This window comes from Pelodiscus sinensis, chromosome 24 (assembly GCF_052426305.1).
Source record: "Pelodiscus sinensis isolate ZL-2025 chromosome 24, ASM5242630v1, whole genome shotgun sequence".
Lineage (NCBI taxonomy): Eukaryota > Metazoa > Chordata > Testudines > Trionychidae > Pelodiscus > Pelodiscus sinensis.
Genome location: NC_143075.1, coordinates 19,140,501 through 19,428,858, shown reverse-complemented (window position 1 = coordinate 19,428,858; position 288,358 = coordinate 19,140,501). Strand labels below are relative to the sequence as shown.

Below are 288,358 nucleotides of genomic sequence, written 5' to 3'. Positions count from 1 at the left end.
ATCAATTTCATAAAGCATCACAGAGGAGGAACCATCACAGCAAGCCTGTTTGAATACAAGAGGTTGTGTTGCCTTTCTTTATACCCACATCAATAGGCATCACTGGTGGTCAAAGAATTCAACAGGGGATCTCTGTGTCCAAAAGATAGATTGTTGTGCCAATTATTCAGGCCCCATTACAGATCTTCTCTTCTCTGTGTTGTGTGTGTGTTTATACAGAAGCAAAAGACAGGACTATGCAGCACTTTAAAGCCTAACAAGATGGTTTATTAGGTGATGAGCTTCCATGGGCCAGACTCACTTCTTCAGATCAAATTGTGGAAGGAAATTGGCACGACCATATATATATATACCAAAGGGATACAATAAAAAAAAAGTGAACACATATAAAATTGACAAATCAGATTTTAGAACCGGAGTTGGGGGGGAGGGGGAAGGTAAGTGTCCATGAGATAATGATATTAGGGGTGATAATTGGGGAAGCTATCTTTGTAATGGGTAAGATAATTAGCATCTTTGTTAAGGCCCATTAAGATCAACATACTGTACTGACTACAGTGAGAGACTCTGCTTCACACTATCCAAGAAATTAAGGAACCACCTGATTAGTATGTATCCTTTGGTATATATGGTCATGCCAATTTTCTTCCACAATTTGATCTGAGGAAGTGGGTCTGGCCCACGAAAGCTCATCACCTAATAAACCGTCTTGTTAGTCTTTAAAGTGCTGCATTGTCCTGTCTTTTGTTTCAGCAAGACCAGACTAACACGGCTACATCTCTATTACTCTTATACAGAAGGATGACCTCAGCTGATTCCATGGAGGTAGGTTGATGTCACATAGTCTGGGCTGAAGGAGGAGCCCAAGATGCATAAGGAGCCTTTGAAGGCATTGCTTCTGGCTGCTCCAGGGAGAAAGAGGAAGGGTGAGCATGTCCCTGGAATGGCCAAGATGGAAGGCAAGATTGTCATCCCCGCTCTGGCCCTCATCCATGTAGACAAGCTGTAGTAATCATGCTTTCACACCTGAGAACACCAAATTCAGGTCACACTGCTGAGAAATAGAGCACACACTCCCCACCCCTCTGCCAAACACTAGGGCTATGTCTACATTGGCACCCTTTTCCGGAAAAGGGATGCTAATGAGACACTTCGGAATTGCAAATGCCACAGGGGATTTAAATATCCCCCCGCGGCATTTGCATGAACATGGCTGCCGCTTTTTTCCGGCTCAGGGTTTTGCTTGAAAGTAGGAATAAGGGATCTTCCGAAAAAGGGTATATTTTCCGCAAGATCCTGTCTAGACTGGCGCTTTTCTCCGGCAAAACCCCGAGCTGGAAAAAAGCGGCAGCCATGTTCATGCAAATGCCGCGGTGGATATTTAAATCCCCCGGGGCATTTGCAATTCCGAAGTGTCTCATTAGCATCCCTTTTCCGGAAAAGGGTGCCAATATAGACACAGCCTAGTGTTATTCCCCCCCTAAGATACTAAACCAGGGATTTGTTGCAGGGGTAGGTTCCTGGGTAAGTGTATCTGCAGTGTGATGTGTGCTGCTGGTGAGTATTTGCTTCAGACTGGGGAGCTGTCTGTAGGCAAGGACAGGCCTGTCTCCCAAGTCCTGGGAAAGGGAAAGTGAGGGTTCGTTTTCCAGAATTGTTGGTGATTGTGGATTGTCCGTGATGTGCTGGAGAGGTTTAAGATGGGGGCTATAGGTGACGCCTAGTAGCGTTCTCTTATCTTTCTTGTTGAGCTTGTCTTGACAGACAGCCTTCCAACCTGAAGCAAACACCTACCACACCACAGATACCTACCCCTGCAACAAGCCCCATTGCCAATTCTGTCCACACATCGATGCAAGTGACACCATCACAGGACCAAGCCACACCATCAGAGGCTCATTCACCTGCACATCCATGAATGTTATATATACCATCAAGTGCCAGCAATGCCCCACTGCCATGTATGTTGGCCAAACCAGACAGTCTCTGCACCAGGGATAAATGGACGCAAATTAAACATCAGGAATGGTAACATGCACAAACCTTTAGGGGAACATTTTAACCACCCTGAACATTCAATACTGGATTTAAAAGTCGCCATTCTTCAACAAAAAAATGGAATCACCCGATTACAGAGAGCGACAGCTGAATGAAGTTCATTTAGAACTTCAACACTATCAACTTAGGTTTGAATAAAGATCTAAACTGGTTAACGCACTACAAAGGCAATTTTCCCACCTTTGTAGCATCTCCACATCAAATGCTATGAATGAGATACATGCCACCTGACTTCATTAGCTTCATTAACATTGGTTCTACAATTGACAGGTAACTTCTTTTGCTGTTATATAGACCCTGGATTTTGTCATTTCCACTCCAACTCATCTGATGAGTTTTACCCACAAAAGATCATGATCTAATAAGTGTATTAAAGCTACAGTCTTTAATACTTGGCTGCCCCCCTGAGACTTTTCATCTATAAGTATTTCCTCCCATTGCTAAAATCTCTCAGTCTGGTCTCATGCCAACCCACAACTCTTTTAGGAGCCTTGCAGGGCTCTGAACACAGTTCTTTCAACTGAAACAATCCAGTTTTCCCTAGTCTGTTGGCTTTCAACTTTTGCTGATTTTCATAAACAATTTTATGTAACAGGCTTAGACAGACTTTTGTTACCGTGGACAACACAGAGTCCTGCACAACCGGCTGCCTTCTGGGGATCCTCAGGCAAGCCCTATATATCAGGATGGAGCTCAGGGGGGCAGGAGCAGGTGAGGGGCCTCAGTGCATCTGTTTCTGGACCACACTCCTGCCTATAGGCAGCTGGGAACAGGCAACTACGACTTGTGCAGGCTCCAAGGGAGGCCACTGAATTTTGATTCCAGTCCTGAAGGGCCTCAGAGACTCTCAGGTCTGAGCGTCAGGAGTTACGTTCCTCCTGTGTCCTGGCACTTTGGTGCCACACTGGTGGTATCTATAGGACCAGAAAGCAGCCAGATTGGCTCAGATGAGAATTCCCAGGGTATGAGAGAGCCAGTAGCCCATGTAATTGGTTATGAACACTATCGCTACGAACTGACCGGTCAATAACACACCTCATTTGGAACTGGAAATGTGTAATCAGACAGCAACAGAGACCAGAAAAAAACAAATGCAGCACAATACAGGTTGAAACTCTCCTAAGGGGGGACATGATAGCGGTTTTCAAATATCGAAAAGGGTGTCACAAGGAGGAAGGAGAAAATTTGTTCCTCTTGGTTTCTGAGGACAGGACAAGGAGTAATGGGCTTAAAGTGCAGCAGGGGAGGGTTAGATTGGACATTAGGAAAAAATTCCTAACTGTCAGGGTGGTCAAATATTGGAATAAATTGCCATGGGAGGTGGTGGAATCTCCCTCTCTGGAGATATTTAAGAACAGGTTAGATAGACATCTGTCAGGGATGGTGTAGACGGAGCTTGGTCCTGCCTTGGGGGCGGGGGGCTGGACTCGATGACCTCTCGAGGTCCCTTCCAGTCCTATTATTCTATGATTCTATGATTCTAACCTGGACTCTCTGGTCTGGTAACATGCATGATCTGGTAGGGAAGCAGTGTGAGTTGTCTTCTACAACAGAACAGACTAAATATTCACACTAGGGCCTCTGGCCTTATAGACTATGAATCCAGGCACTTGGGTTTTAGGCCAGTGAATTCAGAAGGTACAAATCAGGAGTGGGCCTTTAAAATCTTCTCCCTCAGGAAGATTTATCAGTCTATTTCCCTCTGAGTAACAGGCCCAAGATAAGAAGCTCTCAGAAACGTCTTGGTCGTACTTGGTGAGTTGTCTTGGACACTGGGTGTGCTGGTCAGAAAGACAGAAATATTGCTCCAACCTGACACAAGATCCTGGAAACCCAGTTTCTTGTGAGACTCAGGGTATGTCTACACTACAGCGCTATTTCGAATTAACTTAATTTGAAATAGTTAATTAGAATTAAGCTAATTCGAAATAACGCATCTATACACAAAAACGATTTCGAAATAGCACGTCCACACTGAGTGGACCCTGAACCGAAATTAAGGCTGGCCGGAACCAGTGCCGGCAGGGCATAAGGGTAGGACTTAGTGTGTGGGGCTGATGCCTGAGGCTAACTGAGCTCTGTGCTTAAAGTGACCCTACCCCCACCCCGGACAGACAGTTCTCAGGGTTCCCCGCTTGCTTGTCTACCTCGATGAGGGACAGCAAAGCAGTCCTGTCTTGGAGTGCCCTGAGTGCCCGAACTCAGGACACCACCGCACTCGGCCACATGGAGCCAGAGCTGCCCCTCGGCACATCAGTGCGTCTCGTGTGGTCATTGCATCAGCCCGGCTGTACTTGCTGCAGGCTGCCATCTGGGAGGTCTATTGGGGGGCTGTCAGGATCCAGGAGGCCCTGAGAGAGAGCGTCCACCCCGAGGAGCCCTCATAGCCACCCCAGTCCTCCCAACCAGGGGCTCATGCCCCGTTTCTCCCTCACATCCTTCCACTTACCCCTCCCTAGCCCCCTTCCTGATGTCAAATAAAAGACACGTATGTTCAGAAATAGAAACTGCATTTACTGAACAAAACTGGGGGTGGAGATGAACCTCTGGGGAGACTTGGAAAAGGAGGTGGGAGAGGAGAAGACAGAGGGTGGGAGAGGGGAGGGGAAAACCTGGGAGGAGGGAGCTGGAAGGGGGAAGCATGAGGAAGAAGGGGGAGGGGAAGCTCAAGGCTCAGGGTTGGGGGTCTCGCCTGACAAACCTGACTTTCATGCTAACCTGCTCCTGGGTTCGCACGTGGCCTTTGCTGGCCAGGCTGGAAGCTATTCTGCCATAGACGGCTGCATTCCTCCGTCTAGTGCGGACATCATGGACGTTGGGGGCATCCCCCCCCAAAACTGAATAAGGTCCATGATCTCCACCCTGGACCAGGAAGGCTCCCACCTTCTCCAGCCCCTGTCAGGCTCCAAGCTGGCGGACTGCTCCTGGGGAGCGGTGAAGGGCTGGCTGCCAGTGGCTTGCTGGCTCATGTTTTGGGGCCAATCGGTCAGGGGCTCCGGTGGCCAGGGCCTGCCCCTTTAATGTCTCTGGGGCAGGGGAATAGGAGAGTAAGCTTTCCTGGTTGTGCCCAGAGTGGCCACCAGGGCTCCCTGGGAAGGGCCGGAGGCCCCTATTTCGAATTAAGGGTCTACACAGCATTTAATTCGAAATAGCTAGTTCAAATTTGGTGTTACTCCTTGTAGAATGAGGTTTACCAAATTCGAAATAGGGGCTCCACTGTTTCAAATTTATTTCGAAATACCAGTTTGTCTGTGTAGACGCTATTAAAGTTAATTCGAAATAACTGCTGTTATTTCGAGTTAACTTTGTAGTGTAGACATACGCAGAGAATTCCATCAGCCCAAATTCTTAGCTATGCGTTAGTTTCTGTAGCTGCTCTGCACTGGTTTACTATCACTAAGCAGCCAGAAATACTGGAGAGTGGTGGATTCTCCCTGCATAGAGAAATCGTTCAGAGGTGTACAGTGTTCCCACACACTCCTCCCACCACAGATGTGTAGGGGGATGCAGCTAATGAAGAGAAGCCGCACCAGGGAATGCCGTATGATCTCTGGCTGCCAAAATAGTCTTTGTAAGCCATCACGTGTAATGTAAAGTAGAGCAACTTTGAGATTTTCTTGGGGAGCTGCTTTGATGACTGGGCAACCCCAAGTAATCTACTTTTTCTCTTACACTCCAACTCTGGTTCAGTCCAATGGTCAAGCCCATTGAATTCAATCCGGTAAATCAGTGTTTCTTAAACATTTTAAGACTGAGGAACACCAAACAATTTTTTTTTCCTGGGGAACACCAAGGATTTTTTGTTAAGTGAAAAAAACCAAAACAAACCACCAGACCTGGGAGACCTGGGGGTTGAAGTGCCACGACACCCCCAGGAAGACTGCCCTAATAATAGTCTGGTACATGGAGATGAAAATGTAGACCACAAAAAAGTAAGGATAATAATGAACAAATGCTAAATAAGGTCATGTGTCTGGCCAGGAGGGAGGGTAGAGGAGGATCTCAGAGCAGGGTGTCTGGCCAGGAGGGAGTAGAGGAGGATCTCAGGGAAGGGTGTCTGGCCAGGAGGGAGGGTGCAGGAGGGGACTTGGGGCAGGGTGTCAGAGCAAGCTGGGAATGCGGGGTCTTGGCATGGGGAGGGGAGTGAGAAGGGTTGGGCGCAGGGTCTGGGCATGACGGGGGACACTTACCTGGCTTGGCACCCTGCTGCAGCAGGGAAAGCCTCCAGGGAGCACACTCTTGTTCCTTGGGGTGGGGATGGGGGGGTGCAGAGCTCAGTTCCACACACACCCCACCCATGCAGCGTGGAACCCAGCGCAGCTGCAGCACCAGGCCAGGCTTCCCGCGGGCAGGGTGGGGAGGGAGAGTAGAAACTCCGACTGTCCCCACCAGATTCAACTCTGCCACTTCCCCAGCAGGCTGGGAGGGGGTGCAGGGGAGAGAGAGCAGTAGCTCATGGGGGGGCAGCAAAGCCCAAGCACGCCGTAGGCGGAGGCGGGGGGGAACAGCAGAGCCCGAGCACGCCCCAAGTGGGGGAGACAGCAGAGCCTGAGCCGGGTTCCACGCTGGTGGCTGGGATCTCCGGGCCCTTTTGTATCACTAGATCCCACGTCAGTTGTCCCTTCCTCCACCCCCATCAGCGGGCCTGGCAGAAAGGGCTCTGGGGGCTCTGAGGGGAATCACAAATTGAATTTGAATCAACAGGGTGATGCTGTTGTGAAAAGCTCAAAAGAAAAATATTTTAGCCAATGTCAAGGCCCAGTGGTGACACGGATGCAGGTTGGCCTGGGGTGGCAGCAACGGTGAGAGAGGAGGGACCTGGGTGGGAATATGTTTAAGAAGAGCTCTTTCCTTTCCCGTGGGCAAAATGCAAATGCTGCTTTCTGTTTGAGTAATGAGATTCCATAACCTTCCGAACACGTAACTTTAATTAATAACATCGCTGGATAAATCACTTTTCCAGCTTGCAATGCGCCTGTTCCAGTCGTCAAACATTTGAACGTTTGCACGTTAAAGGCCATCAGGAGACATGAATTGTCTCTTGGGCAGAGGGGGAAAGGATGGGACATTCTCAGAGCTAACACAGATGCCAGCCTTGGAGATAATTAAGGGTATGTCTACACTACCACCCTAGTTCGAACTAGGGTGGTTAATGTAGGCAACCGAAGTTGCAAATGAAGCCCGGGATTTGAATTTCCTGGGCTTCATTTGCATCCACGAGGTGTAACAGTAGTTCGGAATAGGAAGCCTAATCCGAACTACCTAGTTCGTGCTGCATGTAGCCGTGGGCACGGAGTCCAAACTAGCCGGGATTTAAAAATGGCGGCGCCTGGCAAGATGCAAATGAAGCCCGGGAAATTCAAATCCCGGGCTTCATTTGCAACTTCAGTTGCCTACATTAACCACCCTAGTTCGAACTAGGGTGGTAATGTAGACATACCCTGAGATATGGTGGAAGCAGGGCTGTCCTTGCCATTAGGCGAACTAAGGCGTCCACCTCAAGTGCCAGATTGGAGGAGGGGGTGCCACTAGGACCCAGAGTTTAGAAAATTGTGTCTGCTGCTGGTGCATGTGTATTCTCTCTGCTGTGGATGCACAGAGATGGGGGAGTGCTGTGCTGGAGGAAGGAGGGCACAAGTGACATAACAGGCAAGGCAGGAGAAAAGGTGGCAAGGGGGCATCATTTGAGCTCCCCGCCTCAGGTGCCAAAATGTTGTGAGCCAGCCCTCGCTGGAAGGGGAAAATAGGCACATGCCTTCAGCCCCTGCTGCATTGCATCAAACCAATGGTCCACTGAGTACCATGTCCTGTCTCTGATGACATCCAGTTCTATATGCTTCAGTTGAAAGTGCACCAGTGCCGAGTAGAACAGAACAATTCTGTTTTAGGGTTTATATATGATGAGTTTGTTAACACAGCCCTGAATTATATTCACCTTTTTTGCAACAGCATCACACTCCTAGTTCATGTTCAAATATGTGATCCACGATAATCCCCAGATCCTTTTCAGCAGCACTACTGCCCAGTCCATTATCCCCTATTCTGTACTGGTGTATTTTATTTTTGCTTCCTAAGTGTATAAATTGAACCTCTCTAGTCCGGCACCCCTGGGACCTGACCAGTGCCAAACCAGAGAATTTGCCAAACCACGGGAAGTCAATGTTGTCTTACAGGATTTCCAACACTGCCACTGCTTACGGGACTCTTAGGGGTAAATTAAAGGTAAATAACAGCACAGAACAAAGCCAGGACTAGTTGCTGTAAACACACTTTATGGGACTGTGGCAAACTTGGCCACACCCACAATAAGTGGACATCCGGCTAACTAAAATCATGCCAGACCGTGCTGGACTAGAGAGTTTCAATCTCTGCACCTGTCTTTATTGAATTTCATGTGGCTGATTTCAGACTTACTCTCCAATTTATCGAGCTTATTTTGAATTCTAATCCTGTCCTTTGGAGTGTTTTCAACCTCCCCCAGCTTGGCCTCAGCCACAAATTTTATAATCATACTTTCAGACCCATCATCCAACTCCTTACTGAAAATATTGAATAATACCGGAGTCAAGACAGACCCCCCCCCCCATGGGCACCTACTTAATATATCCTTCCCAGTGTGACTGTAAATCATTGATAGATATTCTTTTTCCAACCAGTTCTGTGTCTAGTTCACAGTAATTTCATCCAGACCATATTTCCCTAGTTTGCTTCTGAGACTGTCACATCAAACTTTCTCAACAGGCTTCCTGAAATCCAGATATATCACATCTACTGCTTCTTCCCTATCCACTCAGCCAGTTACTCTGTCCAAAAAAGAAATTAGATTGGTTTGGCATGATTTGTTCTTGAGAAGGCTATTACTTATCCTCTAACTTTGTGCAAACAGACTGTTTAATAATTTGTTCCAGTATTTTTCTGGGTATCAAAGTTAGGCTGACTGGCCTGTGATTCCCCAAGTCCTCCTCCTTTCCTTTCTTTGAAGATAAATGTGATATTTCCCCTTCTCCAGTCTTCCATATGTTCTTGAAGATAATCACTCAGGGTATGTCTAGACTGCATCCCTCTGTCGGCAGAGGGATGCAGGTTAGGCAGGTCAACATTGCAAATGAGGCAGGGATTTAAATATCCCGTGCCTAATTTGCATAAAAATGGCCGCTGCATTTTGCCGACTCAGCACTTTGTCGGCAAAAAGCGGCAGTCTAAAGGGGGATCTGTCGAGAAAGAAAGCCTTTTTTGACAGATCCCTTATGCCTCCTGCAAGGAGGTTTGCAGGATTTACCTGCACTAGGAGATTTCGAATTTACTAAATTCAACTTCTGGGCACCAGTTTTTACAAATTCGAAGTTCTGTGTCCTCACTATGGGGATGAATTGAACGCAGTCTGATGCAGGCTCTGTTAATGTGGATGCATTACCACAGACTCAGAGCTCCAGGAAGCACGCTGGGGAGTGGCGGGAGGGCTCCTGGAGGCCAATTAGTTCAAATTAGCGGCACCAGAGCATCCACACAAACATTATTTCAGACGTACAAGTTCGGGACTAGAATTATTCCTTATGAAAAGCAAGATTCAGAGTTCAAATTCCTCAGCCTCTTATTCCAGAATAACAGGCTTGGCAGTGTGGAAGCATGGCTTACAAATTCCACCTTGGGGAGGTTATTTCGGACTAAGATCCTAGGCTATGTCTAGACTGCAGGCTTCTTTTGAAAGAGGCTCTTTCGAAAGCATCTTTCGAAAGAGCCTCTTTCGAAAGATCGCGTCTAGACTGCAGGCGGATCTTTTGAAAGAGAAATCCGCTTTTTCGAAAGAGAGCACCCAGCGAGTCTGGATGCTCTCTTTCGAAGACGGCCTCTTTACATTGAAGAACGCCTTCTTTCGAAAGAGGAACTTTCGAAAGAAGGCGTTCTTCCTCGTGAAATGAGGTTTACCGCCATCGAAAGAAAAGCCGCGTTCTTTCTAAATAATTTCGAAAGAACGCAGCTTGAGTCTGGACGCAGGGGAAGTTTTTTCGGGAAAAGGCTACTTTTCCCGAAAAAACCCCTGAGTCTGGACACGGCCCTAGTGTAGACCAGGCCTTAGTGCTACAGGACTACTCATTATAGGGTTCTAAAAACAAGTGTCTTAGCCTTCACAACATGCTCTGGCAAACAATTCCACAGGCTGACTGTATGTTGTGTGAATGAAAAAATACTACCTTTCATTTTAAACCTGCTGCCTATTCATTTCATCCTTCGACCTTTATTTCTTGTATTGAGCAAGAGTAAATAACACTTCCTTCTTTACTTTCTCCACACCCATCATGATTTTATAGGCCTCTCATATCTCCCCCTCACTCATCTGTTTTCAAAACTGAGACGTCCCCAGCCTTATTAATCTCTCCTCGTATGGAAGCTGTTACATGCCTCTAATCATTTTTGTTGCTTTTTTTCTGAACCTTTTCCAATTCTAATATCTGTTCTTTTTTTTCAAGATGGGGCAACCACATCTGCATGCAGTATTCAAGATGTAGGCATTCCATGGATTTATATGTAGCAATATGATATTTTCTGTCCTATTATCTTTCCCTTTCTTAATGATTCCTAACATGGTTTGCTTTTTTGACTGGCATAGCAAACTGAATCAATGTTTAAAGAGAACTATCCACCGTGTCTCCAAGACCTTTCTCAACAGCTAATTTCGATCCACCATTTTAGTTGGGATTAAATGCAATGTTGATAAATGCAATTTTTCTCCTTTCTCCTCGTAACAAACTTTTATGAACTTAAACTGTTATGTCCCTCCTCAATCTTCTCTTCTGTAGACTAAATAAACCCAGTATTTTCAATCTTTCCTCATAGAACACATTTTCCAGGCCTTTAGTAATTTTTGTTGCTTTTCTCTGGATTCTCTTCAGTTCATTCACATCCTTCTTGAAACTTGGTACCCAGAACTAGACGTACTATTCTAGTTGAGGCCTAATTGACGCTGAGTAGAACAAACACCTATGCTTGGTTCTGAAGCCTGACCCAAAACCAACAGAAGCCAATGGAAGTCTTCCAAATGGCTTCAATGAACTCCGTCCTAGACCCTTGGAGCTTAGTTACCATGGTGATGTATTTGAGGTAGGTAGACAGTCCAGGCAGGGAATGAATTGGGAATGCAAATTCTATGAGGGAAAGAACCCGGAAACCGCTTTCAGTACTCAGTCTGGAATGCAGTTCTGATGCAACCACTGAGAAGAAAGTGAAAACGACCTTGTGTCTACCTGGGATAGCTTTTCTCTACAACCCCTCCTCATCTCCTTTACATTCCTACATGCTGAGCATGTCAGTCACTAAAAACCCTGGCTACCTCTAGAAGGCCCAAATTCGTTGTTCCCTTCTGCCACACTTTAGATAACAGCCAGAGGGGTTTTTTATTATTATTTATCTTGGTTGTTTAAGGCTTTCCTCCCTTGGCCTGATAAGACTCGATTAATGCTGCAGTCCACAAACGGCTCTGTGCGAACAAGGTCGCCCTGTGAAAAGCTGGCTTTGATGGTGCTTTCTGACATCTTTCTATCATGTGTCTCATCAGTTTCAGAAAACTCTACTGTGACCAAGCTACTACAGTAACTCGTCTGTCCCATAATGAGGCTGGATCACATGCATGGCTTGAGGGGGAGAAGAGAGGAGGCAAGGAAGGCATTTTAATATTGATGTCTATTTAAGCTTCATTTGTCCATACCAAGAAAATACTAGAGGAGAAATGCAAGAGGAATTCACATCAGAGCAACCACCTAGAACAGCCCTAGTAAGCACAAAGGAAGGGAAGTTACTATAAGTGTGTAGGGATTTTTCTTTGCGTTGACCACGTAGGGCATTTTCATTAAAAAAAAATTGTTCAGTAAAAACAGGGTAGCTGACACAGACTATGGGTCAAGTCTTCAGCTGGTGCAAATCTTGAGGTCAATGAAGTTTTGCTGATTGATTAACACAAGGGCTATGTCTAGATTGGCATGATTTTCCAGAAATGCTTTTAACGGAAAAGTTTTCCGTTAAAAGCATTTTTGGAAAAGAGCATCTAGATTGGCACGGACGCTTTTCCGCAAAAGCACTTTTTGCGGAAAAGCATCCGTGGCCAATCTAGATGTGCTTTTCCACAAAAAAAGCCCCGATCGACATTTTCGCGATTGGGGCTTTTTTGAGGAAAACAAATCTGAGCTGTCTACACTGGCCCTTTTGCGCAAAAGTTTTGCGCAAAAGGGACTTTTGCCCGAACGGGAGCAGCATAGTATTTCCTCAAAAAGCACTGATTTCTTACAGTAGGAAGTCAGTGCTTTTGTGGAAATTCAAGTGGCCAGTGTAGACAGCTGGCAAGTTTTTCTGGAAAAGTGGCTGATTTTCTGGAAAAACTGGCCAGTCTAGACACAACCCAGTTGAGGGAGTTTGTTCCAAGGTGAGTAAGGGATAAATCTGAGAGCCTACAGGCTTCATTATGAGACAGTTGCTTAAGAATCCCCAGCCACTGTCAGTGCCAATGTGTTTTTGTAACACTTGAAGGCTATTTCAGGAACCCATGGTCAAGCTGAGTAGATGCACAGACGACACTGGGACTACTTGCATAAGTGTTTTTCATCACAAAGGTTATAACATTAGGCCTGGATTATATATCACTTATTCCATAACTTGTATTCCGGTAGTGCTCAATCTGGATCATGGCCCAATTGTACTAGGTATTGTACAGAAAGAGTCAGATACGATTCCTGCCCCTAAAGAGTTTACGGTCTGAAGGCCTTCGATCCTGCAATCTCTATTGCTCCTGTTTAAAGGTAAGCATGTGACTTTTCCCATTTGGGACTATTCACACAATAAAGCAGGGGCATAGCCATGGGTGGGCCATGACTTGCCCACTTTGCATCCAGGCCCACCCCTGTATCCTCACCCCTCCCCTGGCTCTCCTCCTGCCCCTGTGTTTGCTCCGCTCTTCCTGCCTGTCCATTGTGCAGTGGCGGCCCGTCCATAGGCGCGAACTAGGTGGTCCTCTAGGGCGCCAAATTAAACGGCCGTTGAGGGGTCTGGAGGTGGCGGCACGGATCGCGCGTTTCGCCTAGGGCGCCAGTTGCCGGCAGCTCGTCTAGGGCCGCTCCTGCCTGTGTGCCAACCAAAGAGTGGGATTTGAATGTGGGGGCCTATCCTTTACACCAGGCGCTCCAGCTGGGGCGCTGGGGATTATCCCATGCTGCTCCATGCTCCTGCCTGGTACCCCAGCCAGAAAGCAGAGAAATAGATCAAGTCCCTGCTCATAGACCCTGCTCTCAGGGTGCATCCCTGACCCCGGGGTGCCCCGGCCAGTGTGTCTATCCCCCACTCCCCCCTCAACTTGTTGGAGGAAAGTCAGTGGATGTTATATACCTTGACTTTAGCAAGGCTTTTGATACGGTCTCCCATGCTATTCTTGCCAGCAAGTTAAGGGAATGTGGATTGGATAAATGGACGGTAAGATGGATAGAAAGATGGCTAGAAGGCCGGGCCCAGCGGGTAGTGATCAACGGTTCGATGTCAGGATGGCGGTCAGTTTCTAGTGGAGTGCCCCAAGGTTCGGTTCTAGGACCGGTTTTGTTCAATATCTTTACTAATGACCTGGATGAGGGGATAGATTGCACCCTCAGCAAGTTTGCAGATGACACTAAGCTAGGGGGAGAGGTAGATACGCTTAAGGGCAGAGATAGGGTCCAGAGTGACTTAGACAAATTGGAGGATTGGGCCACTAGAAATCTCATGAGATTCAACAAAGACAAGTGTAGAGTCCTGCACCTGGGACGGAAGAATCCCAAGCATAGTTACAGGCTGGGGACCAACCAGTTAAGTAGTAGTTCTGCAGAAAAGGACCTGGGGGTTACAGTGGATGAGAAGCTAGATATGAGTCAACAGTGTGTCCTTGTAGCCAAGAAGGCTAATGGCATATTAGGATGCATTAAGAGGAGCATTGCCAGCAGATCCAGAGATGTCATTATTCCCCTTTATTCGGCTTTCGTGAGGCCACATCTGGAGTATTGTGTCCAGTTCTGGGCCCCCCACTACAAAAAGGATGCGGACGCATTGGAGAGGGTCCAGCGGAGGGCAACCGAAATGATTAGGGGGCTGGAGCATATGACCTACGAGGAGAGGCTGAGGGAGTTGGGTCTGTTTAGTCTGCAGAAGCGAAGAGTGAGGGGGGACTTGATAGCAGCCTTCAACTTCCTGAAAGGAGGTTCCAAAGAGGATGGAGAGAGGCTGTTCTCAGTAGTGACAGATGGCAGAACAAGGAGCAATGGTCCAGATTGGATATTAGGAAAAACTATTTTACTAGGAGGGTAGTGAAGCATTGGAATGGGTTACCTAGGGAAGTAGTGGAGTCTCCATCCCTAGAGGTGTTTAAGTCTCGGCTTGACAAAGCCCTGGCCGGGTTGATTTAGATGGGATTGGTCCTGCCTAGAGCGGGGGGCTGGACTTGACGGCCTTCTGAGGTCTCTTCCAGTTCTATGATTCTATGATAAGGGGATGGTTGGATGAAATAACATGATCTTGGTAACTAATTAACCATTCATTATCAGTTGGAAATAGGTCAATGGAGGGATGATAGGAGTTGTTATAGGGAACTTTCTGGGTGTCTGGCTGGTGAGTCTTGCCCACATGCTCAGGGTTTAGCTGATCGCCATATTTGGGGTCAGGAAGGAATTTTCCTCCAGGGTAGATTGGCAGAGGCCCTGGAGGTTTTTTGCCTTCCTCTGTAGCATTGGGCACAGATCACAGCTGAAGGACTCTCTGCATGTTGGGGCCTTCAAAGTATTTGAAGGCTTCAATATCTGAGCTATAGGTGAGAGGATTATTCTAGGAGGGGTGGGCGAGATTCTGTGGCCTGCACTGTGCAGGGGGTCAGACTAGATGATCATAATGGTCCCTTCTGACCTTAAAGTCTATGAGTCTATGAGGAGGTGGCCCAATCCCTCCTGCCCTCTAGTATTGCCCATGTGTCCCCTTCTGGCTATGCCACTGCAGTGAAGGGCTTGCAATAGTAATTGCAGAAGCAGGCTTAAAGAGGCAGGCTAGCTACAATTTATTTGACAGACAACGACTCATCGAATTGTTTTCACCGGGGGTAACCCTATTTAATGGTTTCTCAGCAAAAGCACAAAAACGGGTAAATCAGCTTCTTTCCTTAGATGCCCACAACATAGCCGCAGCCTGAGCTAGGCGAGGAATTCGTAACAATTTCTTGAGTCAACACATTTTATTTTTCTGTTCACAACTTGCCCATGGAAAGACTATGCTTTTCTCCACTCCCTTCAGAATAGGCATTATTCCTCACAGAATGACATTTACAGATTTCGGAATAAGCCGCCCATTATTTCTAAATAATTTTGAAATAACGGAATGGTGGTGTAGACGCTCACATAGTTATTTCGAAATAATGGTCGTTATTCTGAAATAACTTTGCTGTGTAGACATACCCTAAAATCGAGAAAGATTTAAGAAAAACAAACCGAAAAAAGAAACAAAAGTTGTGGAGGAGGCGAAATCTGATATGATTTATTTATTTATTTAACCTTTTTTGGGGAGGAGGCAAGAAAATGTGAAATTTCCATTGACTGAAGCCAGCGTTATCTCTCTCTAGCTGGGCTCCTAGAAAAATAACACCGCCATTTATTTATTCACTGATTCTAATTCTAAATACAGTCTTCAAAGTTTTCAGCCACCCAACCAATCGCAAATCCTTACCCATGGGATTCTGATGTGTCTAGGATTAGCCTGCAGGTCATCTTCAGTCAGAATAGCCTCAACTTTTTTTATTTGTTTTTTTACAGGGTCGTTTACTTGTTAGATGAGCTGATGAAAAGGTTCTCTATGTGTAGTGACAGAGCCAAGTAATTTCATTTATTAGGAAATGCATAATGCTTAATCTGGAAATGTCACACTTGTCCTCAAACTTTTTGTAATGTTGTGATAGTCAGGAGAAGATTCTTCTTTCTGGGAGGATGAAAAGAGACCTTATTTACTCAGATTAGCCAATTTACTCAGATTAGCCAAGCAAAATGGTCTAATCGGAGAGGATGGAGCATTACCACCAGTAGGTATTGTAGTAGACTGAGCGTGTGTCCGAAGACCTGGGTTTTATTTCCTTGATTTGCTCTACAGCCTTATGCCAGACACTTAACTGCTCTGTGTCCAGGTTTCCTAATTCTTTCCTACTTTATGAGGGAGCCTAGTTAATGTTTGGAACCTATATGGAGATGCTCAATCAGAAGGTGGTGGAGTAGAGTAGTGTATCATCATTGTCCAGGAATGCCCATGTTTAAGGAATTAAACTAGGTTGCTGACAGATTACAAATGAGCTGTAGTCATATGGCATTCCCTCCCACTCCTCTCTTCCCCTCCTTCCCCCAGAGCAAAACAAACACTCTTCCACAAATGAAATTCTACATCCTCCTGGACTGGACACCACTGGAGGCAATGCAAGATTTGTGAAGCAAGCTGTCACTTTCATCAATTGGCCTCTTTTCAGATGGTCTGGAATGCTCCGGTTTCCTTGAGTCATGTTTTTCATGTTCTGCCACTCAAGCATCGAGGCATGCCAGTTCACAATGGCTGTTTGTTCGATGGGCAGCATGCTAATTAAACATCAGCCTTCCCAGAGGCTTTTGTGGTCCAATAAAACAGGAGGGAGAAAAAAAAAGATACATGCCACCAATATCATGATCTTTGTATTCAGTCTAGTCTCAGCCAGTTTAACTGCTTTAATCCAGCTCCTCTCTGCTTCCTACTTTTTAAGGCCTGTTTTGAACTAGTGTTTGATGTTCAGACTTAATGCCAACCAAATTTAGGCCCCTTGCTCGTTTAGGTCTGGAAATACCATCAGGGCTCTCAACAGCTATTGGCTGCCAAAACAACCAATGGGAAAATGCCAGCATTGTCTTCCCAAGCAGCTGGGGGCCAGTCTACTATCAGTGGGGAAGAGATCCAAAAGGCAAGGGTTTGGCGGCTAGATTTTGAGGTACCCCAAATTCAGGACAACCTTGTGTAAGGACGGTCGGTCTTCACATTCTTCTCTCTCCTTTTTCAGGACACAAAGAGAGACACGGACTGGCGACCTGACTCTTCATTGCCTTGCACATTGTGAGACCAGTTACGCTTGAGTCGGGTTGATTCAAACAGCTGCCATTCTGTGTCCAGAGGTTCAGCTGAGGCAAGTCACCATTGATGTCCAAGATACGCCGTATTTATACCAGCTGAGGCCATGGTATAAATGTACAGTATCTCCATTTTGCATAGATATAGATTACAATTACTCCACAAGGTAGATGTCAGTGCAGAACCAAACCCCAGTAAAGTTACCGCTGCTCTGAACCAGCCGTGGCTTTACCAGCCTTCCCACTAAGCCCATATAGACCAGCCTGAAGACGAGTATTTTCCTCAAACACTTTTTACAGGCAAGGGGATCACAGAGAGATGCACCCTAACAAGGGAATTACCCGGACAATAGAAGATGCAGGAAAGCATAGGCCAGGTCCTCAGGAAATGTAAAGCATGAGAGCTCCATGGACTTCCAATGAAGATGTGCGTATTGTCACCAGCTGCAGCTTAGGCCCCATATCTCTAGCTCTGCCACTCGTGAGGTGTTTATGAGCTCCCCCTTCCCCGTATAGAAGTACCTTTGAAACACTGTGGCTATGTCTATGCTACTTTTTTTGTCGGATGAGGCAATGCAAATGAAGTGCTGATTAGCATTTTCTTGTGCTTCATTTGCATAATCTATTCTGATCCGTTTTTGCGCCAGAGGTTTTTGCGCAAAAACAAGGAGTGTGGACATGTCCGTTTTGCACAAAACCTCCTTTTTGCACAAGATCCTTATGCCTCTCTGGGAGGCACTGCTTGTTTTTGAGCAAAAACCTCTTGCACAAAAATGGATCCCAATAGATTATGCAAATGAAGCATGAGCAAATGCTAATCAGTGCTTCATTTGCATTGCCTCTTCTGTCAAAACACATAGGCTACATCTAGACTGGCATGATTTTCCGGAAATGCTTTTAACAGAAAAGTTTTCCGTTAAAAGCATTTGCCGAAAAGAGCGTCTAGATTGGCATGGACGCTTTTCCGCAAAAGCACTTTTTGCGGAAAAGCGTCCGTGCCAATCTAGACGTGCTTTTCTGCAAAAAAAGGCCCAATCGCCATTTTCGCGATCTGGGCTTTTTTGCGCAATACAAATCTGAGCTGTGTACACTGGCCCTTTTGCACAAAAGCTTAGCGCAAAAGGACTTTTGCCCGAACGGGAGCAGCATAGTATTTCCACAAGAAGCACTGATTTCAGACAGTAGGAAGTCAATGTTCTTGCGGAAATTCAAGCGGCCAGTGTAGACAGCTGGCAAGATTTTCTGCAAAAGCAGGTGCTTTTGCGGAAAAACTTGCCAGTCTAGACACAGCCGTAGTGTAGACATAGCCTGCGAGGCAGCTGAGGGCCTTGTCCAGTTCCCATGGAAGTCGGGGGCAGAGCTGCCCCTGCTGGACACAAACTCCTGTGATCAGGTCCCACCACATTGTGCCAGTGGGCTCTTAAGCTTCCCTTGCTCTAACTAGGCGACAGCACTGTCGTTTTCCCTGGCCTCTCTGGGCCCACTTCCTGGATCCCATCCCTGTTACCCCCTCACAGAAATGGGACCTCCTGGGTCATCTCGCTAGGCCCCCAGGACCAGTGGTGAGTCTCCCAGACTCCCCAGTGCACTCATTGGCAGGGCGGGGGACCAGCGCAATTCAGGAAGAGTTTGAGAACATCTTGCAGGGCAGAGGGACGTGTGCACCACCCTGCAGAAAAGAGCTGAAAGATCACAACTGCCCCACAACTCATCTCTCTAGGAGGCAAAGGCCAAAACGAGATGCAGGATAGGGTAATTGCTCTGGGACTCTTACGACGCGTCTACACAGCACCCGAACTGGAAATAAGATACGCAATTTGAGCTACACAAATTGTGTAGCTTATTTTGATGCTCTTTCGAAATAGATGACAAAATAAGCTGACTTCAAATTAAAATGCTATTCCAAAACATCCCTTATGCCTCATAGAATGAGGTTTACAGGGACGTTGGAATAGCGAGCCCGAAATAATGGGCTTGCTGGGAAGACACAGGATAGCTATTTCAGGATAGACAAACAGGGGGGAGGGGCTTTCGTATCACCAGGGTGAGCACTCTGGGCTAAGGATTATAAAAGGGGACCTTCTCCCACTACTGTACAGCTAGGCAGTCTCCGAGCACACCTACCACATCGTCCCCTGTCCACGAGTCATGTAGAGAAATGCCTCTCTTTCCCTGGTTCATGGATGGCTCTGAGCCCTAGTTGGGAAGCATGTACCTGGATGCCTAGAGGAAGGCAGCAGTCCACATGTGGGGTAGCAGAAAAAGGTGCCGGGGAAACATTTGCTGCAAAAATGTAGCTGCCGAGTGAGTTTAGGTGCCTACAGGGTTAGTCAGCACCAAGTGAGCTTTGTGGATCACCGGGGTATCTAAAAATGAGATCTAGGAGCCTCAATAGGGGGGTTCTATAACCAAAGTATCTTTGCAGGTCCAAGTGAGGTGCCCGAGGTCACACTGGGGTCTAGCCAGGAATCTGGAGCTCCTGTGGGTAACCCTGGATTAGATCAGCTTTCCCCTCATGCCTCGATTCATCTCCCCAAGTAGAATAATCCAAAATCTCTGCCACTGACAGATTGACTCTCCATGGCCCCTCTACCAACCCAAGTTTTTGAACTAGCTTTCCAGTTTACAAGCCATGTCCACCTTGTGCCCAGTAAAAACAGGTGCAGAGACCTCGCCCCACCTCAGAAAAAGACATTCGCACAAACTATGTAATGCACACTAGTCCTCTACTCAGAACAAACAACCCTGCCAGAAAGGAGTGTGCAATGCCTTACAGAGCCTAAACAAGCATTTCAGAACTCAGAGGTTTCTCCTAACCTCAGTGTGCTTTGTCCAAAAATCGCCGATTTGTACGGCTCTGGAACACAAGGCCTCCTAGTCATTGGCCGTTGAGCTAATCAAGGCAAAACCGTACAAGTAACATTACTGTTGTTACATCTGTAGATCTGCCAGTTTCTCAATAGTTTGGTTTTGATCAATTTTATAGTAAATTCATGGATTTACTCTGGTGGTTGAGCCACATAAGCCAGCTCGCTAGGGACTTATTGAACCAAAGGAGGAGTTTCCACGAATCGTGGAAATTCATTGTCTACTCTCCCCACCCTGGAATAGACTTAGGCATGCTCCATCTTGGCGCACGCCATAAAGGGAGGAGCAACGAAAGACACTGCAATTATCACAGGCTGTCTGATGAGAATCCAGGGCTGGGAATGAGAAAGAGGAGAGAAAGACTGACAAGTGCAAAGTGAGATGAAGCGAGAGAGATGTGTTGGTTGCGGGACTGGAGAGGTCCGCAGGGGGAGATTACCGCTGGGTACTTCCCAAGGCTGTTAAAGACCAATCTGTCAGGGCCACTTGGGTAGCTGAAAGCCAAAAGGCAGCACAGTGGGAATGTGGCTACTCTACACGCTAATAATCTGCTCTATGTTTTCAGAGTCAAGACCTGGGGTGAAATCCTGGCCTCAATTAAGTCAATGGCAAAACTCTCGCACACACATGCCTGAGCCTTGATGGAGGGCTTGCCTGCACTGGGATGAGGAGGATACACTGGGTTAGCCACCCCGATGAACCCCAGTGCAAAGCACCAGGGAAGAGGTGAGGTAGCAGCGTACAAAGTGGCTTCCATCTGGGGCTAGCTGCAGAGATTTCATCACTGGAGCCAACCACATCAGCCATCAAATCAGAGGCTCATTTAACTGCACATCCACTAATGTCGTCTATGCCATCACATGCCAGCAATGCCCCACTGCCATGTATATTGGCCAAACTGGACAGTAGATACGGGAAAGAATTAATGGACACAAATCTGATATCCGAAAAGGCAACACACAAAAACCTGTTGAAGAAACACTTTAACCTGGACACTCATTAATGGATCTCCAAGTTGCCGTTTTGTTTCAGACCAATTCCACAAGCCAAATACACAGAGGCTGTGTCTAGACTGGCCAGTTTTTCCGGAAAATCAGCCACTTTTCTGGAAAAACTTGCCAGCTGTCTACACTGGCCGCTTGAATTTCCGCAAAAGCACTGACTTCCTACTGTAAGAAATCAGTGCTTCTTGTGGAAATACTAGTCTGCTCCCGTTCAGGCAAAAGTCCCTTTTGCGCAAAGCTTTTGCGCAAAAGGGCCAGTGTAGACAGCTCAGATTTGTTTTCCGCAAAAAAGCTTCAATCGCGAAAACGGCGATTGGGGCTTTTTAGCGGAAAAGCGCATCTAGATTGGCACGGATGCTTTTCCGCAAAAAGTGTTTTTGCTGAAAAGCGTCCGTGCCAATCTAGACGCTCTGTTCCAAAAATGCTTTTAACGGAAAACTTTTCCGTTAAAGGCATTTCCGAAAAATCATGCCAATCTAGACGCAGCCAGAGAAGGGTTGGAACTTAACTTCATTCACAAGTTTAGTTCTTATGCAAATGGTATGAATCGGAATATCGGATTGCTCGCACATTATCAACCAGTCAAACAATGATGGTGCTAATGGTTCTTGATGTCTGTGTAGAATCTGATGTTGGTCATCTTCCTTTCCAAGTGCAAACTAATGGTTCTTATCAGCCTCTTGTAACTATTTAGCCTTTAAGGTGCTACAAGACTATTTGTTGTTTTGTAAGTTTTTTCTGTTACAGACTAACTCGGCTAGTCCTCTGAAGCTTATCTACTCACTGTCTCTTTTTTCTTCCTCCCCTCCATTTTTTTCCTTCTCCCTCTCTCCCTCCTTCCCTTACTTATTCTTGGATCTGGACTTCAAACACTCCTGTCATCTGAAGAAGAGGGTTGTGCCCACAAAAGCTCATGATATCCAAAGCCGGCCCAAGGTACGGACCAACTGGGCTACCGCCCAGGGCGCCTCATGATAGCGGGCTCCGCATGGGGCTGCTGGACAGGGCAGGGGTGGCACCATGCATGCTCCATGTGCCCGGGGCGACACCACGCATGCGCTGGGCGTCCAGGGGCAGGGCCACGCATGCACCGTTCACCCAGGGGCAGGGCCATGCATGAGCCGTGCACTCGGGCCGGGGTCGCACATGTGCCGGGTGCCCGGGAGTGGGGGGCGCCGCACACCGGGGGGCAGAGCCGCATATGCATCGTGTTCCCGGGGGCGGTGCCATGTTCCCGGGGCACACAAATGGCTCGGGCCGGCCCTGATGATACCATCTACATGTTTTGTTAATCTGTAACAGGAAAACCTTTAAAAAACAACAAATAGTCTAGTAGCACCTTAAAGACTAACTCAGCTACACCCTGAAGCTATTTTCTCACCAGTGCAGCATGTCACAGAATCATAGAAACTTACCTTTACCTCGAAATAAGCTACTCAATTTGAGTTACGCAAATTGTGTGTCTTATTTCGATCTTATTTCGAAATAGCTTTTGTCACTTGGCGCTGTCTACACAGCGCCAAATTTTGAAATAACCTGCTTTCTGAAATAGCTCTGGATATGTCTACTACAAAGTGAATTCGAAATAAGAGCAGTTATTTCGAATTAATTTTAATAGCATCTACACAGGCAAACCGCTATTTCGAAATACATTTGAAATAGCGGAACCCTTATTTCGAATTTGGTAAACCTCATTCTATGAGGGGTAACACCAAATTCAAAATAGCTATTTCGAATTAAGTGCTGTGTAGACACTTAATTCGAAATAGGGGGCCTCCAGCCCTTCCCAGGGAGCCCTGGTGGCCACTCTGGGCACAACCAGGAAAACTTACTCTCCTCTCCCCCTGTCCCAGAGACATTAAAGGGGTAGACCCTGGTCCCAGTGCCTGTGCCAGTTCCAAGCCTGCCAGCCCAGAGCCAGCAGTGGCCGCCAGGGCCCCTGACCCAGTGGCCCCAAAACATGAGCCAGCAGGCCACTGGCAGCCACCGCTCCCTGGGAGCAGTCTGCCAGATCCCAGGAGCCTGACAGGGGCTGGAGAAGGTCCTGGTCCAGGGTGGAGCTCTTCATGGTCCAGGACAGAGATCAGGGACCTTATTCCGTTTTGGGGGGGGATGCCCCCAATGTCCATGATCTCCACACTAGACGGAGGAATGCAGCCGTCTATGGCAGAATAGCTGCCAGCCTGGCCAGCAAAGGCCACGTGCGAACCCAGGAGCAGGTTAGCATGAAAGTCAAGTTGGTCTGGCGAGACCCCCAACCCTAAGCATTGAGCTTCCCCTCCCCCTTCTTCCTCTTGCTTCTCGCTTCCAGCTCCCTCCTCCCAGGTTTCCTCCTCCCCTCTTCCAGCCTCTCTCTTCCCCTCTCCCACCTCCTTTTCCCAGTCTCCCCAGAGGTTCATCCCCACCCCCAGTTTTGTTCAATAAACCCAGTTTCAATTTCTGAACATACGTGTCTTTTATTTGACATCAGGAAGGGGGGCTAGGGTAAGTGGAAGGACGTGAGGGAGGAATGGGGCACGAGCCCCCAGTGGGGAGGACTGGGGAGTCTCTGAGGGCTCCTCAGGGTGGACGCTCTCCCTCAGGGCCTCCTGGATCCTGACAGCCCCCCGACGGATCCCCTGGATGGCAGCCTGCAGCAAGTGCAGCCGGGCTGATGGCAACGATCCCACGAGACGCACCGGCGTGCCAAGGGGCAGCTCTGGCTCCATGTGGCCGAGTGCTGTGGTGTCCTGAGTTCGGGCACTCAGGGCACTCCAAGACAGGACTGCTTTGCTGTCCCTCATCGAGGTAGACAAGCAAGCGGGGAACCCTGAGAACTGTCTGTCTGGGGTGGGGGTAGGGTCCCTTTAAGCACGGAGCTCAGTTAGCCTCAGGCAGCAGCCCCACACACTAAGTCCTAACCTGATGCCCTGCCAGCACTGGTTCTAGCCAGCCTTAAATTTGGTTCAGGGTCCACTCAGTGTGGACATGCTATTTCGAAATAGCAAAACGCTATTTAGAAATAATTTGAAATAGTTAATTCGAATTAAGCTAATTCGAAATAACGCGTCTATACACAAAAACTAAGTTAATTCGAAATAGCGCTGTAGTGTAGATATGCCCTCTTAGGGTGCATCTACACTGCAGGGCTTAACTCACAAGAAGCTATGCAAATTGATCTACATCATTTGCATAGCTTATTTTGAAACTGGGATCATCTACACAACACTTATTTCAAAATCATACAATTATAGAACACTAGAACTGGTAGGGACCTCGAGAAGTCATCAAGTCCAGTCCCCTGCCCTCATGGCAGGACCAAGCACCATCTTCTAGATCATCTCTGACAGGTGTCTGTCTAACCTGCTCTTAAATATCTCCAATGATGAAGATTCCACAGCCTCCCTAGGCAACTTATTCCAGTGTTTGGCCATCCGGACAGGCAGGAAGTTTTTCCTAATGTCTAACCTAAATCTCCCTTGGTGCAATTTAAGCCCATTGCTTCTTCTCCTATCCTCAGAGGACAAGCAGAACAATTTTTCTCCCTCCTCCTTGTAAAACCCTTTTAGATACTTGAAAACGGCAATCATGGCCTCTCTCAGTCTTCTCTTTTCTAAACTAAACAAGCCCAATTCTTTCAGTCTTCCCTCATAGCTCATGTTTTCTAGACCTTTCATCATTTTTATTGCTCTTCTCTGGACCTTCTCCAATTTCTCCACCTCTTTCTTGAAACGTGGTGCCCAGAACTGGACACAATGCTCTCATTGAGGCCTAATCAATGCACTCTTAAATAGAAGCACTCTTCAAAATAGCAGCCGTGTTAATCTGGTGTAGCTGAAACAAAAAACAGGACTATGCAGCACTTTAAAGACTAACAAGATGGTTTATTAGGTGATGAGCTTTCGTGGGCCAGACCCACTTCCTCAGATCAAATAGTGGAGGAAGTGGGTCTGGCCCACGAAAGCTCATCACCTAATAAACCATCTTGTTAGTCTTTAAAGTGCTGCATAGTCCTGTCCTTTGTTTCTTCAAAATAGAGCACTCTTCCTCCGACTTCCCTTATTCCTTGTACAATGAGGGTTACAGGAGTCAGAGTAAGAAGTCCTCCAGCGTGACAGTATTGTGATACTATTTTGAAATAACTGCCTGCTGTGTAGACGTGGTTGAAGTTATTTTGGAATAACGCTAATTATTTTGAAATAATGTTGCTCCTTGTGGAATGAGGGTTACAGGGACATTGGACTAGCAAGTCCAAAATAACGGGCTTGCTGTTAAGATACAGGATAACTATTTTGGGATACTCCGGTATCCTGAAATAGTGTTGCAGTGTAGACGTAGCTGAAGGGACCTTGAGAGGTCATCAGGTCCAGTCCCCTGCCCTCACAGCAGGACCAAGCACCATCTAGACCAATATCTAGCCAAACTGCTCTTAACCATGCTCCACACAAGGAGCACACAGTGGTGCCGGAAACCCCACGGACCAGAAAGATGCTGTCAGGATATTTAAAAGGTCTCCAGGCTAGCTGACGTAGATCATAGCTCATTCAGCGCGGTGACACTGATTTAACCCTGCTGAGGTCTGGCTTTTGGGCTAACTGAAATGCCCCTGATCTGTCCTCACTGCAAGCAGCTGCTACCCCAGCTGGGGTCGATCCTTAACTGCTCCCTCTTGGAGACAGCCCTGGCAGAGGGCCAAGCACTGAATGGGTCATGGGGCCTGACTGTCAAAGGTGCTAAACACCCACCGTTCCCATTGGCTTCACTCAGAGCTTTGAGCGCTGAACATTTCACACCTCACGTCCCCGGGGATCCCTCCGGGCTGACGCTGAGGTCCGTAGCGAGGCTGGCTTTCGCACTACATGTTCTGCAATGGCTCGTGCAGGGAGCAGAGCTTCTTCAGGGCAGGCAGTGTGTACCTTCTTCACGTGCGGGCATGCCTCACGCCTTGCTGCAGGAGGTTTTCCTACCTGCCACTAGGGGTCAGCAGCTTCCACTGCGCTAAGGAAAATTGGGAGGGAATGCAATGCCAGTGCCAACACAGTTTCATCGCTACAGGGCTCCCTGGCCCTCGGTGTCCTGTCAGGTGTCCCCTTGCAGCCCCCCTCCAGATTCATGTCTGGGGTGGAATATCCTGAGGTTCTCCCATTCGCACCCTTTGTCTACACCTGTGGGAGCTGCAGCGCAGTGAAAAGGGATTTCCTGCAGGATCTTTGCAAGGAGAGAAACGTACCCAGTTCTCAGCTAGTGGAATCAAAGGCCAATGCTGGTTTGTCTGGCCCGGGTCTGATCTGCTGGTGCATGCTTGTGAATGGCGGAAAGGGTTAACTATGATGGGTTGGGTTTTTCCCCCTCCTGGTGGTTTGCAATTACAATCTGTAGTCACACTTTCTGCCTCCTGACTGTAACAGGACAGCACAGGTGAGGAGTGTGTCTCCCTCCCCTCCCCTCTCCCCCACTTTGACATAATCTTGGCAAAGATCTTAACAAATGATGTCTCCCCTCCACCCACCCGGGAGAAGAGGCTTAGCGCTAAGAATAGAGAGCTGATATGTGGAGGGCAGGGTTGCCAGATATGGCAGGAAATCCCAAACATGGAAGGAAAAAAAACCGGGGGACCAAAGTTGTTGAACAAAAAAAAAAAAAAAAGGTCGCTGCATCTTTACATCCCCGTACTCCCCCCCCCCCCTCCCGCCAGCCTTCCTTCCGAGAAAAACAGTATTTTCAGGGGGGGGGGGGGGGGTTTACCGGACAGGGGCCACAATTACCGAACTGTGTGGGTGAAAACCAGACACTTGGCAATCCTAACACTCAGGGCAGCCCAGGAGCACCTATTTTCCTGGGGTGCCTGAGGACCGAGGGAAAGAGGAACATCCCGTTTTGACTCTTGCTGAAGTCTGCTGGCAGAAGATGTCGCAGGTGATAAATGGAGAAAGGGGGGGTAGAAAAAACAGGCCGAGGAAGAGAGAGTGGCAGCGCGCCGGGAGGGAGGCTGCTCCTCATTACTCATGGCTCGTTACAGCTCCGGAGCGGACCCCGCCGGCAGCTGGCATTGCCGATCTCAGACCCCCTCCTTCCAGACAGTGATAAATGGGCGCAGAGTGTGTTGGCCAGCGCCGCACTGTCACACCCCCGGCGGAGCCTAGGGGTGCTGTCAGCCACATCTTCAGGGCACGCCGTTGGGCGCTGGGGTGAGGGAAGCATCGTCCATGCCCGGGAGCGCTGAACTGGGCTCTACCTCTGAGGGTATCTCTACACTACCCCGCTAGTTCGAACTAGGAGGGTAGTGTAGACATACCCTGGCTGACCAGCTATATGATAGCGGCCCAGGCACTTTACCTCCCTGCGCCTTGGTTTACTCTCCTAGCCTTTGTCTCTTGTCTGGTCAGTCAGGCAGCTCTTCAGAGCACAGATGGTCCCGTGTGTCCATGTAGCATCTCGCACCGCTGGCCCAGGGTTTTACTTGGGGCCTGTGTGCAATTGTATCCCCCTATCCCCTGCTACAAATGGTCCTTTCGTGTGCTCCCCTTCAGGGTGCCACCACAATTCCCTTCATCTCAGCCTCGCCCAGAGTCGTAACTAGCTAATCTGGCGCCTGAGGCAAGTCCGTCCTCGGCACGGGCAGGGTGCTGACGTGGGTGTCTTTTCTGTGCCCCCTCCGCTCTGCGCCCGAGGCAAGTGCCTCACTCGCCTCGCCCTTGCTACGGCCCCGGCCTCACCGATCTTTTCTCCACCTCGTCACCATCCCGGTACGGGGGCGGGGAGCCGATCTTGGAGATGGGAGATCAGCTGGGCAGCCATTTTCTTTTGGTGGTGCATACCCCAGTACACTCTCCTCCCTCCTTGCAGCCCACATTTAATTCTGCGGGCTGATCTATTACAAGGCTGTTTTATACCCAGTGCTTGGGATAATTTGGCTGTTTCAGGAGTGAGTCGCGTTTCCCCCTGCCTGTTCTTAGTGACCCGTGAGACTCCCTTTCGTGCTTTTGTGCTCATCCATTTGGGAAAGAGAGAGGCAGCAGAAACAGTGGGGCAGGCACAGACACACACAGAGGGGTTCTTTTGCTAACCCTCCCAGGTTAAAGGCCTCTGCTGTGGAATTGCACTGAATCCGGTGGCAACACACCAGGGATAAATTTAGACTCATAGACTCATCGACTTTAAGGTCAGAAGGGACCATTATCATCATCTATGATCATTTGGCCCCCTGCTTATCAAAAAAGACCTCTCAAGCCAAGCCTGCCCTTTCGTGCTAGCGTGTAAATGTGAGTGTGTTGGGGCGTGGGCGTGTGCATGTGATGTGCAGGAGTTCACATGAGGAATCATGATCTGGCTTTCACTGAAAGGCCAAGTGGGAAGGATTTAATTGAATTATCATCTTGTGACCGGTCATCAGAAATGTCTGCGCTGAAATCTTGGGGGAAGGGGTGCAGTGTAAGACTCCGTGTGCTTAAGGCTTTGCTGGTGCTTTTGGGCCCTGTGACAAACAACAGCTGCGTCAGCCACCAGACCCAGGCCCTAGAAGTCAGTTTACTGCTCGCAAAGCAGGCCCAGTGGGAAGTGGAGGTGCACACACTCACTTCAGTTAGTTTTGCACACAACATAAGAACATAAGATCGGCCGTACTAGGTCAGACCAAAGCCCATCTAGCCCAGTAGCCTGTCTGCCGACAGTGGCCAGCACCAGGTGCCCTGGAGGGGGTGGACCGAAGACAATGATCAAGCGATTTGTCTCGTGCCATCTGTCTCCAGTGTCTGACAAACAGAGGCCAGGGACACCATTCCTACCCCCTGGCTAATAGCCTTTTATGGATCTAACCTCCATGAAATTATCTAGCTTCTCTTTAAACTCTGTTATAGTTCTAGCCTTCACAGCCTCCTCTGGCAAGGAGTTCCACAGGTTGACTACACGCTGTGTGAAGAACTTTTGTTTATTAGTTTTAAACCTGCTACCCATTAATTTCATTTGGTGTCCTCTAGTCCTTATATTATGGGAACTAATGAATAACTTTTCTTTATTTACCCTCTCCACATCACTCATGACTTTATATTATTACAGTTGTAATAATAATTATGAACACTTATGAAGTCTACCCTAGGTTTTACACCGGGCCCAGACCGGTGCATAGGCCACTGATGTACCCTCAGGGTACATCTACACTGTGGCACAATTTCGCTGTATACTTCCAATATCCCAAAATAGCTATTCCCGTGTCTTTAAAGCAAGCCCATTATTTCGAAATATTTTTTGAAATAACAGGCGTGCCATTCCGACGTCTCTGTAAATCTCGTTCCACAAGGAGTAAGGGACATTTTGGAATAGCGGGTTATTTCAAAATTTGGTGCGGCATAGACCGCGTCAACATGACGAAATAAGCTATTTTGAAATTAACTCGAAATAAGCTCCATAGTTTGTGTAGCTCAAATTGTGTAGCTTGTTTCGGGATACAGGTGCAGTGTAGATGCCCCCTAGGAGTTCTCCGGCACTGCTTAGAGGCCTACCCGGCAACCATTTGTGTAACTGAAGCTCAGTTAGCACTAACATTCGGCAACAAGGCTGACTACAGAAACCTAGGACACTGAGGGGGAATATGTTGCCCTGTAACATATAGCTGCACAATAAATGCCAGGATCTCAGAACCATCAGTTGTGTCACCGAGCAGTTAACGTACCACACACACCTCCATCAAGCCCGTCACCAGCATGTTGGCATGCAGAGAAGCCAGGCTTTCTGGGTAGGTCTGGGACTACAAGTAGACGCTCCCCACAGAAGAAGTCAAAGCCCCTCGACCAGACAAACAGCAGCCCCTGAGCGCTGCTAACCAGAGCAGAGCCTCCCCAAAAGGAAGGCTAAGGAGCCTATGGGCAGCAGTTTGCTGGAGGATGTTTTGGGACGGGACTGAGAAAGAGGCACTAGAAGCTGGAATGGAGACTGGATTGGCGTCCCTCTTGCTCCCCTAGGCTGCACAACACCTGGAGCCTTTTGCTGGCCCTTAAATGAGAGCCTGAAACCAGTCAGGTCTGCAGAGCCCCGCACTTACTGAACCAGCCGCTCGGATAGTCAAGGCAACGGCACCGGCAGAAGGGCACTGAACACAGACCTGCATCACACCGTGAAACTCATGGCCTACCGATGGGTCGTGTTGTAAGACTGAACAGAGCTCCCCAAGAGAGACAAGATGTAGCTTGGGCTACTCCCTGGCCAGGGGGTTTTAAGGTTTCATCTGCCAAGGATGTTGGGGTTTTTTTTAGAAACCTGTGGGTCCATAGATTTGCATTATTATCAAAATGCACCAGGATAGCCAGGGCAAGAGTTTCTCGGCCCAGCTAAACACGCAGCAGTAATCCCATTTCTGCAGTTTAGGAGAAAACACAGCAGGTCTTAGCCCGCCCACATGCAAACTTCCCGCTCGGGCGTGTGGGAGAGGGTTCGAGCCACGCAGGAGGGAGGAGGCTTGCAGTGATACCCCGGGGGGCTTGCAGAGTTGTCCTGTGGCTAGGGCACACTTGTTTGGGGGAGGAGGGGCAGTGGAAGAGGGGCTCCATGTTCAAGGTGGTACCTCAAGTGGGATCTCCTGGGCCAGGACAGGACAGGACAGCTCAATGCCTGTCCCAGGAAGGGCTTTTTAATCTCAGGTAAAAGCTCAGGTCTTGTCCCTCAGCTGCCCTCCCCATCGCTAGCCCACTGGCTCTCTCGTTCTCCCCCTGCGTGATGGCAGCGATTGGGACACTGGCTGGCGCTTGAGCACGGAGCCGCACTGGGCTCAGACTGAGCAAAGAGCAGCAGCTTTCCTGCCTGAGTGGGAGAAGCCTGCACCAAATACCCATGGTCACAAAGCTACTCACCAGTCAGCTTCCTTCCCAGGGCTGGGCACAGCCTTGCAAGGTCTTCTCTCTGGCACTTCAGCCACATGGAGCTTCAGGCCTGCTGGGTCTTGTGGATTGGCTCTCCAGCCAGGTCACAGTTTGTCCCCGTCCTTCTAGGATAAGCCAGGCGCCCAGCAGCATGAGGGTGCGATGCCTTTGCTCCGGGTCTGCAGCCCGGCAGTTCCTCAGCACCTCTTTCAGGGGAGGTCTAGGAGCCCTTACGGTGGGCCCACAGGGGAACCCAGATCCTCTCTCTCAATTAGGTTCCAGTTCAGGATCCTGCCACAAGCAGCCAAGGTGCCGTTCCCTAACCCACTTCCTGCCTTGCACGGCCTCCTGTCTTCCTGGGCTCAGCCCGTGTCTGAGAGTATCCTCTCTGGGCCACTGCAGAGAACATCCCAAGCTTACACCACACAGGCAAGCTTTCCAGTCTCCCTCACCAGTCCCTCCCTGATCTGCAGGAACCTTCCTGAGCTCCACACAGGCCCGGCCTTTGGGCAAGGCCAGCGAGGCAGTGTCGACAGACCCCAGGAGACATGCTGGAGGTCACCCAGGAAGGGCTAGATACTTCCAGGTGCTGAGGGAGCTGGGCCCGGCAGAGCAGCGTCTCTCTGGAATTCTTCCCTGCCACGTCTGCCAGGATTCCCTTCGCCCCCCTACACATCCCTAGTGGCTAATACCACAGACAGGGCTGGTAACAGGTGCTGGGCCCAGTTGTCGGCATTTAACAGCTCCTTTCCCTGAGCCGCAGCTGCATAAAGCACCCTCCCCCCCCCCAAAAAAAAAGACCAGAACTCCCCTCTGGAGCCGTTTCCTTTTCTCGCTCTGGTCACGCTTTCATCTCACGGCAGACGGGGCCACGGTTTCAGCACGGACAGAAATACCCCGGCTTCCTTATCAATCTTCAGGGAAGGGGGGCCCAGGCTCCAGGGACTGACTTGTCAGTGCGTCTGGCCGATGATGTCATGCCGTCGGGGGGCTCTCCGAAATGCAATTAGATGCGCTTCTCCACCTGCCTTTTCTCACACTTTTGCTCATTCGCTGCTTCCTCTGTTTGACACATCTTCCTGGCCTCTCCCAGTGGCCTCTTAACCCACTCCCAGGAAAAGGGCTCTCTCGTTTGGCCAGATTGGATCTCCTGCCACACTAGGTGGGACAAGGGCCTAGGGGTGCCAAGGCCAAAACAAATGATCACACTTGCTGTGACTTGCACCAAGCTGTCTGTACCACAGGCAGAGGTCTGCAAGAAAAAAAAACCCCAAAAGGCCCAGATTCTGAGCTCATTTGCACCAGTGAAAATTCAGAGTAACTAGGTCCTGATTCCAGATAGCACTTACCTGTATGTGGAACGTTCCCTATAATGGAATGGGTCCCATATGACGAGAGATTAAAAAGACTTGGACTTTTCAGCTTAGAAAAGAGGAGACTAGGGGGGATATGATAAAGGTCTATAAAATCATGACTGGTGTGGAAAAATTGAATAGGAAAAAGTTATTTAATTATTCCCACAAGATAAGAACTAGGGGACACCAAATGAAATTAATAGGCAGCAGGTTTAAAACAAACAAAAGGAAGTTTTTCTTCACTCAGCACACAGTCAACCTGTGGAACTCCTTGCCAGAGGATGTGGTGAAGACTAGGACTTTAACAGGGTTCAAAAAAGAGCTAGATAGATTCGTGGAGGTTAGGTCCATCAATGGCTATTAGCCAGAATGGGTAGGAATGGTGTCCCTAGCCTCTGTTTGTCTGGAAATGGATGACAGGAGAGGGATCACGTGATGATTACCTGTTGTGTTCCCTCCCTTTGGGGCATCTGGCATTGGCCACTGTCCGCAGACAGGATACTGGGCTAGAAGGACCTTTGGTCTGACCAACCATGGTCGTTCTTATGTTATGTTCTCTAAGTTCCTGCTTCAGTCTCCTTGACTTCAGTGAGACATAAGCAGCCAGATAAGATTATCAGAACTTGGGGTGCTTAGCCAAAGCTTATCTGAACTGATCAAATCTGCATCTCCAGAGAACTTTTGCTCCTGGTCCAAACTCAGACGAGCCAAGGGAATTGGGGGAAAATTAACCATAATAATTAAGAGACGTGAAATACCCTTATTTGGCTCTACCTAAGTATTGTGTCCTGCAGTCTGAACAAGCACCCTGAGGGCCCCTTTTTCTCCTTCCAGCCAGGTGCTGTGTCCCTGCATCAGATTATGCTGCTGATTGCTGTCAGCCCCGCCAGTGAACAGCTACGCTACTTTTCCTTTTCCTTTGGCCACTTTTTGCCACTGGAGGTCACTGCTGAGCTAGGGAAGCCCACGAGACTGTTGTGAATGTGGCAGGAATGTCCAGGTGAGACACAAGGGAGGTGGCGAAGCAACTGGTCCGTGTCACTGAAACCCAGCGGGGCAGGATGTGGAAGAGACAGCTGGAAAAACTGGCTGCATGAGTTAGGTAGCACCATGGAGAGACAATGGACTGTGGTACAGAGTTTGGACAGGAAAAGGAAGATGTAAAGACACTGAAAAATATGCACACATCCCAGGTTCCAAAACCCACCAATGCACCAGTCACTCAAGGCTGGATCCTCAAAGGTATTTAGATACCTAACTCCCCTTGAAACCAAGGAGAGTTAGGTACCTAAATAATTCCAAGGTCTGGGCCTTAGTCCTTAGCACTTGCATAGTTTTTGCAAAGCAACTTAGCAACTTGCCTGGCACCACAGATCTCAGAAAACTTTTATGTGACGTGAATTAATTAACTAAATTAAACTTCCCAACCACCCCAAGAAGGGTGTCCACATTTCCACCCCCTCCCCATAGCTGGGCAAACTGAGGAACAGAGGACCACAGAACATGCCTGTTTTGGGGTTTTTTATAATAGGCACATCACAAACGAAGGATGTGGTGCAGCATATCAGTGGCAAAGCTGGGAATATAACATAGGAGACCTGAGGCTCATACCTTGAATTAACCACTCTCCCTTCTCAACCAATATCCGCGAATGCCTGAGAGATATTGACTCAAACTGTAATCAGCTAATCCACTCTTCTTGCAGCTCAGCATTAAGAATGTTCAAGAGCTCAAATAACTGAGCTCAGCCAAATGTGTTGTCTAATGACAAAGCAAGACGGTACAGGAAAGAAAGCGTTAGCCCTTCCCATGAAGCGAATGCTCACAACAGTGTGTTCAGTTCACCTTGCATAGAAGATGCACTTCCCAAATGCTCCTTAAATATGCCATCCGAGTCTGGCTGCTTACAAGTGTAGGGTAAACTGAGGCAGCCCTAAATGTGCTAGTAGGCCTCTAAACAGCATAACTCCATTCTAGGATTAAGGCCTGGGAACACCACAGTCAGGATAAGAGCTGCAGACAGTAAAAGACCCTGGGCACCATAGCAACCACGTTCTAAAACACTCGGACAGGGTCTCAGTTGGTAACGTAACACAGTTTGCTTGAGATAACATTCATAAAATTTGCTCAAACTGTCTTGCTTCACTCCTAGGCCATACCCGCCTGCTATAAGAAACATCATCATCTATGCAGACTAAAATGTTATTACTGTTTTGCTGACATGTTTTGGCATTTGAACAATAACCACCTGTATATTAATTAATGAGCTGTTACTTTGCAATGGGCGGAGATATTATGTAATCTTTAGTAGTTCTATTGGCTTATGTGCTCATGTCGTCTTGCTGCTAGACCTATCAAATCATTTTTCCTCCGTCCACCTGCTGACTATATAACCTATTGTATTGTGTTAATTAACCAGTGTTCACCAGGGTAACCCCTGCGTGTCACTCCATCAGCTGGTGAAATAAATCCTCCGCTTGTTTTCACCTGCATCCAGAGTGTCCTGGCTTATTTCCAACACAAGTAAGACAGTGCAGTTCATGTCACTTAAAATTTTAGTTTAACTAGCCAGTGGGTGCCACCTTTCTCTTTGGTACCTCCCTCTACCTTCTCGTCTTTTGTTTTGAATGTTGGAAATTCCAAACAGTAAGGGACATGAAGATACTCACAAATACATGCATTACTTCCTTGGATCTAACCTTTGTTTCATGATACTCACTCATTTAGCTTTGGACAGTTTCTATATTATCAAAGGCTATATCGACACTACGGAGTTTTGCGTGTCCCGGAAACACTCTGCCACATCCAGGGAATATGTCTGCTCTTGCAACATTTTTTTGGAAGAGCAGACACCCTGTTTCGGAAGCTCTGTAGTCCTCATTTTATGTGGAATAAGGGCTCTTCCGAAAGAGGAGGTTTTTCTGACATTTGGCCCTTGTAGATGGCACAAATGTCAGAAAAACCTCTTTCGAAAGAACAATCAGAAAAAGGTACGCAAATTGCAGCTCACAATTTGTGTATCTTTTTCCGATAAAACCCTGCAGTGTAGACATAGCCATACAGTCCTGAGCTCAATTTCTTCCACGGTATAGTGGGATTTATGTTGTAGCATCAGAGGGCAAGAATAAACACAGTACAAATGAGCATGATTTCGAATAGACACACACACGCATCACCATGTGCATGACACCTATGATTGTGGCAGGGGGTGTATACAACCTATATGCACTGATTAACAGTGACCATTGATCTCATATCAACACTGGCACCACGCCGGCATGTCAGTGCTGGCGCGTGTACACTTACACCTCTGTCTGTTCCCAGAAAACCCAAAGAGAAAGCTGTATGTGGGCTGATGTGGGCCTCTGTCACAGGGCAATAGGCCCTTTAAGGGAACCCCACCTGTGACTCAATTAGCTTTCCAAGTAGGGAATATGAAGCAGATCAAATGCACTGCTCCCTGAAAGTGGAGCACTTGGGTGACCATGCAGGAGAGATTAAAATGCCATCCAGCTGATTAGCAGAGCGCCCATAGCCAGCTTCAGGTGTGGTGCACATCCACGCATGTCTTGGTGCACATAACAAAATTTATTCTGCACATGGATGGACAAAATTAGAGGGAAGTGGGAGGAAGATCATGTGCCCCACTCTGGCCTCTGGGGTAGACAAGGGAGAGGCCTGTAATGAGGGGGTGAGCTGAGCTAGAGGAGCTGAGAGCAGCACAGACTCTGTAGGACATAACCCCAGGGAGAATGGATTAAGGTGATGTGACCTGGTTTCCAAGGCTGTGGAGAAAGCCTGGAAGATGGTTCCCAATGTTGTTATGAAGGTTTGGGGTTGAGTTTTCTTTCCTCAAAGAGTTTGTGGCCAAACTGGGTGGAACTGGTAGAGAGCACATCAGAGGGACCGGGAAGAAGCACCGCCTTGTCTGAGCTGGGGAAGGTGGCTATGTAACCCCTTAGCCAAGGGGGAAGGCTTTGGTTTGGTTTGGAAGGCCCCTGGAAACTATGGAAAGATTTAAATTATTCCCGAGAAAGGGAACCTTGGAGCAAATACTATCTGAGAGACCAAGGAGGGTGGGGTACCTCTCTGGCCACCCCTTGCTGTCTTAGGGTGTGTCTAGACTACATCTCTGTCGCCAGAGGGATGTAAATTAGACATACCAACATTGCAAATAAAGCGGGGATTTAAATCTCCCGCGCTTCATTTGAATAAAAATGGCCGCCGCATTTTGCGAGGCAGCAGTGGCTGCCAAGACGGGGATCGGGCACCAAAGAAAGCCTTTGTCCACTGATCCCTTATGCCTCGTAAAATGAGGTTTACAGGATCGGCCGACCAGGGCTTTCTTTGTCGGCAAAAAGCGGCTGTCAAGACCGGGATCGGGCGACAAACTGCTGACTCTGCAAAACGCGGCGGCCATTTTTATTCCAATGAAGCGCGGGAGATTTAAATCCCCACTTCATTTGCAATGTCGGTATGTCTAATTTACATCCCTCTGGTGCCAGACGGATATAGTCTAGACATACCCTTAGGGTGCTCTGAAGGCAATGGTCCAACTACAGTGCCTCTGTAAGAGCAGAGCTCCATACGCAACTCCGAAGGGGCCTCCCATTTTAGCCAGAAAAGTTCCCAGAACTCACTTTTCACCTGTTGGAAGAAGACTGGAAAGGAAGATCACAGAGTCTGCAGGGGGGCTTGGTGCTAGGAAGAGAAGGAGAAGGATCACCACATTTTAGGTTGCTCCAGGCCCTCTGAGGCACCGGTTCACTCCCATCCATCTCTGCGGTTCTCTGGACAGGATTCTCTGGTCTGTTGTGGTCACTTTGTGTCTCGTAAGTGGCTTTAATGAGGAGTGGATGGGAGAGACTCTTCCCCCCCCCCCCTTCCTCCTCCCTCTCTCCCAACGAGCAGAATTCCATGCCAGCCGAACGCTGGTGGCGATGGCTCGGCATCTCCTCTGTAAAGCCATGGGCTGGGGGATGCCTCGCTAGTCACTGGTGTAAATTACAGCAGCTGTTATCTCCCAGCTGGCTTGGATGGGATTAAACAGTGGGTTGGCCAAGGTCTCTGCTGGAATAAATCTATTTAGCAATGCCAGTTTCTACCCGCTGAGGATTGGGCCCACTGTCTTCAATGCCCTTCAAGATGCATTTCTGGTTTGCCCGTGTCGATGAGTTTTGGTCACACACAGAAGCCAGGGAAGCCCTTTCCACTCCGCCTCCCCTTGCGACAGTTCCTCCTGTCAGCACGCCCACCCTGCAATGCACCTGAGGTAGGCCTTTCCAGTTAGGTCTGCAGATTCCTTATCCCTGTCTACGGCCTGGGTGGTGATTCTCACTAGGCCAGCTGAACTGCAGCTCCCAACATAGGTGGTCTGCTTCTGCCTCCATTGGAGTCTCCCGCCGACCAATCCCAAATTCCGGTGCTTGTCAGGCTTTGCCTGCCACTCGTGTGTCGGGAGAAAGAGTCGTGCAGCCGCTCAGCTCTGTGGAACCACACGACGGACAGCCCTGGACTTTAGTTCTGGTAGCTGAGCCGGAGTCTTTATTCTACAAGAATCTAACACAGCCACTCACCACCTCGGAAACCACAGGTGCTTAGGAGGGTGTGTTTTTAAAGCTGTTTAGAGAGAGACCCTTTCTCTTCCTTTCCTGGGGGTATTCACGGTTTGAAAATCATTATCGACAGGGGGAAAAAAAGTCCTCCTTTCATTCTCTAAAATTAACATGAGGTTCTCTAAACGCTCATTGTACTGTTTCAATTTTTCACACCCCCTAGAGTCTAACCATGACAAGGGGAGACACAGCAGTGGTTATGACCCAACTTTCTGGCTAATTAAGAGCCTTGTCAAAGAGAAGTCTCTCTCCCCAGAGAGCCCAGGGCAGGAAATGAATGACTTCCCATGACATGTGAGCCAAGCTTGAGGCTCGTCTGTTTCCCTCAGAACTCACTGTGCAATCAGCGCCTGATTTACAAGACAACCGGGAGGCGGGGGGGAAGCATGACTGTCCTGCCGGCTAGCACGTGCTACCGCAGAAGAAAGGGTTCCAGCACCAGGACCAGGGCCAAGGGGGCTTGTGAGGGGCCCATGAAGAGATGTCCAGGAAGGGTGGGATTCCCAAATTATGGAAGCTCTAACCCGCCACCTGCTGTTCTTTTTCTGAGGAGGCAGGTTGGCTTAGTAAAACAAATCTACCCCCCGCTCCCACCTGAAATCAGAAAATCTCATTCAAATAGTATATGCTGCACATGCTTTGCTGAGCCAGAGAGCTGGTCCTGAGCCAAACCCCAGATGAACCACTGGCGAACATCAGAGGGTTCCCAGGACACGACCCTCTTCCAATCAGGATTTTGCAGCTTGTGACTGTCTCACCATAAAGGCCATTTCCCAAACCACTATCTCCTCTTCTGCTTCTCCCTGGAAAGGAAAAAGCAATTTCATGGGACAACTTAGCCCATGGAGCTGGCGGAGTTGCCACTTACGATGGTGTAAATCAGCAGTGACTCCACTGAAATCAATAAAATTACGTCTGGAAATCAACCTGGTATGAGAACAGTCAGGCCTCTTATTATAATGTTACTTAGAATTTGTCCTATAAGAGCACCCAAAGGTGCCAGTCAGGGTCGATGAGATTTTCAGAAGTACTTACATGACTTAGGAGCCCAAATGTGTGTCTACATGGGAACACTCAGGAAAGTTAATCTAGATTAACTTTCAAAGTGGATCATTTCAAAGGTCTGATGAAGCTTAGCTACTCCACTTTAATTTCACACAGGCCAGGTCTACACGAGGGGGCAAAGTTGAACTAAGAGATGCAACTCCAGCTACATGAATAGCATAGATTGAAGTTGACTACCTTAATTTGACTTGCTATGGCATCCCTACTGCAGTGAAGGGGAGGAGGTTAATGGGAGAAACTCTTCTGTCAACTCCCCTTACTGCTCGTCACCCAATGGAGTACCAGCATCGACAGGAGTGTGATCAGATGTCAATTTAGCATGTCCTTACTAGACCTGCTAAATCAACCCCTGGGAGATGGATCTCCGCATCGTCACTCTCCTGCTAAGTGTAGACTCGTCTACAGGGATTAAGTTGCTTGAATGTTCCTGTGTAGATGAGCCTTGAGTGCTAATGACAGACAGTGAGACTTAGGCTCCTAAGGCACTTAGGCACTTCTTAAAATTAACCCAGTCTCTACCTTGAAATGCTACATCGTAAGTCCAGATCCAACACCATCCAAAATCAAGAGAAACAGCCCCAGGAAGTGGCACTGGGGGACCTTAAGCACAGAGGACCGACACAGGTGAGGGGAAGGGATGAACAAGGCGAATGATCAGAGAGGTGGGTGCTTTTGGATCCCCAGGATCATGCTGTAATTACAATAATGGCTTCAACTAGCTTATAATTAGGGGTGAACAAGAAGATTCAAATAAAAGAAGAGCCCTCCTGATCTACCCTACACAAACTCAGTCGTTTGTGTTCATTAGCCCTTTCCCATAGCAAGCCTCTGAATGAGACCTCCCCTCCTTATGCATTAGAAGCACTTTTTAAAACTTCATTCAACACCATTGTACATGCAGGAGGCCAAGTGTGGTTTGGAGTGGGGGTTGACAGCTTGCGACCCCCCATGACCCCTAAGGGTTCCCGACACCCCATTTGAGAACCCCTGCGCAAACCAAAACTTAAAGGAAATTTGAAAAATGTGGTTAACTTCCTTTCCTGCCCCCCTTCCACCTCTTTTCTTTCTCCTGGTTGCCTCTTCTCTTCTCCATTGTGGACTAGAAGCAGAAAGGCCCTTAACCTGCTATCTCCATCCTACACAAGCAGGCGTCCTGGGAATCTCATAAAATTCCCTGTTTGATTTGCAGGCTCTGGGATTCCAGCTCGTCTGGAGAAGCTGGACACACACCAAACTCCAGCTCCACAGGGTTTGCATGGTACTCCCCACCAGATAATCATGACTTCTAGGTTGAAATCATGGCCACTATCACACAACTCCCACAGCAGCAAAGTATATACTGACTGGAGAAAAAAAATAGTTTTACAGCAGCTTTAAAATGGCTTGCGGTGTATGTGAAATGCAGACATGTAAAATGCTGCTTGTTTCTTGTGCACATGGCTGGTGTTCTCCTACAATCAGGGATGAAATGAAAATGGGGAGAGCAGGACAACTCTTTGCTACACAGCCTCCTCACAAACCCCTCATTCCATCTGGAAGCCTGTCCCTTCCCCACGCACACCCTAGCCTTTCCCTCTTCTGTGAACCGTAGAAAGCAAATGTTGACTGGGCATGTGTCTGGCACTTGTTCTCAGAACACTTTTGCTTTTAGATATACAGGCAAGCTAGTAAAAGCTTTGGTGGGGCTATTGTGAGTAAAAGGTGGCAGGCATAGACCAGCATACGACATTAACTTCCAATCCTGAAGCAATGTGCGTTGTTATGACAGGCTTTTTCTCCTGAGTCTTTCTATTTGTGCTATTCCATAGCTGGAGACACACAAGGACAAGAGAGAAAAGAGAAGTCTTGGTTCTCTGTTGACTTATTCATTAACAAATGACCAAGTGTTTCTACTAGTCTGGGTCAAGACCGTCTAGATTCCATTCCTCTTTCGACAGAGGAATGTAAGGCTGCGTCTACACTGGCGCGATCTTGCACCAAAGCGGCCGCTCTTGCGCAAAAACTTGCTGCCTGTCTTCACTGGCCGTGTGTTCTTGCGCAAGCAAACTGACGTTCTACTGTATAAAATCAGGGCTTCTTGCACAAGAACTATGATGCTCCCACTCAGGAATAAGCCCTCTTGCACGACTGTTCTTGCGCAAGAGGCCAGTGTAGACAGGCAACATGAATTTTTTGCGCAAGAAAGCCCTATGGCTAAAATGGCCATCAGAGCTTTCTTGCGCAAGAGACTGTCTACACTGCCAAGGATGCTCGTGCACAAAAGCACATCTCTTGCGCCAAAGCACATGCCAGTGTAGACGCTCTCTTCTGGAAGAGTTTTTGCACCAGAACTCTTCCGCAAAAGAGTTTTTGCGTGAGAACGTGCCAATGTAGATGTAGCCTAAATGAAGGACTTGGAAATTGCAAACGAAGTGCTGATTTACAAATTTTGCACTTCATTTGCATAATGGATTCCAATCTCTTTTTCAACAAAGAATTTTTTGGAAAAAAAATGTGGTCTGGACACGGTTCTTTCAGAAAAAAACTCTTTTTTGAAAGAACCTGTAAACCTCATTTTTTCAGGCATTAGGGTTCTTTTGAAAAAGAGGGGGGTTTTTTTCAAAAGAACCGCATCTAGACCGGGGGAAGGGTTTCAAAGAATCCTTTGTCGAAAAAGCGATTGGAATCCATTATGCAAATGAAGCATAAAATTTGTAAATCAGCTTTTAATTTGCAATTTCCAAGTCCTTCATTTACATTCCTCTGTCAAAAGAGGAATGTAGTCTAGACATAGCTTTAGAAACTCAACATTTTGGTGAAATTTTCTCAAAACTGAATCAAATTTTGGTGGGAAAAAATGAGTCTCTTTTGTTATTTTGCAAAAAGCGTCATCTCTTTTCGAATTTCAAATATTACATTTGGCACCCAAAATAAGGGCTGGCATTTTTTGTGGAAACTTTAACTGTTCTAATCCCAACCTAACTGCACACCTTTGTTGTGTTTTTAATTCCACGCCTCCAGCCTAAGACAATTGTGGGGGAAGGCTAATTCCCAGACCTGCGCATTCTACACCAGACCACGCCCCTTCTAATCCAGGCTCCACCCCTTCCAGGGGGTGGAACCAGTTGCATGCCAAAATTCATTAAGTGGCCCCCTGTGGAAATTATTGCCCACCCCTGCACTAGGGAGAGGTAAGGCAAAATCAACTAAATGTGTCAAGTTAAAATGCATTAAACGTCTACGTGGATGCTCTCCTCCAGGAGTGAAAGTGACCAGAGTTTGCTGTCATGGAGGACGATTAAAGGCTAATCTACACTGCACAGGCTTTGTCACTACCTCTGTGCGTTGGCATCGTTGTGGCTACCATCGAGGTTTTGCCATAACTGTCAGCTAGAAAGGGTGGTTTTTACTTGAGTCACCTTAACTTTCCTGAGCGTCCCCATGTAGCCAAGCCCTGACTGAAGGTGTGATGTTAAACTTGATGTAGCTAAATCAATGCAACTTCTGTGCATCCACCTGCCTTTCCAAAGAGGTCCTCAGAGCAGCACCAGCTAGTCCTTTCTCTGCAGAACACTAGCTAACATCAGCCTTTAGGTGGCAGCAGTCCTCTGCCGTTGCAACGTGAAGGGTTTGATTTCAGGGAACTGCAACTGTGCAGCTAAGTTTTGTGCAGATACAGAGAAGGCTCCACAATTCTGAGAGAATCAGGGAAGAGCCTAGCCTCTCGGAAATGAAAATTTCTCTACCGTTACCATTCTGGCCTCCACTGCTTGAAAAACGTGGTTATGAGGAACATGACTTGTTTTGGGACCGGTTCTGTTCAATATCTTCATCAACTATTTAGATATTGGCATAGAAAGTACGCTTATTACGTTTGCAGATGATACCAAGCTGGGCGGGGTTGCGACTGCTCTGGAGGATAGGGTCATAATTCAAAGTGATCTGGACAAATTGGAGAAATGGTCTGAGGTAAACAGGATCAAGTTTAATAAAGACAAATGCAAAGTGCTCCACTTAGGAAGGAACAATCAGTTTCACACACACAGAATGGGAAGCGACTGTCTAGAAAGGAGTACGGCAGAAAGGGATCTAGGGGTTATAGTGGACCACAAGCTGAATATGAGTCAGCAGTGTGATGCTGCTGCAAAAAAAGTAAACACGATTCTGGGATGCATTAATAGGCATGTTGTGAGCAAGACACGAGAAGTCAGTCTTCCACTCTACTCTGCACTGGTTAGGCCTCAGTTGGAGTATTGTGCTCAGTTCTGGGCACCGCATTTCAAGAAAGATGTGGAGAAATTGGAGAGGGTCCAGAGAAGAGCAACAAGAATGATGAAAGGTCTAAAGAACATGACCTATCAAGGACAGCTGAAAGAATTGGGTTTGTTTAATTTAGAAAAGAGAAGACTGGGGGTATGTCTACACTAGCCACCCTAGTTCGAACTATGGTGGCTAATTTAGTCATTCGAACTTGCAAATGAAGCCCGAGATTAAAATATCCCGGGCTTTATTTGCATATTCCCGGGCGCCGCCATTTTTAAATGCCCGGTAGTTCGGACTCCCTGCCCGCGGCTACACGCAGCATGGGCTAGGTAGTTCGAACTAAAACCCCTAATTCGGACTACTGTTACTCCTCATTACAGGTCTCTTCCAGTCCTAGTATTCTATGATTCTATGACTGCAGGTAGTGACTAACCCATGCACTGTTCTGCAGCAAAGAATGGGCTATGGGTGGAGGTTCAGCGACTAGCAGGAGGCTCTGAGTGGATTAGACATTCAAAGTGTCTAATGGGACACTGGGCAAGGCAGTACAGCTTTAGAAAGAAAATAAGATCTCTGCGGATCAGTGCCTTGTAGTCAGCTGCCAACAGAGTGGGAGGAAGGAAGGTCACTGGCTTGGTGTTATCAGCCTCTCAAACATCCAAAGCATCTGCATCCAGAATACAATGATTCCTTTAGGCCTCAATTTAAGGCCTATCCTTATTCAGCACTTGAGCACATGCTTAACTTCAGGCATTTGCTTAAGTTCCATTTTCTTTGTACGTATTTAAGCATGGAGAACTTGTCGGAAAACTTTCATCAAAACAATTTCCATTGGAAAATACCATCTTGTTGAAACCAACCTTCCCTCTCCTCCCCGCCCTTCCTCTCCCCCCCCCCCCCCCATCCAAAAAGTATCCATTTTGATTATTGAATTTTGAAGGGAAAAAATGTTTTCAAAATGGCCTATGTTGACATTTTCAGGGTGTAAAGTTTTGATTGTTTTTACTTTGACATTTCTTTGTTTCAAAATTGACTAGATCTGATATTTTAGAATGGGTCAAAATTGAAACAAAATGTCTTAAAAAATAACTTGTTTCATTAATAATGTCAGCATTTTTTGTCTTTTTGTCCCAGCTCGGGAGGTTGTTTTAAGTAAATCTTTTGCAGGACAATCAGTTTTCTGACCAGTTTGTCTTTAATGCCTATTTAAGAGCCCTGCTGAATAGGGATGGACTTAAGCACATTTTGAAATGCTTTGCTGACCTGAGGCCACAGATGTATTTTAATTGAAGATACATTTCTTCAGCAAGGTGATCAGAAGTCACCTGAAGGCTCTCTTTCAGCCATAGTTTTCAGAGAGATTTCAGTAGGCAAGACTGCCAAATGCTGGCCCGCAGGAAGAGTATGAGCATGAGACTAAAATAAAACTCTTCTCCCTCTACAAAATATATCTCTGGGAAGAAGAAACAGTGTTTTCCTTCTTGATAAAAGTTTTATTATTTTTAGAGCATTGGTCTACAAAAGCCCATGTGAATACTGCTCCTTGAACGATGAACATAAGCCTAAATGCATTATGTAAATAAAAATTAATAATAAATTGATGTAACAAACCAATTTGGAGAAAAGAACAAATGAGGCAAACTCATTTGAGCAGAATGTAAACTAAACCTTTTCTGAGCTTAGTATTAACAGCATTGGATCAGGATATGGGACAGTGGTGGGAGCTATAGAAATATCTACACCCGGATCCTCCAATCACTTATGCACATACTTAAGTTTACTTCCATTGGAGCTGCTTGCTATGCATAAAGTCAAAAGTACACATGCATCTTTGAAAAATAAGGGACTTGGGAAGAGGTAGGTCCTATCCCAAAGCCCTGGTCTACACTAGGATTTTATTTCAAAATAACCCCCGTAAGGTCAAATTTATAAGCAAAGTGTCCACACCACCAAGCCCGTTACCTCGAAATAATGAGCCGCTTAATTCGATGCCCACATATCTATACAAATGAATTCATTACTAGAGCCAACAACATAAGCTACCAGATCAGAAGATCATTCAACTGCACATCCAATAATTTGATATATGCCAGCAATGCCCCACTGCCATATATATTGGACAAACTGGACGGTCCCTACGGGAAAGAATCAATGGACACAGATCAGATATACGTAAAGGGAACATACAGAAACCTGTTGGAGAACATTTCAATCTACCTATCACTCTTTAAAAGATCTCCAAGTGGCCTGTCTTGTCACAAACCTCTACAAGCCAAATACACAAAGAGGCGTTGGAATTACAATTCATCCACAAATTCAATTCCTCCACTGATCACCTTCTCAATCGAGATAACAGATGGCTGGGACATTATCAACCTAACATTCAGTGAAGTTGCCAACAGCTCTTTGTCTGTGTAGATTCTTGCATTACTACCCTTCCTATCTAATTGCTATCCTTTGATCCTTATCTGCTTCTTTTTAACTATCCAGTCTTCAGGTGTTTATAGATTACCAGTTCTGCCTACTTTGTTTTTCCCTTTGATATTTTCATACTTTCTGCTCCTTGTTTCCCGCCCCCTTCCTTTTTTTCCCTTCCCTCCTCTCCCTTCTCCCCTATATATTTTGGGTCTGCATATCCTAAACTCAAAACTCCAGTCATCTGAAGAAGTGGGCTGTGCCCACAAAAGCGCATGATGCCATCTACATGTTTCGTTAGTCTATAAAGTGCTACCACACCATTTGTTGTTTTTTAAGTTACTCCCTGGAGTAATTCAAACTAATTACTCCCCAGTGTTTCCTGGGGTCTACAACTGAGGTAGAACGTCCACATTAATGGAGCCTGCCTCAGACTAATTTTGAGGTTTCCCAGTAGTGTCGTCACGCTAGTTCAATTTTGTTCAATCAGGAGTTATTAAGGTGAATTTACAAATTTTGAAATAGTTCCTTAGTGTAGACATGGCCAAAGAGGTTACACGCTCTCTTAATTTATCAAAACCCTTGGTTATAATTTGCAACTGCCGTGTTATAATCTTGTGTCTTATTTCCTGCCATTTACCTGTGCTCTTTCCTGGACATTGTGAAATGTGCTGAGCAAAGCTTTCTCCTCCGTGTCAATCACCCGCCACTTATTAGTATTTTCAGAACATCTGGACTGCCCTTTGGTTTTGGCCTCATGGATTTTAGGAGGTTGGGATGCTGCTCACAATGCAAAATTGCAGCATCACTGCAGTCCAAGAGATTGCACCTCACATCGCTCAGTGCTCCATTGCTCAATCATTTCAGAGCTTTGTACAGACTGAAATTAACAGAAGTGAGCGTCTCTGCTTTACAGATAATTCACCTAAGAACATAAGAATGGCCAGACTGGGTCAGACCAAAGGTCTATCTAGCCCAGTATCCTGTCTGCTGATAGTGGCCAATGTCAGATGTCCTAGTGGGAGTGAACAGAAAAGAGAATCTTCAAGCGATCCCTCTCTTGTTACCCATTTCCAGACAAACAGAGGCTAGGGACACCATTCCTACCCATCCTGGCTAATAGCTATTGATGGACCTAACCTCCATGAATTTATCTAGTTATTTCTTGAACCCTTTTAAAGTCCTGGTTGTCACTACATCCTCTGGCAAGGAGTTCCACAGGTTGACTATGCACTTAGTGAATTAAAACTTCCTTTTGTTTGTTTTAAACCTGCTGCTTATTGATTTCATTTGGTGACCCCTAGTTCTTATGTTACGGGAACAAGTAAATAACTTTTCCTTATTCACTTTTTCCACGCCAGTCATGATTTTATAGACCTCTATCATATCCTTAGTCTCCTCTTTTTTAAGATGAAAAGTCCAAGTCTTGTTAATCTCTCTTCATAGGGGACCCCTTCCAAGTCCCTAATCATTTTTATTGCTCTTCTTTGAACCTTTTCCAATGCCAATATATCTTTTTTGAGATGAGGCAACCACACAGTATTGAGGGTGTGGGCGTACCATGTTTTTATACAGAGGCAATAAGATGTTCTTTCTCTTAGTCTCTATCCCCTTTTTAATGATTCGTAATTACAAAGAGTTATGAGTAGAGCTGAAACACCCAGAGTTTCAAAACAAACCCTACTTTATAGAGGAAGAGGGTTGGCAAGTTTGATCCAGTAGGGATCCTAATAGAGCGGGGTGAATTTCATCATCTGAAACCAGATTTGGCAACACTGAAACAGCTCATGAATTCGTGTCACTTTCACCACATTGTTTTGGACCAAAATAAACTGTATTAAAAAAATCCATGTTTTAAAAGCAAAGGCTGTGATTGGTTTCATCAAAACTACTTTATGTCTCAGGGTTTCCTTCTGGTGTTATTTTTTAAAAATTCAAAAAATGTTAAACGTTTGTCATCAAAATATTTCGTTTGGGGTTGGGCACAGAAAATTTGTGGGGCACCCAACTCTTTCCTTTTTTCCTCATTGTTTTCAGAATTGCCAGCAAGCAGAAAAATTGGTGGTTGGCCCTGTTCTAGAAACCAATGGGGACAAGAGAGGAAAGAAGTCCCTAGGTTACTGTTCCTGTCTGCGGGCCTGCTTGTGGACATTCAAGTAGAGCAAACTACAACTATTCCTGGCCGTACCCCACACCTGACTCTACCCATCAAGTTTGAATGGAGGGGGACAGGGAACAGTCTTGATTCCCCTTTCACAGGTTCTGACTTTTTGAACTTGTGGATTGGCGCAGAAATCCCAGCACTGTGTATCCTACTGTATTTGTTTCACAATGGAGACTTTTAAACATCAAGGAGACATGAAACTTGGAAAGAAAATCATCTAATAAAGACAACTGAGCTTAATCATTCCACTCCTGTCTACAATGTACCTTAACTTTCGACCAAGTGTAAATTCCGGACCTGATCCTCTGCTCATGCAAATTGCTATGACTCCATTGAAGTCAATAGGCCAGATCCCCAGCTGGTGCAAATTAATGTAGCTCAATTCAAATCAATGAGACAGAAGCTCAGTTCATGTAAATCAGTGCTACACCAATTTAAAGCAACGGATGACCCAGCCTGTATCCTTTAAACATTCCGCTCTTTCTTATAGTTGCCCTTCTATTTTTTAATTGGTTTAATTGTTTTTTCACTCCATTCAGTAGATTGGCTAACAATGATAAATTTGTATCTAGTTTAGGGGACTTTTATTAAGCATGTTGTAGAAAATGTGACATTTCAGAGTTCCTCTTTTATTCTTTATAGAAATCAGTCCTTTTATTCTCTATAGAAATCAATTTTATTTTAAAATAACCCACAGTGTCAGGCACATCATCTCATCAATAGCTCAGACCTAAGAATATTCCAAAAATAAGAATCCCCCTTAAAATTAAAATACTTTAAACATACCGTTAGATTTTTTTAGTGGCTGGTTTTTACTTCCTGTGCCCATCCCACAAATATTTTATTGTTCAGCATTAATACAATTAATAGCACGTTAGATAGACATCTATCAGGGATGGTCTAGACAGTACTGGGTCCTGCTGTCGGACAAGAGACTGGCCTCGATGACCTCTCGAGGTCCCTTCCAGTTCTAGTATTCTAAGATTCTAGGATTCTAGAATCATGTCCCTAAATTCTATTTGTCACCCATTCCTAGCTTCTGACAAATAGAGTTTAGGGACATGATCTCTGCCCATCCTGGCTTATAGCCATTGATGGACCTATTAACTTATCTAGCTCTTTTCTGAACCCTGTTAAATCCTGGTCTTCACAGCATCCTCTGACAAGGAGTTCCACAGGTTAACTGGACTGCAAAAGCATCCTTAGTTGAAACAGGCATTTAAGCACACTACTCAGGACTCTAATTTATTTTAAGGCCATGTCTGAAGGGGGAAAAAATGGGTCATATGCCAGCTTTTGACTTCAGCACCACTTCAACTTGTTGACAGCAGCAGAAGGTGTGGGCCAGTAAATGTCAGTAATCAAAGGTCCACACAACATTTAAATGGAATTATGTTGGGGAGAGATTTACTGTCTTCACTGAGCCTAGTCAACTGCTGCACACGCCACACACTTTGTCACACACACTGCCCGGCAATGCTCCCATTCTGCCAGGGGTCAAGCTGAAAAGTCCTTGCGCCTGGACTTTAAGAGGGTTCAAAAAAAGAACTAGGTAAATTCATACAGGATGGGCAGGAATGGTGTCCCTAGTCTCTGTTTGTCAGAGGCTGGGAATGGATGACAGGGGAGGGATCACTTCATGAGTCCCTGTTCTGTTCACTCCCTCTGGGGCATCTGGTATTAGCCATTGTCAGCAGACAGGATGCTGGGCTAGATGGACCTTTGTTCTGACCCAGTATGGCCGTTCTGATGTTCTTTAATGCACGTGTAAGCTGTGATTCATGAAAACTGCTTAAAAGCATGCTTAACATTAAGCAGATGCTGAAATCCTATTGACTTCGGTGCAGCAGCGGATTTACGGCAGGGCAAGAGGGGCAGCTGCCCCGGGCCCTGCGCTTCCAGAGGCCCTGCGCATGAGCCGTGGCACCATGGCGCATGCACCGTGTCAAAGGGGGGGGGCTGCAAAATTGTGCTGCCCGGGGCCCCGCAGCACTCTCATCCACCCCTACTTCGGTGGGACTTCTCCCCCTTTAAGGGGGGACATGATAGCGGTTTTCAAATATCTAAAAGGGTGTCACAAGGAGGAAGGAGAAAATTTGTTCCTCTTGGTTTCTGAGGACAGGACAAGGAGTAATGGGCTTAAAGTGCAGCAGGGGAGGTTTAGATTGGACATTAGGAAAAAATTCCTAACTGTCAGGGTGGTCAAATATTGGAATAAAATGCCAAGGGAGGTGGTGGAATCTCCCTCTCTGGAGATATTTAAGAACAGGTTAGATAGACATCTGTCAGGGATGGTGTAGACGGAGCTTGGTCCTGCCTTGAGGGCGGGGGGCTGGACTCGATGACCTCTCGAGGTCCCTTCCAGTCCTATTATTCTATGATTCTATGATTCTATGATTCTATGCTTTAACCATTCTGGAGATGACGGTAAATGCTTTGCTGAATCAGTGTCTACAGAACCCCGGGGAGATCTTGCAAACCCAGAGGATGAGCTGGTCCAATTCCAGTTTGGGTGATTACCCTGGGGAGAGGCATTGGCCCCCGAGACCCACACACAGAAAGGACACACAAATGGGCAGTTCAGCTGCCTCTGAGGGTACCATTCCCCACCACTCCTGCCCACGGTCAAAGTCCTCCAGCCCTCATTCCCCTGAGGACTGATACTCTGTTGAGATTAAGGGGGGGGGGGGGGTAGCTCAGTGGTTTGAGCATTGGCCTGCTAAACCCAGGATTGTGAGCTCCATTCTTGAGGGAGCTATTTAGGGGCCTGGGGCAAATCTGTCAGGGAGGGTACTTGGTCTTGCTGTGAGGGCAGGGGACTGGACTCATGACCTCTCAAGGTCCCTTCCAGCTCTATGAGGTAGGTATAGGTATGCTCCAGCAACTACAGGTTTGTTCACACAGGCCTAAGGGACCTGCTTGCAGAGATCCCAGTGCTGTGAGACAGTCAGACTCCTCAAGAGGAAGGACTGATCCCACAATAAGGAGCACCTCCCCCAAAGTGCTGCAAGCCCCCTGCATGCATTGGTGGTAACACCAGGAAGCACTCAGCAGCTAGGCAGGCTTCTGAGACAAGCTGTGTTGCTCTCCAGTATGATAATTGTGTGACTCTGCCTTTCACTGTATCTTCCATTTCCCTCTTTAATTAAAGATGGGCTGCCGAGCCCTGATTCAGCAAAGCCTGTGCTTAACTGGGAAGTCCTATTAAGCCCACGTCTAAGTGCTTTGCTGACTTGGGGGCCTTCGCTGACTTCCTATGAACAAAGCCAGGGGCAGCTGGAGCAGGAGCGAGCCGAGGTTTGAATTGGATTCTGTGCGGCAGCCTCTCGGTCAGTGCTATTCGTTCACCACCTCTGAGGATTTCCACCCTTTAGAAGTTAATTCCTTGGTAACTTTTAGAGCAATTTTCAGTTCCCATTATGCCCGCTGCGCTGGGTGATAAGTATGTGGCGCGTCAACTATCTAGGGAGCTACAGCCCGAGAGATAGTTCTACCTTCCCCTTGCATGGCAGAGGTGATGCTAGGGAGGTGGGTCTAGGGATTACGATAAGGGAATGGGTCACTTTATATGCTGAGCAGAGTTGCTAACTTGTCTTTCCGTACCGGGGGTTGGGAAGGCTGATTTCCATGCTGCTCTCTATCTCCTATCAAACCTAAACATTCAAATACAGCCGGGATGTTAAAAGCAAAGGACCCTTCCTTTATAGATACGGCATCATACAAAACAAATGTAACCGTGGGCTTTACACGTAATGTAAGTAACTGTTCCAACATCTAATCAGCAGGCCATGAAAATATTTTTAAATGAAGAAGGGGGAAAAATGACTTATTTCATGTTTTTAATTGCGGGGGAGACCTTCCAAAGGTAGATTATCAACATTTTGCCCCCCGGGACTATAAAACACCTTGTGAATGTTAAAAAATTGATTTTAAAAATGTGGAACAAACTCTGATCTGATTTATAATGGCCTAAGTCCAGCCAGAGTAATTCTATTACAGTCTATGGGAGTTACCCTGGATTTTTGCCAATACATTGAAGATCAGAATCAGGTTCTGTGTTTGTAATAGAAGGGGCCCAATCCTATGAAACACCATATACCTTCAACTCTCATTCAAGTCTGAGTCAACAATGGCAGGATTAGCTCTTAATATATAATATTGTATATGGGCCCAATGATGTGAGTGGAAAAACTCCCATGGACTTCAATAGGACCAGACAAAGCCAGCCCCCAATTTTCATGTCCAGTGGTTTAATTGTAAAATTCAGTTCTCCACATGAAAACACATAATTCACTTTCAATGATGTGTTTGCATCAATGTATTGCCTGCTACATCGGATACTAAACAAACAACTGATTTATGGAGAAAAAATAACAAAGTGGAGAGGAATAACCTAACCATTACTTTTCTAATGAAAATTCAGGAAATGAAAATTGACTCTTGAAAAATACTCTTCTGCATTGTTTTCTGGGTTTGTCAGCAGATATTTATTCAACTGTATGGTGCATTAGTAACTAGATTATCTTCCATCGCAGAGCCTTGAACTGGTCTCAAGTAGGGGAATTTCTTTGTTCAGAAGTCAGCACCAAATTAAAGCGAGCTCCCAGAGAACAGTCACTGAAAAAATACATACCTAAGGGCTCTCCCAGTCGACTCCAACTTCTTTGCTTGCTTCCCCTGTTATATTGACTGCAAAAGTTTCTTTTGCTGCAGTTTTTGATGCTGAGTTTTGTTATCTCAGAGCCTATTAAAGACAATGGGGCATGTGCTTAATTGCAGTATTCCTTTCACACCACTTACATGGAGTTATTCCTGATTTAACCAACACAGCTAGGATCACAATATGTCTCACTGGGCTCATCTGCACATGGATTTCTTGCACCAGTGCAAATTATTTAGATTTAGTGCAAACCCCTACCACAAGCATGCAAATGGATTTAAGTCATGCTTTAGTTTAACAGTTGATCAAATCAACTAAGCCAGTATCTGCATGGTTTAAACCAGTGTTTTTCAACCTTTTTTTATGAAGTACCCCTTTAAAAAAAAAGAAGAATTATAAGCACCCCCAGTACCTGCAGTTTTCAGACAAAAAATGTTTCTACCATTGCAACACATTTGTTTAACAACTTAATCATAGCCAGGCAGGCGATGAAATTTTTGCATGTAAAAAGTACAAAAATAATAAAGTGCTGTAAAACTTCAAACAAAAATTCAGTTGTGTTGACGTACCCCCGGACTTCTCTCAAGTACCCCTAAGGGTACTCATATCACTGGTTGAAAAACACTGGTTTAAACCAATTGGACCGTGTCTACATTAAGGGATCTGCACAGTTGTGTGATTTTTATAAAGCAGTTCATTGCGCTGATGCAAGATTTCCAGCAGAGGAGAAAAACTCCTCAAGGGGCAGATTCCCATTTGGTGGAAATGATCATCACTTTAGGGCACTTGACATCAGCAAAGGGTCTACCCCTCTGTCAGTGACATTAAACCGAGTGATACTGTACTAAAAGAGTGGTTCCACTAAAATCAATGCGACTGCTGCCAAAGCGGAAGGCTCCAGTCCTACAAACAAATATATATGGATGGAAACTTGCGTTCTCCCAGGTTCCACCCTAGCCCAGGAATATCCCTGCATGGATTTAATTTTAAATTGTAATGTTTAATGTTGTTAAATGTAAAGTAATGCACATTGGAAAAAATAATCTCAACTCTACATACTAGATGATGGGGACTAATTTAGCTACGACTACTCAAGAGAGAGATCTTGCAGCCATTGTGGCTAGTTCTCTGAAAACATCCACGCAGTGCGCAGCAGCAGTCAAAAAAGCAAACAGAATGTTAGGAATCATTAAAAAAGGGGATTGGGAATAAGACAGAATATCTTATTGCCTATATATAAAACCATGGTATGCCATACAGATGTGGTTGCCTTGTCTCAAAAAAGATATATTGGGATTGGAAACAGTTCAGAAAAGGGCAACAAAAATGTTGAGGGGTTTGGAATGGGTCCCCTATGAAGAGAGATTTAAAAGACTGGGACTTTTTAGCTTAGAAAAGAGGAGACTAAGGGAGGATATGGTAGAGGGCTATAAAATCATGGCAGGTCTGGAAAAAGTGAACAAGGAAAAGTTATTTACTTATTCCCACATGATAAGAACTAGGGGTCACCAAATGAAATTAATAGGCAGCAGGTTTAAAACAAACAAAAGGAAGTTTTTCTTCACTCAGCACACAGTCAGCCTGTGGAACTCCTTGCCAGAGGATGTGGTGAAGATTAGAACTTTACCAGGGTTCAAAAAAGAGCTAGATAGATTCATGGAAGTTGTGTCCATCAATGGCTATTAGCCAGGATGGGTCGGAATGGTGTCACTAGCCTCTGTTTGTCTGAAAATGGGTGATAGGGGAGGTATCAAGTGCGGATTACCTGTTGTGTTCCCTCCCTCTGGGGCATCTGGCAGTGGCCTCTTTCGGCAGACAGGATACTGGGATACAAGATAATGTACCTTCTGTCTGACTCAGTACGGCCATTCTTATGTTCTTATGGATTAATTTGCAGGATTGAGCCCTATTAATTCAAATGCAGAGGCTAGAACTGGCCCCTTTAAGAAGCAGAACCAAAAACAAAAAAAACTCTTCTTGCTTCCCAACTGCCAGATAAGGAAGATAGCTCAGATACAGCCTGTTCCAAACTAGTAAAGTACTTAGAAAGACTCCTATTGACATCAATGATCTCTGGATCAGGCCTTGGCTTTCGATTATGGTTCAGATATTGATATAACAAGGTGCTTATGTTATTAGATATGGGGGGCATTTAATTTTAAAGTAACACTTAATATTCTTATGGTAACCTAAGAAGAAATGATGGTTGCATGGACTTAGGCCAGGTCTACACTACCAGGCCGTGTCTAGACTGCATCTCTTTTCCGTAAAAGGGATGCAAATTAGACACATCGCAACTGCATATGAAGCGGGGATTTAAATCCCCCCGCTTCATTTGCATAAAAATGGCTGCTGCTTTTTTCCGGCTCGGAGCTTTGCCGGAAAAAAGCGCCAGTCTAGACGGGGATCTTTCAGAAAATAAAGCCTTTTCCGAAAGATGCCTTATTCCTTATTTTAAGAGGGATAAGGGATCTTTTGGAAAAGCCTTTATTTTCCGAAAGATCCGCGTCTAGACTGGCGCTTTTTTCCGGCAAAGCTCCAAGCCAGAAAAAAGCGGCAGCCATTTTTATGCAAATGAAGCGGGGGGGATTTAAATCCCCACTTCATTTGCACTTGCAATGTGTCTAATTTGCATCCCTTTTACAGAAAAGGGATGCAGTCTAGACACAGCCCCACAGTAAGTTGACCTAAGATACTCAACTCCAGTTATGAGAATAGCATAGCTGGAGTCAACGCACCTTAAGCTGAATTTCTGCAGTGTCCCTTTTGTGGGATGTTGACAGGAGGAAACTGCTGTCGACTTTCCGTACTCCTCACGGCCTGGTGGAATACTGGAGTCGACAGACGTGCTATCAGCTGTTGACTTAGGAGGTCCTTACTAGACCCACTAAATCTACCTCAAGAAGATCAATCTCGATCTCAGGGTAAGAGAAGACAAGCCCTAAGTTCTAGAAAGTTGAGCCACTTGTAAATCTTCTTCCATGTTTCTGACGACTTCTCTTTTTCAGACAAAAATATTGTGAATGTCAATAGTGAGATTCCCCCCCCTCCTCCTTTACGGCTTTGTCTTATTATGAACTGGCGTCAAACTGACTATGTCACAATAAATAAAATGGTTAAAACCATATTTTATAAGAAAGAGGGGGCAACTATACCTCAGATACAAAAGCAAAATCTCAAGCTCACCTAGTTCAAAGGACAGAAATGTCACTCACTGCCTTTGCAGACAGAGAAACTGAGGCACAGATCAGCAATTTTCAAAGGACCCTCACCAGCTGAGGAGCAGAGCTGAAAATAGAAGGCACATTTTTGAGCTCCTCATTCAGAATTCTACCTATTGACCCACACTGCCCCACCCCACAGTTGTAGTCATTATAACCATGACACCCAGGCTATGTCTGGACTGCAGGCTTCTTTCAGAAGAAGCGTTTCTGGAAGAGATCTTCAGAAAAATACATCTTCCAAAAGAGAGCGTCTACACAGCAAAAGTGCATCGAAAAAATGATCTGCTTTTTCGAAAGATAGCGTCCACATTGAATGGATGCTCTCTCACATTTAAACTGTGATTGCTATGGATGTCGTGGCCACCAGGGCACCTGTGCTTTTTCCTCTTTCCTCTTTTTTTGAAAAAACTCCCTCTTCCTGCTCCACACATGCCTTTTTCCAAAAGAGCTCTTTCACCAAAAGGCTTCTTCTTCATAGAAAGAGGTTTACCAATGTCGGAAAAACCCCTCTGTTCTCTCGATTTTTTTTCCCAAAAGAACACAATTGCAATGTGGGCATAAGTGAAGTTTATTTGGAAAAACAGCTGTTTTTCCAAAAAAAAAAAACCTCTGCAATGTAGACATACCCCCAGAGCCTGCCATGGGGATTGGCCCCTTTGCAAGGAGCACTCTACAAACCCAGAAAAGGCCAACCATTTTGAAGCTTTCAGTCGGAAGATGTAAATCAGGCGTAACTCCCCTGGAGCTAACAGGATTGTGCCCGTGTGAAACTGGTGTGTGAGGATGGTGTAAAACTCACCTGGAGTCTTGATGGTGTGAGGATGGTGTAAAACTCACCCAAGACACAGCTGAAGGAGTCAGGCCCATAACCCTGATGTGCAGAATATTTTGCCACCTCAACTCTGGAAGGCTTTTAAAGAAAGAGCATGCCACTTTATTTTTGATTGGCAGTCTCAGAGTCACAAAGAGCGGTTTGCATGGTATTTCTTGACGGGGAAGGGGTGCGGAATCTTGTTTAGTTTATTAGCTAATAAAATGTTTTCCTTTCCTATTGTGGCATCCTCCACCCACCTTCTGACCTTTTCTACTCGGTGTAATTAGAAGCTACCTGTTGTGAATGAAAAGCCGGGAAATAAAGCGCTCCCAGTGGGGCCTTAGGCTCCTTCCCACTTACTGCTTCTCTTCCAGCTCTGGAAGTTCCTGAAATTCAACCTTGCTTTCGAAAACAGATTCTGAGCCTCTCACAAATTACAGCCTGGAAAGGACAGAATTACAGTTCTCGAGGATTAAAACAGGCCCCGCCAGGATTAGGTGATGTGCCAGGGGGAGGCAACGCGGACAAAGAAACAAATGCCACGGTAGCAGGAGCACAGACCTGCCAAGAGAGGACAGTGATGCTTCCAGCTGCTGCTGTTTTAATAGTGGGTGTTTCGTGCAGGTTTTACAGGGCTGGGAGAAGACCAGGAAAAATAAACTGCAATGCTATTCCTTACTCATGTGCTAGGGAGAAGCTGTCCAAAGCACTATCCTAATCATGTGTTTGGTCCTGCTTCACAAAATCGGAGGCTCCAGTTGAGAGCCAGAAGCCAGTCAGGCAGTGTGGACTCATGGTTAGAGCACTAGCTGGGGATTCAGGTCTAGGTTGTAATTACTAGCTCTGACACTGGCCTGGTGGGTGACCTTGGTCAAGTCACTTCTAGGAGCATGGGTAAAGTGGTACACTCTGATATTCCATACTACTGAGCTATGTTTAGCCAAATAGGCATACTGGAATAAAACAGGAGGAACCAGCTGCCCCTCACATCTCCTCTCAGGCTCTCTGGAAAGGTCCATCTAGGCCAGTTCAGCAGCCACTGCACACTGAGTGGCTGTTTCCAGAGAATTATGCACAATGACTCCAAGATCTCTCTCTGGTTTTATCCCCGTCGTTTTCAAGAACGTCTCCCTGGTCCAAACGAAATTGATTGATTAGAGTTGAAGGAATGAACTGCAGGCGATGTATTTGGATATAATGGGCCAACTCCCCATCTGGCATAAATCTATGTAGCTCCATCAAAATCAACAGAGCGATGCTTTTTAAACCAGCAGAGGGTCTGGCCCATGGTTCTCCTAATGGGGACCAAACTGTAAATAACCATTGAGTAATGAACCATTGGAACATACTACTCAGGGCGTTGGGGGTTCTCCATCACTAACCATTTTTAAATCAAGATTGGATTTTTATTTCTAAGCAAACTGCCCTTGGAATTATTTTAGGGGCAAGTTTCTGGTCTGTGCAGTGGCCTTGGAACTGATGAATCTATGAAAACACAAAGAACTTGTTAAAAGATCCAAGGGGGGGGGGGGTTCGGTGATGCTGGAACAATTTATATAGTGGGGGTGCTACGAGCCACTGAACCAAACTGTAAACTCTGTGTATTATGGGAACCACTTCAAGCGGGGGACAGGGAACACCCCTTGTTCCAGCACCGATGGCCCCATTTCTAAGAGGAGAAATAAAACTCTCTATCAATAAGAATGGGAAAGATTTTGAGCCTTTTCAAGACACCAGTGAGCTGGGAACTGAGAGAGAGAGAGCAGGAGTTGGGAGAACCTTTGCAAATGCACTTTTTTGATCTATGGTAACAACCACTATAGAGAATTAAATGGAATTCATTGCCGTGATGAAGGAATTAATAGCAATGGAGAGAATCAGGTTCAGGGAGCAGACCGGAATCCAAAGAAGGGAATAAAGCCTTGATATTCAAATGGAAAAAAAAATTATTATACAAGCATAAAGGGAACCTATTTTACACCTGTACGCCTCACTGTGTAACTATGCACCAAGTGATCCCTCTGGGAAGCAGGGATTGTGCTTTTAATTCACCTAAACAAATATGCAGCCGGGCTCTCCTTGCAGTTCCATCCATTTCAGGGAAGACCAAGCCCCTAGTGTGGCTTATTCCCACAGCCTACCCGCAGCCTCATTCCTGCAGGGGTTTTCACCCTCCTTTTCCATGGGGCCAGCATCTTCCTGATATTATCAGACCACACGGTGGAATATAGCCAGGTGCTGCAGTTAATTCAGCCGCTTTTTAGCTACAGATTTCAAAGCACTTTCCAAAAGGGGGTAAATGTCTAGGTGCCCTGTTTTACAGAGGAGGAAGCGGCTTGCCCAAGAGAAGTGATACAGTTGCCCCCGCGGTGCCACCCGAGTGGAGACAAAGGAAAATGCCATTTGCAAGGGTAGAGCCAAACCCTACTTGAAACAGCAGGCAGCGGGGCCTGGGCAAACCACAGCTTCCTTGGCAGAAGCTTGGGGACTTGCCCCATTGCAGTTGCACTAATTGATGAATCGGGGCTGATCCAGAGGAGACACCAGGCCAAATCAAGGGGTGGATTCAGGGGCAGAGCTGAGTAGGGGTTGAGAGTGCCTGAGTGGATTTTTAGGGGTTCAGGGCTTTTTGAAAACCGGATGCCTTTCAGCTACCTCAAACTGTGCACCCCCAAAACAGAGGCACCCACTAGTCACTATTGAAAAAAATCCTTAATCCTGGCTCCCAGATCCCTGCTCTCACTATTAAACACACTTCTTCAACTTGTAGGCTGCCAGCATCCCCCCAGGTCCCTCGCATCTCCCGTGCCTGCAACAGCCCTCAGCCTGGAGTACAATCACACACACACACACACACACACACACTCACTTATCTCATCTGAGGACGTGGGTTTTGCCCACAAAAGCTCATGATACTAGATATAGATTTGTTAGTCTCTACAGTGCCACAGGACTCCTTGTTCCTTCAGCCTCAATGCTACATGGGTTTGCAGAAGCCCTGCCAGCTCACGGAGATGCAATCGGCTGCTTCTTTTTTGCATTATTTACCCTTTCCCCATAGAAGGTGGTGAACAAACCCAACACAGAGAGGGAGAAAAGCCGGGCCACCCCTGCCAGCTGCACTAGGCCGTGGGAGCCTGTGGCAAGGGTCTGGGGAAATCATCCTGCAGGCAGAGAAAACCCAATTAGGATGTTGCACCCTGACAACAAGTAGAACTGAGCCTTTTAGCAAGGAGTATTTAATCTTCTTTAGAAAATCTAAGCAGGGACTAGCAATGGGGTGGAAGTTAGTGTGGCACTGTTGAATATCTCTAAAGCCACTTACAGGTTCAAAGCCTGAACAAGGCCAGTGCCCGCCTTATTATTTTGATTTGTTTAATGAAAATACTTTGCTCATGCCATAGATGTTATGCTTTGATAAGGTAATTGTTCAAGGGCGCAGCTTACATCCTATTAATGCCGCACTCTGGGCAAATTAAACCTGGCCCAATGGCAAGCCAGCTCCGAGGAGCCCTGTGGAATCCAGAGCAGTGTGTGATGACACTTCGCCTTTTGTTCAGGAGCCTGTCAGGGAGCGGAGCTTGAAGGAGTTTTTTTTCGGGGGGGTTGTGTCTTGCTGTCCCTTGAGAAAGTCCCTGGGAAAATAAATGAATTCCCATTACACACAAATTAACAGCCTCCCTAACGGGCCTTCCTTGTGAGTCTAGCAAGGACTGCATCACACACACGCACATGCAAGAAATTGCAAACAGGGTTTTATTTTTAACACAATGTTGGAGGCCAAACTATTTCTCACGGCCACCTTGAGGCTTGAAAAAAACCGGTGGTCTGAGTGCATGGAACTTTTTTTTGTCAAGCAATTAAGTTAAGGGCATCTCTTTGGCAAATAAACAGAGCCTTGTTTTCCTAAGAAATGGGGGTGGGGGGGGGGGTGGGAGAGACGCCGGGGAAGCAGGAACTCAAACCGAGAATTAAAGACCCAAACCTGCACTCTCCATACCAACTAGAACGGTCGCATTCTGCCGCCATCGAAGTCAGGGAGTTCCAGCAGATTTTAAGTTTTTATAACCGGTGTTTTCCCCTCCCTTCTCAATCCATCCACCTACCTAAAAAGCACAAGCTAAACTAAAAGCAATTCATCTGAATATAGAACTCCTTGCCGGGAGATTTTTGCAGCCAGAGAGCAGGGGGATATATGTGTAGATACTATGATGATGGAGTGTGTTGTAACTTAAAAACCACACACACACACACACACACAAATTTCCCTCTCATCTTGAATTACAGCCCCTTGTAACCAGTGGGAGATTTCACTGCACTTTGGATCACGCCCTGAAATTCTGCAAGGAACGATTCTTGTCAGTTTCGTAAGGGCGTTTATATCTTGACATCTTTTGTCGAGTGTCGTATTTATTGTGCCCGTTAGAATTTTTTTCTTTATTTGTTTATTTATTTTACTTTCCCCCGGACACCAGATCTTTAATGACGTGGAGCTGTTTGAGCCTCGAACTACTTAAAAAAAAACCGACGAGTTTTCCTGTCTCTTTCGCTCGCTTTTAATCTTCGGTCTCTCTGCTTCCCAGTGGGAAAAACATTTTCAGAACGAACGTGCCACTTTCTTTGTACATCTTTTGCAATGGTCGTTTTCCAACAACGCCAAAGCCCTTCCGAAATGCTTTTTTGAAATCCCCAATTGTCCAGATATATGCATCGCGTTTTAAAGAGAGATTTATTGAATAATCGTTTGAAAACCATGCTTATTACAGCGCAATTTCAAGTGACACTCCCCCCCCCCACACACACACACATACACCGCCTCCCCCGCATGAATAATCATCGTGTAGGTTTCAGGAGAAGGGAGTAACTTTTTCTTGCATAATTCCTCTCCGGGCATTTTTTTAAAAATGACATTTTAACAAAATAGCCACCGCACGCTTCAGATTTTAATATTTTCCTAGCACAGGGTAGGCACGTTTGACCATCTTTAAGACTTCTCCTTTCAATCCTCTCTTGGAGCAGTGTTAAAATAAACATGCAGAGGCATCCTAATAAATAAAGAATAAAACCTCATAATTAAGAATCTGTCTCTAAAATGCACGCTGGCTAAGCTGGCGAGAGAGAGAGCTTCGCTTTTGGCAGCATGTTCATTGCCTAAGTGATTTTCCTGGGCAAGCTTAACCTATATGCCTTCCTCCAGTCGAGAATTTAATAAACAGACCTTGACAGTAGCATCATGGTGTTAGCCAGCTCCTCAGACATTTTACATTTGCCTCCCTTCTGTTGAATGGCTCCACGTTCTACCAGAAGCAAAAGGAAGATGAGCGGGGGGGGGGGGATACACCCCTATTCCCTTATACTTATGAGTTGTCTTTCAGAGCTGATTTACAAGCCACTTCTCCGAAGGGAGCGGTGATATACAGCATTTATCAACCAGAAACATACCTTAGGAAACCATGGAGATAGGCAGAGGAGTGAGGGGTCCCTTTCAAGACGAGAGGAATTCTGTCTTGTTTCTTTAAGCAGTTACTTGGGTCCTTTTCTTGATTGATGCTTGTTTTAATCTATTGCTTAGCGCTCCCAGGAGAGAAAAGAAGGGGTCTCTCCTTTGTGCACATGGGTAATGAAGCAAAGCATTGGGGGAAGGGGGAAAAGGGTCCCCCCCTTTCTTGGCTCTCCGCTTGGGCGCTCAGGTAACAAATCCCCCCTCCCCAGTCCCCAGATCTGCATGTGAAATTGCCATTTCACCCCTGCACACTCCTTAATTGTTGGAAAAATTATTTGTGAAATTGCTTTCCACCAGGAGAGCGGTGCACGCTTATTACACACACACACACACACACACTGCATGGAATTCCCCTGATGCTGACAACCTGCCTCCCCCGCTATAAACCTACTCCCCACCCCACAGGCACAATTAAAACAAAATAGGGGCTGTTTAAAATGCCAGCGCAAAAGCAGGCAGATGCCATCTTTGCCTCGTTGGTTCACTGACAAATGCCCAGTCGTTATTGGACTCCCGCTCTGGAGTTACTGCTTTGTCTCCGATGCAATCGTTCGCAGCTGAAAGTTGGAAATCAAGTGTCAAATGGCCACACACCAGCCCCGAAAAATGGGAACGGGGGCCGCTGTTATATCAGAGCGCCTTCGCGCGGCGCCTTCATCAAGCGAGATTACCCATTGTGTGCGGAGATGTTTATTACAAAAAATATATAGCCACGGGACAAAAAGGATGAGGGAAGAAGGAAGGGGAGGAGGAGAGATGAAGTCTCAAGTGTCAACTCTTTCTCGCTTCTCCCTGCTCCTGTGGGCAGGGTAAGAAAAACAAATCCTACCTATGAGCTGAGATTTTTATCCGAGCGAGGATAAAACCTTCGAGCTCTTTGGAAGGCGCCACATTTTCCAAATCATCAGACATCTCTGTATGACTAGGTAGACATGTCCAGTCTCTCTAAGGAGGTGTTAGAAGCAAGAGGTTTAATGGGGACACTTTTTCCCCATTAATCAGCCAGTGAGTTAGCAAAATCAGAAGGCACTTAAGTGTCAACTTCATGTGTTCCCCCTCTGCTCCCTCCAGCAACGCCCTGTTGAAGTGAAGATACTGAATTGGAGCAACGCTGAAGGAATGCAGTTAAATACCGGTCTGCAAGTCCGTCCAAACTGTTCCTTTTTTGCATCCCTCGCCCCGCATCCCTTAACAGCGTGCGTGTCCTCAAAGTTTAGGAGGCGAGAAGGGCTGATAAAGCACACATTTGAAGCAATGTGACTCTGAAAAGAAATCGACACGATCCGTTTTGTTTCTCTCCCTTCTGAAAAATAATGTTGTGGAACAAAGTTGTAACTTTAAAAACAAGGAGCATTCTGTGGCACCTAAAGGCATGTCTACACTGTCGAGATATTTCAAACTCCCGTTATTTCGAAATAACAAGACGTGCGTCCACACTATCTGTTATTTCGAAATAGTTACTCCTGCTTGTGAAGTGGGTTTTACCCACGAAAGCTCATGATTCTGTATATTGTGGTTAGTTTCTGAAAGGTGTCACAGGACTGCTCGCTGCTAATCAAATAACTCTCTCTCGATATTTAATTCAAATTATGTATCTGAGAGCTGAACATCTTTCAAAATCCCCTCCTCCCCCACCTCCAGCCCCCCCCCCCCCAAAAAAAACCACGCTGAACGATTCAACTTAAAGGTACTTTTAAGAAGAAGGAATTCTCTTTTATGCCCTGAAAAGTGTCAGATCTCTCGGGCCCGAGCATGGGAGAAGTGCGAATGATGGAAACATTGAAGAAAAATTGAAGAAGAACGGAGGGTCGCTTTTTAATTGTTGGATTTCGGCTCTGCATTGTCCACCCTAAACGCCTCGGGCATGGAGAACTTGTCTATTGTGAGGACAGATTATAGTTGGAGAGGGCTGTTCTCGCATTATCGGAAGGGAGCTGGAGAGCCCTCATTGTTTCATTTAGCAGCATATTAATTATTAGTAGAAAACACAAACCAGGCGGGGAAAGTGATCAGAACCCTGTATTTGCATGGGAATTCTTCTCTCCTCTGGCTGCTTTTCCAACCGCAATGTTCGCTTTCGTTTTGGGGGGCGATCCGATTGAATGGGAGAGAGTTTGAGGGACCTCATCGGGGTTGCCACAAAGTTCCCCCCTCCCCGGAAAAAAAAGAGAGAAAGAAAAACTGCAAATGTCGTTTCAAATAAAACGTCGCCCGTGATTTCTAGGAAAAGATCCTTTTACAGCTGCAAACAAAAGAGTTTGCAAAGCCCTGGCGTCATTCCCTGCTGAGAAGGAGGGTTTTTCCCCCCCTTAAAGTCCCAAAGCAGCCACCTTCAAGGGAAACATTTGCTGTTTGTTCCAACTGTCCTGGGTCAGCGGGACAATCCCCCCTTGGGAAGCCAAAGCTTCACCTCTAGCTAGTGGGGACAAGCCAGGAGCTCGGCGGCCAACGACCCTGGCGTTCGGTAGCACCTTCTAAAGGAGGGGCCGATCCTGCAAAAGGATTTCTCTGGGAGCAACTCTCCCCTGAAGGAGTTGTTGCCCAGGGGCGGGAAGAAAAAGGATAATCGAGGGGCCAAGGGACGGGTCGGTCGGACCCTGCCTGTCCTCAGTTAAGAGCACGGAGAGGCAGCCACTCGAGGTACTTGAGTTAACAGACCAAGAGAACCATATAGACCACGGCGAGGCGTGATCCTTGCCCGGCTCCTTAGGAGAAGTTTCTTTTTCTTTTCTCACACAACACCCTTTGCCGCTTCTCAGGACACCTGGCTACTGACTCGGCTCTTTCCCTGTGGGACTCCTTGGCTGTCTCCCGCCCCCACCCCGGACTGGGGTGGAAGGTCTCCTAGGAAAAGAGAGAAACTTTTGTCCCCAGGTGTGGCGAGGAGCAGCCGGGACACCCGCCTGCCCGTGTTAGGGGTGGAAGTCACCGCAGCCAAGGGGGCTCGCCAAGGAGCCCAGGGAAAGGGGGCAGGTCGTTTGGCGGCGAAGGCATTCGTGGGGGGTTCCCTAAGCACACACAAGCGGTGACAACTGGGGCCGGGGCAGCATCGGCTCCTTTATTCCCACCGAGCACGTTCGCCCTGGACTCTGCTCCCCTCCGGAGGGGTCGATCTTAACCCTGCTTCGGGGGGGTGTTGGACCAGCAGATTCACACGAGTAATGGGGCTCAGCCGCCCCTCTCCCCAGCCTCCCTGCGCCTGCTTCTCGGCGAGCCAGCTGCTTGGGTTACTGAGCCTTTACTGGGGCCAAACTCCCCTGGGCATCTTGGTTGCCTGTTCGCATCTCTCGAGACACGCCAGGGGCTCGAGGCTGCCCTTCCTGGGGCTAAGCCCTTGCAGGTCCCTTCTCTGGGGGTGGAACGTGTCCCCCCTCCCGGGAGATGCTTTCCCCCAAAGCTCTCCCCCCCCCCCCACCCCACCCTCCAGTCTGTGTTGGAAAACTCCCAGGCCAAGCCCCGGCGTGAATCCCCAACCCCAGACCAGCCCTGCGCCCCTGCGTGGGGAAGCTGCGTGCTGCCATTGGTCCCTCCGCCCCAAAGCAGTGCTCCTTTCCCCGCTCATGAATAAAAGAACAGCGCCGGAGCCTATCACAGCTCACTCGGGCGCTCTCTCCTGCCTCCCCAATGCGCCAAAGTTCGGCGCTTTAACAACTTCCAAACCCTCCAGCTGACATTACCCCGCGAACTCCCCCTCCCCTCCCCGCCCTCCTCTCCCGAAAACAACCACCCCCTAAGTGATCACCACACACTCACACACACACACAGCAACAACAACACCAAAATAAACCAGAAGGGAGGGGGGAATCAGTCCCCCCACAAGCCCAGCCCAGCACTGCGACCACTTGGGATGTGCCTGCTTCCCCCTCCAGTCTGTGCGCTACATTCCTGAAGAGCGTCTGCACTGGCCGGAGGAGCCACAGCAGGAAACTGTAAGAAGAATTTCGGGGGGTGACTTGCCCCCACCTTTCCCCCGGTCGGAGCAAAGATTTCTCCCTTGTGTGTTCCCAGGGCTGGGAAGAAGGTGAGTCCTTCGCCTGGCAGAAGGGAGAAGACAGAGGCGCCCTTGCAGCTCGCGGGACTTCGCTTCGCTCCGCTCAGCCCAGCAAAGGGGGGCGGCGCGGCTTTGATTTGTGTCTCTTTGGAATCCAGCCTGACTTCGGCATGGCAACTTTACCAGGGACCGTCCCCAGAATGATGCGCCCCGCGCCGGGGCAGAATTACCCCCGCACTGGGTTCCCTTTGGAAGGTAGGTCTGGAGGAACGTCTATATTTAAACTGGCTGGCTCGAGTCGTTTCTAAGCAGCTGTCTGCGGACCTTTCCCTCCCTGCACTGTCCATAATGCAACTTTAGCGTCCAGAGCGGGGATCCGAAGCCAATTCCCCGTTAACTTTTAACCATCGAGTAGGTCTTGTTTGAGTAGGTTTTTTGCAGCAGCCGGCAGTGCTAGCGTGGGATTTGGGGGTGGGGTGGGGTTCCCCACCAGCACCACACACAGGCTGGCTCGTATCTCCAAAATCCCACACCCCTAGTCTGAGTTTCTCCCAAAACTTTCTTGCTTTGTTGCCGGACGCGAGTCGCTTCGAACTTGGGAAGCGACGGAGTTGGCTTCCCAAGGACCGAAGGACACAGCCAGCCCTGGCGGAAGGTGTGTGCGTGTGAAAGGGTCCCCTGTGAATGACAATCGTGCGAGGACTGAAATAGGCCAACCTGCAGCGTCTGGGGAAGGTTGGGGGGCTTTTTAGCTCATTAAAGGCCCCTAGAGCTGTCAGATTAGGAGTGTCGTTCCCCCCACCTCTCAGCGTTGCTGCATTAAATTCTCGATTTATCCGCCCTTGCATTGTGTGTGTGTGCACATTACCTTTATTAAAATTATTTCTGCCCAACCTGCTGGCTGTGTGGCAGAGGCAAAATTAGCGCGGGACCCCTCTCCCTGCATTTATTAAACCGGGGAAAGGCAGGCAAGCCGTGATCAAGTGGCTAAGCGAAAACCGATGGAAACCCACGCAGGCTGCAAAACACACAAGCTAGTGAGATTTGCTGAAGTGCTTTTCTGTAGCAAATGAAGTAAAGCAGACGGCAAGAGATAGGATCAAAGGATTACAACAATATTTGCACAACATGACTGGGAATAATGAAAAGAGAGAGGGGCCGGTGATTTTAGTACCTCTTGAATGTAAAATTGGCCACTCGAGTGTTATCTGTCGATAATGATGTATCCAGAGAGGGCTGGCCGAGTGACTTTGAATTAGTGGTGCATGATTCTTATTAAATCGTGCGGCAATTTCTGGAAAAGACTCTTCTTTCCAAAGAGAAACTCGGCCTCCCGCCTCGGCTGCCTCACCTCCCACCGTCACCTCTTCGCAAATTATGCAGCTGAGTTCTTCGGTCTTTTCGAGACTGTGAAATTGTATTAATCTGCAAGATATACATTGCAAGATATTAAACCCATTGAGGGTATCAGATCCGGATTAGAAAGCCCGCTGCCCCCACACCCCTGAAAGAAAATTCGGTGGAGGTTGTATTAGGATTCTGTGACTAATGCGAGCTCAGCGCCGGGTGTTAAAACGGGTCCCATGCAAAAGAACCAACAATTTGCTATGCCAGTTTGCGGTGAAAAAAAGACGGTTTCCGTTGCGTTGCTTCCTTGAAATTAACAAAAAAATCCCCCTCCCCTGTAGACATAAAGCAAAGAAAGTGACAGAGGTCATTTCCAGAGTTTGATTTTTTTTTAATGGACTTTTCTGGGATTTGGAGCAGGGATTAAAATAGCGCAAGGAAACTTAAAAAACCAGTTGTACACACCGTTGCATGTCGGAGCTAGGTTCGTCCGTTTGCAGTCTCGTTTTACAATAGGGGGCTAAACAGCCGTCTAACGTGATCGATCAGACATTGGTCGTTGGGAGAGGGGGCAGAAGGCTTGTTATGTATGGATAGAAAAACGTGCGCTCGCTTCCTTGTTAAGGCTCCAGAGAGCGATGTAGGCGAATCGAACTCTAGCTAAAAATTATGCCGATGAACCGAGCAAAAAAAATATACACGAGGGGGGGTGGACATAGATGCAGATGAAAATGCAGACACCGATCTACCGAGACAGTGAGAAAGATGGAAAGATTGCTAGCAAGAAATGCAGAGAAAGGTCTGCAGCCATCCAGAGGAGTATCTGTGGCTGTAAACACAGCTGACATAGGGAAAATAGAAACACGTGGGGCTGTGTATGGTACAGGGAAATTAACAGGCACAGAGGCAGACGAGACGGTCTAAGTGCAGCTACCAATGCCCCTGACTCAACTTTTCTCCGCTTTCTCTCACTCCCCCCGGTTCTGAATTCTAGTGTCGACTCCGCTGGGCCAGGGCCGTGTGAACCAGCTCGGAGGGGTGTTTATCAATGGCCGGCCTTTGCCCAATCACATCCGCCACAAGATAGTGGAGATGGCCCACCACGGCATCCGGCCCTGCGTGATCTCCAGGCAGCTCCGAGTCTCCCATGGCTGCGTCTCCAAAATCCTTTGCAGGTATCAGGAGACCGGCTCCATCCGCCCCGGAGCGATCGGCGGGAGCAAACCCAGGGTGAGTGCAAAGCCAAGCCGGGGCACCTCCAGCCGGGCACTGGGGGCTCACAGCTCGGACCCCGCGGCTGTGGAAACCAATGGAAACAAATAGCTCCCCCTCCGATTGGCTTCCACGGCAGCAGGATCCGGCTCTGACTGTCCAGTGTCCCCCCACCCCGTTCCCGGTGCAATTGCCATCAACTCCGATTTCCAGTGCAGTCCGGGCACAGTATCCCCCCCCCCCCCCAAGTGCGCAGGCCCCCCAAAGCTGAACGCAGAAACCAAGAGGCGCCTTTGCCTCCCAGTTTAAAGGCCTTGTTTTGAGGAAATGAATATGTAGGGGGCGGGAGCTGGGGGGGGGGTAAGAAAGCGACAATTTGCAGGATCCAGCGGGCAGAAAGCTGCGCGGCGCGGCAGGCTATGAATAAATTAGAATGATTCCCCGCACGCAACAAGTGGCGCGCGCTGACGCATTGGCTTCGGTCCCCGGTGCAGCCCGGTTGCATTTCAGGGAGGGGGATGCATCGGAGCGCGGGGTGCATGTGTGAACTCAGGTCCCCACAATAGATCCCCCTGCCCCCCTCCCCCAGACGCACCATACATCCACCCTCGGGACTTTCAAGCCACGAGCGCTTTGCGACAAAAGAACCTTTGGCCTCCAGGTGTTTCTTGGAGGGGTGGGGAAGGGAGGTATATGGGCAGATCCTCCTCCCCTCCTCCCCCTGATTTACTTAGAATGTACCATCTTTCTTGTTAGACCGGCATAGTGACCTCGGTAGGGAAACCCAGTCTAGGAAAGTCCGTGGTTCTTTTTTAAATTAAAAGTGATTTTTTTTCTCTCCCCCCCCCCACCTTTCTCTGCACGTGCGCCCCCCACCCCCTGATCGCCATTGATCACAAAAGCAGGTTGCCACTCCCGACGTGGAAAAGAAAATCGAGGAATACAAGCGAGAGAATCCAGGGATGTTTAGCTGGGAAATCCGGGACCGGCTCCTGAAGGACGGGCACTGTGACAGGAGCACTGTTCCCTCAGGTGAGAAGGCAGCTTGGCAAGCAAAACACACCCGGGGATCACAAGCCAGACAGAAATAGATCCAGGGGAATGATTATCTGCACCCCCCTCCTCAAGTTCATCCAGCGGCTACAAAACACCCTCTTGCGCCCTACGGCCAAAAAAGTTTCCACGTGGCAGTTGAGTGATGCAAGAAAACCCATGGACAGGTTCCCTAGAAAGGAACCTGGAAAGCAGGAAAGGGAGTGGAGGATTCCCACCGGAAATACGAGCCTCGGGCAAACTTTAAAGCCTTGCTCGAAAGGAGGCCCAGTTTATGACACTCTTTAGTCTTCCCCTTAGCCAAGAGCTGTGGACAGAGAGCGCCCACCAGCACCCTGGCCTGTCTTTTCTCGGGTGCCCTCCGCCCGCCCAAACTTCCCTTTCGGGGAAGTAGCACCAAAGAGTTTAAAAGAAACTAGCAGCGGGCCCGATCCTGAATTCCTGCTCCCTCTCCCTTCCAGCTCCTTTTGGCCTCGGGGAAGGAAAGCAAAGGGGAAGGCCAGCTGGATTTTCACAATAAAAAATAAAAACCGGCAAGAGATACCCAGTGTGTGTTTGTGTTGTCGAGTGTGGGAGCATGGGTGGGGTGTGTGTATGGCTCTGTGTGTACAATTGTACGGTGTGCGTTTGAGATTTGCACGTGTGCGGGATAAGGGTGCCTGCCTGTGATAAACCGGGGGGTAAGAGAGGTAAGTGCTTGTACATTGATGAGTGCAAAGTGTGTGCGTGTGCTCGTGGTGACAAAGCTTGTGACTTGATGTGTGCATGCATGTGATCTGTGTGTTTGTGTAAGAGTCCATGACAATGTGAGACATTCCGCCTGTATTGCTGTGTTTGTGTTTATTCCTGAGTGAGGGGGCCGATTTTTTTGTATGTTTGTGTGCAGATCTGTGAGTCTATATTTAAATTGATTAGTCCAGTGTGTGTGTCTTAACCTGTGCGTGTATGTTACCCCGATGTATTTTTTCTGGGTTTATTTTGTGTTTGGTTTATTTGTGTGTATGTATGTATGTATAGATCTGGGTTTGTGGTGTGTGTGTAGTTTGTGTCTGTATGTATAGATCTGGGTTGTGGGGGTAGTTTGTGTGTGTATGTATATATCTGGATTGGAGGGTGTAGTTTGTGTGTGTGCATAGATCTGGGTTGGGGGGTTTAGTTTGTGTGTGTGTATAGATCTGGGTTGGGGGTGTAGTTTGTGGATGTATGTATATATCTGGGTTGGGGGGTGTAGTTTGTGGATGTATGTATATATCTGGGTTGGGGGGTTTAGTTTGTGGATGTATGTATATATCTGGGTTGGGGGGTGTAGTTTGTGTCTGTACATAAAAAAAACTTGGTTAGGGGTGTAGTTTGTGTCCCTTGCACGTGTTTGCCACCTCGCTGCATAACTTGGCTTTCCTTGTGGCTCAACTTTGTCATGTGTCTCTGCCGGCTTCCCCCCGGTTTCCAACCCGGCTTATATTTGCTCTTTTGTCTTTGACTGTCTGAGGTTTAGTGAGTTCGATTAGCCGGGTGCTAAGAATCAAGTTCGGGAAGAAAGAGGAGGAGGAGGACTGCGACAAGAAAGAGGAAGACGGGGAGAAGAAAGCCAAGCACAGCATAGACGGCATCTTGGGGGACAAAGGTAACTCGAGTCGAGGGGCAGCTAGACTTCGCTGTCCCGCCGGCATTAAGCGCCACTTGCTTTCTATTGGCACTTGCCGAAACTGGGTTTGGCCGGGACCTGATGTCACTGGAGTTAGGGGCGAAATTCAGTAAAAGCGGGATGGAGCCTGCGCCTGCAAATGTCCACCCCATGGCTTGCCCTCCCTTGGAGGGCTTCAGCATTTCATAAATCAACAGCCATATCAAAAGGCAGCGGCTCTATACTACAGTGCTGGAGACCAGCTTTGGAGCAAGGATCCCGCCTCCTCCACCCACCCACCCACCCTTTTTTTTATTATTATTTCCATCACCCCCGGGTTTAAAAAACAAAATTAGATCAGACACGAGCTGTCCCCAGGGCCCTTTCTAAAAGATCTAAGAGGAAACCAGACACATGGAGAGCAAGGCCTTAATGAAACTGTGGGTAGAAAGGCGCTTGGAGGGGGTGGGGGAGGCGTGGGGTTTTAATGTGATACCTGATTACATTTCGCCCCTTCTCCAACGGCCGGAAAAGAGATGTTGGCATTTTGCTCGCAGTCACTGTGGATCAATTATTTATAGAGAAGGGAGGGAGGAATCAGAGATTCCTAAATGAATTTGTTAAACAGATTTTTCTCCTGCTCTCTAAGTGGTCCCCTGAAACTCTGGCTGACAGTTGAGGGATTGGGGCAATCAATATCAATTAGAGAGGCTGGGATAGTTTCTCCTTTTGGGCACCAGCAAAAGCGCCGGGGCTAACCAGGGAGAGAGACCCATGATGCTCAGATATAGAGTAGTTAGAAATCTCCCCTGAAAAACCATCGGCTGGTGTTGGGGGGAAAGCCAGTGGGGTGTGGAGGGTGGGAAGGGTTCTGAAATATTTGTTGAAATCTCCCGTCTTCGGTTTCCTCTCGCGGGTTTCGGTAAGAACACCGGAGCAGACTGTAAACTTTTCTAAACGTATCAGTTCTTGTGTCCTGCGAAGCTGGGGGGGGGGGGAGAGGGGGGAGAGGAGTTTGCAGAAACAAAATGTTTGCAGCTAAAGTGTTTGTCCATTTTGATTCGTTCTTGGACTCTCCCCCTGCCCCCCAAAAAATGCCAGTGCAAGTGAATGAGACAAGTAGGAGAAAGGTGTAAACAGCATGAAGTGGATGTTGGGTAAATAAAAAGTTTGGGAGAGGAACGCGAGTATCCGTTTCACTGTCTGTATTTCTTTCCCACCTACATTAATCTTGCCGAAAGGATGAGGGTCCTTCTTCACTAAAAGGAAAAGAGAAAGATCGGGGTTGGGATTTCTTCCAGTCAGGATACGTTCGGCTTTTAAATAATGAACTAGATCCTAACTCATTAGCGGCAGGGGGTGGAGAGAAACCTGTGTGTGTGTTTGAAGGGAAATTCGCCTTTTTTTTTAAGTCAGAGATCTCGCCCGCTTTCTGAGGAAAGGTGTAAATGTAGGAAAACCTTCGAACGGGGTTTTTCAGAAGGATTTCAACCATTGTCTATAAATAGGTAAAAAGGTTTGTAGCCTGACAAAATGCAACTTCGTTTATGTTTGGTTGGCTGTGTTTCAAAAAGAATCGTTGATTTGGTTTTTTGGTTGGTTTTTAAGAGATTGCGGTTTCTTTGGATCATTTGCAGTAATATTTAGCGATCGAGTTTAGGGTGAGAGAGAAAATAGTTATTTTCTGCCACAAGCACATCTGAAAATTTGTATGTGGAAGTCTTGCAATTTTTCCCCCACTGGCTATAAAATTTCCCCGGTCTGAGACAATGCGGATGTCTTGGAACACTGAAATCCAGCGGTTTTGTTTGTAAAGGGGGGAAGGGTAAAACGGGCAAACAAAAAGCTTCCAAGTGTCAGTATCAAACATTGGTCTAAGTTTGAAATAAAGGTGTACAAAAGGGGGTGCTTTAAGGATCCGATCCTCTCTTTTTTTTTCCAACCTTGAAGATGAACTTCACTTACAAAGACCTTCAAGTCTATTGAATCTTTATAGGCAAAAGATTCCTGGCCACAAAAGCAAACAGTTTAAAAAAAAAATCTAGGCTGCCTTTTAAAAAAAATGGAGTAAAGGGTGGGGGCAGGGACCGTTGTCCATTCTCATTCAAAATTCTGCAGGGAGGAGAAAAAGTTTGGACAAAGGGCCAAGGACGGGAAGAAAAGGAGATAAATTATTCAAAACTCCCTGCTGTTAGATAGTTTTGTAATATTATAGTGCCGTCTGTTGGAAAAAGGCGAGCCGTTGGAAGTTGCAAAATGTTTCTTGTGATTTGGAAATAGCCAATGCTCATTTGCAAATCAGACCTATTGTGTGTGAGATTTTTTTTCCCCTTGCGATATTTGCTAAGGATTTTAGTGCGAGCCGATTGCGTACAAAATTAATGCACGAGCTCGTAAGAAAGCTGCAAAATAGTTTCCCTGTTCCCTTCCCCCCCCCCAAAAAAAGAAGAATGAAAGGTGAAAATATTAATATTAATTTCAATCAGCAAATAAATACGCATTCATTATTCTCCAGGGACAATGTCATGATCAAAGAAAAGCGTGCTCCCCGATTTATTTAGGGGGGAAACCCACTTTCAGTCGAGTGCGAATTGTGGCCCATTTCGGGATTTTAAAGCAAGCTAAACAAACGGTGAGCTTAGAAGACACCCAACACACACACACCGCTGGTCCACTCCGTGCCGGCTTCGCATTTCACCGCAGAAGGGCCCTGGTTCTGAGCCTTCTTTTCCCAGCGGAGACTGACTCTGAAAGCGCAGGGGACCCGAGCCGGCTGCCCAGGTCTTGAAAAGAAACACAGCCCCGCAGCAGAAATATGGAAGTAGGAGCAACCGCCATTTGTTTTAGGGGACCAAGTAGGAGGCCCGTGTGCTTGGGCTATGGAAGTTGTGTTTGTGTCCAGGGGCTGATCTCATGCATTCAACCAAGCTTTAGACTAATGGGAGGCGATTTTTAAAAAACCAAATCTCCTCACACTCTATACATCTTTTTTTAGTGCAAAGAAGTTTTAAATGCCCCTTCCTTAAAGTAACTATCAACACGAAAAAGAAAGAAAGAAAGAAAGAAAGAAAGAAAGAAAGAAAGAAAGAAAGAAAGAAAGAAAGAAAGAAAGAAAGAAAGAAAGAAAAATCCAACCTGTCTCATTTTTAATAATCTTTAGAGATTTCACCTCCATGTAACCCAACTTGCAACTTTTTTTAACGACTGACAACCTTTTGGCACGAGTGCCTGCAGTTTTTTCAAATAGAGCCACAAAAGGCTCTGGTCTTGATTAAAAAAAATGCTGTGGGGGGAGGGAGGGAGGAAAAGAAAGGGAAAAAAGAAAACGGGGGAGAACTTTGTTTTGGGGCTTTTTCCTCGTGACAAATGCCTTTGCTCTATTTGTGGACTCTCCTCGCGGGGAGCCGGAGGAAGACAGCCCTAAATGCTCTCTCTTTTTAAGTGTTAAAGAAAGATTCCACCCTGCGCCTGTTTCTTTCTATCATCTGCTTGGCATTTAATAATGTTAAGACTTATTAGAGCTGGTAATGAAAACTGTGGCGGCTGAATAGGGAGCTGTGTTGGAGAGGGGTGTAATAGCTCCGAGGCATGCTAAGAAATGTATTTATCCCCAATCAGTGCTCACTCTCTGAGTTCCAAGCACAAACGTTAAGTTGAAGGGTTTTAAGGCAGATTAAATTGAGCCTTTATTTCTCTGCACTTTCATCTTTAAACGGCTCACTCCAGCTAGCCCTGGGCATATATTCATGAGACTTCACTTATTTTTTTTTAGCCTTGTTAAAACCAAGTTATTATTTTTGTTGTTATTTATTGTTGTTATTGGGGTGCATGAGGGAGTGTCACGTGGGACCTGTAAGTTGGACCTGGTTCCATGCGGAGCGTTTGTGGAGCAGAGAAGATGAGTATGGCCGTAACCAAAAGTTTAGGGTGTGGGGAAGATGCCTAGTATTTAATGAAGAAAGGGAGGGGGCCAAGGCCTCATGAAAACGAGGAAATGGTATTAATTGCAGCCAAGCGTGGAAACGGAAGCGAAGGGGTTACGGTTACTGTGTGCAGTATTTATCCATGCAAGGCATGGCCAGAACTGACCAGGTAAAGATCAATTCCTTGTGAGCTTTGCGTGTGTGATTTAGTTGGACATATTTTCCCCTTCTATCGTCTGGTCAGTTTCACACACGCGGGCTGACTTCACCTGCGCCGTTTACAATGGCAAAGAGCACGTGTGGACAATATTTAACCCCCCCTGAGCGATGTGTAGGTATACACACGAGTCATACGGATGTGTGTGTGCCTGAACACTGGGCTACAGTCTGAGGCAGGAAGGTCTGTGTGAAATATTTAATTATATCATCAAATAGGCTTAAGAAATTGACCAAGTTACAGCAAGAGTAGTCTGCGCGGAGGTGGGTTCTCTGTGGGTGTGTATGTTTCAGAGAGGCGGGGGGGGGCTTCAAAAATGGATCAATACCTGCATTTGGCTATTGCAAAAGATCCAGAAACCAAAGCTATGGGGGCGAAAAGGAGAACGGCAAAAGAGGTTTTTCGAAGGACAGAAAACGGGGCGGAACCGTGCACAGGTGTGACCGTGAGCGAGGGAAAGGGGGAGGCGAGGGAACTTGGACACTTCCAATTCAAGGTGGTAACAATTTAATTTGGCAGCAGCAATCGCAGCTAATGTGGTTTTCGGAGGCTCGCGACACTGAAGGAAGCTGTTCTGATTGTGTGTACAAGGACCTGCCAAATGTAATTAGGCTCCGGGGGAGTGAATGAATGAGGAGAAAGAGGGGACTCCTTCCCCCTCGCCCCCACCCCTTTCTCGGCTACATTTTTTTGCTGTCACACCTGGAAAGCGGGATTGTTTGCCTGGGTCGGAGATGGGGAGGGGCGGGTTCCAGGCGGTTTATCAGCCCGCAATCTGCATTGATTTAAAACCAACAAGAGCCTTCTCTGTCAATGTATGTTTAGAAGGGAAAGGGAACAGACTCTTCATCAAATCAAGGGATTACCTAAGGTTGGCAATCTAATCAAACAGAGACCAGGCGGGATTTGTGAGTGTTCGGAGTGGGATCAGCTCTGATAATGGGGGGCAGGAAAAAAGATAGGATGGTGTCAGGCAATTCGTTGGCTTTAGGCTCAGTTATTCTGTGCATATTTCAGTGAGGAGAGAGAGAGGGGGGAAAAAACCAGGGAGAGAAGAGGGGGGGCGGAGAGAGTCTATGTGTGAGCACACACAGAGCTTACATGTCACAAAAAAAGCTGAGACAAATGAGGTACAACAATAAACACAGATAACAATTACAAAGGCAAACAGTGGCTTTTGGGAACAAGTAGCTGCAGAACCTGGTCTACATAAACAAAGTAGGCAAATGTTTGCAAGATAAACTCCTTCCTAAATCAAGTGTGACGGGAAGGAGAGAAGAGAGGAGGAGAGATAAGGTTGCAGTGGGAATAAACGAGTATAATCTAATACAAGACACTTTTAAGAAACAAACTTAAGACAAGGATGCGGGGAGAGGGAAGGGGGGTCAATTATACAGCAGGAAGGGGAATAATATAAGGAAGATGTTTATAATCCAGCATTTTGGGTGGGGGTAGGCATGGCTTTAATATGAAGCAGATAGTCCATGATTTGGGGCGAAGGGTTTAGGTTCGATTATAAACCAGGAAAAAAAGTAAGACAATAGAAGGAATAGGTATTTATAAGCCATGGGTTGCGTTTGTGTGGGAGGATGGATCCACTCAATTATAGGGCAGGAAGAATAGAAGTCAGATGCATCTGACCTAGGCCATGGAGCAAGCCTCTGGCCCCCAAATATTTTTTTCAACAGTTTAGGGCTGTGGGAACGGGGCGTCTGATGACCTATACTGTATATTATATACGTGGCTCCATCGAAACGAGCGTTGTAAATAAGGGAAGGGAGATGTCTGGAGTGTGGTTAAAGGAATTAGGTATTTACCCGTTTGAAATAAGCCTGGTATAAAAGAGAGCGAGAGGGAGACATTGAAAAGATGAGACGGGAGAACACTTCAAACGAATTCATCATCTGGAGTGGTGCAGGGGAGATTTAGAGACAGTATTGGGAAGTTATTTAGATATTAATAACATATTTTCCTGAGGCGTCAGGAGTGCCTCCATACGCACTTTTTTCTCGCAGCTATTTGGCTGGGTGAAATATGGGAGACCCAAATGTTGGGAAGAGATAACACAATCAGCCTAGCCCTGGTCCTGTGACTGCATCATAGCATTAAACCCGGATTAACCTCCCCTCCCCCCCGCCCCCAGCTTTCCAAATTTTTCAGTGGAATTTCCATGGCCGGATTTTCAAGCACATCTAACACTAGCCTGAACGCTGTAAGGGACTTAGGGGGGACTCGGGGTGTGGGAATGTGTGTGTGTGTGGGGGGGGGGGTTACCTCGCTGCGAAGTACCTTTGTTACACACGAAATAAGCTAACAAGGGGGCGTCTAGAAAGCTGAACTTTTGGGCTCGTATGGACCGGCGCTCTGCTCTCGCAACCGGTCCTTGCAGAGCGCGCCTGCCCGCTGGATTTTGCGTGGTCATTTGAAAATCGCTGTAGGCGCCGGCTTGCGGGCTAGCCGTCGGGTGGGGAGTCTGGGGCGAGCGACCCTTCCAAGGAAGAGAGAGACCGTAACCGTGAATCCCAACCAACCCTGCCACCCCTGAAATCCTTGGGTGCAGCAGTGAAGAGCTTTTCCAGGCGGACTGCCTCGGCGGTTGCCAAAATGCTCGTCCTGGCTAGAGGAACGTCCCTAGCACTGGGGAGGGGCGGACAGGTGCGTTGGCTAAACTCCCCCCCCCCCCCGTGCTGATCCGCACAGGCGGGGGAAAAGCCCCGAGCGCCGGTACCACCCGAAGCGGCCCGCGGGAACAGCTGGGTTGGGGGGTTTATTTTCTGACCCATCAGAAGCGCCAGCAATGCAGGGCTGACGTGGCTGCTAGGGACCAGCTCGCATCTGCTTCCCTCTTGTCTTTCAGTTCGCAAGGACAGTTGGGGTAGGTGGGGGGGCGTGATTAAGCCCCCTAAGAAGACCCAGGAAGATGCAAATTATTATGTTGGAAGAGCTGGTAGGGACCCTCTCGGTCTCGCAAGACTGGAGTTGTCAGGGGAGAGGCGGCGAGTGGGGGGGGGGGGGAGAGAAGAAGAGAAAAAGTAGGTGAGGAAAAGTCGAGGCAACTCGAGGAAATTGAGAAGCTTAGACACTTTGATCCTTGGATGCTTTTCCTTATCAGAAACATTTGTGGTGACACCGGTACAAAGAAAGTTCATCATATTACAGACAGCGAGGGCTGTTCGCAGGAATCACTCCCTGTTAATTAGCAGGCGCTCTGTCTTGTGGGACGCACTAGATCTGAGGGTACATATTGCTGGCTTGGCTGGTCCTGTGATGCATTGTTGAAAAGGGGCCACTTCGGTGCCTGGTCCCTGCAGGGCTAGTCAAAGAAGCCGGAGAATTTCGGGGTGTGTGTGAGAAGGAGACGCGCTCTTCTTCCTGCTCATTCATAAAATAGTCGCACGGAAGGGACGCATCTTTGCTCATTCATTGTGTGTGTGTGTAATTATAACATAGACGTAAACCCTTCCAGGCGGTTCTGCTCTGGTCACTTGCACCCCCGTGGTCCTGGTTTTTGCTATTTTTTTTTAGTGATTACAAAGTGCTTTAACAAAAACCCTCCAATCTACACAGTCTCTCCTCTTTCTAGTTCTTGTTTTTTCTTCCCTGGGAGATGACAACCAGGGGGGCTGGGGTTAAGTTTTATAGCCCTCCTCCCCCCCGCGTTGGAACAGAAATAGCATGCCGAAAGGGAGCTCTTCTTGCAGCCTCTCCGGGCTCCATCTGCCCCGGACCTGCTGCGGCAAGATCCTCACGCGAACAGGGTTACTTAAAAGAGGCGCTCTCAGGAAGTGGGCACCTCCATAGGCCCAAATGTCCCCCGGGGACACCCACGCTCAGCTCCTGCCTTTGAATCATGCAAGCCTCATCAAGCCCCGCACCGCAAGGAAACTGACCAGGGGCGCTCTAGATAGCCTGGTGAGGTGCAGAGGCGATTGTGGGAGCCAGGCGTCGGAAGGGGAAGATCAAACTACTTTATATAGATATATAGACACACACACACACACACACACACACACAATACACACACAATACACACACACAATATACACACACACACACAATATACACACACACACACACACACACACACAATACACACAATATACACACACACACAGAGTCCGCTTGAAGTCCTCTGTCCTCTGCCCCCAGCCCCCAGGGCTCCGCAACCCTTCTGGATTTTCACTCTCTTCTGTTTTTTTGTGTCTGTTTCTAAAATTGGAAGGAAGCCCTTCGCCTGACCCTAGCGTAGAATCACCAAGGGCAGAGCTCTTTTGCAAGGGTCCTTTCTCGGTTGAGGTCCAGAAGCTGGGGGGGGGGGGGGGAGGGAGGAGACCCTCTAAGAGTCTTTTAGCCTTCACTGGCTTCTTTGTCTGAAGACCCTAGAGACCGCAGATCAAAGTGACCTGGTCGCTTCGTTAAAAAGGCAGAGGGGGCGGGGAGGAGAGTAGCAAACTAGTTATGAAACTCCCAAGGGTTGGCTTCTCCCGTGGATTCCCCCGAGATTCTGGGCTGCGTTGGAGTTGGGGGTGCTCGGGATTTCTCAAAACCCAAAGCAAAAAAGACTGCCGTCGGGAGCTGGTTTTATTTCTTTCCAGGATCAAGGGAGGTTTTCTTCCGCACATCGTCGCATTGGGAGAGGCGGTGGATTTCTAATAGATTTGATTCCTCCTCTTCCCCTCCCCCCAACTCCCCTTTTTATAATTGTCATCATGACTAAGTGTTGGAAATGGGAAATGAGGTCCAATGTTTAATCATGCTAATAAATTCCGCTCCCAGACTTCTTCCTAAATTGTGTGTTGCCAGAACGCCTTTTAATCATGCGTTTGTTTCAGTCCCCTGGCGCCTTCCCCTGGAAAATGCTCCACTCAAAAACTTTAGGGTTTTTTATTATTATTTTATTTTTCTATTCTCCAGTGACCAGCTGGCAAAAGAACTAGAGGGGGGAAAATCTTCTCCCTGACCTATTGAAATTTACATTTTAGTCCAAATCTGGAGTGGGCGAAAAAAGTCAGAAGCTGATTACAATAATTTTGTTGGCTCCTATTATGGGGACGAATTGATTTGCATACATATTGGGAATTAAATGAGGAAAGGAAAAGTTGATTCAACAAGATTATTTAGACTGTTTTTCAGCAACTTTCCAGCAAGTGTGTGGAGATGGGGGGAGGGAGGACTTGGGTATTTTAGACTTTCCTAAAATAGACCTAGAAAGGAGGCTGCTCAAGTTGAGTTTGAGAAGTGGGATATTTTCACATTTCATTTTTTATTTTAAGCAAACTTTTTGAAAGACAAATACATGACTGGTTTGCAGGGAATAAAGCTGAATCAATGCAGCTGGACTTCCAGGGCTTCACTTGTCCATGAAAGCTCAACAAAACTGTGCAGAGGAGGAATGATTTTTATTGACAAAGGTCTTTTTAAAAAGCGTGTGAAATATACAAAGGCCGGTTCGATTTCACAAGGCGCTCATGTCTAAACGCTAAGCAATTGTTTCCAAAGCATTTGATTGCCAGGGAAGAGAGACATTGGCATGGCCAGAGTTTTAGAGGTGGGAAGAACCCTTTCTGTCTTGTAAATTATCGCTCTCGAATGGATCAGAAGCAGAAGCGAGAATATATAGTCGAGGCGTTTGGTGACTAAAACTATATTGACTGAAATGTTGGCATTTTTTAGTTGGAGTCATTATTTCTGTGCAGCAAACTTAAGGCTTTCAAATTCTTTCAGCTCCATCCCCCGATCCGAGAAAGGATCGTGGATGCTAAAAAGCAGCCACTGGGGCTATTTGAAGCCCCATTCTGAGAGGGGAGGGGTTGGGTTGGGAATATTTGGTTTGTACCTTGTTGCTTTTTTCCTGCATTTTCTCCCTTAATCTCATTCCAACCACAAGCCCTCTCTTTTTCCTTCTGCCGAATATCCTCGCAGCGGGTAAGCAGCAATTTCCATCCCTCCAACTCCAGCAAAGAGAGCAGAAAACTTTTTTTTTTTTGTAATTTCTATTTATAATACCTCCCCCCCTCCCTTACTATCTTCTCTTTGTTGGAAAGAGGGGAAAGCAGTCCCTGCCTCGGAGAAATGGCTGAGAATGTCCCGGATTAAAACGAATCCGAAGAACCAATTATCCCGAAACGGATGTATTGAAGTTTGGCTGAGGGGGAGGGGGGAAGACATGTACTGATAGAATCTCTAGTCTACTGAAGGGAACGTGATTAACGATTAATAGTGCATAGGTAAACAATCTTCCCTATTTAGCCTTGACTACAGGCTGTCCCGCAACTCTGGGTCAAGGCGATTTTTTCCCCACTGTTATCAATTGGAAAGAACAAACATTCGCTCTACCGGTCAAACCCGATCTACAGACTAATAAGGCAGCGGGGCAAATATGTAAAATCTATTTTTTTTTCAAAGAAGAGAGGTTCGCATTTGCCAGGGAGGGGAGTGCAACTACCTTACTGCTTTAAAAAAGCACCCTTCTAAGCAAGATCTCCTGTTCTTTCCTCCTCTATTGTGACTTTGTGACTTGGTCGCCTTAGTTTTTAAACTTTATACAAGGCCGAGTTGGATCCTTTTTAAAATAATCTATTTCCCCTCCTTCCATCGTGGTATTTTTTCTCACTCTCTTTTCTCCCTTTAACCTTTTTTTTTTTTTTTTTTTTTTTGTCCTCCTTTCATTTGAAGTGAGCCTTTACAGCTTGCTACACTTTCTGAGTGCATCAATAGCCACTTTAGAAATACAAACAACTTTAAAGATAAAGTAACCAAACCAGAATGGGACTTTCAATGGGGGAATAGTTGTTGTCCTTTACCATGGAGTGTGCAGCCGTCTCTGCCTAATCCTGCTTTCATTTTCACCGACAAATGCCAAGAATCTATATCTGTCTCCCCACCCCTCAGGAGCCTGATTACACAACAAAAGGGCACCATTATCCTCAGAAGAAAACAGGGAGGGGACAAGGGGGCTCTAGGCTCCGAGGAAGAGGGCATCTTCAAACTATTGACTTAGTGGATGAAGTCAAGAGCAAACACGCTGAGATCTAAAAGGGGGGAAAGCAGTTTGAGGGGGGGGTGCAATCTAGTGCCCGAGAAGCCAAGGAAAATAGCAGAATGTGCTTGAAACCGACATGGAAGTAAATGGCGAGATGGGAAGCAAAAATCAATCCTTACGGCGCAATTTTCTTTCCCCTCCGGCTTTTCCTGCAAAGTCCTGAGTTTCTCTTTTGTTTGGAAAACGTGTTTGTAACATCTCCCTTCCGCTTCTCCTCCCCGCTTCCCCCCCTCTCCCGGGCTTGGCTCGCAATCCAACCGATCTCTATTTTTGTGAGTCTGATTTCAAAGGGCGCACGCAGCCCCATCCCAAATCTTGCGCTTCATGAAACTGACAAGGAAGTAAGGGGGAGGAGGAAGGAGCAGAATTCCGCTCTGAAGACCGCGCTGTGTCGGCTCCTATCAGAATGTCAGTTTTGGAATGTGCGGAAGTGGCTGGCGACTTTTTTGGGTACCCAGCCCGAAGCAAAGAAACCAGACAGCTGAGCATCCTCCCAGTGAAAATCCGCCTCTTTGGCGTGTCTCATCGGACACCCCAAACACTAGTGTTAGCGCACTCAGATCAGGTGGGCTGCAGAGGGGTGGAAAAAGCACAGCTACCCCATCAGCACAGACACAGAGGGAAGAAGGGGGCAGATTCTGACTTCAAGTTACGCCAGAGTCAGCAGGGTGACGCGCTATAGCCTCGGCTGGAGCGAATCCGAATTCACGCCTGTTTTGATGCAGGCAGGGTGTAAACGGTTTCTCTTTTCGTGGAGTGAAAGTTGCCAGGAGTCTCTCTTTCCTTTTGCGGCGGGGGGAGACAAGAACTGGAAACAAGGCATAGCCGGGGGGAAATGCGATAAACTCGCCTTTCCCAGAAGACCTTCCAGGTCCAGTGGCTGCAAGGGCGAAGCGGCTTCTGTTCAGGTTACCTTGCTGTGTTTTGCATGAGCGCCTAATTAGTTGTTGCTGTGCAGGGATTTGCAATATGGGTTCCTGGGGTTTCCAGCCCATCCCATCCGGGACAAAAGTTATTTCGGCCTTATCTGTAATGCATCTGGGTCACCTAGGGAGAAATCAGCACCGCAGTAGCCCCACTGCCCCCTAATTACTCTTTAATCAACCCAGCACAGTGGGCCCTTGAAGAGCTCCCTCTCGGGCAAGCGCCTCAATTAAAGCATCGGCGTGCTGACACATTCTTGCGGAGGAAGGCACGGAGGCCTCTCAATCTGTCAGGCTGGACCACAGCAAGAGTTCCTTGTGCTGTAATTACAGGAGCTTTAAACCGGGAAGGAAGGGGGGGGGGGAGGTTCGGGGATCTGCTGGTAAAACTACAACCCCGCAGACATGGAAACGGGGGGCGGGGTCATCCTTACTTCGGTTCGCAGATCGGCAGATGCTAGGAAGTACCTCTCTAGAACCAGAAACCAAGGCTGGGCATAAGAAGGCTACTGAGGGACCCTTCCACCGAATCTGGATTCCAGGGTATCTTGCACCCCGGGTTTGATTTCTTTGAGTAGGCAGGGAGGGGCTTGGAACATGGTGTACGCTCTGAGGTGCATCCAGCCTCTGGATATTTGTTGGGCGTCCCTCGCCGTGGTCTCTAGGCGCCTCTCTTTCACTTATGGTGTGTCAGTTTCCATTTTGTGGCCAGGTCTTCAATAGTTGCTTCTCTCTGCAAGCCTAGAGGCCCTTTCCTCCTTAGGATAAGGGTTTTTTGTAGCCCTCGGTTACAGACACCTGTTGTGTTCTTAGCCTGTAAAGTCCTGGAAGCAGGAACCAGGACTTTCGCTGATGTGCCACGCCTAGCATAATGGAGCTTCTAGGTGCTATCAGGCTACAAATAACAGCAAAGACACGGGAAAGGAGTTCCGCGGAGCGGGGTGGATAGGGGAGGCAATTCTTCACTGACCTCCCTACTGACTGTTCCAGCTTCAACTTCTTTTCCACTCCAGCCCTTGAAAGAGGCCTGGAAAGTTTTCTGGCTCCGGAATCTCCCGGGCCGGCCCCACATTGGCCAGGGCGCATGCAGGACGGTAACTTTGCGACTCCCATATTTTCGAGCCATATAGAAAAAGATATTTCCCTGATCCCAGCACCGACTCGCTCCGCCTCCCTGATGCATTTTGCGACCCGCGCCTCGGAAGCAGCCCAAAGAAGTAAATGGTTCTTTTTAACCACTGGTTAAAAGCTTAATTAACCCCCCCTAAACGGATTGTTTTGAAAATTGACTTGGATGAATGGCCCGTGGGCAGAGACACGAGCTCCCGAGCCGCATCGGTGTCTGACTTGTTAACCCCGCAGAAGCAGGAGGCTGTGGGTAGGGTTGGCGCATGGTCTATACAGCGGGGCTTTTTGTCACCCCCTGCGAATAAAGGTGCCTTTGTTAGCCCTGACGGCGTGGACTTTCTGAGGCTTAATTGAATTAAGCGAAGCTCAATGGGGCTTGTAACACGGGGATGGGAGCTGCTCCTTTGAGCCAGACCCTGCTCCAAAACCCAGGGAAGTTAATGGAAGTCGCCACCTTGCCCTTTACTCCTGGGCATGACCTTGGACCAAGCTAAATGCAGCCACTAGGGGCGTCTCCCTCCCCGTTCCCCAACATAGGACTGGCCCTGAGAAAGGTCGTTGCGTTCTCTACCCCCCCGCGCCTAGGATTGGTTCCCTCCTATTTGGGGTGTGGAAGGGGAGTCGATCAAACATTGCTCGGGGCTGCGGAGGCTGCATGAACTGGACCGTCTTGGATCCGTCCTAGAGCGCAGGCGCGCCCCCCTCCCTCCCGCCTCGCCACCTGGCCCTAGTAAAGGTGACCCGACAGGCTGGGGCGGCCTTAATTATTCGCAGCACTTGGCCGAGGAGGGAGGGGGAGCAGCTTGACCTACTCAGAGCAGGGTGAAATGAAAGTTTGTTGGAAGGGGAGGAAAAGGGAAGTCGCATTTCAGAGCCATAATTAGATGTAAACAAGAATAGAGGCAGGGCTCCGTGGTCAGACAACTTGATTGTGAAGGGATTAACACCTCAGTAAACCAATAAAGGCTCCGCTTTGCTGGTAGCAGGGCTGCAGGCCAGATCGAATTTTTTAAAGCAAATCCAGGGCCAATGGGTATTTTCCCCCCTTCAGAGCTAAGACTGCGCATGGATAAATACCAGACAAGCTAGCTGCTATTTAGCCCATTGTTTGCAAACAATAGCTATGCCCAAGATTTTCAAAAGTGGCTCACGATTTTGGGGGAGGGGTCCAATTTAGAACCTTTTTTATCCCTTGAAAAGGGCCGTGTGCCCACCAAACCAGGTCCCCTCAGCCAGTGGCTCTCAGGCAGAAGTACAGCAGAGAACTTCTCAGCTCATCCAAGTATTTGCCTGCTTTCCCACCAGGCTAGCAAAGTCAGTACAAAGTACAATTTCACACAGGGGCTTGTGTATAGGGCTCTATCTATGGACTGAAATGAACTACCCTCTCTATAATCCCATTGATTTATTTACTAATTGTAGGAATGAGAACACAAACACTTTGTCAGCCGCAGTGTGGCTGCGACACTTGTATTGTTGCTTGATTTTTGTAAGCAAGTCGTTTTTAAGTGAGGTGAAACTTGGGGGTTCGCAGGACAAATCCAGTTCCTCCAAAGGGTACTGTGGTTGGGGTGGTTGAGAGCCATTGCCTTAAACCACCTCAAGTTGGGCACCTACGATCTCTAATTACTTTTGACCATCCTTGAAGATTTATATCTAAAAGAAAACTATGAGCTGGGAAATCAATTCTTCCCTCCCTTGGAACAAACGAAAAACCTGCGTGTGCCGCAGTGGTGTGTCTTGGTGTGAACATCCGTGTGTGTTTAAGCGGGTGTCTGGACATACTTGTTTGAAACAGGGATTTTCAGTCAGCTCATAGATTCCTCGAATCGCTTCCACCCTTTCTAGAGAGTCACTTAAAATCCACCCCATGCAAACTTCCGTCAGCTCGTGTCTCCCTCCTTCTCTCTAGGTTTCTTTTCAGCTGTATTTGGGTTGAATATTAAATCGGCTTGAATTGCAGTTTGCACACAGCTTGCGTTCTCCTTCCACACCCGTGCCCCCGACCTCCTCGGTCTGGCCAGACTTCCAGCAGATCAGGGAGTTTAACCTTTTTAAGATCAGGTCTGCCCTGAAGTGATGTGGGTACCTGTAAGTCTAATTTCCATGGCTTTCAGCCTGCCCGGATTTCGGGCTGAGCGGTACCTGGCCGGCTCAGAGTCCAACTGAGCTCAATAAGTTCGTTTTGTTTGGTCCCTAGTGGGTTCTTTACGCCACGGGGAGGGCTAATATTGGAGCAATAGGGGGGGGGGGGAATGAGGAGGAGGGAGCGTGTTTCTTCCTCCCTGATTGCAAATAACCGAAAGATTAGCACCAGCAGCTGTTTGGATTTGGAACAATGGCGAGACCTAGGAAGTGGAGAAATTGAAAAAGGAGAAACCCTCTTTCTAATCAGCCCGGCTCAAAGTTCATGAAGTCAGACTGCATGACTTAACATGACCTTCAGCCTCGGCTTCACAGGCTGTTTACTTATATGAAGGCGGGAGAGGGGGGGAAAAAGCCCAGGGGCATTTAATGAAATTCCCCATAGCCATGCACACTTGGTCCGGGGCTCGCTGGCCTTTCTCCCCCTCGGGGGAGATTAGCCCCAAACTCCTGTGCCCAGGAGCAGTCAGCGAGGGGGAGCGAACCAGCGAGCAAACGACGAGTTAGGAAGGGGGGGGGGGCACGTAAAACCTGCCTGGGATGGGTCGACAGTGGAGATCTAAGAATCTGCTCCCCTCCCCCCGATATTTCCTATTTCCAACAGCCCCCCTCCCCTCTTCCGAAAGGCAAACGCTGTGGCCCCCAAATCCCCTCCCCCACCCGGTAGGCGCTGGGTGCCGCGGAGAAGAGACGCTCTTTGCAAAAAGGGCCCGATCCCGGGCAGCTTTTGGCGACGGGCGCGCGGGGCTCTCCGGGTGCGCAGCAGCGGTCCCGGATCGGGCCCCGCCAGGAAAGTCGCTGTCCAGCTGCGGAGTTTTCCGCTTTGCCGGCGCTTGCAGCGCTGCCTCGCCTGGGTGCAGGTCCCAACTCGGGAGAGGCCCTGCTCCATCCACCGAGGGGGGGCAGGTACTAACCGGCCTTTGCTTTCTCCCCCCCCCCCTTCCAACAAGATGTCCGGTTAAAGTACGGAGCCAACCCCCCCCCCCAGCAGGGAAGAGGCTCCCCCCAGCGCCCCCGGGGTCCAGCATGAGGACCGCCGAGCGGTCCAGGCTGTTCCTAGCCCTCGCCCTTGGGAACCGACCTGACTCGCGGGCGGGCGCCCGCTGTGGCGGTGAGTGACTCGCACCCCAGGATGGCTCGCCAGAGCACAGATCACATCTGGGAGGCGGGGGGGGGGGAGCTCCCCTCCAGCCCCAAAGCGGCTTTGCTGGGGGCGGGGGGACTCGCCAGAAGTGAACAGTCAGGCAAGCTTGGCTGATCAGACGCTCAATTACGGGCGAGGGCTGCGAAGCTGTCAGCCGGGGCCGGGCTGGGGTCTCCTAATGGATTTGACTCGGAAATCTCGACTTGACCAGTTTTTTCCTCTTTAAAACAAACTCATTAAACTTGTCAACACTCATTAGGGCTTTAAAACACTGACCGGGGGCCGCTAGGGAGGGCCTGTGGAAACCGATCTAGGGAGGCGAAAGAGGAGCAGCCTGGAGGGTTTCTGCCCTTTATTTTAGCAGGGGGAACTTTTTAGGTGCTTGGCTCCAGTGAGCGGTTTTGGGAGTGGGGGCCCTACGGTTTGGGGATAGAGTAAGAGCGCAGGCTGCCGGCAACCCTGCCAGTGAACGACTTTCCCCCAAAGTTTCCATGGGTCTGGGCCCCTTAAAACTCTGATCTGTGTCTTGGGAGTGGCGAATTCCCGGCTGGAATCAGATACAAGGCTAATCAAAGGGGAGAAAAATATTTGTGTGTTTGGATACGGGGAGGAGAAAAAAACAGGAATGCAAGGGAGGTGTATGGTCTATAGGGAGAGGGGTGTTGCTTGAAGAAAGGGGGAGAGGGCAGATAGAGCCAGCTCACAACCCTAAATCCTCTGTAAATAAGCGTGGCCTCTGAAATTCTTTCTCAATCCCCCTCCCCAAAATATTTTAAGAGCTTTAAAATTAATTTGCCAGCAACGTCTGGATCCATTACCTTTGAGAGAGTCCAAATCAACGATGTATATTTCCTCCCTTCCCCCGTCTCGCTGAATGGAAGTTTTGTTTTAGGTGGATTTGGGATTTTTTTTTAAAGAAGGGTTTCTGATGCTTTTCAAGGCTTGGTTCCCTTTTTAGAAATACCCCCCCCCCCCCATCCACCCACCCTTAAAAAAAAAACAACCCAAGACCTTCTGTTATTTCCCCTCTCTGAGAATGAGAACATCAGCTATTCAAGCGTATTGATGAACTCCCCCAAAAAGTTTATTAAGAGAAGCGAAAACAAAAGAACTAAAGGCTGCAGGCAACTGGACAGCCAGTTTATAAACTAGGGTTCCATTGTCCCTTGAAGGCAGATGCATGAATACCTCTCAATGGGCTCCTTTGGAGTGACAAGATCAAGCCAGACAACAGCATGTTAAAAGGAAGGAGTGCTGTTTCTCTTTTTCCAACCAAAAGATCTGTTCCCCCTACTTCTCTTGCATTAATGTACATCTGCAGGGGGAGGAATAAATAGCTCCTTCGGATTGTGTGTGTGTCTGCTTTTTCCCCACCCCCAACCACAGTAATGCTTCTTGGCACCATATGCTGCAGAGCAGACTCCCAAACCTCTATCTAGTCCGTTGGCTAAAAACCATCGCCAGCCTGAGCAAGCTTGTTAAAATTGCAACTTTAGAATATGCACCTTTAAGGCTTCACTCCGGATCTCTTCAGTTTCTGCAGAGAAATTGAACGAGGGGGCTTTGAGGAATTGTTTTAACTTTCTTTTGCAAGATGTTGTCAGTACAGGTTGGGGACAATAGTCGAACAAATGAATCTTAAAAAATGGGTTTCAGAGGGGAAGCCGAGTTAGTCCATAACTTGAAAAACTTAAAAAACAACAAATAGTCTTGCAGCACCTTAGAGACCGACAAAACGTGCTGATGGTATCATGAGCTTTTGTGGGCACAACCCACTTCTTCTGGTGAATGGAATTATTAAAAAATGCGGTTTGACTATTATCTTCCCATGCTAGGCAAGATTCTGTCCTTGGGCTCTGGGCGTGTGTGGGGAAGAGGGAAATGCGAGTTGGTCTCGATCAGAGAATGACCTGAGATGAAACAAAAGGGGAAGAGGCAAAAAGACAGCTATTAAACCTGGGTCAGGAAGATGAGTAAAGGGGCTATGCAAGCCAGGGAGCTGTGCCCTAAGCTGTACTCCAGGCTCGTGGCTGAATCCAAGCACATGTCTCTGCTTCACACCTTGGTGTAGCATGTTAAGGAACAGCAATGCTCTCCGTGCTGTGCCAGAGATCCAAAATTCGCAGCCGCCCTCAAAGCAAGATAGGGGCAAGGGATGAGATCCTGTCTCCACAGAAGTCAATGCCATGACGTCGTTGGCTTCGTGGGGGACAGAATTTTATCAAGAGTTTGCTTTTTCTGCCATCACTGGGTTTTAGGCGTCATCCACACTGAGAGGAGGGGGTGAACAAGCTTTTAATACAACATTGTTACAATCAGCATTGTCACTTTTTCCACTACTTGTAGCTTGGTTTCTTCTTTTCAAATCAAATTGCTGGCATTTTTGTTCCCCCCACCCCCACTACCCAATGCACACTCTCCTGCCCACCTCCCCTGCTGGCCTAGCTAAGGTTCTTTTTAAAAGGTGTGCACAGGGGGTCTTGTGTGTTAATTTGTATTTACATTTTATGGCATTTCTGTGTCTATGATCCTGGGGTATTATGAGAAAGCAGAGCTCATATTACCTGAAGGCCAGAGCCTCAAAGATATTTAAATCAATGGAAGTTGGGCACTTAGATACCGTTTGAAGACCCCCCCTAACTTCTTGATACGTAACAAACAACCCATGAACAATGTCAACAGCTAGTTCAGGTCACCAGCATGCCACCGCATTTGACTGGAACCGCATTCCTAGCTTGACACACAGCCCTGCTTGGTTGTATGTTCTTCCATGTTGTCTTTGTCGGGTTGCGGCATCCCATTGTTGTGTCTCTTCTCCCCTTGCCTCCCCCTGTTGCAGAGGTGGGCGGCAGGGCAAATTGTGTTCTCCGTCCCATCGGTGCCTGGCTGAGTCACTCCCCCAATGGGCAATGATGGGAATGAGAGGAGAGTCTTGCTCAGTGGGTGCATCTCAGCCCGTAGCTGCATGAGTGGGTGTGGCGGAGAGAAGGTTATCGGGAGTGATAATTCACATGATGGATGGCTACAGTTACACTGTGGTGATTGCCGGGCCATATGCCTGTTTACACAATCCTAACGAGAGGCAGCTCTGAGTGCCGGGTTGGAAGGTCAACCGCTGATAATAATAAAGAAAAAAAAATCCACACATCCCCCTTCTTCTACCAATGGAACAGTTGCTATTTCATGGCTGACTAAAGTCAAACCTCCCTCAAGGGGGTTTGGTGACTTATGACCCTTGTAAACTGCACTTAAAACTTTCAAAAGGGACAAGTACCCCTAGAGAGATGACCTGAGCAGAGACTAAATCACAAGGGCAAATCAAGGCTATAAAAAAGCTGTGATGGAGAAGAAAAGAACTCCTGAGTGAAAAACCAGAAGAGTTTCCTAGTTACACAGATGCCAGCTCAAATTAACTAACCTAGAACAGCACATACGCTCCCGAGGACTATCAGAATGGGACCCATAACATTTTATGCCATGTTTATATAGACACAGAACCGCCTTATAAGGTAGGATGAAAGTCCTGAATTAATTCAACTCAAGATTGGGGCCTGATTCTGGAAAATGCTAAGTGCCTTCCTCTCCCAGTGAAGCTAATATAGAGGGGAGATAGTGTCCCTCTTCCAACACTGTGCAGAATCAGCCTTTGTTTCATATAGGCTGTGTCTAGACTGGCCAGTTTTTCTGGAAAATCAGCCGCTTTTCCGGAAAAACTTGCCAGCTGTCTACACTGGCCGCTTGAATTTCTGCAAAAGCACTGACGATCTCATGTAAAATTGTCAGTGTTCTTGAGGAAATACTATGCTGCTCGCGTTCAGGCAAAAGTCCTTTTGTGCAAAACTTTTGAGCAAGAGGGCCAGTGTAGACAGCTCAGATTTGTTTTCCGCAAAAAAAGCCCCGATCATGAAAATGGCGATCGGGGCTTTTTTGCAGAAAAGCACGTCTAGATTGGCACGGATGCTTTTCTACAAAAAGTGCTTTTGCGGAAAAGCATCCGTGCCAATCTAGACGCTCTGTTCTGAAAATGCTTTTAACGGAAAACTTTTCCATTAAAGCATTTCTGGAAAATCATGCCAGTCTAGATGTAGCCATAGTGTACTTTGTACAAGCGGTATCCCCGAATGCTTTACAGATGTAATAGTGGAAGAGTTTAAAATAACCCATAGGCAGAGGGATTTGGACTAGAAACTTGTGAATGGTGCTTGAGAGAGAGAGAGAGAGAGAAATTTAGCCCTGTTGGAATCCTGTGAAATAGTTGCATTTGGAGCCTTAGTAAAATTGCAGAATTCCCCCAGGACTGAAATGTATAAGGTATATAGACAAAGGAGAAAAGAAATGCTTCCTGCTGAGGTTTGAAATGAACTAGGGAAGCCCAATTTGCAATTGTGGTGATGGTAAACCTCTGCTTAGAGTGAAGTTCTTTGGGAGTCAGGGGAGAGAAACTGAGAGCTTTTTGGTCTGATTCTGCACCCCTCCAGCCCAAAAGTGCTCAGTACCTCTAGCTCCCATTGATTTCACTGGGATTTGTGGATGCTCAGCAGCTCTGAAGTCAGGCTAGTAATGGCAGCAGCACGTAGTAACTTGAAGGTTTGAGCCCTAAAGCCACCTCTGAGTTTGCAATAGGTTAAAATCACACCCCATCAATCCACTGCTTCAAATGAACTCTGCTGTTTCAAAACTAACCTCTGCACATGCCCAGTCCTGCTTGCCAGAAGTCAGTGGGAATGGCTTCTGTAAGACAAGCAGGTTTTGGATCCAGGCTCGTTGATATTATGGGCCTGATCCTGCAAACACATACTTACATGCTCGACTTTACACGTGTGAACTGAATGAATTCACTGCAACTACTGACGGGCCCAGAGTTGAACGTTGTGCATTAGTATCTGCAGGATTGGAGTCTCTTGGGTTCTGCTCTGGAGATGTGCAAATATCTTGGTATTTGCAGATTTTTTCATATGGCTTGTTGGCATCAAAGAGTCCTTTCTGGGGCCAAAATAAGATAGGGAACAAAAAATGTCATGAAAAAAAATCAATCATGCAAATGTTCAGTCCCGGAAGTCACTCCCTGAATCATTAAAAAACAAATATCAACTGAAACATTCAAGTTCCCCTATTCACAGACGAGTAACTGGTAACTCAGCCAGTCTACAGAATCCCAGACTTCCTATTTAACTACTCACAGGATTATCACTTGTTGACAATTTGACACCAGCAGGTGTTTCTAGCAATTTATGATCACTGGGTTTTTTTTATACAGTGCCATTGGTGTGTCTGGCATTTAGCAGGCAAATAGGTCTAATTTAATTTGATATCTGCTCAAGGCAAGGATCCAACTTTCTAACTCAGTGAAGGATGAGAATACTCAATATAGGGGAGAGGAATAGGTTCAAATCTTTGACGGTCATGTGGTCTGCATTAGCCAAATCCTGAGCTATACAACTTTTTGTTTTCTCTTTGGATTTCAAACAAATAGACATAGGGTGCAGCTACACTGCACCCTAAATTCAAAATAAGATACAAAGTAAGATATGCAAATTAGCCTATTTCAAAATAAAATCAAAATATTTCAACATTTGGCCTCTACACAGCACCAAATTTCAAAATAAAGCACTATTTTGAGCCATCCCTTAACCCTGATGCAACGAGGTTTACAGGGATGGTGAAATAGTGTGTCCATTATTTTGAAAAATATTTCGAAATAACTGGTGTGTTCCTTGGACATGGGGTAGCTATCTTGGGATACCTTCGGTAGATTCTGCGGTGTAGACGTACCCAAAACCATATTGAAATGGGGGAACAGGATCCAGAATGAGAACTGGATCAGAACTAGGGTCTCTTTCTGGTGCACACATGTAGGGGTAAATATTGCTTTACTATTGTGTTATGTCAGGGCTGATCATTTCCAGCTAAGATGGGAATCCTAGGCACTGCACATATGCATAGTAAGGGACAATCCCTGCTCCAAAGAGTTTACACTATAAATAGACAAGACAGAGAGTGGGGAGGGGAAACTGAGGCACAGCAAGGGAAGGTGACTTGTCCAAGCCAGCATGTAACAAAACCGGAGCAGGAATGGATCTCACATTTCCTGGCTGGCATCGGTCCATTTGCAATAAATCATACTACCTCTCTACTTAGACCCCCCCCCTTTTTTTTTTTGGCTTCAAATCCACCAATCTTTACTCAGGCAAAACCTTCACTGATGTCAATGGGGTGATTGTTCCAAGAAGGACTGAATAAGGATGTCAGGATATGGACTTAATTTTTCATTAGAGCTGAAAGAAATTGAACGGTTGATAAAGAGACATCAAGCCCGTTTTAGGCCTGTAATTACATTAACTGTGTTCACACGAGTTAGTCCACCCATTTTGCAGGAGTGTCTTCTACTGGGAGTCAAACTGCCCACAAGCCTTGTTTGCAGGATCAGGGCCGTGTGTTGCCGCCAAGTGTCCCTCTGTTGCAACAGAGCCGGTGCAAGGAGATGCCTTCGCAGATTTTGTGGTGACACTTTGTTCAGAGGATGGTCCATATTTTGAAAATTAAATAGCCGCCTCCTGTTAATCTCAGTCTTAAAATCCAAGCCATGTGGGATGTGCCTGGCCGTTGCTCTGGCGACGGCTTGATGCCTGTTGCAACGGGGGAGCCCCCTGTAGCTGTTTGGGGACAGCTCGACCTGCTGCAAAGCTGCATCCATCGGGCCTGCTTTTTGTTTTTGCCTCGCCCCCCTGGAATGTTTTAAATGATTCTGGGTTTTAATGCAGGGCCTGGAGCTCATTCCACTGTATTGAAGGCATCAAACAAGAGGCTGCTGCCCCCAGCTGGGTTCCTCGAATTTAGAAGCAAAGCTCAACTCAATATTACCTCAATTAATTAACTAAAGAGACAAAGGCTTTTGAGGTTTCACCTCTGTTTCCAGGGAGGGGGTCCGTGGGCAGAGACCTGCCATAAACTCATTCAGAACTCCAGCAAAGAGCCACAAGGGGAAGAGTTAAATGAGGCTATTTACTTGTTTACCAAGACAATTTATGTCTTATTTGCCACTCCCCCCCTTCTGCCCCATTAAAATCTCAGTTGGGGGTGATGTGTGGAGGGTGGGGGAGGGAAGGGAGTATTATTCTCATTAACTTAAATCAGTGCATATTCCCATCTTAAGAAAATACCACTTCAGAGCATTCGGTATCTTAATTTTTAAAAAAAATTAATTTGCACAAACTTTTGAAGCATTCCAGGTTCAATATAACAAATCTGAGCTTGGATGCTTTAAAAGTGCCGCAAAGAGCTACGGGCAACTTCACGGTTAAACACCGAACCGTTTCCAGGCTCCCAGCGGCACTCGCATCTGTCCCGAATGTCGTTCTGTTCTTTTGGGGGCAAGTTGGGAATAAAATGTTCTCTGGCTTCTTCCACCCAGGGGCCACATTTTGCCACCAAGCGAAACCCGCCCGAAAGGGCATTAGGGAACCTGACTAGTTGCATATCTCATGATCATTAGTGGATTTTAGCTTCCCAACACCGGTGAGGCAGGAAAGCACTGTCCCCATTTTACAGATGGGGCACCACGTTCCATTAGATTAGACTCCTCCAGGATCACCCAGGGAGTCTGTGGTTGAGCTAAGAATTGACTCCAGGCTGACCCAATCCCCCAGCCAATGCTCTACCTCCTTGCCATTCTTCCTACCCACAAATCAGTTTGATGCCAAGATTATAATTCAATCATTCTCCTCGGCTGGACCATTCCCAATCAGAGGGCTGGCTAAGGAGATCTATGTTGATTTACGTCATCTGTGGAGCTGGACCATACACTAAGGGCATCTCAGATCACCAGATCCATGTCCCTTGGTATCTATTCTTCCTAAAGGCTTTGTCTAGCCTATTTTCAAATAGCTCTAGGACTGGCATGTTGATGTGTGGAAAGTTATTTGACTGTCTATTGCTCCTTCTGACATGCAAGCAGATCTCTGCTGGGAATGTCTGCACAGGGAATGTACATAGTATTTCAAGAGATCGGCTCAGAGAGAAGAATTTAGCCATTTTTATCCCCTTTGCAGCTGCAGGCCCTGTTCTGGTTTCCCTAGAACCCAGTTTTGTGCATGTAAGTATAATAGGGACAAGTCTGAGTTGCAGGATGAGGTGGGCACGGGAAAATGCCATCGTTTATAACTGCCTCTCCCACATTTGTGATGTGACCCTCTAGAGCCAGGGGATACGTCTAGACTCCAGGCCTCTGTCAACAAAGAGCGTCTAGACTACAGCCAGTTCTGTCGACAAAGCAAGCCGCTTTTTCCACAGAGTCCAGACACTCTCTTTTGACAAAGCACAGTGTGGCTGCAACAGCGCCTTTTGTCGACAGAACTCTGTCGTAGAATGAGGTTTACCGCCGTCAACAAAACTGCAGCATTCTGTCGACATAACGCGGTGATAGTGTAGATGCAGTCCACTTTTGTCGACAAAACCCTGTAGTCTAGACACACCCATGGTGTCCAGCCAGCTCTGGCTATTGCTATAGCGAACTAGCCACAATCAACTGAAAATGTAAATGTAGTGGCTACTGCTATAGCCAACTAGCCACAATCAGCTGGCCAAATAGCCACATGTGGCTAGTGGCTAGCATGTTGGATACACAGCTTGAAAGGCTTGGGTTGAGGCCTTCTTGAATTTTTAGTCCTTAATGCCTCATGTCCCAAACCTGCAATTAATTATGCACATGCTTCACTTTTTTCTGGTGAGCCGTCCCAGCTGGCTGGGCATACACAGACGTTCTACTAAGGAAGGTGCTTCCGCCAGAATCTCCCTTAAAGGTGTTGACCTAGTGATGATTCGTTCAGCCAGGGGGGTGATATTTTCTAGGTTTTACGGCTGCCCGTTTGGTGCCCTTGTCATAGGGGCTCTTCAGACATTCCACGGCTTACGGGCCAGATCATTAGCTGCTGTAAATTGGCATTGTTTCAGGGAGGCAGGGGAGCTATGCTAATTTACACCAGCTGTGGATTTTGCCCATTAAATGTTAACAGGACGCTACCTTGAGCTATGATGGTATCTGCTTTCTCATGGCAGATGGTCGAATGGGGTGGGAACGGGAGTGGGACTTTGGAGAGAGGAGTTTTCAGCCTGGCTTTGCCCCGTGACCATGGGCAAGTTACTTTACCTCTGTCTTGTCTAGTTAGTAAGTTGTTTTGGTCAGGGACTGTCTCTTACTGGCTACGTCTACATTGGCAAGATTTTGAGCAAATACTTTTAACGCAAGATCTTTTGCGTTCAAGTATTTGCGCAAGAGAGCATCTACACTGGCATGTGCTTTTGAGCAAGAGATGTGCTTTTACGCAAAAGCATCCATGCCAGTGTAGACGCTCTCTTGCGCAAGAAGGCTCCGATGGCCATTTTAGCCATCTGGCTTTCTTGCGCAAGAAATTCATGTTGCCTGTCTACACTGGCCTCTTGCGCAAGAACAGTTGTGCAAGAGGGCTTATTCCTAAGCGGGAGCATCATAGTTCTTGCGCAAGAAGCACTGAGTTCACACATTAGAATGCCAGTGTTCTTGCGCCGGAACTCCCCGCTAGTGTAGACAGGCAGCAAGTTTTTGCACAAAGGCGGTTGCTTTTGCGCAAAATCTTGCCAATGTAGACACAGCCACTATGTATTGGTACAGGGCCTCGTACAACGGGGCGCCAGTCTTGGCTGTGGTCTCTGTGATACGAATAATCAATACTAAGAATAAAACAGCTCAGCACTGGGCTTGAGTGGCCTTTGGATGGGGGATTTTTAAGGAACATGTAGGTAATATGAGAGGCGGTGCTGGTAATTCAGCTGGTGGCACTCTGAATCAGCCCTTGACTATCATGCCACTATGGTCCCAGTAGGTCTTTGCTGGAGCTGCTGTACATTGGACAAGCCCAGTATCCTGTCTGCTGACAGTGGCTAATACCAGATGCCCCAGAGGGAGAGAACACAACAGAGAATTCTCATGTGATCCCTCTTCTGTCACCCATTTCCAAACAAACAGAGGGTAGAGACACCATTCCTACTCATCCTGACTAATAGCCATTGATGGACTGAACCTCCATGAATCTATCTAGCTCTTTGTTGAACCCCATTAATGTTCTAGTCTTCACCACATCCTCTGGCAAGGAGTTCCACAGGTTGACTGTGCGCTGAGTGAAGAAAAACGTCCTTTTGTTAGTTTTAAACCTGTTGCCTGTTAATTTCATTTGGTGACCCCTAGTTCTTATCTTGTGGGAATAAGTAAATAACTTTTCCTTATTCACTTTTTCCACACCAGTCATGATTTTATAGACCTCCATCCCATCCTATTCTAAACTGAAAAGTCTAAGTCCAAGTTAAGGTTAAACATCATTATTCCAAGTGTTGTACTTCTAAATAATAAGGATACATTTTGTTATATTGTGGGTTAACTCTGGCTAGCCATGACTCCTCTGGATCCTTGTTGGCTTTGCAGAATTACCTTTAGCTACCCCCGTATTCTTGGAGCCCGAGTACCTGATCTTTGAGGGCTGGGGCAGGGCTGTCTACTTTAAAAGCATTGAGACCAAAAATGATGTTGCAAGAAGTGGTGCTTTTTTGTCTTCCCTCCAGGGACCTTGGCTCAGACCCTCAAATCCATTTAGGCACCTAACTTGCATTGATTTATTTGGGGATTGAGGCCCTCGAGTTTTTGGGACTTTACAATTTTCATGCCAGGCTTTTCCATTCACACAAATGATCCCAGAACAAATTATTCTTGGTTTCCTACAGTGAACTTGGCTTTTCTCGGAGAAAATAACCCCATGGGTCAGTTCCCCATGGAAGTCAGTGGAGCTACACTGCCTTACGCTTGCGAAGTGTCTGGCCCCATGTGGTTAGTGCTCCTAGAAACTCTTCTGTCTCTTCAGAGTTCTCTATTCCATTCTGGGTAGGGGTGGGGTCTACATGAAGAGAGGAAATGTATGGCTTATTCAGCCCTGAGTCTCCTAGTACTGAGATTTCTAAGTTATAATTACCTAAACCTATGGATTTGGGGGAATTTGGTGCCCTAGGGGCTCAGCTGAGGTTGACCCATTCATCGCTTGGGAGACTCCAGTTTGGACTCAAGCCAGGAACCTGAGGGAAAAGGCAGGACATTTTTGAAAAAGGAGGGTATAAAGGATTATTGGATAAGCCACCTGGCTCCCTTTTCCCATCAGGCTCTACTTAAGATGATGTACCTTTAAGTGAGGCGGAGGAGGGAGCAGACTGGAAATGCTTCAGAAATGTAAATGCGGGCCATTTGTTTATAATTTTATCCCCCAACATGTAACCTGAACCTGATGGAGTCAATAAAGAATCAAACCTCCGTATGTTTCCTACCTCAAATATACTGGAGCAAATCCAGGGCTGGCAGAGGCAATGATTCCAAAAAGCTCAAAGGAAAAAAGAAGGAATTAAAAAAAAAAAAGAATGCAGATTTTTTTTTTTTTTTTTTGGTATATGTGTGTGGTTTATTCCCCCAAAGTTTTGAAAGAGTGCCCTTACTTGTTCTCCATCAACGGGCATCCAGTGCCTTTGCAGGAGCTCAAGCAGCTACACATGAAGCAAGCCCCACAACTTACAAAACATGACATGTGTCCAGGGGAGTTGGGAGAACAGGAACAAATTCTAAAGAGATGAAATTCTTCAAGTGAGAGAATATTTTTTTAAAGGAGAGTAATTTTCCGTTATTAAAAAGCTAAGTAGAAACCTCAGGACAGAGGCAGTTGTTATTATGCAGGCCTTGGTGGCAAAGAAATGGGGAATATGCATTTGCAATACTCATTCCTGTACAGAAGTCTCAGCGGGGTCGCCGTGTTAGTCTGTAACTGAAAAAAAAAAACTTTAAAAACAACTCATAGTCCTGCAGCACCTTATTTTTTGTTAGTCTATGAGGGTATGTCAACACTACAGTGTTTTTTGGAAAAATGGCCATTTTTCCGAAAAAACTTCACTTACGTCCACACTGCAATCACCTTCTTTCTGAAAAAAATCAAAAGAACAGAGGGGGTTTTCCAACATTGGTAAACCTTTTTCTATGAGGAAGCCTTTTCTGGAAGAGCTCTTTTGGTAAAAGGCACGTGTGGACGGGGAAGAGGGAGATCTTTTGGAAGAAGAAGAAAGAGGAAAAAGTACAGGTGTCCTGTTGGCCACTCCATCCATAGTAATCACAGCTTACATGTGAGATAGCGTCCACAGTGAATTGGATGCTATCTTTTGGAAAAGCAGATCACTTCTTCAATGCGCTTTTGCAGTGTGGACACACTCTTTCGGAAGAAGTTTTTTCAGATCTCTTCTGCAAAAACGTCTTCTGAAAGAAGCCTGCAGTCTAGACATAGCCTGAGGTGCTGCATGACTCTTCATTCCTGCACAATGAGCTTTTATGCTGGGGAAATGCACTCTTTGAAAGTGAAGCTGAGCTGCAAAATACAAAGCTGGACTTTGCATGTCACAAATTTGAGGGGAGTACAACTCCATGATTGGGCTTGTGCTAAAGCCACAGGTGGTTCAGGAGGTATAGATCTGGTTCTATCCCAGATTTGTGCTCAACTTTCAGAAGGGCTTGTTCGTCTCCATCCTTAGGCGACAGAGAAGTCCTTAGAAAGGTGCCGGTCGTTCCAAAGCACTGCGGTTCTGCTTTGTGTTTTGGAGCAAACTTTGTAATGGAGAGGGAGGGTGTATCTTCATGGTGAGATGATCTCACTGCATTTATTATTGCTGCGACTGCTTATTTTTTCTGAGCCCAGAGAGCACACAAAGAGGGATGAGAGCAAAAGCTCCCCACAATTGTGCTATAGGTGCTTTTCTTTCAAACAGGGTTTCCTTTGGGGCTAGTCCTTGAAACAGAAAACAGCAGCTAGCAAAATTCTGTCCTCCCCTATACCTATACAACCACCAGTGCTTAGACTGTACATCTCTTTGGAGGCAGGGACCATATTTTTGTCCTATGGTTGTACAGCGTCTAGCACAATGGCGTCCTGGCTTGTGAATGGGGCTTCTGCACCCATAGAAACACTAAGGCTGTGTCCAGAGTCAGGGGGTTTTTCGAAAAAAGTAGCCTTTTTTCGAAAAAAACTTCAGCTGCGTCTAGACTGCAGCCGCATTCTTTCGAAATTAAATCGAAAGAACGCGGCTTTTCTTTCGATGGCGGTAAACCTCATTTCATGAGGAAGAACGCCTTTTTTCGAAAGTGCTCTTTCGAAAAAAGGCGCCAACAGGGCTTTTTAGAAAGAGAGCATCCAGACTCACTCGCTGCTTTCTTTCGAAAAAGCAAGCCGCTTTTTCGAAAGTACTGCTTGCAGTCTAGACGCTCTTTTTCGAAAGAGGCTTTTTTGAAAGATACTTTGAAAAAGCCTCTTTCGAAAGAGGCTTGCAGTCTAGACATAGCCTAAAGGAGCAAAGGGCAAAACTTCAGCCTGCCTGCCAGAGATGTAAGTCTGTGTGATAAGAGCTACATAGAAATGACATGCACCTTAAACCACGATATACTTAGCTGTCATCAATTAGGGTGTGTTTAGACTGCAGTATTTTTTCAGAAAAAAGGCCCATTTTTAGGAAAAAACTTCACTTACGTCCACACTGCTATTGTGTTCTTTTGAAAGAAAATTGAAAGAACGCAGGGGTTTTCCCAACATTGTTAAACCTCATTCTACGAGGAAAGAGCTCTTTTGGAAAAAGGCATGTGTTGGACGTGGAAAAGGGAGTTTTTTTGAAAGAAGAGGAAAGAGGAAAAAGCACAGGTGCCCTGGTGGTCACTCCATCCATAGTCATCACAGCCTACATGTGAGATAGCGTCCATTCAGTGTGGACGCTATCTTTCAAAAAAGCAGATTGCTTTTTCAATATACTTTGTCAGTGTGGACTCTCTTTCAGAAGAAGTTTTTTCGGAAGATCTTTTCTGGAAAAGCTTCTTCCGAAAGAAGCCTGCAGTCTAGACATACCTTAGAGGAGTGGAAGGGAAACACTGGGGCTGTGTCCAGACTCCATGCCTCCGTCGACGGAGGCATGTAGATTAGCCTCGTGAAACCAGGTTTACCTGTGTCGATGAAGAAAGGCTTCTTTGTCGGGGCATCGCGTCCAGACTCTCCCGATCTGCCGACAAACAGCTGATCGGCAGATCGGGGCAGCCATTTAAATTTAAATGAAGCCGCGATTATTTTAATCGCGGCTTCATTTCCCTCTTCCGATCTGGCTAATCTACATGCCTCCGTCGAAGGAGGCATGGAGTCTGGACACAGCCTGGGGCTACGTCTAGACTGGCATGATTTTCCGGAAATGCTTTTAACGGAAAAGGTTTTCCGTTAAAAGCATTTTCGGAAAAGTGCATCTAGATTGGCAGGATGCTTTTCCGGAAAAGCACTTTTTCCGGAAAAGCGTCCGTGGCCAATGTAGATGCGCTTTTCCGCAAAAAAGCCCCAATCGTCATTTTCGCGATCAGGGCTTTTTTGCGAAAAACACTACTGTGCTGTCTACATTGGCCCTTTTCCAGAACAGTTTTCTGGAAAAAGACTTTTGCCCAAACGGGAGCAGCATAGTTTTTCCAGAAAAGCACTGATGATTTTACATTAGATCGTCAGTGCTTTTCCAGAAATTCAAGCGGCCAGTGTAGACAGCTGGCAAGTTTTTCCAGAAAAGCAGCTGATTTTCCGGAATAACTTGCCAGTGTAGACACAGCCTGGGTGTAGGAAATCTTACGAAGGGCGAACCTTATCCAGTCACGTATCCTTATCCTTTATCCAGCAGCGATGTTAGTGCTACTAAATCCAAATGGCAAAGCTTGCCGACGACTGCATGCCGTGCAGAGCTGCGAGAAGTGAGCCATGAGAAACTGAATCCAAATCGTTTGACACAAAGCAAATGGGGCGGGACAAGTGTCTGGCTGGAGAGATTCGTGTTCTAGAAAGGTGTGTGTGTACGCTGGACTGCATCCTCAGACAGTTTAAAGTGGAGTAGCACACAATGGAAATATGCTGCTGTCACTCTGTCGATAATTTGGCCTTTCTCTGATCCTTTGTGTTAAGTACAAGGGCCATATTTTGCTCCCCGTTACTCAGCTGGGGAGAGCTCCATTGACTTAGGGCCAAGGAGATGGCAGGGAGTAGGGGTTGGCTATAAATCTCTCAAAATGGCCGGGTGGAGGGGAATCACTTTTTGCCCCGCATAGTGTCCTTTTATGTGCCCCATGTGGATTCAGTGCTCCTCATTGGTTCCAAAATCCATCACAGAAAATCTTGGCTCCACTCACAAACTGCAGTAGCTGCACTAGCCTAGCTCAGAGCATCGCAAAGGAAGGCAGAGTCATAGTGGGTGATATAGTAGCCGTGAATGTGCCAGCTGAATGTGAGCCAGATTCCTGGAGGTTTACGCCCTGTTGTCACTGTCCTGTGGACTGCGAGGTAAGCAGCACACTTAACGTCCTGTCATACTAGACGCAACAGACAGATCTCTAATCTGGGCATGGGTTGGGTCAGATATGCTAAAGTCCCCCGGAGGGGAGGGGGAGAAACACTACCCATTGTCCTTTTCACAATCTGCTTCACAGTACAAAGTTAGCCAAGCAGCGGGAACTATTCTCCGTGTGCTTAGATGGCGTTAGTTCCGTTTTTATCCTGGATTCTTTGCTTGGAGTTAGTTGTTGGCTTAGTGATCTCAAAATACCCTTTTGGGGGCTTAACTCACTCCTTTTCCCAGAGTCGTCCATGACCCCCAAGTAACATGCTTTCAGAACAGGATCTCTACTTCTTTCTTTCTTTCTTTCTTTCTTTTTTTGGCTAACTTTGTCCCTGCACCAGCACGCCTCGGAGTGTCAGCTTGACATAATATGTAACAGTAATTAAGAAATAAGCCTCTTGCCCGGTTTCACAGCAATCATTTAGCTAAGTAACTACCATGGTCCAGTGCCTCAAAAATCACCATTAGCCCACGCCACTTATGGCCATAAAATTTCTTGTTTTCTGCTTTTCATCGGCCTCACCCTGGAATCTTCGTTTTGCTTTATTTATACATTTGCACTCAAACAATGGCAATAAAACCCATTCCCAGAGTGTTGCAAATCAGAAATTTGTCCACATTTTTTCCACCACCTTCCTGGGTGAAGCTGCCTTTTGCTTGGGAACGGTGGTGGCTGGAGCCAGCTGGGAGAGGGGGCAGGGTGTCGCATGTAGATTGATCGGTGCTGTTGGAAGTTGCGAGGACGGGGCAGAGAAGGGGAGCTGGCATGAAAAGGCAGTTTGTGGCGACAGGAGTTTCTTTTGAAAGATGTGATTGAATCAGACCTGAGAGGCGAAAAAAAAAGGCTGCTGCTGTTGTGTTTTATCAGCTTTTTCTTTTCCTCCCACCGCCAAGGGAGAAGTTGTATGTTAGGTTGTTTTGATTTTTGTTTTTAATGTTTAAACTGGAAGGAATATACAAAAGATCCTGACGTCTTCATTCGGTCCTTACAACCCGTGGGCCAGATCGTCATCTGGCATAGACCAGCAGAGCTCTGTCAATTTCAAGGGAGGTCTGTTGATTTACATCCGCTGAGCATCTAGCTCTTTGATGCAGAGGTTGCCTTGGTAAAGGAGGAGTAAGGAGCTGTCCAACAATTGGTTCTTACTTACGATGCACTTACATGAGGAAGTCTTATGATTCCAAAGGAATGATTTGTGGGGCAAAACACTCACTTAGAAATGATCCATTACAGGTTCTGATGTGACCTTCATTATGCTAGTCCATCAGCGCTTCCCATTCTTGAACATAATTATTATCACAGCACCCCCACGAAGTACCCACAGCACCCACACTCCTCCTTGTGCAGATGGGAAACCGAGGCACAGAGCGGCTAAGTGACTTTACAGGAAGACTCTGATAGAGTAGGGACTGGAGTCTCAGTCTTCCCAGTCCCAGAATAGTGTCCTAACCAAAAGCCCATCCTTCCTCTCTGGGTGGCATGGAATAGCCTGCAGTGAAATGCCTTTTGTAGGGCCAGCATTTGAGGTCCTCGCTCAGATTTTCTGAGTTTTTACTCAGGCAAACTCCCACTGCAGCCTACAGAGTCCTTTCAGATTTACACCACCGCAAGGTCGGGATAGCTTTGAGCAAATGCTTTGGGCTTCGGCCCACTGAGCGTCAATGAGAGTTTTGTCTGAATGGGGAGAACAAAGGAGAACAGAACAAGGGCTTCAGGGTTTGGCTCTGAGTGAACTCCAGAGGCCCAAATTGCTTCAGTTCTCCAGCTCTGGAGGCATTTTAAGACTGGGCAAAGTGCTAGGATGTATACTGGGCTAGCCTACTTTAAGCAGAACTTCCCACTGACAGCCCACCACAGGGAACCATCTTGCGCTGACTGAGATATGGAGGAGAGAACCTACTAGGTCTGTTTACTGTTACGCTGATTGCTGTAGGCCTCTCCTCTCCTCCACCCCCTCCCCCCGGCCACCTTCCCCATCCAATACTTTGCTGCTGAAATTACCTTCCTTTCCCTTTACCCCCTTCACTGGGCTCCTTGACTCTTGCAGCCACAGATTCCAGCTCTGGAGCTTCTCCTGCAAGGTTTACCCCCAATTCCACCTTCCCACTGTCCTTCCTTCTCGCTGCCTGAAGGGCAGTCAAACTTCTCTCCTTGTTTCTTTCATCTCCTCTCCTGCCTGTCATGCTGTCCCCGACGTTGGGAACAGCCTCACTGACTTCCCCAGGAAATGTCATCCCCCTTATTTCAACATTCCCCCTTTAAACGGCTTTCTTCCAGGTGCCCCCTTCTCCTCCACTCTCACATCCTCTTCACTTCCTTCTTCCCTTCCGTGATTGTCACTTATTTATCTGTAGTTTGCTTTGTGTGTCATCAGGCCCAATCCCGCAAATATTTGTACCTGTTGGCAAGATGGGGTCCCTAGGCTGTTGGCTCAGAAATTCAGGGAGCATGTCTTACTCTATGGGCCAAATTCTGACCCCCGTTAAAGGTCTAGAGCAGTGTTTCTCAACCCTTTTTTAAAATAAAATACCCCTTTAAAAAATTTATAAGTACCCCCAGTACCTACAGTTTTCAGACACACACATTTTTTTTCTACCATTGCAACACATTTGACTAAACAACTTAATTGTAGCCGGCCGGGTGATGAAATATTTGGGTGTAAAAAGTACACAAATAAAACGTAGTAAAACTTAAAAAAAAATTCAGTTTTCTCCAGATTTCAGTTGTGTTCATAGACTCATAGACTTTAAGGTCAGAAGGGACCATTGTGATCATCTAGTCTGACCCCCTGCACAGTGCAGGCCACAGAATCTCACCCACCCCTCCCAGAATAATCCTCTCACCTATATCTCAGATATTGAAGCCTTCAAATACTTTGAAGACCCCAAGATGCAGAGAATCCTCTAGTTGTGATCTGTACCCCATGCTACAGAGGAAGGTGAAAAACCTCCAGGGCCTCTGCCAATCTACCCTGGAGGAAAATTCCTTCCCGACCCCAAATATGGCGATCAGCTAAACCCTGGGCATGTGGGCAAGACTCATCAGCCAGACACCCAGAAAGTTCTCTAGTAATTCCAATCATCCCTCCATTGACCTATTTCCCACTGATAATGAAGGGTCAATTAGTTACCAAGATCATGTTATCTCATCAAACCACCCCCTTCATAAACCCATCTAGTTTAATCTTGAAGCCAGATAGATCTTTTGCCCCCACTACTTCCCTTGGAAGGCAGTTCCAGAACCTTACTCCTCTAGTGTTGACGTACCTCCCAGACTTCTCTCAAGTACCCCTATGGGTACTCATACAACTGGTTGAAAAACACCAGTCTAGAGTAAACCCCGATTAACTGCGCAGATAATGAAGGAGAAGTGAGATCTGAATTAGGCCTTATGTATGCAAACTGATGGTGCCATCTCAAGTCTTAGTCTTGCCTTGTGGCTGGGGATCCTCTAGGACTAACGGGGGTCTGTGCACATGTGGGGTTCTGTCCTCGTGGATCAGGTTGCAGGATCGGGGCCTCAGCGCTAACTAATAATATAACAATATTGTTTACGACTCCGTTGACAGTGGCTGCTGACCCTCTGTGATAAAAGCAGGTGGGGTTTGTTTTTGTTTTTTGTGAAATAACGGCTTTCCTAGATGCTCAGCTGATGAAGTGTTGCCCACGGAAGCTCGTGATACTATATATATTTTTGTTGGTCTCTAAGGTGCCACAGGACTACTCGTTGCTTTGCTAGAGTTAGTCTTTGTGGGTGTAATATACAGTCTATCAATTCGAGTTTCCTAAGGCAAAATAAAAAAAATCATATTCATAGTCAAAAAGACATTGGATTTCAACACAGACAGGGAGAGGGGTGGATGGATAGATAAGAGATAACATCCAGCTATTTCTAAGAAGGCCACTGTGCCAGGGAAACCTATTCTGCAGTGAAAATGAAACAGGCGGTTGGTAAAGCTCTTTGGGGCAGGAGCCGGGGGTGAAATCTGACGTCAGTGGCCCAAGGATTTTGACTCATATGTTTGTACAGCACTTTGCACTGTGCATACTTCTCCTCCTCCGGCTCCCTACATGTTTCACTAGGTGCGCCTTCCTCGCCAGCCTGAAAAAAGAGAGGGTTATTTTTGAAATGGGTATTTAAAATGAGAACTTTTTAAGTGGGTAGTCACGCCTATGAGGCAAAGGATTATCAGTCCCATTCTCCATGCCAGGAAAGTTACCAAGTTTACATAAGGAGTCAGTGGAAAAGGAATGGAACCCAGGAGTTCTGGTTCCTAAGTCACTTGGTTTAAGCACTAGTCTCTCCCACGTCACCTATGTTCACTGGAGCGCAAACTTTTCTCTTAATTTCTCATCTGAGCTGTTTGGGACAGGGACTGTCATTTGCACTACTGTATATAATTACTATATATGTGTGTAAAACTTTGCATCGTGGATCCTCTGCTTTTCTGGCCATTTGGTACTACCCCAGTAGAAATGTTAGATGATGATGATGATTGATGATGACTTTTCATTCAACCAGTGCCCTCCTTTCTAAAGAGGTCTTAGTAAGTAAGGGGTCTCTGTTGTTTTACTAGTTTGAGGTCCATCTGTCTTTCTGTTGTCCCTTTATTACTGCTTGCGTCGTTCCGCAGCCTGATTTCCAGATGAACTTGATGATTCTGATTCTGATTCTTTAGTCATAGGCTGTGTCTAGACTGGCAAGTTTTTCCGCAAAATCATCTGCTTTTGCGGAAAAACTTGCCAGCTGTCTACACTGGCCATTTGAATTTCCACAAAAGCACTAACGATCTCATGTAAGATTGTCAGTGCTTTTGCGGAAATACTATGCTGTTCCCATTCGGGTAAAAGTCTTTTTCCGAAAAACTTTTGCCCAAAAGGGCCAGTGTAGACAGCAGAGATTTGTTTTCCGCAAAAAAGCCCCGATCGCGAAAATGGCGATCGGGGCTTTTTTGCGGAAAAGCGCATCTAGATTGGCCACGGATGCTTTTCTGCAAAAAGTGCTTTTGCGGAAAAGCGTCCTGCCAATCTAGATGCGCTTTTCCGAAAATGCTTTTAACGGAAAACTTTTCCGTTAAAAGCATTTCCGGAAAATCATGCCAGTGTAGATGTAGCCATACTGTGTACTGCTTTGGAACAACACCAAACACTGATTTTGGGTCCTGCTTCTCTGATGTCACCAGGAGATTTCCTGTAGGTTTCCTCTGGAGCATCATAAGGCCCAAAGATAGAAATGGTGCACCCTTGTAGCCAAAAAAGGTTAATGGCATATTAGGGTGCATTAGGAAGAGCGTTGCCAGCAGATCTAGAGAAGTGATTATTTCTCTTTATTCAGCACTGATGAGGCCACATCTGGAGTATTGCGTCCAATTCTGGGGCCCCCATTACAGAAAGCATGTGGACGCATTGGAGAAGGTCCAACGAAGGGCAGCAAAGATGATTAGAGGGCTGGAACATGTGACCTACAAGGAGAGGCTGAGGGATTTGGGCTTAGTTAGTCTACAGTAGGGAAGAGTGAGGGGGGATTTGATAGCAGCCCTCAACTACCTGAAGGGGGTTCCAAAGAGGATGGAGAGAGGCTGTTCTCAGTGGGGACAGATGGCAGAACGAGGCGCAATGGTCTCAAGTTGCAGTGGGGGAGATCTAGGTTGGATATTAGGAAAAACTATTTCCCTAAGTGGGTGGTGAAGCACTGGGATGGGTTCCCTAGGGAGCGGGTGGAATCTCCATCCCTAGAGATTTTTAAGTCCCAGCTTGACAAAGCCCTTGCTGGGATGATTTAGTTGGGGTTGGTCCTGCTTTGGGCAGGGGGCTGGACTCGATGACTCCTGAGGTCTCTTCTAACCCTCGGAGTCTATGATTCTATGAAACGACAGTGAGTCATGCATGGTGGCTGCGAGGGGGTAGAACCTTTCCTCTCTGGGCCAGTGACAAAGCCTAGGGCACCTACTCGGTTGTTCCTACTGCTCACAGGCTGACGTAGCAGCTGCCACCACAACTGCTGTCCCTTTCCAGGCCCCCGGCAACAAACGGCAGCAGTGCAGTCGCTGTAGCATGTTGGGCTACCGTGGTCCACCAAAACGGGGCGGTAGTGAGTACAAATAAGACATCCATCCACCTTGCGGGGCAGTGTTGTGTGTAGACGTGGAACAAAAACTGCCTGTCCATGTAGATTCCTAAGACATTAAGGACAATATCAGGGATCCTCAAGAGAAATGCAAAGGTAACCTCACTCCACCACGGTCTCCCTCTCCTTTCTCAGAGCCCTACTACAATGGTGCTAAGGACTCTGTTCCTGGGATGGTTACTGCAATGACTATGGTTGGTATTGCTGGAACTCACCCCACTCCCCATGTAGACACACGCTTTCCAAGAAAAACAAACCCCCGCAAGCCAGCTCCTGCTCCTGTCCGAATGTTTGGCAGGTGTACAACAAACTTACACGAGTCTTCTTAGCAGCAGAGCCATAGATCAGGAGGGGCCGAGCGGGGGAGAGTCACTCCAACAAAAATAATAGAAACAGCCCAGCTGAGTTGTTGTTGGGTTTGTTTCAGAGAAAGTTGATGGGTTAGGAAACCCTCTGCTAGGCCTTGTCTCTTGTTGAGCGCCATGACTTCACTACCTGGGCTTCCCGCAGCCTCCAGCTGGAAGAGGGAGGAGGAGAGAAAGGGAGCCGGGGGAAGCAGTTTTCCCTAGGCACATGGTCCATGCTCAGAAGTACATTTACACATCAGCGGGCATAAATCAGTGTCGTTCCATTGACTTACCTTTGCAGCTGTTAAGGATCCGTCCCATTGATTTCAATGGAGCAATGCTGATTTACACCAGGTGAGAATTTGGCCTGTTGACTAATGGAGTAATGTCTGTTTGCACTGGGGCTGAATCAGGTCTTGCGTGCCTTTCTTCATCTTTCCCTCTTGTTTTTACCTGGAGACTCAAAGCTGGCCATGTAAGCACACCACTTGCCTTCAGCTGGCCTGATCTCCTCTCCTGCCTCTGCTGGCAAATTTGCTGGTGAAATTTCATACTTCCCTGCCCTTCACCCATCTGCTGACTGATCCACGCATCTGCCAGTCTACTGCATCTCATTTCTATTTCATATTGCCTCAGACGGGCAACCTGCCAGGTGATCATCCCCTCCCTTTGCTCGTGTTAACTCTCAAGAGATGCGCTGGCAGGTGCAGCGTTACCTCCATCCCATGGTGAGACACAAAGGGAGTGGAGAGTATGCTACTTCACCTGGTCAACCAGCAAGAAGAAAAAAGCCCTCTCAGAAGGCAGTGCAACTTTAGTGCAAGTTCCTTCTTTGATCCCCCTTTTCCTGTGTCCCTCCTTCCACTTCCCTTCCCATCTTCTCCCCCATGAATCATCAGCGCTGAAAGTCTCAGCTCCCTCACAGCCCAACCTCATGCCTGTCAGGATGGAATCTGCCACCGGCCCAAATGGAAACTGTTAGACTACACTTCAATCTTTTAACTTGTCTCTCTTGGCTTCTTGAGCAGCCCCGGAGATCATCCCGGCCAACATAAATGCAGGGAATATACAAGAATATCTTTTACTAATTATGTCAAGAATATCGTATTTCCACTGTGATCCTTACCTTGTCTTGCACAATCCCTCCTCTTCCGGGCACTTTTGCTAGTACCGGTACCAGATCATCTTGGACAACAGATACATCTATCGCTCCGTTCCAAAACCAGCTGGCCCACTAGATCCATAGGAACCAGATGAAAATGTTCCACTAGACTGTCCACTCACAGGCACTAAGCAAGGACCGTTTGCTCTCTTGAGAAAACACTTGGAATGGAAGGCCAATGTTAAATTAAAAGACTGTCCTGGGCCCACGGTGTCGGACTAGGTCTAGACGGCAGCGTTTTTACAGAAAAAGCATTTTGCGTCGCTTTTTCTGGGTTTTTTTTGTTTTTTTTGTTTTTTTTTGGAAGAGGCTTTTGAGCCATCTAGACAGGGCCAAAATGGCAGAAAAGCCTCATCTTTCAGTGGAGCCCTTATGCCTCATGAAACAAGGTATACAGAGTTCTGCAAAAAAAAAAGTGGAAGAGCAAATGCATTCCTTGGACATGGTGGGGTTTTTGCGGGATACTCAAGGTATCCTGCAAAAACCCCGTAGTCTAGACATAGCCTAACACGCTAGTCACTAGCCACATGTGGCTATTTGGCCAGTTGAGTGTGGCTAGTTTGCTATAGCAGTAGCCACTATAGCAGTGGGCCCCAACCTTTTGGGGCTGCCGGGCACCTGGGGCAGGGCCGCACATGTGCCATGCGCCCGGGGCAGCACTGCGCATGTGCCACGTGCCCGGGGCGGGGGTCACGCATGCGCCGTGCGCCTGGGGTGCAAGAAAGGCTCGGGCCGGCCCTGGTCACTAGACTATTTCAGCAGAACCGCGCAACAGCATACATAGGTTAACAGCTCAGTATAAAGAGTCAGCCAGTGGGAGGCAAAAGAGATGGCTTTTCTTCAACCATTTGGTCATTTTATAAATGTTAAAGGAAAATGTCTTACCAATGCAGACTATGAGTGAATGATCCCACTTAGATAAAATATAATCCCCTCCACTAAACCTTCACTTTCCATCACAGCCTCTTGTCAGAAGGTAGTGACATGTCCAGATCTCACTTTCGGGTGGGTTAGGGGTAATTGGAGGGCTGCTCTTTCATTCATGCACAAACTTTTCATCATCTGAGATGGGCGCTGCATGGGCTAGAAAGCTTTCTGTTGCTGCTGTTCTGATGAGATTTTCTATTATTGACCTGGTTGGTCAAACTCAAGGGCTACGTCTAAATTGCATCCCTTTTTTGTAAAAGGGATGCAAATTAGATGTATCGCAATTGCTAATGAAGTGGGGATTTAAAGCTCCCCCGCTTCATTAGCATAAAAATGGCTGCCGCTTTTTTTCGGCACAGAGCTTTGCTGGAAAAAAGCGCCAGTCTAGACATGGATCTTCCAAAAATAAAGCCTTTTTCTCTTAAAATAAGGGATACGGGATCTTTCGGAAAAGGCTTTATTTTCCGAAAGATCCGCGTCTAGACTGGAGCTTTTTTCCAGCAAAGTTCTGTGCCGAAAAAAAGCGGCAGCCATTTTTATGTTAATGAAGTGGAGGAGATTTAAATCCCCGCTTCATTAGCAATTGCGATACGTCTAATTTGCATCCCTTTTACAAAAAAGGATGCAATCTAGACGTAGCCAAGAAGTTCCAACAAGCATCCAAGCTTTTAGATGCTTACCCAAAAGTGACCTGCACTCAGGATAAGATGGTTTTTTTCTTTGGCTCTGAAGGTTTGTATCCCTTCTTTCTAAAGCCAGCCATGAACTGTTGGGGGTAGAGATCAGACTGAGAAGAACCTAACAAGGGTTATTTCTTAATTGCCTGCTACTGGATTTCTTGCACTTTCTCCTGAAGTATTAATGGCTGGTTGAGAAAGGGTTAGTGCACCAGATGGACCACAGGTCTGACTTGATATGGCCATTTCTAGTTATTAATGAGGAAAGCAGGAGTATAGATTTCAAAAGAAGCAGCCCATTATTTTGAAATAAAGGGCTTGGTAGTGTGGATGCTCTGCTTATTAATTCGACCTAAGGGGGGTTATTTTGAAATAAAGCCCTAGTGTAGGCCAGGGCAAAAATCCTTGAAATCTGAGGTGTGTTGAACTTGTTGAGATTTTGAAAAAGAAAAGGCCAGATTTAGCAAAAATCCAGCAACATTTTATAACTCCTTGCTTGCAAGCACCATTGCCTTGGACTAATAAGAGAGTTTTCATTGAATATCACTTTTTCTGAGCTTAAAAATTCTGTTTTTGAAATTTTCTCTCAGGAAGATTAATGTTTGCCCCCAAACCTCCAGCCATTTTAATTTTCTGCAAGCCAAGACTGATTTTTGTGAAAGAAATCTGGACATTTTCCAGGCCTGAAACTGATCCAAATAACTCTGTGAACATTTTTTGGGTGGAAAAAAATCACACTTTCACACAGACCTAAGAGCCTGTTACTGATAAATATTAGAGTAGTCTGATTTCATCTGGGAAAGAGCAGAGGGCAGTACAGCTCAGACACGCTGGCTAGAATCTGCTCTGGGAAGTGATTACAACCTTATTACGTTAAAATATGGGTGCAAGTCTTTGGCGCCGATCTCGAAAGGTGGTTTGTGGGGTGGGTGGGGTCCTGACTGGGAGAATGAGGATCCGAGATGGTGGGCTGCAGGGGGCAAGTCCTATGTCATCTTATGTGTTTCTTATGGGTTCCCAAACTGGGGGGTATGCTCCCTTGGGGGGGGCGTGAAGAAATTCCAGGGGGAGTGCAAGACGACCCAGCCCCCTCCCATCAATAACCCCCAAGAAAGAGCCCTGTCCATCTGTCCGCTCAGGCTGGCTGGGGCAGACTTCAAAATGGCCGCCCTAGAAGGGCAATGCCTGCTCTGCTCTTTTAAAAGGGCAAGTTATTTATTTATTTGTTCAACAAGTTTTGCTGCTATTTTGGGAGGGGAGGGCGTGAGGGTTTCTCAAAAATCAAAAAGGGGGGGGTGATGCTGAAAAGTTTGGGAACCACTGCACAACTGGCCCCCCACAGAGTGACCGCAATGTAAATAATAATAGTTTAAAGCGGTTGGTTTTCATAGGCACAAATGGGTGGAAGTCTTGTTTCTCCAACGGTAGTTGGTTGCTCACTGCACGTGACAGCTTAGGAAGGTCTCCCCTGTGAATATCAGTGACCTCTGTAGATCACAGAGGGAGACAGTGCAGAGCACTGAGTCTTTAAAGGCATCTCTTTGCTGCATCATAAACAGGACTTGAGGGGTCTGGGCTAGCAGACTTAACGTTTCCAAACCTGGGCGTGAGCATCCACATGGCATCGTAAGGCTGGATTTGGAGCCAGATCTCACAGCTGTGCTAGCACTTGAGTCTGTGCCTTGAGCTGCATCCACACTGGAAAATGGCAGGGCTCTGACACCTTTCTCCCCAGTGGGGTCTGAGACCCAGGGCCTGAGGGGCTTGCTGCCCCAAGTCAGACCGATGGGGGGGGGGGTGTACATGGAAGGTGTGAAGCCAAGTCAGAGCCTGGGCTTACTGTGCAGTGCAGACATTGCTACGGAAGCCCTGCAGTGGCTTCCACCAGGAAGCGCAGAATTTGTTGGAATGTCAGGGGCTGGGTCTCTGTGTCAGCTGTCGCCGTGGGGGCAAATCAGACAGCTGAGCTCTGGATGAAAAGGGAGTGGGAAATCTCTCCAGTATTCATTGGAGCCACAGAACCTGCAGTATTGGACCAAAGAGCAGATCCATCGCAAGGAGTTGGCCGGTTTCCCCCCTCCAGTTCCCAGTGTGGTACTAAAGCCAGTTGGAAATACCAGAAGCTCAGCTCCCTGTCAAGGTTCTAACTAGCAGAAGAAAACCATTCACAGAAGTGTCCGTGGGACCCCAAGTAGCCCCCCCAACGGTGTCAGCTCCCCTTGTCACCAGTCCCGTCCTGATGACTGAATATCACATGTTTTTTTTCTCAATCTACAGCATTCCTGGGGCTCAAATTAACCCAGAGGTGTGATCTAGTCCATTGTTTATTAAAAAAGGTTGAGAAAGTACCCCTTTAAAAAAAATTATAAGTGCCCCCAGTACCTACCGTTTTTAGACACACACACAAAATTTCTACCATTGCAACACATTTGTTTAAACAACTTAATCATAGCCCAGCAGGCAATGACATTTTTGGGTGTAAAAAGTACAAAAATACTGTCAAACTGAAAACAAAAATTCAGTTTTCTCCAAATTTCAGTTGTGTTGACGTGTCCTCCAGACTTCTCTCGAGTACCCCTAAGGGTACTCATACCACATGTTGAGAAACACTGCTCTAGTCCTTTCACTCATGGTTGGCTAAGGCGTTGTGTCTAGGTTTGATGCCCCCACTTCAAATCATTTCACTGGGAGATTCATTCATTTTGATTCATGGAGAAGACTGTTTGTCATTTACATTAATACACTGACAAATGCTGTGGATATAAAATGCTTTCTTCTAACTCCCCAAAGCATGACATTTAGTGACTGGTGAGCATCCAACAACTCAGAGGTAACACCCAAACTTGCATTTTTTATCATTCCTCAGACCAAACTATTGACAAGGTTTAGACTTTGTTAGATGAAATTCTAATGCTTTGTCTGATGTTGGGGATGTGTCTTACTGCCACTATCCCACGAATTTGTGCAGTCCTAAGTCTTATGCACTGTGAGTTTTCTAAGCCTGGAAAGAAATATTGCAATAAGAGTTGTATATTTTTAAAAGTGAGGATGATTCACCATTGGAACAATTTATTTATATGTATGGTTGCTTCCTTGGCATTTGAAATAGAGGTTGGAGACCTTTCTATAAGGTGTGCTGAGTCTAGCTCAACCAGAAGTTATGGGCTTGATCCAGGAATCCCTAGGTAAAGTTTTCTGGGTCTAGGTTATGCATGAGGTCAGACGAAATTTTCATAATGGTTCCTTCTGGCAATAATATGTATGAAGAATGATCCAATGGATCAGCACTGGCTTGACTTAGGAGTCAGAAGACTCAAGATTTGTTCCCAGTTCTCCGCTGATCTGCTGCATGACCTTTGACCTCACCTTTTGGTTTCCCCTCCCATCCTTCGTCCTCTTTGTCTGTTCAGACAGCATACAGTGCCTGCCACAAAGTCTGCAGACTTTAGGGGCTACTAGCGTACAGATAAGAAATAAATGTACAAAGGTTGAAACGCAGAGATTCAGGAAGATGAAGACAACGAGAATTAAATCACCATCACAAAAACTTCAGGAAACATTTATGTTCCATTCAAGTATGTTCTTAATTTATCCAAATCAGCTGTCTCTGTCCCATGAGAAAATAGCCACCTCAGCCCCTCATCAGTGAATTATCTGAAAAATGATCTACGCACTGGAAAGAGGTGAACATCTAAAAAGGTTCCTGAAACAACCAAACATTGAGATGCTTCCTTGAGCCTCTTTGGACTGCAAATTTTAGTTAGAAAGAGAGATGGGTGAGGGGTCTTGGGTTTTCTAATGGACTTGCGGTCTCTGTTCAGGCTAGAAAAAGAACAGGTGCAAGAATGGTCTTTCTCGTGGCATTCCTGGTCCCAATAGAATTTTAAAGAACGTTTGGTTCGGGTTTTTGGCTGAGGCTTGGAATGAGGGGAGATTTGTTCTTCTTTTCTCTACCAGATCACTCATCCCTACTCTTAATCTGTTTGCTCATCTAACTTCAGGCGCCTGTCTGTCTAGTCCCCCCATCTAAGCATCTACAGTCCCATCACCATGCTGTCCTCTCTGTGTCACAGAGTAGATCACTGGCTTTAGCTCTGCTTTCATAGGCCACAGAGCACAACAAGCAGAGTATGGGGTCAAAGCCACAAACAGTCTCCTGGCAGTCACACAAATAGTGAAGGAACGGGGACGTGATGCTACAGACCTGGGCAGCCACCCTTGTTTAATTCAGCCAGCTGACTCAGAAGTGAGCACAAACCGGTCGCGCACGCCATTAGACCCTGGCAGCATCTTGGCACCTTTTGGCCAGGCTTCAGGCCAAGGCAAAGCTCAAGTTGTTGTCAGCATGTGGACATCGTCCTATACTGGCAAATGTAGGGACGTGTGTTAACTCAGTGTCGCCAAGACGAAGGGGAAGTTTCACAGCGGCTCCCCGTAACCCCTGCGTTCAGCCTAGCTTTGTACCCCACAGTGTGATTAGGCAGCTTCAGGGTAGTTGTCAGAGCCTGTTCTTTTTTCCCAGAGGCCCTGTCTTGCATTCCAACATCTAAGCTTTCAGCCCCAGGCAAAGGTTCTTCCAGTCACAAAGAAAAGCTGTCCAAAGATGAGCTAAATGAAAACTTGATGCAGTGAGGTCTGCCAGAATCTGCACCAGTCTGGCACAAAGGTTCTGGCACATGTAACTTGCCTCTTGTCAACTCAGTTGGGCGTGTTAACTCTGGAACCTAGTGATGTAATTTTAAAATGTATTGACAATGTCAAATATTTTCCTGCTGATCCAAACATCCATGAAGGAAGAGAGGGGATCATTTTACAAAGCTCTGTGCAGTCTTCTGGGAGTGACTTTTTTTTAGGCATCATGAGAGTTGAATCCGCTCTCTGCCTCAATTCCCCATCAGCAAAATAGAGATCATAGGTCTTTCTTTCTCTTGCCATCCTTTGCCTGTCTTGTCTATTTAGACTGAAAGCTCTTTGGGGGAGAGACTGTCTCTTACTATGTGTGTGTACAGTGCCTAGCGTAATGGGGTCTGTAGGGCATTTCCGTAAAATAAATAATTTAGGGGAGAGATGGCCCTTTTGATCCTTGTGAGGATAAAACACTCACCTCATAAAAGCAAATATTGAATAGATGTAGTATGAGTGGTGTGTTGTATTGAGAACATGGACATGTTCTCTGCACCAAGCAGATTCCTGTGGGTTTGGACTGGCTGGAGCCACGGCTTTCTTCATGCCAACACCAGTGTTCCCTGTAAGCGGCATGTTTGGGCGGCCACCAAGGGTGCCATCCAGCAGATTGGCAGAGCACCCTCAGTGTCCACAGGCAGCAGCGTGTGTTTCCATTAGTGGTGCACACCCACACATGCCTTGGTGCACGTAATACAATTTATATCACACACAGGTGGAAAAACTTAGCGGGAACACTGTCCAAGACCCATAGTGGGGACTCCCATCCTGACTGGAGTATTGAAGATGCTGGGAGCACCCTAAGCATCAGGGCTCCCTCCCCTGGCCAGATTGTGCAGCGCTGTCAGGCCTCTGCAGGGTTCCTCTGAAGCCCCTTGTACTGGCCGCCACCAAAGAGAGGATACTGGGCTTGATGGGCCCCAGTCTCATCTGAGCTGGTGATGCCTCGTCTCAGGGCCCTGAGGCTGAGGACAAAAGCAAACACTCACTGGCCCATTTAGTTGAGCAGCATTTTTGGGTTGTCTTGCCCCCCCCCACTAGCTCTGCCCCCCTTCGTCCTCCTCTCTTCCCCCTCCTCTGCTCCCGCCCCCTCCTGCTCCACCCCAAGCTTCTTTCCAGGCTGCTCAGGGTTTTAATATTCAAGCCGCACCTTCCACATGAGCAGCGCTGAAGAGTTGACGTGTCGGAGTTTATTGATATCACATTGGGCAGCACAGGGCTGTCAGCAGCACATTCAGTCGCTAACGGCCCCCTAAGGTGCCGGCTCTGGCAGCTCTAAAGGAATCTGCACAAAAACGCCTTTTCGTTTTGTCCAAGGTGAGACAATGCGACCGGGGCTCTGCACCAGATGACAGGGCTGATAAAGGGCCCGGCAGCGCAGGGATATCTTGCTTTCTTTTTGCTCCTTCATTCAATCCTTCTTTCTGTCACTTTCATTCTCTCCTCCCGTTACTTTTCTTTCTTCTCTTTCTTCTCCCAGCCGGGCTGAGAGGAGAGCAGCAAAGACAGGCAGAAGGGTTCAATTGCAGGCGAATGTCACAGTCCTGCTTCTCAAGGCGTTTCTGACGGCCGCGGAGGTGCCGTTGGCCAGCGTGAGGAGGGATTCTTGAGGGCACCCTCTGCCTGGTGTCTGGCTAGTGGCTCCCAGGGTCTCTGCACTCACCCTGCCTTTGCTTTTTCCAATGCGGGAGGATAGTTCCAGAGGGAAGAAGAGGCAGAAAGGGGAGGGGGCCAACCATACCGCAGAGAGAGTGAGGGAGAGAGAAAGGGAGGTGACAAAAAAGCAGAGAGGGAGGGAAAGAGAAGGGGAGAAAGCAGAGAGGTAAAAAAAATGCAGAGGAAGAGGGAAAAATATAGAGGGGCAAAGGAAAGGGAAGGTAGCGAAAGAAAGACAGACGGACGAATGTGTGTTGTCAACATGTGCTGCGTTGCTTTGCCGTCCAGTGGCCCTGAGCACAGAAGGGACAAACTAGAACCAAAGAAAACCCCTGCACTCCACTCTGCTTACCCCACCTTGCTTCAGCCTGGATAATTGGCACCAGGCCTCCGGCAGCAGGAGGAACCTGCTTCTCCCGTGGTGTTAACTGGTCTCATGTTTCCTGGCTGGTTCTCCAGGAGTGGAAAAGGTTTCCACTGGCGCATCTTTGCTGTGAGAGCTTTGTCCTGAAAGGTCTGAGCTATCCTTCCGGGGAGGCCCAGGGCTGGCATAGCAGGGAGCAGCGGGACAGGCATGAGGGGCGTTGGCAGAGCTGCAGTGAGGGCTCCGGACTGACCCAGAATGGGGTGTTGCAGGTCAGGACGGAGGTGTGAGGGCAGAGCTGAGTGGGGAGCCCAGGATGGGAAGAGGGAAGCTGCATTCAGGACTGAGGTGCACTGGAAGAGCTTTCGGAGAGCCCGAGACTGGCCTAGCAGGGGGACGATGTAAGTCAAGTCTGAGGTAAATCCACAGAGTGACAGTGGGCCCAGGACTGGAAGAGCCCAAGTGAGGCGCATTGGACGATCGGTTTGCATGCGTCACGTGGCATAGCGGGGTGTTGACAGCTTGGGGTGGGGCCCGGCAGCTCGGAGGGAGGGGTCCAAGACTGGAATAGCAGGGGTGCTGCACGTCGGGACTGAGGTTGCTGTCAGGATAGGGGGAGGAGCTTGGAGCTGGAGCAGCAGCCTGGCTGGAGTCAGGGCTGAGGTGAGTGGCCAGGCTTTATGAGCCAGGGATGGGAATGGGTCAGAAGGCTGCTGATCACCTCCTGAGCCCCAGTGATTAGGAAGGAGTGGGGGGTAGGGGAAGGTTCTCTGATATATCCATGTGGGGTGGGACATAGGGACTCAGAGGCCGAACAAGCCCCCTCTGAATTGTTTCCTCTGCTATTATCTTGGACCATGGGGATGGTGAGGAGAGTCGGTAATGGTGCTTTGCACTTAAACCTCCCCTTTCCTCTGCATCATGATCGTTATTTAGCTAGCTCAGAATGTATGTTACACACACACTCCCCAATCCCAAGGGGAGAGGCAGTGTGGCCTACTGGTCTGGGCCTTGGGAGATGTGAGATTTATTCCCTGTTGTGTACCCCAGGGCAAGCCAAGGCTGATCCTCTTCATCCCCTCCCGCCCCTTGGCTCCGTAGAGCACAAGCGCTTTGGGCCGCTTTGGATGTAGATGTAGCAGTGCCCAGAAAAATGGAGGTCCTCATCTTGGTTGAGGTCTCCAGAGGCCTGCCGTTCCAATATATCCCCCAGTGCTTTTGCAAATGCTGCTCAGTAAAGCACCCGTGAGGCTAGGTGGGGCGTTATCATCCCCTTTTCATACATGGGTTGGGGAAACTGAGGCACAGACTGAGCTTTTTAGGCCAACCTTTTCAAACTGGGGTGCTGGCAGCAAGGCCTTTAGATCCATAATGAAGGCCTCTAAATATGAGCAACCTGCTTTTCAACTGCAGCTCCGACTGCCTTCAGCCTGGCTTCTGGGCACTCCCGTCTCTGAAAACCAGGCCAGTCCTATTCAGGTGCCTAACAACAGATGTGGGGGCTCAGCGTTAAGCACCTGAGTTCGACAACCTCAGCCTACGTGACTTGTTCCAGGTCTCACTGTGGGTCAGTGGCAGGAGCCAGGAACAGAATCCTGAGAGCCAGGAGGGGGCTCAAGAGATGATCTCCCGTTACATTTTTTTTCCTCTTGTGTTTACGGTGGGGAACTTCTAGTGCAGCCAAGATTTCCCCACATCCATGAAATTCCAGAGCGACTTTGTCAAGCAGGCCTCTGGAAAGTCCCTTCCCCCATACGGTGTCTGGGCAAAACCTCCAGTTTTTGCCACACGGGCATGTATGCATTTGTGTGTTCAGATGAATACGTGTGCATACAGCAGGGATGGCAACACATACATGTGGGATGTTTGCATACGTGAGCTTTGCATGTGTGTTTTGAGGCCTGCCTGATGTCTTGTGTGCACTACATTTTAGTTTTCCAAGGCTAAGCCTATAATTTGTCTTTCTTTTGCAAAGGGCAGTGAGTAAATTGATGGCACCGGATAAATATTTTTTTTAAATGATGGGGATATTGCATTGATATTAGAGAAAAATTCTAAGCCACATAATGCTGATTTAGCCAATACATCAACGTTTAGGGTTAAGCAGGTCTCAGAGAATCTGGGTTTGGGCCCATTTCCAATTGTGGTGTCACAATACAGCATCGTGCAGCTATAATACAACCTCACGATGTTCTGGCCTGATTTTTGACCGAAAGGATAAATAGTTTGCACTCTTCCTGAGCCTCTCCGCTGCAGCTTTCTGCTGCCTGCTTCACTGCCAATCCATTGAGTGTCTTCCCATTGATTTGGGGGCGGCTGTATTTGGCCCTGAGCTATGCCTGCTTCTTTCTAACCCAAGAGCAGGCCCAGGGAAGCTAATACCAATCAGCTATCTTCACACAAAGGCCCCTGCTTGAGAGTGGTGCCCTCCACCGAACAATAATGCAATGGGGCTGCCTGGAAAAGCAAAGGGTAAAAGTGTCAGACGTTTTGAGTCCTGTCCCATGGCAAGGGACACTGTGCCAGCACCCAGCCAGGCCTCAAATTGTGACTCGGAGTCCCCATTTAGACTCTGCTCCCTCTAGCTTCGGGGAAGAAAGCAGAACAGCTGTGTCTAGACTGGCAAGTTTTTCCGCAAAAGCAACTGAACATCTGTGTCTAAACTGGCAAGTGTTTCCGCAAAAAGCTTTTGCGGAAAAACTTGCCAGCTGTCTACACTGGCCACTTGAATTTCCGCAAAAGCACTGACGATCTCATGTAAGATTGTCAGTGCTTTTGCGGAAATACTATTCTGCTCCCGTTTGGGCAAAAGTCGTTTTCCGAAAGACTTTTGCGCAAAAGGGCCAGTGTAGACAGCAGAGATTTCTTTTCCACAAAAAAGCCCCGATCGCAAAAATGGCGATCGGGGCTTTTTTGCGGAAAAGTGCGTCTAGATTGGCCACGGACGCTTTTCCGCAAAAAGTGCTTTTGCGGAAAAGTGTCCTGCCAATCTAGATGCGCTTTTCCGAAAATGCTTTTAATGGAAAACTTTTCCGTTAAAAGCATTTCCGGAAAATCATGCCAGTGTAGACGTAGCCAACCAGTTTACTTCTGCCACTGCATCAGCTTGCCTGTCCTGGCAGGTGCTTTGGGGAAGTGGCTCCCAGGCTCCTTCTACTCCCCCTCCCCACCTGGCAATCTGGAAAGGAGAGTCGTGGCTCACCGATATGCACAGACTGGGGTGCAGATAGCCTGTGCAGGGAGTTGTGGGTACGCTCTATCCTCAGAGTCCCCTGTGTGGGCACCTCACAATAAGCCCATCTAGATGCACCTGCTGTGAAGGAGTAAAGGTGTCAGAGCATCATTTCGTCTCTCCTCATTGTTGACGGCTTCCAACGACCCTAAAAGAAAACCACCTGGTTCTTTCCAGCTCGCCAACCATGAGCCAAAGCTAATCAGCGTGGATCCCAGAAAGAGCAGGAAAGATCACACTTTGGGGCCGGGGAGCAGGGCCATAGGCAGCTGCTTTGACATGTGTATCTGTGCTGGCCAATCCCTTGTCCGACACATGCTGTAGTCAACTCACCAGGTCAGTCTAGTCCCTTGTGTTACTCCAGCATCTCCCTGGGTAGTGATGCTAGAGAGGCAATGATCACATCTTCTGTCCCCAGCGCTCCTGAGATTAAACACATTGTACAATGCCTAGCACAATAGGGCCCTGGTGCGCAACTCCATTGGGCTGCCAGGCACTACCCTGGTACAGATAACAATAATTAATGAGACAAACTTTGGACCCATTTGGAGCTGACCAAAAATATCAAGGCAACACTGTAACGGGCGGGCTGGGGATGTTGTGTTTTGTGTTTGGTATGATGATTTTTGCAGGAAATGCCTCTTGTTTTCAGCCACCTCTAGTCCCAGTCAACTCAAGTGCAGAACATCGATTTGAGGCGGGCCAGGGTCTTGGCCCAGTATAACAAATAAAACAAGTAAAAGGACGTTCTTTTTCACACAGCGCACAGTCAACCTGTGGAACTCCTTGCCTGAGGAGGTTGTGAAGGCTAGGACTATAACAGGGTTTTAAAAAGAGCTAGATAAATTCATGGAGGTGAAGTCCTTTAATGGCTATTAGAGGCTAGGGACACCATTCCTTACCCATCCCAGCTGTTTGTCAGAGGGTGGAGCTGGATGGTAGGAGAGAGTTTGCTTGATCATTCCCTGTTCTATTCACTCCCTCTGGGGCACCTGGTATTGGCCACTGTTGGCAGACAGGATACTGGGCTGGATGGACCTTTGGTCTGACCCAGTCTGGCCATTCTTATGTTCTTATGACTAAGGCTGCAGCTGCAGTTAGACAGAGGCCACTTTCGGCCATGATATGGGGTCTGATTTATGCTGCACTCTTTGGAATGGGGACAGAAGGCTGCAGGAGCCCACTCAGGACCCAAATACCTTTGACAATCTGTGCCTTAGAGATGCCGATGCCGCCAATCCTGCTGCGGGTGGCAGGGAGCAAAGGGAGCACAGAAGGTGCAGACAAAACCATGGGGTCCCTATGCGTCCCACCAATCTCCAGTGGATGCTTCAGCTCCTTGGAGCAGGGTCTCCCTGAGCCTGGGAACCAGATGTGGGTTGGAATTTCCCACTGCTACCGAGGACCATGCGTTGTGCCTCGTGGACCAGGAGGCTTTTCCCGAGTCTGGCCATCTTTTCAAAATCAAAGGCAGGGGCACTGCAATGCCCTCCTCTCCATGTCCTACTCAGGTCCCCCTCCCTTGTTGCAGAAGGGCTGTGAGCGTGGGCCATCTGTGTCCAGTTCTCTTTGGCCACCCTTCAAGAGAGCATCGGAGGTGCAGACCCGCCGCTGGTGTTACATTGGCACAGCTCCATTGAGTGCGCCAGAGCTGCCCTGGTTTGCACCAGCTGAGGAAGTAGCCCAGAGGCTTGTCCTATGTGTGTGGAAAATTCAGAGAGGGAGCTAAGGAGGTGGAGCTGGCCAAGGAAGGGAATGTGAAGGGAACCCTCCAGATGAAACAGATCAGGCCCCTCCCGCTCGCTGGCCTCCATCCTCCCTTGCAAACTCCCTTTGCTGCCCAATTTTGGGAGCCCTATGGAGTGGAAATGCTGCAGCTGCCGAGGCACCAAGCGGAGGAGCGGGCGAGTCCCCTCGGTCTCTCGCACGCTGGTTCCCGTGCCTGCCACAAGCAGGCCGCTATGAATATTGAAGCGAAAAAGGCCTTTTATGGACTTCACAGATGTGCTGAGGAGTGGGGAAGGGCCCCTTTACCTCGGGGTGCTTTAAAAGGCCAAACAAAAGCCAGAAGAAAAGGGGGGGGGGGAGGCGAGAACGAGAAAAAAGTTGAAAGAAAAGAAAAGCGACTGGAGTTGATGGATATTCCATCTGTTTATGCTCAGGCTAGTGCAGGGAATTGACAAAGGCTGTCGGCAGCAGAGTCTCCCTCCCTCTCTCTTCTCCCCACTCCCTCCCTGCCATCTCTCTCCAAATGCTCTGGATGCTTTGGCCTTGTTCGCCACTTGCACGTCACAGAATCCGTTTTCTTTACTGTGGGCCTTTCTGTGGGCACTTCAGCTGCTTGCCAAGCGGGGCCTTCCAGTGGCCCTGATGTTTTTGATTTGGTTTGCCTTCAGAGCAGTTCATGCCGCGGGGGCAGATCCCCAGGGGTGCCGCTCGGTGGACGTGCCAGGATTGACCCAGATGTATGCCCGCGGAGGAGGCGGATGGCTTGGTGCAAGTCAATGTTCAGGGGAAGCGTTAGGAAGCCTCCTTCTGCATTGCCTTGCATCCCCTTGGCACCTCTGAGGCGCCAACACGTAACTGGCAAAGGTCTCCGAATTAATCCTGATCAGTCCAGGAATGTGCACGGGACCTGGAGAATTAGCCAAATCATAGCTCATGTAGCGGACTTTCTGTGTATTTCCAAGGCAATGGAACCAGGCTAGGTGGATGGCTAGGTAGAGGAGAGCGTATGTGATAGACAAAGAGACTGGTTTGGGGGGGGATGGGGGCAGGACTCCAAAGGGCAGATTCTTGGCCTTCACTCAATTCCAGCCCTAGTAGCAGTGAAAACTCTTGCTGACGGAGGAGCTCCCTAGTTCTTCCCCAACGAGCATCTCTCCAACCTGGAGGCCTGGGTGGTCCTGCTGATGGTCTGGTTCCTGTTTTCCATCCTGCATGTCATGCCCTGCTCCATTCCTGCAAGGCCTGTTGCTTCACAGTCCACCCTGCACAACAGCATGGGGGTCCTGAATGCACAGCAGGGGTTGTGACATTGTGCAGTTGCCTGAGCAATGTGCTTTCCTTGCACATCATGCCATCGTGTATTGGCCTCATCCGGTGGTGCTCTGCTGGGAAAATTCTACCCTGGCCAGCCCCTAGGGCAGAACCAATGTGTGTCTGCAACTTCAGCCACTCGCTGCCACGTTGTAGAATCCAGCACCCAGGACACCCTGTGCCACACTTCCGCTGGCTCTTATTGTCTTATGGAACTCATCTCCTTTGTGCTGAGACCCAAAACGCACAGCGTTGGGCTGTGGTTTAGTTTAGACTGAGAAAGTGCTTGTATCTAAAGTAGGTACTAATATCACCCCCACACACCCACACACCATGCCATAGCATCTGATTGCATCACAATCTTTGTAATGTATTTGTCATCACTCCTTAGAGGTCTGGATTTCCTCTTATTACTGATGGGGAGTTGGGTCACAGAGTGACTAAGTGACTTGCCCAAGGCCACACAGATGTCTGTGGCAGAGCAAGGAATAGCTCTCCTAAGATCTGCCATCGCCAAAATCCCAAACTAGTGCCTTATCCACTCTACCTCCCTCCCTCTCCTTCACTGACAGTCGTGTGAACATGTCAGGCCAAAGTGCCAAAGGAAATACCCCCCAAATTGACCTTTGGTCTGAGCCCCTAATTCGATTGCAAAGTGGGACCTGAGCACTAGTGGAAGTGGGGCAGTTTTGCCATGTTTTTAATCTGAACCCGTTTCACTTTGAACCTTCAGCTTCATCATTTCACGTTTAAACTTCAGTGTGAATGCAGAGGGCTCAAAATTGGGAAAGAGACTCACATCACTTGCCGCTGATCTGAATCTCTGAGCATTACACTGCTCTCGCTGCACTTAGGTTTGCTGCCTGATGCAACCTTATGATCAAACATGAAGAAGGGAGCTGTGAATGACATTTGATTTTCCATTCACTTCTTTTTCAGGCTATTTCCTCTCCTGCTTTCTCTTCTCACTAGCTTCTCCCCTCTCACGCACCCAGAGACAATCTTGCACCTTCTCAGAAGCCCACGGTGCAGCAAGGGAAATGCCTCCCTGCACCCCATCTTAAGGAGCAACAGCCTCAGTGTTAGTGTTATTGCCAAGTTGTAAAGTCCATAATGGACATTACCTCCATCTGTGGTTTGGTTACAGCTGACCAGTTCAGTGCCTGAATAAAAAAAAAAAATCCCTCATCTCCTAAGGCCCCATACTAATGCTTTGCTGAACACTGCAGTCCCCAGCTGAGCTGTAAATGATTTTTTCATTTTCCTAGCCCTGCTACCCAGTCTGCTTGGTATTCAAGGGCACCCCACCAATACGCACTAGCACTCGGCTTGGACCGCATTACTTGATTAAAACGCATATCAACTATTATGTGATTCAGTTTTCTGCTACTGCTTCACACTGCAGCCCCTAAACTATGTTAAACTGTAATACAACCAAGGTGGGGCGGGGGAGGGCTACAGGAGACAGAGGAGTTTACAGGTTGGGGAGAATGACGAATCCAAGCTATATTGGATGGGCTGGTTATTTTTTCTTTGTGGCGGTGGTGGGAGCTGCATCTGGAGTTGGAATAGCTCTGTGGTTGTCTTTGAAACACACCTGCCACTAAATAGGTAGGGAGAGGGCGGAAGGGTTATTCTGCAGAAATCCTTCATATTTCGGGCTCAACACTTCATCCCTCTCAAAGAGAGAGGGGGGGATTTTTATCTTCACGTTTAAAAAAAATCTCCTGGAAAATATAATTGTTTTGTGCTTGCGATGCCGCGGCCGCTCTCCTTAACTCACTTTTTAGATGGTCTTGTTTGCATTTTGATGGATTTTGTTTGCTTTCCGCCTGTCCCTGCTCCAGAGAGAAAGGCAGAGACTCTATTCCCAGGGCTGCTCAGCTCTTGCTCAGAGAGAGCCATCCACTGTGCTCAGAAAAGGGGTATCTCTGCAAATTAAAAAATGCATCTTGCTGTTCTGTGTTTATCCCCCGAATTGCTCCCATCTCCAATTGGGGAATCAAAGCAGGGATTTTATGACCCACCTTGCCACCTGGCATCCATGCCCTGTTCTTTCTGCATCCTCCTCCAACCCTATCGGTATTGATTCTGCCTTCTAGACAGCAACTCTGCGACAGATGCAGCCGGCCGAATAGAAACCCCCTTGCTCTCCTGCGGCAGTCTTGGCCGTTGTATAAAAACTTGTCTGGGTCAGTAAACTAAACAGATGTGGGCTGCACCAAAGGCCATTCTTAACCTGGACAGACTCGTTTTCCTGCAAAAAAAGAATAACTAGCCTGCAGGGCAAACAAAGCCAGTCTTTGGATGTCCATGCGAACCTGTGGGTGGCAGTTCGGTGTGTTCGTACATTAGGGTTTTATATTGTCACCCATGCCGGAGTGTCTGAGTGTCATCCAAAGTCTTTTTCAGGAGGTAGGGGGAGGAGAAAGCAAGATGGTCCCAGAGCCAGAGAGCCGGGCTGTAGTCCATTCAAGCCAGTAAACGCCAATTCAGAAGGAGGGTGCAGAAAGAGAGGAGGAATGCAGCCGAGAGAGGGGGAGTCTTTCTATTGCAGAGCCAGACTGTGATGCCCGTGTTCCCACTGAGTGGGGCCTTACCTCATGTGTAGCCCCATTGATTCAGCAGCGTGGAAGGTGCCGCTCACCATGAAAAATGTGGTCACAGTCTGGTCATGGGCATGTGCCATCGGGTCCTCATCAGAACTTAAACCACTCAGTGAGCAGGGGCAGCAGGTTTGTAGAAATTTTGGTGGTGCCCAAAATGCCCAGATCCCATCACTCCACCGCCCCCGATTCCCTCCCCCACCTGCCTAAGGCTCTGGGAGGAAGTTTGGGTTAGGGAGGGTGAAAACTCTGGGTGGGACCAGGGGAAAGCCCCAGCCCCAAACTTTGATGCAGCAGGATCTCCAGGCCAGGAATGTTCCTGGTGCCTGGGCACCACCAGCCCATATAACTTGCCATCTATGCCAGTGAGCCTTTTCCTGGAACACTTTGCTGCACGGTGCCAGCATGGCCCCTGCTACTGAGACAGAATCGTTATGTGAGGACACGGCGTCCTCTCACCACGGGAGCTCGCCCTTGGGTCCCCAACCAGACACTGAGGCCCCAGCATGGTGCCCTTTAATTGCCCTGTGAAGGTGGGAAGAGCACACGGCCCAAACTCAACGGCTTCAGGGCGGAGCTTGGGAGTGGGTGGCGGAGTCCCCCACACGCTTGCCCAGGTACGGCTCCAGGCAGTTGCCTGCGAGGGCCACTCTGTGGGTTGGAGCTGGAGGACGGGGTGGGGGGGGGGAGTCTTCAAAGTGGGTGAACGGCGCCCTCTTTTGTGCTGTTGATTTGAGGCTTCCCAAAGCCGTATTGAGTAGGCACCACAGCCCCTTTGGTGAAGTCTTCCTGGGATGCCCCAGCTTCTCCCAGGACTTCAGAGTCGTTTGGGATACAGCCCCTTTTATGCCACGACTTACCGTCCGCTGACAGTGCCCTGACTGGCTCTGGCAGGCCCTGCCAGCCTTGTTCCCTTCCAGAACCGTTCCCTCTCTCTTCCACTGGGTCACTTTTTAAGAGGGTGCCGGTGGAGGCGAAAGACAGAGGAAATGGAGTTAAAGGAGAGCAGGTGACCGAGGGAGATGGGAGATACTGAAGGAGAAAACATGCAGGCCCTCCCTTCCCTGCTGCCAAAATCCGATTTCCACTATAATGAATGCGTCTTCATGTCCGATCCTGTCTGCGAATCCTTCCAGAAAGCGCCGAGTGCTTTGAGATGAGGCAGCGGGCCCTTATAGAGCATCGAGGGTTCAGTCTGAGCCTGGAGGGGCTCGCTGTGGCCGATTCCACCTAATCCTGTTGATTAATTTAACTCCAAGGCTAAGAGGCTCCCAGAAGGAATGGAGGGGGAAGGGCTGAGAAGAGACAGGAGAAGTCTGCCCCTTAATTATTGAGGGTTTTTCTTCTCTCCCCCGTCGCCCCGCCGTCATCTCTATTCCAATCGCAACCCTTTCAAACTCCCTCAAACTCTCTCTGCTCAGCTCCTCCTAATTACACGCCCCACCTCAGCTGGCATCGTTACCCAGGAATGCGCATTCGTGGGCCATAATTTACACATTTTCTCATGGTAGACTGGATTGTAAAACCAGCTCCCCCACCCCTCCAGCCCTCTCTTGTCTGTCAGACCCGCTCCCCGAGGCACCAAACACACCTGCACGTGCTGCTTTGACCATACACCCTTCACCTCAGAGGAGGAGCCATCTTGTTTTATCCCATGCACCCTCCCATCCTCAGATCAAACACGGGGCTTGAAGCGGAGCACGCAAATCTCCAGTTAGCCCCTCCTCACCTTCTTTTCTCCCTCCTCCTGGGAGGATGTGATGGTGTCAGGCTGTTATTGGGATAGTGAAAGTTGACACGCCAGTTGGGGGTAGGCCGTAAGTCCCGCTCTGAATGCCCCCAGCATTGGGACAGTTTGGATCCGGTTCAAGTTTTGCCGTGTGGGCTCATTTCTACTAGCCGCTTTGATTTACTGAGCCCGTATCAGCATAGCTCCCCTGATTTCAACGGATCTGTAGTGACTGACGCCGGCTGCGGTTCTGGTCCATTCCTATCTTTATACGTGATTCCATATTACAGCCATGCCCTCTGGCTCCAGTTGAGAGCAGGGCCCATTGTGCGAGGTGCTGTACACAAACAGAACATCAGCCCTTCTCCAAGGGGGGAAACTTATGGAGTGTTGCAAACTTTGCCAATTTTTCAAGTTGGCAAACTTCCTCCTGTGCTGGAAACCCACATTTGTTGCTTGTTTCCAAGGGTGATTCAATTAAAGAAAAGAAAAATGTTTTTTCTAGCCCCAGGGCAGCTGTGCTGTGAATTGGAGATAGAATCACCCCTCAAGAACTAGACCCAAACCAGAGTGTGCAGAGGGGTTGCTTTTTCATCACAATTCTCCCTCTCCCCTGTCTGTGCCATTTTTCAGTTCTCTTCTTTCTTTTCACATGCAAACCCTAGGCATCTTTGTGTGGTTGAAAGCAAGTGAGCTCATCTCTCCTCTTTAGCAGGGCTGATGTGTGACTCACCCAAGAGGTGCTGCCTGATTTTTTTCATGACCTTGCCTTTCGGGTACTCTCTTCCTTCCGCACAAGTGTGACACACAGTACTCCTCAGTCGCAATTCTCATGACTGTTTTCTGTGCTGTGGTCGCACCGGGAGGCCCTAGCCCCATTGCACTCAGTGCTGAACAAACGTATCACAAAGAGACAGCCCCACACCAATGTGTTTACAGCTAAAGTGGGGTTTGCCACCCTCTCACTCCAGTAGCAACATTACACCCCCACTTTGCACACCGTTCCTTAGGTGCAAGTGATTACACCTGGTGTAAGGAGGGTGAAAATCAGGCACAGAGGCTGTGTCTAGACTGCATCCCTTTTTCGTAAAAGGGATGCAAATTAGACACATCGCAATTGCAAATGAAGTGGGGATTTAAATCTCCCCCGCTTCATTAGCATAAAAATGGCTGCCGCTTTTTTCCGGCTCGGAGCTTTGCTGGAAAAAAGCGCCAGTCTAGACGCAGATCTTTCGGAAAATAAAGCCTTTTCCAAAAGATCCCTTATCCCTCATTTTAAGGCTTTATTTTCCGAAAGATCCGTGTCTAGACTGGCAAAGCTCCAAGCCGGAAAAAAGCGGCAGCCATTTTTATGCTAATTAAACGGGGGGGATTTTAATCCCCGCTTCATTTGCAATTGCGATATGTCTAATTTGCATCCCTTTTACGAAAAAGGGATGCAGTCTAGACACAGCCATAGAGTTTATATTTGAGGCCTTGTCTACATGGAAATGTCCCCCTTTAACTCAACTGCAAAAGCAGCACAAAAGCCCTAGTATGGATGCAATTATATCTATATAACAATGACAAGGGGGATCCAGTGGCTATAGTGTACTTAGATTTCCAGAAAGGCTTTGACAAGGTCTCTCACCAAAGGCTCTTAAGTAAAGTTTGTTTTCATAGGATAAGAGGGAAGGTCCTCTCATGGATTGATAACTGGTTAAAAGACAGGAAATAAAGGTAGGAATAAATGGTCAGTTTTCAGAGTGGAGAGAGGTAACGAGTGGAGTCCCCAAGGGTCTGTCCTGGGACCCATCCTATTCAACTTGGCTACGTCTAGACTGACGTGATTTTCTGGAAATGCTTTAAATGGAAAAGTTTTCCATTAAAAGCATTTTCGGAACAGACCGTCTAGATTGGCACGGACACATTTCCACAAAAGCACTTTTTGCCGAAAAGCGTCCGTGCCAATCTAGACGCGCTTTTCCACAAAAAAGCCCCGATCGCCATTTTCATGATCGGGGATTTTTTGCGGAAAACAAATCTGAGCTGTCTACACTGGCCCTTTTGTGCAAAAGTTTTGCGCAAAAGGACTTTTGCCCGAACGGGAGCAGCATAGTATTTCCACAAAAACACTGACAATCTTACATGAGATCATCAGTGCTTTTGCAGAAATTCAAGCAGCCAGTGTAGACAGCTGGCAAGTTTTTCAGGAAAAGCGGCTGATTTTCCAGAAAAACTGGCCAGTCTAGACACAGCCCTTATGTATAAAAGGGGTAAGCAGCGAGGTGGCAAAATTTGCAGATGATACCAAATTGCTCAAGATAGTTAAGACCAAAGCAGACTGTGAAGAACTTCATAAAGATCTCACCAGACTAAGTGATTGAGCAACAAAATGGCAAATGAAATTTAATGTTGATACAATATGATGGGGACTAATTTAGCTACAACTACTCAAGAGCGAGATCTTGGAGTCACTGTGGATAGTTCTCTGAAAATATCCACTCAGTGTGCAGCAGCAGGCAAAAAAGCAGACAGAATGTTAGGAATTATTAAAAAAGGGATAGAGAATAAGACAGAGAATATCTTATTGCCTCTATAGAAAACCATGGTACGCCCATATCTTTAATATTGTGTACAGATACGGTTGCCTCATCTCATAAAAGATATATTGACATTAGAAAAGGTTCAGAAAAGGGCAATAAAAATGATTAGGGGTTTGGAATGGGTCCCAAATGAAGAGAGATTAAAAAGACTGGGACTTTTCATCTTTGAAAAGAGGAGACTAAGGGGGGATATGGTAGAGGTCTATAAAATCATGACTGTGGAGAAAGTGAATAAGGAAAAGTTATTTTCTTGTTCCCATAATATAAGAACTAGGGGTCGCCAAATGAAAATTAATAGGCAGCAGGTTTAAAACAAACAAAAGGAAGTTTTTCTTCACTCAGTGCTCAGTCAACCTGTGGAACTCCTTGCTACAGAATGTTGTGAAGACTAGGACTTTAACAGGGTTCAAGAAAGAGCTAGACAGATTCATGGAGGTTAGGTCCATCAATGGCTATTAGCCAGGATGGGTAGGAATGGTGTCCCTAGCCTCTGTCTGTAAATGGGTGACAGGGGAGGGATCACGTGATGATTACCAGTTGTGATCCCTCCCTCTGGGGCACCTGGCACTGGCCACTGTCGACAGACAGGATACTTGGCTAGATGGACCTTTCTTATGTATGTCTCAGAAGGGTAGCCAGATTAGTCTGTAGCTTTAAAAACCGAGTGGTCCTGTAGCACCTTAGAGACTAATAAAAAATGTTATATAGTATTGTGAGCTTTTGTGGGCAACCCACTTCTTCAGGTGAGCAGAGTGGAGTGAAAAGCAGGAACCCTCACAATTTACAGCAGAAAAAGAAGCTGGGGGTAGTGGAGGGAACCTGTCAGTTGTAGTACTGGTGCTAATAAAGCTAATTATATATTTCTTTAACCATTCTTAGACCTCTATTGCTTATTCCTATAAGGGAAGAGGAGTAAATTAGAAGGCTATGTCTACACTGGGCCACTTATTCCGGAAAAGCAGCTAGAAGATTTTACAATCTACTGTAAAATTGTCAGTGTTTTTCCGGAAAAACTATGCTGCTCCCGTTCGGGCAAAAGTCCTTTTCCGGAAAAACTGTTCCGGAAAAGGGCCAGTGTAGACAGCACAGTAGTCTTTTCCGCAAAAAAGCCCCGATCGCGAAAATGACGATTGGGGCTTTTTTCCGGAAAAGTGCGTCTACATTGGCCACGGACACTTTTCCGGAAAAAGTGCTTTTCCGGAAAAGCATCCTGCCAATGTAGACGCGCTTTTTCCGGAAATACTTATAATGAAAAACTGTTCCGTTTTAAGCATTTCCGGAAAAGGGTGCCAATGTAGACGTAGCCGAACAGTATAAGGCATCTTTGTCATAGTGTAACTGTATCTAAACATGAAGATTAAAAAGCCCCTCAGAGGTGGAACTGACGTATTTATACCAATACAAAGTCTGGGGCCCTAATTAAATGATGCTTCTCAAAACTATCAAATACCTCGGGTTCCACCTGTTTTGAGGAACAGGTTGGCATGCCCTTGTCAGGGATGATCTAGGTATCCGCAGGTGCTGCACAGCAAAGTGGGGTGGCCTGGATGACCTTTGGAGGTCCCTTCTAGCCCTACATTTCAATGAGAATCAAGCTGGGTATTTTACCCGGTTTCTTTTTCTAGCCAGGACCCACCTCCAAAGCGGCCTGTGTTGTACTGTTTTGCTGCTTCTGCTTCCTCTCCTGGCTGGAGCCCCGTTGTTCAGCGGTGCCCAGAGAAGAACAGTAATAAACAGGAGAGGCGAGGAAGGCATCCAAATGTTTTCAAACAGGAAAAAAAAAATCCGTTCAAGTTTAGCTGGAGGCTCCCGGTGGTGGAGGGGAGGCCATTATGTGTGTGTTATACGCAGGTCGTGGTTATTCCTGTGGCTTTGTTAACCTTTTGTTCGTGAACTTTGCTGAGAATAATAGCCGTGGGTCTTCCCCCGGCCCAGGCTCCCCCTGACTAGGAAAAGACCTGTTAGAGCATTGAGGCCATTTTATGTCGTTACGGGAGATCATCCCCTTGATAATAGAGGATGCATTGGCTGAGACTGCACTCAATCTTAGCCAGAAGGCTGGCCGCATTATTTAATAAAACAGTGCCTGACAGTGGCAGCTGCATCCTGCTAAGACCAGCTGGTTCCAGACATGCCCTGGGATTTCTCTTGCTCCCTTGTTGTTCCGTACGGGCTTGTGGTTGAAACACAGGACTTGGCATCAGGAGTTGTGTTCCCAGCTCGGCGGTGTGAACACAAGCCAGTCGCTTCCACCCTCCACGCCCCGTTGGTTAGCTAGCGCCGCGTGGGAATGATCAGACGGGCAGTACTAGGGAAGGCCACTGTCTCATGGCAGTTCCTTTAGAATAGTGGCTCTGACTTTCTCCCATCTGGCACTTCAGGCGGGTAGAGGGCCGGCCAGCTGCAAGGGACCGTGTGGGTACGGCAAGCTGAGTGTCATGACAACTGGCAATTTCTTGCCAGGCTTCTTGTGAGGTATTTTAACCTGCCAATTTGCAGATGTTTAAAGAAGTCTGGCTCCATCCCATGGCAGACCACCATGGAAAATATGCACTAGGGACACGATGGAGAGCCAAAGGGGTGGGGGAGATGATGCTTATCTGAGGTTTGAGTGTCTCTCTTGGTCTATTTCCCGTACCCCTATACCAGTGGATAATATTTGGGGTTGCAGCAGGGCTGTACGGATTAGTGGCAGGTATTCTGGCAGTAATTCCACATAGCTAGATGAATTGGATGTGCTGTCCATAGAGAGTGCAGCATTCCCCCTAGCTCGACAAAGGAGTCGGGTGTATTGTTCATAGATATTCTAGCACCTCTCCTAGGTAGACAGGCGAGGTGGATGAAAATACGATTGTTTATTGTTAAGGTAACAGACAAGCTCTCTCAAACAGATCACAGATAAATGTCTGTCTGTGAGCGTGTCTGTCTTTCTGTCCGTCTGTTCAAGAACTCCTCCGAAATGAACAACAGGTAGTCCCGTAGCACCAACTAACAAAAAAATATAGACAGTGTCATGCGCTTTCGTGGGCAAAACCCACTTCTCCTAAGGGCTTGGACCACCACATTTGGTAAGCCGTGTCCTCTTCTCATAACTCAAAGCAAGGTCAGGGTTTGGTTGGGCCAGGACAATGGGAGGTGCCTGGAATGGGATTGCTTCTCAGAAAACAATACAGAAGAGAGACAGAAAACAATGCTCTTTCACTGCCTAGTGAGTCTAATGGCCAACAAGTCCCTCCCAGCCAATAGCACAGTCCATCTGAAACTCCATGTAATTACTGCACAATGAAAAGAGAAGCTCTATGTAGCTGTTCCTTATGCAACAGCCGTTCTGCGTATGTAGTTGTCTATGCACCCCAACATATTCAGGTGCAGAGCGAAATAATGTTCCATTTGATTCATTCGCCTTCACAACTCTCTGTGGTGTATGGAGGACTGTGTTGCAATTGCAAGCGATCACAGGGTATGGGGGAGCTTCCTGGCCCAGACTGCAGGTCTTAGGAAAGCATGTGAGCAGAGTAAGTCCGGAAGGATGCAGTGTACAGCAAAGCGGGGAGAATTGTGCCTTGCTGCCGTAAGGTGCTTCTACCCTGCACCATAGCTCGAAAGAAGATACGTCATTTTAGATACACAAATGGCACATCTCATTTCAAAATAGCTTATTTCGTCATTTGGCACTGTCTACACTGCACCAAATTTCAAAATAACCCACTCTTCCGAAATGTCCCTTATTCCTCGTGGAATGAGGTTTGCAGGGACGTCAGAACAGCAAGCCCGTTATATTTCGAAATAACGGGCTTGCTCTGAAGATGCGGGATAGCTATTTTGGGATACTCCGGTATCCTGAAATAGTGTTGCAGAGGAGATGTAGCCTTAGAAAGCAGCCTGCTTTCTCTCTCTCTCTCTTTTGGGTTACTGTGTATTGTTGTGGAGTCTAGGAACAAAAGAAATGTCCCTCTGACCTTTTCCAGCAAGAATGTTTTACATTTTCTTTAATCTAACTTCTTTGGTGGAATGCTGTGGACAGAACTCAATCAAGCACCCTCTCATTACCAGAGAAAGCCTTCCAAACTTACCCCTGTGCTAACCTTTATTATTGAAATTTATTCCCATCAAGAAAGCCAACCAATGACAGTGACAGTAGCTTGTGAAATATATAATTATATTTATGCCAATGAATTAATAGTATGTTAATGGATTCCAGATGTGCTTGCACACAGACTGGATCTACAGAGCCCAGATGTGCTGGCCAGAATTGTCCAGGGCCCAGCTGTGTCTGTTGCACCATTTAAGAATTTAGAGAGTTTCCTGAAAGGCAGGCAATGACGCTGACTGTGTACCAGATTTGTACTGCTATCATGATTCTAAAGGCTTCAAAAAATATTGGCCCAGTGCAGGTCTTAATGAGGTCAACAGCAGAACTGTTGTTGATTTTATTGGACCCACAATTTGGCCCAATGGGAATAACACATGTGAGATATCAAAAATGGGAGGACACTTGGAAAAGGATCTAGGGGTCATAGTGGATCACAAGCTAAATATGAGTCAACAGTGTAACCCTGCTGCAAAAAAACAAACATCATTCTGGGGTGTACTAGCAGGTGTGTTGTTAGCAAGATACAAGGAGTAATTCTTCCACTCTACACCATGCTGATACGGCCGCAGTTGGAGTGTTGTGTCCAGTTCTGGGCACCACATTTCAGGAAAGATGTAGACAAATTGGGAAGTCCAAAGGAGAACAACAATTACTAAAGGTCTAGAAAACATGACCTATGAGGAAAGATTGAAAAAAATTAGTTTTGTTTAGTCTGGAGAAGAGATGACTGGGGTAGACATTTTCAAGTATAGAAAAGGTTGTTACAAAGAGAAAAAATTGTTCTTTAACCTCTGAGGATGGGACAAGAAGCAATGGGCTTAAATTGCAGCAAGGGAGGTGTAAGTTGGACATTAGGAAAAACTTCCTAGCGCTCAGGGTGGTTAAGCATTGGAATAAATTGCCCCAGGTGGTTGTGGAATTTCATCACTGGAGCTATTAAAGAGGAGGTTAGACAGACACCTGCAGGGATGGTCTTGAGATCAGTGTTTCTCAAGCTTTTTTTGTATAAGGTACCCATCTTTAAAAAAAACCTATAAGTAACCCCAGTACCTACAGTTTTAAGACACACACCATTTTTTTTTACATAAGAACATAAGAATAGCCACACTGGGTCAGACCAAAGGTCCATCCATCCCAGTACCCTGTCTGCTGACAGTGGCCAATGCCAGGTGTCCCAGAGGGAGTGAACCGAACAGGTAATAATCCAGAGATCTCTCTCTTGACATCCATCTCCATCCTCATACAAACAGAGGCTAGGGACACTATTCCTTACCCATCCTGGCTAATAGCCATTTATGGACTTAACCTCCATGAATTTATCTAGTTCTTTTTTAAACCCTGTTTAGTCCTAGCCTTCACAACCTCCTCAGGCAAGGAGTTCCACAGATTGACTGTGCGCTGTGTGAAGAAGAACTTCCTTTTATTTGTTTTAAACCTGCTGCCCATTAGTTTTGTTTGGTGGTCCTATATTATGGGAACAAGTAAATAACTTTTCCTTATTCACTTTCTCCACACCACTCATGATTTTATAGACCTCTATCATATCCCCCTTAGTCTCCTCTTTTCCAAGCTGAAAAGTCCCAGTCTCTTTAATCTCTCCTCATATGGGATCCGTTCCAAACCCCTCATCATTTTCGCTGCCCTTCTCTGAATCTTTTCTAATGCCGGTGTATCTTTTTTTAGATGAATTTTTCTACCACTGCAACACATTGGTTTAAACAACTTAATCGTAGCCAAGCGTGTGATGAAATTTTTGGATGTAAAATGTACAAAAATAATAAAGCGCTGTAAAACTTAAAACAAAATTCAATTTTCTCCAAATTTCAGTTGTGTTGATGTACCTCCCCAACTTCTCTTGAGTACCCCTAAGGGTACTCATACCACTGGTTGAGAAGCACTGATCTAGATAATACTTAGCCCTGTCATGAGTGCAGGGGACTGGCTGGGAAGACCTTTTGAGGTCCCTTTCAGGCCTCTGTGTCTATTGGTGGCCCACGGAAGGAAACAGAGGTTGGGTTACAAGCAGTGATTCCCACAGCTCTGAGAACATGCGCTCACTACAACTACACCAGAGCCCATAGCGATCCTGGTCCAGGTTAACTCAAACAGACGTGGTCCATCGTGCCTGCATCTAACAGCTCAATTCAGACACTCCTCCCATAGAACCAAGAAATGAAAGCATCCTGCATTGCAGCATGCTGGATCCAATGGCATGTTTAACCTGCTCGTTATAAATAATTGGCCCCCATTGGGACATTTGCCTCATGCTCCACAGGCCGCCCGCACTGTTCAGCAGCTGTTGAGAACCACAGCTGGGATTCCTGGTCCTGGAAGGAAAAAAAAAAAAGAGGTTTTGGTGGAAAGTTCTGATCATCACATAAGAACATAATGGAGAAAGGGGCCAGATTCCTCCCTGAGACAGCTCTGTTGACTTAGATTGATTTGCCCTAAATACTTTCCTCTTGGATTTAATCATAGCTGATAAAGGTTTGGCCTAATAGCAGCAGATTGGGGTTGTGTGTGAACTATGCACCGAAACAGATTATGGTCCTGATTCTGCTCCCAGCTCCATTGGTGTGAATTGGGAGTAACACCATTGAAGTCAGTGGAGTTAAAATGCTGCAAGGAACATCAGAATCAGGCCCCCTGTAGGTTATGCATTAAACTAATATGCATTTAACTAATATGCATTTAAGGATAAACCACTGTATTAATGAGAGACAGAGGAAGAGAAACAGACAGCTCAGCTCTCTTGTGGCACTGAGATCTAACACTTTATGTCATGCTCTCTGATCTGCTTCCATGCTGACCAAAGGCCTATACCACCAAAGCTGGAGTTGTCACTCACCTTCCCAAACAGAGACACAGGATACAGGCCTAGATGAAGCATCAGGACCTGCACCAGAGGTGGCACTTAACCTGCCGCAGGGGCGCAGAGCATCTGTCAAAACAAGTTTTGCACTGAATGGCCTCAAGGAATCACTAAAGCGTGATGCACTCTAGCATCTTTCTCCCAGTAACGTTCACTGGGCCTCATTTTTACACTGGTGTAACTTTGTGGACATCAGTTGAGTTACTCCTCATTGGCACTTGTGTACATGAGACCAGAATCAGGCCCACTAATAATAATAATTTGGACTCTTAGTCCAAATAAATTTTTCTTTCTTTCTTTCTTTCTTTCTTTCTTTCTTTCTTTCTTTCTTTCTTTCTTTCTTTCTTTCTTTCTTTCTTTCTTTCTTTCTTTCTGACAGGTCTTAACAGGAGACCTCTGAATAGGAGTAGGAAACTGACTTAACAGAGAGTGCAGGAATGTAGAGAGCTATCACTCATTTCCAAACATCTCACAGGGAGATTTTTCCTGTTAAGATGCTCTTAGCCACTTAAAAATACTACTTTATGGACTCATCATCATAACTCCCTCAAAGCAGGGTCTAAAGGATGTCCTATATGCAGAAATCAGGGAGTCAAATGCTACCTTTGAGGATGAGCTATGGGGGCAACGTCTCTGGTTTTTCTCATGACTTTGGTACCAGTAAAAGACGCTGGATTGCCAGTTCTGGAGAACAATTTCCCTTCATTTACTCCTGGGGCAGGTGGAATAAGGGAGCAGCAGTGAAATCTTCCTCGATACTGCCACCAGACAGGGGCACCATGCCAAGCAGAAGAGAGGCCCCTCTAGGGTTGACCCTGGGTGGTCCACCCAGCTCTCGCTCTTTCTGCAGAGATGGCCAACAGCAAGCATCTGTTGTGGTGGGTTTGAGGGAAAGAGGGTGCTTGTTTACAAGGAACTGAAATGAGACCCCCTAAACTCAAGTCACAAAGGGCCACCAAACAGCCACCAGCCAATAACAGCTACCAACTCGGGTTGGATTTCAGCTGGTGCTGCAGAGACCAGGATGTTTTACAAACATTATTGATCCCAGCTATCTGTTTCAGCCCCAGGGACTCTCTTATCTCCAGAGTTTGGTAGGATTTCCTCCATCCTAGCATCCCTGTCTTAATACACTAAGGAGCTGTTTCACAGCAGTGTAAACTGTCTGTACTCAGGCTGCAACCTGAGTTCTGGGACCCTCCTAGACCCCAGGCCCTAGCCCAAGACCGAATGTCTACACCACAATTAAATATCCCTTTAACCTGAGTCCCATGAGTCAACTATTACAGGCCTATCCCGGTGTCTAATTGTGTAGACATACTCATTGTGGTCTCATATTGGTGCTTGGTCCTCTGCCCTGCATTTAAAGCCCTTGCTTAGTCTACAGAGAATGAACGTTCAGTCACTGAGAGGTGCGGTTTCCATCAGCATGAAGTCAGCAGCTCTGTGTCCTCCAAGCAGGCCAGGTCTAGACCTGGGCTGGAAACTCTTTTGCTTTTGAGATTTTGTGTTTGTTTCCTTGCTCTGAAACAGAACAAAAAGTTCACAAATTCTTACAAACCGATCATCCAAAAAATATGATGATAATAATTGAACTGGGTCCATTTTGATGTGTTGATGATGATTCGGTGTTTCCTTTCAATTCTGACTTTTTTTTTTTTAACTTTGAACCTTTTTTTAAAAAAAATAGAAACATTACAAAATGAAAAATAGTTCTGAACTCAACGATGAAATATTTTGTTTCGAAATATACCAAAATGGGATATTTCTACCATTTTTCCCAACCAAATTTTGAATCAGAAGATTCATCCAAATGGATCCTTTCCCACAAACTGTTTTGGTTTCCAACAAATCAGTATTTTCCTGACAAAAACGTTTTGTCAGAACGTCCCTGACCAGTTCTATCCAGAATTAGAAGTTGACTGGACACTGCCACTGTAGACTACAGCTAATTTTGATTGTGAGGTGGGTAGGAGGTCAGACTAGCTGAACTGATGGTCTCATCTGGCCTTAAATTCTATGACTAACTTGTATTCCCTTTCCCTTCCTGTAGTTGTTTAATTCTTAGTTCTACATCCAATTCCCCTTTGGCTTTTCCACCATTTAAGCCTCAATTCTTCCCTCTTTCCATCACCAGGTAACAGGCTGGATGAAGGCTCAGATGTTGAGTCTGAACCGGACCTACCCTTGAAGCGCAAGCAGCGCCGGAGCCGGACCACCTTCACGGCCGAGCAGCTGGAGGAGTTGGAGAAGGCCTTTGAGAGAACCCATTACCCAGATATCTACACACGAGAGGAGCTAGCCCAAAGGACCAAGCTCACAGAAGCCCGAGTACAGGTAAGGACAAGAGTCGGAAATGGCTGAATCCTGGGATAATAGAACATCCAGAGAACTCTCTAGGCCCACTGACAAGGAGAAGGGGCCGCTTCCATTTATCCAGGAGGAGGAAGGGCCGGGAGCTGAAGGATGACATGATGGAAGTTCTATTTCTAGAGAACCAGGTGACTTGGGTCTGAGATGCACAGCTAGGATCCAGATCCAAAGTTTCTTCATAGTCCAAGGATGGTCCCATCTGGGATTTTGGTTTCACCCATTCAGTCCGGTTTGGGATCATGATCCGAACTTGCCCAAAGCTGATGGGGTGCTCACATCTGTGCATGGTGCCTTGAGTGGGGAAAGAGGCTGTATGTCATTTACCAAAGAGTGACAGGGGCTGCTTCTACCATTTCCCCTACCCCCGCCTCCCCTCTCCCCACCCTGGAGTTTGGCTCATTTTTTGCAAAGGTTGCAAATTCGGCGTGTGAATTTTTGTCTCTTTTTGTAAATCTCCGGAGAATTGGCGAAGCAAAGGGAGGGGAGGGGAGGAGGATGGGGAGAGAGCTATGACATTAACACCATTAATAGCCCTTATGGGAACTCCACACACAGACCCTTATGTCTTCCAGATAAAGGCTGGGTCAGCAGTGTGTGCAAACATGCCGAGGGATAAGGAGTGTGAACAGATCGGTGGGTATAATAGAGTCCCCCGGGGAAAGGGAAAGGGGGGGGCTGAGGATTGTGCTGGGCTACAGAAGTGAAATGGAGACCCCAGCAGCCAGTGCGGGCAGAGCTATTAGGTTTCAGGCTCAGCACCAGGATCTCTGTGTGTCGAGCCCGGAGTTAAATTGCGGACGTGGGAGGGAGAGAAAGAGTAACCCCGTCTCATGCTGGGGAAACAGTTCTGCGGTTAAACAACTGTTGGGGAGCAAAACGGGCATTTTTCTGTCTTCAAACGACCAGACCACTCGTAGGGCTGCCTCCTCCCAAAACTGCCTCACGCATCTCGGACATCCACCTGGGTCACGGTCTTGCCCCCGCCACCTCTTTCACCAAAGGAGGTGGAGAGCCAGCAATGCTAGGGCTCACAGAGTTTCCCGTGTGTCATTTTGCCTCCCGCTGGCTTTTCCTGCTCGATGCAGGTTCTCTGAAAGCAGCCAAGACTCGGGCTCCAACTCACAAGTTCAGTGACTGCAGCATGTCCCCTGGAGCCACCTAGTGTCTCTCTGGGCCTCAGTTTCCCTTTTGGGATCATGGAAACGATGACATTGTCCTACATTGTAACATGGTTTGAAGCCTATTGCTGGAAAGCTGTATTGGAGAGGGAAGGGATTATTATTATCTTCCTGAGAAGGGAAGATCTGACCCATTGGACCTTGAGCTAGAAAAGATTCCCTGTGTTGGGGTGAATCCTTCTCCCTGTAAGCACAGGCTGAATTGCCCCAACAGATGTAGCGGGCATTAGAGCGGTACTAGATGTGACCTTAGCCCAGAGGGTCTTCCTGAGATTTTAGCAATAATAATGCCCCCTTGTGCACAACGAGCCCAATCCAACTCCCACTGAAACTCATGGAAACCTCCTCCCCACCCGCTGCCCGATAGCCTCCGGTGAGCATTGGATCAGACCCTATGCTGCTCCAAGCGTTTATCTTTCGCTCTGCATTGGGCTAGGTAGCTCATCCTCTCAGTTTACAGCACATTAGTGGAGGAAGCCCATCTAAGGTAACTGGTCCAGAGCAGACGCGGCAGCAGCAGCAGCACTGGAATGCTGCTTTATTTCCTTATGGGCAAGGCCAGCACAGTCACGGAGCTGGGAGCCCAGCTCTGAGTGCCCTTCTCCAGGACAGTCAGCATGGGGCAGAGACGGAGACACGTCCCTGGCTCGAGGGTGGGCCGGGAAGAGTCTCCATGTTAGCGGTGAGCCAGCAAGGAGAAGGCAGCTCCACCAAACAGGAGCACCACGAGATCTTCTGGCCTCTTGCAAATTCTCCACTCCCCCACCTGCTCCCAAAGCATGACACGCTCCACCCGGCTTGGCTGTATGGACGGCAGGGGTTTGGGCTGGAGGTAAACTGCAAAGGGCGCTTGCATGCCCCTGGCCTGATTTACTTTGGCTGATAAAGACAGGCAAAGACCCTGGTGGAGAAACGAGAAGTGAGAACGTGCAGGTAGGCCAGAGAATGGTGCTCGGGGTGCGGGTGGGGGACTTCTACTTGGGCAAAGGCTCCTACCCCCATTTTTAGGGTGACATCCGTAGTCAGTGTACTGTGGTGGGACTGGCAGGGAGCGGAGGGAAAGTGCCAGCGAGCTCCAAATCCTCCCCACCGCTCTGCCAAGCCTTCTAATCCAGGCGCCCACGCAGCTGGAAGAGCCGCCCTGTGAACCAGCGGCAGGTTCCTTCCTTCCGAGGAGTTCCAGCCGCAGAGCGACGAGGGGGTGGAGGGAAGCAGAGCCCACAAAATAAATAAATAAATACCCCCCTTCCCTCAGCTCAAGCTGTGGTCTCTGAATCCCTCTCCTGGCTCCCAGGCAGCTGTGGGCGGGGGGGGGGGAGAATGCTCCTGCCAGAGTGCTGGTAGCAGCTGTTCTCCGAGGCACATTCCTGATGGCTTTTTCATTCCGACATCCTGGCAGGCTCGGCTTCTTCCCACCACTTTTAAGCCTGCCGCCCCTTGTAAAATTTTCTGGATATCAAGAGTGGACCTTTCACTGGCTCTCAGGAGCCACAAACATTAGTCAATCAAGTTCTCGCGGAAAACACACACACACACACACACACACATATTCATAACACTGCTGCCCTTTCCCCCTCGCTTCCCAAATGCTGCAGCCAGAGTGGATGTCTATTAGCAGTAGGTGATAGTGACATTACAGTAATGGGCAGAGACCCCAGACAACATCATTGTGCTAGACACTGTGTGTGCGCATACACACACACACACACACACACACACACAAAACATACAGTGTGAGAGAGAGTCCGCACCCCAAGGCATTCACAAGGCAAAAAAGACAAAAGAAAGCCAGAGGGTACAGAGAAGGGAAGTGTTTTGCCCTCTGTGACATAGCTGATCCAAGATCTCCTGAGTCCGACCTAATGCCTTACCCATTGGGCCCCACTGCCTCCCAGAGCAGCTAGGCTGACTTCCTACAAGAGAGAAGCAGTGGAAATTCCCCCAGTCAGAAGAACATGTGGTCAAGCTAAGGCACACTCTGGTTGTGTCTAGACTGGCAAGTTTTTCCACAAAAGCAGCTTCTTCTTGCCAGCTGTCTACACTGGCCGCTTGAATTTCCGCAAGAACACTGACGATCTCATGTAAGATCGTCAGTGTTCTTGCGGAAATACTGTGCTGCTCCCGTTCGGGCAAAAGCCCTCTTGCAGAAATCATTTGCGCAAGAGGGCTAGTGTAGACAGCTCAGATTTGTTTTGTGCAAAAAAGCCCCGATGACTAAAATGGCGATCGGGGCTTTTTTGCGGAAAAGCGCGTCTAGATTGGCATGGACGCTTTTCTGCAAAAAGTGCTTTTGTGGAAAAGCGTCCATGCCAATCTAGACACGCTTTTGTGGAAAAGCGTCCGTGCCAATCTAGACGCGCTTTTCCGAAAATGCTTTTCACAGAAAACTTTTCCGTGAAAAGCATTTCCGGAAAATCATGCCAGTGTAGACGTAGCCTCTTAGTATAGGCCGACTAGTATTATTTGTATTACTGTAGCATCTCGGAGCCCCAACCCTGGGCAGGGATCTCATGGTAGTAGCACTGTTCAAACACAGGATGAACCCAGTCCCTCTTCTGTCTCCCTTCCCGTTGCCTCTCACTCTTTCCCTCACCACGGTTTGGTTTCACATCTGAAATGCCTTTGTGAACTCGCCCCCGCCCGCCCAGTTCCAGTTAGTGTCTCTGATCCCTGACCCTTCCCCACACATGCCCCTCCACCTGAGCGGCCTGTAGGTCTGTTGAACTCACTGGCAGAGCTTTGGAACTTGGCGGGTCCTGCAGCTGTCCAGCTAAGTGGAAGTTTGACATGTTGACAGCTAATAAAAATTTGCAAGCTGCAGAACAAGGGGAGGGAGAGGCAGGCCAGTGGCGGGCTCCTATTTCTCATCTGCTAAGCTCGTTGAAGAGTGAGCAGCATTTTCCAGAGGCGTGTGGTCAGGGTGCAGGGTTCCCGCCTGCAGGCACCGACAGCGTTCAAGATACAAGTCCTTTCAAGACGTGTTAAGTGAGTGGAAAGGCTGCCACTGATTTCAGGGGGTTTTGGATCAGGTTCTTAGGGCCTGATCCTATTGCCAGTGAAAAAAGCAGCCATATCCCCCTTGACTTCAATGGGAACGGGATAACACCCTTACTTGTGTGCTCCCCCAATTCTCCATGATGGGGCTCCTTTTTCTCACTTGCCTCGTTTGCCCCCGCTCCTACCCCACACAAGCAAACCACTGGGGCTGTGTCTAGACTGGCAAGTTTTTCCGCAAAATCATCTGCTTTTACGGAAAAACTTGCCAGCTGTCTACACTGGCCGCTTGAATTTCCGCAAAAGCACTGACCATCTCATGTAAGGTTGCCAGTGCGTTTGCGGAAATACTATGCTGCTCCCATTTGGGCAAAAGTCTTTTTCCGAAAAACTTTTGCGCAAAAGGGCCAGTGTAGACAGCAGAGATTTGTTTTCCGCAAAAAAGCCCCGATCGCAAAAATGCCGATCGGGGCTTTTTTGCGGAAAAGCGCGTCTAGATTGGCCACAGACACTTTTCCGCAAAAAGTGCTTTTGCGGAAAAGCATCCTGCCAATCTAGACGCGCTTTTCCGAAATGCTTTTAACGGAAAACTTTTCCGTTAAAAGCATTTCCGGAAAATCATGCCAGTGTAGACGAAGCTTGGGAGTCGGGTGGGGCCACGCCTGCGGAGCACTTGCATTTAGTCCCCAGTCTGGTCAAGCTCCCCATAGCCAGGTGTGAGACGTTCAGGTGGGGTCACTGCAGGGCTGGTTGCTCATCAGGGTATGTCTGCACATCACCGTAGGGAGGACAATCTCAGGTCAAGGAGATGAACCACATTAGCTCTAATCCAGCCTCGTGCCCTGTAAATAGGGGATACCTGCTACACCAGGCCCTGTGGGAGGGGCTGGTCTAGCTGAGATGCAAGACCTGTACTCAGCATGCCTAGCCCCGCCCGTTGCTCACGCTCCATTTTTAGCAAGCTCGCTCCCTCAGATCTAGTCTTCTCGAGCTGGGAATTACACCCCCTGCTTGATGTGTTGACATGTCCTTAGCCACATGGTGTAGAAGCCGGTTTGGGGCATCTGCCCTGCTGATTCCGATGGTAGCAGGGGAGCCTGAGCGGACACTGGATTAGAGTTGAGGGTCCAGTCTCAGGAGGGTCTATGGTTTGATAGAACCTAGAGTCATAGAATCATAGAACCCTAGAACTGGAAGGGACCTCGAGAGGTCATCGAGTCCAGCCCCCTGCCCTCACAGCAGGACCAAGCACCATCTAGATCAGGGGTGGGCAAAAGGGCCTCCGTGGGCTGGATCCGGTCTGCCACGCAGGTTGAGTTGGTCCGTGGAGGTCCTGCACTCCCCTGCTGCCAGGCTAATCAGGGCCTAGGGACAGCGGAGTGCACGGTGCTTAGAGTCAACCCTGGCAGTTGACTCTAAATGACATGCACCGGAGGGCAGGGAGCAAGAGACTTCACGCTTCCTCCCACCCCCAGGTCAATCAGAGCCTGGGAGTGGAGAGGAGAGGGGAGAGGACGGGAGGGGAGGGGAGGGGAGCGGAGCGGAGGGGAGGAGGCGCAAAGTCTCCTCCTGCCCTGCCCCTACCCTGCAAGGAGTATGCAGCACTTGGAAGTGCCCCCAGTCAAAAATTATTGCCCACCCCTGGTCTAGATCAGTCCTGATAAATGTCCATCCAACCTGCTCTTAAATATCTCCAGTGATGGAGATTCCACAACCCCCCTGGGCAATTTATTCCAGTGTTTAACCACCCTGACAGTTAGAAAGTTTTTCCTAATGTCCAACCTAAACTTTCTTTGCTGCCATTTAAGCCCATTACTTCTTGTCCTATCCTCAGAGACAAAGGAGAACAATTTTTCTGCCTCCTTGTAACACCCTTTTAGATACTTGAAAACTTCTGTCATGACCCCCTCAGTCATCTTTTTTTTCAAACTAAACAAACCCAGTTCTTTCTGTCTCCCTTCATAGGTCATGTCTTCTAGACCTTTAATCATTTTTGTTGCTCTTCTCCGGACCCTCTCCAATTTCTCCACATCTTTCTTGAAATGTGGTGCCCAGAACTGGACATGTAACTGCCACTGGGCAGGTTTGAACCTGGGATTTCAGGAGCTGACTATAGGAGCCTCTACCCTCTGAGCTAAAAGCCAGCTGCCTCCCAGCCTATGCTATAGAGGTCTCTTGACCTTAATTGTTGCTGTGGTCTAGGTGCCACTTGCATTACTCAATAATCACACTAGGGCTATATCTACACTGGTGGGTTGTTGCACCAGAAGTATGCAAATGAGGCTAAGCATGGAATATTGCCGAGCCTCATTTGCATACCTAATGAGCCGCCATTTTTGCGGAAGAGGCTCTTGCGCTAGAAGGAGCTGTCTACACTGCCCCTTCTTGCGCAAGAAAAACCCTCTTGTGCAATGCCGTTATTCCTGAAAATAATCACGCTTAGCCTCATTTGCATATCTCTGGCACAAGATCATAGCTTAGGTGTGTGGGTTACAGACACAATACTCCAGGGCTGTGTCTAGACTGCATCCCTTTTCCGTAAAAGGGATGCAAATTAGACATATCGCAATTGCAAATGAAGCGGGGATTTAAATCCCCCCCACATCATTTGCATAAAAATGGCTGCCACTTTTTTCCAGCTCGTAGCTTTGCCGGAAAAAAGCGCCAGTCTAGACGCGGATCTTTCGGAAAATAAAGCCTTTTCCGAAAGATCCCTTATTCCTTATTTTACAGAAAAGGGATGCAGTCTAGACACAGCCCAGTTGAGGCCTAATCAGCGCAAAGTAGGGCGGAAGAATGACTGTGTCTCTTGCTTACAACACTCCTGTTAATGCCTCCCAGGATCATGTTTGCTTTTTTTTTTTTTTTTTTTTTGCAAGAGTGGCAAACTGTTGACTCATATTTAGCTTGTGGTCCACTCTAACCTCTAAATCCCTTGAGATTAATGATGGAAAGCTCTTTGCTTTGTTATGTAGCCTTGTTTTCAATGAGCTACCTGTGCCCACCATTCAGCTCAGCATGTGGTCCTGTGGGTGCAGTTAATTACATGTTGTCTGGCTAGTAATTACTGTCCGGTGATCAGGTGTGTAGGGCCTGATTCTTAAGAGGGGCTTTGGATTGTGCCCTGAATATCAGGACAGTCAAGCTTGAGGGGGGATTCAAATCAAGATTCAAGAGCCCTGGTATGGGGCATCTGCCCTGCACTGGCCCTTTAAGGGTAAAACCTCGGCTGAGGGCAAAGCCCACAGCTGAGGCTGATATTGCCAATTAAGACCCAGCTGTGGACTGTATAAATAAGGGCTCCAGGAGTGTAGAGGGCAGAGATTCTTGCTGGGGGGGAGTGAGGGATTTGGCTGCTGTGGAAGCTGGGCTGGGCTGGGCTCCGCTCCTGATCCAGAGTAGGGCTGGAAAAAAGCAGGCAGAGCTGGGGAGCCCTGAGCTGGCCTTGATCCCAGGCTGCAGGGCCTGAAGCAAGGCCTGAGAGTACTAGGGCTGCAGGGGAGCAGCTAGGATAGAAAGAGGCAGCAGGTTTACCCCCACCTCCTTGCCAATGCTGAGTGGCCATGTCAGACTGCAGTTTGCCCTGTGCCTGGGGCTAGGTGAAGAGTGGTTGTGGGTCACTGAGGCAAGGTGGGTCCAGGGGAATTGGGGGTCCCTGGGAGGGGAGGACCCCAGAGTGTGGAGACTGGTAAACACTCTTCTCCCCCTTCCCTTGAAGGGGGCTGAGAGCTACTGGAGTGGGCACTGCTGGAGGGCAATGTCATGAAGGGGTTGCTGTGGTCTGGGAGTGAGATGGGTCCAGAATGGAGAGCGTGAAGTGAGGACCCGGGGGATGCCAAGCGGCTTTGCATGTCTCAAAGGCAGGTGGGGGAATTGGTGACCACCAGCCTCCCAGCTGATTGTTTTCATTGCTCAGCTCTCCCAATTTCAAAAGTGGACAGTGATGCACAGGGCCCAGTGCAAACAGCTGGGCACCATTTCTTCTGCCATCACAATGAGTCAATGCATGATGCTCTGCATAATTCAGTAATGCAGGTTCGCGGGACAAGAGCCTCAGGGGGTTCAAATCGATATTGACTGCAATGATGTTCAGTGACTTCAAGGGAGCGAGACTAATTTCCAGCAGCTGAGGGTCTGACATGAGTGGCTGGGAAAGTCCCAGCTGGGGAAGGCAGCCAAAGCCCCACCCACTTCTGCCCGAAGCCCCACCCCTTTCCTCAAAACCATGCCCCTTCACTTCCTTCCCCTCGTCCAACCAAACCCCACCCAACCCCAGCTGAGGGCTGGTGCTGCCACATGGCATGACTCCAGCCTTCCTCGGCTGCCACAGAGGAAGCTGGTGGCTGGGCAGGGTAGGCAGTTTTGGGAAGGCAATGCCTTCCCTTGCCTACAATACCTCCCCTCCCCCTCCCATGGTCCCAGCCCCTTCCTGTTCCAGCTGCAGAAAGCCCTCTGGTCCGGAGTCCAGTTCCCAGCAGGTAAAAGAGGATCCCTGCAGTGTGTCAGGGTGTTGGGGAGCCCAGTGCTCTGCCCAACAGGAAACTCTGGTCAGTGGCTGTTTTGCATAGCAAAGTCTGTTTGTGATGTTGTCGGTCCCAGGATATTAGAGAGAGAAGGTGGGTGAGGACCAGTCTGGTGCTGGACCAACTTCTAAGGGGGAAAGAGGCCAGCTTTTGAGGTGGCACAGAATTCTTCTTTGGGTCTGAGCAAGGGAGCCAACCGCCTCTGCGGGACCCTTGGCAATGGGGGAGGAGGAGGTTCCACACTCCCAGAAGGGGTGGGCCTTAGGTAGAAGGGGCGGGGCCAGAGGCAGCCAGCTTTCTGGCAGCCATTTAAAGGGCCTGGGCTCCAGTCGCTGCTGCTGAATTGCTGGGCCCCAGGGCCACTGCCTCCTTAGCCCCCTTCCCGTTGGCAGGTGTGGGTCTGGGAAACTAACTCCCCCTTGTACCGAGCTGTGGCGCCGAGTTAATTCCCCAGACGTGAAGAGCAAATGTGCGCAGCCCCAAAAGCTGTCCCCACGCCCCCGGGTCTGGCCGAGGCTGGTCGTACTCAGCAGGAGGTCCCTCCGGCGCGTGGGGGTGTTCCATGACGCCGGTCAATGTCTTCCCTCAATCTCAGTGTTACTCAGGGACATGTGAGGCCGCTTGAGTCTCATTCCGCGGGCCTGACTCGTTGATTCCAAAGGTCTTTGGGCCATTTCCAAAGGGGAGCTGTTGATGCAAACCTTCCTCTCCCAAAGGGCAGCGGAGAATGTTTTCTTTCTTCCACGGGGTTTGCCTCGTTTGCATTGCTGGCCTGGGGGCCTCAAGGAGGTTATGACACAACAGCAGCAGCCAGGAGAGACTATGCTCAGGATAAGGGACTTGCGCTGGCAGAGGCCAGGTTGGCATGTTCATTGTCTGTGGCACGCAGCCAGCTACATGGCTCTCTCCTACACGGGGGCACCCACACCGAACTGCTCCTGGCATGATGGCAGCCATTTCAGTGGCATTTCCTGTACGTGCCCATGCAAGAGGCTGGCAATGAAATTGATGCCTAGGCATGCCAGTCAGCCCCTAGCTCCTGGGGAGAGAGGTTGGAGGGAGGTTAGAACATTTGCCGGTCAAGTTGAAAAGGGTATTCCCCACTACCACCAGAGAGGATCGTTCTGCATTCCTCTCCACCATACTGCTCCTCCCTCTCCGCCTCTCCCCTGCCCCAGTCTGAGAAACAGAAATGGAGATGGATCAAATAAAAGGAAAGCCCACAACCCCTTTGCCTCAAACCACACTCTCCAAAGAAGCCCAATACCTTTCCATTAGCCACTAGCTTGTAACTAAAAGCTTCTGCTTTCCCAGATCTCCCAAGCCCTGGTTGGCAGTTCTTCTCTGCCTGGAGGTCTATAAAATCAGGACAGGTGTGGAGAAAGTGAATAAGGAAAGGTTATTTACTTGTTTCCATAACATAAGAACTAAGTGTCACCAAATGAAATCAATAGGTGGCGGCATTAAAACAAACAAGAGGAAGTTTTTCTTCATGCAGCGCACAGTCAACGTGTGGAACTCCTTGCCAGAGGATGTGGTAAAGACCAGGACCTTAACAGGGTTCACCAAAGAACTAGATAAATTCATGGAGGGTGGGTCCATCAATGGCTATGAGCTAGGATGGGGAGGAAGAGTGTCCCTAGCCTCTGTTTGTCTGGAAATCGGTGACAGGGGAGGGATCACGTGATGATTACTTGCTGTGTTCCCACCCTCTGGGGCACCTGGCATTGGCCACTGTCAGAAGACAGGATGCCGGGCTAGATGGGCCTCTGGTCTGACCCAATCTGGCCATTTTTATGGACTTACAAAGTTAAAATCTATAAAAATTGCCAGGATGCCCCTCACCTCCCGGCTGTGTGCGCACCCATGGGTGAGCTTAGAATTGCACCCGTGCTTGCTGCTATGCACGACAGAGACCCTGTAACTGACACAGCCCCAAAGGGAAACAGAAAAGTGTCCGTTAAGGGACTGAGGCCAAGGGGAGGGCACTTTACTGGAGAGAGTCTCTCCCGCCTCATTGAGTGTATTAAACATCACAAAATAAGACCATAGCAGGCCCTGTAAAAAGAGTTGCCTGGGGTGTCACCCTAGCTGGGCTGGAGCCCCTCCCCCTGCCCTGTTTCCAGCATGGCGTTGGCCTAGAACAGCTTGTAAGGTTGAGACTTTGGTCCATCAAGATTTGCCTATCCTGACAAATGCTTCTGTGTGTGGGTCAGACTGGGTCAGACCAAAGATCCATCTAGTCCAGTGTCCTGTCTTCTGACAGTGGTCAACGTCAACTGCCCCAGAGGGATCCATCAAATGATCCATCTCCTGTCGCCCATTCCCCCACTTCTAAGGACGCCATTCCTGCCCATCCTGGCCAATAGCCATTGATGGACCTAACCTCCATGAATCTATCTAGCTCTTTTTTGAGCTCTGTTATAGTCTTGGACTTCACCACGTCCTCTGGCAAGGAGTTCCACAGGTTGACTGCAGGATCTTTGGTCTGACCCAGTGTGCCTGTTCTTATGAGCTAATGAAGCTGTTTGTCAGGGTAGGCCTATAATGGGAAATCTTGATGGACCAACGTCTCAACCTTACACGTTGGTCGATAAGGGAGTTCTGTGAACTCTTAAAGAAATTGGAAACGACAGTCTACCATCCTCAGACTGGTGACCTGCTGGAATGTGCGAAGAAATACTTCCTTTGGTTTGTTTTAAACCTGTTACCTATTAATTTCATTTGATGACCCCTAGTTCTTGTGTTATGGGAAGGAGTAAATAACTCTTCTTTATTCACTTTTTCCACACCAGTCATGATTTTATAGATCTCTATCATATCCCCTCTTAGTCTCCTCTTTTCCAAGCTGAAAAGTCCCAGTCTAATTAATCTCTCCTTATATGGCAGCTGTTCCATACACTAATCATTTTTGTTGCCCTTTTCTGAACTTTTTTCAGATGCCAAGATATCTTTTTTGAGATGAGGCAACTGCAAATGCACGTAGTATTCAAGATGTGGGTGTACCATGGAGTTATACAGAGGCAATACGATATTCTCTGTTTAATTTCTATCTCTTTCTTAATGATTCCCAACATTCTATTTTTTTTTTTAATTGCCACTGCACAATGAATGGATGTTTTCAGAGAACTATCCACAGCGACTCCAAGATCTCTCCTTTGAGCGGTAACAGCTAATTTAGTCCCCATCATTTTATACATATAGTTGGGATTATGTTTTCCAATGTGCATTACTTTGCATTTATCAACATTAAAATTCATCTGCCATTTCGTTGCCCAGTCACCTACTTTTTTGAGATCCTTTTGAAGCTCTTCACAATCTGCTTTGGACTTAACTAATTTGAATATTTTGTTTCATCTGCAAATTTTGCCACCTCACTGTTTACCCTTTTCTCCAGATCATTTATGAATATGTTATGAACATGAATACGTTGAATAGGGTTGATCCCAATACGGACCCCTGGGGAACAACCCGAGTTACATCTCTCAATTCTGAAAACTTACCATTTATTCCTCCCCTTTGTTTCCTCTCTTTTAATCAGTCTCAGAGAGGTAGCCATGTTGGTCTGTATCTGCAAAAACAGATAAGCTGTCCAAATAAATCTGTTAGCCTTTAAGGTGCCACAGGGCTCTCATTATCTTTTAATCCATTATCATTCCATGAGAGGATCTTCCCTCTTATCCCATGACAGCTTGCTTTTGCTTAAGAACCTTTGTGAGGGACCTTGTCAGAGGCTTTCTGGAAATCTAAGCACACTATAACCATTGGATTTCCCCTTGTCCACTTGCTTGTTGACCCCCTCAGAGAAATCTAGTAGACTGGTGAGGCATGATTTCCCTTCACAGAAACTTTTCCCCCAACAAATTATGTTCATGTATGTGCCTGACCATTCTGTTCTTTACAATAGTTTCAACCAATTTACCCAGTAGTGAAATTAGATTTAGTGGCCTGTAATTACCAGAATCACTCAAGAGCTCTTATAAAAAACTGGCATAAAATTAGCGATCCTCCAGCCATTAGGTACAGAAGATGATTTAAAGGATAGGTTAGAAACCACAGTCAGTAGTTCTGCAATTCCACATTCGAGTTCTTTCAGAACTCTTGAGTGAATGTCATCTAGTCCTGGTGACTTTTCTTATTATTTAGTTTATCAATTTTGTTCCAAAATCTCCTCTAATGACACCTCAATCTGGGATAGTTCCTCCGATTTGTCACCTGAAAAGAATGGCTTGGGATTGGGAATCTCCCTCGTTTCTTCAGCCATGAAACCTGATGCAAAAATGCATGTAATGTCTCTGAAATGACTTTATTATCATCCTTGAGTGCTCCTTTAGAATCTCGATTGTCCAGTGGCTGATTGTTTAGAAGGCTTCCTGCTTCTGATGTACTTAAAAAATTGCTGTTGCTTTTTTGAAGTTTTGTCTAGCTCTTCCTCAAATTCCTTTTTGGCATTTCTAACTATATTTTACACTCCATTTGACAGATTTTATGCTCTTTTCTATTTTCCTCACTAAAATGTAACATCTATTTTGTAAATAATGCCTTTTATCTTTTACTGCTTCTTTTACTTGGTTGATAAGTAACAAGTGCACTTTTTGGACTTTTTGGTTCTCTTACTATGGTTTTGTTTTAAATTCGGGGTATACATTTAAGTTGAGCCACTATTATGAGAGCTCGCTCCCTATCATGCTCGCATTGCTCAATCACAGACATATTGCTTCTGGGCAATATGTTGCATAATCCACTACTGGTACTAAGATATATTAATGGCCCTCTGAACTATCCTCTCAAAAGGAGTTCCCGGAAGAGACAGTGGAATGAGGGGCACCTGCTTAACACCCTTAAGCTTAGAGAGGTGGCTGTCTGGACTGGAAGCCCAAAAATCCACATCTTGGAATACCTGAGGCCTATAAGGAGGTCAAAGTTTTCTCCCTCCCCAGATGTCCTGCACAGAGGGCCTCTTAGGCCAACCTTAGTACCTTTCACTGATAAATGTTAAGGACTAGCAACAAGACCCTGGCTTTCCCAGTCTGTCCGTTTTGTTGTTTGCAATACAGCCATTCCCCTCATAGCTCAAAGTGAGTCATCTCTCTGGGCATCTATGTTCCTCCATGTTCACTACAGGTTGTTTGTCTCCCCCATCTGTTGTTGCCAAGTTCACCAGGATAGTTATCGGGGAAGGGCACTAGAGTTAGCAACCTCTGAAGCCTAGGGTCTCCTGAAGTTTAACGACTGACAGCATCTGTTGCACCAAGTTCTGTGGATGTTCCTGTTGGCATGTGGCTAATTCCCTCAAAATGTGATGTTGGGCTAAGAGCTGTAGCCTATTGCTGCTTGCTTTTTGTGTCCCATTTTAAGAGCCATTCCAAAGCTGCTTTGGTCAGGTCCTTCTCAATCTTGAACCCTTTCTCCCCACTCCAGCAGGGCCGAACCAATGCCCGCATTCTCCACCACCTGTAAAAAGAGTATTTCTTGGACATGCCCGTAGCTGAGCTGAGGCCCCTTGCCTTGCCCAGTTTCCATGAGGGGGTTGGCCTAGAACAGGCCACAATTTCTTAGTCCTAATAGTGGTCCTGCCCTTGTGGGCCTGTTGACTTTGCATTTGGATGGGGAAAAGTGAAAGTCCAGATCTACACAAACCAAGCTCCTTCTGGGTGCCTTACTTCAGAAGTGCCTGGATAGCAGCTTTGTTGGAGTCCCTATGGTTGGGTAGCTGAGTCAGTTCTGCCCTAGAAGGGTTACCCTGGGGTTTGTTTTATAGTACTTCCCCCTTGTGTATTGCAGCTTCCTCCTTTAAAAGGCCTCCTCCCTACCTCTCATGATTGGGCAGGACTACATTAGCACATGGAGTCTCCCAAACCCTTTGCCTGTCAGTGAAGGATTTATATGGTCAGATAAAACCACCATTGAAGTCAGTGGGAGCCAGAACTGAGGCCAGGTCTCTACTACACTCAAAAAGTCAGCTGAAGGGTCGCAATTCTAGCTACATAAATAACGTAGCTGGAGTTGATGTATTTTAGTCCAAACTTGGCACCATTTCCACAGCAGGAGGTTGATGGGAAAAATGCTCCTGTCCACTTCCCTTAGTCCTCGTGACAGCGAGGAGTAGTGGCACCAGTGGGAGTATCCTCAACATTCAATTTAGCAGGTCTTTACTAGACCCACTAAGTAAAATACAGGAAGATCGAGCACCACAGCATCACTCTTTCCCAAAAGAGGAGACATGGCCTAAATAAGAACTTCAGGACTGGATCTATCATTAGGCAAGATCAGCTTGTTTTGCTTTCATAGTGTGGGGGTGGGGGGGGTCTATATGAGGTAATTTACAGCAGAAAATGATGGTCCTTTTCATACTTGTTTAGTAGTGAGTGTAAGCTTGCAGAGTAGATGGAATGAGTGGCGGAATGAGTTCAGATGAAATAAAAATTGGAACACAGTTTTCCCTGAAATGCTACCTGGCAACTTTTTTTGAGATTCAGCAAAGTTTGGAGCATGGGCTGTAATAACAGGGATACAGGAGAGAGAAGGCAGAACTGGTGGGGGCAAAATCAAATCAATATCTTAGTTGTCTGTATACAAATGCAAGAAGTATGGGGAATAATCAGGAAGAACTTGAAGTACTAGTAAATAAACACAACTATGACATAGTTGGTATCACAGATACTTGGTGGGATAATACACAATAGATTGGAATATTGGTATAGAAGGGTACAGTTTGCTCAGGAAGGATAGGCAGGGAAAAGTGGGAGGAGGTGTTGCCTTATATATTAAAAATGTATACACTTGGACTGAGATTGAGATGGTCATACGAGACAGACTTGTTGAGACTCTCTGGGTAAGGTTAAAAAAAACAAGGGTGATGTCATGTTCGGGATCTATTACAGACCACCTAACAAGAAAGATGAGGTGGATGAGGCTTTTTATAAACAACTAATAAAATCATCCAAAGTGCAAGACTTGGTGGTGATGAGGGACTACAACTATCCAGATATAATACAGCAGGGCACAGATTATCAAACAAGTTCTTGGAATGTAATGGAGAGAATTTTTTATTTCAGAAAGTGGAGAAAGCTAATGGATGGGAGCTGTTCTAGACTTGATTTTAACAAATAGGGAGGAACTGGTTAAGAATTTGAAAGTGGAAGGCAGCTGGGGGTGAAAATGATCATGAAATGATAGGGTGTGTCTAGACTACATGGCTCCGTTGACGGAGCCATGTAGATTAGGCAGGATGGCAAAGGGAAATGAAGCAGCAATTTAAATAATCGCCGCTTCATTTAAATCAAAATGGCCGCCGGGCTGTGCCAATCAGCTGATTGTTGGCACAGCGCGGCAGTCTAGACGGGGATCTACCCCGTGAAACTAGGCTTACAGGATCTGCTGATGAAGGGTTCTGGAATCAGCAGATCCCCAGCTAGACTGCTGCGCTGTGCCAACAATCAGCTGATTGGCACAGCCCAGTGGCCATTTTGATTTAAATGAAGCAGCGATTATTTAAATCGCTGCTTCATTTCCCTTTTTTGTGTAAACTAATCTACATGGTTCCATCAACGGAGCCATGTAGTTTAGACGTACCCATAGAGTTCATGATTCTAAGGAATGGTAGAAGGGAGAACAGCAAAATAAAGACAAAGAATTTCAAGAAGGCAGACATTAGAAAACTTAGAGAGCTGGTAGGTAAGGTCCCATTGGAAACAAGACTAAGAGAAAAAAACAATTGAAAACGGTTGGCAGTTTTTCAAAGGGACATTATTAAAGCAAACTATTCCACTTCATAGAAAAGATATGACACATAGCAAGAGACCACCCTGGCTTAACCAGGAGATCTAGAGTGATCTTAAAATAAAAAAGGAGTCCTATAAAAAGTGGAAACTGTCAAAGTACAAAAGATTAATATAAACAAATAACATAAGAATGTAGAAGCAATATTAGGAAGGTGAAGGCACAAAACAAGCTCATCCTAGCTAGAGATAAAGGGGAACAAAAAAAATCTACAAATATATTAGAAGCAAGAGGAAGACCAAGGACAGGGTAGACCCATTGCTCAATGAAGACAGAAAAACAATAACAGAAAATGTGAGACAGGGATGCTTAACGACTACTTTATGTTGGTTTTCACCAAGGAGGTTGGTGGCGATTGAATGCCTAATATAGTGAATGCAGGTCAAAATCAGGTAGGCTCAGAAGTTAAAATAGGAAAAGAACAAATTAAACATTTCTTAGAAAAGTTAGATGTCTTCAAGTCAATAGAGCCTGATGAAATGCATCCTAGAATACTCCAGGAGCTGATCGATGAGGGATCTGAGCCATTAGCTATCATCTTTGAAAAGTTATGGAAGATAGGAGAGGCAAAGATAGGAAAGAAAACTGGAAAAGGGTAAATGTAGTACCCATGCATAAACAGGGAAATAAAGAAAACCCCGGAAACTACAGACCAGTCAGCTTAACTCCTGTGCCAGGAAAGATAATAGAGCAAATAATTAAGGAATCTGTCTGCAAACATCTAGAAGATAATAAGGTGATAAGTAACAGCATGGATTTGTAAAGAACAAATCATGTCAAACCTGCTTGATAGCTTTCTTTGACAGGATAAAAAAGCCTTGTGGATAAGGGGGAAGTGGTAAATGTGGTATACCTTGACTTTAGTAAGGCATTTGATACAGTCTCACATGACCTTCTTATCAATAAACTACTAGGGAAATACAACCTAGATGGGGCTACTATAAGATAGATGCATAACTGGTTGGATAAACATTCTCTGAGAGTAGTTATTAATGCATCACAATCATGGTAAAAGGGCATAACAAGTTGGGTTCTGCAGGGATCGGTTTTGGAATGGGTTCTGTTCAATATCTTCATCAACGATTTAGAAAATGGCATACAGAGTACGTTTATAAAGTTTGCTGATGATACTAAGCAGGGACAGGTTGCAAATGCTTTGGAGGATAGGGTCATAATTCAAAATGATCTGGACAAACTGGAGAAATGATCCGAGGTAAATAGGATGAAGCTCATTAAGGACAAATGCAAAATACTCCACTTAGAGAGAAGTAACATTAGTTTCACACATACAGAATGGGATGCAACTCTCTAGGAAGGAGTACTGTAGAAAGGGATTTAGGGGTCATAGTGGACCACAAGCTAAATATGAGTCAACAGTGGGACACAACTGCAAAAAAATCAAACATGATTCTAGGATGCATTAACAGGAGTGTTGTGAGTAAAACACGAGAAGACAGTCTTCCACTCTGTGCCGATTAGGCCTCAATTGGAGTATCGTGTCCAATTTTAAACACCACATTTCAGAAAAGATGTGGAGAAATTGGAGAAGATCCAGAGAAGAACAACAAAAATGATTAAAGGTCTAGAAAACATGACCTATGAGGTAAGATTGAAAGAATTCGGTTTTAGTTTGGAAAAGAGAAGACTGAGAGGGGACATGATAACGGTTTTCAAGTACTAAAAGGGTGTTACAAGGAGGAGAATGGAAAAACTGTTCTCCTTAACCTCTGATGATACGACAAAAAGCAATGGGCTTAAATTGCCGCAAAGAAGGTTTAGGTTGGACATTAGAAAAAAACTTCCTAACTGTCAGGAAGGTTAAGCACTGGAATAAATTGCCTACAGAAGTGGTAGAATCTCCATCATTGGAGACATTTAAGAGCAGGTTAGATAAACATCCATCAGGAATGATCTAGATGGTGATTGGTCCTGTTGTGAGGGCAGGGGACTGGACTTGATGACTTCTCGAGGTCCCTTCCAGTTCTAGTATTCTATGAGGCTACGTCTACACTGGCCCCATAAAACGGAATAGTCATGCAAAGCAGGTAAGTCAGAATAGGGAAATCCGCGGGGGATTTAAATATCCCCCGCGGATTTAAATAAACACGTCCGCCGCTTTTTTTCCGGCTTGGGGAAAAGCCGGAAAAAAGCGTCTAGACTGGCGCGATCCTCCGGAATAAAGCCCTTGAAAGTAGGAATAAGAGATCCTCCGGAAAAGGGCTTTATTCCGGAGGATCGCGCCAGTCTAGACGCTTTTTTCCGGCTTTTCCCCAAGCCGGAAAAAAAGCGGCGGACGTGTTTATTTAAATCCACGGGGGATATTTAAATCCCCCGCGGATTTCCCTATTCTGACTTACCTGCTTTGCATGACTATTCCATTTTATGGGGCCAGTGTAGACGTAGCCTGAAAGTTTGCTTGAACATCAGGTTGTTTGCGGCCGTCTCCCAAAGCCCTCTGCATGTCTTGGTTTGAGTCAGAACCCAGAGCTGCCAAACTCATGGTCATCGGGGCATGAGCAGCAACCACCCAGCAATGTGCGAGTTGTTTTATATTCTTATGAGGAGCTCAGATGCTACAGTGATAAGAATGGTTTCAGTGTCTGGATGACTAATGGGTGAGGTCCTCAGCTGATACAAATGTCCCTTCCTCCATTAAAGTAAAGGGAGCTATGCTGATTTACACCAACTGAGAATCTGGCCCTTTGTATTCAGAAGCAGAGCATTCTAGAGGCCTCCTACGAAAGCACTCTCTTCCATTATTTCCAGCCCCAAAAGGTCCAGTTCATTAAAAAAAATGAACACATATGAAAAGGACAAATCAAATTTCAGAACAGAAGGGGGATGCGGGGGGAGGGGGGAAAGGTAAATGTCTGTGAGCTAATGGTATTAGAGGTGATAATTGGGGAAGCTATCTTTGTAATGGGTGAGATTTTTTTTTAATTGTTCATTTTTAAAAATTATATCCTTTGGTATATATGGTTGTGACTATTTTCTTCCACTATTTGATCTGAGGAAGTGGGTCTGGCCCACGAAAGCTCATCATCTTGTTAGTCTTTAACCAGCTAATAAACCATCTTGTTAGTCTTTAAAGTGCTACATAGTCCTGTATTTTGTTTCAGCTACACCAGACTAACACGGCTACATTTCTATCACCCTTCTCTAAACAGAATCTCTAGCTCCACCACAGCCATCATCCCATCTGCCATTTAAAGGACACAAGTGTGCCATTTATCCATTGCTTAGAGCCAGTGAAATTCATGGCACTCAATCTATTCCCCTGGTAATCACCCCGTTAAGCAGGTCTGCTATTTATTAGGGCACCAATTTAGTGGATTTCGTTGTGGTTAACAATGGAAAATGTTTATTAGACTCCAGTGTGGTGTTTGCCAAGATATTTTAATCGTTTATCTATTTCCTTCAGCGTCTAAGCTATTTTTGCAGGCGATTCATAGCTTTTACTACTGCAAAGAAAATCTCCATAATATAAATCAATGTGCTGCTGTTCTGTTGTTAAAGCCTATCACCAGCCAGACAATAGCAGTGGGAAATCTACTTCCCAACACCTTATTCACCTCAGTGAGGTGTGTACATCAAAGCCTGTTTTGGAAGGCTTAAATGCAACGGTAACACTGTTAAGATTGGGCCATCTAAGAAGCAAGGTATTCAAGCGAAGATCAGGCACTTAAAAAAACCAAAACCCACATCACTCTGCAACTGCTTTATGCCATTGGTGAATTTATTCTAATGTCTTTCAGCTTCCCCGTTTATCCCCAGGACATACAGTTTGTAGGGGAGATAAATAGATAAAACAGTGATTTTGTTCTTTTTGTTTACATAATGGCCTTTCTTTTGCCCACTGTAGAACGGGTAGATGCTGCAAAACAATGTTTGCAAAGGTTCATTCATATTCCAAACAGCTGTTCTCTCCCGCTATAGTTATAGTCCTTTTTCTCTGCTAGCTACAGATAAAAAGGATCCTTCAAAAAGCAAGTAGGAAGGATGCACAAGTATGCAGTACTCAGGACTCTAGACATGAAGGTCCAGTTCATGGCTCAAACAGAAGATCCCTGTATGACCTTGGGCAAGTTACTTCATTTATCCTGTGCCTCAGTTTCCCATCTGTTACAATGGAAGTAATAGTTTTCCACGGTACAGGAGTGTTGATGAGAAAATCCATTTGTGATTTGAGATGCTCAGATACTATGGTGATTAAGTACCATATAAGCAGTTGGTTGCATACGTGCTTGGAAAGTGCGTGATTCATTGGATTAACGCATGTACTTACATGTGAATGGATGCATTCTTGAATGGACAGTAGGGTTCATAATTTGTTGTTCATTCTCTGCTATTCATTATTCCTTATCTTCTTGTTTAAAAACAATTTCAGGCATCCAGTCAAGGATCAAAAACAATGCCATGAGACTTAGCTGGCCAGTCATCTTGAATAACTAGCGGTGAATAGCACATAGCTGAGCTAAACAGCTGGCAAACTGTCTATACAATTCAGTTCAACCCATTCTGTAGATACTTACAAATTAGTAACATTCACAGGCACTAGGATTTTCAAAGAGAAAATTTGGCTAAATTAACTGGATAATTTTCTTTGTAAAGAATAATTGGATCAGCTCTAATAAAATATTTAATTATTTATAGTGTGGCAGGACCCAGAAGTGGTCGGGCCCTAGTGTGTAAGGTGCTGTACATACATAAGGCCTGTCTACACAGCCAAAGCTGTGCATAGGCTAGCTTACCTGAGCTAACTGAAATCCAACTAAAACAGGAAACAACAGCAGTTAACACAGGCTTCAGAGTGGACTAGTGAGATTAGTATGTACCCAGGGTCCATGGCAAACTTGACCTGCTGTTGCTCCCCTGCTAGTTGGATTCAAGTTAGTTTGCATATGATAGCTCAAGCATAGCTTTTGTTCCGTAGCAATATCTGTCCAGGTAGATACAATCCCTTGTTCTAAACATATTCATAAGCAATATTCTAAATAATCTGAGTTCCCTCTGTTATCTTTCTTGCATTTCTCATTTTCTAGTAGAGGAAGTCCATGGATAGCTCTGTTTAGCTCTCTTACATCATTATATGGTCCCAGCCCTGTCATCTATACACCGCACTAGCTTTACTGTATGTATGCCTGCTGCTTCCTTATCCCCATTTTACAGATGGGGAACTGAGGCACAGAGAGACCAAGTGACTTGAACTGGGGACCCAAATTAGTGCTCTAACCCCTGGGCCATCATTCCTTGAGCATATGTGTTCAAAATTTGTGCTCTTGATGGGTGATCAGAGAAAGAAGCCATGGTCTTCTGTTTAGTTGTTACGTCATTACATTGTAAATACACAACGGCTCTAGGGGCCCTGACAATTACATTTCCAATACAAGAATCCCCCCGGGTCGCCCGCATTAAAATGCAAACATTTAGACAAAAACGCTACTCAGCCAGCCAGTTCCAAAACGTTCCTTTCCATCCTACATCCCCACCATTCCAGGACAATTGCAGGTAGACGGGACAAAGCGCACACACACAAATTTGCCGTCGGAAACAATGTGGCGCAGTCAACTAGGTGTTAATTAAGGACTCAGTCGTGCAAACTGTAATCCCATGAGCAATCATCATGCCTAGAGTTGCCAGTTTGGGTTGGACATATTCTTGGAGGTTTCATCACATGGCTGCAGTTTTAATTGAAGATTCGTCTTTAGTTCCTGGAGACTCCAGGACAATCCTGGAAGGGTGGCAACTTTAGTGATGCCGGCAAGTTGCCACGTTGACTTAAGTGGATTCTTGGTGTGGTTGGGCCATCTCTGATTGAATAGGTCTTTTCCATCCCTGAGTTCTGCCACTGTCTGAACATATGTTGCGCTTATTCCCTTCTGTCTGAGGAGGAGGGCAGAACTTGACTGTTCCATCCCTGTTTTCACTTACCAGCTCATTCATTCTGTCCATCTTCCTCCAACATCAAGTCCTCATTAGGCTGAGCAGGAACACAGCAGCCTTTCTTTCCCACGGGAGACTCTTTCTGACCTCCCTTCCTTCTCCTTGTCTGACAAATTGTGGGAGCTGACCCAGATCTCAGTGGCTGCTAGGATAATTCAGTCCAGCCCGCCCTGGCAGGCAGCTGACTCGGCAGTGTTGCTGTACTGGGTGAGAACAAGTGTCTAGTATAGCAAGTGTAAGTATTGGCAGGACTGGGTGCACGGGTTCATTTAAAATAAGAACCAGCTCTAACCTTTGTCCGAAGCTCAACCCGAATCGACCTGAGCTGCCAAGGCAGAAGGTGGGTGGTTTTGTGGCCAAGGCGTCTGCCTGGTATGCAGGAAATCTGGATTCAATTCCTGGACGTCCTCCCTGAATGACTTGGGGAGGCTTTTTTGTCACTCTGTACCTCATTTCCCCATCTGTAAAATAGGGTGGGTGAGGAAAATGCTCTCAATTTTTCTGCCACCCTTATTTAATTAGAACAAAAGATCTCTGGGGCAGGGACTATCTCTGACTATGTGTACGTGCATCTCCCAGTACAACGGGGCCCTAATCATGGTTGTGACCTCTAGGCAGTATGGGATTACAGATAACTTTTTTCTACTTTGCAAGTCCCCCATGCCTATCTACCTACATGGCTCCCTTGCACCTATAGCAATCAAAGTGGTGCACAAAAAATCAATGTGTTTGTCCTCTTAAGGCAGGGAAGTATAATTACCCCACCACCACATTAGAGAAGAGGTCTTCACATAGTGGTCCATATTGAATGATTGTGGCTAAGGTAGGATTTGAATCGAGATATCCTGGCTGTTAGTCCCATGACTTCACTGCAAGACCACATGTCCTAGGCTGACTGGGAGTCAGATCAATGAGGAAAATAGTGAAAGTGAATCTGTTTGGGCAGGTCTACACTTGCACCCCCTTTCAAGAGAGGGATGCAAATGCAGCTGAGTGAAATTGCAAATGAAGCATGGATTTGAATTTCCCATGCTTCATTTGCATATTCGAGTTGGTGCTATTTCAAAATAGCGCTATTTTGAAAAAAGAAATGCTGCCGAGGCTTGGTTATTTCGAAAGAAAACCCTTCTTCCGAAATAACTGGTAAACCTTGTTGTAGGAGGAATAAGGGTTATTTCATAAGAAGCATTTTCTTTCGAAATAACCTTGTCTCGATAGCGTTTCTTTTTTCGAAATAGTGCTATTTCGAAATAGCTCCATAATGCAAACCCGTGCTTCATTTGCAATTTCGCTCAGCTGCATTTGCATCCCTCTCTCGAAAGGGTGCAAGTGTAGACATACCCTTTGTGCGGTAGAATCATAGAATACTAGAGCTGGAAGGGACCTCGAGAGCTCGTCAAGACCAGTCCCCTGTAGCTTTGTATGACTGGAAATTGGAAATACGAGTGGTCTCACAGCAAGCCCAATTTGAGAGGTGTTAGTGGGTTGGCTAATTCAGCCAAGCGCCCAAACTTCTGACTGCTTGTCAGAATCAAGCTCAAACTTCCAAATCCTTTGAGGGTCATTTCATTAACCCCAGCAACAGGGAGCAGGGAAAGGAAGAGAGAGAATCTTGTGCTTTTCCTAAAGCCTCTCTGATTAGAATCAGATTCTCACGGAGCACATGGATACACCAGGATCACTATGCAAAATAGGCGAGATGAAGGAGCTTTCGGGGGGATTTGGAGCAATATCTGAGCTCGAGAGTCTGCCTTTGAAATAAGGGCTGGATTTTCTCCTTAAAATGAACCTGCAGTTCCTATCTGTCCAGGCAAGCAAGAGCTTCTATGTTCATGAGCAAATATGGGTTCCTACATGACCAGTGGGAGAAGTTCACCCATGAGCAAGTCTACATGAGGCCTGTGCACCATGTAAGCCCACAGCGGGTAAATGTCAGTGTTCCCTGTAAACTGTAAGCTGAGCAATTGGGCAGCCACGCAGGAGAGATTCAGGTGCCACCCAGCTGATTGGCAGAGTGCCCCCAGCTGACCACAGCCAGCAGTATGTGTTTCTATTGGTGGTGCACATCCACACATGCCTTGATGCACATAACATTTATTCTGCACATAGATGGAAAATCTTAGTGGGAACATTGGTAGACGTAAGTGTTGTATAGGCTTGTTGGCGCACAGGCTTTGTGGGCTTTCTGCACAGGGATAGGTTTCCCCTTCCAGTGACTGGCAGGGCATTCTGAACTGCAATGCCATGCCACCTGTCCCTTTGTAAGCACGTCTCGTGGCATGATTTACAGAGAGTCACTGGTGGGCCGTCTGCTTTGTTCTCTCGGACAGGCTATGAAGATCACTGCAGTGAGGAAGAGTTAGACTGGAAATGGGAGGTGGATTTTGCTTTGTGTTTGCAAGCCTGAAAAGGGCACCTCCTCATTCCACCTCCTTGCTCCCTGCATATCTGCCAGCCACACCAACTACCTTTACTGAAACTAGCCTGTTTTTCCTTTCCCGCGATCCCTGCTGAGACAGTGCAGCTATGGGAGAGCAAGCTGGGTTCTGAACTGCACAACGCAGTCAGTACAATTGCCCGGCTGAAGTTGTGGAATCTATATTCTCATTAGAGATACCAGAGGAAGAAACAAGACAGGTTGATTCTCAGATCCCTCGTGGTGCCGGTAGTGCAGACAAGAATCTCTTCTGTTTCCAACAGCATCAACTGCAGCTGCTATATTGGCAACTGCTTTTGTGATTATACACCCACGAGAGACCATGTGGGTAAGACAAGAGGCAAAGTCCCTCTCGGCATCGTATATAAAATGAAGATTGACAACTCCCTGTTTAGGCTCTGCCCAAAAGTAAATACATTTTTAGAGTAAGAAACTTCATGCAGGGATATGGGAACAGTAATCGGCTCTTTGTGACCTTTTATGTCTCTGTATTGCACTGATGACCTTGCTCTTGGAGAGAGACCCCAAATGTCTGTATCCGATGCAAAATGCTGCCTGCTGTGAGCTAAATTTTGCTCCATCTCCTATACTACTTCAGCAAGACGAGAGGGTTTACAGGATCCTCTTGCAGTTAATGGATCATGAAGATCATGAACCCAGGGGACCTTTTACCTCTTTATAAAAGAGGCAGGCAGTCTCCAGATAGACATGTCCATCTGCTTCCAGGTGTCATAGAATACTAGAACTGGAAGGGACCTCAAGAGGTCATCAAGTCTAGTCCCCTGCCCTCAAAGCAGGACCAAACACCATCTAGATCCTCCCTGATAGATGCCTGTCTAACCTGCTCATAAATATCTCCAGTTATGGAGATTCCACAACCTCCCTAGGCAATTTATTCCAGTGTTTAACCACGCTGGCAGGTAGGAAGTTTTCCCTAATGTCCAACCTCAACCTCCCTTGCTGCAATTTAAGCCCGTTGCATCTTGTCCTATCTTCAAAGGCCAATAACAATGTTTCATGCACAGCCCTTTTTCCAAGGGCCAGACAGCTCATCCTACAAGAAGATACTAAGTATGCACATCTGTCCAACCCCATCCCAAAGGCCTACCGATAGGACAGTGCCACAGCAGGCAGACCAACAACTTCAAGACTGCTTCCTTTTCCTCCTCTTCCCCCCACCATGGTCTGGTTTTATCAGGCATGGCCTTCACCCAGGGCTTAACATGCTGGTAACAGGATCTTCGGGTAGGAGACTCTTCAGTGGCTGATAAAGCCTTAACTGTTGTGACGTGAAAGCAGGTTCCCTTTGAAGTGAGCCTCGCATTCCAGTTAGATGCTCTAGCCTGTGTATTTTAACTCCCAATAAAATGATTTTTAAGCATAAAGCCTTGAGCCACCTTTAAGGGGCAGGAGGGAAAGAATTGCTAACGTCATTAACTGGAATGTATCTTTTTTTTTTTTATTTTGTTCCGGTGGGTTATAAATAAGGTGCAGAATCAACCTGTTTCAGCCATGAAATGTCCTTTCCTCTGCAAAGGGAGATAAATCCTATACATTCCTTTGTGGATGCTTTCAGCAGTATGGTTGGTTTTGTTTTGTTTTAAGGCTCTAATATCTACCAGTCGCCAGTCTCGGCTCGGCATCACTAGCATGCAGTTGCGTAGCTCCTTTGGCTTGCTTTTGTTTTTGGGTTAAAATGACTATTTATGATTTGGCTTACAACAGGGCCTGGAGACCCCTGCTGTTGGGTGTTCGCTGTGCTAGGTGCTGCCCATATCTGCAGTAAGAGACAGCTCTTGCACCAAAGAGCTGGTAGGTAAAGAGAAAACAAAGAGGAGGGGGAAAAGAAGTCATTTCATCCTCATTCGAAAGAGTCCTGCTGGCTGCAGATTAAATGATTTCCCCCCAGGTCACACAGGGTGCATCTACACTACACCATTATTTCGGAATAACTAGCGTTATTCCGAAATAACAATGTGAGTATCTACACAGCAATGCTGTTATTTTGAAATAATATCGAAATAACAGGCGGCTTATTCTGACTTCTATAAACCTCATTCCACAAGGAATAACTCCTCTTTCACAATAGCTATTTAGAAATAGCTGCAGTGTGAATGCTCTGCTTCTATTTCAAAATAGCTCCTCACCAGGACCATTCTAAGTAATTTCTCCCCAGTGCTTCCTGGGGCTGTAAATCAAATTAGCACGTCCACATTAGGGGAGCCTGCCTCAGACTAATTTTGAGGCTTCCCTTTAGCGATGATGCTCTATTTCAAAATAAGCTATTTTGGAATATTTCTTCCAGAATAGCTTATTCCGAAATAAGCGTGCAGTGTAGATGTACCCACAAGGATCCTAGGACAGAGTCATCTCTTGAGTGCTTGTCTAATATTTTAACCACCAGACTAGCCTTTCTCTACAAATACATGCACTTGTTGGTTTGAAATGTGGAACACATCTGGGCAGCCAACAGGAAGACATACGTACACACAAAACAAAGCAACCACGGGGCACTCTGATCAGTTGTATTGCCCTGCGAAGGTCTGTGTATCAAGAAGACATGGTCTGTTCCAACACAAAGAGAAACAAAGCAGGGCAGCAGGAGGGTGCTGCGGACAACACTTGCGAGCAGATCAGCGTGGAATGGGTTGGAGGAAGAAGAGGCTGTTAAGGAGGGATATTAAGGAGAAAAGAGAGGTCACTGGTGAAGAGATGGGAAATTCTGCCAACTGTGGGTAGATGGGATGAATAAAATATGCAAAGATGAGACTTGGGAAAGAGTATAAAGACAGAAGAACACAATGGGCCTCTCTACACTTCTGAGAAGAGCAATGCTCCGGAGATTGATCTTCTAGTGTTTGATTTAGCAGGTCTAGTATAGACCCTCTAAATCGAACACAGAGGGAAGCCCCTGCCAGAGTCCGATACTTCTCCTTCTGCAAGGATTAAGGGAAGCCGACAGGACTATGTGCTCCCATTGGCCTCCCTCTGTGTGACACTGCCACAGCTCAGCTTAAGGTAAAATGACTCAGCTAGCTGCAATTACGTATTCTGAGCCAACTTGCCTGATCTAGTACAGACCAAGCCTATGAGAGTAGAAACATAAGCAGATGAGCACTTACATAGGGCCTGATCCTGCTAGCATTGTAGTCAGCAGTCAAATTTCCAGTGATAGTTCAGTATTAGGCCGATGGAACCTTGAAGAGGTGTGTGTGCGCAGGGGTTGTATCTTGACTGGGATTCTCATGCTCTCCCAATAGTTGCACAATTGTAAGTTTGCTCTGGTTCACTGGCTGGCACTGCTGTCGTGAGGAGCCTTGTGCTTCAGTTTTGAATTTTGTGTGTGTGCATCCATGTGCCAGTGTGTGTGTGTATGAATGAGTGCGAAGACAATAACCTTAAGGGATGTAACATAATATAACACAAATCTCCCCAAAATTGCATTTTGATCATACGTTAACCAATTCAATAGACAAAATCACCCAGGGGGGAACAGGAGTAATTGTGGGTAGGTTGGTTGCCCATTCCACTCCATGTGTTTCTTCTAAAACTCCTAATCCACAGTGGATTTGCCAGCATCTGGCTCTCAGTTATAAAAAGGAACTTTCCCACCCTATCCAGCTTCAGAAAAGTGTCAGAATTCAATGAAGTAGCTTTTACCCCCTTGGCATGCAAGCTCTCCTTCTTTTCTGATTCAGAGACCTTGAAGCAATTGACTATTTTTTTATTGAGACAATTTTTCTCCTGAACCATCTTCATCTCTTCACCGTCTCCAGCTCTCTTGAGTGGAAGCTCTTCAAGCCGAGACCTTGGTGTGTTTTTTTTTTTTTTTTTTTTTTTGTCTGCCCCCTACCACTGCTACGCAATTGGTCAGAATGTCGGGTCATTCATTGATAACTGTTGCAGTAGGAGCAGGATAGGATGTCATAAACAGAGGAAAGATGCCCTGTTAGCATGAATGAGCAGGAACTCTGTGTGTGTGTGTGTGTGTGTGTGTGTGTGTGTGTGTGTGTGTGTGTGTGTGTGTGTGTGTGTGTGTGTTTGGAGTACAACCAGGGGAAAGGACAGGAACATCTACTTTGTATGACAAAAGAGAAATAAAATGATAAATGTTTGATATTATTTATTTTTTGTATTTCCATAGCATGAAGAAGCTCTAGGCATGGTCTGGGATCCCACTGTGATTGGTGCTTTACAAACTCAGAAAAAGACAGTCCCTGCCCCAAAGAGCTTACAGTGTTATGAACCTTGATGTAAACTCATCCCTTTGACTCTCAGATCTATCTTTGATTTACCTGGTAATACTTGGGAATGAGTGCCAAAAATTGTACATGGGGAATGTGCGTAGGGAGGGTAACGGAAATTAAAGCAAGGAAGCGGAAATCAGTATTTCTAGATTCTGTGTTCAGCTTAGTCACTGATGTATTTGTGGCCCTGGATAAATCATGTAAGTGCTTTATGCCTCATTTTACCTATATTTAATATAGGTTTAATATGGGTATAATAACTATCACAATAGAGTTGTGAGTAATGCAGAAATGTGCCTGTGAATTAAACACACAGTGCACAATTGACGGTGGAACTCATTGCCACAATATATTCCTCAGGCCAAAGGTTTAACAGGATTCAGAAAAGAATTAACCAGTTGCGTGAGTAACAAAAATAACCTGATTGAGAATAGTAAATATTCAAAAAACAAGGCCTCTAGAAGAGTTGTTATAAAACCACAAGCTCGAGGGCTTAAGGCAGCCCCTAAATAGAGGAGGAAATTTGCACTGGAGGAACTATCGCATAACTAGAATTGCCAGAATCCTTCCTCTAAAGCTGGTGCTGGCCCCTGCTAGAAATAGGATCCTGCACTAGATGTTGCTCAACCAATTTCACCCATGTGTGCACACTTTTGTGTCTGCTTTGCAATCAAGTGTCACTAAGAAGAACACACACCATAGTCAGAAACCTAGGCAGTTATGCTCATCCAGTCAAGAAACAGTGACAATGTCATGTGACTTAGGTGGCCAATCACAACAAAGCAACATCAGCCAAGCAGTAAATGAGATGGGGGAGGGAGGCAGAATTAATTGGTTATTTTTAAATAACAAATAGACCCAAAAAAATCACATGCTCACATGATTGTCCCACAAAAACAAAAACAAATTCAATATGTTTGATAAATGACTGTGTGTGTATTATTATTATCATCATTTGTAATTCGGTAGCACTTAGAAGCCCAAAATGAGATAAAGGCCTCTGTGCTATGCACAGAACCAACAAAGTAAAAGCCAATCCTTGCTATAAAGAACGTGAGCTCTATTTGCACAAGGCAGACAACTGATGGGAGGAGAAAAAGAGGCACATAAAAAGGAAATGATTTGCCCAGTACCATGCAGTAATTAAGTAGCAGATCCAGGTTCCCTGACTTCTAGCCTAACCTCCTACCTATTAGATCACACTGAATCTCAGTGGGTCACCTGGGAATTGTTTACATAGATAAGTTATACCAGTATAAGCTAAAGTGTGAATTGAAAGAGCTGTCGTATAACTTCCCATGTGGGAACTCTTATACCAGAATAAAGTGCCTGTTTTCAGTTTCTCTATATCTCTTTGGAAGGTTTTTATGCTAATGTGGAAAAAGTCACTTTGATTCCAAAATAAGTGTGTGCCCATGGAGAGATATACCAGTATGACTATAGTATAAATGGTAACATTTGCTCATATAGATGTATCCTTAGCTCTAGCTGTGCAGCTGAATGATTTGTAAAGTGCTTTGAGATCTTCCAATGAAAGATGCTATGGAAGTAAAGCTGTTTAGATATTTTCTGATTAAATGAGTTTTAGCTGGAAAAATGCCAGTTTTTCAAAACCAAAACTGTGAGAGAGAGTATGTTTCTATGAATTATAGAAAGAGAAAGAAAGAAATGTGTCAAAACAGTTTTCTAGTTCAAATTATTTTACTCAAATAATTGGAAAATAAAGTTTAAAATGTGTAAATATAGTCTGACATTTTCAAAATGAAATATTCCAGTTTTCTGGTTCAAAGTTTTTCTTGTTTCAAAATTTATACTAAGAATAGTAAAAATGCAAAATGATCAAAATAGAAATGAAATCTTTCCAAATTAAAGAAATGAAATGCTTTGATTGGTCTAATTCCAAAAGCATGTGTCAGATTCACAGTTTGTGAAATTTTGACTTTTCTACTGTTTAATATTTCAGAAATGCTGCAGGACAGGAAATCTCTTTCCCTCGCATCTGCACACAGAAATACAAAATATTTATAATTTGGCACACCCACTTTGCCCTGATTTAAAGGACTGCATGACGTACGGGGCTATGTAGGATCAGCCCATGTTCTTTTTCACAGTTATGACCCAACAGCTTCCAAAAACCAGAGCTACCAGCTACCCCTCTGAAGGAATAACTCTGATAGATGACACCAGTAGTAGGCTGTTATCCATGAGTGTATAGACAGTAGCAAACAGACAGTTTGCTAGAATGTTAGAAACAAGCACTTCTATGAGCTTTTCCCCTTTGTCTTGTTTGATCACGTTGAGTGTAAGTCCATTTCACAGCCCCATCCCTTTGCAGGGTCAGCAATTTTAATCATAGAAGATCCATTATGATCCGTTAGACTGATCTCTGACATAATATAGGCCAGAGAATCTCCTCAGAGATTCCTGCAACAAGGCCATCTCCTTCCTCTTGCAGCCTGCAAGTCTTCCCTGCCCTTGGCCATCAGTCCTGCCACCCAGATATGTGTCATAGAATATAGAAGATTAGGGTTGGAAGAGAACTCAGGAGGTGATCAAGTCCAACTCCCCACACAAAACAGGACCAATAAATCACCCCAGCCAGGGCTTTGTAAAGCCTGGATTTAAAAACCTCTGTGGGTGGAGATTTTCCACCATTGCCTTAGGGAACCCATCCCAGTGCTTCACCACCCTCCTAGTGAAATAGTTTTTCCTAATATCCAACCTAGACCTCCCCCACTGTAACTTGAGACTGTTGCTTCTCATTCTGTCATCTGTCACTATTGAGAACAGCCTCTCTCCACCCTCTTTGGAACCTCCCTTCAGGGAGTCGAAGGCTGCTCTCAAATCCCCCCTCGCTCTTCTCTTCTGCAGACTAAATAACCCCAGTTTTCTCAGCCTCTCCTCATAAGTCATATGTCCCATTCCCCATATCATTTTCATTGCCCTCTGCTGGACTCTCTTCAATTTGTCCACATCCTTCCTATAGTGGGGGATGCAAAACTGGACACAATACTCACCAATTCCAAATATATGGAAGAAATTATTCCCCTCTACTTGCCCATATTGAACCTCGCTGGTTGCTGTAACCTCCCCAAGCCATGGTGCCCCAGCCTACATCCTAGTTAGTAGCAGAGTGCCTGCAATTAGAGAGATCCAACCATGCTTACACGGGAAGAGATGAAAGAAAACCCATTCCTCATCGCCCCTCACCCCAGGAAATTAAGCTTATGCAATATGACACAAAGTAGCCCATGAGGGACATATTTGTTAGGGGTTTGACCCAAAGCTTGTGAAAAGACCCCAGTTGACTCAGGTGCTAAGTGAAAGGAGATTCAGACCCAGAATTTTCACCCCCCCCCCCCCACACACACACAAAGAGATTTGCTTTGGCTCACTAAAACAGAGGGTGCTTTTGGGAACTGCAGCCCCCCAACCTTGTCACCCCAGCTCCTAATCTGTCCCTGAGCAGCCTGAAAGCCTGCTGGAGGACATTCCCCACCCCCCATGCTTTTCACTCTTGATTTTTGCTCCATTTTTTTCTCGTCGCTGTGAAATTTAATCACGTTTTCTAGCCCTTTAGGCCTCACAGAGTCCAGCAGCTGCATTCTCATCTGGCTTGAAAGCTTATCCGCATACTTCTCAGCCCCAAACAGGGATCGGTCCTCAGAGCCCTGCCGATTCACTACAATAAACCAAATCCTAGAAATGGCTCGAGCGGCCCTTCCTGCCATGGAGGAGGGAGATGGCTTGTGATAAAACACCTCGGGGCAGACGTAGCCACTTAGAAAAGCTCTCCTGAGTCTCCGCGGTAAAACAGGGGCAATGCAAGCCCAAGTTTGCAAATGCATAAATCCTGGGTTTATTTTAATGAGCAGCAATTTAGATCAGCTGCAGCCCAGAGCTGCAGCACCGAATGCAGGGAGGCCGTATGCCAGGACTGCTGGCTTGTTGCAGTGCACAGGACTTAGGAGAACTCTGTGCCCTTTCTGCTCTCTTTCTGTCTTATTAGCTTGTCAAACATAGGCACTGGGATGCTCATCAGTCTCCTCTGTTTAGTGCAGCCATGTTGCCATTATAGTAACCTAACCCTGCAGCACGAGTCACATAGTTGCCAGATAATGAGGCAGATTGGCCAGATGACAGCAATACTGCTACTTTATAGTGGCTCTCTTTATAGGGCTTAGTAACTAGACTTTCTCTCATGCGGCGTCCACTGCCGTTGTATCTGAACCCATCACCGTGTTAAGGTAAGGGGCCTGAATGGAAAGGATAAAATCCTTATGGAAAGCAGGATCTGCCCAGGGATTGTGGAAATATTTTATCCTCTGTGTCGGGGGAATGGTATATGTGGAGAGGGAGTTGCCATCTGCAAGTTTCCCTCAGCTAAAAACACGAAAACAGCTAGTTGTTGTACTTTTAAAGTTATGGTATTTTTGATACCATATTGTTTTTGTTGACCCCCTTTTCCACTTACAGAGCTAGGTTATTGTTTTTCTTTGAAATAAATATTCATGTAATTTTATTGGTATCTATCTTCATTTTTTACATTTACCAGTAGCTGCCTCATTTCCTACCCTAGGCTTATACTCGAGTCAATATTTTTTCCCAGTTCTTTGTGGTAAAATTAGGTGCCTCGGCTTATATTCGGGTCGGCTTATACTCGAGTATATAGGTACTTCTTCTCCCTGCACTCTTCTAACATAGGACATTGCTATGATCCTCAATGCAGAGATGGGAAACTGAGGCACAGGGAGCCTTGTCCAGGGTCACGCAGGAAGTGTGGACCAAAGCAGGAACTTGAACCTAGTTCACCCCAGTTGTAGGCCAGCGCATTAAGTGCTGGATTATTCTCTGCCTCTCTCTCACCTGCCCACCCTCTGGTGCTCTGGTCGATATTGACCAGGAAGAGCATCAGAAATCAGAGTGAAACAGGACAATCCCTGCAATGGATGGAACCCAGCGCACTTCACCCTTTCTCTTTCCTGTCCTCACTTGCAGGTGTGGTTCAGTAACCGAAGAGCCAGGTGGCGCAAGCAAGCAGGAGCCAATCAGCTGGCAGCTTTTAATCACCTGTTGCCAGGGGGCTTTCCGCCAACTGGAATGCCGACTCTACCACCCTACCAGCTGCCAGATGCCACCTACCCAACCACCACCATTTCCCAAGGTGAGCACCGACTACCAGGGTAATGGGTATTTCTTGGTCTGCTCTCAACTATTATTCCACTCCCTCAGACAGACCACCCTGCCACTCCACATTCCCATCACTTTGAAGCACTTGCTCTATGCCTTGATCAAGAGGGCAACATTTGATTCAGGCTGATGGAAGCTCAGTATTTCCAGTCTGGATACCAGGCAAAGCCAGTCTTCTTAATGTCCACAGGTCCCTCTTCCCACATCAAGTTCTCCTGGAACTATGGCTGCTCCATTTTCCATGCCACATAGCCCTGGTCTACACTAGGACCATAGTCCAAAATACGCCCCCCAGTTCAAATTAGTAAGTCGTGCGTCCATACTACCAAGCCCATTTTTTCAGAATAACGGGCTGTGGAATTCACATTCTGTACTCCTGCTTTACATCAGGAATAACACTAATTCCGAACCTGTAAGACTGAATTATGTTCGTGTGGACGTGCCGGTGCTGCTAATTCGAATTAATTGGCCTCCAGGAGGCCTCCCACAGCTCCCCAGACTGCTTCCAGGGGCTCTGATAGCGTCCACCTTAACAGAGCCCATCTCGGACTCCATTCAATTTTTCCCCATAGAGATACATGCAAGCTCAAATTTGTTAAATCGGGAGTTCTCAAGTCGAATTTAGTAATTTCGAAATAACTTCCTAGTGCAGACGTGGCCGGAGAGTGCAGACTAATGAATCCAAATGGCTCAGCGGAGTGAAACACTGGCCTCCCAGCCAAGGGCAAACCTCTGGGCAGCTGCATTAACCAGGAAACTGGGCCGGTGGGAGAATGTGCAACATTTTCTCTCTATTTTTCCCCTTTAAAAATAACTTCAAACTATCATCTAAATTTGAAAAACCATGGCCAGCTCTGACCAATTTTGCACCAGCAGCAGCCGTAGCAGGTCACCCGAGAATAGCATTGGATCCCATTTAACAGCAAAACACTCCCCACACACACAAAGCTTTAGGCACTGGGCAGCAGCTGACAGGTAACCTCTGACTCTGGGGTCCAAATTCAAACCCCTTGGTTTTGACACTAGAGCTGGCTTTCTGGCCAGGAAAATGCTGGGATTTTAGTCAAAGGCCATTCAAGTCAATGGAAAAGCCTCTGTTGATTCGAAGGAGCTTGGATTGGTTCCTAACAAAGGATCCTACAACCTCAGGGACTTCAGACCAACATCACTTCATGCCTTATGTTTCCTGCATATTTCTTTATAGCTTGAATCGTCCGTAATGTCCCTTTCTCCCTTCAGCTGCTCCATCCTCTCTAAGGGTATGTCTACACTGCCACACTATTTTGAAATAACTAGCGCTATTCCGAAATAACTTTGTCCAGGTCTACACAGCAGGCAGTTATTTCGAAATAATGTCAAAATACTGTCACGCTTGAGGACTTCTTCCTCCGATTCCTGTAACCCTCATTGTACAAGGAGAAAGGGAAGTCGGAAGAAGAGGGCTCTATTTCAAAATAAGTGCTGTGTAGACCCTCCCAATTTCGAAATAAGCTATTTCGAAAGACGTAGCTCAAGTTGTGTAGCTTATTTCGAGTTAAGCCCTGCAGTGTAGACACACCCAACCATGGAGAAAGGGGCAATGTTGCAGAAAGAATTTTTTTTGAAATATTGTGGGGTGGGGAGAGTGGAATTTGGGGGATGCTCCTGGATCTCCTGACCTAGGGGAATAGAGAACTCCAAATGGAGAAAATCTCAAATCATCTGGTCTAGACCAGCCTGCAAGAGAGAAGCTGTTGTTGTAAAAAAAGAGAGAGCTCCTGAGATGAGGAGCAAAGAGGCCTGGTGGAGACCAGAGCATCTCAGACTCCCATGGCCTATGGTCATGTCTCATGAATGTTTACCTCTGCATGATTTCTTCACAGATGGGGGCAGCACAGTGCACAGACCCCAGCCCCTGCCACCATCCACCATGCACCAGGGAGGGCTGGCAGCTGCCGCTGCTGCTGATACCAGTTCTGCCTACGGGGCCCGACACAGCTTCTCCAGCTACTCGGACAGTTTCATGAACCCTGCAGCTCCTGCCAATCACATGAACCCCGTCAGCAATGGCCTCTCTCCGCAGGTATGCAGTGCTGTTCTGTTCTCCTTCTCTGGCCTTTGGCCAGCCCAGATCCTATGGGAGAGGAACGGCTTTATGCTGTCCAACACTGTTACGGCAGAGTCATCATTGCATGCTCTCAGGGACCCTCAACATGTCTGTCTGTCCAGCCACCCAGCCTGAGTCATTGCATCTGAGGTTCTGCATCCTCTAACGAAGCTCAGATCCTGTTTGTTTCAGATGTCACACTCTGCTCCTGAGAATAGAGATTTAAAGGACAGAGATTTGCTTGAGCCATCCAGTGGAAGGTTGGTGGGAATAGGGCGAGGGGAGGTTGTTCCAGCCCATCACAGAGATGGGCCTGGCTGAGAAGTTCCCATGCCAACCAAGGTCTGAGCGTTTCAAAGTTCGGGGATGTCTGGTCTGGAATTTTGGTTCCCGTTTCTACCTGGAACTAATTGTGATGTGATTGATTTTGTCTGACATCCTCATGAATAAGAAAACCACATGCACTGTGAGAGAGACAAGGTGCGTTCCCTGTATGTTTGTTCAAATAAAAGATCAGAGCACATCTGTATTGAACTTACCAGGCCAAACTGGTACCTGGTGAATCACCTCTGATCACAACCTCCCTGAGCTCAGGATAGAATGTGGGGCTCCTGAGAACCACTGGACTAAATCGTTCGTGAGGGTGGGGGTAGAGTGAGGTTCAAAAACTCCCAGGGCTAGATCCACACGTGGTGAGCTCCACTGAAGTCAATGGAGTTAGAAGGATTTACACAAGCTGAGAATTTGGCCCACTATGGTGTCTCCAGTCTTTAACACTGAATTACCTGGACTATTAAGTCTAATTTTCTGTCATTCCAAAATATCCCCAGATTTGTCAGACAGAGCGTTTAATTTTCGCCCTTCTCTGATGTGTCGTACTCTGGGTCCCATATGCATTTTTTTTTTTTTTAGCTGTAATAAGACATTTATCATACGTCAATGGGTAACAACGAGTTGTACTCACCTCGCTTCTATTAGCCTGAAAGATTCCAAAGCGCTTTACACTCTTGCTTTTGCTCACCAGTGAAACATAGCTGCCCGGTGGGTGAAACGTGGCTTGTTTTTAAGGGCTTGTCTATGCACTGACGTAATGTGCACTACAGGGATTTGATTTCCAATGTGCAGTAATGTGTTGTGCATTCACTGTTCCACATAGACCATGTGGATGTGCACAGAAAGCTGGTTAGTGTGCTTTTACATAGTCATATGTACATATAGTGAGGATACGTCTACATTGCACACTTATTTCGGAATAAGCTGTTCTGGAAGAAATACTCAGAAATAGCTTATTTTGAAATAGCACCTCTACACTACAGAGAAGCCTTGAAATGAGTCCGAGGCAGTCTCCTCTGAAGTGGATGTGCTACCTTGATTTAGACCCCTAGGGAGGAGCTATTTTGAAATAGCAGCAGGGGAGTGTCCATGCTACAGCTATTTCGAAATAGCTATTTCAGAATAGGCGCTATTCCTCATACAATGAGGTTTACAGAAGTGGGAATAAGCCGTCAGTTATTTCGAATTTATTTCAAAATAACAGAATTGCTGTCTAGATGCTCACATTGTTATTTCGGAATAACGGTCATTATTCCAAAATAACACTGTTGTGTAGACACACCCTAAGGCTGTGTTTAGATTGGCAAGTTTTCTCCTCAAAATCATCTGATTTTGCGGAAAAACTTGCCAGCTGTCTACACTGGCCGCTTGAATTTCTGCAAGAACACTGATGATCTAATGTAAAATTGTCAATGTTCTTGCGGAAAGACTGTGCTGCTCCTGTTCGGGCAAAAGCCCTCTTGCGCAAATCATTTGTGCAAGAGGGCCAGTGTAAACAGCACAGTACTGTTTTGTGCAAAAAAGCCCAGATGGCTAAAATGGTTTTGCGCAAAACCGCGTCTAGATTCCTGTAACCCTCAAAGTGCTTTTGCGGAAAAGCGTCCTGCCAATCTAGATGCGATTTTCCAAAAATGCTTTTAAGGGAAAACTTTTCCGTTAAAAGCATTTCCGGAAAATCATGCCAGTGTAGACGTACCTATGAGTGTTCAGCAGCACTGTTTAAGACAAGAAGTGCAGGATAATTTATTTAATTGAAACTACAGGAAGATTTTTAGTAAGCATTTGAAATGAAAAGGTTGGAACTGTTCAGTTTCGAGAGAAAGCAAATAAGAAGGGTCATAACAGAGGTATGTAAAAATTACCGGTCTAGAGAAAAAGAAGGGAGTATTTAAGGTAACAGTACAACACATTTAAAACTGATACAAAGACAAACTTTTAACACGATGCCTAATTAATGGGGCTGGCAGTAAAAACTTTGACGGAACCCTTTCCTACTGGATAATGCAATTCTGTTAAAATTGTGTTGGTTTTGCTGAAATTTGATTTAGGAGAAAAACAGCAACCAAGTTCCAACAGCGCAGAAAAGTCCCATTTCATAGATTTCTAAATTCCAAAGGCAGAAGAGACCACTGGGATTATGTAGTCTGACCTCTTATATTTTATAGATTAAAGAACTTCTTCCAAACAATTCCTATTTCTACATTTTTGGATCTAAATGTGTTTGATTTTTTTTTAATTTTGAATGTTTTGATATTTTGTTTTGAAATGATCTTTCCTTTCAATTTTTTTTATTATATTATATATGATAATATATTTAGAAAAGGTCAAAATCTAATTGAAATATTACAACTGATCCAAAATGGTATTTTTCTCAGTTTTCCAGCATGGAGAATTTTGAAATGTTTGGGTTTGATTCTGATTCAAAACAAAACCACATTTTGAAATTTCATGAGTATTCAGGGGATGAAATTTTGGTTCTCTACCAATGTTCCCTCTAATCTTTTCCATCTATGTGTGGATTTTTCCCATCTATGTTGCAGAATAAAAATGTTTATGTGCACCAAGACGTGTGTATGTGCACCATCAGTAGAAACAAAAAAATCTAGCTGTGGGCACTTTGCTAATCAGCTGGATGGCACTGGCATCTCTCCTGAGAGGCAGCAAAAGTGCATAGCTTACAGTGAATACAGTTTTCCACCCATCTGCAATAATAAACCTGTGGAACTCATTGCCACAAGATATCATTGATTTCCCTGGAAATGTGACAGCTTAGAAATGCTGTCCTGGACTATTAACTGATCAAGAAATGTACTAACAAAAAGAGGAGTATGGGTAGGGACTCCTTTATGACTCTGCATATAGGGAATAAGTTATGATATACTTTAATGTAGAAAATACATTAGCCTGATTTTGGAAAAAAAACACATTACTTACAAATGAAGAAGCTTCCATGTGTGAGCTGCCCAGGTCATCTCAAATGCATCCCAATACAACATTTATACAACATCACATCATAGTGAATTTTGTTTCTCTCCCATTAGTTATGGAAAAACGTATTTTAGAAACCTACCAGAGAAATGGCTCTTTCTATGCTTACCCCGACCCCAGATTATCCTGCCTTCAGGCCTTGGAGGTGGATAAGAGAGAGTCCCAGACCAGTAAAAGTCTTTTAGCCTTTAAAAACGTAAAGCCCACGATCTTGCTTGTTCTTCAAGTCCCCTTGAAGAAATGGGGTCTTGATGCAGTGGAAAAGGTGAGATTCAGAGCACTCACTTGTAACGCTAGAAAGCCCAAGGTATCCACATGTAAATATATCCAGATTTTTGTGTCTAGCAAACCTGTTTTCAGTTATTTTATCGGTATTTTATACTCGTTCGTTTTACCTCCACTTTGTCCTTTTGAGCTACACAATCAGATTTGTGGTAACCAAGACCTTTGGTTTTAAAGGCAGAAGGATACAAGAAATAGTCCTGGTAATGGGAATAAAAATCTACAAGGCATTCATAAAGTCTCTTTCCCATAACGTATTTACACATGCAGAATACGTGATAGGCTGGGATGGGGTAAAGGTTTTATTGGTCCTCGTTGGAAGACAACCTGCATAATTTACTTGGGAATAGGGTTTCCAACTTTGTATCTGAACAAAACTGGACACCCCAGCCCCATTCCTGCCCTGAGGCCCCACCCATGTCTCATCCCTTCTCTGAGGCCCTGCTCTCTTTTTGCTCCACTCCGACTGTCACTCAGTCTTCCTCACCCTCATTCACCTTCCCTGGGCTGTGGCAGAGGGTTGGGATGTGGGAAGAGGTATAGACTCTGGGCTGTAGTGGAAGCTCTGGGTTGGCCCAGGGTACAGGAGAGGGCGCCAGGTGAGACAGCGGGCTAAGATGTGGGGCAATGAAGGCTACAGCTAGGATTGCAGGCTCTAGGATGGAGCCGGGGTGAGGAATTTGGAGTGTGGAAGAGGAATCCAGGCTGAAGCAGGGGGTTGGGGTCTTGGTGGCACATGCCACAGCTCCCAGGAAGCAGCTACCAGGTCTCTGAAGTCCATAGGCACATGATCAGCCAGGGAAGTTCCGTGCACTGCCTTTGTGCCCATAACCACTGCCTCTTGCAGCTCCCATTGGTCACAGTTCCTATCCAATGGGAGATGTGGAAGATGGAACTTGGCGTGAGGCCAGTAAGCAGAGTCTCCCAGTCTCTGGCTGCTCCATGTGCCTAGGGGCCACGGGAAACTGACGCTTCCAGGAGCAGCATGAAGCCAGGGCAGGCAGGGAGTCTGCCTTAGCTTTGAGCCCCCCGCTCTGCTGCCAACCAGACTCTTAATGGCCCAGTTGGCAATGCCAATTGGAGACACCGGAGTCCTTTCTCAGCTGGGCACTTTGACAACCCTTCATGTGAGTAATGCAACCCTCCACAGCCCTACAGATAAACTATTTGTACCGTTCTATCTGTCTATAAAGCTGTCTGTTTGTCTTTCAATCTATCTCTTCATTTGCAATGGCTGCCCACTGTTGGTAGGAGTAAACAAAAGGGATTTTAGGAGACGGAAAACTTGACCAGTATGAGCCGCAAAGAGACAGTTCTCTGGTTTCATCCCTCGACAGCAATAGGGGGAAGCTTTCTCTGCAGGCTGGGCAAGGAGACAGACAGAGGTGGGGGGCCTGCCCCTGAGTCACAGCAGGAGCCCTCTGTATTGGCTGCCACGGGGAATGCTCTCTGATTACCTCTGGATTGGGTATCCCGGCCAGAACCTACTAGACAGGGTTGGTGCTGGCAGCTGAAATTCTATAAGCCAGGCACTGTGTTTCCAGTCTCATGAGAGAGAAGGGGGATTAGATCCAGCCTCCTCAGGCTTGAGCCCCTCCCAGACAGAGGGAGCAGAAGCTGCCAAACGTTTTGCCTAACGCCCGTGGAAAATGGTAGCCCTTTGTGTGTGTTTTGTCTACACCTGGTGCGGGTTGGTGCTAGCGAGGGAATGCCAGCACTGCCAGTGGGCTGCTGCGTAATCCGCCTCCAAACGGTGTTGCCGAACCCCCTCCAGGCTCAGTCACAGCGCCTCCTGCTGGTCTCACCCTCTTCCCTCCCTCTGGGGCACTGCACTCCGGGCCTGCAACACACCGTGCTAGTCCAGTGCTGATGCTTGGTCACTACACACGGCATCCCACTCCTGACCTGCAGCTTTCCCTTCTGTTCCAGTCCTGGGACCTCCAGATGGGTCTTGCTCTGCTGTTGCACCTCAGTCTGGACCCTCGGCGTCCCTTCATGTTCTAGTCCAAGGGCCGCACCACATCTATGTCAAAGCACCTTTGTCTTGACCAGCAGCACCCTGTTGCTGTCCTGAGCTTTGCCTTCCCAAATCTACTGGGGGCCCCTTTTTCTCCTCCCACCGTTGGACAGATGCTGGATTAAGACTCCTCCTCCCGCACACAATTAATTTTACGTGGCAATCCACCTAAGAGACCTGATCTCAATGAGACAAAGGATGGTCCTGCATCAGTAAACCCCTGCATAACTCAATCCAGCCCCCGTCCTGATCCTTCATGAGAGAGCTTACAGTAACTTGAGAATTCATCTGTGACGGGTTTTACACTGGGGCAGCCTCGATAGGAGACCGCTAATGATCATGCTCTGAAGGCTTTTTGTTCAACAAACCTAACACCATAGTCCAGCCAGCTGCAGCCAGATGAGTCCTTGTACATCTGTCAGACTGGACTCAGTGACGACAACCCACCCGGGTGGCTTAGGAGGCGCTCGTCCCAGACCCAGAACCTGGATCTCTGAGGGCTAGGTCCCCATCCATTTCAGAAGGTTGCCCCACTGACTGCAGAAGTCAGAGAATCTATCAGGCTAAATTGGTGACTTGTGATCTCCTTCCGCCAGGCCGATGTTGCTCCAATGTCTGAGCAGAGCTCCGCAAGGTGGAGAAGGGAGACAAACCCAGGGAGAGATTAAGTAATAAGATCAAGGGACAAGTTAACGCTCTGAACGGCTTTCCCAGCAGCACACACTTCTGCATGGGAGGCTGCGCAGTGAGTTGAACCTACCATGCTGTCCTCATCTCCAAACCCACACGCCAGCTGGTACCCTGCCTGCCTCCGTCCTCCTGCCTGATGTGTCGTCATCTAGGGCGTCGAGTGCCTGCTGCTGTGCCCTGTCAGTGGCCTCCTCCCCCTGGAGGCTGCCTCCCTTTTGTGAGCATTCCCCTCCCCACAAATGCACCGTCATTTTAAAGAAACAGAACGAGGGGTGGGGGTGGAGAGAGATTCTCGAGCCCCACCCCCACTACCGCATCCTGGCACTGTTTAAGGAGGGACTCAGCATTCTGTTCTGGAAAGGAGAAGAGGCTCTGAAACAGGAAAGGAAGGACGTTCTCTGCTGTTCCCCGAGTTCTTCAGAGAGGCTCCGGTTTGCTAAGGGACCGTCTCCTGCAGTCCCTCCAGCCAAAGAGTGGGTGGGTGGAGAGGGAAAGGACCGGTGGTCAGATGATTGAGATCCTCCATCCTAGAGATTAACCCAGCTCTGACCCTCCAACATCTTTGAGGGTGTTTTGAAGTCAAGACAGCAGTTCTGCAGCACGATCCCTGTCCACCCTTCAGCATCTCCCATCTAGGATCTAATCCTACTCCCATAGCAATCCACCATAACATTTCTATTGATTTCAGAGGTGCAGAACCTGGCTCAGTCACAGCTTCCTGGCCGTAATGATGCTGATGCTGGTGGAAGGATGGATTTAGCCATCTAAGTCCTTTTTGGGAAGCCTGGCAGTTGGGAGGGACACGGTGTTGGCTGGGTAGGGGGTTAGCAAACAGTTCCTGGCTCCGGAGAGACAGTGCTCGCTTGCTCGCTCGCTCGCTCGTCGGTGACACAAAACCTTTCCGTCTGGTTCCTTTTCTTTTTTTTTTTGTTGGAGACACTGTGCCTATAATAAGCATTTAAAATGAGTCTTGCTGGGCTGGGGAGGGAATGGGAGGAGGGGGCAAGATTTGGAGGGGGGGTTAAATAGCAAAGAATTAGGGAAAAAAATCTGATGCAAATCACTAGTAGAGAGAAAATTATGTGCAATTACCCAAGCGCTACTGGGCAGCCTGGCCCACCCCAACCAACAAGATCTCATTAACAAGCAGAAAATAAGATTGAAATGGTGTGTAAAAGAGCTGAAAAATGAATTTGAATGCTGCATTTGTCCACAATTACCCCCTCGTTCACACATATTTTATTGCAATTTTTTTATTATTCTTAATCTTTCCATCCCTCAAAGCAGATTGGGAACATCCTGGCATTACAGTTGCTGAGGGAGGAAGCATTAAGGATTTCCCGTTTCCCTGAAAGGAGACCCTTCTCTCGCTCGAATTTTAAAGGGTTGGTTTTGGAAGGATAAGGATTCATTTCTCCGGCTTATCTTGGTGTAGAAACATGTTCTTTTAATAGTCTTTAGCTCTGATGCGCTTCGGTGCCATCCCACTCGGGGTTTTTTTTCCCCCTTTCCTGCTTTTCTCTTGTTTTCTTCTTGTCACTTTTCTGTCTTTTGTTTCACTTTTCCTGTCTTTTAACTCTCTGTCCCATTCTTCCCTCCTCCCACCCTGCTTTCTCCTCTCTCCTGTCCCCATTCTGACCTTCCAGTCCACGGTTTTTCTCCCATTCCTATGCTGCCCATCCATTTAGCTTTCTCCTCTCTTCCTTCCTTTTCTCTTTCCCTTTTGGATCTGTGCTACACTCACGTTCGTCTCCCCTCTCTTCCATTCTTCCTGTCCAGTATCCACCTTTCCATTCACTCTGCTGGCCCCCCTACCCTGCTGTTATGCCCCATATTTCTCGCCTGTGGCAGTGTCTCTAGGGGAACATTATTCTCCTGATGGCCCCTCCCTCCAGACTTCTTGGAAAACTGCTACCTCTCCTGGTTTTTGATTTGGGAGGCTGAGCTGCTTTTTCCCAGTGAAGGGGAGCATGTGCAAGTCCCATCAAGATGCAGCATCTTGTGGAATGGGTGTGTGTGACCCAATCCGTGTCCTTTAGAAAAGCGGGGGGAATTGAAGCCCTCTTTTTCCCCCTCAGAGATGCTGGCTTTCCTGACCCCTTTGGCACTCTCTGTTTCTCAGTATCAAATCCAGCTCTGTCTCTGTAAACTTTTAACCTACATGGCCCTGCAAAGCTTTTCCCCTCCACCCACTCCACTTAAGTTTTTTACCAAACAAAGCCATCTGCTCTTGTCAATTAGACACCTCAGCTACAGTCTACCAGAAAAAGGGAGAATGGAACATTTTTCTCATGTGAAAAGAGACACATATTTATTTGACTTCTTTCTAATTACTTTGTTTATAGGGTCGAAAGAAGTCGGGGGGAGGGGGAGGCTCATATGTGGGGGGCCTGAGAAACTGTTGCAGCCCAGCCCTTTCGTGTTTTCTTTCAACGTTTCCCATATGGTCAAACCATAAATATTCCCCATAGGTCCATTCAGCATTATTGCCTTGTTCTATAGTATGTGCGTAAGCCATACAAACAGTGGCCCCGCTTCTAGGAAAGCTGCCCCCCAAGAGTAAAGTCACACCCTGTGAGTAAAAGCATGCACAAGCATCTGCAGCGTCTGGCATGCATCTCGTGTCACACCCAAGCATTAGTAGGTATGAAAATACAGCCAAGCTTTCAAAAGCTGCCTAAAGGATTTAGATACCCAGTTCTCATAGGAAACAAATGATAGTAGCGTGTCCAAATCCCTAGGCAGCTTTGATCACCGGACCCTAACCTATTACTTTAAATGCATTCAGAATAATGTGGTGTCTATTCTAGATATTACACAGATATATCCTATATAGGGACAGACATATCTATGTCCTGATTCTTATTTATGTTATGCTGGCAGAGTAAAGATATCTGTGCACCCTAATGTAAACTAGAAGCAGGTATACACACAGCCATGTGTACAGCGAGGCACAGAGAGTTGTGAGGTGATATTGAGACAGACAAGCATTTGGCACGCTGAACTGTTTCCAAGAAAACGGCCCAATCGTGAACCATTGAACGCAGCTTTGCCTCTGACTTTGATCGATGCAGGATCAGCCCCATCATTCCCATGTTACATGGTAATCTAAGCAGTCGGGAAAAGGACAGAGGGGAGAAAGGGAAAGGAAGTATAGGAAGGGGAAAGGAAAGAACAGTGAAAGAGGGGAGGAGGGGAGAAGAGAAAAAGGTCCCATATACAGTCCTCCTATGGCCCATGATTACACCTAGTTATACATTTTAATTATCTGCCTCTAGGAATCCTGAGCCTATTTCTTTGTCTAACAGACTCACTCACATAGATCTCTGAACTGCCCAACACGCTGAAATGATACCTCCTCTGCCCAGTGTGGCAGCAGATCTTGGTTTCTGATGGGAAGCCAGGCCAAGATAGCGAGGATCACATCTGTACAGCTAGAATTGCAGTGCTGTGGTCGGTGGTTGCCATGCAAGCAGTATGTTTCCCCCCGTAGGCTAGTTCGTTCGAAGTCTGTCTCCTCTGGGTTGTAGAAAGAGAAGGCAGATGAGGGAATATCTTTTATTGGCCTAGCTTCTGTTGGGGAGAGAGACAAGCTTTCGAGCTTACGCAGAGCTCTTCATCGGGTCCTCTGGGCTTTGCCTCTTCTCTGCGCGGAGGTGGTTAAGAGTGATTGAGCTCCTGACTTGGCTGGGAGACATGGACTTGGAGAATTCAAATGCCGGATTTGCCCTTCTTTATGATTATTAAGGGAACTCGAGACAAGGCAGGCAGGGCAGATAGAGAGCGAGAGAAAATGAGAGATTAGCAATTAATACAGAATCCAGACGGGTGACAGGCATTGCCAAGCGACCTTTGGAATTCAGAGGCGAGTGTTTTACCGCAGGGCTGCCACAACCCAGGGACTTGGGAGCGGGTGCTGAGCTGTGAAAGGAATCAAAAAGGCCACAGTGCAGAAGAAGGCTGCCCAGGAAGGAGGGCTCCTAGATAGAGAAGCTTAAATTGAAAGAATGTTAAGACAAATAGACTATAAATGCCTTAATGCATGTATATGTGCATGCACTCATGCGTGTACATGTATGCCGCGTGTGGGCATCTATGCATGCACATGTATGTTGTATGCATGGACCCATGCAAATACACATATGTTGTGTGCACTCATGCATGCACACGTGTAGAGGGGTGTGCATTTGCATGGGTTCAGATGCGAATACATGCATTCACATGCATGCTCACACATGTGCAAAGGAGTGTGGGGGGGCAGAAGTGTATGTACATTTGTGTTTGTATGTGCACATTTAAATCCAGCTGCAGCTTGACCAGTTTCTCAACAGTCTTTGAGAAAAAAGAGAGGATCTACTTGCGATTGCTTCCAGTGGATTCAGTTTTAAGCCGAAGCCCGGCTCTTTCTCTTTGCGTAAGCAGGGCCTGATGCTGAGGGTTACACACGGAGACATGTGTTTGGCGCATTAATTTCCTGGGGTGCTGCACATACTCAGCACCCTTGGGATCAGGCCCTAAATGTTATGCTGCAGACTTTTTACCTTGCTAAGGGCCGGGCCCAGAGGCAGTCCTGTTGGGCAGGAGAGATGGGCACAACCCCACCGTATATTACAAGTAGATTTCCCTCCTGCCCCAACCCCTCCCATCTCGACGAGTGTTGATTTTGCCCCGTCACCATTGTCAAGCAGGCTGTACATCGTGCTGTGCAATGAGTTGGCAGCAGCGGCGTGTTGCCGGGGCCCAGCACTGGCAGAGTTAATAAAAATGCTCAGTGAGGAGTGGGAACGGAAGGGGGTCGGGAAAAGTCCCTTTCTTGGTTGGGGCACCAGCCCTCCCACACTGCCTTGGGCGGCAGCAGCCAAAATCTTGGCGCTGTCCGTCGGAGGGAAGAGTATTTGTCATTGGCATGAGTCCCGACTTCGCCCCCTCCCAGCCCTGCTGCTGAGTGCTCCTGGGGGCTACCAGCCCCTGGGACGCAGGGCCTTTGAGCAGAGGGTGCAAAGAGCAAACGAGAGCGCTTCCCCTCACCCCGCCACTGCATCCAGGCTGCCTGCTCACTTCATTGTGGAGCGCCTCCTGCTGGCACAATGGGTGAGCGACCTGCACTGGCAGGGCAGGTGGGGGTTGGGGTGCAATGGTGGGGATGGGTGGCACATGGACCGGCCTTTGGCATGTTGCAGTGGGGCATGAGGGTTGCCTTCATCCCCTGGGGGGTGTAATCGGGCAGAGATGCATTACGGGAAGGGCTGTGGGTAAGCAGAGTTGCATTTTGGGAAGGGCTGTGGATAAGCTGTGCCAGCTCTTTGAACATTGGACGGGGCCTCTCCCCCATCACACACACAAGACAGACTCTAGGCAAGGTAACGATACTCTGCTGAGCCTCTATGCTCCATGGGGCCAGTCAGCTTTTCTGTGGCATAGCTAGGGGCTGGGCAGGACCTCGCCACCTTGCCTAGATGTTGGCATGGAGATGAGCCCAAGCGAAGCAACATGTATGCAGCTGGGCCTCCCCCTGAAAGATGCTTTCTCCCCTCCCCCATCCGACAGGCATGCAAGAGATCAATGTACAGCAGAGGCTGAAGATCAGCAATTCTAGCAGGGCCTGGGGTGGGCAACTGGTAAACTGATCAAAGGTGCAGATGGTCTTCGCTCCCGTGATAAGCTAGGGTCAGTCCTTAAGCCTGTCCATTTGGGAGATGAGGGGGATCTTATGGCAGAGAATAAGTACCTGAAAGGGGATCATAAGCCACACAGGGAAGGGTTGGTGGAGGGAGGATCTAATCTGGCTCAGTAGCAATAGGAAAATCCACAGAATACTCCTTGGAATTTGAAAGGAAATAAACAAGTTTTACGGAAGAGGCTTGCGGCTGGCAGGGACTGATCCTAGCCCGAGTTCGTCCCCCAAAGACTGTCCCAGATGGCCAACCCAAGGCTCAAGAGAAAAATAAAGAATAGCTTAGAGCCCAAAAGGATTGGCTGTTTTGTGGTAAAGAAGCTGGTCCCCATTTGGCTCCTGAACCCTACTGGCAGTAATCGAGGACGGCCGAGTCCCCTTCCTCGCACGCACATTGAGTTAGGCTCGCCTGGTGGGATGGTGGAATGGGCACCTCCCACTGAGTCAGTTTCAAAGGCAAGGGGTGGGGCATTGGCAGGGCTGCATCCGTGACCTTCCCCGTCCCCCATGCGGCTGGTGTTTCTAGGACTCCTCTGGGGTAAGACCCAGGATGCAATGCAACGATGGACACAAAGCGCTGAATGGTGCAGGTCTCGGGAATGAGACTCAACCAGACAAGGCCAGCCTCAGGAAAATATCTATCTATCTATCTATCTATCTATCTATCTATCTATCTATCTATCTATCTATCTATTACCATAGCGCTTGGGAGGCCCAGACCAGGGCCCCGTGGTGCTAGGCGCTGCACATTCACAATACAAAGATGGTCCTTATGGACCATATGCCCCCGTCCAGGCAGGGTTGCAGCCCCTTGGTCAGCTCAGAGCAGGGGAAAGGGCATGAGGGAAGAAAACCCAACTCCATACCTGCCACTCTCAGCCCTTCTCAAGCAGCAAGCGTCTCCCAAGAGGTGAAAGCTGCCCCCCTGCACCGGCTGGAAATCTGGCCCCCCGAAGGTGTCACTGTCAGGCTCTCTGCTTGCCCCCTCTGTCTGCCAAACGCCCGCCTTGCTGCCAGTTGGCTTTCTATAGAACTGCCTGAAGCAACCCCTTGTAGGTGCTCCAGACACCAGTTGGGGGAAGAGGGAGAGAGTGGGGTCGGAGCCCAGGCACTTAGTTGGGGACAGCACACACTGATGCCTTCCCAGCCCACGCAGCCCTCCGTCTTTTCTTCCTCTCCTCCTTCCTCTCGTTTCTCTCCCCGCTTTCCTTCTCCCTCTCCCATCTCTCTTTCCTCCCTCGCCTCTCCTTCCATTTGATGTCGCGGAGAGCTGTCTGCCACTGGAGCGTCTGTACCGAGAAGGGATCAGAAGTTTCAGCGCGCGCTCGGCGCCTCTCCTTTGATCCATGTCCTGAGGCCTGCTTGACAGCAAAAAAAGCATGGAGACAAAACGACTCAGTCAAAGTGATTCCTGACAACTGTCTCCCTGAGATAAGGAAGCTCTCTGTGTCTTGTGGTTTTTTTTTTTTTTTTTAATACCTCCTCTCCGTTTCCATAAGAAGCGGAGTCACTTTAAACCAGGCAGCAGCCACGCTGCACAGAGAACAGCAATACAGAGAGAGCCTGGCTGGGGTTTATCGTGTTTCCCGTCTTCCCCTTTCTCCACACATTCCTCCCCCCCCTCCATTTTCTTTCCCTCCTTTCTAATACGCTGCGATGGATGCTGTCGGTTACCCTGGCGCTGAGTTTAATTACGTGCTGCAGAGAAAGCCCAGCGAATTTGCAGGTGGCAATAACATCAGTGGGTTATTCTGTTCTATCCTAACCACAGGGAGATGCCTGCATTCAAAGGGAAAGCAGGGGGAACCTTTATATTATCTGACAATAACCAATCCTTTTAGGGATCGGCAGCAGGCCTGCTCATTATGAGCAAGGCATTATGGCCTGCCAGGTGCTAAGTGGTCCTCAAAGCTGTTCCCCTGCTGCTGGGGAGCCATGAGTTTGTATGAACAGTTGATGTGTCTTGGACAGGGAGCTTTTTTTCTCCCCTGGCCTCTCCAGGCTGCTCAGTGGAATGAGTTTGGTAGGGCTCAGCTCGGCGCGTCGCCAACACTAATCCGCATTTTGAGGAAGCGCTGCCATCTTTCTGCATGGTGGAGGAGGCAGGAGGACGTGTGTGTGTGGAGGGGGGGGGGAATTGGATCAGAATCAGGCCTCGAGCAAGCGCTAGCCCAAAGGCCAGTCCTGGCCCTCAAGGCACCAAGCAGCTAAAGTTAGGCTCACCAACCCTCCAGGATTGTCCTGGGGCCTCCAGGCATTAAAGCTTAGGTCCTGTGATGAAACCTCCAAGAATATGTCCAAGCAAAGATGGTAACCCTAACCAAAGCTGCTGAGTGGACTGGGCATTGCTAGATTCCTCTCAGGATCAGGCCCACGGGTGGGAGCTGATCCAAACTCCCTGTCAGTGAAGACGCTCCCTTACCTCAGAACAATGGGATTTAGTAGAGGTAATGAAGGCCATGGAAGTGAACTGGACTTTCCCCAATCTAGACGCGGTTTTCTGCAAAAAAGCCGTCATTTTCACAATAGGGGCTTTTTTTGCGGAAAACAGTACTGTGCTGTCTACACTGGCCCTTTTGTGCAAAAGTCTTTCGGAAAAAGACTTTTGCCCGAACGGGAGCAGCATGGTATTTCCGGAAAAACACTGACAATCTTCCATGAGATCATCAGTGCTTTTCCGGAAATTCAAGCGGCCAGTGTAGACAGCTGGCACGTTTTTCCGCAAAAGCAGATGATTTTGCGGAAAAACTTGCCAGTTTAGACACAGCCGAAGTGTTTCCTAATGTCCAGCCTCAACCGCTCTGGCTGCAATTTAAGCCCATTGCGTCTCATCCTATCCTCAGAGGCCAAGGAGAACAATTTTTCTCCCCCCTCCTGCCCTAGAGCAGCTGGACGTGCAGTAAACACAAGTAAAGGAAGAGATCTCAGCCTACGGGCCTGGAGAGGTTGTGCTCCTTTGAGCGTCATCTGTGGCCATGGGAAGAGAACCCACGTAACTAGGGCTTGTGATCTTCTAGTTCGCTGTCACAGGTGAAAGGGGACAGCAGGCACTGGAAATCAGAGCTCATTGTGGGGCGCCATGGAGCCTCTGGAAAGAGTTTCTCCCTGCTTTTCTCTGGTGGAAATAATTAGGCGATTGTTGTCCCGGCTGCTCCGAAGTCAAACTCCATTCATATGCGGGAATTGTCGGGATGGCGGGAAGAGAAAGAAAAGTGAGGAGACACAAGAGGTAGCACGAAAGAGAGAGAGGGTGAAATCCCTCCCCCCAGACACCCCCCACCCTCAGAACCGCACTGCACTTCGCTGATAAACAGTAAATATCGGGGAACGGGATTTCCACATTATCTAAGCGCGGCAGAAAATCAAAATTTCAGTCTAAATCCGAGGAGATGAGGCTCTAAGCTCCTCCAGCTGATAGGGACACCGAGCCCAGCTAGAGAGGCTCAGGAGGCACCAAATAACATTTTTCATTCAATATATATATATATATATATATATATATATATATAAGGAAAGAACGAGAAAAAAAGAAAGGAAAAATATTTCTTTGGCTAAATTGCGGGAAAGGGGGGAAGGAGAAGTGAGGGCAGAGAGGAGTCAGCCAGCTGTGCCCCAGTTTACAAACTCTTTGTGATGCGAAGTAGTAAGCTAGTGTGTCAGGAGACGGGGGGGGGCGAGGGGGAGACAAGAAGGGGCTCATATTTGAGGCAGCCCCTCCAATGAACTTCCCAATATGCTGCTACGGATCAGCAGAGTGTTGCTTGGGGATCGACCTGTAGGACACTAACAGCTGCTTGAGGATGATGGCAAACCTTTAATTAGTGATTAAAGTGTGCAGCTGAGCACAAATCCAGGCTCGAATTAGGAGCCACATGGGGTCTCCCTGACCCTAAAAGCCAGTGACGGATTCAGCAGCTCAGTCGGGAGCACAGTTCCATTGGATATAATGACTCTCTCGGCATTGCGTGCCGATAATAGCGCCTCCGTGCCACTGTTTGTGCTGAGGAAGATTAGCCGGCGTCTTTGACTGAGTAACTTCACACCCCAGTCGAAGCTGGTGCCTTTGCCAGGGAAAGTGACAGGGCCTGTGCTAGGTGGGTAGAAAATTCCACTTCATGGTTTACCGGCAAATGCCATAGGCAAAAAGTGGGAACTGATGAAATCTAGCCAGACGGCACGCCGTGTCTGTACCATTCTCCCAGGTAGAGGAAATTACCTTTATTGTGTTGACTCACTTGCAGTGATACAACAATGGGTCGCTGTGGTCACACACACAGGGTCAGGACTCAGGATGCCTGGGTTCTATTTAGAGCTGGGCGATTATGGCCAAACTCACCCCACCCCAAAATACTGCAAATAATCAGGTTTTTAAAGGAATTGTCTCCATCTCTGTTCATGGTTTTTTTGTATCCACTTTCCACAAGCGTTTGAGATGTCAAGGTTTAGGCACAGGGAACCAGGAAGCCACTGACCAACAATGGCATTTAGACAATAAAGAGCCTAAATTCCATGTGAAAAGTAGATTTAGGCTCCTAAACCGCTTTACAAATCTGGGCATGGGTGCTTTGGAAAATTTCACTCTCTTTTAAATATGTTTAAAAATCTGACCTGTTTCAAAAAATGACATTAGCACTTTAGAAGCCTTAGTCTTGTTGAAAGTCAGTGGGATATAGGCTCCTAAATGCCTCACGTTCTTCTGCAGATGGGACCCAGGCCCCGAAATAATGTAGGGGCTTGATGTCTTCAACGTCCTTTGAAGTCAGGGTCCACCTCAAAAAATGGAATGATTCATTTTGGATGAGTGCCCAGACGCGTCTTTGAAACACTCTGGGTATGTCTACACTACCCCGCTAGTTCGAACTAGCGGGGTAATGTAGGCATACCGCACTTGCAAATGAAGCCCAGGATTTGAACTTCCCGGGCTTCATTTGCATAAGCCGGCCGGCGCCATTTTTAAATGCCGGCTTGTTCGAACCCCGTGCCGCGCGGCTACACGCGGCACGGGCTAGATAGTTCGAACTAGCAAGCCATTCCGAACTATCTGTATGCCTCATTCCACGTACAGATAGTTCGGAATGGCTTGCTAGTTCGAACTATCTAGCCCGTGCCGCGTGTAGCCGCGCGGCACGGGGTTCGAACAAGCCGGCATTTAAAAATGGCGCCGGCCGGCTTATGCAAATGAAGCCCGGGAAGTTCAAATCCCGGGCTTCATTTGCAAGTGCGGTATGCCTACATTACCCCGCTAGTTCGAACTAGGGTGGTAGTGTAGACATACCCTCTGATTCTCTTGGATTAGCAAAACTGGGCTGAACGTCTCAGCTTGTCATGGGATGTTGTCGCATCCACTTCTAGGCAGGACCCAGGAGCAACACAGTATTGGGAATGTATATTCAGTACAGGTTGATGGCAAAGCCCGTGGTGTCTGTAACACTCTAACATGGAGGGCTATTCCCATGGACAAAACACTGGGCAATGCAGGGTCAGAGCCTCAACTTGTGTAAATCGAGATGGTTCCATGGACATTCTCATGGAGCGACACCCATTTACACCAGGCGCCTGGGAGGGAGGCGCTCTGGAATCTGGTCTCTGCAACTTTCAGCAAGACACTCAAATTCCCACTGATGTCTGTGAGAGATTCAGCTGCTAAGCACCTCTGAAAATCAGGTCAATGGAAAGGTACCTGAATATGGCTCTTAGTGCCAAATCGGAGGCACCCCGCTCGGAAGGTGTTGGGCAACATTTTCTAAAGTGCCTCAGTGATTCAGGAACCTAAGCCCAATTGAAAATCAATAGGATTTAGGCTTCTAAATCACTTCCTGTGTGATAACAGCAAGCCCTTCTCTCACTGGGGTGAAAGATTTGCAAAGCTTGTTCCATCTCTTTGCATAGCGACATGGGGCTATAATAGCGGGTGCCCCAAAATGCCTATAATCAAATAATAAACAAAAATGTATTAATAGCCTTCATCTATTCATAGCTTTCATGGCCAATTCACCTGAAGAATTGGGCTTGTTTAGTTTGGAAAAGAGAAGACTGAGAGGGGACATGATAGCGGCTTTCAGGTCTCTAAAAGGGTGTCACAAGAAGGAGGGAGAAAAATTGTTGTTCCTGGCCTCTGAGGAGAGAACAAGAAGCAATGGGCTTAAACTGCAGCAAGGGGGGTTTAGGTTGGACGTCAGGAAAAACGTCCTAACTGTCAGGGTGGTTAAACACTGGGATAAATTGCCTAGGAAGGTTGTGGAATCTCCATCTCTGAAGATATTTAAGAGTAGGTTAGATAAATGTCTATTAGGGATGGGATAGGCCATGGGGTCCCAAACTGGGGGGTGCGAGGCAATTTTTCTCTCCCCTCCCCTCCATCAAATTTTGCTGCTCCAAATTCTTTTTTCTTGCTCAACAAGTTTTGCTGCTATTTTGGGGGAGTGTGTGAAGGTTTCTCAAAAATCAAAAAAGGAACTGGACTCGATGACCTCTCGAGGTCCCTTCCAATCCTAGTATTCTATGATTCTATCTCCCTGGAAGGGGGTTCCAAAGAAGATGAAGAGAGGCTGTTCTCCGTGATGACAGAACGAGGACCAATGGTCTCAAGTTGCAGCAGGGGGAGGTCTAGGTTGGATATTAGGAAAAACTATTTCCCTAGGAGGGTGGTGAAGCACTGGAATTGTGTCACCTAGGGAGGGGGTGGAATCTCCATCCCTAGAGGTTTTTAAACCCTGGCTTGACAAAGCCCTGGCTGGGATGGTTTGGTTGAGATTGGTCTTGCTTTGGGCAGGGGGTTGGACTCAATAAACTCCTTAGGTCTCTTCCAACCCTAGGATTCTAGGATTGATTCTATGAATTAATGTCAAAATCAGATCTCTTGATTCCCCCCACCTGGTTTTACAGCACGCGCCAACCTGAGCCACTTCCTCTGGAGTCACGTTAATGGTACACTGACTTCCAGCTCAGATGCAGGAAGGGAAATGACCCGGCCTTTGGGGGACTCCTGCCCCATACACTGTGCTGCTGGCTGGATCCTGTTCTATGGGGTGGACCCTTTATGTTACCATGAATGTTGGAGAAGTGCTGGGTGCTCCTTAGATATTTGTCCAGCCTTACCTCAAAGAGTTCCTTTGAAAGAATCCCAAGCTAGAAAACCTGACGGTCCCAGGTATTCGGACACCCTAGTCCCCAGGCTGCCTGGAGTCAAGATCAGCGCAACAGCGTGGGTATGCCAGTTATCACCAGACGAGACTAGAGCTCATACTTTTTAAAGGGACAACAGCCCACATTTAGTCTTAGCATTTAGACCTCAGAGTACCTCCAGCTCCTCTAGGCACACATCCAGGCTGGCTGGAATAGCTAGCATTACCGTCGCAGTTGCACAGTTACTGCAGCGTGTTGGCCTAAGCGACCTAGCGGAATGACGGAAAATCAACGGGCCTTCGGACCCTAAATCATGCGGACGCGATTCAAAATCCCACCTTTGTTACCTCAGCGTCTTGCTTTTTCCCTGCTGGTCAACCAGATCTCTGCTGTGGTTCCCCCCAGAATCTCTATGTCATTGAGTCAGCTGCCAGACCAGCTCTCCCAGACTGCCCCTGGACAACTCCCCCTACCCCATGCAGCCCTTGGCCTCTTTCCTCCTACCCTGCTGCTTAGAAAGTGGTTTCAGCCCCCCTCCCTGCTGCTTTCTCGCCTTCTCTTCTTGCTGTATTTCATCCGGGGTCTCCGAGCCACAGCCGCAGCAAAATGGCTTCTCAAGCAGCTTGAGAGCGGCAGGCTTGTCTGGGGGGCGAAAGGTCGCCCACAAGCAAGTGTTTTCATTTAGTTCCAGATTCCAGCCTGACAGGTGTGTGCCTCTTGATTAATTCCCAGCCCCTCTACATGTTCCCATTGTCATGTGCACCAACCCTGCCCTTGCCACCAGAAAGACGAGGTATTGGAATGCATTGGGCTTTAGCCAGCCAGCTTCCTGGAATGGCACCTACTTAATGCCCTGGACTAATGACATATTTTCAGATTCTCCCCTATAGAGCTCCTTCCATCCAGTCCACCTTTAAACACAGATCCAGTCCAAACGGGCATCCTACGCCCCCAAAGATTAGCCCTGTGAAGAGTTCTCCCTTCTGACCGGTCTGCCCCTCCTACCAGTGAGGGGACGGAACTGATGCCCAAAGAAAGGATTTACACATTGATATCTTATTAGCCACTCAGTGAGGATATGAAAGCATCCCAGTGAGGCCTCAACTAGAATCCTTCTCATTTGTGGGCAGCTGTTTGATCAATAGAGCATCCTGTCTAGTGGGGCTGCCAGGAGCTTTTCTAAGATGGCCTAGGTACCCAAATATGGCCCTCAGTGCAGAATTGGAGGTGCCCAGGTCAGGAAATGTTGGACTCTGCAGGCCTCGGGTCTTTGAGTCTGAAGAGTGATTCTCTTAGTTGCTACTGAGCACTCGGTGAAAACCAAGCAGGAAAGAGCATCCAGTATCATGCCAGTCTCTCAATGTTACCAATGTGATGGGGATTCTTTATGGAGGCTGCAGGATACAGACTGACTCCTTAGTGTTCTTTGGCTGCCAGACTGACCCAGCCTGTGTTGCCTGGGAGCTACCTGATGTCTGCCTGGATGTTGTTAAACCCTGGCCTGGACCAAACAGTCACAGAATGGATTGCTGACTATGCTATGCCTTTCTCCCACCCCACCACCACTCAATCCCCCCAACTTCAACCTTCTCCCATTTCCACACCTATACTGGAACGCAACTTTTTTCCCCCCTCCAAATTCTGAAATGTTCTGAGAGGTTCGTTTAGTGATGGGTCCGGATCTGTGATGCTTGATCTGAACCCCCATGAATATGGGGAAAGTTAGACAAGAAAACCAGGTCCAGACTCCAGATGCAGGCGCCCGGCCCCAATCCTGCTAGTAGAGGGCTGTGCAGAAACCTATTGATTTCATTGGTGCTCCTTACAGTCACAGGGCTCTATCCACACAGAGCCGGCTGCAGGATCAGACGTTGTCTCTGCAAATAAACCTGAACCAGAGCCGCAAATCTGAACAGTCTAGACTGAAAAGGGAACTGGATAAGTCAATGGACGGTAGGTCCATCAAATGGCTATTAGCCAAGATGGTCAGGGCAACCTTCCAATTCAGTCTCTGACTGCCAGAAGTTGGGAGTGGAAGACAGGGGGGGTTAAATAAATTAATGGAGATTGCCTATCTCCTAGAACTGGAAGGGACTTTGAAAGGTCATTGAGTCCAGCCCCCTGCCTACACAGCAGGACCAAGTACCACCCCTGATGAATTTTTGCCCCAAATGGCCTCCACAAGGATTGAACTCTCAATCCTGGGTTTAGCAGGCCAATGCTCAAACCACTGAGCTATTCTTCCCCCCTCTGTAGTCACTCTGGATCACTCTGTAATCACCTGTTCTGTACACAGTCCTGAAGCTGCAGCACAGACCACTGCTGGAAACAGAAGCCTGGATGGTCTTCTGGTTTGACCCATGTGGCAGCTTTTATGTTCCTAACACTCCCAGCATTTGGGGCTGTCCAGATCTGGATTTGAATTCTGTGGTAGCTAGGGCCCATCTCAAAGGAGTTTCCTCTTCCTATGGCTTCCCAGCTGGTCCCAGAAATGCTGGCAATCTCATGAAAAAATCTTTTCTCAGAGGTCTTTCGGCCAAGCTTTAGAGACTCACAAAAATAAGCATGAGAAAGCATCCCACGCCAATTTATGCACTAGAAATAACCAAGGTCCACTTTGGGTGGCTAAGTAAATGGGCTGAAGATGAGTTAAAGAAGAAATAAAGTTTAGTGGTTACAGCATAGAACTGAGTGCCATGAGATCTGTTTCCTCTGCCACTGACTTGGTTGTATGACCTTGAGCAAGCCACTAAAAAAAAAAAAATCTTCTGTGCCTCTGTTTCCCCATCTGTAAAATGGAGGCAATAGTACTGACCTGTATCACAAGAGCATTGCAAAGCTGACGTCATAATTGTTTATAAAACATTGAGCTACTCAGATGAAAGGTAAAAGTCAAGGACATATCCAGACTCCTGCATGTTTCATGACCTCACAAATGGGGACATGGCCAACAATGCTGAGCACCTACGGGAGCACCCGGTGCACTCGCTTCTTTCTGGTTCGTGCATGAGTATTTTTTTAAACTGATTAAAATTTTGCCTGGTTGCATTTCTTGCTTATTCAAATGCTGTCAGTTTCACCGTGGATCCGATATTATCTCTCATCATATTCCAGCTTCAGTGTTTGGGTTATATGCAGAGAGAGAGAGGAAAAAAAACTGCAAGCAAAATAAAAAGCTGCTATCTGACAGAATCTCTCCTGGGGATCTCAGTTATAAAAAAAAAATAGGAATCATTTTTCATTTTTCTCTGAGCTGGTGTTTGTTAAATGTGTAGGAGCCATCGGCAAATTTTTGCTAATTTTGTGCATGCTTTTATCATACTGGTGATTCACTGGCAGCTTTATCCTCTGATAAGTGGATTAGTTGTTGAGCTAAACAAAAAGGTGTTTGACAACCAGGAAGCTCTAAAGAACATATTTGTTTTCCAAATAATGGAGCTGTGTATGCTGCGCAGTGCAGTGTGAGATGTTGTTGTGAATTTCATTAGCCAAAAGGAAAGACCTCAGAGCTTTTTCCCTTGCGTAAGGCAGTAGCTCAATAGGAATCTCTCCTGTCTGCAGCAGAGTTTGGGGGCGTTCTTTACCCTGGTCGAGCCCTAGATCTGGTGTAGCCCAGAGGCGAGGGTGATTAGGAAGTGGCTAATGAGCTGTGTCTGTGTCAGACACTGGCCTTGGGGGTGAGATCCTGTCTTCTTCTGGGGGCTCAGCCCAGCAAGGATAAGTGTTTCACGCAGCAGCTACTGGAGTTACTCATTCAGCACAGGCAGGAAGGACTTGTGCTTTCCCTGCTGCGGGACCAGGTTGCTAGCAAGACTGAGCGATGAGGTTTCTTTGCATGTGTAGCCATCGCCGAATGGGGCCTTTCCTGGTGTTGAAGGAGGTGACGCAGTTCAGAAAGATACTCATGAGAGGGTGGGGGGAGCCACGGGAGTTGGCCCTAAACTGCAGCTGGGGCCGCCCTCTCCATGTGCCAGCTAATTGCAGGCCCGATTGCTGGTTGTGCCCATCCACATGCAATTTTTAGTCACTCAGCAAGGCCAATTCAAACACAAGCAAGAGCTCAGCCTGTTTATTTCTGCATGGCAGGTTACATGCCGCTCTTGGGCTCCTGGAGAGCTGGCAAGCGAGGCCTCAGGGTTAGGATATTTGGCTCCCCTGGCCAAAAGGGTATGTTGCTGAACTGGCTACGTAGGAGCCGATGGAGGCTAAAATGTAGCACGTGTCTCTGTCTATGGCCCCATCACTGTACTCGCTGAGAACCTCACAATCTTTAATGTGTTTGTCCCCACAACACTCTGGTGAAGTAGAAAAGTGCAACTGTCCCCAGTTTACCAAACAGAAACACGGAGAAGCTGACAGGAACTTGACTTGTCTTCTGTGGCATGGGCTAGTGCACTAACCACTGGACAATACTACCTCTCTCGATCACTAACCCTAATATGCCAGTTCACCAAGGAGACTCAAGAGAGTCAGTGACTTGAAGACAAACCCTTTATCGGAGCTGGAGGGATGCTGCTTGCCAGAACTTTGTCTCTTTCTGGAATGATCCCTCTGCCTCTAGAACAGCATTGGTGGGACACTAAGAGGGCAGTCAGGTCCAGCCAGATGACAGGTTTCATAGTGCAGGTGGTCAGGCACACAGTGAAAAAATGCTACTCCCACCACTCCCTCTTGCTAAAAGTCAGAGGAGAAATTTCTCTTGTTGACTCCCACCCACAAGCCGAACCCTTGTTGCGGCTGGTGGGGAGCCCTCAGCGCTGTAGCGTTGGAAAGCCCATGGCTGGGAGGGAAGTAGGCGGTGTCCCTCATGTCGGGCGGGGGCTGCACGGCTGAGGGACCAACGATGGTCCCTGGTTGGCTAAGAGAAGGAGCTCCCCCAAAGTGTCAGAGCCGGGTTAAGCAGCCGGGCTGAGCGATACCAACCGTCCATCAGCTGGGAGGCGTCTGGGACGATGTACAGTTTCCCCTCTCGCAGGCATCTCTGCCTCCCAACGAGGCACTGGAATGAGTGGTGCCGGGAGAGGGTATTGTGCAGGGATGTGTTTTGCCTGTGCGTAGTCCTAAACTCAGTCTGACCCAGGGGCCCTAGCTTCTCAAGCAATATGGGTGCTACTGAGAATACTGGACACCAGGAAACAACGCTTCCTTGTTGGCTTACTCTGTTAATCAACCCCTGCGGAGCCAAGCATCTTCTCTCTCTTGATGCCAGCTCACAGATAGGCACTTCCCTGCACCCTTTTCAAAGGTGGACGGCGTCAGTACGAGGAAAGGTGTAATCCCAGTGCTGGGAGAAGAGATCTCCCGTCTGCACAGCAATGGGACAGATCAGGGGCCTGTTTAGAATTTGTAGAGCCCCCCCTGCACTGAAGGAGAGTTCCAGGCAGCATTTAACTGTTCTTCATGTCTGTACTGGGGAGCTGCCGCACCGCCCGCCTTTCACGTGTATTGGCCAGAACTGGACGTGGGACACTGGCCAAAGAGGGCCAGGGCTCGGAGGTGTCGCTGAGCATTCAGGATCTGGCTGATCACCTAGGCAGGGTCATGAAGGAATTCCCCCCCCCCCCCCCCAGATTGGCAATGACCTTGCACTGGATGGGAGCAAGTCATTGGCGAGGTGTATGAGCGTAATTCTTCAGTCTCGTTTTGGTTGTTGGGTTTAGTGTACGGGTGCCGGATGGGGTAGGTGGCCTATAACAGGAGGCCAGGCTACAGTCTGCTGGTCCCTCCTGGCCTTGGACTCAGTGACTCGGTGACACTGAAACCAACACCACAGCCATACGGGCTGGAACTAAAGATGTTGCTGCACCCCATGGCTTGAAGTGGTTTCCATTGTTTACAGCACCTCCCTCCCCCCTCACACACACACACTTTTCAAATTGTTCCAGCTCCCTGAGCATAACCTCCTCCCCCCATCACAAACAGGTGTCTCTAGATGGGCGAAGGAGAGCTGTAAAGAGGGGGTACCGTCGAGGCGGGAGTGAAAGAGAATTCTTTGGGTGAAGGCGACCATGCGCTCAGCTCCCTTCAGCTCCGGCACGGATGAGATTGGGGGAGGGCAGAAGCGGGGGGAGGAAAGCAGCCGAAGAACGAAAGGTCCCCAGCTGGCTGTTAGCGGCATCTGCACTCAGAGTGCAGACTCCAGCTGAGAGCTATTTCACTATTTATTTACATGTAATTATTGCTATGAGGTGCAGATATTAACACTGTCAAGAGCAATTTGCCCTGACATTTTTCACTTGCTCTGTTCCCTGACGTTTTCAGAGTTGTTGGTTTCTCTCTCTCCCTATCTCCTCCCCCCCCCCCCCACGCCACACACATGCACACCTTTTTTTTTTTTCCATTGCCGCAGCCGCTAACCCAGTGCTTCAGCTTTGCCAGCGTGCAAGCCGGCCTTTCTAATCCAGCGTCTTTCGCAACTCATTAAACCTTGGAATTAAATTTTGTCCAGGAGAGGCACTAGGGTGGGGGTGTCTCCCCCTCTCCCTTTCCTCGCGTGCTCTTGCACCCTGCCACCCCTCCACAGCAGTTCAAGCATTTCCACTCTAAACAAACCAAATTTACCGGTTGCCGCGTTTTCAATTGGAATGCAATCTCAGGCATTAACCTTTGCTTTCGATGCTGCATTTAAAACACAGAGAAAGGTGCCCAACCGTTCATTAAGGAGCGGTTTATAGTGAGTGCGGAGAGGGGTAAGCAAGAGACGGAGAGCGACTGCTGTTGGAGAACAGATATTTTCACCAGGCCCTCATGGCTGCATGGAAATAAGAAAATCCTTGGATGTGTGGGTTATAACCTGTAGCTATCTTCCTCCTCCATAAACCCAATTTCCATCTCTCCCATCCGGCCCAAGCCATCTGATTTCAATAACTTACAACCAGTGGCACTTTAAATTAAGACTTCCAACCCACACTGAAACGCTGATTTAACGAGACAGTTATTGTATATCATCTAATAACGATCAAGTGTGCACTAAAACTGACGCCCTTCGCAGTGACGTGACAGATACAGGTGTCTTCATTCTCCACCAATGTGGCGCTTGCCCTCTGCTGCTATTGGTTTTATGTACCTAAAGCCACGTCCCTCCCTGGCATGACTCCACTTCAGCCAGGCATTGACCTGACCCACTACCTCATTCTGGTGGACGTGTTTTATGCGTGTCCCGTGTGGAAGCCTCTGTGTTGGAAAAGATCAGCTACATGCTGATTTAGTCTCTGTCTGAAGCATTTGATGGGTGTCTATCACAGAGGTATGTATTGGGGCCTCCCTTTGGAAAAGGGACCACTAATTCTGGGTGCAACCAGTTTTGACCTCTGACTTCTTGCTGCTGATCTGCAGCACCCCCAGCTCCTCCTGTCTGAGGGTTGGGCGTGTACACGTTGAGCCTCTCCAAATTGGTGGCCACTTCAGAAACTTTGAGCCCATCCTAAGTCTTGGCCTTGGAGGGTTTTTTCAGCCTAACTGGCTCACCCACACTGAACGTAGAAGGCAGGATCAGGTGCAGCTTCCATCTGATACCCAGTCTCTGACCACTTTACCCTTACAGAGGGATGGACACTGGAACCTGATGGGTTTTTCCTGGTTCTGTTTCCTCTGGGTTTGAGCTGTCAGGGTAAAGGAGGGGGGTTTTCACTGGAACTGGCAAATCCTCAAATCTCTGCATCCCGGGGATACATGACGGGCCCAGGAAGATCCCTCCTGGAGTGGAAATTCCAGATACACATTTTCAGCTGATTCTGGTTTGTTCCATGGAGCTATTCAATGTGTGAACAGTAACAGGGGCTGCCAGTCCCCGACAGACACCAGAGAGAGCAATGCAAAGATACCACTGAGATTTCCTCTAGTGCCCCCTTTCCGACAGGGACTCAGTTCTGGAACTGGAACTGGAGGGTAGAGAGTCCTCAGGGTTTGATAAAGGGGTGATGCCTGAAAAGTGCCCACCCCTGTGCACATGCAGATCTAAGTTTTTCCATCTAAATCTTTTCAATGGGTTTTCAGTTCAATGAACATTTTCACTGAAACTGCCTGCTTTCTCTGGAACAATTTGACTTTCTTGGTCAAAATCTGATTTTTTAAATTATTTTTTTAGTTAAAAAATCCATTTTCTGCCCCCATCCTATTAATAAACATTGAACAGATGTTTTAGGTAAGTAGGTTATTAAAACCAGGACTTATCAACCTCGTAACACCTCCTGCTGATGAGCTTAGACAGTAAAGTCTTACTGTTGTGGGTCTGAAAAAGGATCACTATTTTCCATCACAAATTTAAAAAACTATTCTTTTTATTTCCAGTTTTTCAGGCGTTCTCCATTTTTTTTCATTTAATGAAACTTTTTTTTCATTTAATTCAAATCAAAAGCTTTTGTTCCATTTCAAATGGAAAATTTTAAGTTTCTTTAAGCTGTTAGAAACTAAAAACATTTCCCTTTTTGAGTTTTGATTTTCATGTTCTATCTTTCTTTCCTCTCTTGCCTTTTTTAGAAAACCCTCCCAATTAATTGGACAATCATTTCATTGTGTTTCATTAAAAAGATGTAACCTATCAAAGGAAACTAAAAATACATTAAAAAAATACCATTTGAAAGGTGGTCCTGTTTTCATCTACAAGAATATGGTGACTGTCTCTGTTTGTAACACCTACTCTTCACATATTAACATATTATAAATGGAGCCTTAAAATGAAATCAGACTTTTGTAACTTGCGAGTTTTCACAGATTTCATGTGTAAGTGTGAAAAGAAAAGGGAATGGGAGCCAGAAACTTGAACAAATTTATTCATGGTTTCTTCTTCCTTGTACCCGTCTACCTTCTGTTCTTCAGTTTGTCCAGCTGTCAAATGGAGTTAATAAAACTGTCTCCACCTTTATAAAGAACTCTTAGCTCTTTGGATGAGAGCTCTATATTATAGTAGATTTATTATTATTGGTTTTATTATATGACAGCAGTGTGGTGAAGCTCTCCTCATTACTCTTAATTAATACTCTTTAAAAGGTGAATGGCAGGATGATCCAGTGGTTAGAGCCCTAACCTAAGATTTGGGATCAAATCCCTACTGCTCTACCACAAATTTCCTGGATTCTCTGTCTCTTTCCTGTCAGGTGGACATGTTACTACTCCCCTACTTCCCAGGGTGCTGTGAGGATAAATCTATTGAGGTTTGTGAAGTGCTCTGATATCATGGTGATTGGGACCACCGAAAAAGTGCTGCAGAACTGTAACTAAGTCTTGTTATAATGCAGGCTCCACTATGACATTTGTGTGATATCTGAGCCTCACTGAGGGCTAGCCTCTGGGATGTGTCTAGACTACACCTCTCTGTCGACAGACAGTTGTAGATTAGGCACATTGAAAATGCAAATGAAGCCGGGATTTAAATATCCCCGTGCTTCATTTGCATAAACATGGCCGCCACTTTTTTTTCGAAACGGAACTTTTTCAAACAAAAAAAAAAGCAGTCTAGACACGGATCTCTCAAAAATAAAGCCTTTTTCGACAGATCCTGTAAACCTCATTTTATGAGGGATAAGGGATCTTTCATGAAAGGGTTTTATTTTTGAAAGATCGCATCTAAACTGCCTTTTCTTTTTTCAAAAAAGTTCCGTTTTGAAAAAAGCAACGGCCATGTTTATGCAAATGAAGCACGGGATATTTAAATCCCAGCTTCATTTGCACTTTTGATGTGCCTAATCTACATCTCTCTGTCGACAGGGAGGTGTAATCTAGACACACCCTGAGATAGCTCACAACCTGCCATTCACAGCAGAAAGAGTGAGTCTTTAGCCCAGGGGTAGGAACATAAGGCCAGGGGCCAAATGCGGCTCCTGGCTTCCCTGGATCTGGCCCCCAAGGTTCAGGGCTCCCTTCCAGCACTGCGAAGCCCACACTGGTGCTCTATCCCCTCCAATATGGGGCCGGAGTACATAGAATCTCCTCTCTCAGGCTCTATAGGTTCTGGTGTGGGAGGGGAATATGGCGAGTCTCTTTCTTCTTCTCAGTCAGGGGCCACGTCAATGAAGGTTTGGGTTTGGGGGATTGTTTTCTTTTTTTGCTTCTTGTGTGCACTCCCCGACTGATTTTTCTATGGGTCCCTGACCCAAAAAAGGTTCCCCACCCCTGCCTTAGCCCAAGTGGTAGGGGGTGGTTGCATTTGGTGCTACCGCTCTTGAGTTCTGTCCCGGCTGACAGTCGTGGTGTCTGTGTGCATGGGCTGCAGCTTGTTACCCAAGTGAGACTAAGTCCTGTGACTCCTGTGGAGTCTTTTGAAAACCCCTGCCACAAGGCTGAAAGATTCTAAGCCCCCAAACCTGTTGGGTGGAATGTGGCAGGCCAGGAGAGGTGGCTTTCCTCACCGTATCATGACAGGGGGAGGGGGAATTTGGTTGGCTGAAGGCTAGTGACCAGAACACATCCTAGCAACTCAGAAATGAAATGCATTCCAAAGGTCTTTTTTAAAAAATCTCCTTATTTGTAAAGCCAGTCTTATGATGGAGTGGGAGGCGGGAGGGGAGACTGTCATAGTTGTAGCATCCTTGGGATTGACAATACAATGTGTTTAAAAGATAAATAAGAGGTTCCTGTAGAGCCTCCGTGCAAGGCTCTTGAAGAACCTTTGAGAATGAAACATGCCAAGACGTGTGCACAGAGGGAGAAAACTGGGCAACCCTCAGGCTAGTGAAGACAGGCATCACCATTGTTTCGACATGACCGGTGCCTCTCCACACTGGTGTGTCCTCACCCGTTTCCCTCCCCGCCATCAAGCCTTCCTCCATGGAACCCAGGGAAGAATGGGGTTGTCTTCAGAGGCAGCTGACCCCTCTGCCACATAATCAAAACCTCCCATGGAAGGCCTAGAGTTTGCAGTCTGGCCCTGGATGAGATGTCAAAATCTGGCTCACTACATCTACTGGCCAATGTTCCCTCTAATCTTTTCCATCCTTGTGTGGATTTTCCCACCCACATGCGGAATAAATGTGTTATGTGCACTGGGGCATGCACAAATGTGCACCACCAATAGAAACACAAAAGAGAGAGTTACTCACCTTGTGCAGTAACGTCTGTTCTTCGAGATATGTGCCTCTGTGGGTGCTCCACTTGAGGTGCTGGGCTCGTCCCGGCGCCACAAACCGAAGGATTTTTGCTAGCAGTAGCCCCACTGGACCACGCATGCACGAGTGTTGCCTTGCGCCTCTCAGCTGAGTGCGATCTGGTCTTGTCAGTTTCCTTCTAACCGTCTGCAGCCGCAGACGGAGATAGGACGCGCTCCCTCTCCGATCTGAGGAGAAAGGGAGTTTTAGTGTTTAGTTTTAGTGTTTAGTGTTTAGTACTTAGTTAGTAGTTCATTTGTTCAGCGTTCATGTTAGCCGTTCCCGTTAGTAGTTGTAGCGATTTTATCGCGGTTTAGTAGTTCTAGGATATTGATGTGCAGCAACATTTCTGCTTTGGACCATTTGCCTTGGACGGTTAGGTTGACCATGTGGGCGCCCCTCCCTCTAAGGGATGCGTCGGTGGTTATTTTCTTTGAAGATTGGGACCGACGAAAGGGGACTCCCCACAACAGATTTTCTGGTTTGGTCCACCATTGCAGGGACGCCTTGACGTGTGGTGGTAGAGTCACCAATTTGTGGACCCTGTGCTTCGCCGGACACTGTGTTTCACCACCAATAGAAACACAAAACCTAGCTGTGGGTGCCCTGCTAATCAGCTGGGCGGCATGGGGCTCTCTCCTGAGCAGCCGCACAACCGCACAGCTTCCAGGGAACGCCGGACGCGCTACAGCGCAGCACGTCTCCTTTCACCAACCTCCGTCCACCTCCTGAAGCCCAGCCGCAGCAGTAGCAGAGAGGGGAACTAGGGATCAGGTGGGTGAGAGGGGGAAAGCAGACAGAGAACGGGCGATCAGCATCAATGTTGTCAATGTAGCTGGGACTTAACGTATTGTGAGATATGGCAGCTTGTTTGCACGGGTGTTAATCAGACTTTCCTGTCCCCTCCTTGTCACTGCCCAGTCCCTGCCACAGCCAATCTGTGTCCTAATCTCCATCAATTAATGAGGAACACTCTCACCCCTCTCTCCCACCAACACACGCCCCCACCCCGCAGCATAGGAGGCCTCAAGAAGAAACAGCCGCCCCCCTTACTTTCCACTAACTCAGCGCGGCCAATTAGGCATCTGACACTCGCACTGGCTGACAAATTGTTTCTGTCATCTGCTTTCTGTCTTTCATTAAACGGGAGGCGGAGGGGGAGACGGGGAAGGGAGGGGGGATTGGAAGATGTGATCTCCCATGCTTAGCGAGGCCAGATACATTAATTACAAAACGGCCATTTGCGGCATGAAAATGCATTAATTAAATTTATGCAATCATTATCTTTAAATAGTCTTATCTTTAAAATAATCAGCCCTTCCGGAGTCTTCCCTCTCCTCCGCTAAGTCGCTTCTAATCCCCTTTCCTCCATTTATCTCGGGATCAGCAGGAGCTTGTGGGCTTTCAAACTTCTGCACGCACGAGGAGCCTGAAACTCTGCCAGGGTGATGCAGGGCGCGATCGATCCGTCTGCTCACTTCGCAGGGCAGGGAGGGTGGAAGGGAATGGGCTCAGACCTATGCAGGGATGTGCTGTATTCGTTACATCAAGAAGTCTCTCCTCAAGCTCCAATAGAAGTTATGGGGTTGGTGCTGAGCTTATTGCATGAGGGTCCTGCGTGCCAGTCTAGACTCATGTTTTGTTGCAACACAAGTGTTGCGGGATGTGATTTTTTTTTCTAGTGGCCTTCCATTGTCACCATGGTTCTATCAGTATGAAGGTGGCTTATAGCTAATGCCCCCTTTCATATGGGAACAGCTTTCCCAGTCTGAACCCCTTTATTCATGTCTCTTAGCATCCACTGTAGGGGCCTTGTACTACTTTAACTTCAGCAGTCTGATTAGCTAGGTGTACTATCCATCGGGGCATTGACATGCTGCAGCAATAGCACTAATAGCAGAAAAGGGCTCACAGAAACGATGAGCTATTTTAATGAAAATGGGGAGTTTTGCTTGTTTGCTTTTGTTTTGATTTGAAAAATTCCTTGCATTGTTTACAGCCCAACACTTTTAGGCTGTGCCTCCTCTCCCAAAATATCCTGGATGGGAGTTGCGGTACTAACGAGACTTGTGTTTTCAAACAAGCGTTCCCACCAGCTGGTGGGAACCCTTGTTTGAAAACACAAGTCTATGGTATGTCTACACCCATCTATGGTACGTCTACACTGCATGGCTATTTTGGGATATGGGAGGTATCCTGAAATAGTTACCCTGCGTCTACACAAGCCACCCGTTATTTCAAAAGATTTCTTGAAATAACGGGTGCGCTATTTCGACACCCTGGTAAACCTCGTTGCACAAGGGATAAGGATGGCTTGAAATAGCAAGTTATTGGGTGACCCGCCCACCCAACCTGGGGTCACCCAACATGAGCTTGGCGATGGACAGAGCTGGCACACTTGGGACAAAGGATAGACAAGGGGGGGAGCCCAGACTGTAGGGCAGTTGGGGGGTTCCTCCAGTGATGCAGTGGCTATGGTACCTGCTGCCAGAGCCAGAGGTCCGGGACCCAAGCCCTGCCCCCCCTCCCCCCCACCAGCTGGGGACAGCCAACCATGCCAAAATCTCAAAATAAGCTATTTTAAAATAATTTCAAAGATATGCAATTTGCGCCACACAGATTGTGTGTCTTATTTTGAATTTAGGGTGCTGTGTAGATGCACCCGTAGTGCTAGTACCAATGAGAATTTTTTTGTAAAATTCTTCAAGCTAGACTAGGTGTCAGTGCATAAAGGTGAAACTACCGAGGCCATCTAACCAATGGGGTGATATTCATTGTGCAAATGGAGTGAAACACAGACAGTAAGCAAACAACCTAAAAGGTAAAACAAAAAAACTAAAACAAAAAAATCAAATTTTTCACATGATTCCACTGTTAACAATCTGTGATGTTAGTAAGAGCAGGCGGGATTTTAAAAAAAATGGTGCTTCACTAATTTGAAATTCTCTCAAAGGTACACTTTATAATCCACACACACAAAAATCGATGATCTCTGCCTATTCCTTTGCAAAGATTTAATAATAGCCATGGCTGTGAGGTCTCCTACCATGATTTCAAGATTTGCAATAATGTAGTATACTCTGAAAAACGATCAGTATTATTGTTTAAAATCCTAATATACTCTTGGAATAGCATCAGAAATAACCAAAACTGAACCACCGTTGGCAACAATGAGAAAAGTATCTGATGAAGTAACCCTGGCATTTTTTTATTGTGCTTGTTCTTTTACTTGCTGATTCACAACATTCAGCTATTTGCAACGATTATGCAGGTCACCACTGCCAGTTAGTGAGGTGTTGCTATGTGTGGATTATATCTGCTGTTATTGTCACCTGTCTTGGCCCCGTTAAAGCACGTTTACACCAACAGAGAACCTGGCACTGTGGTTTTGATAAACTCAGGGTGTCTTCTGCATAATATAGAACCAAAGCCTCAATTCAACCAAACATTTCAGCGAGTACTTATGTCTTTCCCTATTCTGCAAAAAAGCATTTAAGAACATGTTTAAACCCATTGACGTCCATTAAGCATGTGCCTAAAATTAAGCACATGCTTAGTGCTTTCCTGAAGCAGGATGAACTGCTGAATGGGTCTGGAGTCTTTTTACCAAAGATTTACGTAAAGAATCCAGGATTAGTTCCATTGATGATATTGTTATTCTACGGTGATATTTTTAGGACCAATTAGGGAAACATGACTAATTCAGATAAAAAGCCAACTGAGCTGCAGCTTCTCCTAAAATACAAGCTGAACTGAGTTTCAATGTCATTATTGTAAAACTTTGCTCAGCTTTTATTTTATTTTGTTCTTTCTTCCTCTTTTTCATTTTGTGCTTCCTTTTCTCAGCCAAAATATCAAGGGAAGCTGCTTCCCAAGGTACTCTCACCTCAAACTGAGGTCAGAAGAGCTATTGATCTTATGTTATAAAAAAGTTGTTCTCATGAGATTTCCAGCCCAATTACGCTCGCGGGTTGGAAGGTTCAGAGAAACAATGGATGCTTGTCTCAACTGAATCTGGAAACTTTTTTAGTTTTCTCATCATTTGTGCCAATAAGACTTTATAAAGTTGTCTGCGAGTCTATGATACTATTAACATATTGTAGTCATTCATTCCTGTCTGCAATATAAATCTTAGGAAAAGGGCAATGTTTTGAGTCAAGATCTGTATTAGGATAAAGCTGCAATTTGGAATTAAGATCCAATCAGACAGAGAGTTAGGATCAGAAATGTGTCAAAAATCTCACCAGATTTCTAATGTTTTTGAGGAGTGGAACTCAGCTGATCACACTAGACTTCTGCCATTTTGGGATGAAATCCCATGAGGTTTGCCATCAGAATTGTAACTGGAAAACTCTTCTTCCCCCATTTCCAGCATAACCCCAAAACCACTAAGGACAGATTTAAGAGCTAAAACTGAATCCAACCCCTCCTAAAATGTAAAGCATAACTAAAGCTTAAGCTCTTCAGATCTGGGACTTTCTGTGTTTTATGACTTGTGCAATGCTGAAGCACATTAAATAATAATAAATAAATCCACAGGAGCTCAGTTTCAGGGTTCTTTTCTCTGGCCCCTCTCTAATAACGATACACTCAAGCAGAGAGAAGGAAAAACTGCACATTATAACTGCAACTGGGTAGGGAAAGGGACTGTGAGATTTAAAAAAACAAAAACCCTAGCCAGACAGGACTAAGGTATCAGTTAAGATCATCACTCTGTCCTTTTCCTACAGTGGTATCTTCGTCCCAGAGAAATTTTAGGGTCAGGTCCATAGTGTGTGCAAATTGACAGAGCCCCCTTGTCTTGAATATCCTGAGAACACGTCTGAGCTCGGGGCGTGTATTTTGATTTAGAGATGGATGGGGAGTGTCCATCACCGTTGTGCCTTTGAAAATCTTTCCCTCAAATCTTTGTTTCGGCCTTCAGCAGCGGAGAAGACCATAGAAACCAATGCATAGGGCTGGGAGGTCACACAAGCCACTTCCATTGGATTCATGGCTTGTCTTGCAGGAGAGGAGGGAAGGACACTTGATTTTAAAACTCATCCTGGCTGCAGGTTCCCAAGACCCCAAAATTCTCTCAAGTTGCTACGAGTTCATTAGGGAGAATAAGCTGAAAAGGAGCCCGCCTTAAACACACAAAGATGGGAAACCAAGAGAGCAAATGAGCAGGCAGCGGCAGTGTGAGACGCTGCTAATTTTCCCTTTCTTTCATTCTTTTGCCAGCCTGAGTTATTAAATGTTTGGTTTGAGTCTAGCTAGCATTGCAGTTGCTGAACTTATCGGGGTTATTTCATCTCCCCATGACCTCTCCGTATTTACGATGGGGACCCTGAAGGCATTGGCTTGACTTAACTGGTGTATCTTACAGTGCAGTTAAGCCGGGCCTTAACTGATTACAGCCCTCGATTGATCAGAGGGGGAGAGAGAGGAGTTCTAGAGCAGATACGCAGGGCTATCAGTGCACCAGGCAGCTTTGCCTGAGGCTGGGATATGCCACTCGGGGGACTCTTTGTAGTGCAGCTTCCTTTCACATTTAGAGATGCTTCTCTCCACACTCCTGAAAAAAAAGAGAGTGAAGCGGAGAGGGGAGGTGTGGGGAGGACTCAAAGGATCTCAGGAAATCTTGTTTGGAAGCAATAAGTCAGCACCCACACTCTATTACCAGTGTCCGCGGGGGGTTGTGATAGTGAGTGAGCACATATCGGCTTAGCTGAGAATTGAAAAAAAAATTGAGAGAGGAAAAGATGGCAAGGGAGGGAGAAGACAGGAGACACCTCTGTGAATTTTGGTTTGGTTTTGTTAATCTCTGGTATGGAACTGATGATAGGAGCGTTCTCGGGAGTTAAATGACAGAAGAAGTTTATAAAGCAGGTTAATTTGTGCGACTTAGCCATGCTGTTTGAGCTCTTCCTTCAGACATTATTCATATCAGGCCGACATACCATAACAGATTTAGTAGTTAGCTTTTTTTTTTTTTTTTTTTTTTTTTGTGTCCCTTGGCATTGTAAATCTCTTGCCAACTCCTTTCTTTCCAGCCCTTAATACCAGCCATATTTCAGAGATCACCCCAAGATGAACAAACAGGTGCAGAAAATAAGAACCATTTGATCTCCAAACCCTTGCCGGTCTCTAAAACCAAACCCAAATTGAACCCTTTTGAAGGTTCTGAAATGTTCAGGGGTCCTTGCTTTTCTTTGTCGGGCCTCTCTGCTTTTGCATCCCAGATGATCCTGTGAGCGCGGAAATGCCACAAGCAAGACTGTTCACCAGACAGCTGTCTTCTGATTGGAACCTGGAAATAATTACATTAATAAGTAATCATTTAATGGATAAAGTGCCTAACCTGTTAGCCTAGCTCAGGAGATGTCAAACGTTTCCATAGACATCTTAACAAAGAGATGGTCCTATGGACAACTCTACTCCCACTCTGTCCCTGCTATGATCAATGGATTTACACTGATGTAAAACCAGTGTTAGTGGAGAATCAGAGCCATTATCTTTGTTCTGTATTCGGAGAATGCATCCCAGGGCAGAGGAGTACAGGCAGTCCCCGGGTTACGTACAAGATAGGGACTGAAGGTTTGTTCTTAAGTTGAATTTGTATGTAAGTCGGAACTGGTACATATTGTAGGGGAAACTCTAGACAAACATTTCTCCAGAGCTCAGTTTTATTCTCCCACACCTCACTTCCCTCAGTCCTTTATTCTCAAGCTGAGGGGTCTGCTGAGAGAAGCCGCTCCACGTCTCCCTGGTCTGCTCGGGCGGGGGGGGGCACTAGTTTCGCGTCTCCCTGGTCTGCTGAGGGGAAACAGCTAGTGCGGGGTTGCCTCACCCCGTTTGTAAGTAGGGATCCGATGTAAGTCGGATCCATGTAACCCGGGGACTGCCTGTATACACATTCATTGATCTTTTGGTGTCAAGGAACCATTTGTATACATGTAACTATTCTTGAGGGCAAGATTTGCAGAAGTGAGTAGTGATTTTGGATGGCTGAACCAGAAACACCATAAAGAAACTTCAGGGGGTAGCCGAGTTAGTCTGTTACAGCAAAAAACAACAAATGGTCTGGTAGCATTTTATAGACTAACAAAACATGTAGATGGTATCATGAGCTTTTGTGGGCACAGCCCACTTCTTCAGATGACCGGAGTTATGAGTAAGGGATTTGAAAAGTCGGAATAGGTAACTTGATTTTCAGAGAGAGAATTATTTCAGGTATCTCAATTTGGGTGCCAAAATATCTGGTCACTTTTGAATTTCTTGGCCTGTATTTCTTCCATCTCCAGGATTTAATTATCATAAATCCATACGCACATAACTGAAATCTCCCTTTACCTTAGCTAATGTGCTCTAGCATCTTTGTCTCACCATGTGCAAAAGTTGAGTCTACTACTATTGCTGACACAATAGATTTGGTCCTTTTGCTCAAAAAATAGAGACTCATGCTTCTAGATATGAAGGTTTGGGATTCAAGCCCCATATGTAACAATGCTCCTGGAAATTACTGTTAAGCTGCAAGAAGATTCCCGATACCTCTTCTTGCTTTCTTAGGGACTCGTACTGCAAGGAGATACCCATTCTGTTTTCCAAACTGTCTGGCTGTGTTTACATTGGCAAGATTTTGTGCAAAAACTTGCCGCCTGTCTACACTGGCCGCGAGTTCTTGTGCAAGAACACTGACATTCTAATGTAAGAAATCAGTGCTTCTTGTGCAAGAACTATGATGCTCCTACTCAGGAATAAGCCCTCTTGCGCAAGTGTTCTTGCGCAAGAGGCCAGTGTAGACAGGCAACATGAATTTCTTGCGCATGAAAGCCCAATGGCTAAAATGGCCATCAGAGCTTTCTTGCGCAAGAGAGCGTCTACACTGGCATGGATGCTTTTGTGCAAAAGCACATCTCTTGCGCAAAAGCACACGCCAGTGTAGACGCTCTCTTGTGCAAATACTTTAACGCAAAAACTCTTGCATTAAAAGTATTTGCGCAAAATCTTGCCAATGTAGACGTAGCCTCTGGGCCTAAGTAATTCATCTTACCCTCATAGCTAAGACCCACCTTTAAATAGTTTAGAAACTTTTCTCTGGGCCATCTCCATAATTTGTACATCTCTACAGAAGCAGGGTGCCCAAACCAAGAGGCAATTCTCCGCATGGAACCTCATGCTAGCCTTGAACAATCAGGTAATGACTTCCCATTGCCTTGTTTCTAATGCCTAGAACCTTATTGGCTTTCTTTGCTGCAAGCGATCATTATATTCCCAGCTTTGTGCCATTCCCAACTGGAATCCATAAGTCCCTTTCATTGTCAGTATATGCCAATTCATCATCCATCGGTGAATAGGTCAGCTGAGGCTTTTTAGAGCCAAAAATAAAATTGTTCATGTGCATTTCACCCCTAAAATGTTCCCCTTTTGTATTTATATAATTCTGAAGGCACTTTCAGCCACTGGTGGTGTTAATGGTATTTCTGATTTTATTGCTACCTGGCAAATGGCGCCACACCTAAGGCCCTACGAGAAAAGGGAGACCACATAGTCTCATAGCATAGCACTGAAACGGGAGTCAGGAGTCACATGTTCTGTCCCAAGCTCTGTCCGTGACTCATGGCATGACTTGAGCATGATCTCTCTGTGCATGTTTTTGCATCAGAACGATACTTGCCCTTTTGTGGAAAACTCTTTGAAATCTGCAAATGGAATCCAAAGATGTGTTATCTGCAGGCATCTGAGAGCTCCTCTAGAGACCTCACTGCAACCCAGTGCTATTTGCAATAACCAACTCTGGCGTCTCTCCATTCAATATATACTTATCCAATCTAGATACTCGACTTTCAAAAAGATGTTGGCTAGTATAACAATCAAACCTTGTTGCAGCACTTCATCCAAATCTGTAATAAACCCTGGATAGATAATATTTTATCCATTCCCTTACTTATCAGTTGCCTGACTGGCCTCTTGTGGAGCACAAATTATCCAATTTTTGCAAGACTCTGTTGATTCCCATTCTCTTCAGCCCTAGCCACCATGCTCTTATCCCATACCGATGGTTTCATGATAAATGTCTACATCGATTAGAGCCCATTCCACCAAGCAGTCATAGATTCCAGGGGTGAAATCTTGCCCCCCTGAAGTCAAAGCTGAAACTTTCATTGACTTCCCTGGGGCCAGGATTTCACCCTAGATATTGAAAACCTCCTTAAGAGCTTGATTGCATTTACATAACATAAATCACCAGAAATAAAACACGCTTTTCTAGGAAAATATATTTGGGCCTGTTCCTGCTCCCGCTGATTCCACTGGGCAATGGAGAATGGAGATTCTCCAGTCTGCCATGCTGATTGCGTGCCCACATCACTCAACCACAGTCTATGGAGTAAAGATGGTGTAACAGAGAGAATCAGACCCACTATGCTCTAAGGCAGCGGTCACCAACCAGTAGATTGGGATCTGCTGGTAGATTTTGGAGCCTCTGACAGGTGATCCTGTCTAGTTTGGCCAAGAGGTTATTAAGCCCACTACTTCAGCTGCCCTCTTCCCGAGACTGTTGCACATCTCCTGCCTTTTGCCTTGGAGCTGTCCCCTCAGGAGCATCTGCTTTCTGTGTAGGGTAGGGGAGACAGAGAAGGGATACTGATATCAAGGTGCCCCCTCTCTCACCCTGTATCCTATCTCTACAGAACAGAGAGGGGGCACAACAGGGCTTGGGATGGAGTTTGCTGGCTGCTTTTGGGAGTGGTGCAGGGCCAGGACAGGGGTGACCCTGCATTAGCCCCACTGCTCCACCACCCAGGAGCCATCGGATGTCAGCAGGGCCCAACTGGTGCCCACATCCCAAAACCCGATCTCAGTCATGAACCCCCTCCTGTACCCCAAATCCATGCCCTAGTACTGAGCACCCCTGCATCCAACCACCCTCCCAGAGACTGCACCTAGAACCCCCTCTGATACCCCAATGGCCTGCCCAAGCTCAGCTCAGAGCCCCTCGTGTACTCCAGATCTCTTAATCCAAGACCAGAGCCTGCACCCCAACATGCTGCCCTGCCTGGTGAAAGAGAGGGAGGGAGGATGGAGTGAGCAGGGGTGGGGCCTCAGAGAAGGAGTACAAAGGAGGCGGGGCAAGGGTATTTGGGTTTGAGGTAGATTGCAGATTGCACTTAAATTCAAAAAGTGATCTCATGCTTAAAACGGTTGGAGACCCCTGCTCTAAGGCATGGCAAGGTGGAATGACAAGACTAGAGTCTCCTCTTACTGACTCCAGAGTAAATCAAGAGTTACTCTGTTGAAAATCCAGTTTAAGAGAACTAGATCTGTAGACACTATAATTTCACGGGGCGCTAGCGTTAGACGAAATCACCTATGATCACTTGATCAGACCTTTTTCAACTTGCAGATAAATATGAGCTCTTATCCAGTCCTCTGCTGCCATGCTTCACTGCAAGGATATATTTAATTTTTACACGTGACTGGTTTCAGTACTCTTTTCAGAATTCCTTAAGTATGCTAGGATACAACTCATCTAGGCCTGGTATTTTTAGAAATTCAATATTAAGTGCCTAGTTTTGTAAGTAAAGTGTTAGTGACTGAGATATAGTCATCTTATTTCTCTACCCAAGGGTACATTTGGTTATACTCAACTTTCTCTAATGCGGGGACCTTCTGGTCTCCATATAATCTATCTATAACTTTATTTGTCTTCTCCCGAGTCTTTCATCAGTCCTACACTAACCTTTCCCCTCTGCTACGGTTTAATGTAGCTTTTAAATAATCTGTTCTCTCACTAAAAACACCAGGATGGCCTTACAGGGTCATACCCAGTGCTTTTTTTGTAAGAAAAAAGGTGCTGGTACTCCAGGAGAAAAGTTGTTGAACAACAGAAAAAAAAAAGCTGCACCAGTGACCTAAATGCTGTCACGGCCCCTTTAAGAGCCACATATCAGGAGCCCAGCGGCCCCAGGGAAAGAGGTGCGTACCATCACAAAAAAAGCACTGGTTATACCCGTGATCCATCTAGCCCAGTGTCCTATGTTCTGACGGAGGCCAATGGTTTCAGAGGAAATGAACAGAAAAGGGCAATCGTTGAGTGATCTAGCCTGGGTTGTTTAATCCCAGAATCTGTCTGTCTGAGGCTTAACAACCAGAGCATGGGGTTTATGTCCCTGGCCATCTTGACTAACAGCCATTGATGGACTTTTCCTCCATGAACTTATTTCATTTTTTTTTGAACCCCATTATATTTTTAATCTCTGTGCCACTGAGATATATAAAAGGCATTGATATGAAAAAGGAGTAGGGGCTTTGTTCAGTAGGTGAGCGATGTGAAATAAGGTGAAAGGATCTCAAATTCAAAACGGGAAATATTAAGTTAGGTATAAATAAAACATCTCGGAAATGACTTGTTGAGCAGAGAATGCATTTCCAAAAGCAGGAACCGCTTCACTTCTAATGATAGTGAGACTCTGCTCCTCATCTTGGTATTTAGAACAGAGGAGGAACTGTTCCGTGCAGGTAGAAAGACTAGAGGAACTGATATATTTCCCAGAACACACGTAGGCTCTGTCAGCTTTTTCCTCTTTGGACAACGTTTGCAAATTCAAGTGAAGCTAAAGGAAAGAAGTTTAGAAGTGTCACCACAGAAGTTAAATTGGATTGTTCCCTACAAGGAACCTTCTAGTGTTTTGTCCAACCTAGTTTTAAATGTTCCAAGGTATAGGGTTTCCATTCTTTCCAAAGTGATGGGTTTTCCACTTCATCCTTTGGTGGACAATTCCGTGGCCCAAACAATAAACTCAGTAACAGGATGTTCTACCTAAAGTTTCCCCTTTTTACTGCCTTCCCATTACTCCAAGTTGCACTCTGTCATACAACCTTATGTAAGATTTTGGTTTTGTTGAGTTGACACGCCCAATATTTGTAGGTTGTTATGTCCTTCCTTTATTGATTATTTAGCCAAGCTATGTATATTGAGGCCCACATTTTCTAAGGTAGCCTTGGGTTTTGGATGCCTTAAGATGTCTGAAGATGGACAGCCAAGAACTGAGACACTCCGACTCACTTGAGAAACTATTAGCTTTTAGCTCAGTTCTCCTTTTCTCAAGAACCAATCCTTCCAGCATCCTGTTCATTTTTGTTTGAACCCCTTGCAACTTCTATCTTCCTGGTGATAATGTGTCCAGAAATAAATGCAATGTCACCTTCCTGCTTCATGATGTGAAGCCTCTGTAAATGCACCTAAAATTATATTAACCTTCCTTGCTCTCCTTCCCCTGGGTATCAAAATAATAATAATAATAATAATAATAATAATAACCATCTCTATGCCTACAACCAGTAAAGATTTACTTTTAAGGAATGATCATATGTTACAGTTGTTTGCCATTGGTTATTCGAATCCAGTGCCACTGGTGTCTTTTCTCTCTAGTCCTGGTATCTTGCTCATCTACTCTTGGCATCACAGCAGTCTAGCCATCTGTTTAGCAATCTGCTTTTCAGAAACCTCACACTTAGATAAATATGAAGATAGTCAACTGAGAACGTACAAGATTCATGGATGGGATATGATCAGTCACCGTGTGACTAATGAGGAGACATCCTTCTTCCCGATAGCTCTATCTCCCTGCAGTGAGTCATCTCTTACTTATCTATCGGCCTGCTGCTGTTTGGTGTCACCATTTGAATGTATACAAGTTGTTTCCAGATGTTTGTGTGTCTAGGAGAGGCATTGTAGCAGCCGTGATTTTGGCAACCAGGGGGCAGAAAAACAACTGAGGGCTGGGATTGCCGTTTCTAGTGTTTGTTCTTCTGGAAATAATGTTACAAACCATGACACCTTGCTGAAGGGAGAGCAGGGGCACCAGGTCTGTCCATAGGAGTCTAACTCTGCAGTAACAACAACAGTCATATGCACCAATATAGCAAATTTCATCCCTGGATCTATTATTATTCTCACTCGTAAAAGATGCAGAGAAGTTGACTTTAGCAAAGCTTTTGATGCGGTCTCCCACAATATTCTTGCCAGCAAATTAAGGAAGTATGGATTGGATAAATGGACTGTAAGATGGATAGAAAGCTGGCTAGACTGTGGGCCCAATGGGTAGTGATCAACGACTCAATGTCTGGTTGGTGGTCGGTTTCAAGTGGAGTGCCCCAGGGGTCGGTTCTGGGGCCGGTTTTGTTCAACATCTTTATTAATGACCTGGATGAGGGGATGAATTGCACTGTCAGCAAGTTTGTGGATGACACTCAGCTAGGGGGAGAGGTAGATATGTTGGAAGGCAGGGATAAGGTCCAGAGTGACCTAGAGAAATTGGAGGATTGGGTGAAAAGAAATCTGATGAGGTTCAACAAGGACAAGTGCAGAATCCTGCACTTGGGACAGATGAATCCCAAGCATAGTTACAGGCTAGGGATCGACTGGCTAAGTAGCAGTTCAGCAGAAAAGGGCCTGGGGATTACAGTGGATGAGAAGCTGGATATGAGTCAACAGTGTTATTGGCAGGTTAAAGCAGATAAAATATATGGACAGGTAAGTCACAGTTTGTAACTCCAAATGGTACCCAGATTGTCTCTGGAGATTTCTGTCTTGGATCTGGTACATTTCCCAGTAAGAGTCCAAACAGTTCAGAGATGAAGAATCATTCTTTGAATCCATACATTTTCTTACAGGAAACAAGCTGACAGGGTCACTATGCACATGGGCTTTTCTTTTGAAAAAAGAGAGTGAGGAGTGCTTGACTTCCGATCACTCACAGTGACCACTTGCTTTGAAATTACTTATTTTCTGCTAGTGTTCTTCATTGGCATTCTACAAGGTTTTTTTCTCCTGTGATGGGTTATTTAGTTACAGGGGTATATCCAACATAAATATTTGTGACTACTTTATAACTGGATATAGACTAAGTGAAAATGTGCCAGTAATATCCCATTAGTTTTCATGAAATTTAAACACCAAATATACTCTGATACATTTAACAAGCACTGATCTAGACTGTGCTAACTAAGCCTCAGTGGGAGTACTGTCTCCAATTCTGAGCATCACATTTCAGGAAAGATGTGGACAAATTGGAGAAGGTCTGGAGAAGAGCAACAAAAATTATTAAAGGTCTAGAAAACATGAGGCATGAGGGAAGATTGAAATAATTGGGCTTGTTTAGTCTGGAGAAGAGAAGACTCAGGCAGTGTAGACATAGCCTGACAGGGGACACAATAACAGCTTTCAAGTACCTAAAAGGTTGTTACAAGGAGAAGGGAGAACAAACTATTCTCCTTAACCTTTGAAGATAGGATAATAAGCCATGGGCATATATTGCAGCATAGGCGGTTTAGGTTGAACATTAAAAAAACTTCCTAACAGGGTGATTAAGCACTAGAATAAATTGCCCAGGCAGGTTGTGGAGTCTCCATCATTGGAGATTTTTAAGAGCAGGTTAGACAAACACCTGTCAGGGATGGGCTTGGTCCTGCCGTGAGTGTAGGGGACTGGGCTTGATGGCCTCTTGAGGTTTCTTCCCGTTCTGTGATTCTATGATTCTAATACACCAGTGCATTGGCCTGGGGCTGGCCCTTGATGGGCAGAGGGGGCATAGAAGACAGTTGCCCCGGAGCCCAGTGATTCAGAGCTACTGTGGTAGTGGCAGCAGCTGGAGCTCTTGGCCCGTCAAATCGCCACAGAAGCGCTATGTGGCACACTCTGTGTGGTTCTGAGGATTGGCTTCCCCTGGCCCCGCCCCTTCCACCCAAGGCCCCACCCCTTCTGGGAGCATGGAACCGCCCCCGCCCTCCCACCTTGCCGGGGGCCTGAAGAAGCTGTTGGCTCCCCTGGCCTGGGGCTTGAGCGTGCTCTGCCAATGTCCCAGTGGCCGTTGCCAGAGACAAAGTGCAGAACTAGATGGAGTGACAGCCAGCAGGGTGTTGACAGTCCCTTCCATCCCTATGTCCTCCAGACCAGCTCTTAGAAAGGCCCTGGGTAGTGACACTAGGCAGCCCAGGGGGTGAGTCCCCAGTGAGGAGTCCCCTTCACATTCACTGCAGCCTGTCTCCTCTCCAGAGCCAGTGGGCACATCCTGCTTGTTTTCGTGTGTGTTGTTTTTGTGCTCCCTTTCCACACCGAGTGAGGCTGGTCCTGCTACCTGGCCCGTCCCCATCTTGGCAAAGGGCTGCTGGGGTCAAGCAGAGAATAACAAGAGAGGGCCAAAAGCAACGGCTCCAGCTTTGGGGTGCGGCAGTGGCCTCTGGAGTTCGCTTTTGAGAGGGGATATTGGGGGGTTGTCTTCCTTTGCATTTCTACTGATTGCTGAACTTGTGTAATATTCTCTCCCTTTCCCCCCTCCACTCTCTTGTGTATAAAAAAATCACCCCATCATTTCACTGCCACTCAAGCGCCTTTCCCCCAACACGCCCTCCTCCTCCTCCCCCGCCCCACACTCCCTTCCCCACCATCTCCAAACCTAAAAATCTGGAGCTCTGATTGCAGAGATTGAGGCTCCTAATTGCACTTCGCTTTCCAAAGCCGCATTCGTTTATCATAAAGGGTGCACATTTCCCCTGCTACCGTTTCCACGGCCAGAGGCCCTGAGGGCCAGCTCAGAAATGGAGGGAATTAATTACATTTTTTTAACTCCCCTTCTTTTAAAGTACAGGAGAGAGTGATGAAACGTCCCGGGGGGAGGGGAACTGGGGGACTGCAAAATGATGGAGGGGAGCGGCAGGAAAGGAGGGGCCTATTATTTCATCCATTTTACCTCAGCCTACCCCCCCCCCCCAACTCACTGAGAGCCTCCTTTCCCCCATGACGAGCAGGCTCCTAAAAGGGTGGAAATGAGGCCAAGGGCTCAGAGCACCATAGCTCTTATTGACTTGCCCTTAAGTGCAAGCTCACACCACGCCTGTGACTGATTCGGGGCAGCAGCAAAGGAAAAGGAGATTGTGGGGGTGAGACAAGGGAGAGAATTGACAAGGAGGAGGGGAAGGGATAGCTGCCATGGCCATGATTGACAGGTAACAGATTCCCCGCCAGATAAAGCCTAACAGATGTGGAGGGGTATTGATTTTTCGTTAGCGATGGTAATGCACCAAGAAGTAATAAATTAGAGGAAAGCAAGGTCAAAAACGGAAAGGTAAAAGGACTTTGCATTCTTAAGGAGGGGATGACTCCATCTGCCCTCAACTTCCCCAAGTTCAAAAGGTTGCTGGAAAACAAGTTGCACCAGTTGGAGCGAAATGCCGGAGAGCGCTCGCTAGCCTGCCCCACGCTGGGAGACCTCTTCTTCAGCCCCTCTTGTGCCAGGGTGGCTGGTGTCAGCTGGGGTATAAGAATCCAGGGTCCATTCTTGCCGTTTCTATTACAATAGCATCTAGAGGTGAGCTAGGGATCCCACTGGGCTCGGGTGGCGCAATCGTACAGGAGGAGACAATCCCTGCCCCAACAAGCTCTAAATAGACAAGCCAGACCAAAAAAGCATCTTACAACCAGAGAAGCATGGAGCAGGGAGGTTAAGAGACTTGCCCAAGCTCACAGACAGAGCTGTTAGTACCAGCCCAGTACCTGAACCACACCACCAGCCTTCTTCCCTTACAGCCACATTGGAGCATCCATCTGGAATACCACGGCTGTCTGCTTGGTGTTCTTTGCCTAAGAAAGGGATGGGCAATCATTTTTGATGGAGGACCACCCCAAGAATTTGGTAGGTGGTCAAGGGCCGCACTCATCCATGATATGAGGAGGGAGGTGCAGGGTCTGGGATGGAAGTTGGGTGCAGAAGGGAGCCTGGGGTAGGGGACTGGGGAGCAGGAGGGATGTGGTGTCTGGGATGGAGTTTGGGTGAAAAGGAGGATAGTGACCTGGAGCAGGGGATTGGGATGCAGGAGAGGGTGCAGGTTCTGGGAGGGGGTATGGGTGCAGGAAAGGATTTTGACCTGTAGGAGGGGATGCAAGGTCTGGGAGGGATTTGTGACCTAGGGCAGGGGTACAGAGGTTTGGGTTATAATCCCAGGGCAGAAGGGGGTTGTGGTCTGGGGCAGAGGACTGGGGTGTGGGATCTGGGAGGGGGTCTGGGTACAAGAGAGGGGGTGTTGAGGGTTTGGAGGGTGACCTGGGGCAGGAGTGCAGGAGTGGGAGCAGAGGGTTTGGGGCATAGGAGGGGCCGAGGTGCCGGATGCAGGCTCTGTCTGAGAGGTGCTTACCTAGGTAGCTCCCAGCCAGCAGCCCAGGAGGATCCCACGCTCACACACACCGCTCAAAGCAGCCAGCTGTGAGCCACGAGCCCTGGGGGGAAGGTACTTTGTGCACTACCTGCCCCACAAACACCACCCAAAGAGCTCCCATTGGCCAGTTTCCATGGAGCTATGGACCAGCTCTGTTGCATTGGAGGGCCAGATCTTGCCCACAAGCCATATTTTGCCTGCCCCTGGTCTAAATGTATAGATCTACAACAAGAATCCACATAGAATCATAGAACACTAGAACTGGAAGGGACCTCCATCATCTACACCAAGCACCATCTAGACCATCCCTGAGAGATGTCCGTCTAACCTGCTCTTAAATATCTCCAGTGATGGAGATTCCACAATCATGGTTCAGGGCACAGAGCTTCAGAATTTTGCTCCTGTCTCCTTTAGATGCTGATATGCTGAGCCTCTTGGTTTCTAATATAACAATAAGTGCACTTCTGTGCCATAGCATCTTACGTCCTAAGATCTCAGAGCTCTTTAGAGGCACGCACTAACTCAGCCTCTCCACGCCCTTGTGAGATAGCAGCAATCCCATTTTGCAATGGGAAACTTGTAGAGAACTTAAGTGGCTTTCCCAAGGTCTTCCAGAGAGTTGGTAGCAGAGCTGGGAATAGAGCACGGAGGCCCTGTCTTCAGCCGCATGAAACGCAGCTGTTGCTTTTGCAAGGATGTAACTGGCATCCCCTTTGAACGAATGGGCACACTGGGTCAGACCAAAGGTCCATCTAGCCCAGAGTCCTGTCTGCCGATAGTGGCCAGGTGCCCCAGAGGGAATGAACAGAGCAGGGAATCAAGTGATCCCTCCCCTGTCGCCCATTCCCAGTCCTGACAAACAGAATCCATCAATGGCTATTAGCCAGGATGGCAGGAATGGTGTCCCTAGCCTCTATCTTCCACGTATGTATCTAGCATGGCCTTCTCATGCTACCAGAGGGCAAATGAGGATCAGCCCTTTAGTTTCACTCTACAGTTTTGAAAGCTCATCCAATTCCTCATGATTGCAACATGAAACGTCTCTGAATTTATACTTGTACAGCACTGGACAGCTCACTCAGGAGCGTAAGAGGAAAGCAAAGGAAATGATGGTTTGGCTTAGCTGAGCTGTTGCATTCCGCAAATAATTAACAGCAGCCGTTTGTGTGAGAGAGTTGTGGATTTAAAGCACCTGATCTGAGTCATGAATTGAATTTAAGATCTCAGTCTGGCCCCACATGTGCCTGGGACAGGTGCTCTAGATGTAGGTATAGCCAAGTTGCTTGCTTCACTGATGAACAATTCCTTCTGAAGCAGCTCACCTATGTAGCTCCTGCCAGATGGTGTGAAAGCAGGTGACATTAGACGAGGGGTAGCAAACTGCCAGCCTGACCCTGACCACCAGGGATATTTATGTGGCTTGCTTGACCTATTCAGAGTCTGCTTACAGCAGAATCTTAGTGCCTGTTTCAAGGGAAAAAGCAAGTTCCTGACTCTTGTGATGGCAAAGAATACTTCCAAATATGAGCTGAAGGAAAACCAGAGCAATGTTACCTTCCTGCGTCTTCACAGAGCATGCAACAGTAGCTCAGAGAGGTGTAAAATCCTCGGGCCCCTATAAATCTCATTAGACAGGTCAAACAAAAAAGCTCACACTTTAAAGTCAAGATGAGCTACTGCCTAGCTGATCATGCTCGCAGCTGGAGTGTGGAAGGGGGAAGGAGAGAAGTCCCAGGTGGTTGGAAACAGGCGCGGTACAGAAATGTAGAGGGGAGGAGCTGAGGAGAGAGACAGAGAGGAAGAAGGGGAGAAAAGGAGGTTGGGGAAAGAAGAAAAAGGAGGGGCAGACACAGAAGTGGCCCAAAAGGAGACTTATTTTTCTATATTGAGGGATTCATTAGTAACTACAAGTTCAGTGAGCAGTTAAAGGCCTGATTCTCTCCTTGATCCCATTTCACTGCTCAAGGTAGAATTTGGTCCTTTCTCCCACGAGTTTCCCACCACTGCCCCTCCCATCCTCTGAAAGCAGCTGAGTTCCCAAAGACAGGTAGAGTTCTGGGGTCAGGGAGGAGTTAGGGCTCTCTGCTAGCCGTATTGGGGCAGAGGTGATAGAAACCTCTGGGATCCTGGGGTAAAGAGCCCCCTATTCTGAACTGTACCTGGAATCGGAGGCTGCAGCATGCACCTGGAGCCAGAGGGACAGAAAGGTTCAGTGGCATTGGAAAAGGTTCAGAAAAGGGCAACAAAAATTATTAGGACATTGGAGCAGGTCCCCTATGAAGACAGATTAAAAAGACTTGGACTTTTCAGCTTAGAAAAAAGGAGAATAAGGGGGGATAGGATAGAGGTCTATAAAATTATGACTGGTGTGAAAAAAGTGAATAAGGAAAAGTTATTTACTCATTCCCATGATATAAGAACTAGGGGTCATCAAATGAAATTAATAGGCAGCAGGTTTAAAAGAAACAAAAGGAAGTTTTTCTTCACTCAGTGCACAGTCAACCTGTGGAACTCCTTGCCAGAGGATGCAGTGAAGGCTAGAACTTTAACAGGGTTCAAAAAAGAGCTAGATAGATTCATGGAGGTTAGGTCCATCACCGGCTATTAGTCAGGATGGGTTGGAATGGTGTCCCTAGCCTCTGTTTCTCTGGAAGTGGGAGACAGAGGAGGAATCTCGTGAGGTTTACCTGTTGTGTTCCCTTCCTCTGGGGCATCCGGTAGTAGCCCCTGTTGGCAGACAGGATACTGGGCTAGATGGACCTTTGGTTTGACCCAGTCTGGCCGTTCTTATGAAAGCTTAGGCCTAAGAATATTAGAATTGCAATTCTGGCCTAGCTCAGTGTTTGGCCTAGTCCAGCAACCTGTCCCCAGTACCAGCCAAGTCACAGGGAGGTGCAAGAAACTCTGCAGCAGCCTTTATGGGATACATGCCCTGCTCCCAGAGGAATTTCCCTGCTAATCCCCAACAACTAGAGATGGGCCTCAGCCATGAAGCAGGAGGGTTTATGTCCCTTCCAAAAAATGTTGTGGATAAAGATGGTGAAGATCTCAATGACACATAGAGCATCCAGAGTAAAATGGCAGATGGCTCCATACAGTATGTGCAGGGCTTAGTATAGAATACATAGTGCTTCCTTCTGCTGGCTTTATGATGCTGGAGCGTTCCCTGGTTCACACAGCCAGGGGTGGAAATAATGAGCCAGGAAGAGGAGGCTCTCTGAACCCCCAGCCCAGTAAACCCCAGGGATCAAGATTATACTGATTTTCCAGCTGATAAGCTAACACCCTCTCCAATTCCCCCTCACCTCCTTCTCCAGTGGGCTCCAGCCGTTGCTGATCTATGAACCCAGCATTCCGACACAGCTCTGAGACAGGACTCACCCTGTCGAAGTCCGGAGGGGACACCACGTTAAGGGAAAAGATCTTAGCTGGACTCCTAAGTCCTTCCGGGAGAGGCGGAGGGGGAAAAGCAAATGTCAGCCCACCCCCCATCCTTCAGGATAAGCTCCTGACTTAGGGAGGGGAAGGGGGTGGAAGGGAGGAGGGTGATGGGGTTGAGTGGAGAGGGAAATAGCTGTTCTATGGAATCTCCCCTTGTGTCATTCCGAAGAATGAGTCCTCTGCACAATAACTCACCAGGCCGCCGGCAGGGGATAAAGGGCTCACTCTGCCACTCGCTGGGCTGCAAATATTTTCAATTTGCCACTTTAATTGATGTCAATAAGGTTATGCTAAATTGGAAGATTTTCAACATTTCTGCTTTCGAGCGTCACGCTGGCCTCCCGAGATGACCGCCGGCCTCCCGGCGAGCGGCCAGCACAAACACCGCACGCCCGCCCTTCCCCGGTGACAAGCGACGAGACCCGCCTAAACGTGTCAGTCGTCTCTCCTCCCCCCCGCCCCCACTCCTCATCCGGGCTCCCAGCCTGCAGACACTCGCGCCCATGCGTCACTTTACAGGAGTAACCTGGCGGATTTCAGGACGACGGCACGCGTTGGTAAAGTGAAGCAGGTGCACAAGGTTTTTCAGGATCGGGGCCCCACTTCCCAGTCCTAGAGGCAGATTGATCCGGTTGGCTTTACAGAGGGGGTCTCTTTGAACAGGCGTTTTCTCCATCCAATCAACTAAGGGTGTTTATGGCCCCACAGAGGTTTATGGGTAGCCTTCATTGCATTTTATTATCAAATGTATAACACTGAGAGGGGCTGGACTAGTCACAACAATTTAACCCCCATTGCCTCGCCTGGGCTTCTGAGGAAGGAGAGGGTTTTCCCAGCTGGAGTCAAAACAGGGAGGTGGTTATTCAGATCTGGTTCAGATGGGGGCCCAGGATCACGGAAATCTCATGAGAACAACTGATCTGTAGTCTACCTTTATTTCACTCTATTCTCCAGGACTTTCAATCTGGCAAACGTATGTAACTCACACACCTAGTGTGGAATAGTGATAGAGATGTAGCCGTGTTAGTCTGGGGTAGCTGAAGCAAAATGCAGGACAATGTAGCACTTTAAAGACTAACAGGATGGTTTATTAGATGATGAGCTTTCGTGGGCCAGACCCACTTCCTCAGATCAAATAGTGGAAGAAAGTTGTCACAACCATATATACCAAAGGATACAATTAAAAAAAATGAACAAATATGAAAAGGACAAATCACATTGCAGAACAGGAGGGGGATGCAGGGGGGGGGAGGAAGGAAGGTAAGTGTCTGTGAATTGATATTAGAGGTAGGGAGAGTGGGATGTTTGTGAGTTAATGGTATTAGAGGTGATAATTGGGGAAACTATCTTGGTAATGGGTGAGATAGTTCAAATGTTTGTTGAGTCCTTTTTGGAAAGTGTCGAATTTTAACATGAATGACAGTTCAGAGGATTCCCTTTCAAGTGCAGATGTAAAAGGTCTTTGTAGCAGAATGCAGGTGGCTAAGTCATTTAGAGAGTGTCCTTTCTGGTTAAAGTGGCAAGAAACTGTTTTCTCTTTGTGATCTTGTCTGATATCTGTTTTGTGGGCATTAATCCTTTGGCGAAGTGTCTGAGATGTTTGTCCAATGTACATAGCAGACGGACACTTTCGGCACATGATAGCATAGATTATATTTCTGGATGCGCAGGAATATGTGTTCTTGATCTTATAACTCACTTGGTTAGGTCCAATAATGGTATCAGCAGAATGAATATGTGGACAAAGCTGGCAACGGGGTTTGTTGCAAGGGAAGGTACCAGGGTTAGTATTTGTGTGGTATGTCCTGTGGTGGTTGGTAAGAATCATCTTGAGGTTAGTGTGACCTAGTGTGGGTCACTGTCCCATGCAGTGGCACTTAGACCACAGCAACAGATAAGACCAAGAGACCTGTACAGCAGGGGCTGGGAGCCAGCTGGCTTTTAGCTCAGAGGGTAGAGGCTCCTATACTAAGTTCTAGAGGTCCCAGGTTCAAATCTTCCTGGTGTTGGTTACAAGTGGGGACTTGTCCGGAATCTCAACTGGGTCTTGCAAGCTCAGGGACATGCTTCCTCACCTGGGGGAAGTATGTAACCCACACACCTAGGCTATGTCTACACTCGCAGCTTCTTACGTGAGTAATATGCAAATGAGGCTATGCATGGAATATCGCCCAGCCTCATTTGCATACCTAATGAGCTACCATTTTTTTCAGAAGAGGCTCTTGCGCAAGAAGGAGCATCTACACTGCCCCTTGCGCAAGAAAGACCCTCTTGCGCAATGCCGTTACACCTATTACTTGACAGGAAGAACGGCATTGTGCAAGAGGGTTTTTCTTGTGCAAGAAGGGGCAGTGTAGACAAGAGGAAAGAGCCTCTTTTGAAAAAAATGGTGGCTCATTAGCTATGCAAATGAGGCTCGGCAATATTCCACGCTTAGCCTCATTTGCATATTACTCGCACAAGAAGCCGCGAGTGTAGACATAGCCCTACTGTGGTTCACTGTCCCATGCAGTGGCACGGTAACGATTACGAGTTAGCCACCCCATTTATTGGCTGGCCCTAGACCACTTGAAGGCAGATCCAGCGATGTTTAAGCACACGCTCTTCCTGAGCCCATGGACATGCTTTCCCCCTTTGCTTCCCCAGGTGATGAGTATCCTGAGCAACCCGAGCGGGGTTCCGCCGCAGCCCCAGGCTGACTTCTCCATCTCACCCCTCCATGGTGGTTTGGACACCACCAACTCCATCTCTGCCAGCTGCAGCCAGCGGAGCGACTCTATCAAGTCCGTTGACAGCCTCCCCACCTCGCAGTCCTACTGCCCTCCCACCTACAGCACCACTGGTTATAGTGTGGACCCCGTGGCCAGCTACCAGTATGGACAGTATGGACAAAGTGAGTATCGCTCCCACCAGAGTTGGCTGTACTTAAGCAGAGTTAGGTGCAAGGGGAGCTGGGATAGAGCAACCAGCAGCCAGATGCGGGATTGGCTTTGCCCTCAGGAAAGGATGCCCATGAATGTCTGTACAGAGAATTAATCTCTAGGGAATGACCCACCAGACACCATCCTGCTCTGTCTGTGCTCAGTACAGGGTCGCCCGCTTGCCATCTATTGGAAAAGTCGGGATGAAAGACATTAAATAGAAATGTTTATCTTGTGGGAGGAAGAAGGGTACCTCCAGGATCCCTCTGCTTCCCCATCTCCTACTCCTGCACCCTAAAAGGTCCGACCTCATAGTGACCCTGCTTCTGTCCAAGGAGAGTGAGCCATGACTCCCTGTAGAGTCCATCAGTGCAGCTCTTCAGGGATATAAAACAACTTGTACTTGCCTTCCTGTCCTCCATGTGCTGTGTTCCTAAGTCTCTGCTGCTCTTCCGTGGAGGCTTCCTTGCAAAAACACCTGTTTCCAACCCCCCTGGGGCTTCCCTCCTACCCCCTTCCACATTCCAGCTGCTGACATGATCAGCGACACAGTAGCTTGCCATAAAATGTCAGTTTGGTTTGACTAAATGAGATTTAGAGGGGACCAAGGATTTTACACCTCTCTGAGCCATTGTTTCAGGCCCTATGAAACCACAGGAAGGTAACATTGCTCTGGTTTTCCTTCAGTTCCTGTTTGGAAATGCTCTTCACCTTCACGAGGGTCAGGAACTTGCTTTTCCCCTGAATTCAGATTTCATTTAAAGCAGAATCTCAGCATCTGTTTAAAGTCATGCAAGCTACATAAACTACCAAGGGTTCCACTAGGTAGATGCTTCAGGTGACACACCCTCTCAGCTTTGGGGCTTTGTTAAACAGAGGAGACTCATGCCAGACACACAGAGGTGGATACGTGGCCTCTGCTATTACACACGCAGACCTATTGGGAACGGAATCCAAGCAGCAAAGAAACAAAAACTAAACCAAACGAGCTTCTCTAGCCCTTTTATTTGAACTCCGTTCCATGCCAGCAGGTCCACAATGTGTGGGTAGGTTCTGGAATTTCACAGGCATAGGAATTATTGTTTTTATTCCCTCCAGGATAGGAATGGTTGGATGGTTGAATGAATGGAGGAAATATGCCTTTCCCAACATTCAGAAATTGTTGACTGGGAATGGGAAGTGATTGTCTAGGAGGGAGTACTGCTGAAAGGAGTTTAGGGGTCATAGTGGACCACCAGTTAAACATGAGTGTGACACTGTTACAAAAAAAGCAAACATGATTCTGGGATGCATTAACAGGAATGTTGTGAGCAAGACACGAGAAATCATTCTTCCACTCTATACTGCACTCATTAGGCCTCTTTTGGAGTATTGTGTCCCGTTCTGGGTACCACATTTCAAGAAAGATGTGGAGAAATTGGAGAAAGTCCAGAGAAGAGCAATAAAAATGAGAAAAGGTCTAGAAAGCATGAGCTATGAAGGGAGACTGAAAGAACTGGGCTTGTTTAGTTTGGAAAAGAGAAGGCTGAGAGGGGACATGAGAGCAATTTTCAAGAATCTAAAAGGGTGTTAGAAGGAGGAGGGAGAAAAATTGTTCTCCTTGGCCTCTGAGAATAGGACAAGAAGCAATGGGCTTAAAGTGAAGCAAGGGAGGTTTAGTTTAGACAGTAGGAAAAACTTCCTACCTGTCAGGGTGGTTAAACACTGGAATAAATTGCCTAGGGAGGTTGTGGAATCTCCATCACTGGAGATATTTAAGAACAGGTTAGACAGACACCTGTCAGGGATGATCTAGATGGTGCTTGGTCCTGCCATGAGGGCAGGGGACTGAACTCGATGACCTCGCGAGGTCCCTTTCAGTTGTAGGATTTGAGGGAAAAACAGTTCTGATGTTACTACCACACTGTCTCCGGATTCTGCTGAAACATTCCTTCCTGAAGTCTCCTTCTAGAAATATTGGCTCAGCAGATCCTGGGAAATCACCATCCAATGGTTGAGACAGAGGTCTTTTGAAATCCACGCTGACAGGGTGAAATTGCCAGGCACGTGTGTGTTTCACAAGTGACATATCCAGGAGTCCTTGTGGAACTAAAGTGGTCATTCCAAGTCTGGTGCCAGTTCCAAACCTTAGTGCTTCACAGCTACTGGGCCTTTTATGCCACCACTTCCCTTGTGACCACGGCAGGTCAGGGCCATCAGATCTCACTTGTTGCCGCAAGAGAGTGTGGGGGCAGGGCAGGGGGAGGTTGCAGGGGGAAAGAGGTCCCAGCCACTCAAGAAGGTTTTGTATTGGAGTCTAGTATCAGAGGGGTAGCCATGTTAGTCTGAATCTGCAAAAACAATGAGGAGTCCTGTGGCACCTTATAAACTAACAGGTTTATTGGAGCATAAGTTTTCATCGGCAAAGACCCACTTCGTCAGATGCATGTAAACTACAAAAGCTTATGCTCCAATAAATCTGTTAGTCTATAAGGTGCCACAGGATTCCTCGTTGTTATTGGAGTCTGTGGGTATCTCTACACTTGCACCCTAGTTCGACCTAGGGTGCAAGTGTAGACATACCCTGTGACTCTTGCAACTCGTGCTGAGCAACACTGAGGATTAGGATTCGTTTGGCAAAACCTCGTCAGCCCGGTTTTGGTTGTAGGAAAATTAGAGAGAGACCAGAGTCAGGGTCCCATGTGTGAACACACTCAAGCTTTAGAGACAGGTAGATCTGGAGCTAAACCCAGCTTTGATTTATTTGACATTGGACGGTTGGGAGATGACGCATCCCTGAACCAAAACCAGTGTCAGGGAGTCTGAGCATCCAAGCCCAGAGTGTCAAGGGTCTGCCCCCTGAGCCCAGGCTCACTGAAATCATGTGGAATCTCTCAATGGACTTTGGATCAGGCCCAAAAGACAGCGGGTGGGAGGATCTGTTTCACCTCTAGAACGACTGGGTCACAAAAGCACTGGAGACCCGGCAGAGGGCTCACCTGCCGGTGTTAAACTAATAATAAGTGTGTGTTGTGAGAGAGTGACCCGCAATGGGTTAAAGGTGCATCCTCTTCCTCCCCTAACTCTCCAGCTTGCCTATGGCTTGTCCTCAGTGACCTTTCCTTCCATTCGGCCGTGGCTTTTTATTCCCCGCTCCGTCACAGCCCTTTAATGTCTTTAACTTCTATGGCTAAATAAGAACCGGCTGTGGCGGCAGACAGGATCAATAGCCACTTCCCCCTGGCCCCTCCTCTTTTTGTTTTTAGGGAGCTTGATCTGCGACCCCTTGACCCTCCCCTCACCTCTGGACGCAAGACTGGACACACGTGCTATTGATAAAAATCTTAAACAAATTCCAATACCATGTATTTCCAATAAAGATCCCTTCGGGCAGGACGTTAGTCACACCCCATGTGTGTTAAAAAAAAAGGAGGGGGGAGGAGGAGGAATACAAGTTTAAAATAAGAAGGAGTTGAGAAAAGCCTCGAGGAAGATCAAAAAGGAGAGGAAAAGAGAAAGAAACGCTTGTCTTGTGTTGCTGCAGGGATTCCTATTTGGGGTTCTCTGTGTCCGTGAAAACACCCTCTCCAGTCCCTGGATATTCTTTTATTTGTCTCCCCTTTTTTGTTTCTGTCTCGTGTCTCATTCTTTTCTGCAGAGGGTTTAGACTTTCATCCAATTTCAAAGTCCGGTTTTGAGCTTGCGATTCAATCTATGGGACTCAATTTGCCGTGGGAACATTGTCCGGTTTATTTCAAGCAGAATCCAGGCTCCCAAACGTTCGGTGCCCAGCAAAAAATCTCATACTGTTAGACCAGAGGTGCCACGCTCTCCAGAGACATTCAGGTAGCCAGCCACAAAGGGTCCCTTCCTGTTCCTGAGGTGAAGGTATGGTGAGAAGTTTTTAACGTGCACACACACACACACACACACACACACACACACACACACACACACACACACTGAATCCCCAGTATGTCTTCCCATTGCTGGGAACTGGAATCACACACACACACACACACACACACACACACACACACACACACACACACACACACACACACACACACACTGAATCTCCAGTATGTCTTCCCATTGCTGGGAACTGGAATCACTCACACACACTGAATCCCCAGTATGTCTTCCCATTGCTGGGAACTGGAATCACTCCCATTCAGATGAACAGTCTTGTAGATGAGGACCAGCAATGCCTATATGACACGCCTGCCTTTCAGCCGGTAGCTATGTTATGCCAGTGTTGTGTGTGTTAAGATGAGATGTATCTGAAACTGCAAAATCCCTAAGTATATGCTGCCTTGTACAGGACCTGCTCAAAATTCACGGATTTCAATAGGCCGTGGAGCAGGTTTACAGAGTACATGATCCATCTGTCTGAGCACATGCAATACCTGGCATAGTCAGCGAGGACTGTGAGTATACAGCACAATGCATACACGCATGCGCACACCTGTATGCTCCTTTTTGTTTTCATTTCCACACTATTAAATCAACACAACATGACTCTGATTTTTGGCAGCAAACCTTCCCAGGAGACCAGAATGAGACTGTTGGGTGGTTTTTACTGGTTGTTTGTTGGGTTTTTAATAATAATGCCACTGCATTTCTGTCACTAAGGGTGTGTGTACACAGCAAAGTTATTCCGAAATAACTATGCAAGCGTCTACACGGCAATTCTGTTATTTCAAGATAATTTTGAAATAACAGATGGCTTATTCTGAATTCTGTAAACCTCATTCTAAGAAGAATAGCGCCTATTTCAAAATAGGTATTTTGAAATAAGGTGTGTGTAGACGCTGCACTTCTGATAATTCAAAATAGCCCCTTACAAGGGGTTATTCCTCCTGGGGCTCTTAATCGAGATAGCACGTCTACATTAGGGAAGCCTGCGTTGAACAAATTTTGAGGCTTCCTTGCAGTGTAGACGTGCTATTTCGAAATAAGCTATTTTGGAATAACTATTCCGGAATAGCTTATTCCAAAATAACTGTGCAGTGTGGACATAGCCTTAGTGAAGCCCAAGGAAGAGCAATTTCTGACCAACCTTTAGAACATACTAATTCCCCCAGAGAATTAATGTTCCCAGCTTGTCTGGCTTTCCCTCCCTCAGCAAGTCCGCCAGAGTCCGTGTCTTGCACAAATGTCCCCTTATGTGGGATATACATAAGGATGGATGCACAAAACCAGCATAGGCATAGACACAAATACTCTCCCAGCCCCATACCACAGCACCGCCAATTGTATGGGCAATATGGCCATGGGTCAGGTATGAATGTGGTCCACTAGCCCATCTCACATGCACACACCCACCAAGTACATCTGTGCCTCAGCACAACTATTAAGGGCTGAGCCTTAGGACCAAGCAAACTAGTTTCATGGGAATCTCGTTCTTCCAGAATCTTCCACGCGTCTTCATCCACCCCACATTTCTCAGGCTGTTGGTCCCGTCAGACTGGCCACTTCAGAGACTGAACTCCCTCATAGGCCTCAGGCTGCCCCTCACACCTCAGTGTAACGTCACCCTGTGCCGGAGTCCATTTGCCGCTTCCGTGTACCAAGCTATGAACGTTCACACATAGAGGCTCTGTCCCAGCCGGTGTGGAGCAGGGGTGCCAGATTAATGCGGTCCTTGCAGTTCCCAGAGGCCGGAGCCACGCTAATGATGCCGGTGATGGAACGCAGAAGCGTGAAAGGAATTCTAATAGATATGACAAGTCTAATAAGAATTTGTCTCTGGAAGGGACCCCCTTTGGGGCAGGCATCTGACAAGATGTTGATGGCTGAAATTTGTTTACTCATTGGCACCGATGGTGCATCTCCTGCCAGCTCTTTATTAATCTAATTTGAGATGTTATAGCTAGAGAGAGACTTTGACTGAAGCTCCGCTAATGAGCAGTATCACCATCCTGCCCTGTCCCTCTTCCCCGTCAGTCCACGGGGCAGTCTGTGGATCCAGAACTTGGTCGCAACTTGGGCTATGGAGTGCCAGCATCGCCTCAGGCGTTGCCAGGGTGTCTTCCACGCTAAAGATGATCAACAGAGGCTTCTCCCAGGGCGTGAAATGATCAGAGAGGTATCGACAGACAGTGTGTGGGTCAGATTCTAAGCTCACTCGCGCTGGGCTAGCCCCACTGAAACGAGTGGAATAGTCTACACCCGTGTAACTGAGATCAGTCCCTGGGCTCTGTGGCTGAGAGGTAGCACAGGGAGTTGAGCGTGGAGATCTCTGCGCTCCAACCAGCTGTCCTGCTCTTCAGCCTTCATCCTTAGGCAGCTGCCCAGGAGAGTCTGTTGTCCGTGGGTGATGGGGAAATCTTGTCTTTTTCCAGACATTTGCAGTGCATCTATAGCAACGTGTGCAAAGTTCTGTGAAGGCAACAGCTGCATTGAGCTCCTGCAGGGCCTTCGCCTGTGTCAGGCGGCTCTAAAAGGGTCCGGGTCCATCTGTGAATTTCCTCCCATGACAGGGCCTGTGTGTCGGCAACTACCCCCTCTGCAGGGCCAGCCTGTCTGCGGCTTTCTCTGCAGCGGGGCTCCTCTGTGGCAGGGCCTGTCTGTCTGCAACTCCCCCTGAGGCCGGGCCTGTCTCTCACAAACCTAATGGCGAGACCTGTCTCTCTCCCCACGCTGCCTCAGCAGGCCCCTTTGTGTTCGTGACTCTGCCTTCTCCACAGCGGGGCGCACACATCTCCAACTCCCTCTGTGGGGATGCTCATGCATCTGTGACTCCCCGCTGTGGCAGGGTCTCTCTGCCTGTGACTGCTCCCCATGGTGGGGAATGTGTGTTTGTGACTCCCCCCACCCCCATAGCTGGGCCTGTCTGTTGGCGATTCCCCCCTGGCCGGCCTTGTTTCTTATCCTCTTTTAACTGGATGTTTTCCCCTCCTTTCCCCCCCAGCTGCTGTCGACTACTTGGCCAAGAATGTGAGCCTGTCTACCCAGCGCAGGATGAAACTGGGAGAACATTCAGCAGTGCTGGGCCTCCTACCAGTAGAGACAGGCCAGGCTTACTGAAGAATCCGTCTGTGCCAACAACCTACTCCAGCAACCTGGTACCACCGGAGAAAACACCACCAGCAGCCTTCCAGGGTTCCACCTCTATCCGGACCCCGCTCCTTCCCTCATCTCCTCCACCCTGCACCAACTCAAGCTGTGAAGGAGATGGGAAAGAGTAGGGATGGTTCTCCATCTATCCAGTTCCTTACTGAGCACTCTTGCCAACCCAGCTTCTTTAACCGTGACTCCTTCTGTGGCCAGAGACAATGGGTTGGACACATTTATTAACCCTAATGTTCATGCCCTCTCTCCAGCCCACCTGGCCAGCGTGGCATAGTGCCCACACTTAATGACTTTCCATTGATCTTGGTGGTTGGCACAGTCAACGCTGAATTTCTTTTCTCTTGTAAAATATTTGTTTTTAATGTTTCCCCCTTTTTTATTGTAGTAAATCGGTGGACGTGGTATAGAAAGAGTAACCAAGCTGATCATGTAATTCGGGACCATCAGACCTTTGGACCAAACCCAAGAAGGGGTTTCAAAAACAAATGAAAGTTACAGCAGAGCGCTCCCCTTCCCGCGCTTGCTGATGGGATCCCATAGCAATGAAAAAGCCAGGAGGGGTGTTGCTCAGCATGGGTGGGATCTGATGGGTGCCGTCAATGCTTCACCCGGGGACCTTTGGAAAGTGTAAACGTCATTTGCCGAGCAGGGTTAGGAGAAGTTGCGGGCAGGCCTGGGCAATGCTCCATGAACTAGATCCTGACAGGGTGGTGGGGAGCTGACTGAAAGCCACTTGCATCCAAAAGCTGCAGAAGATTCAGCAGGAAATGTTGGCGCATGTGCACGTGGAGGACTGGCATGGGCAGTGTGTAGGCCGGGGGTTGCCGGAACCTTCTTTTGCGCCACAAGTTAGATCCTGGTAGGGAGGGAGAGTGGTTGTGTGTGCCGGCGATGCCTTGCGAGGGAGGGGCACTCGAGCAGAGCCTGCGTCTGGCCTCGCTGGATGTACTTCAGCTTTCAAAACCGGGTCCTTCTGCTGCTAGAACGTGATGGAAATGAAAGGAGACTTGTTCTGAAGGCACCTGTCAGGGCTCTCTCCCATCAATTGAAGGGCTGAATGACGAGCTAGTTGCAGGTCTGGAGGAGGCGCAGTCGCTAAGGCACAGTGCCACACAAAACTGGAGTGTGCATCAGGCATGGAGCAGACAGAGGACTATAGGAAAGTTCTGACCACAAGTTTGTTTCCAACTGACCAGAGACAGAGAGGCATAAACCCACAGAATGTAGCTATTTGTGCTGTACTATAGAGAGGAAGAAAGACTCTTGTGTCCTCATCCACACAATTCTTTATTTCCCAGCCTACCAGGAGAAGTACTTGTCCCTCACCTTAAGTCTCTCTTCCTTTTCACCAGCATCTGGTCCCTTCTCTTCACATGTCTGTGATTATTTGAAAGGTGGATTCTCTCTAGGCCGCCGACTGTTTGGGTTTTTTTCAGATTTGCCTCCCACTTTTCTGTAGCATACAGCACTCTTTTCCTCTATCCCAATCCATGATCCTGCTCAGTTCAATGTTCAGCTAAACCCTCTTACGTCTGAGTCATGAACCACACGGGGGTCATTCAATGTATTTATAGGGTGTGGTCACAACCCTTACCCATCCCAATAAAATGCTGTAGCAGATCCCTGGCCATTTAGACTTTCTTCACCGTCTAGCTGCATTTAAATGTCTCTCCTGCAAGAGTACACTTGCTGTTTGCTCATCACTCAGTAGAGGATGGGGAAAGCTGCCACTCAAGTAATCTGTCTTGTGCCTTTCCTTTAAATGATGCACAGATTTATGTGCCAGCCAGTGACTGATTTGAAAGGCCCAACGTTCATTGGATTGGCAGCACATGGTGCATGCAGGGTCAGCCATATACAGCTTTCCGGTGTCTGTATTAGACATTCCTTCAGTGGAGTTGAGAGAAGTGTGAGGATGTTGTTTCTGCCTCCCAGGGGCAGATGATTAAAAGGTAGATGAGAGGGCAGACTTGTTCCTAGAATCATAGAATCCCAGGGCTGGAAGAGACCTCAGGAGTCATCAAGTCCAGCCCCCTGCCCAAAGCAGGACCAACCCCAACGAAATCATTCCAGCCATTCTCTGCATCCTTCAGCTCTTTCTTTTGGCATTTCCCTCAAACCATCCATCCTGGTCTTTACATCTGACCCCACATCTTCTGGGCAGTCTCAGGCTTTCTGGTGCCTTGCTTTTGGCTGCATTTTATTGTTAACCTACAAAGTTGCCAACTACTATGGACCCAGCAGGCCACACAGGCAAGCTGCCAGTTCTTAGTCAAAGCAGATTTTTGCTTCATGTGTTGCTTTGTATTTCATCAGACCCCATCCCTGGCTTTCATCCAGCCCACACTTCTTCACTGGGGTTTGTTGTTCCAAATGCCTCAAAGCATTTTAACACGCTAGACTCATCTCTCTTCTTTATATACGCACACTGCTGTTCAGTAGCTGGGACACTGACAATCACACTCAGAGAATCCTCTGCAGTGATGGTTACTGAAAATCCAAATCCCTCCTTCGCTCGTCCAACTCTTCCATGAATAAAACAGTGATTCCAGAGCCACCCCTCTGACTACAGGAGGATTTCCAAGGAGAATAGAACTTTCGTGAGGTCTGGCACTAAAAACATGCATTTCACAATGCCATTTCCAAGGCTAAAGACAGCCTATAGAGCAGGCATTGATGAAGACGGGCACACTGGCTTCTTAGTGCTTACTGGAAACCTGAGATATGTTAGACAAGAGGTGTTGTCTGAAGCCAGCATGGTAGGAAAGGAAAATGAAGAGTTATGTGATTTTTTGGTTTGGATCTAAAATGAAGAAATGACTTTTGAGTTCCACATCTGGCTTGAAGGTCCCTTCCAATAACTATAATAATATTAACACCCCCACTCCAAAGGAACATCTGGAAACTCAAAGCAAATGCTAGGTGTTTCTATGAGCTAGCCGATGGGGTAAAACATCCATTTTATCCTACTCCAGTACTGCATGGTTACCTGTAGTTTTTGAACAGACATCAGTAAGTCCTGCTGCAGCAATAGGACACGTGCTTTTGGAGAAGATTTTATTGCATGCCACGAGCTGCATTCATCAGCAAAAATATTGACAGCTGAGTGATTATAAGCACCCAAGAAAGCCTGCCATGCCCTAGGAATGAACAATGGTATGTCTTGGTGCTTTTAGGAAATGGACTGTACAAACGAAAAATGTTAGTTACCTGCATTAACTGAGCATTGTTATCACTGGCAACCAATCAAAAAGCCTCGTTATATCCCAAATCCTAAAAGCTCTTTTATACTTCAACTAATTAAAGCCATTTTTGACCAAATTGATTTCTTGTCACCTGCTACACAGTACAACCAGCAGGTAAGACCCAGCCTGTAACAAGAAACATCTGGCCCCGATCCTGCCCACAAAAAGGTGCACTTCCACTTTTCCCTACCTCGTTTTGTTTCTGCGTGCATAAATACAAAAGCAACAGACACACAACAGCTCCCAGTCTGCTAGGTGATCCTCAACTGCCTAAGCAGGTTCCAGCAGTGGGTATGTTGTTAACAGACAACTTCAGTTAAGCTAAGAGCCAGAGTGCAGGAGCCTACAATAAAAGTCTTAAAAAGAGGGAGCATTATAGAATTCTGTTTCAAATCACCTTCACCAGAAAGTCCACAAGCATCCTGGCTGCTGCTGTAAATAGAATTGTTAGAGGAATGTGAAAAATGCCCCAAACGAATAGCTATTCTCTGACTCTCCTCCTGAGGTCGCACTTATGTACATTAGTTGGAAATTTGGTCATGTGCTGTATGTTTATAGAAAGTTGAGTTTTTTTATATACTAAAAACACAGTGAGTGCCGTGCTAGTTTAAAAAAAATGGGGCAAACTGTAGAAATTTACATATTGTGTCTTTTCAAAATACATTCCAGAATCTTTGGGGTGGGATGGGCTTGCTTTGGGGGGGGGGGGTTGTTTTTTTGTTTTGTTTTTAATTTTTTAAGGAACATTAATGTATGAAAGTCAAAAGATTTTGGTTTGGTTTGGTTTATGGATTGCCAAGCTCAGTTCTGCTGAAAAAAAATTAAAAAGACAAACTTGGAGAACGGGGTGGGGAAGCAAAATGGAGGGAGAGACGCTTTAAAGGCCACGCGCTAGGACGGTGGAACCACAGCACGTGGCAACGAGCAAGCATCAGACTCATGGGAGCCTAGAGAACGTCTGGCCAGAAACTGAAAGTGAAATGAACTGGCCATGAGCAGACATTCCAATCTTGGGGACGCAGGGACGCCTCTGGGAACCCAAACAAATTGCGCGCTTAATGACAACAAACCAAGCGAAGGGCACATCCAGTGGACGTTCTCTCCGGCTGATTTTTTTTTTCCTCCATGCCTGTGAACAAGATCCTTGTGGGAAAAGAAGTAATGAGTTTGCTTTATCTCCCCACCCACCGGCACCATTCCGTGACCATGTTGGACATTCTCTCACGACATTCTGCAGCTCAGCAGATTAGCCTCTGTTGCTCAGAGACTTTGTGTATTTAATGCTTCTAACACATCATTCTTAACACCTCCATATACCCATCTGGGTAGTATCTACATAGCACTATAGAACATTCCTTATTCCTAGTAACTGCGGATATGTTGCTTCTGTGTGTGACTCATAGCCATTTTGCTCCATGTGTCTGCGTGTGTGTGTGTGTGTGTGTGCGCGCGTGTGTGCGTGCGTGCGTGTGTGTGTATATATATAATCGCACCATAATTTATTCAGCTATATGGAGTAGTAGAGTAGAAAGAGAAACTGGTATTTGCTTTAACTACCTGCTGCCTGTAGGTGTCTCTCTGTAACTCAGGCATAACTGTTATACATTAAAAAAAAAAAGATTTAAAAGATGTCTTTGGAGGAATTATTTATTTAATTCACTTCGCAATGTGTGACATACAATAAAATGGGAGCTTCATGACAAAGATTTTGGAGTTTTCTGGGTACTTGGTACATTTGAAAATGAAGGGCAAATCCTAAGGACAACATTTTTCAAAAGTCGTCTTTTTCATAGGGCAACACAATGATTGAACTTATCCACGACAGTAGTGGGTTCACTAAGGCAAACACTTCTCAGAGCCGGTGGGTGATTAGATAACATGGTAATGTGCACAGCATAAGATCTGAAATAGTTAAGTAGAGAGGGAATCAAAAATTTTCCATCATGTCCATGTTGGTTTTGATTTTTGGTTCAATTCTGGTTTTGGTTTAGTTGTGGTAGTAATTTTGTGGGGGTTTTTTTTTTTAATGAAAAATGGCTTTTTGATTAATCAGAAATTTCTGCTAAAAATCTTTTTGGTGAAAGTTATACATATTTTTTGCTGACAGACAACATTTTGATTTTCAAGTTTGTTGGTTTGTTTCCGTATTTTCTTTTTTCTTTTTTATTCACCAAAAAATTCTGTGAAATTCAACAAAAAGTTCACCAACACTTTTCATTTTCAACAAAATTTTCACAGAGGGAAACAATTGTTTCCCAACCCACTCTAGACATAACCAGTGATTTTTGTGCACAAACAAATGTGTTTTGGGCTTGGCAAGCTGGTGGAACATGTTGTTGAACAGAAAAACCAGAGTTTTAATTTGAGCCATTGCCCAATGAAAAAAAATATAAAATGAGAAATAGGTTTCTAATAGGGAATCACAAATGATGGGATTGGGATTGGCAATTAGGCATGGAGCATTTCACCTCTAAATCAAATAGAGAAGAGAGAGGTCAAGAGTTATTATCATCCGCTGACTCTTGCACTGTGTCTGTGAAATAAGATTATCTTAGTCCAATTTCTCCTGGCCAACATCACAAAAACTACCACAACATGTGGCATCTTTGCTGGTTGTCTCTCAGCGGACACAACAATTTGTGAATGGGTGCAAAGGCTGAACTAACGCCTCATTCCTAGAGGCGGTCCATTTTGGACCACTGAGCTGTCAACGATAGGCCCTTGAAGAGGGAACAAGTCCAGGTCACTTATGACTAATTTGCTGCCATCCAATTGGAGGGCACCTGGCCATTCTAAAGAGCCAGACAGCGGTTAGGGACGGGCAAATGTAGCAGCAGCATCTCTGTCAGCAGCTGCATGAGCCCTGTGAGAGCACTAGTTGGACTGGAGAAGAGCTGGTGCAGACACAGAATTGGCCAGAACAAAACATGCCGGGAAGAAGACTCATGCAGCGGTTCCCCTGTTCACATGGAAGACCAAACCCAAGAGTCTGATCATGGAGGCACTTAGCAGGAACAGATCTTGAGACCAGAGAAACCTAGAGAGCCAATGGAAGGAGCCCTGAGATGAGGGATAGCAGCTGTTTCACAGTGTGGGAACCTTGGAATAGGGGTGGGGCAGAATTGAGGTGAGGACTGGTGGAGAGTGAGGACCAGTGTTCCCTATAAGCTGAGCGTTTGGGTGGCCACCCCGGAGAGATTCAGATGCTGCCCAGCTGACTGGCAGAGCGCCCACAGCTGATCACAACCAGCAGCATGTGTTTCTATTGGTGGTGCACATCTGCACATGGTTTGGTGCACAGAACAACATTTATTCCACACATAGCTGGAAACTCTTTGAGGGCACATTGGCAAGGACACAACTGATGGGGGCTGTGGGTGGGGGGACATTTAGAGAGGGCAAGGGGGCACCTGCTCCCATCTGCATAGGAGATGGGGAGGACATGGGGGCATTGCTTCCCAAACTGAATATGTCACAATGGTGATGTGGGTGAGGAGGCATATTTTTGCCTTTCATTTGGCTCTGCTGCTTTGCCACACTCCCCCAGGGGCTCAGGCTGGCCATGTCCCCGACAAGGGCACAGAGGAATGTTCCAGTGGAGGGGAGGGGCTGCGTCAGAAGCTCCAGGTGTCCAGATCAGTTTGCACATGTGGGCTGGCTTAAGGCTGCCACGGCCTTTCCTTTTATGCTGCATTCATAATATGCCCACCAATTGCTCAGGGGAAGTCCCTAAGCTTGGTCATTCCTTGGCAGAAAATCGCATGCGAGGTTTCACCCTGAGCCCACTCGGCTAACTCAGATCATTGGAAGGCACAGCGCCCCGGGGTCAGAATGCACCGAAACCTCCCAAGCTGAGTGGCAGAACCAGCAGGAGCCTGATCAGTTTTTAAACAAGGCCAGCCCTTCCCCTCCGCCATTCTGCACAGTGCTGTTTTTCACCGAGGCTGTGTCTAGACTGGCCAGTTTTTCTGGAAAATCAGCCGCTTTTCCGGAAAAACTTGCCAGCTGTCTACACTGGCCGCTTGAATTTCCGCAAAAGCACTGACTTCCTACTGTAAGAAATCAGCGCTTCTTGTGGAAATACTATGCTGTTCCCATTCGGGCAAAAGTCCCTTTTGCGCAAAACTTTTGCACAAAAGGGCCAGTGTAGACCACTCAGATTCGTTTTCCGCAAAAAAAGCCCTGATGGCGAAAATGGCGATCGGGGCTTTTTTGCAGAAAAATGCGTCTAGATTGGCCATGGACGCTTTTCTGCAAAAAGTGCTTTTCCGGAAAAGCGTCCATGACAATCTAGACACTCTGTTCCGAAAATGCTTTTGACGGAAAACTTTTCCGTTAAAAGCATTTCCGGAAAATTATGCCAGTCTAGACTTAGCCTGAGAGTTCACTGACAGTTTGGTCAGATCCCTTGCAAAGGCAGGCAGCTTTGAAAAGGCTCCAGCATGTTGCCGCCTTGTATTCCCGCTAGCTCCAGTGAGCTGGGAAGGAGGGAATGGGGACTGGCTGAGAGATCTCCAAGATAAACCTGGGGATAGCCACCACCAGGCGGGTTTGAACTTGGGACCTTTGAAGCTTACTATAGGAATCTCTACCATCTAAGCCAGGGGTTCTTAAGCAGTGAGGTGCGTCTCCCCAGGGGAGGTGTGAAGGGGATGCAGGGGAGGTGTGAAGTGCCTCCCAGAAAATTTATCACAGGGAAGCCTTCGCTGGCCTGAGGGAAGGCGGCTGTGGGAGGCCCGGGCCAGGTCTCAGCCTCGTCAGCCAGGAGCTCTGGGCAGGCCTCTGCCTCCCTCAGAGGCTGGGCCCTGACTGCGCTCCCTGGCAGAGTTCTTATAGTCCTAGCCACGCCCCTTAGCTTCCTGTCAGGTGAGGGGGCGGGGCTAGGCTGTGCACAAAATGACTCCCAAGGGGGTGTGAACATGAAGTTCACTTTCAGGGGAGGTGTGAAGGTAAAAAGGTTAAGAACCCCTGCTCTGAGCTAAAAGCCAGCTGGCTCCCAACCTGTCCTGTAGGGGTCTCTTGATCTTGGCTGTTGCTGTGGTCTAGGTGCCACTGCATTGATCAGTGAACCACACTCAGTGTGTGAGTTACATGGGCACTGCAGTAAATCATGGTGGTAGTTTAAAAGGGGGACTTCTTCCCTCTAAATCAGGGCTACTCAACTTTGGAAGCCCCCGGGGGCCACAATCATACTCACAGCACATGCTGAGGGCCACAACTGAAGTGTGGTTGCATCTACATGGAGGCAGGCCATGTGCTGGGCCTTGTGTGATCCCAAACCACACCACGAGCCACAAATAAAGGAGCCGTGGGCTGCATGTGGCCCACAGGCCATGTGTTGAGTAGCCCTGCTCTAAATCAATGGCCCACCATAATGTTAGGGGCATCGTGCTATCTGCTACATCCGCTGGCTTTGTGATGACATGTAAAATTGGGGTTGTGACCATGGTGGCTATTAACAAACCCCCAGAAGTTTATGTACGAGCAAAGGAATTACCTCCCAGCCTCCCTGCCACATTCCAAGGTAAATTACATCCTGCCTTTGCAAATGTGATATTTTTAGTCCTCGCTTCCTGCCCTGACGTATCACAGGAAGCTGCTGCGTTCTGTTTAGCAGCCGTTGGGTTCCACCCCCGAGATGGCTGCACTTCAATGGTGATTGCAGTGCTCGCTGATTGAGTTGGCATCTGGAAAGCTCTTTGAATGAAAGGTCCCGTGTAAACAGGAGATGGTGATGATTACCCCTTAACTAGGGAAAATGGCTGCTAGTTGCATCCCCTTTTTTAATAGGCAGGCTTCTCCGGGTGCTGCTGGAAAAAGGTGAAATCCTTGCGCCTTCCCATAGCCCCTTGCAGGTGCTCTGACAAGGATAACGCTTAGTCGTGTGTTGCCTCAGGCCCTGCCATTGCTGGTGTTTCAACACTGCCCCCCACTGTTCCCAGGGCTTTTCTCCCTTTCGCCGAATGATTCAAACCGTTATCTGAGCAGAACAGGATATTTGCCTGACCTTGCGAGATTCGATCCATCACCCTCCGGAAGACATCAAGGGCACAAGCCATCCCATGAGGGAGCTGCTCGGACTGATATGTCTCCTGGTACAAGTATCAATGGTCAATTATGGCTCTGAGCTGATAAGCCGGTGCAAAGTCAAATTTGAGCCAATTTGACACCCGTGGCCAACTTTTGCAAATACGCTGCACCCGCCACATAATTCCCTGCCGCATCAAGGGTCGGCCCAGCATGCGCCCATTCACACACGTGCATTATACACGGAAAGCAGCCCACTGGGGTCTAGTTCCAGCCAACTTGGATTTCTTCATCTGCTTTCCCACGACCCTGGCGGGTGCTGTCCATAGCACCAGTCTTCTGCGGGTGCGTCTACACGGCAAGAGAGGGCATGATTGTAGGCATGCCCAAGGTCACTTTAATCAAGCAGCGTAGCTGTAGCTGTGATGGCACAGACAAGCAATCAAAGTTTTAGCCCATTGGAGAATCCTTGGACGTTCTTGGGTGGTTGTCCCTGGCCGAAGTCCATGATGTCACAGCTATATCACTGTTGATACCCAGGATAGGCAGACATGGGCTCACACAGATATGCCTACCCATGATACCCACTTCACTTGCACCTTGAGAGGTGGGTTGGTTCCATTAGGGGGACTGGAGTTTTACAGCAGAGGACAGGGAAGTGGAAGAATGCCATTCCTCTTCTGAGGACACCAGTAACTTCCAGGAGACCACAGCATGCTGGAGATGGCTCTCAAACAGTGGATGGTTAGGATGACCTTTCAGCCAGACAAGGCTTATCCTGAGGGCTCATAAAAGACTGGCGAGAGGGGAGAGCTTTGGCTCTTGAAATGGATCAGACTGCCTCAAATGGCAGGTGTTTTCCGAAAGTTGTTCCTGGCTGGGCCTCAACTCCCACCCATCAGTTGGCACCGTTTCTGACACCACTGGGTTGTGGTCTCACTATGCTCCACACCTCGCTCACCTCCTGTAGCTCAGTCACATGTGGCTCAGAGAGAGTGGCTGGGTGGGCCCAAAGCCTCAAAGTGCCTAACTCCCAGAGCTGGTCAGAGCCAGTCATAGGGGCAGGCTGCACTTTGGTTTCCCTGGTTACTTCTCAACCTTCCTTGGTTACTCCTCAAGCTTTTTCGGCAGCTCCTGGACTCCTCATTTTTAGTATATTCCTGTACTCAAAAAGTTCCATTTTTGAGAAGTACAGGAGCTGCTGAAAAAACTCCCTACTGTCAGCAGAGCCGCGGCTACATTTTACTTTCATTTTCAACACTGAGCCTGATCGGCACAGCATCGGAATGTGAGTATGCAAATGAAGCCCTGGATATTTAAATCCCGGGCTCATTTGTACTTCCTCGTGGAACAAGGTGTACAGGTAGTTCGGAATAGGAAGCCTATTCCGAACTACCTAGTTCGTGCCGCGTGTAGCCGCGGGCACGGAGTCCAAACTAGCGGACATTTAAAAATGGCGGCACCTGGCAACATGCAAATGAAGCCCGGGAAATTCAAATCCAGGGCTTCATTTGCAAGTTCGTATGCCTACATTAACCACCCTAGTTCGAACTAGGGTGGTAGTGTAGACATACCCATAGACTTTAAGGTCAGAAGGGACCTTTATGATCATCTAGTCTGACCCCCTGCACAGTGCAGGCCACAGAATCTCACCCACCCCTCTTAAAATAATCCTTTCACCTATATCTCTGATATTGAAGCCTTCAAATACTTTGAAGGCCCCAAGATGCAGAGAATCCTCCAGCTGTGATCTGCGCCCCATGCTACAGAGCAAGGTGAAAAACCTCCAGAGTCTCTGCCAATCTATCCTGGAGGAAAATGCCTTCCCGACCCCAAATATGGTGATCAGCTAAACCCTGAGCATGTGGGCAAGACTCACCAGCCACACACCCAGAAATTCTCTATAGTAACTCCTATCATCCCTCCATTGACCTATTTCCCACTGAAAATGAATGGTCAATTAGTTACCACGATCATATTATCTCATCAACCCATCCCCTTATCACAGAATCATAGAACTGGAAGAGATCTCAGAAGGTCATCAAGTCCAGCCCCCTGCTCTAGGCAGGACCAATCCCATATAAATCAACCCGGCCAGTGCTTTGTCAAGCCGAGACTTAAACACCTCTAGGGATGGAGACTCCACTACTTCCCTAGGGAACCCATTCCAGTGCTTCACTACCCTCCTAGTGAAATAGTTTTTCCTATTATCCAACCTGGACCTCTCCCACCACAACTTGAGACCATTGCTCCTTGTTCTGCCATCTGTCACTACTGAGAACAGCCTCTCTCCATCCTCTTTGGAACCTCCCTTCAGGAAGTTGAAGGCTGCTATCAAATCCCCCTTCGCTCTTCACTTCTGCAAACTAAACAGACCCAACTCCCTCAGCCTCTCCTCATAAGTCATATGCTTCAGCCCCCTAATCATTTTGGTTGCCCTCCGCTGGACCCTCTCCAATGCGTCCGCATCCTTTTTGTAGTGTGGGGCCCAGAACTGGACACAATACTCCAGATGTGGCCTCACCAACGCTGAATAAAGGGGAATAATGACATCTCTTGATCTGCTGGCAATGCTCCTCTTAATGCAACCTACTATGCCATTAGCCTTCTTGGCTACAAGGGCACACTGTTGACTCATATCCAGCTTCTCATCCACTGTAACCCCCAGGTCCTTTTCTGCAGAACTACTACTTAACTGGTTGGTCCCCAGCTTGTAACTATGCTTGGGATTCTTCCGTCCCAAGTGCAGGACTCTACATTTGTCCTTGTTGAACCTCATCAGATTTCTTGTGGCCCAATCCTCCAATTTGTCTAAGGCTCTCTGGACCCTATCTCTGCCCTCCAGCGTATCTACCTCTCCCCCTAGCTTAGTGTCATCTGCAAACTTGCCGAGGGTGCAATCCATCCCCTCATTCAGGTCATTAATAAAGATATTGAACAAAACCGGTCCTAGAACCGAACCTTGGGGCACTCCGCTAGAAACCAAATGCCATTCTGACATCGAGCCATCCAAGAAGAAGAAGTCCAAGACCCGCCAGATGGACAGGAATAAACGATCTAGTCTGGGGGAAGGACATGCTGGAAATGGGGGAGCTAGCCCTGAAAGACAGCATTCTTATACTGAAACAGGATAGAAGTAAGAGCTGAGCCCAGGAGGGGAAGAAGAATTTGAGAGTTTATCATTTATTTTTGATGTTGGGGTTCTCTGGAAAGGCCCAAAACGATCGTGTGACCTGGCTGGGGAGCTATGTCCGCACCCAGACCAACCGAGTCCAAAGAAGAGGGGTGGCAATGTAGAGTCATGCCATGAGGAGGAGCTCCAGGATGGTGAGTCTGTCATGGTCCAGCATGGCCAAAACAGAGTTCACTGGTAGGGTGACCAGACAACAAGTGTGAAAAATCAGGATGTGAGGTAATAGGGAGTTATATGAGACAAAGCCCCAACCATTGGAACCGTCCCCATAAAATCAGGACATCGGGTCACTCGATGGAGGCCATATGACAAAGGAGACTCAGGCTCAGCATCTTTCCATCTAGAGCTTCTTGCTCTACCATAGCAGACTCTGGCATCAGCCTCTCTTGCACCTGGCTCATAACCTCTGTCATTTACCTCGTCCAATTAAGGCAGCTCCAACCAACTTTCCCTCCACATTTCTAACATCTTTCTTTATGTCCCAGACACCACACTGCTTGCCCAAGCCTTAATCCATATCCTCGGCTGGCTATTGCAATCATCTTTCCTCATGCCCCATTATACTTCAACTCACCTTCCCATAGAACAAGTTAGTTTGCAATGTGAGGAAGGGTAGCAGAATGTAGCCCCAAATAAGCAGAAATGCTGGAAAATGCTGAGAAAGGGAAGAGCAGCCATCTTAGGGTATGTTTGCACTATAGAGTTTTGTCAGAAAAACAGCCATTTTTCCGATAAAGCCTGAGGAACATCCACACGGCAATCGCATTCTTCTGAAAGTAAATCAAAAGAACAGAGAGGCTTTTCTGGCATTGGTAATTCTCTTTCTAGGGGAAGATGCCTTTTTCCGAAAGAGCTCTTTCAGAAAAGAGCATGTGTGGACGGGGAAGAGGGAGTTCTTTCGAAAGAAGAGGAAAGAGGAAAAAGCACAGGTGCCCTGGTGGCCACTCCATCCATAGTAATCACAGCCTAAATGCAAGAGAGCGTCCATTCAGTGTGGATGTTATCTTTCGAAAAAGCAGATCGCTTTTACAATGCGTTTTTGTGTATGGACGCTCTCTTTTGGAAGACATTTTTTCCGAAAAAAGCTTCTTCTGAAAGAAGCCTGCATTCTAGACATAGCCAGAATTACTTCTTTTCTCCTGAGATGGTGAAAGAAAGCAGGGTTTTCTCTGCAGAAAATATAGGGAATATTTTTTTTTTCAGAATTTCTAATGAAAAAATGTTTGTTTTTCTAATGAAAAACTGAAACAAACAATGAAATATTTTCAGGGTGTTCTTGTTTTGTGAGGTTTTATCCTTTTTCCTCTTTTTCTTTTTCTTCTTCCTCACTGTAAGGGGGAAAGGCAGAAGTGGAGACAGAGGAAAACATCCCAAAACTGGAAACCAAAAAATATTTCCCATTTTGAAAATTTGAAATAAAGCATCTTTCAATTGAGACAACAGAAAAAGGACACTTTCTTTTTGTTTCATTTAGACAGAAATATGCTCATGAAAATGTTCACTTCCTTCAAAAATTCATTTTTAATCAAAACAAAACAATTCAGCAAAATGCTTTCACCCACTTTACTTTTCTCTTTACATGGTGAATCACTTAACAAACATTAATTTTCACAACTACCCTGCAAAGTAGGGTTTTAAGGCCACATTACAAATGGTTAATGGTAGTTAAGGCGGGATCCTTAAGAGTAGATTCTTAACAAGTGGGGTTCCGCAGAGGTCTGTTTTGGGACCGGCTCTATTCAATATCTTCATCAATGATTTCAATATTGGCATATAAATTGGCATACGTTTATTAAGTTTGCAGATGATACCAAGCTGGGAGGGGTTGCAACTAATCTGGAGGATAGGGTCATAATTCAAAATGATCTGGACAAATTGAAGAAATGGTCTGAGGTAAACAGGATGAAGTTTAATAAAGACAAATGCAAAGTGCTCCACTTAGGAAGGAACAATCAGTTTCACACATACAGAATGGGAAGCAACTGTCTAGCAAGGAGTATGGCAGAAAGGGATCTAGGGGTTATAGTGGACTACAAGCTGAAAATGAGTCAGCAGTGTGATGCTGTTGCAAAAAAAGCAAACATGATTCTGGGATGCATTAACAGGTGTGTTGTGAGCAAGACATGAGAAGTCATTCTTCTGCTCTACTCTGCACTAGTTAGGCCTCAGTTGGAGTATTGTGTCCAGTTCTGGGCGCCGCATTTCAAGAAGGATGTGGAGAAATTGGAGAGGGTCCAGAGAAGAGCAACAAGAATGATTAAAGGTCTAGAAAACATGACCTATGAGGGAAGGCTGAAAGAATTAGGTTTGTTTAGTTTAGAAAAGAGAAGATTGAGAGGGGACATGATAGCAGTTTTCAGGTATCTAAAAGGGTGCCATAAGGAGAAGGGAAAAAACTTGTTCATTTTGGCCTCTGAGGATAGAACAAGAAGCAATGGGCTTAAACTGCAGCAAGGGAGGTTTAGGTTGGACATTAGGAAAAAGTTCCTAACTGTCAGAGTAGTAAAAAACTGGAATAAATTGCTCAGGGAGGTTGTGGAATCTCCATCTCTGGAGATATTTAAGAGTAGGTTAGATAAATGTCTATCAGGGATGGTCTAGACAGTATTTGGTCCTGCCATGAGGGCAGGGGATTGGACTCGATGACCTCTCGAGGTCCTTTCCCGTCTTAGTATTCTATGATTCTAAGGGTGTGTCTAGACTACAGAGTTTTGTCGACAAAAGTGGACTTTTGTCGACAAAACTATACCTGCGTCTACACTACCTCTGAGTTCTGTCGACATAACGTCGACAGAACTCAGCAGTTTTGTTGACGCTGGTAAACCTCATTTTACGAGGCATAATGCCTTTTGTCGACAGAGTTCTGTCGACAGAAGGTGTTATTGCATCTAGGGTTGTGTCTAGACTACAGGGTTTTGTCGACAAAGCAGCTTGCTTTGTCGACAGAACTGAATGTAGTCTAGACGCTCTTTGTCGACAGAAGCTTTGTCGACAGTATCTGTCGACAAAACTTCTGTCGACAAAAGCCTATAGTCTAGACGTACCCTAAGTGTTTACCACCCATTAAAATGTATAGGATGTAAGCCCCTAAACACCTTTTAAAATCTGGGCCCATGTGACTTACAGACAGACCCACACCATTTAAGTGTCAGAGCCCAGCAATATACCTCTGAAAACACCAAAGGCCAAATGTAGGATGCTATATGTATCTGATCCCAAATGAGGGATGCAAAGATTACCCATGAAGGGAACCCAAGATTCCTTAAAGAATCATTTCTATAACTTGAATTCTGTATTTTGGATGTATTTATAATTTTGAAAAACAAAGTTCAGAGGATACCACATTTACAGGAATGTATTTCACTTTGAGACTAAGCCCAAAAGGGGTGCATTTAAAAGGTATGCTATGAGCCCATTGTTATACATTTTAAACAACATTGCATCAAGTTTTTCAGAAGTGATTAGCTGAAGTAAGTTGGGGAGTCTGTCTTGTACAATTTATGAATTCTGTGTGAGATTATGAACACCATGCATGTACCTTTACCAAGCTGCAAACTCCATTTTGAATATGGCAGATACTTGCATGCTCTGTGTGAGTTTGCCTCCAGGGTGGACTGAAATTGCAAAGGAGGTGTCAGGACTAGCAAAAGGGAGTAGCTGATTTAAGGGCTGGAGCCATGAAAGTTAATCACCCCATTTAGATGATAACTGACTCTCAATAGAAAAACTTGTTTGTTAAAGGACGACTTCTCCTTAAACCCTTGTACTCTGCATGGAGCATAGGTCATCTACAAGTCTCCTCCACTTCACTCTGTCTTGAGACAAAACTTCTAGCTGACCCCAGGAGTACCCCAGTTGCTGTCCTTCAATCGCAGTAGACTTCTCCACATTGTCCGAGGTCTTCCTCTTCTGCGTTTTCCTTGTAGGTTCCATGTGAGAGCTTGACAGACTATGCTGGAGGATGGTTTTCTGAGAGAGTGGCCTAGCCATCCCCACTTTCTTCTCTTGATTTGAACGTCAAGTGGTTTTTCTCCTGCTCTGTTCCATAGCTCCTCATTTGTGACAAAGTCTTGCCATTTGATGTGAAGGATGTACCTCAAGCATCTGTTTATGAATGTCTGTAGCTTATTAAAGGACTGGTAGCCTCTTAATCAAGTAACCTGGTAGGGCTTTGTGGTCACCTATTATCACTGATCAAGACATCACATGACACAGAAGACAGGAAGGTTAGAAAGGGCAGGTACAGCTCTTTTTGCATTTTCTCTCTCGCCCTCACGAGCTTACGATGAAGGAAGCTGCTGCTGGAGCCAGAGAAGGCAGGTTAGGCCTGCTAACCTGAACACAAAAGGCCTTCCAAGAGAGGGTGAGAGGAAATATAAGTAGGACTTGTTATGGATGTATGTCTTCCTCACATGATTTAAGTAGAGAACAGCAGTTGTGTAGCCCTCTCTGCAAAATGTTTGTATGTGTTATAGAAACAAAAAGGAGTCCCGTGCCCCCTTAAAGATTAACAGATTTATTGGGGCAGAAGCTTTTTTACTTACCAAGTGTAGGACTCGTGTGAACAAGGCCAGTCCAGTCGGGGGGTGTGGCTCACTCCCAGCAGTTGGAGTGGTATGATTGCCAAGAGAAGGAAAATTCTGCTGTGAAAGTTAAACTGTAACCCAGAAGGGTGAGGCTCTTGGAGAGGGCGTGTTTAAGCGAGAGGAGGATCTGAGGAGTCAGCCTAGGGGCTCAGGTATCGGCAGCTGGGATGCATTGCAGCTTTCAGGCAGGAGAATGAGCTAGCAGGTCTGCAGTCCCAGAGTGCCTAGGGACCTTTCTCTAGAGGCTGAAAACCCCACTTTAGATTCAGAGACTGGGATTTCTCCTCAGCAATCTGGTGTGGTGCCAGCAGGGGGAACTCAACAGACAGAGTTGCCAGATGGTTTCAGAAAAAATACTGAACAACAGCAAAAAAACACGCCAGGAAAACAAGTTTGTTGAGCAAAAAAAAAAAAAAAAAAAAATCATGGCCCCTTTAAAAAATGCATGGTGAGGCTTTTTGGCCCTAACAGGCTGCCAGCAGGGCCGCCCACCATCTTGTCTCCCAGCACCTCTGTGGGACCCAGTAAGCACCAAGGTTGCCAGTCTGCCTCCGTATTGAGCTGGACAGCCCAGGATTTTCACCTCCTGGCTGGGAAAAAACAGAAAGTACTGGACATTTTAAGTGTCCGGTATTTTCTGAATTTTTTTACCAGATAGGAAGTGAAAATAACGGACTGTCCGGGTCAATACCGGACACCTGGCAACCCTACAACCAGACCTGTGACACTAGTGATTTTGCATAGTTTGATGTCTGAGGTGCCCAATAGGAGACACCCTGCCAGGCCCTGACTTTTCCAGAAGTACGGTGCACCCACCCTCTGGTCCTCAGGCTCCTTTGAAAGGTCTCATGCTGAGCATTTGGCCACTTTTGAAAATTTAATCCTTTTTCTCCCAGCACGGCCAAGATCAAGCCCTACTGAAGTCACATGTGTGTTGAGCTGGTTTGTTTCCAGTGAACGCAGCATCACAAGCTAGTAAACAGTGGCTGGGCTAGCAGGGAGTGTGTTGCAGGTCATGATTTAGATGTGATGACAGAGCTGTGGAAGAACTTGCTCAGGGCCCATCTGCCTGGTACCGTCATCTTGTTGCTTTACTCTCAAAAGCAGTGCACATCGCTCCATAATTTTCTCTTAAAAATAGGATTTGGTTTGTATTCTTATCTGCTGAGCCTCTTGAATGAACTTGGAAGTTGGCCTATGTTGCCACACGAGGCATAAGACAACTCCTAATACACAAAACTCCATGTCTGGAATGCATCTTAATGCATTCGCTAGCATTGCTTATCTGAACTCATTGCTAACCAGAGTGGCACGCCCCAGAGTGTTGACTCGAGTCCCACAACTTGAACTCGAGTCCGACTTAAATCGCTAGGTGACTCGACTTGAGACTCAACTCGGGTTCATTGTTTGTGACTTGAGACTTGACAATTTTGTTAAATCGACTTGGTGAAAAAATTGTCCGAAAATGCTGATATTGATGGCTTGTACAAAAGTGACTTGATATTTTTTAAATTAAGACTTCAGACTTGACTTGGGACTTGACTTGAAAGTGACTTTAGGGACTCGAGACTTGACTTGAGACTTGAACTGTAGTGACTTGAAACTTGACTTGGACTTGACAATGACGACTTGAAGACAACACTGGCACGCCCCATCCAATCATTTAACTGACAGGGTACATTCGCTTGCCCCAGACATCAGTCACACCTCATGACCTGTGTTTAGTCCTGTTGTCAATGATTTCAGTAGCTGTCATACAGTTTTACTGTGCTGTCAAATTTAGCTTTGAAGCCTTCAGCATTACAGCATTTCATGATCAATTTCTTTTTGGAATAAGTATAAAAAAGTTTCTTACAATAGAGAATGTGGACCTGCATAAAATAAGGGCATTCTGAGCAGGGAGAAGTATGTGAAAAGAGAATTAAATGGCTTTAAAAGGATTTTCATGTGGGTCTCATATTTGTGAAGTTTAATCTAATTAATATTCTGTACTTTATGGACCAAGATTCTTGCTTGGCATAAATCAGCTTAGCTCCAGAGCAGTCAATTTTCTGTGTGGATCCTACACCAGTGGAGACTCTTACCCTGCATGTGTGAAACACACAACATTTTTAAGCCAACTTCTAACTTTACTAGCGGGATTTAAGAAGGACGCTTCCTCAGGGCATATTATCTCAGAGCTGTTGATGCAGGATTTCTTGCAGATTCCCCTGATGTAGATGGTACCGGCCACCATCAGAGATTGGATACTTGGATGTGACCCAGTGTGGCAATTCCTATGTTCCTTTTGGAGGAACTCAAAGCAGCCTGCGAACTTTGATTCCCGCAACCCCAGTAATGGAGGTATGCAGCTCTGTTTTCCTGAATTCTCACGCAGGGAAGGTGAATTGCCCAAGATCACAATGGTGGAGCAGGGAGCAGGTCCTGGTCAGTAAGGCCACATTATATAGCCTCTGATTAATCAGATAGAAATCTGATTTGGTTTCAGACACTGTCTCTCTCCTTGGCAATGGTGGAGCTACGAACTGTGGATACAGCCCTATGGAGAGGTGGGATTTCTTGGCATCACTGTGCAGTGATCCTGTGGCCAGGCATGGTGTGAGAAGGAGGAGACCCCTCCATCTGGACCTGCCCGGAAAGGGGGAGTTGGTTAGCATGGCTGCCTTCCAAGCAGTCGGTCTAGTCTTAGCCAATGTAGGCTTTGGCTCAGCTTTTCCCTCTCAGGACAAGAAGTAATGGGCTTAAATTGCAGTAAGGAAGGTTTAGGTTGGACTTTGGACCCTGGTCTATATTAGGGAGTTATTTTGAAATAACCCCCCTTATTTTGAAATAATAAGCTGTGCATCCACACTACCAAGCCCGTTATTTTGAAATAATGGGCTGGTTATTTCAAAATCTGTACTCTTGCTTTCCTCAGGGAGTAATGCTTATTTCAAAATAGTTATTGAAACAACTGCTGCTATTTCGAAATAACCACTCCCCAGAGTCATTCAAAGGAATTACTCCCCAGTGCTTCCTGGGGCTCTAAGTCAAGGTAGTGCATCCACATTAACGGAGCTTACCTCAGACTAATTTCGAGGCTCCTCCATAGTGAGGACACGCTATTTCAATTGGTTTTTTAGGAGTTATTATTTCAAATTTAGTTATTTTGAAATAATTTCCCAGTGCAAACGTGCCCTAGGAAAAACTTCCTAACTGTCAGGGTGATTAAGCACTGGAATAAATTGCCTAGGGAGGTTGTGGAATGTCCATCACTGGAGATAGTTAAGAGCAGATTAGACAGACACCTGTCAGAGATGATCTGGATGGTGCTTGGTCCTGCCATGAGGGCAAGAGACTGGACTCAATGACCTCTTGAGGTCCCTTTCAGTTCTAGTGTTCTTTGATTCTAACGTAATTTCAGGAAGAGGTCAAGTCGATCATTTTCTATGGAGAATAAGTATGATGTAGGTATCAGATTTGTCTTCCCTTCCAAACAGCCTGAGTATTGAGCAAGCCAGAGTCTAAACTCCTTCTATCTTAGGGTGTGTCTAGAATACATGGCTCTGTCGACGGAGTCATGTAGATGAGTTTACTAGACATATCAAAATGAAGTGGCAATTTAAATAATCGCCACTTCATTTACACCAAAATAGCCGCCAAGCTGTGCTGATCAGTTGTTTGTCAGCACAGTGCGGTAGTCTAGATGGGAATCAGCCAACCCCAGAATCCTTTGTCGTCAGATCCTTTTTGCCTCGTGAAACGAGGCTTACAGGATCTGATGACAAAGGGTTCTGGGGTCAGCTGATCCCCATCTAGACTACCATGCTGTGCCAACAAACTGCTGATCGGCGCAGCGTGGCAGCCATTTTGATGTAAATGAAGCAGCGATTATTTAAATTGCCGCTTCCTTTTGCTATGTCTAGTAAACTCATCTACATGGCTCCGTCGACAGAGGCATGTAGTCTAGACACACCCCTAGAGTAAAATAGAAGGCGTTAGGAGACCTGGTTTTCATTTCTGTGCCCAACTCACTGTGGGATCTTGGATAAGACACTTAACATCTCAGGCTCTGCTTCCTTCCCATTAAAATGGGGAAGATGATTAATACAGATCTCAGAGTGGAGATGCGACACCGGAATAAATAACATTTGTGCGTGCATTTTGAAAGCATGGGGGAGAAAGTGCAAAGTGGGATGGATGGATGGATGGATGGATGGATGGATGGCATCACTACTGTCTAGAGTCTTGACAACCACTACAGCCAATAGCAGGAGAACCAAGTGTGGGGGGGGGGAGGGAACCCCATGGCCAACTGAGGGAAAATTTCCCCCAAGGCAGGCACTGCACCACATCACTGTAGTGACCATGTACAAGCTCCCATCACCCTCTGAATCCTCAGCATCAGGGAAATGATGAGGGGCGGACATGGGGAGGGGAGAGAGAGGGGGCAGAAGGAAAATCCCTGCAGAGTTAGGATGAGGAGCATGGGCAGTTCTAGTTTGCACTACTACCTGCCCTCAGGCACCCCAAGCAAGTCTGCCATAAATTAGAGCGCCCCTCAAATTGCGGTGGAGGTCACACAAGTCCCCAATTGGCCCAGAATCACCAGGCCCTCAGCCTCACCCTTGGGCTGGGAATTGTGAGCTCTATTTCCCAGACGCACTCCACAGAATCTCTCCCATAACTCTCATTGCAGCATCAGGGCCTTGGAGAAAGCACTTCTCCCCCCCCCCTTCCCCCCCAACTCCTTTAGCCTCTTGTTTCCATCCAAAGCAACCTCAGAATAGGGCATTTAAAAAAGCAAGAACGGTGAAGGCTTTCTACCTACCCGCAACCATATTCCACTTCCAATTGTTTTTCATATACATCCAGGCTAATTATTATTAATAGCAGAAATGGTTTAGTTCAGCCAAAAAAAAAGGGGGAGGAGGAAGGAGGGGGACGAAGATAGGCGATGGAAAAAGGGAAGAAAAAAAAAGAAGAAACCCACAAGAAACTGTTCACATTTCCCGAGACGTCGACCAAGCTTTTATGAATATAACTGGATTTGTAACAAGCATTGCAGCTGCATATAAGGCATTCAGACATGGAGACAATTTTACTAGATAATAGACTATCACGCAGGATACAATTTAAATTAAAAAATGCAATTTTCACCTTGAAATGAACAAATGATTACAATTTCTATACAAATTAAGGCATTCAGGCTCTCTTTCAGTAGTGGCATCAGTCCATGAAATATGACATAATTACCATGAAATACATTTTCAAATATTTTGATTTTTGTCCGCCGCTTTTAAAAAACATAGCCCCGGCTTCTCTGTGTGTGTATGTGTGTGTGAGCGCTGCTCGCATTATCCCACCTTCTGGGGAAAAACACATTAAACAGAAAAGAAAAACTACCCAAAGATTAAGCTCCCCTTCAGACACACACACCCTCTTTCTTATTCTCCTTCTCAACTTGCGAGATAAAATGGGGGGGGGGGGGGAAAACCTTACAGAAAAAAAGAAAGAGAACGCAAGCGAAAGCTCTAAAGCCTCCAGATTTATCTAAATTACTACGCTTATCTGCAAAAATCACATCTGCTGGTTATCTACTAACTTTGCAGATACCCCCCTCCCCTTTCTCCCTTAAAATGATTTTTTATTCCCTTCTTTTATTTTTTAATTATTTTTCCATTATGTCCTCTTTTTATGGCTGGAGATACAAGGCGAATCAGAGAAATTATGAGACAGACTCACACATGAGAACAGATGGCCAATGAAACTTTGCAGAAGTAGCAGAGAAGTGGGGAGTGGAGAGTTAGGGGCCGTGTGCAGGAAGAAGGAAGGATGTGAAAGAAGCACTTGCCGCCTTCCTGCAGTGTGAAAGTGACAAGTTTGGCCACCCCAAGAGAGGAGCAGCACTGTCTGCATTCTGCCTATGCCTGGCCTACCTCTTCTGGACCCTTTTAGCTGGATACGGTGGAAACATTGTTTAATGGATAGACAAGTGCCTGGGCTCCTAGGCGCCCCAGCACTGACAGACTATAACATAAGGCAAGTTATTTTGGTTAAAATTTTCAGATGTGTATGTCTAAAGTTAGACACCTGGATCTGTATTGAGACATCTAAGTGTTCTGATGCTCAACGGTCCCCAAAACCCAGAGTGCCCATCAATCTCCTCTAGTCTGAAAACTATTTCCAATAGGTGCCTATGGATTTAGGTGCCTACCTCTAGATGCACAAGCTTGAAAATATTGTCTGGAGCATCGTTATGAGCTCAATCCTGCCTGGTGCTGAGTACTCTGGGCCCGATCCTGCACTATCCTTAAACATATGTTTAGATTTAAGCACATGTGTCGATCCGCTGATTGCCGTGCTTTGCTAGATCAGCGTTAAAGAGCTAAGCACTAAGCAGAATCAAGTCTAATCTCTGCACCTCAATTAATCCGCTTTCTAGAGGGCTTGTCACAGGCCTTCATCCATATCACAGGTGTTTGGCTGAGGTCTAACTGCTGCCTGTGAAGAATCTGGAGATCATTAGATGACAGGTGCAAGGGCTTTTACAGCAAACATTTACTGTGCATCAGTTTTAGTTTCAAAATGAATATTATTCTGCAAAACCCACTTTTACCTCCAACCTTCCAGAGCTGATATTGAGTTATTGAATAATAACTATGATGTCTCAAATACATGATCACAATACGTTATACACCAACATACCAACCTGGCAGGTCAGAGTTAAAGTTGTGCACTGCACTGTGATTTTCCAGGTGTTTGGTATGCGCCCTGAGGGTGAGACAGGGTATACCACCCTTGAGACCTGACTGGACTAGATAAATTTGCTGGACTAGAGGACGTCAAAGCCAGGCCCCTAGCTGCTGCCAAGTGGGGAGTGCGTGGGTGCGTGGGTGAAGAGGCCCTGCAGCCTAGGGGCCAGGAGCACAGCCCCACAGGTGCACACTGAGCCCCGCAACCACTGGGCTACACGTATGGCCCTCGCTGCCAGCCATAGGGGCCTCCGGCTGTGGAGCTTCGCAGCTACCCTGTGTCTTCCCCCAAGTGCCTCCTGCCCATCCCTGGTGATCCAGATGGTAAGAGGTCCAACCTGTAGTATGGTTGATTGAAAGGGAGTGTGTTAGAGAGAGCATTAGTGGGCTGAAATGGGGGTGTCAGGCGAGTGGGGGAATGACGCTGTTCTTAGTGCTGCAGGACGCTGAGCAGCTTTTGACGTGAATTGTGGGACAGACACAGGTGAATTGTGGGAAAGCATTGGAAGACTCCTCGCTCCCAGGCGAGTTAGCCTGCATCCTCTCTGCAAAGTGAGCAAGTTACAGGCCGGCGTGTAACTAGTATTGGGGCATTAGGAGGGACCAGCAAGCCAGAGTGCCAAGGATCTCTTCGCTTGGGTGAGACGGTTTTGTGTGTGACTGGGAGTTAACTCTGCAAGGACGACACGTTGCATTAGAGGGTGAGCTGGGATCCAAGGGTCTTAGAGGTGGCTTAAAGACACCTATTCATATACACACTCTCCTAGATCCAGAGTTAACCATTGCTCTTATTTGCGTGTTGGCCCAGGGCCCTCCCATTCACACGTAATGAGTATGGTGGTGCTTTACACCCAGGCTAGCTGGCCGGTCCTAGGATATAGGCTAGTACCTGAGTACGGTATTAAAAGTATGTGGCCAGAATTGAAAATCCACTTTAACCATCAAATTTGGTGGCAGGATGCTACTGGACAGCTGGAATGGACCCTGCTTCACGGGATGACCATTCCAACCAGTGTGGCTCCCCAGCTTCCTTCCCTGCTCATTCCAGTCACCTGCACCTTTGGCATGTGGATCATCTCCACACTAGCCGCAGGCTGCGTTGATGCTATGATGGGGTGGATCACAAAGATCCCCCTGAGACAGTCACCAGATGAGCTGATCATACCATAGAGCCTGCCTACATGCCCTCTGGGGAGTCCCACCACCCTGTCTTGCTGAACTGGAAACTCTGGTCTCCCCTAGCAAAGGCACAATGTGGGGGGTAACAGCCCCACCCCAACAGAGTAACACAGACGCTGGCTACAGCTCAGCTCTAGGAGAGCTCAGTTTCAGACATCTGACAGCCCCTAGGAGCACTACCCCTATGGGACCAAACCCTCATATAAATCCATCTGACTTCATATAAAGTTCAAGTTTTATATAAAGGGAGTGAAGTTTATGAGCTTTCTCTATCCAAAGCAAGAGAGAGATGCACAGCTCTCGTTCTGCCACCGCCACCTCCCCTTCCCAGTAACACTCATTTACACCGGGTTTGAAAATAAGCAAAAGTGATTTTTATTAAAAAAGTAGGATGTAAGTGATAACAGACAATTACTAAGCTAAAATAAAACAAAACATGCCAGCTAAGCCTAATAAACTAAGAGAAGTTGTTCTAAACATACTTTCTCATCCTAGTTCTCATTTCAGGTGAAGTCTTTTCAGGCCAGAGCTGGTCTTTCTGACTTGGATCTAGCAGCTCCCCGCTCTCTAACCTTCCCTCCCCCCTCCCCCCCAACTTATAGCTCTTTTGTTCCCATGTCTTTTCATGCTTCATTTGTGGTGGGGAGCAGTCTGTGAAGCCAGCTGGCGACAATCATCATTAGCTTCTCATTTCCCCAGGGAAGGAAGTCCTTGTCCCATTCCCCTCATCCCCCTTGTGGAAAAATACCAATTCAAGATGGATTCCAGAACCAGGTGACTTGGTCACATGTTTTTGTAGGACCAATCACAGTTTAGTCTTACAGAAAAAAAAACTATTCACATATTCTTATCTTGAGCACCAGGCCATTGAGTCTGTTAAGTCCCACAAATGGCTTTTGCTAGAAGACCTGGAATTAGTAAACAGATTTACACTTTATATTTCTAACTTCACATGCAATAAGGGTACATGCACACAGATAGAATATACGTGTTCAAGGGGTTGCACACTCTTGAATGATAGGTTACTCACCCTGTTTTCCATGAAGCATATTTCAGTTATGCAAATTCATATTCATAAACACATTTCCATAAAAATATGGTGGCACTAAAGCACGCCCGGGGCATAAGAGCAAAGAACAAGTTAGACTAAAATGACATTAGTCCCTAGCAATGGGGTGTCTTGTTTTAGCTATTACACCGAACCACCCAGGCAGTCTATCCTAGCAGTTCTCACAAGGTTGCAGTTCTCTCAAGCAAGGATCATTTGGGGGAATGGGAGACCTCCAAGCACAACTGTGGTGCGGAAGGTGGCAGTGATGGTGACTCAGCAGAATGACAGGCTACTGAATGTGGAAACAATTCCCTTCAGCACAGCTGGAGGCGCTACCATGCTGCCTTTCGATGAGTAATGCTGAGGCTCTGACCAATGGTCCTTGAAGATTTAATGGTCACTCCCCTAAAAGACTGGGAATTGCATTTTGCCCATTTAAATTTCTGGGACAATTTCTGTTGGATGTAATAGCATCATTCACTTCGGCTGTGTCTAGACTGGCAAGTTTTTCCCTAAAATCATCTGATTTTGCAGAAAAACTTGCCAGCTGTCTACACTGGCCGCTTGAATTTCCGGAAAAGCACTGACGATCTCATGTAAGATCATCAGTGCTTTTCTGGAAATACTGTGCTGCTCCCGTTCAGGCAAAAGTCTTTTTCCGAAAGACTGTTGCACGAAAGGGCCAGTGTAGACAGCATAGTACTGTTTTCCGCAAAAAAAAGCCCCGATTGTGAAAATGGCGATCAGGGCTTTTTTGTGGAAAATCGCATCTAGATTGGCCATGGACGCTTTTCCGCAAAAAGTGCTTTTGCAGAAAAGCAACCTGTCAATCTAGACGTGCTTTTCCGAAAATGCTTTTAACGGAAAACTTTTCCATTAAAAGCATTTCCGGAAAATCATGCCAGTGTAGACGTAGCATTCCTGTACTAACATACTGAGTGCTGAATGGGGAGGATATCTTTATTCTATTCCATAGGTGGCTTCATTTGAGCAGTAGGTTAAGCATTTCCTGTGTCTTTTACCTCTCTCAGGGTGTGTCAACACTATACCGTAGCTCGAAATGAGCTACACAAATTGCTTATCTTATTTCGATGCTATTTCGAAATAGCTTATTTCCTACACAGCACCAAATTTTGAAATAAAGCGCTATTCCAAAACATCCCTTATGCCTCATAGAATGAGGTTTACAGGGATGTCAGAATAGTTGTCCAAAATAATGGACTTGCTGTGAAGACACAGGATAGCTATTTTGGGATATTCTGGTGTCCCAAAATAGCATTGCAGTGTAGACGTAGCCTCAGTAGGGTTATGTGAAACTCCATTAATTAAACTTCATAAAGTGGTTTGAGATTCTTAGAGATCTTCCATAGATGAGTATGTGTTCATTCTATGTGTTGAGAGTTCTTCACCAAGAAACTCGCGTTACTCCCCAATTTGGACTTCTCTGCTTGACAGTTTTTAGAGCAAAGACTACTAGAACCGAAAAGGGTTGTTCAGGGAGGTTTTTTCCTCCCTCCAAAAAATGTTTCGCTTTTTCCAATCTTTTTCTTTGACATTTTTCAGGTTTTCATCACAAACTCCAAAGCCAACATTTTTAGGCTTAATTCAGAGAATGTTTGCATATCCACTGATGCGACTATTAAAAAAAAAAAGTTTGTTTTTCATAAACCCCCCCAAAATGTTGATGAAAATGGACTTTAAAAAAAAAAGTATTTTGTTGAAAAACCATTTTTGGTCCGGAAAAAGAATTTTCTCAAAAAAATAACTGACTGGCTTTCATGGCTGTGAATGTCTGTAGGGCTCCTAGGAGTGCAGTCGGTTATGGTGCCACCAATTGCGCTGGAGGTAGCATTTGGATTATGTCTTCCGGAGGCAGCAAAGGTTTGAGCAGATTTTCTGCTACTTTAGACTGTTTCCTCTCTTGTTGGCGTCCGAGTTCAAGCGGAGGTCACAAATGAAGTAAATTTGTGTGGCTTCAGCTCAGTCTTTCCTCCTGCCCCCTTGTACTAGACAGAAATGAACTGCACTGGGAATCGCAGTGGATCCAAACTTGGCTCTGGGTCTCATTTCACCCATCAGAATGGCTTACTAGAGGAGCTAGCGAAACCCCAGCTGCATTAGCAACTTTCACTGTCACCTGGAATACCTGCTCCAAAACATAAAGGGGCAGGTTTTGAGCTCAGTTAACATGCACAGGTGTAAATCTGAAGTAAATCTACTGATTTCAGTGGAGACACATGGATTTCACAGGTGTAACTGATGAACGTTTCACCCAAATAGTAAAACCTCCCTTTGGATACTGCAGGTGTGCGGTTTATATCTTAAATGCCTGCTCTCCCAGTACTTGGACACGTGATCCAAATTCTGCTGTGCCCAGATCCACTGCTGCTGACTGGTTTCTGGGACTGTAACTGATTAACATCAGCCAGGAGTAAAGGGGGGAAGTTGAGCAAAACTATTTCATGCAAAAGGTAATAAACATATGGCATAAGTTACAGCGAAGGCAATTGAAGCAAAGAGCATAAATGAGTTCAAGAGACATGATTTTTCTCTTAAAGAAGGAGAGGATTGAAGGAGTCTAGAGGAAAAAAATAAAAAGCAGGAAGGTGGGGATTAAGATCAGCCATTCAGGGTTAGATGAACTCTTCCTGTTCTTATCAGAGAGTGGAATTATGAAATTAGTTATAGAAAAATCTCCAGCAGAAACCTGTTTAGCACACAAAGCAAACAGTTTCTCTTGATGGTCCTACTCCTTGAATGAATAAGTATTCCTGCAAGAGAGTTCAGCTCTTTTATGGAGTGTGGGTTGGCTGCATGCTCAGATTTGTGCCTTTATCAGCTTTGCACAGTCCTGCATTTTACCTGCCTTATGCTCTGGAAGTTTATTCTTTTAACGAAAGCTGCAAACGAAGGGTCGCCAGAGCGTTGAGTCCTCAGCGAATCAAAAGCTACAAATCTCCTGAGCCTATAATAAGAAGCAGAAGAATAGTTTACATGTGTATTTTCACTTTCAGCCTAAAGGATGCCAAAATACTTTGCTAGCCTATATACAGAACGAAATTCAGTCACTGCTGGGGAGGATGGTGGAGGCTAACTGCCACTTTTCACATCCATGGGAATTCTATGGAGGCCCCAAACTCCTGTTTCTTGGCCTGAAGGGGGTCAGAGTCTCACGTCAGCCTTTCTGAAAATTGCAGAATGATCCCAGTGACTATCAGACCTGCATAGCAAACGTCGCTTTCACCGACACATGCACCTAAGCTACAATGTTTGGATACAGATTTTTGAAAACAGCCCTAAAGATTCAGTGGAGGCTTGGACAGTCTCGTTCTGGCCCATCTCTCCTTTTTACAGGGTATAAATAAAACGCTGCTGGCAAATTTATGCTTGTCACAAATACTCTGAAAGGGCCTGATCCTGAGAAGTACCAACTATCCACCCCTACCACTGAAGTCACTGTTAGCACTATTCAGGATTTACTGAAAACCTGATTTTAAAAAGTCCATGGACCAGGGTTCCCACCACACACTGGGCAATGCAGTTTTGTCAAAACCACAATATTTTGAGGGAGTTTGTCAGTTACAACACAATTTTCATTGGACACATGTCTAAACAAATTGTTTTACCATATCGGAATGAAACAAAGATAAAAGTTTCAACTTCATCATTTCAATTTATTTCAACTTTTATATTAAAATATTGTGATAAATAGATTTATATAGATTGACTCTTATGTTCTACATGTTAAACTGGAAGTGTTATAATATATTTACGAGAACAAAACACTTAGATGGTTTTGAATAGATTTTTGGTTTTCATTTCCATTCCACCAGAAATTTCAAAATTTTTACTTGTTCCAATTTAGAAGGAAAATTTTGAAATTGGATTTTCCCACCACATTCAGGTTTCTCACCAATTGTAATTTGCAGTCTGAAGTATCCACTTTGCTGCCACCTACCATAGCCATGTGCAATGGGCATTTCAAAGCTGTCCCATATAGCATGATCTGACACAGTCATTTCACAGGTCCTTTCTTATAACAGCCTGTCCCTGCTCCTGTTTAATTCAACATCAAAATTCCCCCCTGTCTCAGTGAGAGTAGAATTGAGCCCTTAGAAGAAAGTTCAAGGTCATTACGAGGGACACTAGGTTGGGAATGGGCTGACAAGAGACAGGAATATGAAAACTTCTTAGAACTGCTGAGCCTTCTTGGGTCATTTCTTCCACCAAAGATAAAGGACTGGGAAAATTAAAGGACTTACTTTAAAAAATCACTTCCCTTGCCAGCTACTTAAAGCTTCAGTAGCATGACAAGATTGTACATTCAATTTATAGCATACACTAGCAGCCAGCCCACCGGGCACATCATGCCAGAGATCCATACAGGTGCTGCTTGATTTGCAAGGAGACCACATCCCTGTGGGATTTGCCAGGGTGATGCTGAATGTCGCCTAAATTCACCCAGCCTTTGCTAAGGCCCTTTGCTTTATTCCTTTTGAGGTCAGGACAAAGAGCGTTTTTTTAAATTAAAGATCATTTTATATCAGAATCAGAGAATCCTAGAACTAGAAGGGATGTTGACAGGTCATCGAGTCCAGTCCCGTGCCCTCACGGCAAGACCAAGTACCGTCTAGAACATCCCTGATACATGCTCATCCAACCTGCTCTTAAACCTCTCGGCTACGTCTACACTGGCATGAATTTCCGAAAATGCTTTTAACGGAAAAGTTTTCCGTTAAAAGCGTTTTCCGAAAAGCACGTCTAAATTGGCAGGATGCTTTTCCGCAAAAGCACTTTTTGCGGAAAAGCGTCCGTGGCCAATCTAGACGCGGTTTTCCGCAAAAAAGCCCCGATCGCCATTTTCGCGATCGGGGCTTTTTTGCGGAAAACAGTACTATGCTGTCTACACTGGCCCTTTCGTGCAAAAGTCTTTCGGAAAAAGACTTTTGCCCGAACGGGAGCAGCACAGTATTTCCGCAAGAACACTGACAATCTTACATGAGATCGTCAGTGTTCTTGCGGAAATTCAAGTGGCCAGTGTAGACAGCTGGCAAGTTTTTCCACAAAATCAAATGATTTTGCGGAAAAACTTGCCAGTCTAGACACAGCCCTCCAGTGATGGAGATTCCACAACCTCCCTAGGCAATTTATTCCAGTGTTTAACCACCCTGACAGTTAGGAGGTTTTTCCTCTTGTCCAACCTCAACCTCCCGTGCTGTAATATTGCACAGAAGCAAGCATCAGTACCAAGAAGCAGCATCCAGAACAGTGAGCTTATATCTTGTAGCCATGCCACATCAGCCTGTGCTTCTACCACCACTCCCAATTTAAACAGGGCTGAGTGTGGCCAGTTCTTGAATAGGAACCCTCTAAGCACTTGGGCTCCCTAAAAATCTCATCGTACTTTTTCTTAAGAGCTTACTCGCTCCAATGTCCGCTTATTTAGGTACCTATATGGAAGTTGATGTGTTTTGTAAATCTGCCATTGGTGGTAAATGCTGAGGACTTTTGAAAATCTGGGGCCTAACTAACCCTGCCATCCATTCCCCAGGCAGGTACATTTGGCCGTGAGCATCCTCTTCCCTGCACATCCTGCCCCGCTGAATAGCATTGCTCTCCATTCGACCTCAGAAGCAGCTGCACTGCAGTGGAGGCTGAAGAGTTTTTGAAGCTCTCTGGTATTCTCTGAGGCGGAAGGCAGTATTATAGTTTAATAGGACATTGATTGTTAACTTTTACGGGGGTCCTCATATTTCAGTTCTCAAAGTTGGTGCATGTTATTTTAAAAGGGCATCATGACCCATTTCTGAAGCTACGTCTTCCCTTTGCTAGACCTTGTCCTGGGATAAATCAGTGCAGCTTCAACTGAAGCCAATGGATTTGCTCCATTGTACACCAGGGCTATGTCTACACTGCCCCCACTTGTGCAAAAAAGTAGGCAAATGAGGTGAAGCGTGGAATATCACCATGCCTCATTTGCATAATTAATGTCCAAGAGGCTTTTGTGCAAAAAGGAGCCGTCTACATGGCTCCGTTTTTGCACAAAACTCCCCTCTTGAGCAAGAGCCGTTCTTCCTCTTTTTTTCAGGAAGAATGGCTCTTGTGTAAGAGGGGGTTTTGTGCAAAAAGGAGCCATCTACACGGCTCCTTTTTGAGCAAAAGCCTCTTGCGCAAAAACAGAGCCTCATTAATTATGGAAATGAGGCATGGCAGTATGCCACACTTTGCCTCATTTGCATATTTTTTGCACAAGAGGGAGCAGTATAGACATAGCCCAGGTGAAGATCTGGCCCCATATTTCTGATTTATAATCCTACAGCTGGAAGAGACATCAGGAGGTCGTCAAATCCAACGCCCTGTTAAAAGCAGGACCAACCCCAACTAATTCATCCCAGCCAGGGTTTTGTCAAGCTGGGACTTTAAAACCTCTAAGGATGGGGATTCCACCCCCATCCCTAGGCAAGCCATCCTAGTACTGCACCACCCTCCTAAGGAAATAGTTTTTCCTAATATCCAACCTAGACCTTCCCCACTGCAATCTGAACACAAAATGTGTTCTTTCAATGTTCCTTTAGATGGGTGCTAGTGACCTCTTCCATCTGGAACTTATATGATCAATTTCCTCATTTGTTTTTTATAGATTTTTAAGGCCAAAAGAATCCACTAAGATCTCCCAGTGCAACCTCTTGCTCTGCAAAGGCTATAGAACCTCACCCAGTAATTCCTGTGTCATGCTGTGCTGTGTGGTCCTCCCCACACAAACCCTTGTGCAAAAGGAGCCAAGAGAGGAATATAAAGCCAGGAAGTGAGCACAGAAGGAGGCTGCAGGAAAGGGGACTGCAGTCATCCTCTAGAGGGAAAGAGAATTGGCCAGGGACAAGCAAAAAGTCCTGTGATCCTGTCCTGGTCTAGGAAGTCCATCAGAAATCTGAGCTGGGTTAAGTAGCCAGGGAAGCAGCAGAAGTCTCAGTAGCAAACTAATGAAGGCTAATGGCATATTAGGTTGCAGTAAGAGGAGCATTGCCAGCAGATCTAGAGAAGTGATTATTCCCCTTTATTCGGCTCTGCTGAGGCCACATCTGGAGTATTGTGTCCAGTTCTGGGCCCCCTACTATAGAAAGGATGTGGACGCATTGGAGAGGGTCCAGCGGAGGGTGACCAAAATGATTAGGGGGCTGGAGCGCATGACCTGCGAGGAGAGGCAGAGGGAGTTGGGTCTGTTTAGTCTGCAGAAGAGAAGAGTGAGGGGGATTTGATAGCAGCCTTTAACTTCCTGAAGGGAGGTTCCAAAGAGGCTGGAGAGAGGCTGTTCTCAATGGTGACGGATGGCAGAACAAGGAACAACGGTCTCAAGTTACAGTGGGGAAGGTCTAGGTTGGATATTAGGAAAATCTTTTTCACTAGAAGGATGGGGAAGCACTGGAGTGGGTTGCCTAGGGAGAGGGCGGAATCTCCACCCCTAGAGGTTTTTAACCATGAATAATAGCTGGACGTGATGACCTCCTGAGGTTTCTTCCAGCTCTATGATTCTATGATAAACCTGGAGACAGAGCGTAGAGTTGGAAGGAGCCCAGGGAAACCACAACGGAGAGTGAGTAGACTAGATTTCTAGCCATTGGGTCCCTGGGCTGGAACGTGGAGCAGTAGGTGGACCCGGGTTCCCTTCCAGCTGCCGGGAAGTGGCACAGGACCTAGAAAAGGAATGGAGATGCTGTCCAGAGGGACTTTCATACCCCAGAAGTAGAGGACTATATAGCAAGCTGGCCAGAGGGTGAAGTCACAAAGCAGGGGGCATCTCTAAGTCCTAGGGAGAGCGGTGGAGCCACACTAGGGCTACGTCTACACTGGCATGATTTTCCAGAAATGCTTTTAATGGAAAAGTTTTCCGTTAAAAGGATTTTCAGAAAATCGCGTCTAGATTGGCAAGATGCATTTCCGCGAAAGCACTTTTTGTGGAAAATCATCCGTGGCCAATCTAGACGCGCTTTTCTGCAAAAAAGCCCCGATCGCCATTTTATCCATTGGGGCTTTTTTGCGGAAAACAGTACTGTGCTGTCTACACTGGCCCTCTTGTGCAAGTGATTTGTGCAAGAGGGCTTTTGCCCGAATGGCAGCAGCACAGTATTTCTGCAAGAACACTGACGATCTTATATGAGATTGTCAGTGTTCTTGCAGAAATTCAAGTGGCCAGTGTAGACAACTGGCAAGTTTTTCTGCAAAAGCAGATGATTTTGGGGAAAAACTTGCCAGTCCAGACACAGCCTAGAAGCACCCAAACAGGGTGAGAGCTAATTCCCAAGGCTTACCACAAGAGAACTTGCTGGCATCCAGTGGAACCCCTTTACATAAGCCCATAACTTCCGTTTCAGTTGTAGCATGTCTACACTGTAAGGGGCTCCAGAAGAGACTCCTCTCGTCTGACCTCCACCTTGATACAGCCCCAAGATTTAACCCTGTGATTGTTGCATCCAGACCCACAATTTGTGATTGAACAACCGTGTATTCCATTCCTCTGAGTTAAAACGCACAATGCCTCATTTCTAGGCTGTTCTTTCATAAAGGAGTGTAGCGAATCAAAGACTGAAACCAAGTGTCTGAGTTTAGCTCTCCTTGGGTTTCAAAAGCCACACGGCCCCTTTAAAGCTGGCCTCAGCTGGGGTTGCTGCAGTATCAGAAAAGACACAAAATTAAGTTATGTGAGGCTCCCGCAGCTGAACCAGATGCGACTGAAACCAGCCTCTTTATGTATTCATGAGCTGTGTGGAAGAGAAATAAAAGGATTCATTACCACGCAAACTGTTACTAATGACATGTACCTGGCGCCTAGCACCTCTGGAAATCTAATGCGACACACTAGAAGAGAAAATGTATTCGCTTATTCAGAGGCCAGAGCTGAATGGAAAATTTCCCCTCCCCTGGCCCTTCCTCATTCGGCATTCACTAAAAGCAACATTTACAATTCTTCTGCCATTATGTCCTACCAGGGCCTCTGCGCTTTCTGTCATGACCTTGATATTAGCTGAAAATTGGAAATTCACTGGCATAGCAGAGGTGGGGAGGAATGTGAACCTACTTACTTTGCCTCCTGGTTTGCCGTGCAGTGAAGGAAGAAAGAAAGGAAAAGAAGGAAAGGAAACACCCACTCTTTGTAAGGCAGCAGTAGCACAAGAGTCTGAAGAGGTCCACAACTTGAAACTGCTGGCAGCGCAAGTTGGAATTAATTGGCAACTAAGCAAAATTCTTCTGCCATTAGAGAGGATGCCGTCTGCATGCCAGAAGATGGTTGGGAGCCACATTTCCATCAATGGCAGTGAGAGAGAAAATAGGGGAGCAGTTGTGGAAGCAAGGACTATGTGTAGCCATTTTAGAATTGTTAGGAATGGATCTAATCCTAACTCTAACCCTAACCCTAATCTCGCGAGAACTGTAATGCTGCCTTTGCTCTCACCTCGCTTTAGGCGATAATGATGGAATGCTGACTCTAGTGAGAATCCCAAGATAAGGTAGCGTCTGAAGGGAATTATTATGGGAAGGAGAATAATTGTTTATTGTTATTATAGGTAACGGAAAAGTATATATATTGGCTTTAATTGTTTTGGTTTTTGAAGGTCTGCCTCGCAGTACCTTCCCTTGCAATTGCTTGTAAAATAAACTGCCTCTGGCTACATGTTGCTAACAAACGCAGAGTGAGGGCCTATTTTCTTCCACACCATCAACTGGCCAATCCAGTTCTGTAAAAGATCTACCCCTGAGCCTTCAGCCAGGGGACAGGTTTGGTTTTTATTCCCCCCCTCCCCCCAATCTTTCTCAGGTCTGAGACGCTTCCAGTCAGGGATCTGAGCTCATCAAACATAGGAAGCTGCCTCTGAAAAATGGGGCACAAAGAAGTAAGCGGTTAGTTTTAGTGCTTGGAGAAACAGTGAATCCAGATAACTTCAGGGTAAGCTTCCCTGACCCTGTCAATGTGCCTTCCACAGTGACATTTAGGGTATGTCTACACAGCAACAGTATTTCAAAATAACCAGCGTTCTTTCGAAATAACGTAGTCCTCGTCTCCACAGCAGGCAGTTATTTTGAAATACTGTCAAGCTGAAGGACTTCTGACTCCAACTCCTGTAACCCTCATTGTTCGAGGAGAAAGGGAAGTCGGAGGAAGAGGGCTCTATTTCGAAATAAGGGCTGTGTAGACCCTCCCAATTTTGAAACGAGCTATTTCGAAATAAGTTGCGCAATTGATGTAGCTCAATTTGTGTCGCTTATTTCGAGTTAAGCTCTGCTGTGTAGACGCACCCTTAGTATAAGAAAATAAAGCCATTTCCATGCTCTTGGCCCCTGGACCGAGACTGTCAATAACTGGGCCAGATCTGGTGCTCTGGACACACCATTCCTTCAAGAAGTGAACTGAGAACCACCACCTTATTTCACACAGGCAGCCATTCAGTTGTAATGAAACGAAAGACAGGACTATGCAGCACTTTAAAGACTACTAACAGGATGGTTTGTTAGGTGATGAGCTTTCGTGGGCCAGACCCACTTCCTCAAATCAAATTGTGGAAGAAAATTGGCATGACCATATATACCAAAGGGATACTATTAAAAAAAGTGAACACATATAAAATTGACAAATCAGATTTTAGAATAGAGGGGGGGGCGAAGGGGGGAGGTTAGTGTCTATGAGATAATGATATTAGGGGTGATAAGTGGGGAAGCTATAGCACTGAGAGCCCTCAAACTATGTTCATTTCCAGGAGTCAGCCAGTCCAATCTGATATCTCAATTGGGAAAGGAGAGCAGAAGCTGGTGATGGTGAAATTATGCCATGCTACCAAGTGCCAATCAGTGGAGATTTATTTTCCAACTCAGTGAGGTTCTGCTTGGTTTCCAGACAGAGGGTCTGTGAGCAATTATAGTTCAAAGAGGAGAATAAGAAGCATGGTTAAAAGACAGGAAACAAAGGGTAGGAATAAATGGTTGGTTTTCAGAGTGGAGAGAGGTAACTAGTGGGGTCCCCCAAGGGTCTGTCCTGGGACCAATCCTATTCAACTTATTTATAAATGATCTAGAGAAAGGAGTAAACAGCGAGGTGGCAAAATTTGCAGATGATGCCAAACTGCTCAAGATAATTAAGACCAAAGCAGACTGTGAAGAGCTTTAAAAAGATCTCACCAAACTGATTGGGCAGCTAAATGACAAATGAAATTTAATATTGATAAATGTAAAGTAATGCACATTGGAAAAAATAATCCCAACTATACATACAATATGATGAGAACTAATTTAGCTACAACTGCTCAAGAGAGAGATATTGGAGTCATTGTGGATAGTTCTCTGAAAACATCCACTCAGTGTGCAGCGGCAGTCAGAAAAGCAAATAGAACGTTAGGAATCATCAAAAAAAGGGATAGAGAATATGACAGAGAATATCTTATTGCCTCTGTATAAAACCATGGTACGCCCACATCTTGAATACTGTGTGCAGATGTGGTCGCCTCATCTCAAAAAAGATATATTGGCGTTGGAAAAGGTTCAGAACAGGGGCATCAAAAATTATTAGGGGTTTGGAACAGGTCCCATATGAAGAAAGATTAAAAAGACTTGGATTTTTCAGCTTAGAAAAGAGGAGACTAAGGGAGGATATGATAGAGGTCTATAAAATCATGACTGGTGTGGAAAAAGTGAATAAGGTTTTTCCTTGTTCCCACAATATAAGAACTAGGGGTCACCAAATGAAAATGTTAGGCAACAGGTTTAAAACAAACAAAAGGAAGTTTTTCTTGTTAGGCCTCAGCTGGAGTACTGTGTCCAGTTCTGGGCGCCACATTTCAAGAAAGATGTGGAGAAATTGGAAAGGGTACAGAGAAGAGCGACAAGAATGATTAAAGGTCTAGAGAACATGACCTATGAAGCCAGGCTTCATGAACTGGGCTTGTTTAGTTTGGAAAAAAGAAGATTAAGGGGGGACATGATAGCGGTTTTCAAATATCTAAAAGGGTGTCACAAGGAGGAAGGAGAAAATTTGTTCCTCTTGGTTTCTGAGGACAGGACAAGGAGTAATGGGCTTAAAGTGCAGCAGGGGAGGTTTAGATTGGACATTAGGAAAAAATTCCTAACTGTCAGGGTGGTCAAATATTGGAATAAATTGCCAAGGGAGGTGGTGGAATCTCCCTCTCTGGAGATATTTAAGAACAGGTTAGATAGACATCTGTCAGGGATGGTGTAGGTAGAGCTTGGTCCTGCCTTGAGGGCGGGGGGCTGGACTCGATGACCTCTTGAGGTCCCTTCCAGTCCTATTATTCTATGATTCTATGATTCTATGATTCTTCACTCAGTGCACAGTCAACCTGTGGAACTCCTTGCCAGAAGACTAGGACTTTAACAGGATTCAAAAAAGAGCTAGAAATAATGGATTCATGGAGGTTGGGTCCACCAATGGCTATGAGCCAGAATGGGTAGGAATGGTGTCCCTAGCCTCTGTTTGTCTGGAAATGGATGACAGGGAGAGGGATCACATAGAATCATAGAATACTAGGACTGGAAGGGACCTCGAGAGGGACATGATGATTCCCTGCTGTGTTCCTTCCCTCTGGGGCATCTGGTATTGGCCACTGTCGGCAGACAGGATACTGGGCTGGATGGACCTTTGGTCCGACCCAGGATGGCCATTCTTAATGTTCTTATGTGTGAGAGGGAAGAGGAAACTCCAGGCCAGGTTATCAACCGCTATAATTCAGGACACTTCTATAGCTACTGGAGTGACACTGATTTACACCAGGTGAGGATCTGGCCCTCTATTCTCAACTGGTTCACCTTGAATAAAGCGGTCATGTCACTTTTCAACTACTCTGATATGTGGTAGAGTTCTGGCTGATGGATGGAGGGGTGTGTGGGCTTCCAGGAAGCCATAGCGAAGTTACATGGGAAGTTGGGATTCTGGATGTGAGTTTCTGGTATCTGTGCACATCGCAAAGATCAGGTTTGGGAAATGGTGAGGTAGGATTTGCACATGACCTTGGATATAGGATACAAAGGGGATGGAGGAGCTAAAGATGATTCCTTGGGTTATGAGCGTCAGTGATGGAGAGGATGCGGGGGAGAATCAGAGAAGGACAATGTTTGGTAGTGAAGGACAGTGCTTGGTAGTGAAGCTGATCCAACATTTTTCATAAAAACTTGTAGGGTTTATTTGTAAAGAAGAATGATTTTTTGGTCATATTTTTTATTTTTGTTGAGATTTTCCACTTCTCCATTGGGTGGGGGGGAAAAAGCCCCCCTAAAAAATTAAAGGAAAAAGGTCTGGTATTCAGAGTTTAAAAACAAAGACCCTTTCTCCTCCTCAGCCCCCCCCCCCCCTTCTTGGCTGAAATGTTTCATTGACTGAATCAGCATTTATTGTTTGTTTAAACCACTACTTGACTGAACACAGATTTTTTTTAAAACAAATTAATTGGGAACAAAAATGAAATTAATTTGGAGGAAAGTTTAAAAAAATCCAAACCAAGAATAATAGTTAGCATTTTCCAAGTGTTCTGTATGGGAGAAGAGACTACAAACTCGGTTTCAGCTGTGGTAAGTAAACTGGTAGTAAACCATCTCAGAAGACATCTCAGAGAGATCATCTAAGAGATGGGATTGAATTAAGGGCAATAGGATGTTAATGCTGTTGAAACCAGAGGAGTGATGTCTACATCAGAGTCGGGCGTTTGCCAAATCTCTATTTCTGATGCCACGGTCTTTAGAGTAAGCTGAAGCCGATGGAAATGTAAACAGGAACATCAGAGCAGAATTTGGTCCCTGATGGGGCATGGATGTATTTTGAGATGGTCCCAGAAATAGATTATTCCTTTTAGCAGAGGGAGTTTCCATCATTCACTGCAGCCAACATTAGGAGAGCTCTTTTGTGCAGGTAGCACTTGTATGCAGAACTACAGGCGACAGGTTTCTGCTTGGCTTTTTGCTACATGCAGTCTATTGGGTCTGATTCTGATTTCACTAAAACTAATGTAAATCAAGAGTCAATGGAATTACACTGATGAGAACAGACTCCAGCACTAGTGCTGTTATTTGACCTGAGATGCATACTTCTGTAATAATACAGGATTAAATTATGGTGTCCACTGTTTTAGCAGTAGTTTCACTGGTGAACTGAAAGCATCCAGTGTCTTTTTCTTAATGCCAGAGGAAGCCTTTGCTACTGACATCTTATAGCTATTTTAAAGCTGCCTGATGCATTCATGTATAATTTAGCATAGTCCTGTGTCTATAAAGTCACATGTGAATTTGTGGTGGTTTTCCAGGGCAGAGGTCTGAAAGGTTCGGATTTATATTTCATCCCTCCGTCCCCCTCCATTTGCCTCTGTCCCTTCCCTTCCCATCCCCGTGTGTTCCTTTCCCTTCTTCCAGTCCCACCTTCTCTCCCTTTGAAATCTACTTTTCTGCCACTAACTTCCTCCCTTTCTCTAGCCAACCCCTATCACTTGTCAACTTGCTTCTTATTCACTTCATTAGCCCTGTTCCGAGCTGTTTGTCGAGGGGTGTTTGTATTAGTTGGAAAGCTTTCTAATTTAATCAAGGTTAGAAACACAATTCCAATGCTTGTTTGCCCAGCACGCTGATTAATTCACAGGACGTCAGATGCACTGTTCTGCTTTGTTTGTCATCCTCCCTCATCAAATCCTAGTCTGTACTCTGCACACCAGGTGCACAGAGCTTTGAAACTGTCCACATAAACAGCCCTATTCAAGTGAATGTAAGGACAGCAATGCTTCATTCCTGGGAACAGAGCTGATCTAAGGCCTGATTCTCTGCTTGCTTACACTAGTGCAAATCAATTGTGACTTCACTGTAGTCAATGCCGTCACCCCCCCGAATTATTAGTCATGTTTGAAAATCTTGGCCATACTGTAGAGCAGTGTTTCTCAATCTTTTTTTATAAAGTCCCCTTTAAAAAAAATTACCCCAGTACCTACAGTTTTCAGAAACACAAACTTTTTTCTAGTACTGCAACACATTTGTTTAAACAACTTAATCATAGCCGGTAGGGTCATGACATTTTGGGGTGTAAAAAGTACAAAAATAATAAAGCGCTGTACAACTTGAAACAAAAATTCAGTTTTCTCCACATTTCAGTTGTGTTGACGTAACCTCTCAGACTTCTCTCGAGTACCCCTAAGGGTACTCGCACCACTGATAGAGAAACACTGCTGTAGAGGAGGCCTAAATCTGAAGTGCAAGTTGGCCCCGGGCTGCTTTTCCGTTGCCTCGCCAAACCACGAGACTTGCCTCCCTCCTCTCCGCCCACCCTAGGGAAATGGAATATTTTTTCAGACGTTATTGTTATGTTTAGTAGCACATGAGAAATGTCCTTGCTGCAGATTATCAACTACTGCTGCCCTCGTGTAAATTCAATTAGCTAGCATGTGTGAAGAGGAACATAAACCTCCTCCAAGTCACCTCTCCCGAGCAGAGATCAGGCTCCGGGCCTTCATCGCTTCCTGCTACGTTTTTCACACCTCCTTGCCAGGAAAGGCTGGCGGAGGAGGCTGAGGTCAGGGCCGGCCCTCCCATGAGGTGAACTGAGGCAACCGCCTCAGGTGCCAGACTGTGGAGGGCGCCACTAGGACCCAGAGTGTAGAAAATTGTGTTTGCTGCTGGTGGAAGGTGGAGGTGGCCCCACAGCAGTGTTCTCAAGTGATCATGTTACATCCCTGCACCCCTCTCCCCGCTCCCACCCCGGAAAAAAAAAGTCCAGAACCAGAGGGAGAGTGGGAATGAATGAATCGAACTGGGAGCCAAGGGACTGAGCTAACGATAGAGCCGCCACTTTGGTCCCTGTAGCATTTCACAGCTGTTAGAAGCTGCCGCCTCCTATTGCAGTGATTAGGCCCAAATTAACGAAGGGACTTTCAGCCATCAGCCTTCATTACTGCTCGGGGCCCTGATGCCGTATTGGAGGGTCAGGAGCAAGGCTGGGCTGAGGCGGCTGCGGTCGTGTCTCTCTCTGCCCTGGGCCCAGAGGTTTTCTTTTCTTTTTTTCCAACCTAGGTTTCTTTGTTACCACCCCGTTCCCTTTCCAGAAAAGATTCTGCTCCTTAGAGGGGACCCAAAGCACAATCCCAAGCCCCCATGAGGTTGGGGTAGCGCCCGTCTGGCCTTCTCTTTATAATGAGCCAGTCCAACACCTTGAGCTCTAAGGGCATGTCAAGACTACATCCCACTTTCGAAAGAGGGATGTAAATTAGACCGATCGAAATTGCAAACGAAGCTGGGATTTAAATTTCCCACACTTCATTTGCATAATGGCGGCCGCGCCAAAAAATGAGGAGTACAGGATCTTTCGAAAAAGGAGGGTTCTTTCAAAAGAACCCTGTCTAGACGGTGGTTTTACTGTCGAAAAGCCCTTTTCCGAAAGACCGCGCGGCCGCCATTATGCAAATGAAGTGCAGGAAATTTAAATCCCGGCTTCATTTGCAATCTCGATCGATCTAATTTACATCCCTCCTTCGAAAGAGGGATGTAGTCTAGACATGTCCCTTGGGAAGGGGGTGTGTGTCAGAAATGGCCTCCTGCAACTCTGGCAGACTCCGATCAGTCCTGAACTCCCCTCTTAGGGCGTCACCTGTTGCAGGAAATTGATAGCAGGGCAATGACTCTCCCTACTGTGCCGTTACAATGCAGCATTACTGCCTCCCCCATGCTGCCTCCCAGCCTGATGGCTCGGAGCTGGACTGCCGTGACGCACAGATCCAGCGCAGAACCCTGCACCTCTGCCCAGTTTCCCCTAAGTGAAAGAAATCTCTCTTGGGCGCGACAGGGCACCCAGTTTCTCTCTGCCTCCCTGGGGGGATCAGAGCTGTTCTCTCCACTGTCAGAGGGTAGATGGGAGCTCTCCTCTGCCTCCCAGCAAAGAGCATGTGTGTTTGTAGCCTCCTCCCCCTGGGTCGGGGACCCAGGTACCAAAGTCTTGCAAAGTCAGGCACCTACATCCATCCCATGCCCCCCCCCCCCCCCGTCCCGTGTTCAAAGGATGTTTCCCAGAAGTAGGCTCAGCTCCCCTGGCTGCCTCTTCCTCCATTCATTTAGCTCAGGGGTGATTGTTCCCCCTTTCATTCACCCTCCACAGCTGGCAATAGAGGGAGCCTCTTGCATTCAGACTCTAAATATATAACCAATCCCCATCGGCTTCCCCCCCAGCCCCAGTCTTTCCTGAGATGTCTTCTCGGCAAATAGCCAGCTGGGGCAAGGAGTGGAATGGCAGGAAACGTGACAGTAAATCCCCCTGGTGTCTCAGTGCCAGGACTTGGTTGAGCCCAGCCAGCTGGGGTCATCGGAGACAGTCCAGGAGGTCGGATTCCTTTCGACAGCCAGATGTGCCTTTCCCATGCGAGGGAGCTTAGATCAGAGTGAAGGCCTTTGCCAAGGACATGGGGGGAGACTTCCTCTTACCCAACAGTGAGGGGGAGGTTGGCAAGGAGGCATGCCAACCTCACAAAAGCGATCCCACCTCCACCCTTCCGTGGTGTCCTGGCAGTCCTGCTAACGATCATGCTGGAAGATATTCAGAGGGAGATTAAAGAGAAAGAGGGTTCCAGATAATGGAAAACAGCAGGAAGGGTGGGGCGGGGGCGGAGAGGAATGGGGTAGGGGTCAGACACCAGGTCCAGCTGTCATTCCCATATATGGTCCATATTTGTTGGACCTTGGCATTCTGTCTGCGGCTGGCCATGGGTGAGGTTCTTTGGAGTCTTGGACCTTGGAAATGATGGCCCACACTAAGTAAAAAAATCTTTGTTGGGCCATAGCAACCGTGGGAAAGAAAATGCCTACTCGGAGCTCTTGTATGTTTTGAAGACTCAACTGTCTTCGATGCAATAGAAAGGAAATCAGCTCTTATTTACCCCAAATTCAAGTGATCTTAAGCTGGGAGATGGGCTCAGGGTGCTTAGATATGAGTAAGTTTTAGCTAAACTTTGGGGTTTGGATTCACTGGCAACAAAAACTTTGGAGCTCTTCCTGCAAGATTTTGATCCCAAATGTTGGAGACCTCACTACCTTCCTCGCTCTTGCCAGACTGCCGTCCTATTGAGCCATGAGCTTGTGATAATAGCTGTTGAGCCATCTGCATTTGAATCAGAATCAGAATCAGAAATCAAGGCCCTTCAAGTTTTAGATCAAACCTGGAATTAAAACCATAGAGGAAGGTTAAAGTCTAGGCACTTACATCTGAGCTGCCTTACCATTGAAAGAGGCTGGTTTGGCCAATCTAATCTAAATCGTGCAAGGCCAGTGACTGATGGAAAACACAGACGTGCTTTCAAAGCATCTACCACTGTCCACTGCTGGAGACAGGCTAGTCACTAGATGGACCACTGGTCTGTTCCAATAAGAAATCAAACTTCTTGTGGCTAAAACAGTCACGTTTCTCAGCTGCAAGGAGAAGAAGAAGAAGAAGAAAGAGAGAGAGAGAGAGAGACCAGGAGAAAAAAGGATATTTTTGGACATAGGATAAAAGGAAAGGTGGTGTTTCAATGCAGGTGGATTTCAGTCTGTAAGATGCCCTTTGCAATTACAAACAGTAATTTCTGGATCCCGCTAAAATATGGTTTGGTATTGCAGAGCATTTAAATTGTTGCATCCTTAGCCTTTTACAGAGTTGTGCTGTCCAGGACCATGGTTAAAATATAGTGCAGTCCCGCAAGACTGCATCATAACTATTTTGAGGGACTACCGTGTTGTAAATCAATTTCCCCACTCTGGTAGGAATTTCAATGAAAACAGGACCTCAAGGATAGCAGCCCAGAGGTGCAACCAGACCAGCTCAGAATGGTTTGGCTAATCTTTGGCTGCTTGGAAAACATGCAAATGAGGAAACTACCTGCATTCTGGGTATATTTTGGCATCAAAATGAGAAAAAATTGTGGAAAATCATGAATGTGCAATATGAATCATGGCAAACCATTACTTTGGTAGGGTGTTGTCTTAATGTTTGGACTTTATTCCTGCACAAACAACTCCAACTTGTTTATCTTTATCCATCTGGACTCCCCTATTTCTTCCCTTTCTTTATGGTTAGGGAGCTCCCCAAACTTTTTTTTCTGTCCTGTCACAAAAGATAATGCAAAGTTACATCCAGAAGACAGCAACAAAAATGATTAAAGGACTAGAAAATAGCTGAGGAATGACTGACAAAACTGTATTTGTTTAGCCTGAAGAAGGATAAGTCTACACTGGACGGCTACCCCGGGTCTACACAAGTCTCCCATTATTTTGAAATATTTTTTGTAATAAGGGACACGCAATTTTGACATCCCGGTAAACCTCATTGCACAAGGGTTAAAGGATGGCTCAAAACTGCGCATTATTTCAAAATCCGGTGCTGTGTAGATGTGCCAAATTTCAAAATAAGCTATTTCAAAAAAAGATTTGCAATAAGATACACAATTTGCATAGTGCACATTGTGTATCTTATTTCGAGTTAAGGGTGCTGTGTAGACACACCTGAAGGGGGACATAACAGACTTGGGTATACAAAAGGCTGTTATAAAGAGGAAGGTGATAAATTAGTCTTCTTAATCATGGGAGAAGAAGCAATGGGCTTAAATGGCAGCAAGGAAGATTTCGATTGGACATTAGGAAAAGCTACCTAACTGTCAGGATAATAAAAGTTGTGGACTCTGTCTAACCTGTTCTGAAAAACCTCCAAGGCCTGGGATGGTGTGGCTAATACTTAATCCTGCCTCCTGGCAAGGGGACTGGACTAAATCACTAACAGAGGTCCCTTCCGGTCCTACGGTTCTAGGATTCTGTTGTAGCAGGAGGTCATGCTATGGAGAAAGGTGAGAACCGCTGATGCAAACATTTATTATGCTCCTCTTCTTGGTCCCTACATGCCTGCAGACATGAGCCCAGTGTATTATTACCCATGTCCCTATACTTGGCCTCCACCTGTGCTCACCATCGCGGCAGCAATCAAACCCCTAGAAAAGAACTTTGAGACACACATTGGGGAGTCTTTTCACTATTTCTCTCAAACTGGTCTAGAGACTGCAGCAAAGGACGGGGCTTCGGGGTAACTGGGTTCTCTGCCTACCTCTGCCAGAAGGCCTGAATCTCCACTGCCCTGCACCTCGGGTCAGCATTTACACTACAGGTTGAACCTCCCAAATCTGGGACTCTCTGGTCCGGCAACATCCCTGGTCTGGCAGGGCCACGGATGATGCTGGACCAAAGAGCCCCGGAGGCCAGGAGCGGGAGCCAGGCAGGAGAACGCAGGGCTGGGCCAGCAGCAGCTGGGCCAGGTGATGACTGGGGAGCCCTGGTCCCAGCTGGGGACCCTGGCATCAGCAGGGCCAGGTGGGGAATGGAAAGCTCCCACACAGCCAGAGAATCCCCAGCATTAGCCGGGCCAGGTGACAGCTGTGAAGCTCCAGGCCAGGGTACCCCCCAGTGAGAGCAGGACTGGCCCCGACAGTGAGGCCGGTGACAGCCGGGTGGCCCCAGCCAGGGAACCCTGGGAAACCCTCAGCAGCTTCGGGCTGGGGTGGCCGAGCGCTCCGGCCAGGGAACCGCTCATCACACAGCAGTGGGGCCAGGTGGCAGCAGTGGAGCTTTGACCAGGCAGCCCCGAGGAACCCCTGGGGACAACAGCATCCAAGCGGGGCTGGCGGCGGCCAGGTAGCCCCGGCAGTGGAAACCCAGGGAACTCTGGAGGCAGCGAGCAGGTCGGCAAGGTGAGAGCCCCAGAAGAGGAGCCTGTGAGTGGAGCAGCCAGCAGGGGAGCATTGGCCTCTCCTGGTCCAGCAAACTCCCTGGTTCGGGATCACTGCCAAAGGTGCCGGACCAGGGAGGTCCCACCTGTCGTGTGAAGGGGGCGTTCCAATTCTGCTAGTAGGATCTGGTAGCATTATGCACTGGTGTAAATAATCCCACATGGTACAGGCAGGATTGGATTAACTCTTCTGGGGGCCTGGGACTAGTAGATTTGGGGGGGGGGGACCCCTCCAAGGCTCCAGGGTGGGGCCAAACATGAGGGGGTCAGAGTGCAGGAAGGGGCTCCTGGGGAGCTGAGTGGGGTGTGGGCGCAATGATGCAAGTGAGAGGGGGGTGGGAAGTAGGGTGCAGGAGTGGGCTGGGGATGGGGGTGCAGGGTCTGGGAGGGAGGGTAGGTGTGGGAGGAGGCAGGAGACTGAGGAGCTTACCTGGTGCAGCTCTGGTATGGTTTGGTGGTGGGGGGGACAGGTAGTTCTATGCCACCCTGCACTTGTAGACACCACCCCCTCCACTCCCAATGTCTGCAGTTCCCGGCCAATCGGAGCAGCAGGTGGAAAGCCTGCAGGCACAGAGCTTCCCTGTGCTTATGGGGGATGGAAAGGGGGGAGTAGTACACAGCCTCTCCCAGCCCCACCAGACAAACCCGGCCAGGAAAGTAGCACACAGGGGCTTTCATGGCAGCATCCCAGGGCCCCTGGCTAAGGGAACCTCCCTAGCTCCAGGCCCTAGGCTGCTGCCTCTAAGAGCCCCTTTCGTAATCTGGCCCTGGGTACAGGGCAAAGGAGAATCAGGCCCAGCAGGGGGTGGCAACGTGCCAAATGAAGCTGGTGACAGCTGCTTCGAAGGGCTTTACAATGCACCCAGGCTCCCCCTGGTTTGCTCAGGCCAGCGCACGAGTGCCTCCAGATGTGCATCATGAAACCCCGTTTCCAGCTACGTCTGCCCATCCGGAGGCAGCAAAACGTGGCGAGCGGCGCTGAGAACCAGGCTATGGGCCACCAAAAGACAGGCGGGATGCTTCTCGCATGCAGCCCGCCCCTCCAGAAGAGCCAAGTTTCACAGGGGTTTCCAGAGGTTCTGATGCAAAAGCTTTGTGCTCCCTTTCGGCTCGCAGTCATGGCAGTTTAAGCAAGGAGCAAAGCAGCAGGACAAATCAAACACCTGGAGAACAACCCCCCGAGAGTTGCAATTGGGGGAGTTTTCCTTCTTCTCTCCAATTAGATTGTCTAGTGGCTGCAGCTGAGGTGGGATCTAAGTTCTCTCCTCTCTCCTGCTGATGCACCGTGACCTCTGAATGACTCAGTTTCCTCATCAGGAAAGTAGAGAGACTATTGGTTGGAAGCGAGCTTGGAAGTCGTTCAATCGTTAGTGCACTAATCTAGCAGGGCGGGGACTTTGCTTCAGGTCTGCCATACACGTCCTGTGTGACCTTGGACAAGCCAATTAGCCTCAGTTCCCGATCTGTACAATCGGTACAACAGCACAGCCCTACTTCACAGGAGTGCTGAGGATGAATGTGTTAGAGATGGGGAGGTACTAGGTTACTACAGGGATGGGGGCTGTGTAGATACAGGCCTGGAATAGAGCAGCATGGCTCATTAAAGTGTGAGAGGAACTTGGAAGGTCTCCGATCTGGGGGTTCTTGTCACAATCAGGTGCCGGGGGGATGCGGCCAGCCTGCCTTTGCTAGATAAAAGGGTGTCCCAGAACAGTTTCTCAATTTTATAAAGTACCCCTTTTTTTAAAAAAAAATTGTAAGTACCCCCAGTACCTACAGTTTTCAGACACACACAATATTTTTCTACTGTTGCAGCACGTTTGTCTAAACAACTTAATTGTAGCCAGCCTGGTGATGAAATTTTTTAGTGTAAAAAGGTCAAAAATAATAAAATGCTGTAACTTAAAACAAGAATTCAGTTTTCTCCAAATTTCACTTGTGTTGACATGCCCCCCCAGACTTCTCTTGAGTCCCCCTAAGGGTACTCATACCGCTGGTTGAGAAACACCATCCTAGAAGAGGTGAGGTTGACAATGACTGTCTTAGGGTATGTCTATACTACCCTCCTAATTCGAACTAGGAGGGTAATGTAGGCATACCGCACTTGCAAATGAAGCCCGGGATTTGAATTTCCCGGGCTTCGTTTGCATGAAGCCGGCCGGCGCCATTTTTAAATGCCGGCTAGTTCGAACCCCGTGCCGCGCGGCTACACGTGGCATGGAATAGCTAGTTCAGATTAGGCTTCCTAATCCGAACTAGCTGTACTCCTCGTGGAATGACAGGACTATGAAGCACTTTAAAGACTAACAAGATGGTTTATTAGGTGATGAGCTTTCGTGGGCCAGAAGTGGGTCTTTTGTTTCAGCAAGACCAGACTAACACAGCTACATCTCTATTAGAGGAAGGGGACAAGGTTAATGTTTGCTAAGGACGCCCTATGTCTCCCTCAGCTAGAATGTGCCACGCTTAATACCTGACTGATGCAGAAGAGGGCCTGGTCCAACCAGGGTAAGAATGGTTCATTTTGTTCCTCTGTGAGTAAATCGGGGCACTTAATTTAATAAGAGGGAGAGAAAGAAGAGAGAGAGATGAGAATTGGGTGAGAAAAAGGAGGGGAAAAATGAAAGAGAAGGGGCAGAGACGGGAAGGGGGGGCAGGTGGGGAGGGGGAAGAGAGAAGGAGCCAGCCACTCGGGTTTCAGGGGTCTGAGGGAAAAGTTGAGTCCTGAAGTATTTTCCCAGGCTGTGAGAAGGCCTTGCAGCTGGCTCCCATCCCATCCCGG

General features: G+C 47.0%; 1 protein-coding gene across 7 annotated transcripts; it reads left to right on the top strand.

Annotated features, from left to right (window-relative positions):
- Positions 1-65,530: 65,530 nt before the first annotated feature.
- On the top strand, positions 65,531-243,671 carry PAX7 (paired box 7). 7 transcript variants are annotated; one of them, XM_075906836.2, is made up of 9 exons: positions 65,531-66,188; positions 68,275-68,510; positions 69,398-69,524; positions 71,041-71,169; positions 141,378-141,577; positions 175,716-175,881; positions 177,770-177,969; positions 231,467-231,713; positions 235,379-238,630. In XM_075906836.2, exons 1-9 carry the CDS (start codon positions 66,104-66,106, stop codon positions 235,531-235,533), a joined length of 1,545 nt encoding a protein of 514 aa, XP_075762951.2. In that variant the 5' UTR covers positions 65,531-66,103; the 3' UTR covers positions 235,534-238,630. The 7 variants fall into 7 exon arrangements, with proteins under 7 accessions (XP_075762951.2, XP_075762949.2, XP_075762950.2 ...); XM_075906834.2 differs by having other exon boundaries at positions 71,035-71,169; XM_075906835.2 differs by having other exon boundaries at positions 65,532-66,188; positions 69,395-69,524.
- The last annotated feature ends 44,687 nt before the right edge of the window (positions 243,672-288,358 follow it).

Excerpts from the sequence above, each read along its gene's own strand:
- PAX7 (XM_089773172.1), top strand. The coding sequence starts at position 66,104 with ATGGCAACTTTACCAGGGACCGTCCCCAGAATGATGCGCCCCGCGCCG. Across the intron at positions 141,578-175,715 it reads TCACAGAAGCCCGAGTACAG|GTGTGGTTCAGTAACCGAAG; the intron begins GTAAGGACAAGA and ends CCTCACTTGCAG. Across the intron at positions 231,714-235,378 it reads GTATGGACAGTATGGACAAA|AGGGTTTAGACTTTCATCCA; the intron begins GTGAGTATCGCT and ends TCTTTTCTGCAG.